Raw genomic sequence first — 288358 nt, 5'->3', positions numbered from 1 at the left:
TTATACGAGCACATAGCGCCTCGAGGTCGTGATTCATAAAGCACGATTTGTTTTCCCCTTCTCCTCCTTCAGTCTTCTCTTGAAGCAGTCGTTTGTATGTCGCATTACCATACTTTGGAATAAGGAGGAGTAGTTTCGCTCTTCTTCTCCATCAGCCCTAAATCCCTAATTCTCAGGACTCGCTGATCTCTCTGTTCGTCGTCATAAGGTATGTGAAATTCATAAATCTTCATTTCCGTTTACAAAATCTTGGCTGTAAATTACGTATCTATGCTGATGACGGATTCAACGTCGTGGGATTCTCCGGAAGGGGGCGGCTTGTCCATGGTTGAGAAACTTCATATTGTTAGACTGACACTAAATGTGTGCTTGAAGTTTCCATATTCATGTTTTTTTGTCGTTCAGTATGTCCAACATGAATGAGTTATCCGTTTTCTCTCAAGTCGATCAAGATGTGAAGAGTAAATCAAGTCCAGTGTGTAGTTACTATTGCGACACAGAGTATCTGCTACCGTATTCTACCTTTGTCAATCTGCCAACAGGTTAGTGTTCTCTTTCTACATGTCAGGATACTGGTTTTTTTCTTTCTTTCATTTGAAGGGCTCGTGTGTTGAGGATGATGTTTGTTTGGATAGTGAGTTTGATTCAAAGCTGTCAAATGGAGTGTGTGCCAAATCAGAAGTAAAGCTCCGGGACCTATATATATTCTGGTTGTGGAGCGATGTCTACTGGCCTGTGCCTTGGTGCACATTTGGCCAATGTCAATCTTGTAACAGTAAGTTCCTCTTTCTTAATTTATTTTATGTTAATCTTTTGACATCAATTGAATAGACGTGAAGGCAAAGCTTGATATTGTTTTCTTGTTTATGTCGTTTAGAGATGGGCTGTTGACTACAATGAATATGAGTGTAAGAGTCTAGAACAAAACCATGTTGAATTGTGGCCAAGTGGCCAAGTGGACAACAAAACAAAACAACTGTCGGCTAATAAACAAACCAAAATAAAAAAAGGTGAAAGACATCATGATGAGGAGGCATCATGATTATGTTTGTTGAAAAGAAAAATTGATGGTCATGATGATGTTTTTGAGTTTTTATTGGGTGCTTTTGTATTGATGAAGTGAGGATACGGAAGTGAGAATGATAGAGGAAGTGTGCACCATTTTTCTGTTTTAGTAGCCCATCTTTGAGAGAGCAAAGAGAGCTGCAGAGCGCAGAAAACTGAGAGCAGAAAAGAAGAAGAAGGTGCTCTTCTTTTTTGTTAGCAATCATCCATCATAGTTATTGTTGTAATAGCTTTGAGCTACATGTATAGAGAAGAAATTATTCATTATATTTCTTTTTCTATTTGTTTCTGTGGTGTGTGAGAGCTATTGGGTGTATTGGGTTATTTGGGTTGTGAGATTGCCAACACTTTGTAAACTCCCATTTGGTTGATAGTGGATTATTGGGTGAGCTCCTACTGCTCCGAGGACGTACTCCAGTTACACTGACTGTTGAGGAACCTCGTTAAAATCTTGGTGTCTTTAATATTTTGTTCTTGCATTTCATTTGATATATTTCCTGTGGGTTATCAAGAGTTGGTTCCATAAGGTTTGGTGCTATCTTAGCACAACAATTGGTATCAGAGCACTGGTTGCTCTTGGGTACTGTCTAGTTGCCAAAGATGTCAGACGGGCAAGATGAAAATCCTTTTGGAAGCAACTCCGGGTTTGCAAGAACTACGGTGCAAAATGCAAAGTTCGAAGTGGAAAAGTTTGATGGCACAAACAACTTCGGGATGTGGCAATGTGAGGTCAAAGATGTGTTGGCTCAACAAGATCTACTTGCCGCTTTGGGAGAGAAGCCGGAAGCTATGTCGAAGCCGGAATAGGAGAAATTAAATTTGTGGGCTTGCTCTTCAATTCGGTTGTGCCTTGCAAAAACTCAGAAGTATTTTGTGATGCGGGAGACATTAGCAAGTGTGTTGTGGCAAAAATTGGAAGACAAGTATATGACAAAGAGTGCAGAGAACCGGCTACACTTGAAGAAAAAGCTCTACCGCTTCCAATACAAAGAAGGTACAAAAATGATTAGACACATTGATGCTTTTAATAAGTTGATTGCCGACTTGTTAAATTTAGATGAGGATATTAAGGATGAAGACAAGGCCTTAATATTGTTGAATTCCTTGCCGGACTCTTATGAGCATTTTGTTACCACTATTATGCATGGTAAAGAAACTGTGAAATTTGAAGATGTGTCAAATGCCTTGATGAATTATGAAATGAGGCATAGAGATAAAAATCATGATAGTACCTCTGAAGCTTTATTTGTTAGAGGTAGTTCATCGGAGAGGAGATCATCTTCTAGCAGGAAAAAATCACAGTCTCGACCTAGAGGAAACTCTAAAGGTAGAAAAACTTTGGAAAGGGATGAATGTGCCTTTTGTCATAATAAGGGTCATTGGAAGAAAGATTGTCCTAGGTTGAAGACCAAAGGCAAAGAAATTTCTGAAGCTAATGTTGCTGAGGTTGAAACAGATTTTTCTGATTTTGCTTTAACCACTTCCTCATTATTTGATTGTGCTACTAAGTGGGTGCTGGATACGGGTTGTACTCATCATATGACTCCTCACAAGGATTGGTTTTCAAGCTTGAAAGAGTTTGATGGTGGCGTTGTGTTCATGGGAGATGACAATCCTTGCACAACAAAAGGGATTGGTACAGTTCGTTTGAAGTTGCATGATGGCATGATTAAAGAGTTGACAAGTGTTCGGTATGTACCGAATTTGAAGACAAATCTTATTTCTTTGGGTACTTTGGAATCCAAGGGCTTCAGGTTTCATTCAGATGGACAGACATTGAAAGTTACTTATGGTGCACTTGTTGTGATGAAAGCTCCTCGATGTGGCCATTTGTATCTATTGCAAGGAAGCACTGTAACAGGTGAAGCATCTGTAGTCTCAGAAAATATGGGCACATCCGATTCTGATACTACTAGACTGTGGCATATGAGATTAGGCAATGCCGGTGAGAAAACTCTACAAGGGCTTGTGAAACAAGGTCTTTTAAAAGGTGCCACGACTTGTAAGCTTGATTTCTGCGAGCATTGTGTCTTGGGGAAGCAAACTAGAGTGAAGTTTGGTACTGCTGTACATCAGACGAAGGGCATTCTTGATTATGTGCATTCAGACGTTTGGGGTCCTACAAAGACTCCCTCTTTGAGTGGTAGACATTGGTTCGTGATCTTTGTTGATGATTATTCAAGAAGGTCTTGGGTTTACACTATGAAGCACAAGAGTGAGGTGTTGAGCATTTTCTTGGGTTGGAAGAAAATGGTTGAGAACCAGACTGGGAGAAAGATTAAGATTTTGAGATCGGATAATGGTGGTGAATACACATCCGACCCTTTCTTTAAAGTTTGCAAAGAAGAAAGAATTGTGAGACATTTCAGTGTTCGGGGAACTCCACAACAAAATGGAGTTGCAGAAAGATTGAATCGAACCTTGCTTGAGAAGGTTAGATGTATGTTGTCTCAATCGGGTTTAAGCAAGTCATTTTGGGCAGAGGCAGTTAATTATGCATGTCACATCATCAACCGGTTACCCTCAGCTGCTATTCAGGGTAAGACACCAATAGAGGTATGGACTGGAAAACCTTCTTCTGATTATGACTATATCCGTATTTTTGGTTCACCTGCTTATTTTCATGTGATTGAAAATAAACTTGATCCTAGAGCCAAAAAGGCTATCTTTCTTGGTTTTAGTAGTGGTGTCAAAGGTTACAGGTTGTGGTGCCCAGAGATGAAAAAACTTGTAATCAGCAGAGATGTGACATTTGATGAAGAAAGTATGTACAAAGTCTCTGAGAAGAATGTGAAAGATGTCCAATAGGTGGAGCTTGAGAAAGTTGCCTCTGGTACTTCAAATCCTATTTCCGCTGATGTCGAAGCCACTACAAGTGAAGAAGTTGGAGACCATGAGGATGTTGAAGAAGTTGAACTTGAAGATTCTATTCAAGTTGAAGAGGAAGTTTCACCTCAAGAGTCTATTGCCATGAATAGAGGAAAGAGACAAATTACCAAGCCAGCTCGGTATAGTGACTATGTTTCTTTTGCTCTTCCTATTATCACTGATGAGATTCCATCTAATTTCGAGGAAGCCATTGAGAGTGAGGAGAAGAAGAGGTGGTGCAATGCCATGGGTGATGAGATGAATTCTCTCTTGAAGAACAAGACTTGGGAGTTAGCTAAATTGCCTAAGGGCAAGAAAGCTATCGGTTGCAAATGGGTGTATGCCAAGAAAGAAGATGCTGATGAGAAAAGCAATGTGAGATTCAAAGCAAGATTAGTTGCTAAAGGGTATGCACAAAAGAAGGGCATTGACTACAATGAAATCTTTTCTCCGGTTGTGAAGCACTCCTCAATTCGCATTATGTTAGCTCTTGTTGCACAGTATGATCTTGAGCTTGTGCAACTTGATGTGAAGACGGCTTTCCTACATGGTGATTTGAATGAAGAGATCTATATGTGTCAACCGGATGGGTATATAGTGAAAGGGAAGGAGAATTTGTTTTGCAAATTGAAGAAATCACTTTATGGCTTGAAGCAATCTCCAAGACAATGGTATTTGAGGTTTGATAAATTTATGAGAGGCCAAAATTATTCTAGAAGTCAATATGATCATTGTGTGTACTTCAAGAAGTTGCAAGATGGGTCTTTCATTTACTTGTTGATATATGTTGATGATATGTTGATTGCCTCAAAGAATGTCGAAGAGATTGAGAAATTGAAGAAGCAAATGAAGAATGAGTTTGAGATGAAAGATCTTGGTGAAGCGAAGAAGATCCTTGGCATGGAGATCACTAGAGATAGAGAGAAGGGTTTGGTCAATTTGAATAAAAAACAATACCTTGAGAAGTTGATTCGGAAGTTTGGAGTTCATGATTCAACTAAACCGGTTAGTACCCTTTTGGCTCCTCATTTTAAATTGAGTTCTCTACAATGTCCTAAAACTGATAAAGAGAAGCTGCAAATGACAAATATACCATATGCAAATTTGGTTGGTAGTTTGATGTATGCAATGGTATGCTCTAGACCGGATATTGCTCATGCAGTTGGCATGGTGAGTCGATATATGCATAATCCAGGTAAAGAGCATTGGCAAACAGCTAAGTGGATATTGAGGTATCTCCATGGTACTCGAGATGTTGGTTTATGCTTTGAGAGAGATGACTCTGGTATTGGTCATTTTGCAGTTGGTTATGTTGATTCAGATTATGCAGGTGATCTGGATGGAAGGAAGTCTACTACAGGCTATGTGTTTACTATGGCTAAAGGACCAGTTTGTTGGAGGTCCATTTTGCAGTCGTCTGTTGCCTTGTCTACTACAGAGGCTGAATATATGGCAGTTGCTGAAGCTATAAAGGATGCCATTTGGATACATGGGCTGATTAGAGATTTGGGGGTTGATCAGAAGCAAGTGGAGGTACATTGTGATAGTCAGAGTGCCATTTATTTGGCTAAGTATCATGTTCATCATGCGAGGACCAAGCACATAGATGTGCGTTATCACTTTGTTCGTGAAATTGTTGGTGAAGGGGAAATCATTCTCCAGAAGATTCCAACTAAAGACAACCCCGCTGATATGCTGACTAAGGTTGTTGGTGTAGCCAAGTTTGTTCATTGCTTGAACTTGGCTCACATTTTGCCTATATAAAGAAGGCGTTGAGCAATATGAGTTTTGGAGCATTTGGCTCGGCATGAGTTGTTCTCTTGCTAGTGTTTGGGAGTGATGTTGTGTGTTAATTGTGTTGGTTGGCTTATCATGGCGTTTTTCGGAACTTGGCCAAGGTGGAGATTGTTGAATTGTGGCCAAGTGGCCAAGTGGACAACAAAACAAAACAACTTTCGGCTAATAAACAAACCAAAATAAAAAAAGGTGAAAGACATCATGATGAGGAGGCATCATGATTATGTTTGTTGAAAAGAAAAATTGATGGTCATGATGATGTTTTTGAGTTTTTTATTAGGTGCTTTTGTATTGATGAAGTGAGGATACGGAAGTGAGAATGATAGAGGAAGTGTGCACCATTTTTCTGTTTTAGTAGCCCATCTTTGAGAGAGCAAAGAGAGCTGCAGAGAGCAGAAAAGAAGAAGAAGGTGCTCTTCTTTTTGGTTAGCAATCATCCATCATAGTTATTGTTGTAATAGCTTTGAGTTACATGTATAGAGAAGAAATTATTCATTATATTTATTTCTCTATTTGTTTCTGTGGTGTGTGAAAGCTATTGGGTGTATTGGGTTATTTGGGTTGTGAGATTGCCAACACTTTGTAAACTCCCATTTGGTTGATAATGGATTATTGGGTGAGCTCCTACTGCTCCGATGACGTACTCCAGTTACACTGACTGTTGAGAAACCTCGTTAAAATCTTGATGTCTTTAATATTTTGTTCTTGCATTTCATTTGATATATTTCCTGTGGGTTATCAAGAGTTGGTTTCATAAGGTTTGGTGCTATCTTAGCACAACAAACCATCCACGGAGAGAGGTTTGTGCTCGAAGAGTTGATTCATTAAGGTGGACAACTGCACGAAAGCGTGGGTCAAGTCAGCAACTTGTCGGAATTGGTATGGATCGTCATTTGGAATGGATGAGGTCGTCTAAAGAGCATCATTGTGTGTGGTGGAAATGTAGTGACATTATTGGGCACGGAATTCAAGCCAAAACGGGTCAAATGGCGCGGTGGGGTGCGGATCTGGGTCAACTTGACCCGCAGGAGTGCTGGCTTGATTTCCGGAGCGCTACCCTTCTGGCGTGGAATGCTTGCATGGCTGGTGGCATTGCGGCTTGGGCCTCCGTGGCATGGGTAGGCGCAGGATGTAGCCTGAAGCGCGTTAGGCTCTTTCTGCAGACGTCTGGGCCTTCATGTCCGGAAGATTCTTAGATTTTCTCCTGGTTGGGCAGCAAGGGCTCGCTGCTTCTGGGCTGGAAATGCTGAGGGCTGCACGTCCTCGACTGATGTTATAGCGCCACTCTGCATGGCTTGCAAGTCTGGGGCTGGGGTTGTTGCCGCCATGGCATACCGTGGTGGTCACGAGGGTCTTCGTTTTGCGGTTCATATCCTTAAATGTAGAGCGTTTGGTTCGTCATGGTTTCAAAATTTTCTATCATTATTTCCTTTCTTCAGGGATTCATAAAAAAACTTTACAAAAGTATAGTGGCAGTGCGTGTGAAAAATTCAACGTAATAGAAAATTTTAAAAGTGATTGCGAGAGGCTTATTCAAGCATTAAATCAAGCTCAATGAAAGCACAAATTTGTGGTAGCAAAAATCCGCAATCTTCTCTCGTGACGAATTTGTACCTATAAAACAATCAACACATTTGACCAAAGCCAAAACCACACGTGAGCAAGAGGTGAGGGGGTTGGCCAATGGATCTCAGATCCCTAAGTCAATATTTGTAAAAAAAGTGAGGTATTCATAGGGAGGTGGCCGGCCATGGTAAGGTTCTACTTTACACATGGCGGATTCTCATAGGCCAAAGTGTGTCATCCGTAAGATGGATGAAGAAAGAATAATCCCGAATATATTAATTAGGAGATAATATATTGGGATGATGAGGTACCAATGTGTTCACATGTTATTGTTATCTTTCTACCAACAGGTTATTGTTCTCTACAGACAGGTTACTATTGCAACACCCAGAGCCGGCCCTGAGGGTGTGCAAAAGGTGCCACTGCACAGGGCCCCCGATTCGGAAGGGCCTCCAAAGTTTCTTTACATGTTAACAGATACCTATTATATACTTAAATGTGCAAGATAATAATAATCACCACACCAGCGCTAGTGGTGTAGGCCTTCAATCTTCTTGTACATGGCCCGGGTTTGAGTCCTTGTAGAACTATTTTGCTATTTTTAAGTTTTGCAAATTTATTAACTTAAAAAGTTGATAAGTTTTACACAATAAACCATGCAACATATTTAGAACTGAGGACCTTTCAATACAGGAAACATTTTTGTCCACTCAAAGTGGTGCTCTAATTTGTAGTATTTAAATTTTATAGATACAAATTGAAAAAACAAAACAAAGAAAATACAGTATTAAAAAAATGAAGGGTCTCCATCTAAATCTTGCACAAAACCCCTAAATTCTCAGGGTCAGCCCTGCCAACACCAAGTATTTGCTACCGTATTCTACTTTTGTCTATCTGCCAACAGGTTATTGTTCTCTTTCTACTTACTGTCGTGATGCTGGTTTGTTCTTTCTTTCATTTGGAAGGCTCCAATGTGTGCACATGTTATTTCTGGTTTTGAAATTGCAGAAAATATGCAGTCTGGAAATGATGACTCAACTGTCTCCGTTGAGGATGATGTTTGTTTGGATAGTGAGGTTTATTCACAGCTGTCAAATGGAGTGTGTGCCAAATCACAAGTAACATTTGAACACAAGTCAACTTTGTCCCGTTCAATTCTTATAATATTTGACCCAGGGAACCTCAGTTTGATTTTTTGAAATGGACCCTTTTTTAACACATGTCGAGCTACGTATCTTCCAAATTCCATCCGGTTTTCAGTTGGTTTGTGCATGTTTTTTCATTTTTTTGGTAAACTTGGTTTGTGCATGTTTTGCATCATCCATTTTGCCAATATTTCATCCGTCATCCTACTTTTTAAGCATCGTTACTTTGAAAAGTTTTTGAAGAAAATGTTATAATATTCCATTCACCTCCGGTTCTTCGGATGCCAATATAATATTTCATCTACCATCATATTATTGTAATTGAATTAATTCCCTCTTCCGTTCAATTCTGAGGTTGTCTTTGAAAATATTTCAATTTTGAGGGATACTACATAATAGCTCTTAAAACCCAAATAACTGAAAATATGTCTTTGAAAATGGTGTTAGAAATAATTAATTAATTATTGGGTTTGCTTATATTAATTACCAGCTAAGCTCCTACACCCATGGAAAGAAGAATGATGCATTATTCACGATCTCAGCCTGTTTCCACCTCCAATGATGTTATGCACCAACTCAGGGTGTCAGAGGCTTATACGACTAAAAAGCAATGAATGTGGGACAAGGATTGTCTGCCCTCCACTTCCGGTGTCCTCTCCGTGCCCTCCTGTTTTGTGTGGTTACGGTTAAGTCACGTCAACATTTTATATTATTTTTTTATAGATATAATAAAACAAAAATGAATAGTAATTCTGTCCTCCCATTTCCGGTGCCCTCCCTTGCTCTCCTGTTTTGTGTGGTCACACTTAAATAATATCAACATTTTATATTGTTTTTTTATAAAGATAATAAGACAAAAATAAATAGTAATATAAAATATTGACGTGGCTTAACCGTGACCACACAAACAGGAGGACACCAGAAGTGGGAGGGCATACAATCCTTGTCCCTTGCTGTAATCAACTTCAAAAAAAGTTATAAATAATTTATTCAATTTTGCAGTGGTGTGAATTCAACTTCAGAAACTTTTTTGCTACTTAATACTATGATCTAGTAGTATTCTTCTTTACTTATAAGTGAGAGGTATTAGGTTCGACTCTCGCCAAAGACGAATTTGAACCATATTATTGATAGTCCATTGTGAGGCTATGCTCACCTCCTTCTCTTAATGTAGATACTATCGTTTGTTCAAAAAAAAAAATTAAAAAAACTTTGTAAGTAATTAATTATTTCTAAAGTACCAAGTTACCAACTATAAATAATTCTTTCGTAGCTGAAGTTATAAATACTTTTTAAGCTTCGTTACTTTGAACACTTTTTAAGGAAAATGTTGAAATATTTCATCACCTCCTGTTTTATAGGACGCCAATATAATATTTCACGCACCATATAATATTTAAGGAAAATATTGTACAGGCGATATAATATTGTACAGTTGATATAATATTTCACGCACCATCTTCCGGTTCTATTTCGAGGAGTAGTATTTGAGAATATTTTAAGCTTGAGGGATCCGAATTAATGATGTCACTGTCAGACGTCATGCAATCTATTAGATAAAATACAATAAAATGATTAAAATCCACCAAAGATCTGAAGTTTCTAAATTTTGAAGTGTGTCTTATTCCAAAATCAACTTTATAAATAATTAATTCTTTCGTATCCGAAGTTTCCTTCATGTGATTTAGCCAACGGATAAACACGTTGAAAACTAAAAACTATTCTAAATATATGAGTGACCGTATTTGTTCAATTATAATATGAAAGCAAGCATATTATATTGTTGACCGTATTAGTTCAATTATAATATTGTAAAGAAGACACCAAGTTACTCAGTACTACAGTTCGAATGTATTTTTTTCACTTAAAAGTGAGAGGTCTTAGGTTCGAATATCGTGGATGGCGAATTCGATACCAAATTAGGTTGTCCATTATGTGACTTAGCTAAACTTTCAAAACTAAATTAAGTTGCATATTATGTGGCTTAACTAAATTCTCCTTTTCTGTAATATAAAAATATATCGTTAGACTTAAAAAAAATAAAAAAATATGAAAGCAATCATAAGTTTGGATTGTACAAATTATATCTCATCCTACTAGCACAGGCACTTTGATAATATTTCATCTTACTTTTTAAGCACCGGTACTTTGAAAACCTTTTTAAGGAAAATGATAATATTGTCAGTTTATGAGTATGAATTATGGAAGGAATTAGTTCTTGTGTTTAAGATTGATATGGAAAAGTCTTAGTCAAATGCTATAACTTATTTGGTTTCCTTGTGGAATAAGTATTGTAAGATTATGAGTAATCCTTGTGGGATTAGAACTCAATAATGGAACACGTTTAGGATTGATATGTTGTATCAATTGTGAAGTGCGGATCCCAAGTCTATTCTGATAGGGAATGACAAAAGGAGTACTATAAAAGGCTTATGTCACTGCTCTTGCAAGGAACGGTTCATAGCATTCTGAGTCTTATTGTTTGGAAGAACCATTGTGCCTTGCTAAAGAGGAGAAGGTTGCAAGCTGTGAAGTCGCAATGGCTTCTTCATCTGGTTCCAAATCTGCAGGTAAGTATTGGAATAAGTCAATATTAGAAGAAAATGAATGTAAATATCTTGTAATTATTAGAGTCATGTTTTAGGAAGGATATTGTGTCCTTTACTTTGTTTCCTTTTGTAACAAGGATTGTATATACTATTTATTCAGAATATGGAATACATGAAAATTAAGCCGTGAAATTCTATTTGGTATCAGAGCCAAGTTTGTCGTAACCCTAGAAACTGTAAAACAATATTTTCTTCCGCTGCTGTGTTCGGTCGACTTGTTCATGCACTGCTTGTTGCAGAAATTGGTCAGGGCGTGTATAGTGGATTTGCAGCAGTGTGATCTTGTTGCCGCGTGTGCTGATGTGCTTTTGCAATTGTGCCATGTATTGGTGTGTTTGTTCTGCCCGTGTAAGAGCTACAGGCGTGAGTATGCCGTATAGTGTGCTGTGTGAATTGATGGTACTTGTATGATTGTAGACTTGATAGTAATAAAAAAAAAGGAGATTTGATGTTGCTTGCTGCACGATTGCAGCATGTAAATATGTGACCAAAACCAAAATAATAAAAAAAAATAAAAGGGATTTGCTACTGCTTGCAGCGTGTGAATTGTTCTCTTGTACCGTGGGCTGTAGTTTGTGCTGCTTATTTCTGTCCGTAGATCAGTGTGGCCGCTGCTGTCAACCAAGAACAAAAAGATTGTTGCCACTTGCTGTCCTTGGGCAGCGTGTAAGGGTTTCCTTTTTATACCGTGAGGTTTTGCATGTCTACTGCTGGAACCGCAGTGTTGTGCCGCGTGGTTGCCTGCAACTGTTGACTGCAATTGTGTGGTTTGTTGTGTATCTGCATTGTGCCGTACTTGCTGTTTTGTCAGTGTTGTGTAGTGTGTAGTGACTGATGTGCAGTATATTGTTATTTCAATGACAAATACAGGTTGGATTTTAGATTCTGGTGCTACGGATCATATGACGTATGATAGAACTTTGTTTCAGTCCATGAAAGACCCTCATAGAAAGTGTGTGGCAACTGCCAATGGTTCTACTGCTGCTGTTGTTGGAGCAGGAACAATATCTCTTACACCATCTCTTCCCTTACATAATTGTTTATTGGTTCCATCATTGTCCCATCACTTATTGTCTGTACCTCAAGTCACTGAACAATTGGATTGTGTTGTATTAATGTATCCTTCATTTTGCTTACTTCAGGATATTCAGACAAAGGAGATCATTGGACGTGGCACTAAGAGATATGGGTTATATTATGTGGATGACTTTGTTTCTGGCAGAGCTAATGTAGTTCGAGCATCTCGTACCAATAATTTACAGGGAAGTTTGGTTATTGCATCGTCGGTTTGGACATGCTTCGTTTGGTTATTTGAGGCGTATGTTGCCTAGTTTATTTCATGAAGTAAAAGAATCATACTTACATTGTGAGGTATGTATTCTCACAAAGAGTCATCGCGTTTCGTTTCCTCCTAGTATGAATAAAAGATTGTTTCCTTTTGAACTTGTGCACTCTGATGTTTGGGGTCCTGCTCTTGTTAGTACTTTGTCTGGAATTAAATGGTTTGTTACCTTCGTTGATGATGCGCTCGTATGACTTGGATTTATGTGATGAAGAATAAAAGTGATGTGGGTATGGTGTTTCGATCATTCTCTCAAATGGTTGCAACACAATATTCCTCTGTTATTAAGGTTCTCCGCTCTGATAATGGAGGTGAGTATATTGGTTCCGAGTTGTCCAGCTTTCTTCGGGATCAAGGAATTCTACATGAGACTACTTGTCCTCATACCCCACAACAAAATGGGGTTGCTGAAAGAAAGAACCGTCATATCTTGGAAACTGCCCGTGCCTTGCTCATTGGTGCATATGTACCTAAACGGTTATGGCCTAAAGTTGTCACCTATGCCGTGTATGTGATTAACCGTATGCCATCCCGGGTTGTGGATTTTCGTACACCTGTCCAAGTATTGACAGAGTTTGTTCCAGTAGTGTCAACTAATACTCTTTCTCCTCGTGTATTTGGGTGTGTAGCCTATGTTCATATTCACAAGATTCATCGTAGTAAGCTCGATCCATGTGCTCACCGGTGTGTTTTTCTAGGATTTGCTCCTCAACAGAAAGGGTATAAGTGTTACCACCCTGAAACTCGTCATATGTATGTAACTATGGATGTTACCTTTTCTGAATCCGAGTTCTTTTATGCTTCGACTCCATCACCTTCCGATCACCCGGGGGAGAATATGAGTGGTGATCTTGGGTGGTTGGAAATATGTAGCTCAAAGTGAGTATTTATTGACAAAAAAAGCTGTGAAAGATCTCGGCAAGACACTGCTGAGAATGGAGACAGTAAATCTCGGCAAGACACTGCCGAGAATGTGAGTATCATTCAGCCAAGTAGCACCGAACCAGTTGAGTCTTCTCGGCAATGTGCTGTCGAGTGTGATGCAGAGTGTCAGCAGGGAGTTCCCGAACCAGTTTCACCGCTCCAGCAACCATTAACTACTGAACCCGCAACCCCCTCTCTCTCAAGCTCAATAGTGCCACCTAATATGTCTTTTTTGAATATTTCCGAGGTAAGTACTACTGATGCTCATGTAACTAATCCAAATAATGTTATGAGTACATATAAGTTGCCGCCAAGGCAAAATCGTGGTGTTCCTCCTGACAGGTTTTCTCCTGAAGGAAAAATGAAGTATCCAATAGCTAATTATGTGTCATGCTCAAACCTTGCACCAGAACGTCAAGCCTGGGTAAACAATGTGGAAGCAATCCAAACACCAACCCGAGTTGAGGAGGCCTTGAAGGATCCTAAATGGGCTACTGCGATGGATGAGGAAATGATGGCACTACATAAGAATGATACATGGGAGGTAACTGAGCTACCTAAAGGGAAGAAACCAGTTGGGTGTAGATGGGTCTTTACGATTAAATACAAGGCAGACGGATCGGTAGACAGGTATAAAGCAAGGTTAGTAGCAAAAGGCTATACTCAAACTTATGGTGTTGATTATCATGAGACTTTTTCTCCAGTAGCGAAGATGAATACAATACGAGTTCTGATTTCTTTAGCTACAAATTTGAACTGGCCACTAAAACAGTTTGATGTGAAAAATGTTTTTCTTCATGGGCACTTGGAAGAAGAGGTATATATGGATTTTCCTACAGGGTACAATGCCGGAAGGAAAACCGGAGTATGTAGGTTGTGAAAGTCACTCTACGGACTTAAGCAATCACCTCGTGCGTGGTTTGGTAGATTTACCCGAGTTATGAGGCGGATTGCGTATTATCAAAGTCACTCGGATCATACATTATTTGTGAAACGGGAAAGTGGTAAAGTGACAACCTTAATTATTTATGTGGATGACATGATAATAACAGGTGATGATTCGGAATAGATGATGAGGCTAGAACAAAACCTTGCCGCCAAGTTCGAGATGAAGAATTTGGGAGATTTGAAATATTTTCTTGGCGTGGAAGTTGCTCGGTCATCTAAAGGTATTTTCTTGTCTCAACGTAAATATGTTATGGATTTATTAAAGGAAACATGAATGCTAGGATGTAAGCCTGTGGACACTCTTATCGTAGAGAAACTTTATTTGGGGATTTATCCAGATCAGGAACCGGTTGACAGAGGTAGATATCAAAGACTAGTGGGGAGGCTGATTTATCTTTCCCACACTCGTTCAGATATTGCCTATGCTGTAAGTGTGGTTAGTCAGTTTATGCAGTCACCAAGTGTGGATCATATGGCGGCAGTAATGAGAATCTTGGCATATTTGAAGTTTGCCCCTGGTAAAGGAATTTTGTATGAATGTCATGGACATATGAGGATTGAGGGATTTACTGATGCTGATTGGGCAGGTGATGTGACTGATAGACGATCTACATCTGGATATTTTACTTTTGTTGGAGGTAATTTGGTTACGTGGCGAAGCAAGAAGCAGAATGTGGTATCATGGTCATCTGCCGAAGCCGAATATAGGGGTATGGCACATGGTGTGTGTGAGATTCTTTGGCTATGAAAGTTACTTTGGAGTCTTGGTTTAAAGCAGAAGGAGGCAATGAAGTCGTATTGTGATAATAAGTCTGCCAGGGAAATAGCCGAGAATCCAATACAACATGACAGGACTAAGCATGTTGAGGTTGATAGACATTTTATCATAGAAAAGTTGGCGAAAAAGATTGTGTCAATACCGTTTGTGAACTCAGAAGAACAACTTGCAGATATTCTTACCCATGCCGTGTGTAGTAGAAGATTTGGTAATTCACTTGTCAAGTTGGGCATGAGTAATATCTATGCTCCAACTTGAGGGGGAGTATTGGAATAAGTCAATATTTAGAAGAAAAGGAACGTAAATATCTTGTAATTATTAGAGTCATGCTTTAGGAAGGATATTATGTCTTTTACTTTGTTTCCTTTTGTAACAAGGATTGTATGTACTATTTATTCAGAATATGGAATACATGAAAATTAAGCCGTAAAATTCTATTGTAAGTTCTTGAGTTTTTCTCATGTATGAATTCATCTCTTGGTTAAATGAAGTTGTGATTTAATTGATTGTATCTATGTTCTTTAGATTGATGAACTGTTCGAGTTTATTCTTACAAATATTTCATCACCTCCGGTTTTATAGGATGCCAATATGATATTGCACGCACTATATAGGTGATATAATATTATCTCCTCCACAATGACTTTACTCTCCTAAACCCTTAATGATTGAGACTCACGTAAGCCAAGTCCCTAACTTTTAACTTATTTGTGGTTGCTTAGGGAAAAAGGAGATGGATTGTCTGCCCTCCCTTTCCCATACCCTCCTCATGCCCTCCTGTTTTGTGCGGTCACGGTTAAGCCACGTCAACATTTTATATTAAATTTTTTATAAAAATAATAAGACAAAAAGCAAATGTTGACATAACTTAACCGAACAAGAGGGTATGGGGAGGATATGGGGAGAGGAGGGCAGACAATCCATCTCCAAGGAAAAAAACCTAAACAAAGCAAAAAAGAATATATGATGGTTGCCGACATATTAAATATATATAACTATAACCACAAATCATATATTTATGTATATGATTGGAGCCGGCAAATATTAAATGTAACTTGAAAGTATATATTTACATATATATATATGATATGTGATTGTTTGTGTGAATGAATGAATGAAAATCTTTCTTAATTTCTAAATCCGCCTCACCGAATAGATTCATATTTAAAGTGAAGCGATTAAATATTTTTTTGTTCGAATGAAGTTTGATCAAAGAAAATGCATCTACCACCCAAATGAACCAGGAGACTCAATCACATGAAAAAATGTCTAGGGTATTGAGCAAGAACCCTAATCATGGCGTACGCGTATGTAATTTGGGGGCTGTTTGATTCCTTCAAATTCTCTGTATATCACAATTTTTTTCAACATTTAGTACATCAATTTTTTTTTCATCTCAGAGTCATACCTAAAGTGTTAATTTTGGGACGGTCTCATACATCTGTTAGTCAAACTGTTAACTTTGCTGTTAAATGATGACGTGGCGCCCACGTAGACAATGACTGGGCGCCACGTGTCATTAAAAAAATTTAAAAATAATTAATAAAATTAAAGTAAAAAAAAAAAATCCCCAGATTCCCTTTCGTTTTTTCTCCCGTTCCCTCTGCATAGGCCTAGTCCTTCGTCAACTCTGAGAACTCAATGCCGTCCACTCCTTCTGCACATCCAAGAACTCAGCCGTCCACTTCGTTGAGGTCCAGGAACCCGACAAGTCCCTTGTCCTCGGATGGAAGCACGGCGACCCTCTCTTCCACAGAAATCTCGCCTAGCTGCAGAGATTCAAGAACAACAACCAACCAACCAAATCTCAATCAAACAACCAATCAGTCAATCAATCAATCCAAATCCAAAAATTCAAATTGTAGAGAGAGAGAAAAAGAGAGGGGGCGTACAGAGATGACTCTGGGGGTGGCGTAGGGAGGGCGGAGCTCCGGTGAGGAAATCAGAGAGAGAGGACGGGACAGAGGGAGGGTGGTTGGTGCGGGTTGTAGAGGAGAGAAGAGAGGGAGAGAGAATGGGTGGTTGCAGAGGAGAGAATAGAGGGTGGGGGTTGCAGAAAGTGCCAGAGGGAGGAGTGGATGGAGAAAGGGTGGCTCGGGTAGGCAAGGGGTGGGTGATGGGGGTGCTCGGATGGAGAAGATGAAGGGGGTGGATGGGATGAAGGGGCGGAGGGGATGGGGGAATGATGGATGTGCAGAGGGAGAAGGTAGGGGGGTCGAGGTGGGGAAGACAAAGGGATATGGGGAATTTTTTATTTTTTATTTTTAACTTTTAATTAATTAATTATTTTAATAGTTTATTATATTTTTAATGACACGTGGCGCCCAATCATTGTCCACATGGGCGCCACGTCATCATTTAACAGCAAAGTTAACAGTTTGACTAACGGATGTATGAGACTGTCCCAAAATTAACACTTTAGGTATGATTCTGGGATGAAAAAAAATTGATGTACTAAATGTTGAAAATCATGAAACTTGAGGATAATAAACAGTCTTTTGTCCAATAATTTAAGTTGAGTGTAGATATACAATATAATAAAATTACCTTTTCATTTATTGTAAAATTGACTATTTCGTCAAAAATAAATGGCTTCCCTCGTGACACTGAACGTTTTCATTTATTGTAAAATTGACTAATTCATAAAAAATAAATGGCTGCCCTCGCAACAATATCCAGTGTCAAGATTCCAAGGCACGCCGATGCCATGCATCAATGTGACCCTTATTAATTAAATATAGAATTTGCTTTTTTCAACCAGACATCTGCCTCTCTCTACTACCATTTCTCTATCTACCCAGACATCTGCCATTTCTATCTTTGCCTGTCTATATATCTGCATGCAAACCATTTCCTGAGCATTCAAATACCACTTCCATTCCAACCATCAAATCTCACAAACCATATCATCATCAAGTACCCCTCTACCTCCCGATATATCTCCATCTCTACCTACCTTTGTGCAGAATAAAATGAGTTCTGTTGTTACTACTGCTTGGGACCAGTACTCAAAGCCTTTTCTCCTTGCAGTTACAATAACGCCAACCCTACGTCTCAAACTTCTGATAATTGGTCCCATCGATCGAGATCGCGATTCCGATCGTGACCTAGAAGCCGCAAGGCAAGAAGTTGCAGACTGGAGGACTAACAATCAGTACGACAACAACAACTTAGACTGACAGCGGCGATTGGAATAGCAGTTCTCCCCTTCCAAGATCGCTCTGGCCAGCTCAATCTCCCTGTAATCTTTTACTTTTTTGGACTCTCAGTCTTACTTGCCTTCACTTGTATCTTGGTAAGCAAGTTTATTCACTTCAGCTACTGTCTGGCTGGAATAACAATTGCCCCGATTTTCCATCAACTAGGCCTCTTCTTTGGGGTCACAGCCTTCTTCATATCCATCTCCATACCATTTCCTTTGTGGTTCAAATGTACTGCCTTGTCTATCTACGTCGTCACCTTCCTCCTTGTAGTTCTCTGCTATCTTCACTACAATAAATATTACAAAACTCATGGTTTTAAGTATCCTAAACCCGCCATTGATCCTGCAGTAGAATCATGAGGAGGCAGTACTAGCACCATTGATGATCAAGCATGTACCATTCGCATTGAGTGACGTTTTTTTCACTGTCATGTAACGAGGATGTGTGTGTGTGTGCGTGCGCGTGTGTGTGTACACACTGATTGGTGTACTGCAGTACTATTCGCTTCCTCATATTTGTCGTAGGTTTTTCAAATGTCAACCGTTGTTTATTCTGTTTGTGAATTTGGCGGGGTTCTTGTGTTGTGTGGGCTGAGACTTGAGAGTGAAAGCCCAACTTAGGCATTGAGTTATTATACATATTTATTTACAGTTTGATTTTTGTGTAATTAATATATGATATAAATGGGTTATTTATTTACGTTTTGATTTTTATGTAATTAATATTATACTAGCATATGGGTACACACAAAATGTGTGAATTTTTTTATTTATTTTTGTTTTTGAAATAGAAGGAGAAAGGAAGGGAGTGATAGAGAACGTGGGAGTGTGAAGTTTTTTTATTTTTATTTTTTATTTTTTTATTTTTATAATTAGAGATATGTTAGGATTACATGTAGGTGAGGTTTTGAAAAAAAAAAAAAGCAAAATTTGGTTGTGTGAAATTACATTTCTGCCCTATATTTCTTATTCATGTTCTGTGTTAATTATAGGGTTAAACTGGTAATTTCATAAGATTTTGGTTGACAATGAGTGTTTTATTAATCAGTAGAGATAAGTGGCTTTATATATCTATATATTCTATACTTTTAACCTCTATTTTTATTGCTTTAATTTGATTTATTTTAGATAGTATTGTTTTTATTAAAATGTATTTTGGAAAATGATGAACTTACTAACCACCTTACATGTTTTTTTTTATTTTTTATTTTGTTATCTTTTCTTTGAAATTTGAATGGGAGACACGTGGGCAGGGAGACAGGCAACTATGGAGGTTTTCATGGTGGCCATGGTTTTGGGGAGAGAAACGAGGATGGGGAAGCTATCTTGGATTTTGCAATGGCAAATGATCTCTTCTTAGCCAACACCTTCTTTAAGAAGAGAGAAGAACATGTGATCACCTACAAGAGTGGGTCGTCAAAAACACAAATAGATTTCTTCTAATGAGGAAAGGGGATCGTATAACTTGTAAGGATTGCAAAGTTATACCAGGAGAGAGCGTGGCTAATCAACATCGCTTGTTAGTGATGGATGTACATATCAAAAGAGTGAGAAAAAAGAACAAGACTTGGAAGTGCCCAAGGACTAGATGGTGGAATCTAAAAGAAGAAAAACAAGCCATTTTCAAAGAGAAAATAATCACCCAGTGTGTGTGGGATAGAGAGGGGGAAGCTAACCAAATGTGGGATTCCATGGCTAGTTGTATCCGAAAAGTAGCAAAAGAGGTATTAGGAGAGTCCAAGGGCTTTGCCCCACACCAAAAGGAATCTTGGTGGTGGAATGAGGAGGTACAAACAAAGGTGAAGGCTAAGAAGGAATGTTGTAAAGCCTTATACAAGGATAGGACCGATGAAAATGGTGAAAGGTATAGAAAAGCGAAGCAAGAGGCGAAGAAAGCTGTGAGAGAAACTAAGTTAGCGGCTTATGACGATATGTATAAGCGACTAGATACCAAAGAAGGAGAGTTGGATATCTATAAACTAGGTAGAGTAAGGGAAAAGAAGACAAGGGACCTAAACCAAGTGAGGTGCATCAAGGATGAGGATGGAAAGGTTCTTGCTACAGAGAACGCGGTTAAACAGATGGAAAGGTTATTTTCATAATCTTTTCAATGAAGGACATGAAAGGAGTGCTTCTTTAGGGGAGTTGAGTAACTCAGAAGAGTGTAGAAACTACTCTTTTTATCGTAGAATCCGGAAGGAAGAAGTGGTTGTAGCTTTGAAGAAGATGAAGCATAGAAAAGCAGTAGGCCCAGACGATATACCAATCGAAGTGTGGAAAGTTTTGGGAGAGACAAGTATAACATGGCTCACTGATCTTTTCAATAGGATTTTGAAAACGAAGAAGATGCCAAATGAGTGGCGAACGAGCACTTTGGTGCCTATCTACAAGAATAAGGGCGATGTACAAAATTGCATGAACTATAGGGGTATTAAGCTAATGAGTCATACAATGAAGCTCTGGGAGAGAGTCATTGAGCATAGATTGAGGCAAGAGACACGGGTTTCGGACAACCAATTCGGGTTCATGCCAGGGCGCTCAACCATGGAGGCAATCTATCTCTTACGAAGATTGATGGAAAGATATAGAGATGAGAAAAAGGATTTACACATGGTTTTTATAGATTTGGAAAAAGCGTATGATAGGGTCCCAAAAGACATTCTTTGGCGGATTTTAGAGAAGAAAGGAGTACGAGTAGCATATATCCAAGCTATACAGGATATGTATGAAGGAGCAAAGACTGCCGTAAGAACTCATGAAGGACAAACCGAAAGCTTTCCCATAACTGTAGGATTACATCAAGGCTCATTCTTAAGTCCTTACCTTTTTGCGTTGGTAATGGATGAGTTAACAGGACATATTCAAGATGATATTCCTTGGTGTATGCTTTTCGCAGACGATATAGTGTTGATAGATGAAACTCAGGAAGGGGTAAATGCAAAGCTTAACCTTTGGAGAGAAGTGTTGGAATCTAAAGGTCTTCGCCTAAGCCGATCAAAGACAGAATATATGGAGTGCAAGTTCAGTGCAAATGGAGGCCAAAACGAGTTAGGGGTGAGGATCGGAGATCAAGAAATACCAAAGAGCGACCGTTTTCGTTACCTAGGATCTATCTTGCAAAAGAACGAAGAATTAGATGGAGATCTCAACCATAGAATACAAGCTGGATGGATGAAGTGGAAGAGTGCATCCGGCGTGTTGTGTGACCGCCGTATGCCACTGAAGTTCAAGGGAAAATTTTATAGGACGGCAATAAGGCCGGCGATGCTGTATGGAACAGAATGTTGGGCGGTGAAGCATCAACACGTACACAAAATGGGTGTAGCGGAGATGAGGATGCTTCGTTGGATGTGTGGGCACACGAGAAAGGATAAGATTAGGAATGAGGATATCCGGGGTAAAGTAGGAGTAGCCGAAATTGAAGGAAAGATGAGAAAAAATCGGTTACGGTGGTTTGGACATGTGCAAAGAAGGCCTACTGACGCTCCGATTAGAAGATGCGACTATGGGACAGAGGTTCAGGGCCGAAGGGGTAGAGGAAGACCTAGGAAAACTTTGAGAGAGACCCTAAGAAAAGACTTAGAGTACTTGGATCTAACGGAGGACATGACACAGGACAGAACACAATGGCGTTCTAAGATTCATATAGCCGATCCCACTCAGTGACTTGGATTTTCCAAGTCTCCAACCGAGAAGTTGTCCTCGCTCGGGAAATTAAGGGAACACTACCTCAACCTACATGCTCCACTCACAAAGCTTCAACATACAAGCTTCAACAAAAGAAAATTCAAAGAACTTAGCGAAGAAGGCTTTGGTGATTTAACACAATACGTTGAAATGAAGGAAAGCTTATTTATTGATATCCTCGATAAGTTACAAATATGTACATATACTTGAGTCAAAATAAACAAACAAGAGGGAGCCTTCACAAAGGTTGCTTAGGAGAAGTCTCAGCAGTCGGTAGAGCCCCAGAAAGAGAAGGCACCGGAGGGGGATCATTCGGAGCCTCAATACTGGACAGAACCCTAGAAGGATGAAGCATCAGAGGTTGATCATTTGGAGCTTCATTACGCGGTACAGCCCCAGAAGACGAAGGCAATAAATGCCTTTGGAACAAACCCACAAATATCTGATGATCAAGTAAAACCTGACCATCAGATTCCTTCATCTGGTCAAGCTTCCTCTTCATGTTTGTAGCATAGTCATGTGCGAGCCGGTGCAACTATTTATTCTCATGCTTGAGCCCTCTAATCTCCTGTTTTAGACTCATCACTTCAGCCGCCAATGATTCAACTTGGCGGGTTCGAGCAAATAGGCGTTGGGCCATATTAGACACAGAACCTGCACACTGAACACTAAGAGCCAGAGAATCCTTAACAGCCAACTCATCAGACCGTTTGGAAAGTAGTCTGTTATCTTTGGGAGTGAGAAGGTTCCTGGCCACTACCGCAGCGGTCATATCATTCTTCATCACGGAATCCCCAACGGTAAGAGGACCAGTAGGGGAGACGAAGGATGGGCGCCATATGTTGTCTGGAGAAGGCGGGGCTGCCTCTTCAACAAGGTTCAAGTCAAAACGACGGTCGGAGGGGCCAGACATTTTCAAAGGTGTTGAAGAGAGAAGAGGTCGGACAAATCAAGATCTTAGAAGTGCAAGAATGGAGCTTCTACTGGTGGATATTCAAGTGTGCTTTGGAAATTAATGTCAGCCCCTATAAAAATCTGCACTCGACGAAGCTTCAGAAATCGAAGAGGCGCCTGCTTAGAAATCGAAGAGGCGTTTGCTTTCTCAAAAGCTGGGCTGCTCAGAGACCACGAGGGTCGATCTCAGAAATCGAAGAGGCGTTTGCTTTCTCAAAAGCTGGGCTGCTTAAAGACCACGAAGGCCGATCTCAGAAATCGAAGAGGTTTGCTTTCTCAAAAGCTGGGCTGCTCAGAGACCACGAGGGCCGATCTCAGAAATCGAAGAGGTTTGCTTTCTCAAAAGATGGGCTGCTCAGAGACCACGAGGGCCGATCTCAGAAATCGAAGAAGCACCTACTTTTCCAGCCTTGTCAGCACCTGTCACACGTACACTCAGCTTTGCGGAAATTATGGGCATTCTGTCGAAGATTTCTGGCGAAGTAGAAATCACATGAATCGTACTGTTCAATCACCCACTTCCCACACGCAACAGTAGCTCATGGGTACCACATATAACTTTGCCAAAGTTCTCTGACAAAGTTGAGACTACTTTTCCAGCCTTGTCAGCACCTGTCACACGCACACTCAGCTTTGCGGAAATTATGGGCATTCTGTCGAAGATTTCTGGCGAAGTAGAAAGCACATGAATCGTACTGTTCAATCACCCACTTCCCACACGCAACAGTAGCTCATGGGTACCACATATAACTTTGCCAAAGTTCTCTGACAAAGTTGAGACACGTGAAGCTTGCAGCTCTCACTACATCGCTCTGACCAAGAAGGGTAAAAGAATAGCAAAGAAACAACACTAACAAAGTTTAGACACATAAATTTTGAAGGCCTAGCTACCATATTATTACCCACAAGGGTAAAGGAACAGTACCACTGCTTGATAATTGGAAAGTCCCAGTGTGTCAACCTCTGTGCTTCGTGGCAAGGTAGACTAGCAAACATGCCCAACCTTTACTCACATTCGAGAAAACACTCCCAACAAGATTGTTTGCACCAAAATCGAAGAGGCATCGCCCTCCGAATCTCGAGAGCCAAACTCCCAACATGATTACTTTCTCAAAAATCGAAGAGAGGGTAAAGGAACAGTATCACTGCTGGATAATTGGAAAGTCCCTGTGTGTCAACCTCTGTGCTTCGTGGCAAGGTAGACTAGTAAACATGTCCAACCTTTACTCACATTCGAGAAAACACCCCCAACAAGATTGCTTGCTCCAAAATCGAAGAGGCACCGCCCTCCGAATCTCGAGAGACAGACTCCTAACATGATTACTTTCTCAAAAATCGAAGAGAGGGTAAAGGAACAATACCACTGCTGGATAATTGGAAAGTCCCTGTGTGTCAACCTCTGTGCTTCGTGGCAAGGTAGACTAGCAAACATGCCCAACCTTTACTCACATTCGAGAAAACACTCCCAACAAGATTGCTTGCTCCAAAATCGAAGAGGCACCGCCCTCCGAATCTCGAGAGCCAGACTCCCAACATGATTACTTTCTCAAAAATCGAAGACACCGCTCTCCGAATCTCGAGAGCCAGACCCCCAGCAGGATTGCTTTCTCAAAAATCGAAGAGGCATCGTTCTCCGAATCTCGAGAGCCAGATCCCCGATAGGATTGCTTGTTCAAAAACCGAAGAGGCACCACTTTCCCAACTTCAAGAGTCTGATCTCCTTGGATAAAGCTTGTCTGTAATCTTCACACGCAACATCAGCGTTCCAGATACCACAGACCACTTTTTCAAAGTGCTCTGACAGAGTTAAAACTTGTGAAGCTGGCAGCTCCCACTACCGTGCTATGACCAAGTATGGTAAAGGAATAGCATTATTACTTGATGTTAGGGAGACTCCTATATATGTCGACCTCCATCCCCAACGGACAGGCAGACCTGCAAAAATACTCAACCCTTCATCTTATCTGAGAGGGCACTCCCAACGAAGCCTTTCGAAATATTCAGCTTTCTTTCCCCCCTCGATAATACCTCTGTAAACAAGCTATACTAGAGCAAGAATATCTCATATCATCAGGGTTAAAAGCAAGAGTATCCCATATCATGCTTTTTCCCTGTCTTTTCCTTTGGCCTTGTTCTTACCTGCAAGACAAGGAGAAAGAGAGCAATCAGTCAGCACTTGGAATCAAGCTTCCAGCTAGGAACTGACTGCCTGGAACCCCTTACCTGATTACTTACCTGGCATTGCTCTCGAGTACTCATCTTCAACATCTTATGCTTCCAGGGAAGATACCGCATCTGCCTGAGGAACAGATAGGGCAAGTGAGAAGGATACAAGGAAGCATGTGGAGACAAGCGTAACAGCACACGTGCCGATACATCCACTACTCTGTCAAAAGCAAAAGTATCCCATATCAGTAGGGTCGAACGTACTCTAGATTTGATGGACTTGTTTTGACCCTCAAATTCTTCAGTCGGCTTTATACTCTGGAGGAAACCAAAAAACCCTCCAGCCCAGTTCAAGAATAAGCCTGTGGAAAGTTACTTCTTCAAAAGCAAAAGTATCCCATATCATCTATTCTCATTTTTCTTCTCTTTATCCTTCATGCTGCCTGCAAGATAGGGAGAATGTGAACAATCAGTCGGAGCTCTGATTGCTTACCTTGTCTGTTACCTCTTTTAGCAGATCCCCTAGCTCGGCGACTTGGGGGACTCCTACTACATGGTTTGTATCGCGCTTGACCAAGCCTGAAACTACAAGTAAGCTTCAAGTGACATTGATACATTACCTTGTGCATCTCCACCAGTTACAGATACCACCCCTGGATGGAGGAAGAGTACTTCCAGAGAAGATGCCACATCTACCTATGAGACAGATATGGAAAGTCAAGACGATACCACACTCTGGTACTTAGAAGTTTCGTGGTTACGAGATCACTCTCCCACAATATTTCCTAATGTCATTTGTACTAAATCATTCACTTGTACTCCCTAAAGGAGAGCTTGAACCTATGTACTTGTGTAAACCCTTCACAATTAATGAGAACTCCTCTATTCCGTGGACGTAGCCAATCTGGGTAAACCACGTACATCTTGTGTTTGCTTTCCTATCTCTATCCATTTATATACTTATCCACACTAATGACCGGAGCAATCTAGCAAAGATCACAAAAAGTGACCGTTTTCGCTACCTAGGATCTATCTTGCAAGAGAACGGAGAACTAGATGGAGATCTCAACCATAGAATGCTGGATGGATGAAGTGTAAGAGTGTATCCGGCGTGTTGGGTGACCGTCGTAGGCCACTGAAGCTCAAGGGAAATTTTATAGGACGACAATAAGGCCAGCGATGTTGTATGGCACAGAATGTTGGGCGGTGAAGCATCAACACGTACACAAAATGGGTGTAGCGGAGATGAGGATGCTTCGTGGGATGTATGGGCACACGAGAAAGGATAAGATTGGGAATGAGGATATCCGAGGTAAAGGAGGAGTAGCCAAAATTGAAGGAAATATGAGAGAAAATCGGTTCCGGTGGTTTGGACATGTGCAAAGAAGGCCTACTGACGCTCCGGTTCGAAAATGTGACTACGGGACAGAGGTTCAGGGCCGAAGGGGTAGAGGAAGACCTAGGAAAACTTTGGAAGTGACCCTAAGAAAAGACTTGAGTACTTGGATCTAACGGATGACATGACACAAAACCGAGCGCAATGGCGTTCTAGGATTCATATAGCCGACCCCACTTAGTGGGAAAAGGCTTTGTTGTTGTTGTTGCTGTTGTATGAAAGTTTCACTCTTTTTGCACGTCCAAAATAAGAACATAATTTTGCATGTCAAAATAAAAAATTTCCATATAAAAAAGGTATAGAAACAAAAGTCAAAAGCAAAATAACACACAAATAGAGCAAAAATAACAAAGAAACCATTATTTTCTTGAAATAAAACCACTTTCATGAACCAATAAATAAAAAACCCACATAGTCCAACTAGTTATTAGGCGGCGACGACAATTAGTACACTTATCTATCTATTTGTTTGTAAACTCCCATTGGTCAAAATGGGTATTTAACAAGAAGATAATTAACTAGGACTGGACACTCGTTTCTTATTTATTAACCTTCTTTATTTTCAACTAAAATATATGTTCTTTGTTCGAAGTTAAACTCATTTAACGGTTTGATTAGCACACGTAAGACTCATATTGCTTCCCTTTTACCACCAATTACAAGGTATAACTCTTGTTATGAATATCAATTTTTTTCTTCTAATCACGCGATATTCTAAATTATTCATTCATCATATACGTGTTATGCCAAGCCTAATTATTGTTGAAGCAATTGTTTTTGTTTGAAATTTTAAATTGGTTTTTTTTCGATTTCAATTTTTTGGATTTTTGTGAGAAGGAATAAGATGAACTAGAAGCTCAAGACAAATCTTCAAAAATTAGATTATCAACACATATTGGTTAAAAAAAAGGAATATCAACACATATATTTGATTAAGAGATAAGTGAAAACAATAATTTCTCAATTTAGTCTCATAACTAAAAATTCATAAATATTAGTCCATGAATTTTTAATAATGTAAAACAATAGTCACTTTAGTTCATTCCGTTAGAACTTTCATCCGTATTTTGCCTCTTTAAACCTTTATTCTAGAGAAAGTTATAACGAAGTTAGCGAAAAGACCATTGCTCCACCTTATAATAAATTCAGGATTAATACTCACCAATTTTTAATTTAGCCAGAGCTCCAATTTGACTAAAATTTAGGGACATTGCTCTAATTTTCTCTACGAGAAGCAGACAATCTAGGGTTTTGGTTTGAAGGTGAGGATGGAATGTTTTGAAATTACCTTTTTGGCCTTGTCCAAAGTATCCTTTCTATTCGTACAGTTCTACTTTTTTAATTTAAACAGTGATGCGAGTGGTGAGTCGAACTTTTGTCTTGGAATAAGTCTTCATTTCATAATTCACACAATGCAGACAATCTAGGGTTTTGGTTTGAAGGTGGGGGGGGGGGGGAATATTTTGAAATTACCTTTTTAACCTTGTCCAAAGTATCCTTTCTATTTGTACAGCTGATTCATCCAAGATCTATCTTGGGGGGCTACGTCTTTAATTTAAACAGTGACAATCTAGGGTTTTTGGTTTGAAGGTGAGGGGGGAATATTTTGATATTACCTTTTTAGCCTTGTCAAAGTATCCTTTCTATTTGTACAGCTGATTCATCCAAGGCCTACTTTTTTAATTTAAACAGTGACAATCTAGGGTTTTGGTTCGAAGGTGAGGGGGGAATATTTTGAAATTACCTTTTTAGCCTTGTCCAAAGTATCCTTTCTATTTGTACAGCTGATTCATCCAAGGGCCACTTTTTTAATTTAAACAGTGACAATCTAGGGTTTTTGGTTTGAAGGTGAGGGGGGAATATTTTGATATTACCTTTTTAGCCTTGTCCAAACTATGATTCATCCAAGGGCTACTTTTTTAATTTAAACAGTGACAATCTAGGGTTTTGGTTTGAAGGTGAGGGGGGAATATTTTGAAATTACCTTTTTAGCCTTGTCCAAAGTATCCTTTCTATTTGTAGCTGATTCATCCAAGGGCCACTTTTTAAATTTAAACAGTGACAATCTAGGGTTTTGGTTTGAAGGTGAGGGTGAAATATTTTGAAATTACCTTTTCAGCCTTGTCCAAAGTATCCTTTCTATTCGTACAATTCTACTTTTTTTAATTTAAACAGTGATGTGAGTGGTGAGTCGAACTTTTGTCTCGGCATAAGTCTTCATTTCGTAAGTCACACTGAAACTCAACTTTCTCACCCTAAAGTAGCTTTCGATTGTAACCCTTGCTGATCGACTTAAATAAAAACTAAATAATAATTCAATAAAACAACCAAAATAACAATAATTTTGAGTCTTTGGCTTTTAAATGAAGCCAAGTGCAAGGATATGGTAGCACATGCTTACGGCTTAAAATTACATTCAACGCCGATTGTGTTCTTCATTCTTTTTATTTATTTATTTATTTTTTAACAAACTGTTGACCCTAAAAACTACAAAACCTACGTGGCGCGCATGCCGAGTAATTAATGAGCTAACTACGTCCTTCGGTGAATGCGGGGCGTGCCAACTCGTCGACCGAGCTCGGCCGAGGAGTAAATTTGTTGATGTTGCGTTGGGTGCGCGGCTGACTTCTGCGTCTTGCGATTGCGGCCGAGAAAGGAACACGTCTCGGCCTCTTGGGCTCTCGAACCTGAAGACAAGGTTACTATTCTTACGAAGTTCAATATCAAATTCGGCTTTCAATATGCCGAACGTAATAACGTGTAACACCTCACTTCGCCGAGAAGGCTGATGAGATGACCTCGACCAATAAGGGTTCAGAAACCCTTCTCGACCGAGACTTGGATAGGTAATCAACCGTTCTCGCCGCAGTGCTGTTGATGCCAACGGAAGATACTGCGAGACCGATTGATTCTACGGTGACAGAGCTATCTATGCCGACTTAAGATATCACCGGTTGCTTCCACAGTGCTGTTGATGCCAACGGAAGATGTGTCAGCGAAAAAGGAAAAAGAAAAATCACAAGTTGTGAGAATTTGCGCAGGGCAATTTTGTATTGATTTGCAGGGGCTCTCCTTAATGCACAGCTTCCCCTATTTATAGCGCTGGTCCTCGAGCCCGAGTTACAATCCTATTCGGACTAGGTTTCCCTCCCTGGATCAACATCACCTCGACCAATCCTATCTCCACTAGGACTACGAATCTAGTCCTTAACTGAGCCGGATTCGCTTTCTGGATTACTGATCCCGTCGAGAGTCCCTATTGTACTAGGACTCGGCTTGCGTTCTGATTTAACCGACCTAGGCTTGGAAGCCCATGAGCTGAACGATCCATGGCCCTTTCGCCGCACGGCCTCCCGGGCCGAGAGTGATCCTACCCTCGGCCCAAAATACCCTCGGCCCAAACTATTATTTTGGGCCCAAACATTGCCCCCTCGCTTCTGAGGTCCTCGGCCTGAATTCTTTGGCCGAGTTTCGGCCTTGAAGAAGCGAATCTACCACTCAGAACCCTAATGCCCGAGTTCCAAGGCGCATTTATTGAACATGATTGCACGATCTTGATCCTGCTAACCAAACTCGCCACGTGGCGTCCTCCAACACGGCCAACCCCAATGATGACGTCTAAGGCGTGCGGCTGCCTGAACCGTCAACTTAACCACTACCTCAATTCGCGAGCCACTATCTCAATCCGTGAGTCCACCTGTCATCGTGCAAGCGTCGAAACGTCTTCCGCCATTAATTTCGCCGTCACACGCGATTGTGCGCCCCCAAAACCTGAAACCATCGGTCTTCTCAACTGCATTTCCCAAATGTTCATCATGATCAACGATTCATTCGGTCGATTTTGCCCTTTGTTTTGAATTTCGAACGATTGCTCTTCCCTCCACAACTTTATAAATACCGAAATTCTCTCATTTGCACTTTACGCTCTCAAAATTTTCTGAAATCTCTTGCCCTTCTTCTCCAGCACATTTCTTTTTCCAGGTCTTCGTCTTCAAATCCCCCAACCCAGAAAACCTTTTACGCCGTACTTCCTTCCTATAATGGCGTCTTTCATCTCCAAGCTTTCCAGGGAATGTGAACAGCACCAGAAAATCCTTGATCGGAGCTTGATCAAAACCATACGGTTTGAAAGTGACATGAGCACTGTCCACCAAATCTTGGGTCCTCTCTTCAAGGCTACAATACCGTCGACCATTACTGGCCTTCTCCAGGAGCACTGCCTAACACCCTTGTTCCAAGGGTTTGAATGGTCGAGATGGGATGCGGCAAAACCCCAAGGCTCCTGGCCCTCGACGACCACAACCTGGGCAGCCTGGGTCGTTCGAATGGAACGGCTCTTCGGCGAGCAATGGAGAGCCCTCGGCATTTACGACGACATCCTTCTCTCGTCAATGGATGTCATTCTCGATAAGGAGCTTCTCCTAGCCGCCTTGTGCTTCTGGTGCTCGGCCACCAACACCCTGGTTCTTCTTCTTGGTCCCATCGGTCCCACCATCCTTGATGTCACCGCCATTCTGGGGACTTCGGCAATCTGGATCCCTATCGACGCGGCCCTCTCTGGGCACCCGTCGAATATTGATCTGAAGACGCTTTTCGATCGACGAGCCTTCGAGACCTTGAACCATGACGGTCAAATCCCGTCGAAAGAAGACATTCAGAAGCTCCACAAGAACTTCTTTAATTACAACACCCTCTATCTTCACTTCGCCGGCCGAGGAGAAGAGGACCTGCGAGAGGAAGAGCATGAAGCCTTCCTCTTCTATTGGTACAACAAATACATTTGTTGTACCAAGTCGAACAAGTGTTTGGTCGAGAACATGCCGGTAGCCGAAGCCATGGCTAGTGGTCACGTCTTGGCACTGAGTTCAAACATTCTCGCGCCATCTCTTCCGTTGCCTGGCCGAGGCGACCCTCCACAAGGTCGACCCACACCAGAATGGTCCCCTCTGGGTCTTCCAGCTCTGGTTACAAGTGTACTTCGCCTCCCTTCGGCCGGCCATAGCTGACTTCTCGCCAACGGAGGCTCTTGGACCTCAGCTGGCCTCCCGACCGACACCTCCTCACCAAGCCGAAGAGGTATTTTGGTACCTCTTCGCTCTTGATGATCTCTCCAACGACGAATTCTTAATATGTCGTCGTCGGGACTATCCTTCCTCCATCATACTACCTACCTCTGTGTGGGGCGCGGAGGAGGATGCCGAGCTTCGTCAGACTTGGGGGTCGTTTGTGCTCGCTCGCGACCTCCCTCTCGGCTGCGATGGGAAACGGTCGGGTTGGGAAGTGTACCATCCGAACTTCCTTGCCCGACAGCTCGGCTATCTTCAGGGCTGCCCTGTTCCCCTTCTCTCCTCCTGAACAGTCCTAAGCCGTGGACGTGAACCTCGTTCCTCGGAGAAGGAATGTAAAACTGCCGCGAGGGAGTTCCAAAAGTACTGCAAAAAATTCCGCCTTCGACCGGCCACCCCAGAAACCCTTTGCACCGACACCTTCGGTGAATGGTGGGAAAATTACACCCAGGAGTTCTTTGGTGCTCCGGTCGAAGAGGTGCTGAACAAACTCTTCGGTGACCGACCTAAGAAGGCCTCGGCCCCCCAATCTCAAGGTAATTGTTCATTTCTCCTCTTTTCTTTCAATTCTGCATACTGATTTGCCTTGCTGAATTGCTTTTATCTTCTCAGGTAGTCAGCCTTCAAGAAAAGCGGATGCAGTTGCCGCTGTTACGACCGAGAAAAAATCGGTCGTGGCCAAGAAAGACAAAACTGCTGGTCGGGTCGTGCTGATCAAACGGCCTCGCCCAGAGGCTGAGCCGGCTGTCGAGTCTCCCCCGCCTGCCAAGCGGGTAAAAAAACTGGCGAAGAAAGGTGCACAAGAGATCCACGTCATCTCCAATCATACTACGGGGACGACGACTCCCAGTGCTTCCCCTTCTCCCGCCGCCGGCCATTCCTTGGTCGAGAAACCGCCAGCTTCGGTCGTAGAGATAGTTCAAGCGTGGCCTGTCTCTGGGGCCGGCACACCAATCGTGCCTCCCTCCGTCGATGAGGCACCTGTCCCACAGAAGGCGGTTTCTGCGACCGAGGGCACCTCCCCCAAAAATCCAAAGCCATCGGTCTTCGTTCTGGAAGAGAGTGAGGGGAGCGACGAGGTCCCGCTGGCACATCGTCCTCATACTCACCGACAACCTCCTCCAGTGTCCGAGATGGCGGTTCAAGCCGGCCCCTCCACGGCCAATCGTGGCAAGCGTCCGGTCGAGGAACCAACGGCGGTGTCCGAACCCCTTGCTCCTTCTCAGGACCAAAGTGTTCCTTCCTCAGAAGCAGCTGTCCCGGTCGGCCCCTCCACAGCCGACCGTGGCAAACGACCAGTCGAGGAACCCGAGGCAACGGCGGAATCGCCCGTTCATCCTCAAGACCAGGGCTTCCACATTCCTTCGCAGGAGGCTACTTCGGCCTTCGTAAGTATCTTCCACCGTCTTTCCTTGATTGCTTTTCCGCTTTAGAATTCTAAACGAGGAAAATACTAAATGTCAGGTGCCTGTACATTCTTTTCACCGACAATTCTACGCGCCGAAGGGCATTATCTATATTTCTTGGCCGCCTCAGTGGCCATCAAACGTAGATAACCTCCATCGGCCGCATGAACTGAGAAGCAATCTGAGACACTGGGCTCGGCCATTGAGTTCTTTAGGTTCGAGCAACGATCCTAGGGACATAGCCGAGGTCTCCTCTCGGCAGGTTAAAAAAACGAAACCTTCTTGCTATTCTTGCCCTGCCTTCCTTTAAGCCTAAACTGATTTGTATGTGCAGGCTTCGTGGGAGGTCGAATTCAAAGCCCTCCTCTCCAGCATAACTGCCGAGTCCGGCCCTTCGGCTGCTCCGACTGAGGCTGCCGATCCAACCGCTCTAACCCAGCTGCGAGAAGTTCTGTCACTTTCAGCGCCGCAAGTACTCGAGCGCAACGGTCTTGATCTGCTTGGCGTGTGTCTAAACGATCTTGGGGCCGACGGTCGCCTGAGCAGAAATGCCATCGTTCGGGCATCGTCTGCCTTGGAGCGGGTTCGGGAGACATTTAGTGTCTTCTAGACCGCTCTAAAGGCCGAACAGGACCTGCAAGCTGCCACGGCCGTTCAAGACACTCTCCGTCCGAAAATCGACGCTCTAAGGGCAAAAGGAGAAGTATTAGCCGAGCTCGACCGTCAAATGGCCGAACTAGCAAAACGTCGGTCGGCCATCGCGTCCGAGTTTGCTAGAGACTTCGAGTTGGGCGAAAAGGATCGCCTAACTGAGTACGCGGCGACAACAAAGCGGGTCGAGTGGTTGAAGCTGGACAAGAAGAATCGGCAAGCTGAAGTTATCATGGCCGAGGTGCGGTGGTTGGAATTGAAGGCCCTTCTCGGCACCCTATTACCTTCTTCCCCTTGAATGTACTTAGTTTTAACCTGACTGACTTACTTAGCTTGTACATGCTCATCAATCTTAATGAGATGGTTTTGTTTATTCTCGCATTTCCCACGTTACCGGGTAGTACTTTTTCAAAAACTTCTCGTTGATTGGTAATTTGTGAACTGAACCGGTCCGGTCTTGAAGATGATACGCCCCTTTTCCGTATACCTTATGTACAACGAACGGTCCTTCCCAATTTGGCGACCACTTGCCGAACCTAGGGTCTTTTAGTCCTACGGGTAACACCGTTTGCCAAACCAATTCGCCTTCACCGAATGTTTTCCGTCGCACCTTTTGATTGTATGCTCGTTTGGCAATCCGTTTCTATGCCACCAGTAAGTTATAAGCGTCAAGTCGCACTTCTTCCAAATCTTCTAATTCTTGTCTCATGGACTGATTGTATTCGGTGCTAAACAAACTACTTTGTTCAATTAATCGCAACGAATTTATGCTTAACTAGACTGGTAACATTGCATCGTGTCCGCAGGTTAATGCGTATGGGGTTGTCGCGGTCGCCGACCGGGGTGTCGTTCGGTATGACCATAATGCCTCGTTCAACTTCAAATGCCACATGCCAGGCCTTTCTTTTATTACTTTTTCGAGGATGCCGATCAACACTTTATTACTTGCCTCGGCCTGCCTATTCGCCTGTGGGTAGTACGGTGTGAACTGTTCCAGTCGAATTTTCAAATTTGCCGTGTATTCTTTAAACCTTTCGGCTGTGAAGATTGTTCCATTGTCGGTTATGATCGTTTTCGGTACGCCGAACCGGGTCACAATATGTTCCTCCACGAAGTCGCAGACTTCTTTAGATGTTAGCTCGGCATATGATTTCGCTTCGACCCACTTGGTGAAATAATCAGTTGCGACTATTATCCATGCATGCTTAGCAGCTCCAGAAGATGGCGTGATTTTGCCGATTACGTCCATGGCCCATCCTCTAAATGGCCATGGCTTAACGACCGAATGCAGTGATTCGGCCGAGACCCTTTGTATAGGCCCATGGATTTGGCACTGTACGCATCCTCGAGCAAACTAGATACAATCTTTCAGTATTTTCGGCCAAAAATAACCGTGTCGTCGGAGTAGCCATCGCATTTTCCGCCCGGATTGATGAGCTCCGCATATCCCTTCATGAACCTCTGTAATCGCCCGGGCACTGTCTTGGGGGCTGAGGCATAGTAGTAACAAACCATCTTCGCCCTTTCGGTACAACTCATTCTGGTACATGACATAGTTGGTGGCGTGAACCCGTGTCCTGCGACTATGTTTCCCATTGGGGTTGTCAAGGTACTGCATAATGGGCTTCCTCCAATCATCTGGTATTACCTCGGCCGCACAAATTTTTATAGAGTCCTGCGGATCTAACAACGAAGGTAGGGGCATGACCTTGGTGCGTATCACGTTGTCTCGTTGGAGGATTTGCTAATTAACCAAGGCCGGGTATAACTGTCGCAATACTGGTATCTCTCAGCCTAGCTTGCCCCCCAAGGGTTGTGCACCGGAGGAGATTTGAGCCAACTCGTCTGCGTCGGTGTTACGAACCCGAGAAATATGCTCGAATGTAATACCGTCAAAGGACTCGGCCAAATAGCTGGCGACCATGTGGTAGGGCGCCAGAGTACAACTCATACAGCGAAAAGCCCCATTAAGTTGGTTAATTACCAATTCTGAATCACCGAGGACGAGTGCGCGGGTGGCGCACAAGTCAAGAAGGAGACCAAGACCAATGACAAGGGCCTCGTATTCGGCCTGATTATTGGTGCAGTCGAAATCCAATTTGAGCGAAAAATACCAACGCTCGTTGTAAGGAGATTGAACGACGATGCCAACGCCGGCCGAAGACGAAGTGCTGGAACCGTCAAAATACATCGTCCAATAATTATCGCGAGTTACCACCATGCCGATTTCGACATCGGCCTCCCCGAAACCGTAAGGTGAAGGATGTTGAGCAAGGAAGTCGGCCAATGCCTGACCTTTAACAGCTTTCTGCGGCACGTATTGTAAACTAAACTCGGACAACGCCATCGTCCACTTCCCAATTCGGCCCTTTACGATTGGTCGGGTGAGCATGTACCGGATAACGTCGGTCTGGGCAATGACTTGGGTGACCGACGGAAGCATGTAATGCCGAAGCTTGGATGCGGCGAAGAACACGGCAAGACAGAGCTTTTCAACGGCGGAATAATTGATCTCTAGGTGACTGAGATTGCGGCTAAGATAAAAGATAGCCTGCTCCCGTCCGGCGTCGTTATCTTGCGCGAGGAGGCAACCGATTGACTCTTCGGCCGCCGAGATATAGAGCTTGAGAGGCTTACCGCGCTGAGGAGGGACCAGGACATGTGGGTTTGTAAGGGAGACCTTGATTTGTGTAAATGCCGCCTGATGCTCTTCATCCAACACAAATTTATCTGAGTCCTTGAGTTTCAAAAGTGTGGAGAACGCTTTCATTTTACCTGCCGAATTAGCAATAAATCGGCAGAGGAAATTGATCTGGCCGAGTAAGGACTGTAGCTGTTTCTTCGTCGTTGGAGGTTGAGCGTTGATGATTGCACGTGCCTTATTCACATTGACCTCAATCCCACGGTGATGCACGAGGAAACCTAGGAAATTCCCGGCCGACACGCCGAAGGCACATTTGGCGGGATTCATCTTGAGGTTGTGCCGACGTATGCGGAGGAAAGCCTGTTGGAGATCATCCAGATGTGTCTGTCGGCGTTTCGATTTGATGACTACATCGTCGATGTAAACTTCGACGATGGTTCCAATTATATCATGAAAGATGGTGTTCATTGCCCGTTGGTAAGTGGCGCCGGCATTCTTGAGGCCGAATGGCATGACAACCCATTCGTAAGTGCCGAGTGCCCCCGGGCAACGGAAAGCAGTTTTGTGCACATCGGCTTCGGCAATGAATATTTGGTTGTACCCGGCGTGTCCATCCAGAAAGGATAAGATCGCATGATTCACCGCAGCATCGATTAACAGGTCTGAAATCGGCATTGGATACTCATCTTTGGGAGTTGCCAGATTCAAATTTCGGAAATCGATGCAGATGCGTAGCGCGCCACTTTTCTTTAAAACAGGAACGATGTTTGCCAACCATTCAACATATCGAGCCGTCCGAATGAACCCGGCGTTTAAAAGTCGAATCAATTCGTCCTTGATGCCGAGTTGCACTTCTGTTGAGAATCGCCGAGGGGGCTGGCGGAAAGGCTTACATCCGGGCTTAATACGTAGTTCATGCTCGACTAGAGTACGATCTAAGCCGGGCATTTTATGATAACTCCAAGCAAAACAATCTTTGAACTCCGTAAGCAAGGCATGCAACTCGTCCTTCATTTGCTGAGGAAGTAAAGCGCTAACAAACAAAGGCCGTGGGTCATCGTCCGTCCCAACATTAATTTCTTCCAGAGAGTCCTTAACTTGGGGCCGATGATCCTCGAGCTCGGCCGGGGCGGCTCGGACTTTATCAAGAGATAGGGCAGGACCATGATCTTCTTCGGTAAGGAACTCAACGAGGTTAACGCCTGAATTTGGTTGTCGAGATATAGTATACCAATGGGCCAGCAGTCGTTCCATCGTAGATGAAACTGCGGCCCTACGTTTGTCCTGATCGGTGTCAGACATCAGACTCGGGGAGGAAATTGGCTAATCCGAGTCTCCCCGAATCCTGGTGGACAGTCTCGGCGCCAACCTCGATAGCTTTCTGAACCGAAATCCGAGTCGGCCGTCCGTCTTCATTGAAACCTTGCAACGTAATGTAGCCAACGTTATCATCATAATACCGTGCTTGGATCATGTTAGCTTCAAAGGGCTGGCTATCGGCCGGGTGAACAGTGACCGAGTTGCCGTCCCAAAATACAAGCACTTGATATAATGAGGAAGGAATATAGCTAGTTTGATAGATCCAGTCTCGACCGAGCAGTGCATTATACTCGGTTTTGGAATCAACCACGAAAAAGGCAGTCATGTGGGTGCGACCGGCAATATTCACAGTTAACGGAAGTACACCTTTGGTTTGGGATTTATCGCCGGCGAAACTACTCATTGTGATTCCTGACGGAATAAGCTCGTCATTCGAACGGCGTAAGGCTTTCATGATGTTCAGAGGCATGATATTGACGGTAGCGCCACAGTCGACAAAAACTTTAGAAACTGGATATCCCTCGATGTGGGCCGTCACATATAATGGCTTTAAATGGTAAAGCTTGGCTGACGATGGACGAGGGAACAATTCGGCCAAGGCGGCCTTTAGACTATCAACTTTTGTTGTTGACTCAACTTCAGCAATCGACACAAAATCAACATGGCCGGGTTCTTCGGCCACCACATCTCCGTCGAGGAAATTTGGTTGAGCCGTGCTTGATTGAAAATCGGCAGGTAACACATGGACCATACTGATTTCCATATTATCCAGGACTGACGGGCCCATTGGGTCAATACCCTCCTCGCTCGGTTGGTCAGCGATTACGAACTCCGTTGCCGTCAGAGTCGGACAACGAGACGCTTCTGTTCCTTCTTTGATGGCTTCATTTGGCGGTGCTGCATCGGCGATTTGTTGGTCCTGCGTGACCGTCTCAGGTAAGGTTGAGATTAACGGTGCACTTGGGATCAGAACCTGAACCTGCTCTTGGTATTGTAGCCGGGCATCCCTGGTGTCGAGATAAGCATCGAAACGTGCAACACGTGCGATTTCATCGGCCGTAAGGCCGAAGAGAGAAACAGCTGAAAATACTTCAAAGTGATATCGTAAATACTGAAGGTCATCCGTTGAGAAAGAAGGTCGGCTGCATCGATATCGGTGTACGGGTCAACTTCAAATCCAAGGACACGAGCTTCTCTTATATGCTGGAACCTTGCTTTCAATCCTGGATCTGAGGTCTTCTGAATGATTCGCTCGGCATCTGGACAAGTCAGGACTAGATCAATGGTGTCCTGGCATGCCTTCGGCAAACCATACAGATCGTTGGCCGAATGTTTCTTATGAAATTCTCGCATATATTCTAAAGCCTCCTCAAGAAATGGTGGATGAAAATTCCGTCGAATTCTGATCAAAGGTTCTTGTATAGCTGGAAAGGAAATTTGTTTTCGGCCTCTTGCCTGAAATGCTCGAGGCGTGCCTTCATCTCCCCTGGTCGAAGAAGAAGTTTGATCCGTTTATCAGCCTCTTCAAACGTGGTCTCGACATCTTGGTCGACCAGCCGTTTCCCTTGAGCCAACTCTGTCATAATTGCTGGAGGTGGTCGCTCATCATCAGTGGCAACTATGTTCTTCGGCCGCCACTTCGGGGCCGAAGTTTCTTGGGCTGCTCGTCAGCGGGACATGCAATCTATCCTTTGATGCCGACGTTTCTGAGATTTGGACAACGCGATGTAGACCCCCCTCGAAGAATGATATGTATACCAACGTTGATCTCTAGGCTCGGGAGGCTTGAAGGTCTTTTGGCTCCGCAATGATTCTGAACTGCTAGAATTACGCTTATAGTAATCATCGTCATAGAATGAAGCATCAAAATCGAGGCGACGCCTGACTGGGGGTGTCTCTTCCATCTGTACTTTAGGACCGAGCCTCTCAAAGACCCCATGATGTTGGCCTTCATTGGCTACCTTTTGCCGGGTTGTGGCCACAGGTTGCGAAGAGGGATTCTCCTCTGGTTCACTGTCGACCTTTTCTCTACATTTCCTGCACAAAATCGCCGTCCCACTGTCTTCATCAGTGCTATAATCCATCATAGGTTTGACAATAGCGGGCCCCGTTAAAGCCGTGGGTGGTTTGTTTGAACGAAAATCGGCCATGAACCGTGGCCGAGAATTCTGATTCCGCAGGCGTTCAACCATTTCGGCCTTGCCTTTCCCTTTGTCCTTGGGTAGGTACGCATCGACCATGTTTACTGTTGCCGTGGGGAACGGATCAGTATCAACACTCATCTTCTTCTCGGGAAACTTCAGTTTGCCATTATCAATCCAGCTTTGGACGTTGTCGCGAAATACGACGCAATTGTTTGTCGTATGTTTGCTCGAATTGTGGTATTTGCAATACACCTTTCCTTTAAGTTCTTCGGCCTTAGGAATGTTGTGACCAGGTCGAAGCTTGATGATTCTTGCTGATAACAGTTGGTCAAAAAATTGCGTCCGCCTTGGTAATATCAAAAGTGTAAACCTTTGATGGTTTCGATGTTCCTTCAGTGGCCGAGCGACCTTTGGCTTATCTAGAATCAACCTGAGTCAATGCCTTGCAAACGTATGGCTTATCTATCACTATCTCAGCTGTATCCACACTAACACATTCATCCTCGGCTGATGCATAATTGACAGTAGGATTGTTGTAAATCGTCCCCCGAGTTGGAGCTTTCGAAGTCTTTTCCTCGCGGAGCAAATAATCATACTGTTCGACATGTTGGGCTAATTCGTACATATCCCGAAAGTTTGCCCCCAAGAATTTCTTTTTGTATTCGACGTCGAGGCCGTTCAAAGCAAGCCTGACAAATTCGACTTCGGGTAAAGGCACCCGGCACCAATTCCTGGCTGATTTAAACCTGGTAAGATAATCCATTGGTGACTCATCAGATGCCTGAGCCATCCGTGCTAGCGAAGAAACTGACATCTCCATCCCTGGCCGATAAAACTGCTTGTGGAATTTCTCGACCAACTCCTCCCAGTTTTGGACGGAATTATGAGGGAGATTGATATACCAGGCAAACGCCGAGCCAATCAATGAAAAGTTGAACAGCCGTAATTTATGGAAATCACTATTAACGTCTCCGCATTGCATGGTGAAACGAGCCACGTGTTCCAACGAAGACAGGGATGACTCACCGGCAAAAAGACTAAAATCTGGGATCTTGAAACCTTTCGGGTATCCAAACGTTTCCACGTAAGCCGGGTACGGATGAATAAACTTAGGAAACTTCGGCCCTTTCTTCATGGCCGAGTCGATCGTCCGCTGAACTTCGGTCATATCAACAGATGTTGCTTCGACCCTCTGGTCGGTTCCGTCTGACCTACTATTCGACCCTCCTCCTTTTTCCAAGTCAATTGGTTTGAGCTGAGCAGGAATAGGCTCGGTCGGTACAATTGGTACCGGATTGTTCCCTGGTGGAAAATGCTGAAGAAGGTCAAAAGGCCTGCTGCCACTGACTTTACTAACCAGCATCTCGAGTAGCCTGGTTTGTCGCTCATTGGAACTGAGTATCATGTCATGCAGCTTGTCAATGCCTCGACTAAACGTCTGCTCGACTGACCGAGACTGCTCATCTAGTCGTTTTCGAATAAACAACTTTGTTGGTGGATCAGATCCTTCACCACCATCATCGTCGCACTCCTCTACTATCCCTTCAGTGAGAAAGCAGGTGTTCCTGTTAGGGATTTCTAGACCGCGTAGTTGACTGCCGAGATTAACTTCTCTCTCTCGGCGAGTCGCGCTCGTGGACTTAGGTGTCACAGCGCTAAGGGGATTCTGCGCCTGCGGCACACTTTGTCCCATGCTTTGATTCGGCAAATCGGCTGTCGACTTTCCCATAGTTGTTTTCTTTTTTACCGATCGTGTTTCAATTGGCATGAACTTCGTAGTTTAGCACTGGGTCCCACCGGGCGTGCCAAAATGTTGACCCTAAAAACTACAAAGCCTACGTGGCGCGCAGGCTGAGTAATTAATGAGCTAACTACGTCCTTCAGTGAATGCGGGGCGTGCCAACTCGTCGGCCGAGCTCAGCCGAAGAGTAAATTTGTTGATGTTGCGTTGGGTGCGCGGCTGACTTCTGCGTCTTGCGATTGCGGCCGAGAAAGGAACACGTCTCGACCTCTTGGGCTCTCGAACCTGAAGACAAGGTTACTATTCTTACGAAGTTCAATATCAAATTCGGCTTTCAATATGCCGAACGTAATAACGTGTAACACCTCACTTCGCCGAGAAGGCTGATGAGATGACCTCGACCAATAAGGGTTCAGAAACCCTTCTCGACCGAGACTTGGATAGGTAATCAACCGTTCTCGCCGCAGTGCTGTTGTTGCCAACGGAAGATACTGCGAGACCGATTGATTCTACGGTGACAGAGCTATCTATGCCGACTTAAGATATCACCGGTTGCTTCCACAGTGCTGTTGATGCCAACGGAAGATGTGTCAGTGAAAAAGGAAAAAGAAAAATCACAAGTTGTGAGAATTTGCGCAGGGCAATTTTGTATTGATTTGCAGGGGCTCTCCTTAATGCACAGCTTCCCCTATTTATAGCGCTGGTCCTCGAGCCCGAGTTACAATCCTATTTGGACTAGGTTTCCCTCCCTGGATCAACATCACCTCGACCAATCCTATCTCCACTAGGACTACGAATCTAGTCCTTAACTAAGCCGGATTCGCTTTCTGGATTACTGATCCCGTCGAGAGTCCCTATTGTACTAGGACTCGGCTTGCGTTCTGATTTAACCGACCTAGGCTTGGAAGCCCATGAGCTGAACAATCCATGGCCCTTTCGCCGCACGGCCTCCCGGGCCGAGAGTGATCCTACCCTCGGCCCAAAATACCCTCGGCCCAAACTATTATTTTGGGCCCAAACACAAACAATAAATTATCTATCATAAAAGAGAGGGGATGAGTTTAGTTTCACAATGGGCCATCAATAATTTGGTTCAAATTTGTCTTTAATGAAAATCGAATCTAAAATCTCGTACTTACAAGTGAAGAGGAATACCACTAATCGCAGTACTAAGTGACACCACTTTTATTATTAAATTACCAGGAAAAAGGTCTGGACCACGTAAACAAACCCTAATTTCTATTGTCGACAAAAGAATTTGGACTTATTAGTTCTTTGCTTTTCTAAATAGACGATTGTCCCAAGTGGTTAACCAGATTGTTAACCAGGATATATGGGGGTAAACCATGGTATCATATTCAACATCGATTGTTAACAGGATGATATATGGGGGTTTAGCAGTAAGCAGTAGCACCATGGTATCATATTCAACATTGATTGTTAACAAGATGATATATGGGGGTTTGAGTAGCACCATGGTATCATATTCAACATTGATTGTTAACAAGATGATATATGGGGGTTTGAGTAGCACCATGGTATCATATTCAACATTATCATATTCAACATTGATTGTTAACGATATATGGGGGTTTGAGTAGCACCATGGTATCACATTCAACATTATCATATTCAACATTGATTGTTAACTTTGAGTAGCACCATGGTATCACATTCAACATTGATTGTTAACAAGATAGCAGTAGCACCATGGTATCATATTCAACATTGATTGTTAACAAGGATATATGGGGGTCCACCATTTTATCACAGTAACTTCGATTGTCCTTCCTTTGCGGTCAAATTTCAAGTTCTAACCTTTACTATTTTTTTATTCTTATTAGTTATTTTTGAACAAACGATAATATTGTTTATCATAAAAAAGAGGGAATAGTCTTAACTTCACAATGAGCTAGTAATAATTTGATTCAAATTTGTCTTTGACGAAAATCGAATCTAAAACCTTTCACTTACAAGTGAAAAAGAGTACCATTAAATTGCAGTAATTAGTTGCAACACTTTTATTATTAAATTACCAAGAAAAAGGTCTCGACCGCGTAAACAAACCCTAATTTCTATTTTCTCAAAAAGGATTTTGTTCTATTTCATGCTTATATAATCCAAAATCTCTATACCTTTAGCTGTATCTTGCTCTCCATAAACTCGCTCTCTCCTTTTCTGCATAACAAAATGAACCGTTTTTGTGCAAAGATAATCCAACTCCTGAATGCTCTGATAATCAGTCCCCTCGATCATGATCATCTCGATGGCGAACCAGACCTAGAAGCCGCTGTGCCGCAAGTTCCAGATCAGAGGAAGTACGATATGTCCCTAACCAACAACTTAGATTGGACAAAGATAATCGTCGAGTTTTGCTTGACAGCAGCGATCGGACTAGCGCTTATCCGCTTCCAAATTCCTCCCGGCCAGCTCCCTCTCCCTGTGACCTTTGACATTCTTGGACTATCAGTCTTACTTGCCTTCACTTGTATCTTGGTGAGCAAATCCATTCACTTTAGGTACTCTCTCGCCGAAATATCAATAGCTGACCTTTCTCTTCATTTTGGCATCTTCTTTGGGGTCACAGCCTTCTTCATATCCATGACCATCCCATTTCCTTTGTGGTTCAAATGTGCTACCTATTCTATCTACTTCGCCGCCTTCCTCCTTGTAGTTTTCTGCAATCTTCACTTCAATAAATATTACAAACCTCGTGGTTTTGAGTACCCTGTTGGAATTAAATAGAATTCAGTTTTGTTCAAGTGTTTAAGAAGGAAGAAATCAATAGAAAAGTGTATGTCTAGTCTCATAAGACAAGTGTATGCTTTAGATCTTTGTTTTGAATCAAGGGCTGAGATTGCTCTAGATTAGCTTGTAAGGAAATATCTGTGATTACTTCACAGATAAGAAACCTTTCACATTCCCTCCCCCGATTCTGTTTTCTCTGTTTCATTTTCTTGTCTGCCTCCAGGAACCAAACTAACTCACCAAAATTTATCATGGCCTCAGAGCTTAGGTTCTGATCAAATTCAGGACTGGGCGTTTTGTGTGTGTGCTTCGTATCTCTGAAAAGAAAAGGGGAAAAACATACCCAGATCGTGAAAATCTCATCTGTTCTTACAAAGCCTCACATGGTTACTTCGAGCAGTGGAGGAGATCTGAGGGCAACTATTTTCAATGGGATCAACTACGATTTTTGGTCCATCAAGATGAAGACCATATTCAAATCACATGATCTCTGGAATTTGGTGGACAAGGGTTATGAAACTGTAGAAACTGAAAATGATTCTAGCGATGAAGATCAACAGTCTGTGAGGAAGATAGCAATGAAAGTTAATGAAACAAGAGATGCAAAAGCTCTTGGTATCATTCAAGGGGCAGTGTCTGATGAGATCTTTCCTCGAATCTCAAACTTTGAAACCTCCAAGACTGCATGGGATGTTCTTCAACAAGAATTTCGTGGTGATAAAAAGGTTAGGTCTGTCAAACTACAATGTTTAAGAAGAGATTTTGAGTACACTAGGATGAATGATGGTGAAGCTCTATCTGTTTATTTAACAAGATTGACTGATATTGTGAATCAAATGAAAACTCTCGGTGAAGAACTGACAAATCGAAGATTAGTGCAAAAGATACTTATTAGCTTGCCTAAATCTTATGATTCCATTGCATCTATTATAGAAGAAACTAAAGACCTTGACTCCATTGAGGTTCAAGAAGTGATTGGTACATTGAAAGGCTATGAGCAGAGGTTAAATATGCATTCTGAAAACTTAGCTGAAAAGGCTTTTACTAGCCTAAGTGTGACTGAGAGAGATAGCAGTTACAGGGGTCAGGGGAGCAACTCAAATCAAAAGAAATTATGGAAAGGAAAAGGGAAGAAATGGGACAACAACCATACTTCACAATCAAAATCAGAATCTAGCAGTGAGTCTACCAAAACCAAGTGTAAAATTTGTGACAAATTACACTATGGTGTTTGCTGGTTCAAGGGAAAACCCAAATGCACCAAGTGTGACAGATTTGGCCATCTAGCAAAAGATTGTAATCCAAGAAGGAACCAAGTTGTCAACTATGCACATAGAGCAGAAAAAGAGGAAGTAAATGTCTTTTATGCTTGTAGTGTTGCAAAAACTGAAAACAAGAAAGGAATCTGGTATATTGACAGTGGATGCAGTAATCACATGACTGCATATGAATCCTTACTGATCAACATTGACAGAAGCTTCAATTGCAGAGTTAAAATGGGGAATGGACAACTAGTGGAAGCTACTGGAAAATGAACTCTTGTTCTAGAGACAAAGGGTGGAAGAAGATTCATCAAGGATGTAATACTTGTACCAGGTCTTGATGAGAATCTCCTTAGTGTGGGACATATGATTGCTCATGGTTACTTCTTACTTTTTGGAGACAATATGGTGGAGATCTTTGATGACAGAAGCCTCCAAAACTTGGTAACACAAGTTGGCATGACAGAAAACAAAAGCTTTCCACTTATGCTAGATTACAATGATTCAATTGCTCTAAAAGCAAGTGTTGCAGAAAACTCTTGGTTATGGCATAAGAGGTTCGGACATCTCAACTTTCACAGTTTAAAGAGATTGGAGAAACTACAAATGGTGACTGGTCTTCCTGAGTTACAAGAGACTAAAGAACCGTGTGAAGGTTGCATACTGGGGAAGCATCACAGGGACTCTTTTGAAACTGGAAGTGCATGGAGAGCAAGTCAACCTCTAGAACTCATACACACAGATGTGTGTGGTCCAATGAAGACACCTACACTCAGTGGGAACATATATTTTCTGCTATTCATTGATGACTGCACTAGGATGGTTTGGGTATATCTTATGAGAAACAAGAGTGAAGTCTTTTCAATCTTCAAGAAATTCAAAATGATGGTTGAACTTCAAAGTGGTCTCAAGATCAAAGGACTAAAAAGCGACAGAGGTGGTGAATTCACTTCACTTGAGTTCCAAGAATTCTGTGAAGGAGCAGGATTACAGAAGCAATTGACAGTGGCCTACACACCACAACAGAATGGTGTGGCTGAGAGGAAGAACAGGACCGTGGTTGAAATGACCAAGTCAATGCTCCATGATAAGAAAATGCCACTTTCTTTTTGGGGTGAAGCTGTCAATACATCTGTGTATCTCCTAAACAGGTGTCCAACTAAAGCACTTGAGAAGAAAACACCGGTTGAGGCATTTAGTGGCAGAAAACCAAGTGTGAAGCACTTGAAGGTGTTCGGATCAATCTGCTATGCACAGATACCATCTCAACTACGACACAAGCTTGAGATCAATAGTGTCAAGTGTGTCCTTGTAGGTTATGGAAGCTGTGAAAAGGGCTATAGGCTCTACAATATTGAGTCACGTAAAGTGATTCTCTCAAGGGATGTGGTGTTCAAGGAGAATGAAGCATGGAATTGGGAAACCAATAACATAGACACTATCTCATTTCCACTAGCAATGGAAGAAGCACAAGCTGAAGTGCAAAATGTGAATGAACCTGTTATACAAGATGAGAGTCAAACTGATTTTTCAACTCCAACACAAGGATCTCAGTCCTCTACTTCAAATGCAGAAGGACAAGAATTACAGGATTCCTCCCCTGAAACAACTCCATCGAGAATGAGGAGTTTAAATGAGATCTATGCAGTGTGTAACTATTGTGTTGTTGAACCTGAGAGTTTCGAAGAAGCTGAGAAGGATCAATCCTGGCAGAAAGCAATGAGTGAAGAAATTGCCATGATTGAGAAAAACTCTACTTGGAAATTGGTAAATAGACCGAGTGATAAACCTGTGATAGGTGTGAAATGGATTTACAAGATCAAACTGAATTTGGATGGATTAATACAGAAGAACAAAGCAAGATTAGTTGCCAAGGGCTACTCACAACAACCTGGGGTAGATTTCAATGAAACCTTTGCCCCAGTGGCAAGGTTAGACACCATTAGAACCTTGATTGCTCTTGCTGCCCAAAAGGGATGGAAACTTCACCAGTTAGATGTCAAATCAGCTTTTCTAAATGGCATTTTGGAGGAAGAAGTGTATGTGGATCAACCACAAGGATTTGAAGTGCCAAATAAAGAGGAGAAGGTCTACAAGTTAAACAAAGCACTGTATGGACTCAAACAAGCCCCCAGGGCTTGGTACAGTGAGATAGACTCCTATTTCAGCAAGAGTGGATTTAACAAAAGTCCTAGTGAAGCAACATTATATACAAAAACTGGTGAGAACTCTGAGATGCTTATTGTGTCTATATATGTTGATGATGTGGTCTTTACTGGTAATTGTGAAGAAATGATTGAAGAATTCAGAAGGGAAATGATGAGACAATATGAGATGTCGGATCTTGGCTTGTTGCATCACTTCTTGGGAATTGGAGTAATACAAGAAACTACTGGGATTTTCATACATCAACAGAAGTATGCACAATCACTGCTTGAAAGATTCAATCTGAAAGGATGCAAATCTGTGGCAACACCATTGATCACGAATGAGAAACTTTGTAAAGTGGATGGTTCTGAATCTGCTGATGAATGCTTATACCGAAGGATGGTTGGAAGTCTGCTTTATTTGACTGCTACAAGACCTGACATTATGTATGCAGCCAGTCTCTTATCAAGGTTTATGCATAATCCCACGAGAATTCACATGGGAACTGCTAAGAGAGTACTAAGGTATATCTCAGGGACCTTGGATTATGGAATCAAATATGAAAAGGGAGAAAAAGCAATTCTGGTAGGCTTCTGTGACAGCAATTGGGGTGGCAGTGAAGATGACATGAGAAGTACCTCAGGATATGCATTTACATTCGGTTCTGGGATATTTTCTTGGGCTTCTGTCAAGCAACAAAGTGTTGCATTGTCTACGGCTGAAGCAGAGTATGTGAGTGCTGCAATGGCTACCTCCCAAGCTATATGGTTGAGGTTTGTGTTAAAGGATTTTGGTGAAATGCAAGTGGATGCTTCACCACTTATGTGTGACAACACATCAGCAATAGCTATGACCAAGAATCCTATTTTTCATCAGAAAACCAAGCATATCAAAAGGAAGTTTCACTTCATAAGGGAAGCCTTGCAGGAGAATACCATTGAACTGATCTACTGCAAATCACAGGATCAAATGGCCGACATCTTCACCAAAGCTCTACCGAGGGAAAGGTTTGTCTATCTCAGAGGAATGCTTGGGATCAAAACCAGAATTCATTCAAAGGGGAGTGTTGGAATTAAATAGAATTCAGTTTTGTTCAAGTGTTTAAGAAGGAAGAAATCAATAGAAAAGTGTATGTCTAGTCTCATAAGACAAGTGTATGCTTTAGATCTTTGTTTTGAATCAAGTGCTGAGATTGCTCTAGATTAGCTTGTAAGGAAATATCCTAAGTTGATATTTATTGAAATATCTGTGATTACTTCACAGATAAGAAACCTTTCACATTCCCTCCCCCGATTCTGTTTTCTCTGTTTCATTTTCTTGTCTGCCTCCAGGAACCAAACTAACTCACCAGAATTTATCATACCCTACCCCAAACAATTCAATTCCTACAACCACCATTGATCCTGCAGTAGAATCAAGCCGTGGTGGTACTAGTACTGTTGATGAACAAGCATGCACCAGCAGTATTGTTTGACTTGAAAGAACTCTCCAGACCCGGGCCCTGCAGTACTGGTGACCAAATATGTACAACTAGTATATATAGAATAGCAAGATATACTCCTCAGATATGGGGATCTCATCGTGGGGGAAAAAAAATTGGGGTTCTCATTGAAAATAAAAATATATGGGGATCTCATATTTGTTGTAAGTTTCAATATCCAAGTGTATAATTTTGTTGTTTGGGCTTTAGTTGTCTGCAGCCTCGCATTACTGCTATGTTGTATCAATCGTATTTAATCCATTTGTTACTTCTATATATTTCACTTTCTTTTAGTGAAAGTAACTGTGTCCACCATTGATTGTTCACAATATCGTGATGTATTTTAACTGTCCAATTGCCAAAATTGACACGGTTAAATGCTGGTTTGGGAATATTTTTTAAATAACTGAAAACGTTATTGGTGAAAAATATTATTGAAACTATTTTTTTAGTAAAAATTTAAGTGAATTTAGAAAAAAACACTTTAATGTTTTTCGTCCAAAATCAATTCCATTAAAAACACTTTCAAATCATCATTAATTTTTTTAAGTATTTAATAAAACACATGAGAACAAAAAGGTAAGGGCAGTCCATAATTTTGATTTGGGCAGGTTCCTGTGTTGTTTGGGTTGGGACTTGAGAGTGAAGCCTAAATTAGGCATGGGGTTATTTTTTTTAGAGTTTTAACAAAAAGCATGTGATACTGTTCACTTTAACAAAAAACCACATTTTTATAATAAAAAGTCAATCATGATACTATTCACTTAACACTTTATTTTGTCCTTATCGTTAAAACTCAAAGTTTTCAAGCTATTTTCATTAGTTTTCCTTTATTTTTTTGCCACAAATTTGGCAACCACGTCAGCACAAATGTAGATTTTATATTTACCACGTCATCACTTAACGGTTTACTTAATGGATTTTCTAACAGATGTATGAATGTGAAATAAAATGATAAATAAATGTATGAAATTGAAATGTTTTAAAGATATTGTATGTGATTACGATCGATCCATGATGAGATTTTACCTTATTTTTTTGTTCGACGCCACGATGGCAGCACGCGTTTCTGCAGCTCCCGAAAAAAACCACACCAAAAAAGAATTATTTTTAAATATGTGAATCCTAGCTTGTTTTGACTTCTCTTCCCACGCTGTACCGAAGAATTTGCAAAAGGAAAAAGTTCAGAAAACTGGACTTGTTAGTTCATTGCAATCCAGGATACGGTAGCACGTACATATTGCTTAAAATTACATTCAATGCCGATTGTCCTCTTCATTTAGTACTACAATTTAAAATCTCTAATTTATAAATGAAGAAGAATAACGCTAAATTGTAGTATTAAATAACACCACTTTTATTATTAAATTACCAGAAAAAGGTCTGGACCACGTAAGCAAACCCTAATTTCTATTGTCGACACAAGAATCTTCGTTCTATTTCATAAATTAATTGTAAGCTTGCTTATATAATCCATCAAACCTTTAGCTGTATCTCGCTCTCCATAAACTATCACTCTCTCCTTTTCTGCATGACAAAATGAACCGTTTTATGGCAAAGAAAATCCAACTCCTCAATGCTCTGATAATCAGTCCCCTCGATCGTGATCATCCTGATGGCGAACTAGACCTAGAAGCTGCAGCGCCGCAAGTTCCAGATCGGAGGAAGTACGATAAGTTCCCAACCAACAACTTAGATTGGGGAAAGATAATCATCGGGTTTTGCTTGACAGCAGCGATTAGACTAGTGTTTATTCGCCTTCAAATTCCTCCCTGCCAGCTCCCTCTCCCTGTGACCTTTGACTTTCTTGGATTATTAGTGTTACTTGCCTTCACTTGTATCTTGGGAGTGAGGTGCTTAAAAAAAAAGCACCCATGAAAAAAAGCTATGAGGGTTTTAGGTGTTTGGTAAACTGAAAAAAAAAGGCTTATTTTAGAAGCTGCTGTGAGAATAAGCTGAAATCAAAGGAAAAAGCTGAAGCTGCTATTTGCAGCTTTGGAAAACTGGTTTATTTTCAAAGCACACAGAGCTATAGTGCTCCTTTAATGAAAATACCCACTATCAGACTGTTTTTTTTCCAAAACCACTTTTACAAAAAAGTTTACCAAACACTCTGCTGATTTATTTCACAGCCGCTTATTCTCACAGCAACTTTTTTTCAAAGCACAGCAATACCAAACCAGCCCTCAATCTTGTTACAGTAAGTTCTCATTTCTTAATTTATTTTTTGTTAATCTTTTGACATCAATTGAATAGACGTGAAAGGAGAGCTTGATATTGTTGACTACAATGAATACGCTTGTAGGGGTATAGAACAAAACCATCTTATGTTTTTGTATCATACTGTTCCTTTGATATTGTTGACTACAATGAATACGCTTGTAAGAGTATAGAACAAAACCATCTTATGTTTTTGTATCTTACTGTTCCTTTGATGTGATGCTTTAGTTTTTTTTATTTTTAGCGCGTGTAAGTCAGGTACGTGGTATCACCTTCATTATTAAATTACCAGGAAAAAGATCTCCACCACATAAACAAACCCTAATTTCTATTTTCAACAAAAGAAACTTGAACTATTTTATTAATTAATTGTACCGGCACTTTTGCCGTACCTCGCTTATATAATCACAGAACCTCTCTCTCCTTATGCTACCACTCTCTCATTTTCTGCATAACAAAATGAAACGTTTTATTGCAACGATAATCCAACTGCTCAATGCTCTGATAATCAGTCCCGTCGATCATGATCATCCCGATGGCGAACCAGAACTAGAATCCCAAGTGCCGCAAGGTCCAGATCGGAGCAAGTACGATAAGTTCCCAACCAACAACTTGGATTCAAAGATGATCGTCGGGTTTTGCTTCACATCAGCGATCGGACTAGCACTTATCCGCTTCCAAATTCCTCCTGGCCAGCTCCCTCTCCCTGTGACCCTTGACCTTCTTGGACTATTAGTCTTATTTGCCTTCACTTGTATCTTGGTGAGCAAATCCATTCACTCCAGGTACTCTCTCGCCGGAATATCAATAGCCGGCCTTTCTCATCATTTTGGCCTCTTCTTTGGGGTCACAGCCTTCTTCATATCCATCACCATCTCATTTCCTCTGTGGTTCAAATTTGTTGCCTATTCTATCTACGTCGGTGCCTTCCTCCTTGTAGTTTTCTGCAATCTTCACTACTATAAATATTACAAACCTCGTGGTTTTGAGTACCCTACCCCAGACAATTCAATTCCTACAACTGCCATTGAACCTGTGGTAGAATCAAGCCGAGGTGGTACTAGTACTGTTGATGATCAAGCATGCACCAGCGATATTGTTTGACTTGAAAGAACTCTCATGTACCAAGGATGTATATGGGGATCTCGTCGTGCGAAAGAACGAACTACTAGACATAGAATAGCAAGATATTCTCCTCAGATATGGGGATCTCATGGTTTTTTTTTTTTTTTTTTGATGAAAATAAAAATGTATGGGGATCTCATATTTTTTGTAAGTTTCAATATCCAAGTGTAATTTTGTTGTTTTTGGCTTTAGTTGTCTGCAGCCTCTCGCTACTACTATGTTGCATCAATCGTATTTAATCCATTTGTTACTTCTATATATTTCACTTCTTTTTTTTTTTTTTTTTTTTTTTGGAACCAGTTCGATCCTGGGACCATCGGCAACCCAGAAAAACCGAGTGGGATTTCGTGAATCTGGAAAAGGTTGACGGGAAGAAGAAACAAAATTCCCCAGTCCCCACCCACTCCCACTCCCACCCCCTACCTTACTTGTGAATCTGGAAGTGGCAGTGGGAAACTGCCACCGCCGAATTTCCCACCGTCGCCGCGATGCCAAGCCTAAAATTTAGGGACATTGCTCTAGTTTTCTCGACGAGAAGCAGACAATATAGGGTTTTGGTTTGTAGGTGCGGGGGGGAATGTTTTGAAATTACCTTTTTCGCTTTGTCCAATATATCCTTTCTATTCGTACAGCTGATTCATACAAGAGCAATCTTGGTCTACTTCTTAAACTAAATATTCATGGCAATATGCAATAAAATATTAGTATTTTTATTTTATAAAATAATAAAAAATAATTTTATTTTAAATTTCGGATATAATTTTTAATCAGTCTCGTTGTACCACGTTACATTAAATAAGAAATTACAACTTAAAGTATTTGAGAAAATATAAAATTGTGGTGTAAGGTGGAAGATAATAATAAAATATTTATAGAAAAATTAAATCTTTTTTTTACTTTTTAAATTTTTTTCGGATTTTTTTATTAATTGTTTACATTTTTTTTAAATTTTTACATTTTTTTATTAATTTTATAACATGGCTGACGTCAACCACGCATCACTTCGACCTCAGGCTCTCGGGCTGTGGATTCCCGCCTGGCCTGTCCACCGGGCCTCCCCCGAGCTCCATTCCCCGCATGGGCTGGAGTAGATTGCTGGGGCAATTGGGTCATTTCCATCGCCGGTCCATTGGGCTCCAACTCCTGTTGGAGTTGCTCTTACAATTCCTTGTTGCCGCTTCCGAAAAAACACACCAACCCTAGTTCATGTGCTACATAATCAAGTTAAATCTACATAGCTAACCGTTTTAGCCGATGTGCTATATAATCAAGTTAAATCTACATAACTAAAAGTTAGCTGATGTACTATATAATCAAGTTTAACTAAAAGTTAGCTGATGTCAGGAGTGGTTTGGGAGTGAGGTGCTTAAAAAAAAACACCTATGAAAAAAAGCTGTGAGGGTTTTAGGTGTTTGGTAAACTGAAAAAAAAGGGCTTATTTTAGAAGCTGCTGTGAGAATAAGCTGAAATCAAAGGAAAAAGCTGAATCTGCTATTTGCAGCTTTGGAAAACTGGTTTATTTTCAAAACACACGGAGCTATAATGCTCTTTTAATGAAAAGACCCACTATCAGACTGCTTTTTATTCCAAAACCACTTTTACAAAAAAGTTTACCAAACACTCTGCTAATTTATTTCACAGCCGCTTATTCTCATTGTAGCTATTTTTTCAAAGCACATCAATACCAAACCAGCCTTCAATCTTGTTACAGTAAGTTCTCATTTCTTTATTTTTGGTTAATCTTTTGACATCAATTGAATAGACGTGAAATGAGAGCTTGATATTGTTGACTACAATGAATACGCTTGTAAGAGTATAGAACAAAACCATCTTATGTTTTTGTATCTTACTGTTCCTTTGATATTGTTGACTACAATGAATACGCTTGTAAGAGTATAGAACAAAACCATCTTATGTTTTTGTATCTTACTGTTCCTTTGATGTGATGCTTTAGTTTTTTTTATTTCTAGCGCGTGTAAGTCAGGTACGTGGTATCACCTTCATTATTAAATTACCAGAAAAAAGATCTCCACCACATAAACAAACCCTAATTTCTATTTTCAACAAAAGAAACTTGAACTATTTTATTAATTAATTGTACCGGCACTTTTGCCGTACCTCGCTTATATAATCACAGAACCTCTCTCTCCTTATGCTACCACTCTCTCATTTTCTGCATAACAAAATGAAACGTTTTATTGCAACGATAATCCAACTGCTCAATGCTCTGATAATCAGTCCCGTCGATCATGATCATCCCGATGGCGAACCAACCTAGAATCCCAAGTGCCGCAAGGTCCAGATCGGAGGAAGTACGATAAGTTCCCAACCAACAACTTGGATTCAAAGATGATCGTCGGGTTTTGCTTCACATCAGCGATCGGACTAGCACTTATCCGCTTCCAAATTCCTCCTGGCCAGCTCCCTCTCCCTGTGACCCTTGACCTTCTTGGACTATTAGTCTTATTTGCCTTCACTTGTATCTTGGTGAGCAAATCCATTCACTCCAGGTACTCTCTCGCCGGAATATCAATAGCCGGCCTTTCTCATCATTTTGGCCTCTTCTTTGGGGTCACAGCCTTCTTCATATCCATCACCATCTCATTTCTTCTGTGGTTCAAATGTGTTGCCTATTCTATCTACGTCGGTGCCTTCCTCCTTGTAGTTTTCTGCAATCTTCACTACTATAAATATTACAAACCTCGTGGTTTTGAGTACCCTACCCCAGACAATTCAATTCCTACAACTGCCATTGAACCTGTGGTAGAATCAAGCCGAGGTGGTACTAGTACTGTTGATGATCAAGCATGCACCAGCGATATTGTTTGACTTGAAAGAACTCTCATGTACCAAGGATGTATATGGGGATCTCGTCGTGCGAAAGAACGAACTACTAGACATAGAATAGCAAGATATTCTCCTCAGATATGGGGATCTCATGGTTTTTTTTTTTTTTTTGATGAAAATAAAAATGTATGGGGATCTCATATTTTTTGTAAGTTTCAATATCCAAGTGTAATTTTGTTGTTTTTGGCTTTAGTTGTCTGCAGCCTCTCGCTACTACTATGTTGCATCAATCGTATTTAATCCATTTGTTACTTCTATATATTTCACTTCTTTTTTTTTTTTTTTTTTTTTTTTGGAACCAGTTCGATCCTGGGACCATCGGCAACCCAGAAAAACCGAGAGGGATTTCGTGAATCTGGAAAAGGTTGACGGGAAGAAGAAACAAAATTCCCCAGTACCCACCCACTCCCACTCCCACCCCCTACCTTACTTTGTGAATCTGGAAGTGGCAGTGGGAAACTGCCACCGCCGAATTTCCCACCGTCGCCGCGATGCCAAGCCTAAAATTTAGGGACATTGCTCTAGTTTTCTCGACGAGAAGCAGACAATATAGGGTTTTGGTTTGTAGGTGCGGGGGGGGGGGGGGGAATGTTTTGAAATTACCTTTTTCCCCTTGTCCAATATATCCTTTCTATTCGTACAGCTGATTCATCCAAGAGCAATCTTGGTCTACTTCTTAAACTAAATAGTCACTTCTTAAACTAAATAGTAATGGCAATATGCAATAAAATATTAGTATTTTTATTTTATAAATAATAAATAATAATTTTATTTCAAATTTCGGATATAATTTTTAATCAGTCTCGTTGTACCACGTTTCATTAAATAAGAAATTACAACCTAAAGTATTTGAGAAAATATAAAATTTGTGGTGTAAGGTGGAAGATAATGATAAAATATTTATAGAAAAATTAAATCTTTTTTTTACTTTTTAAATTTTTTTCGGATTTTTTATTAATTGTTTACATTTTTTTATTAATTTTATAACATGGCTGACGTCAACCACGCATCACTTCGGCCTCGGGCTCTCGGGCTGTGGATTCCCGCCTGGCCTGTCCACCGGGCCTCCCCCGAGCTCCATTCCCCGCATGGGCTGGAGTAGATTGATGGGGCAATTGGGTCATTTCCGTCGCCGGTCCATTGGGCTCCAACTCCCGTTGGAGTTGCTCTTACGATTCCTTGTTGCCGCTTCCGAAAAAACACACCAACCCTAGTTCATGTGCTACATAATCAAGTTAAATCTACATAGCTAACCGTTTTAGCCGATGTGCTATATAATCAAGTTAAATCTACATAACTAAAAGTTAGCTGATGTACTATATAATCAAGTTTAACTAAAAGTTAGCTGATGTACTATATAATCAAGTTAAATTTACATAGCTAACCATTTTACTCTAGAAACTTGAATACCCATCAGTTTTATTTTATTCAACATGTCAAATTTTACTTTTTCTTACAAATTGAGCTTCTCATGTCTAACATTCGCAACGTTACATGGGCAAAAGTAATAAACTCTCCATCATTTCTAAATTAAAAAGTGCATGGCAAAAGTATCTAGCAATTCATAATTTCTTTAAAATTTCAAATTTTAATATTACATGATCAAAAATCATTGTTCTAAAAATTCCTGCCTAGATGCTAAGCGGGTGGTCACCGTCTCGATTAATGCCTAAGCGTTTGAAAATTAAGAAATAGCGTCTAGACTAGCTGAGGTGCCTGACTAGACCGCCTAGCCCACCTAGACCCGTCTAAGCATATGCCTAGGTTGCGACTCACTTAGACAGAAAATAGAAAACTTTCAATTTGCATTAATTTTTTTTCAATAAATTGTAAGAAACTTGTTGAATACTTAAATGAACACACACTATATGCTTGGTCCCAAATGAAATGGCAGGCTGGTAGGGAATCAAATTAATAGGAGGTTCAAAGACAAAAGTCACATTCATGAGGGTGATTGAAGATTGTTATTTTGGGATCAAATTAGGGAAAATTAGAATGCCCTACATATTTTCTATAGTTGTTAGATTAAACATTCATCCCTTTTAAAGATTTGATTAAGGTGCTTCAATCAATTGCCACCTCAATAATTTTCTATTTATTTAATTTCCATGTCATTAATTTAAATGCGTTTATATAGAGGCATAAGGTAGCTTAGCAACTAATTGCCTATAATATAGGAATTTAATTTCCTCAATCCCCTTTTGCGCATTAAATGACATTTTTTAATAAAATAAAATAAAAACTAATTAACTAATTCCTCATTTCCTTATTATCAGTATTTAAAAAAAATACTCTTTCTATTAAAATTGTATCAATAAAAAGTCTTCAATACATATTTTTTTCATGTATAGATATATAAAAAATAAACTTAAAACTTATGGTACATTTGAGAACAAAAGTATCGACTTTTGGTACATTTAGATTTCAAATGTACCGAGAAACCAAATATACCAAAAATTCAAATGTACCATAAAACCAAATGTACCCATTGTTATGTAACGTTTTTCAAATATATATTGTAAAAAGAATAATAAACTTTTCAATCATTATGCATGCGGGTTTCTTATCAATTACTAATAATACGTAATATTACGTCATATAATATTCACAAAATTAATACGTTGTCTCTCTTATTACATCTTTCTATTAATTCTCATCATACATTCATCGTATGTTTACACCAACTTTAAATCTTTCAATATAAATTCTTACCAATCTGTTCAGAAAATAGGACAAAAAAAAAATACCAAACTTCGCACGTAAAGGTGTTCTGGTTTGGAAATTAAGATTTTCATGGGGTGTTTGGGGGTGTATATTTTATTTATACCATATTTAGGGCCTCGTATTTAGATCTCGTACAAATACTCAGGGGACTTAAATGTAATTATGGGATAAAGGAAGGGGCAAATATGTAATAAGTGAGGAGTCCTTATTCTATAAAAGGACCCCTCACCCTCACAATTAGGGAGAGGCTCATTCTCACCCTCGGAGCCAATTCCTAGGCCTGAGTCCCCTCTCTCATCCTCTCAACGTTCTCACTCTCAGAGCTTTCTCTCTCCCTCACTTCTCAGAGAAATATAATACAATCAGTGTGGACGTAGCCCAAACCTTGGGGTGAACCACGATAATTCTTGTGTCATTTACATTTTATGCAGATTCACGGTCGGATTTACGTTGTACCAAGACCATCCGGTTTTGTGCATCAACATTTGGCGCCGTCTGTGGGAATCGACACAAAAAGCTATGTCGGTTCTCTTTCATTTTTTCATCTCACCACCGTGAGACCTCACCACACTCCACTTGAATCTGCAAAAATCTGCAAAAAAAAAAAAAAAAACCCAAGAAAACACTGTACAGTCTTTTAGCCTGTAAAACACCAAAGTCTCTCTCTCACCCTCTTCCTTTCCGCAAAACACCGACTTAGAAAAATCACTTTTCCAATAAGCACATATCTCCTGCAGATTGAAGAGAAAAGCCAAGAAGCAGCCAAGACACAGAGCTTAAGCGCTTTGATTCGCTCCCATGGAACCCATCTCTCATGAACGACGACAACGCCGTCATTCAACTGGTCGGCAACGACGAGCTTGAAGGAGAGTCCCAGCGCATGGAAGCAGCTGCCCCAAAGTCTCCTCCGCCGGAATCTGCCATCCCTGTCAAAATCGTCGGAAATTTGCTGGAGCTCATTGACGAGCCTTTGCCGGAGATTCCCATTAAAGAAAAGTTTATTGAGGAGGCCAAGAGGTAAGAATGCACCGGGATACGGAGGGCGTCGCAGGTGAGGAGGTCGACGTCGGGTCGACGGAGGTACGCCGTTTTGGCTTATAAGAAGGGTCTCGAGATCGATCCCAATAACGAGGCTCTGAAGTCTGGTTTGGCTGACACTCAAGCTGGTGGGCTTACTCCGGCTCCGGCTCCGGCTCCGTCTTTCTTCTTGCTTCAGATCTCCATCGCGACGGTTACCATCTTCGCCCTAAAAAACGAGGCACTCGACCTTCAGCTCGACCCGAAATTCAAGCGGTTCCTTCATACGCTGCTCAAGTCCCTCCATATGCTGCTCATGTTCCACAGCCACATCGGGTCGGCCCAGTGGAAATCTGACAACATGGGCTATGGGCCAGGATCAGGTTACATGGTAAATTATAGATCATGTAGTGGAGAGGTCAGAGTTGTGGTGCTAGTCGATGTCTATCTCCCCATTGCAATGCTGGCTGGTTGGCAGTTCCCAAGATCAGGTTCCGTTGCCGGAGCTCTGTTTCAACATTTGAGTTCTGACTGTGGAGAGAGAAATGCAATGCTCATCAATGAAGATTATCTCGAAACTCAGAAGCTCCCAGTCAGAGTCAGAAGCTCTTGTCTTCCCTCAAAACATTCATTTTTTATTCGTGAGTCTAGGGAATATTCTTGGATGGTGTAACATCTTGTCATCTGGTTCAGGATACCGTCTCCTTTAATCATTGCCTAAGCCCACCACCACCACACCACACCAGTCTTCCTCCTCTGCGCACCCCCAAAACCTACGGGACTACCAGAACAACATCGTTAGCACGACGTCCTCGCTTCCAATCGACTCCACCTCCATAACCGACGCAGATGGCGATCTTGCCGGTTCTGGGCTGACCCGCCAGAAGAACGGCCCGACCCGTGATTTTTCCTTCCTTGATCATCTGGAGAATGATGCCAGCGGCTTTTCGGGTGGAAGTCTGGCCCACCATGCCCTCGGAGACGTCGCGGCTTCAATGGAGACATCACCATGTATCCAGTAGAAGGGCTGGTTACAATCAGTCCCAAGTTGCTTTTCAGATAGACCCATATCATGGAGCTAAGGTTCAATGTGGTGGTGGATAGAGAAAGCTGATGAAAGCAGATAAGAATTTTTTTTTATCTGATGAATTAATGTGTCGACCACCAACTCAAAAAGAAAAAGACACCATCATCAACAAAATAGGCAAAAGCAATCATCCACTAGCAGTGGCACGGGCACCACCAACGGGTCCTCCACGAACTCCAACCATGCACTTACTCATGCTGTAAACATGTAGTGCAGTGGAAAAGATAAAAAAGAGAAAAGAAAAAGAAAATGGATGTCTGGAGAAAAACAGAAACAAAAGCAAAAGCAAAAGAGAAAAGCAAAAGATTTTTCTATTATTATGATTCTTTATGTCTGCCAGAGACAGAGAGAGTGCAGAAGAAAAATACTGCAAAAGTAAGGAATAAACACCCCACCAGAATGATGTAATTTATTTTCCTTATCTTTCGGAAACATATGTATAAACCCCATCAGAGGGTAAAAAAAAAAAAAAAAAAAAAAAAGGCAAAGCCCAAAATAAATGGGCTGGAATGTTGCGTGGAGGGCAAAGGCCCATAAGCCCAAAATAGCACCAACCCGGTGACTAAAATTACATCCAGTACTACAAAAATTATTCGGCACCCTGCCGCTACTACCACCAACCAGGTGATCAAAAGTACACCGAGTACTCCAAAATTATTCGGCAACATACCGCTATTACCACCAACTAGGTGATGAAATGTACAACCCGTACTCTAATATCATTTGGCAACTAGCCATTCATACCACCAACTAGGTGATGAAATGTACAACCCGTACTCTAATATCATTTGGCAACTAGCCATTCATGCCACCAACTAGGTGATGAAATGTATAACCCGTACTCTAATATCATTTGGCAACTAGCCATTCATGCCACCAACCAGGTGATGAAATGTACAACCCATACTCTCCTTCATGCCACCAACCAGGTGATCAAAAGTACGCCTAGTACTCCAAATTATACATGAGCACTACTCATGTCATTCATACATAAACATTCATGAGCATCACTCATGACAATCATGCATAAACATTCATGACCATCATTCATGTCAACATTCATGAGCATAACTCATGTTAACATTCATGAGCATCACTCATGACAACATCCATGAGCATCACTCATGTCAATCAACATAAACATTCATGAGCATCACTTATGTCAATCAGCTTCAAAAGCTTCATTTACAAAAGCTCCAGCTTCGAAAGCTTCATTTACAGAGCTCTAGCTTCAAAAGCTTCACTTGCAAAGCTTCACCTACAAAGCTTCAGTGCAGGGTATACAAATACCGCATCCGAACAACCGCCATTTCGGCCCATACATGGATTCAATTTAAAGTCTCCAGCCAACCGACTCTATTGACCGAAGACTTGGGGGACTACATTATGTACCATATATTGGGCCTCAACTGGGCCTCATGAAAAATACTTGGGGGACTCTAGCCCATAACTTATGTATTAAGGAGCGAGCCCTTATTCTATAAAAGTGACTCCCTCACTTTCATTAAAAGATCACCCATGATTTATGTATTGAGGAGCGAGCCCTTATTCTATAAAAGGGACTCCCTCACCACCATTAGAGAGCATCGCCGCCTACTAAGCAATCGCATCGCCGCAAGCATCACTCCTAACCCATCACTTATGTATTGAGGAGCGAGCCCTTATTCTATAAAATGGACTATCTCACCACCATTAGAGAGCATCGCCGCCTACTGAGCAACCGTCTCGCTGCGAGCATCAACTCTAACCCATCACTTATGTATTGAGGAGCGAGCCCTTATTCTATAAAATGGACTCTCTCACCACCATTAGAGAGCATCGCCGCCTACTGAGCAACCGTCTTGCTGCGAGCATCAACTCTAACCCATCACTTATGTATTGAAGAGCGAGCCCTTATTCTATAAAAGGGACTCCCTCACCTTCAAACGCCACAAGCCGAGCCAACCAAGGCAACATAAGCTACAAGCAGAGTGGCCTCGCAACATGTGCTACTTCTAGTTGAGCATCATTTCAGATTGGGCACCGCCTCATATCAAGCATTAGTTCTAGACGACATCTAGTTACTTCGGCCCACACATGGACTGAATTTCAAGTCTCCAGCCAAAAGACTCTCTTGACTGAAGACTTGGGGGACTACTGTTTATACCATATTTAGGGCCTCGTATTTAGATCTCGTACAAATACTCAGGGGACTTAAATGTAATTATGGGATAAAGGAAGGGGCAAATATGTAATAAGTGAGGAGTCCTTATTCTATAAAAGGACCCCTCACCCTCACAATTAGGGAGAGGCTCATTCTCACCCTCGGAGCCAATTCCTAGGCCTGAGTCCCCTCTCTCATCCTCTCAACGTTCTCACTCTCAGAGCTCTCTCTCTCCCTCACTTCTCAGAGAAATATAATACAATCAGTGTGGACGTAGCCCAAACCTTGGGGTGAACCACGATAATTCTTGTGTCATTTACATTTTATGCAGATTCACGGTCGGATTTACGTTGTACAAAGACCATCCGGTTTTGTGCATCAACATATTTCAATAAGATCATTAGACTCAAACAGCAAGTTAGTGATATATGATATATCATCCTGAATCAAACCTTGTAGTGAGTTCACATTGAGCCGTTGTGCACCAATTTTCACACTAAACTCGAAATTCATTTATATATGTGCATCATATTTGTATTGAGTTTGAACTCAATACAATCAAGTAAGACATAACATGACACAATTCGATGGAAGTTATTAAACAATATCAAACCAAACGCTACACAACAGAAATTATGATCAACGCAAAGTTTCAAACCAGAGGGGTCGGTCATTTACAACTATCTCCAACTAAATTGTGGTCTTGCAGTTAGATTTCCAACTGGTTGATTGGCCAATTGACTTAAAAAAGAAGGGTGTGATTAGTCAAAACCGTTAACTAATCACTACAGGCTGGGGGTTGGTGGGATTACAGGTAAATCCCGCGTGGTAAACGTTTCCTCCGTCCATCTCAAACCTCCCTCTTCTTTTAAGGAATTGAATCCCATCCGGATTCTAAGATTTTCACATTTTAACCATTCATTTTGTATTATGTGATCATAAATTATTTAATTTTTTATTCAAAATTAATTACAAATAATATTTGACAAAACTAACTGCACGATATACGATAAACGATTAGAATGATTCTTACGAAGTGGATCCGGAGAGGATCCTCCTCCCTTTTTTAATCTTTACACACCAACTCACCCCCACCGACGGCCGAGATTAAATATGATCCCCTTGATTCCCTTGCCACGTGACCGAGATGAATCTAACCCAAATTATGCAGCTTAGGGGGGTGGGGAGGGCCACCCACATTTCCCTATAAATTGGGACCTCAAAACCCTTACTTCCTCGAACCGCTTGAGGAGGAAACCACAAAAACCCATTCTTTGCCTCTACTCAAGCTACTGTCTCCCCCCTTAACTCTCTCTCGATTCCCTGGTGCGTCTTTGATCCCTTCTGGGTTTCGATTTCTGGGTTCGTCTCGCTTTGTTTGGATATGGGTTTTAGATCTGTTGTTTGGAGTTGGTGGTTGTGGAATTCGAATCGTTTTGTGTGTGATTTGGGGAAATATGTGGAAATTGGATCTGGAGTTTTGTTAATTTGTGTGGATAAAATGGCTGCCTTATTTTTCGATTTGTTACCGTTTGGATAAGATTTTAGAAGTGGACTATGACACCGCAGATTGAATTTTTGTTGAAATCTGGAAAGTTTTGGATCTGGGTTTTTGGTATTTTTAGTAGATCTATTGCAAAGTAGTTGCTTTTCTAGAGTTGTGACGGTTGGAGTTTTAGATATTAGAAGTGGACTCTGACATTGCAGATCGAATTTTTTGTTAAATCTGGTAAAATTTGGATCTGGGTTTTTGGTATTTTTTAGTAGATCTATTGCAAAGTAGTTGCTTTTCTAGAGTTGTGACTGTTGGAGTTTTAGATATTAGAAGTGGACTCTGACATCGCAGATCGAATTTTTTGTTAAATCTGGTAAAATTTGGATCTGGGTTTTTATTAATTTTAGCAAATCTATTGGAAAGTAGTTGCTTTTTCTTGAATTGTTACCGTTGGCCACTAAAGATTTTAGAAATGGACTGTGACATTGCAGATCTGGTAGCAGTTTATGCATGCAATTGATTTAGTAATCATATCGTATTTTGAATTTTGGATTTGTATTTTGTTTTGCATGTGTTGAAGTTTTAGATTTTGTTTGCAGAAGAATTGATAACTGTGGCCTTGTAGATTTGCATTTTCTTATTATGTGCTATGCTATTGTGTTTTTTTTCAGATTGTAAGATATGGAGACCTTCTTGTTCACATCCGAATCAGTCAATGAGGGTCACCCAGACAAGCTTTGTGACCAGATCTCCGTCGCTTCGTCCTCCTGCATCTCCACACCTCCCACGCCGTCGCTTCATCCTCCCATCCTTCTCCCTCCGTAGCTCCTTCCCTCCCGACACCCTCTCCCGTCCTTCTCCCTCCGTAGCTCCTTCCCTCCCGTCATTCTCCCTCCGTACCTCTTTCCCTCCCTCCGTCGCTTCATCCTGACGTCATATGCCCTCAGACGCCATGCTGACGTCAGATGGACCGGTCCCAAGGTCTGTCAATTTTGGGCTGGCCTGGAGACCAGCTTGGACTGGATGCCAGGCAATGGAATGGGCTGGAGTGGATTGGCTGAGTGCCAGCCTTGTTTTTTGGCTGAGTGCCGGCCTAACCACCTCCCGGTGGAACTGCTCTTAGAGCAATTCCACCTCTGTGGACTTTGCGCCAGCACCCAGCGCATTTATCCACTCAAATGAACAGTAATAGACTGGAGTGAACAGTAATAGGCCAAGGCATCTCCACCCCTAAAAAAATGCGCTGGCACCCAGCGCATTTATTTGGTGTGTTTTTTTTTTAAGTTTATTTCGGATAAGATTTTTAACCCATTTAAAATAAAGAATAAAAAAATAAAATAGTTTTAATTTCGGATAGGATTTTTAACCAATCTTGTCACGCCACGTGTCATTATCTGAACGTACTATTTTGTGAATAGATTTCCGATATTATTTTCAACCAATCCCGACACGCCACGTGTCACTTCCATGGTACAATAATTTAGCCAAGATTTCGATAAGATTTTCAACCAATCACGTCATGCCACGTGTCATTATCCGAACGTACTATTTTGTGGATAGATTTTCGATAATATTCTCGACCAATCCTGACACGCCACGTGTCACTTCCGGTTTACAATAATTTAGCCAAGATTTCGATAAGATTTTCAACCAATCACGTAGTGCCACGTGGCATTGTCCAGAACCTCATCCTTTCTTTTTTTGTCCATATAAACCCTACATCCCTACATCCATCCTCACACCAAGCTCAATCCTTCTTTTTAGCTCAGAATCCTTGTTCATCATTTTCAAATCTTGAGTTCTTATTACAATGTATTCTTCAAGAAGGGTGTATAAGCAGTTGCAAGAGCAACAACAAAGGTTGTTGGCACAACAGGCAGAATTGGCCAATCTCGAGGAAGGTGGAGGTGGAGATGAGGCTTTCTTCATGGAGGAGGATGAGGATGATCACCATAGAAGGCAGAAGGCCTCACATTCCCGCCGTGTCATGGAAGCCGTGGGTCAGATAGCCAAACCAAGACGTGTTGCAAACCTCGATAGAAAAAGGGAAAAACGAGGTAAAAATCTATTGGAAGATTATTTTTTTCCCAATAGCATATTCCCTGATCATGTTTTTAGACGGCGTTTTAGAATGCAACGACATTTGTTCAACAAAATCATGAGTGATATTTGTAACCATGATTCATACTTTGTGCAAAAAGAGGATGCTTTTCATGTTCTAGGTCTTATTCCCGAGCAAAAAATTACGGCATCCTTGCGAATGCTTGCATATGGAGCATCTGCAGATCAAGTGGATGAGATCGCGAGGATGGGAAAAACAACTGTTCTGGAGTCCCTGATGCGGTTTTGCTATGCAATTGAAGCCCTCTACACCAAAGAGTACCTCCGGACACCCACGTCAAGGGACATGCGAAGGCTTCTGAGGAAGGGTGAGATGCGAGGCTTCCCTGGCATGATTGGAAGCATCGACTGCATGCACTGGACTTGGAAAAACTGTCCAAGTGCGTGGCAAGGAGCATATGGCGACAGAAAAGGAGCCAAAAGCATCATTTTGGAAGCGGTGGCTTCATTTGATACATGGATTTGGCATGCTTTTTTTGGCGTTCCAGGAGCTCAAAATGACCTAAATGTCCTTGCCCAATCCCCAGTGTTCGACGAACTGCTGCAAGGAAACTCGCCGAGATGCACATATTGGGTTAATGGTACCCAATACGAGGGATCATACTACCTTGCAGATGGCATTTACCCAAGGTGGTCAACATTTGTCAAAACAATGCCACATCCACAGACTGAAAAGGAAAAACACTTTGCAAAATGTCAAGAAGGGTGTAGGAAGGATGTCGAGCGTTGTTTTGGTATCCTGCAAGCTCGTTGGGCGATTGTCAGGGCTGCAGCTAGAATGTTTGATGTCGAGGCTCTTCGATCCATCATGATGACGTGTATTATTCTCCATAACATGATTGTTGAAGATGAGTATGATTATGATGCCGTCGATGAATATGAGCCAGATCCGATGAACAACTCAAGAACACGTATTTATTGTGCTCATGATGGGACCGAAGATCCAGTGCAACACGAGCCGTTGGAACGTGATGGACGTTACAATGAATTGATCGTTCAGCGGTACACTAATGTGCAAGAGCCATACTGGCACGTAACCCGCCAGAATGACTTGATTGAGCACCAGTGGGGATTGCATGGAGGCGAAGATAATTAGAATGAGGCTTGTGGTTGAAGAATAAATTGTATTTTTTTTAAGTTTAAGTAATTCTATGTAGTGTGTTTTGTTTTTAAGTTTATTTGGTGAGTTTATGTAATTCTATGTAATGTGTTTTGTTTTTAAATTTATTTGGTGAGTTTATGTAATCTTATTTCATGTGTTTAAATAAAGTACAAAAGAAATTAAATAAATAATTACATTAAAATTGCATAAGAAATTAAATAAAGTTCAAACCTAAAAAAAGAAAAAACATAAGAAATTAAATAAAGTTCTACTAGAAAAAAGAAAGAAAATACATAAAAATACATAAGAAATTAAATAAAGTCTCTCGAGTTAGGATATGTGGTGCTAGGATCTTGGTTGCCATGATTTGTGTAGCTAGAACCCCCTTGACTTGTTTCCGCATCTCTTGCACGCCTCCTACGCATGGCATCTCTTTTTTCCGATGTCCAAAAATATTTAGAATTCGGAGACAGTCCTACTAGAGACTTGCTCATAGTGTCACGATCTGCTTGAGCCATCCTTTCTTCTCGAAGCAATTCATTTTCTCGATGAAGTGCTTCTCTAACCAGCTCGTTCTCTCGATTAACTACTTCTCTTTGTCTTTCAGCCGCCGCATCACGGGCCTCAGTAGCTGCTAATATTGCTGCCATAGCAGCAACTTTTTCCTCATCTCTAGCCTTTTCTCGTGCCAAGTTTAGTTCACCTTGGCGAGCAAGTTCCTCCATATATTTAGTGTAGTCATTTTTGGAAGAACTACCTTTTTTCTTTGACGCCTTTTTACCTAGAGGCCTTAGGGACTGACGAGTCGGTTGGGTCTCGGGCACTTGTTCAGCCGTCCCTTCCGTGTCTTGAAATGTGTCGGCTTCTTGTTCGGCCATGTCTGGTTCTGGAGAACTATGTAGACCCATACCGTGCATGACAACTTCTGGACCAGTTGCCACAATTTTGTATTTAGGGCAATCTTTGACAATTTGCCAACATTCCAATCTATTGAATGATTTGTTCCCGTTCTTTGAATTGTAGAATGCTTGAGCTTGTAGTGTCTATAAAAAAGTGGGATAACATAGTGTTAAAAAATGCGGGTGTAACACAAATAAATAAATTCAAAATATTAATACGGGTGGAATGCATATAAATTACATAAAAATGACATAAGAAATTAAATAAAAATGACATAAGAAATTAAATAAAAATTACATAAGAAATTAAATAAAAATTACATAAGAAATAAGATAAAAATTACATACGAAATTAAATAAATCAAAATATTAATGTGAGTGGAATGCATATAAATAAATAAAAATATTGTCACCTGATCCGCTAAACTTGTCCCACTACGGAGGTTACCGGAAGCATGAGAGATGGCATTTTTCCAACAAGTAAATGATGCGTTGAGTTTTTTCCAACGACCTTGAAGACCTTGACTAGTTCTGGCGTTTTCTCCATGTACATCACAAAACGCTTTCGTAATTTTACTCCACATCTCTCGCTTATCCATCTCATTACCCGTAATCGGATCATGAGTAGTGTGAACCCAACATTCACACAACGTAACATCTTCAATGAGCTTCCACGAAGACATTTTTTTCTCTTAAAGTGTAGAAAATATTGAAATGTAGATAGTATAGAAAGTGTAGAAAATATTGGAATGTGGTGTAAAGGTAGAAGATGAGGGTTAGGTATTTATAGGAAAAAAAATTAACATTTTTCAAAATTTTCTGTATTTTTTAATAATTTTTAATGAATTTTAATATAGTTAATTAATCTGGACCGTTGGATTTGAAAAATATTCAAATCCAAGAGCTAGGGAGTTGCCACGTGGCCAACGGTCATATTTCTGACCGTTGGGCCCTTTTTTTTTTTTATAATTTACTTTTTGTGAAAAAAACATGGACCGTTGATCTTTGATCCGACGGTCTAGTTTAAAAGTAAAATTTAAATTTTTTTTACCGTTGGAAATCCAACGGTCTAGAAAACTAGCCGTTGGAAATCCAACGGCAGAGAGGTAGCCACGTCGCAACTCGGGGGGGGGACTGACAGCGCCTGCACGCGGGCCCCGGCGTCTGAAAGCTTGTCGGGCACTCGCCAAACGGCTGCGTGAAGTGCACGCGCCAGGCTTCTTCCCCGGCTTCTGTCTCAGTCTCTTTTGGGCTGGGCTCTTGCCCAGCTCGGGCTGGGTACCAGTCAGTTTGTTGGGGTGGACTTGATTGACAGAGGCCTGGCTTGGTTTTTGGACTGGAGGCTGGGACATTTGGTCCCCGGTGGAATTGCTCTTAGTTTCTCTCACTACAAAGTTCTCTCTCTCTCTCTGAAAAATTAGATGTGATGCGAAAAATTAGATGTGATGCGAATTGGAGATAAAAATGAAAAGTTGAATGGGGAACGTGGTGGTGCGTGGTGTCACCTTGTCGGTCTTGGGAATTAGGGTTTTGTTTGGGTGGGGTCGAGTGCGCGTGATGAGAAGGTGGGCTGCAAGTCCTCCTCTGATCTCCTCTTGTAGCCAAGCGTCATTTGGTGACTTGTGTAAGAAACTTGACTAGAAGATCGATTTTCATGACAAGTACCATCGTCAATAATGCATAATTACATATAACCTGTTTGAGCGGAAAATTTTGAGTACTCAAATTCTCCACCAACCAGAAATCTTGAACATTTTGAGAAGTCTTGGACACCATCTTCGCTTGTTAATAATGAGAGCGGGGGGACTTGCAAGAAAACATTCCGATGCTCAAGTCAGTACTTAGAAGATTCTAGATTTACACAGATCAATACATCAATACATCAATATCTAATATTAATTTTTTATATAAAGATAAAAACAAAATAAAAAGTAAAAAGAGAGGAGGGAAAAGAATGAAAAGAAAAAGAAAGAGAATTACAGTCTATGCCATTTTGAGTTTTTTCTGATCATTTCTATTATTTTTTAATTATGTGGGGTCCTAGCTTGTTTAGAGGATGGAATGGGATCTATGTGATCTAGCCACTCGCCAAGGATTAATTCATGATCTTTTCCTACACTTTGAATTTTTTAGTTTCGATTAATTCATGATATTTTCCGGGTTTGGCCCACGGAGACACGGTGGCCGCTATGGTTGCGGTGGTAGCTCTATGGAAAACTGAAAATATTCTTAGCTTTTTCTCTTGCACGGAGTGAGTTTGGGGGTTGCGTAGGGGAGATGCAAGAAGAAGGTGCACACGTCAAAGTACAATTTTACCTGTGTATTAACTGATAGTTAATGGAAAAATTACTTTTGGACTAAATTTGCTAACAGAGTACACCACACGGGTTTAAATCTGAGTTTTTTTAGCACATGGGATATCTTCCGAATACCTTATTACCACAGAGATCACTTATCCGATTTGGCCTTTTTTGTAACCTCTTAGTTGTTTTGAGTGCTTTCATATCTTAACTTTGACAAAAAAAAAAAAAAAAATTGAAATAAAATGTATTGTTAAGGAGATCATCTATTTAAATCATATGGCGTGATTGTTGATGATTGGATTATTACTTAAGTGTTGATTATTAATATCAAAATAACTTTTTGACCAATAAATCATATTTTGTGTGTTTTCATGATTAGTTGTTTAGCAGCAATAAATATAGAAACTCACTAGTGAAAAGTAAGGCTAGATAATTGGGAGTAGGATTCTCTCCCCTCTTTTTTTCCTTCCCTCCTATTTGAACGGTCACGGTTAAGCCACGTTAACATTTTATATTAATTTTTTATACAAGAGAAAGACAAAATAAGAGAATGTGAGAGGATGAGAGAGAATCCTAGTCCAGATAATTGGTCTACTCCATTAAGTGATTGTATAATCATAATTGTTTCCCTTTTGCAACTGTATGGTGATGCACAAAATTTTAAATTTTAAAATAAGACGATATATAGATTATAAAATATTATGATACATTAAAAAATATAAAAAACGAGCATACAATTAGTGTTTATATAAATATTCAATAAGTTTTTTACATTTTTAGTTTTTTTTAGTTTTCGACTATCGGTTCAAATTCTTTAAAAAATAACAATTGCCAAGGATTAATTCATGATATTTTCCTACACTTCGAACTTTTCAAGCACCTCTACTTTCTGTTTTGATTCACACTTCAGAAGATACAGCGCGTGAGAGGAGAGAAGACTATGGGATGAAAAGAAAGAGGGAGAGAATTCCATTCGTGTTTATGTGGGTCCTAGCTTTTTGAGATGATGGGAAGAAAACAAAAGCGCAGAATTCCATTCGTGTTTGATTCACGCACACTTCAGAAGATACAGCGCGTGAGGTCACACTTCAGAATCCGACAAAGTGGTATCAAAGTATAAAATATCGATGATATCGGAAATATCGGTAGTCCAAAAACATGAAAATTTCGATAGAAATATCGGGATATTATCGATATCGATAAAAATTGAATAAAAACCACATAAATTGTAAGAAAAACTTGTAAATTTTTATTGAAACTTTGCAAGATGTTTATTTAGTCAATTATCTATTAGTTTATCACAAAAAATTGGAAGGAAATGCATTGCATGATAGATATAACTGATTTAAGTTGATTATATAGCGAGCTGACAAACATTGTGAGTGTAGAAAATATGTAGTAATTAATGAAAGAAGTTTAAACATACCATAATCATTTATATATAATGAATTAGTACAATATTTTACACTTTATACATTGCATGGTAATATACATGAGTGACTTAGCAAGGTCTAAAATATCGATAATATTGGAAATATCGGTTGTCCAAAAAAATATCGGTAGTCCAAAAACACGGAAATTTCAATGAAAATACCAAGATATTATGGATATTTTATACTATGGTGGTATCACATTTCACATCGATGGTCACCTTCATTATTTTTTTATTTTTAGACAAATTATTATATTATTTATCTTATAAGAGAGGGGTAGCGCGTGAGTTCACATTTCAGAAGATACAGCGCGTGAGGTCACACTTCAGAAGATACAGCGCGTGAGTCACACTTCAGAATCCGACAACGACTGGTAAGGTAAGTGGTATCACCTTCATTATTTTTTTATTTTTAGACAAATTATTATATTATTTATCTTAAAAGAGAAGGATTGTGCTTAGTTTCCTAATATACGAATAATAATTTGATTCAAATTTGTATTTAGCGAAAATCAAATATAAAATATGTTAATTATAAGTGAAAATGAATACTACTAAAATATAGTACGAAGTGATATCACTTTCATTATTAAATTACCAGGAAAAAGATCTCCACCCCATAAACAAACCCTAATTTCTATTTTCAACAAAAGAAACTTGAACTATTTTATTAATTAGTTGTACCGGCACTTTTGCCGTACCTCGCTTATATAATCACAGAACCTCTCTCTCCTTATGCTACCACTCTCTCATTTTCTGCATAACAAAATGAAACGTTTTATTGCAACGATAATCCAACTGCTCAATGCTCTGATAATCAGTCCCGTCGATCATGATCATCCCGATGGCGAACCAGACCTAGAATCCCAAGTGCCGCAAGGTCCAGATCGGAGGAAGTACGATAAGTTCCCAACCAACAACTTGGATTCAAAGATGATCGTCGGGTTTTGCTTCACATCAGCGATCGGACTAGCACTTATCCGCTTCCAAATTCCTCCTGGCCAGCTCCCTCTCCCTGTGACCCTTGACCTTCTTGGACTATTAGTCTTATTTGCCTTCACTTGTATCTTGGTGAGCAAATCCATTCACTCCAGGTACTCTCTCGCCGGAATATCAATAGCCGGCCTTTCTCATCATTTTGGCCTCTTCTTTGGGGTCACAGCCTTCTTCATATCCATCACCTCTCATTTCCTCTGTGGTTCAAATGTGTTGCCTATTCTATCTACGTCGGTGCCTTCCTCCTTGTAGTTTTCTGCAATCTTCACTACTATAAATATTACAAACCTCGTGGTTTTGAGTACCCTACCCCAGACAATTCAATTCCTACAACTGCCATTGAACCTGTGGTAGAATCAAGCCGAGGTGGTACTAGTACTGTTGATGATCAAGCATGCACCAGCGATATTGTTTGACTTGAAAGAACTCTCATGTACCAAGGATGTATATGGGGATCTCGTCGTGCGAAAGAACGAACTACTAGACATAGAATAGCAAGATATTCTCCTCAGATATGGGGATCTCATGGTTTTTTTTTTTTTTTTGATGAAAATAAAAATGTATGGGGATCTCATATTTTTTGTAAGTTTCAATATCCAAGTGTAATTTTGTTGTTTTTGGCTTTAGTTGTCTGCAGCCTCTCGCTACTACTATGTTGCATCAATCGTATTTAATCCATTTGTTACTTCTATATATTTCACTTCTTCTTTTTTTTTTTTTTTTTTTTTTGGAACCAGTTCGATCCTGGCAACCCAGAAAAACCGAGAGGGATTTCGTGAATCTGGAAAAGGTTGACGGGAAGAAGAAACAAAATTCCCCAGTCCCCACCCACTCCCACTCCCACCCCCTACCTTACTTGTAATCTGGAAGTGGCAGTGGGAAACTGCCACCGCCGAATTTCCCACCGTCGCCGCGATGCCAAGCCTAAAATTTAGGGACATTGCTCTAGTTTTCTCGACGAGAAGCAGACAATATAGGGTTTTGGTTTGTAGGTGCGGGGGGGGAATGTTTTGAAATTACCTTTTTCGCCTTGTCCAATATATCCTTTCTATTCGTACAGCTGATTCATCCAAGAGCAATCTTGGTCTACTTCTTAAACTAAATAGTCATGGCAATATGCAATAAAATATTAGTATTTTTATTTTATAAAATAATAAAAAATAATTTTATTTCAAATTTCGGATATAATTTTTAATCAGTCTCGTTGTACCACGTTTCATTAAATAAGAAATTACAACTAAAGTATTTGAGAAAATATAAAATTGTGGTGTAAGGTGGAAGATAATGATAAAATATTTATAGAAAAATTAAATCTTTTTTTTACTTTTTAAATTTTTTTCGGATTTTTTTATTAATTGTTTACATTTAAAAAAAAATATTTTAAAAAATATTTTTTTTAATTTTTAATTATTAAAAATATATTTAATTATTAGTGAGTGGATCCTGCATGTAGCCATGTCAGCACTTAACAGAAAAACTGACGGAGGTATGAGATTGGCACAAATTCGTAAAATGAGGTATGACATTGTCATTTTAAAAATATTAGGTATGAAAGTGTCGTGATACCAATAGTTGAGGTAGTTTTGTGTAATTTACCCTTTTTTTTTTAACAAACTGTAAATTTTCTATCATAAAAGATATGAGATGAGCTTAGTTTCACAATGGGCCATCAATAATTTGGTTCAAATTCGCATTTGATGAAAATCGAATCTAAAACCTCGTATATAAGTGAAGAAGAATATCACTAAATTGTAGTACTAAGTGACACTACTTTTATTATTAAATTACCGGGAAAAAGGTCTAGACCACATAAACAAACCCTAATTTCTATTGTCGACAAAAGAATTTGGAACTGGAGCTGCTGAAAATTCAACAGCAGGTCCTACTTACACCCAATCCTAGCTGGACACGTGTCCAAGTTTTGATTTTTTTAATTAAAACTTGAACACGTGTCCAGCCGGAATTGGGTGTAAGCAGGACCTGCTGCTGAATTATTGCAAGTCTTTTCCAAGAATTTGGACTTATTACTGATTAGTTCTTTGCTTTTCTATCGAAATAGACCATTGTCTCAAGTGGTTAACCAGATTGTTAACCAGGATATACCACCATGGTATCACAGTGAACAACGATTGTCCTTCCTTTGCGGTCAAATTTCAAGTTCTAACCTTTACTATTTTTTTATTCTTATTAGTTGTTTTTGAACAAATGATAATATTGTCTATCATAAAAGAGAGGGAATGATTTTAACTTCTGTTGACCCTAGAAACTACAAAGCCTACGTGGCGCGCAGGCCGAGTAATTAATGAGCTAACTACGTCCTTCGGTGAATGCGGGGCGTGCCAACTCGTCGGCCGAGCTCGGCCGAGGAGTAAATTTCTTGATGTTGCGTTGGGTCGCGCTACTGACTTCTGCGTCTTGCGATTGCGGCCGAGAAAGGAACACGTCTCGGCCTCTTGGGCTCTCGAACCTGAAGACAAGGTTACTATTCTTACGAAGTTCAATATCAAATTCGGCTTTCAATGTGCCGAATGTAATAACTGTAACACCTCACTTCGCCGAGAAGGCTGATAAGATGACCTCGACCAATAAGGATTTAGAAACCCTTCTCGACCGAGACTTGGATAGGTAATCAATCGTTCTCGCCGCAGTGCTGTTGATGCCAACGGAAGATACTGCGAGACCGACTGACTCTACGGTGACAGAGCTATCTATGCCGACTTAAGATATCACCGGTTGCTTCCACAGTGCTGTTGATGCCAACGGAAGATGTGTCAGCGAAAAAGGAAAAAGAAAAATCACAAGTTGTGAAAGTTTGCGCAGGGCAATTTTGTATCGATTTTGTGGGGCTTTTTCCGTTGCTGAATGTCTTGTATTTATAGTAGCAGAACACCGAGTCCGAATTCCAATCCTATTCGAACTAGGTTCCCTTCTCCGGATTAACATTACCTCGATCAGCCCTATCTCTGCTAGGACTACGAATCTAGTCCTTAACTGAGCCGGATTCGCCTTCTAGTTTACTGATCTCGTCGAGAGTCCCTATTGTATTAGGACTCGACTTGCATTCTGATTTAACCGACCTAGGCTTGGAAGCCCATGAGCTGAACGCTCCATGACCCTTTCGCCGTACGGCTTCCCGGGCCGAGAGTGATTCCTCCCTCGGCCCAAACTGTTATTTTGGGCCCAAACAACTTCACAATGAGTTAGCAATAATTTGGTTCAAATTCGTCTTTAGCGAAAAATTAAATCTAAAACTTTTCACTTACAAGTGAAGAGTGAAGAAGAATACCATTAAATTGTAGTAATTAGTTGCAACACTTTCATTATTAAATTACCAAGAAAAAGGTCTCGACCACGTAAATAAACCCTAATTTCTATTTTCGCAAAAAGGATCTTGCTCTATTTCATGCTTATATAATCCAAAAACTCTAAACCTTTAGCTGTATCTCACTCTCTCCTTTTCTGCATAACAAAATGAACCATTTTTGTGCAAAGATAATCCAACTCCTCATTGCTCTGATAATCAGTTCCGTCAATCGTGATCATCTCGATGGCGAACCAGACCTAGAAGCCGCTGTGCCGCAAGTTCCACATCGGAGGAAGTAAAATAAGTTCCCAACCAACAACTTAGATTGGGCAAAGATAATCGTCGGGTTTTGCTTGACATCAGCGATTGGACTAGCGCTTATCCACCTCCATATTCCTCCCGGCTTGCTCCCTCTCCCTGTGACCTTTGACATTCTTGGACTATCAATCTTACTTGCATTCACTTGTATCTTGGTGAGCAAACCCATTCACTTCCGGTACTCTCTCACCGGAATATCAATAGTCGGCCTTTCTCATCATTTTGGCATCTTCTTTGGGGTTACAGCCTTCTTCATATCCATCACCATCCCATTTCCTTTGTGGTTCAAATGTGCTGCCTATTCTATCTACGTCACCGCCTTCCTCCTTGTAGTCTTCTGCAATCTTCACTTCAATAAATATTACAAACCTTGTGGTTTTGAGTACCCTACCCCAAACAATTCAATTCCTACAACCGCCATTGATCCTGCAGTAGAATCAAGCCGAGGTGGTACTAGTACTGTTGATGATCAAGCATGCATCAACAATATTGTGACTTGAAAGAACTCTCTCATGTAACAAGGGGGGTATGATTCTCTCACCTCCTATTCCCATCCCCTTCACTCTCATCTTCTCACACATTGCTTTTTGTCTTATTGTCTCTATAAAAAAATCAATATAAGATGTTAATGTGACTTAACCGTGACTGTTCAAATAGAAGAAAAAGGAAGGGGAGAGAGATTAGGAGGGTATAGAATCATCCACCGTAACAAGGATACATACATACATATATATATAGACACACACACACACCCAAACTCGTGCCCAGCAGTACTGGTGACCAAATATGTACAACTACTATATATAGAATAGCAAGATATACTCCTCAGATATGGGGATCTCGTCGTGGGAAAAAAAAGAGGGAGTTTTAATGAAAAGCCTACGGTACTGTTCTCTTTAACGAAAAATCACATTTTTATACTAAAAAGTCAAACCTGGTACTATTCATTTTACCCTTTATTTTGTCCTTATCATTAAAATTCAAAATTTTCAAGTCATTTTCATTAACTTTCCTAAAAAAAAGCGGGGTTTCTCATAGTTGAAAATATAAATATATGGGGATCTCATATAAGTTTCAATATCCAAGTGTAATTTTGTTATTTGGGCTTTAGTTGTCTGCAGCCTATCACATTTCTATATATTTCAATTTCTTTTAGTGAAAGTAATTGTGTCCACCATTGATTGTCTATAACATCGTGATGTATTTTAACTATTCAAATGTCAAAATTGAAACGGTTAAATGCTTGTTTGGGAATACTTATTAAATAACTGAAAACATTTTTAGTGAAAAATATTTTTGAAACAATTTTTTTAGTAAAAATCTAAGTGGTCTAGAAAAAACACTTCAACACTTTTGATCTAAAATCAATTTCACTAAAAGCACTTTCAATCATTTTAAAACACACTTTCAAACAATCATTAATTTTTTTTAAATATTTAATAAAACACATGAGAACAAAAAGTTAAGGGAAGTCCATATTTGTATGTAACCACTATGATACAAGTGGCTTTATATATCTATATATTCGATACTACTAGCATTATTGAGAGAAGTCTCCTTGTAAGGCAATAAAAACATAATTTTGCAAGTCCAAATAAAAAATCTCCATATAAAAAAGGTATGGAAACAAAAATTAAAAAAACAAAAATAAGTAAATAACGCGAAAATAGAGCAAAAATAACATGGAAATCATTATTTTCTCCAAGTAAAACCACTTTCATGAGAACCAAAAAAATAAAGAATCCACATACCTCTAAGTTGTCAGTAGGCAACAACAATTAGTACACTTACACGAAATTAATTTCTCTTTTCGAGTTATAATATTATAAAAAGAATAATAAATACTTCGATCATCATTTATATGGACTTCTCGTCAACTATTAGTAATACGTAATATTACACCATGTAATATTCACGGAATTAATACATTGTCTCTCTTATGACAACTTTCTATTAATTCTCAACATACATTCGGCGTATGTTTGCACAACTATAACACACTTATTTATGGTACATTGGTAATTAACATTATACAAATAGGAAAAAAAAGTCAAAATGCAAACAAAATTAGATCCAAACACACGGAAAAGTCACCCCCGCAACCAAACACCCCCCCCAAAGTCCTTACGCTCCAAAACCAAACGTCACCTCAAAATTCAAACCCCACTTTCCAAATTTCCCGTTTTCCCGCCCACACGCCGCGCACTCCCCACTCCATAATTTCACGGTATCTCTTTCCTCCCCTCTTTTTTCTCTCTCTAAGATCCACCGTCTTCTCCGGCTATTCAGTCTCTCCCCGCCGTTAGCAGAATGGTGTGCAAGCGGAAGTCGAAGGCCGGAACTTCTTCAGGTTCTCCGCCGAAATCGAAGAACCAAAGGCAAACCAAGAAGGTGAGAGTTGAGGGCGAGGTACCCACGAGTGTTGAAAAAGCTACTTCTCCGCCGAAATCAAAGAAGACTAGGCAAACCAAGCAGGAGAGAGTTGAAGAGGAGGTAGCAAGGAGTGTGGAAAAATCTACTTCTCCGCCAAAATCGAAAAACCCGAGGCAAACCAGAAAGGCGAGAGTTGAAGAGGAGGTAGCTACGAGTGTCGAAAAAGCTGCTTCTCCGCCGAAATCGAAGAAGACGAGGCAAACCAAGGAGGGATGAGTTGAAGAGGAGGTTGCGATGACTGCAAAAAACTGCTTCTTCGCCCACATCGAAGAAGCTGAGGCAAACCAAAAATGCGAGAGTTGAAGAGGAGGTAGCAACGAGTGTGGAAAAATCTGCTTCTTCTCCGAAATCGAAGAATGCAAGGGAAACAAAAAATGCGAGAGTTGAGGAGGAGGTAGCGACCAGTGTGGAAAAAGCTGCTTCTCCGACGAAATTGAAGAAACCGAGGCAAACCAACAAGGCGAGAGTTGAAGAGGAGGTAGCAACGAGTGTGGAAAACGCTGCTTCTCCGCCGAGGAAGCCAGTGACTCGGGAGGAATCCGCGGCTGATGAAGACGGTGAGGAATCGAGGATTATTGGCAAACCGATGGAAGATGAGGAGGCTCGTAAGCAATACCCCAAGAGATATGTGGGAGAGGTGAGAGATTTTGTTTCAAGATTTTGTTTTGTTTTTTAAATTTAGTTTGTATTTTGTGAAAATGTTGGAGATTTAGGGGTATAGATGATCAAGTACTGTGAACTTGAAGGATAAGTGGTACATGATAAGACAAATAAATGGGTTTTAGAATATTTGTGTGTCCAAGCGTTAATGTAGCTGTACCATTTGTGGTAGGATTAATACTTTACCCATTTCCTAAATTCGTATGATTTTTACCTCTTGGTGTTGTCTAATATGGTATCGAAGCTTTGGTTTCAAGAATTTTTGACCAATATTCTGCTTATGTCCATGATTGTTGGAATCCCCAAATTATATGATTCCTGACATGCCAATTCATTGCAAATTTCACATAAATGGTTCTTTTCGACAACATACGGGTTACATTTATATAATTTGACGTGCTATATTTCAAATTAGAAACGTACTCAACTGAAATTTTGGTTGTAATGAATGATTCATGTGCAGAATGTTTTTATGTACTTTTGTTTTTATTTGCTATTATGTGATTTGACAATGTTTCACATTCATTTTTATGTTCAGGGAGAGACGAAAGAAGAACCCTACATTTGCAAGATTGTGGAAATGTTTGAGGCAATTGGTGGGCTATAATATTTTATTGCACAACGGTGCTATAGATCACGAGACACTAATATTTCGAAAGAAACCTTTTCATGATTCTCTTTCCAAATACTTTGTTTCATGGTTTTGTTACGTTAAAAAGTAAGAATCCTGCTATTGGGCGCTGAATTATTAGTTTTTTGCTTTGTTGCAGGTCATAAAGCACCGTGCTAGTGTTGCATGTGGGCGTGTATGTTTTTCAGTTGTCCGAGACGAGAACCCTCTGGATTGTCTTGTTGAAAAACTTCATATTGTTAGGCTGACACTAAATGTATGCTTGAAGTTTCCATATTCATGCTTTTTTTGTTGTTCATGAAGTCCAACATGAATGGGTTATCCTTTTTCTCTCAGGTTGATCAAGATGTGAAGAGTAAATCAATTCCAGTGTGCAATTACTATTGCGACACCAAGTATTTGCTACCGTATTCTACTTTTGTTAATCTGCCAACAGGTTATTGATCTCTTTCTACTTACTGTCATGATGCTGGTTTTTTCTTTCTTTCATTTGGAAGGCTCCTATGTGTTCACATGTTATTCCTGGTTTTGAAATTTCTGAAGATATGCAGTCTGGAAGTTGAGTCACACTCAACTCTCTGTTGAGGATGATGTTTGTTTGGATAGTGAGGTTGATTCAAAGCTGTCAAAAGGAGTGTGTGCCAAATCACAAGTAACATGTGAACACAATTCCACTTCGCCAATATTTCATCCTCATCCTACTTTTTAAGTGGTTTCCAATTGGTGCATGTTTTGCATCATCCATTTTTCCAATATTTGATCCGTCATCCTACTTTTTAAGCATCGTTACTTTGAAAACTTTTTGAAGAAAATGTTATAATATTTCATTCACCTCCGGTTCTTCGGACGCCAATATAATATTTCGTCCACCATCATATTATTGTAATTAAACTAATTCCCTCTCCTGTTCAATTCTGGGGTTGTCTATGAAAATATTTTAATTTTGATGGATCCTACATAATATCTCTTAAAACCCAAATAATTGAAAATATGTCTTTGAAAATGTTGTTAGAAATAATTAATTAATTATTGGGTTTGCTTATATTGATTACCAGGTAGGTTCCTACACCCAGGAGAGAAGTATGATGCATGATTCACTCTGCCTGCCTCCATCTCCAATGATGTTATTGATAGGATTTTTAGTACCTGCTGAAGTAGGGTTAAAATCACTGAAAATACTTGCAAGAATACAAGGTAATTGTAGTATAGATATTCATGCAAGGTCTTTGTCCCCAAAGATTGTTGGACTAATTTGTAATGAAACTAACTCTGAATTAATTATTAAAACATATTTTATCAAAGATTTGAGATTTATGGATTTTAAAAGATTAAATTAACAATAAAAGAAATATGAAGGTTTGGAAATAATGGCAGCAAAGAAGAAAAAAGTTTTTAAAATTAACAATTTAGAGAAATCTAGAATTTGGCCGTCACTATCACAATCTTATGCAATTCTATCAATTACTTATGAATTTTCATATACATGCTTTGTAGGTTAGGTTTTCCTAATGCATATTTTCCTTGTGATGTTCAAGCGAAAATGTATATCTAACATGCAATCCGTTTGGGACGTTCTGAACACATCTTCAGAAGGCCACAAACCCATCCGAGGTCATCTTGGGCTCCAAAAACGCAATTCAAGCCTAAAACGTCACTATTCCAGCATTGCACATCGCTCATTTATTTTATTGCCATAAAATCAACACGTAGTGGAAAAATCTGATATTTTGACACGATCAAGCCAACTGACTCACGAACGTCCTCCAATTGGAATTACTCCAAAATTCGTCAATTTGATTATGTTTTGCTTCAGAGGAATTCGAAAGTCCTATATTAGAAATACAATTCAAAATATCAAAATTTTTCCAAAATATTAACCAAAATATACTAAAAATAAGATTAAATATATAATATAAAATCTACTAATCACACCAAGACAGTGTTTCAGAGGCTTATACGAGTAAAAAGCAAAGAATGTAAGATGGTCTATTGCTTTTCAGAGACTTATTGTTTTTGACAGCGACCGTATTAGTTGTTAATACTGCTTGACATCGCCCGCCTAGCAAGTACTGAATATACCGACATCACCCTTGAATATTATTGTTTTTGACAGTGACCGTAGTAGTTGTTTATACTGCTTGACATCACCCACCTAGCAATTACCGGTTTGATATGCAGACATCACCCTTGACGTCTTTGACAGTGACGGGTGAACGTATTTCTCTATTGCTTTTGACGTTCGTGATATATGATTAATATTGGATATCATCACTTCCAATATAATATTTAAGGAAAATATTGTGCAGGTGATATTTCTGTCTTTGGTCCAATCAAAGACGATAATATTTCACGCACCATCTTCCGGCTCTAGTTCGGGAAATAGTCTTTTGAGAATACTTTAAGCTCGAGGGATCGGAATTAATGATGTCACTGTCAGACGTCATGCAATCTATTAGATAAAATATGATTAAATGATTAAATTACACGATTTTTGGTATCTGAAGTTTCTTAATTTTGAAGTGTGTCTTATTCCAAAATCAACTTTATAAATAATTTAATTCTTTCGTATCCGAAGTTTCCTACATGTGATTTAGCCAACGGATAACTGCGTTGAAAACTAAAAATTATTCTAAAAAAATTAGTTATCCTATTAGTTCAATTATAATATGATAGCAAACATATTATATTAGTATTAGTGTTTATATAAATATTCAATAAGTCTTTTACATCTTTAGCTCTTTTAGTTTTCGACCGTCGGTTCAAATTCTTTGAAAAATGTCAGTTGCCAAGAATTAATTCATAATATTTTCCTACACTTTGAACTTTTCATGCACCAATATTTGGTTTCGATTCATACCATTCAGAAGATTCTAGATTTACATAGATCAATACGTCAATATTTTATATTAATTTTTTATATAAAGATAAAAACAAAATAAAAAATGTGAAAAGAATAAAAAGTAATAAATGAAATGAGAAGGGGGCCATTTTAAGTTTTTCTGAGCATTTATATTGTCTTTTAAGTTATGCGGGTCCTAGCTTGTTTTGAAGATGGAATGGCTCTAGCTGCAGCTAGACTTTGCTTCTTTACTTTGTAAGTAGGAATTAGCAAAAAGAAAGAGTTCAGAAAAGTATTTCCGAATCATTTATATTATTTTTTAAGAAAACTAATAAAAAGGGTTTGAAAACTTTGAGTTTTAACGATAATGACAAAATAAATGGTAAAGTAAATAGTACCATAATTGACTTTTTAGTGTAAAAATATGATTTTTCGTTAAAATAAACAATGATGAGAGCTTTTCGTTAAAATTCCATATTTTTTATCCTAGCTTGTTTTGAAGATGTGGAATGGGATCTAGCCGGTCGACCCAGACTTCTCTTCCTTATTATTATTATTATTATTATTTATTTTACGTTCGAAGCCATGGCGGTAGCACGCGTCTGGAACATGGAATGGGATCCAACCGATCCAGTGTCCACACGGACGTCTCTTCCCTATTATTTTATTATTTATTTTTTTCTTCGAAGACACGATGGCAGGACGCGTTTATTTGCATTTTAGGATTTCCTTGTTGCAGCTTCCGAAAACGCACACCAGCCCAAGCTGATGTGCTATATAATCAAGTTAAATCTACATACCTAACCGTTAGCAGATGGACTATATAATTAGTCTACATAACTAACCATTTTACCCTTTAAACTTTAATACCCATCTGTCTTATCTTCAATACCCATTAGTTTTATTTTATTCAACATGTCAAATTTGACTTCTTACAAATTAAGTATGTGATAAAAAACATACATCGATTAAATATGTCTCTATTTCTATCCGTTCATGGATTCGACACTTGAAAATTACAACAAGAACAACCATTAGACATATTAATTTTTCATACTAATTATTTACTATACATAATTATAAGGTAAAATACAATAAAATGTACCTTTAAAAAAAAGGAAAACTAATGAAAATGGCTTGAAAACTTTGAGTTTTAATGATAAGGACAAAATAAATGGTAAAGTGATAGTACCGGGATTGACTTTTTAGTGTAAAAATGTGGTTTTTCGTTAAAGTGAACAGTACCGGGTGCTTTTCGTTAAAGTTCCCTTAAAAAAAACCTGCAGTATGGTTCACTTTAACGAAAAATCACATTTTTACACCAAAAAGTCAAATTTAGTACTATTTATTTTACCATTTATTTTGTCCTTATAGTTAAAACTCAAAGTTTTCAAATCTCTTTCATTAGTTTTCTTTTTTTTAAAAGGTGAAATCTCTGCAAGTTGTTTGTGAGTTGCCAAGCACATATCCACCTCTAACTAAGCTTAACAAGGAAAAGAAAAAGAAAATTAAATTAATCAAATTGTAACTACATGGAAAATAATTTCAATAAAAAAAAAAACAAAAAATTGCTGAATGGTTCCCTGCTCTTGTTTTGTTGGTGTTGTGTTATAATAAAGGCCATGTATGTCTAATCCGAGCATTCTCTGAATGAATAGAGCTGATGGGTATCAAAGTATAAAGGGTAAAATAAATAAAAAAGCAAGATGGCACATGAGATGGTAGACGCAAAGTGGACATTTAAGATATCCGCGGTCAGTTTGTCTGGTTTTGTATTTGATAAGCACTTGGAAGCAGTTGGCCACTGCTTCTTTGAGACTTTCATGATCATTTTTATTATTTTTAATTATCGACGGGCTGTTTTGATTTCTCTTCCCTACGTTGTGTGTCAAAATTATGTAGGTACCGGCTTTTGTACGACGAAAATATTCTTCTTCTATTTCATTAATTTATTGTAACCTCGCTTATATAATCCAAAAACTCAAACCTTTAGCTGTATCTTGCTCTCCACGTACTATCACTCTCTCCTTCTCTGCACAACAAAATGAAACGTTTTATTGCAAAGAAAATCGAACTCCTCATTAATGCTCTGATAATCGCCCTCGATCGTGATCATCCCAATGGCGAACCAGACCTAGAAGCTGCAATGCCGCAAGTTCCAGATCGAAGGAAGTACGATAAGTTCCCATCCAGCAACTTAGATTGGGCAAAGATAATCGTTGGGTTCTGCTTGACAGCAGCGATCGGACTAGGGCTTATCCGCTTCCAAATTCCTCCCGGCCAGCTCCCTTTACCTGTGACCTTTGACCTTCTTGGACTATCAGTCTTACTTGCCTTCACTTGTATCTTTGTGAGCAAATCCATTCACTTCAGGTACTCTCTCGCTGGAATATCAATAGCTGGCCTTTCTCATTATTTTGGTCTCTTCTTTGGGGTCACATCCTTCTTTATATCCATCACCATCCCATTTCCTTTGTGGTTCAAATGTGTTGCCTACTCTATTTACGTCGCCGCCTTCCTCCTTGTAGTTTTCTGCAATCTTCACTTCAATAAATATTACAAACCTCGTGGTTTTGAGTACCCTACCCCAAACAATTCAATTACTACAACCGCCATTGATCCTGTTGTAGAATCAAGCCGAGGTGGTACAGGTACTGTTGATGATCAAGCATGCATCAGCAGTATTGTTTGACTTGAAAGAACTCTCTCATGCAACAAGGATGCATATATATCCAGACTCGTGCCCTACAGTACTGGTGAGCAAATATGTACAACTACTATATATATAGAATAGCAAGATATACTCCTCAGATTTGGGGATCTCATATTTGTTGTAAGTTTCAATATCCAAGTGTAATTTTGTTGTTTGGGCTTTAGTTGTCTGCAGCTTCTCACTATTGCTATGTTGTACCAGTCGTGTTTAATCCATTTGTTACTTCTATATATTTCATCTTCTTTTAGTAAAAGAAATTATATCCACCATTGATTGTCCATAACATCGTGATGTATTTTTGGTGAAAAATATTTTTGAAATTATTTTTTCAGTAAAAATCTAAGTGGATCAGGAAAAAACACTTTAATAATTTTGGTCCAAAATCAATTTTACTAAAACACTTTCAATCATTTTAAAAGCATTTTCAAATCATCATTAATTTTTTTAAGTATTTAATAAAACATATGAGAACAAAAAGTTAAGGGAAGTCCATAATTGTGATTTGGGCGGGTTGTTGTGTTGTTTTGGGTTGAGACTTGAGAGTGAAGCCTAAATTAGGCGTTGGGTTATTTATACATTTGTATTTACGTTTTGATTTTTATGTAACAACTATAATACAAGTGGCTTTATATATCTATATATTCGATACTACTAGCTCTATTGAGAGAAGTCTCTTTGTAAGACAATAAAAACATAATTTTACAAGTCCAAATAAAAAAATCTCCAGATATAAAAAAGTTATGGAAACAAAAATTCAAAAGCAAAAATAAGTAAATAACACGAAAATAGAGCAAAAATAGCATGGAAATCATTATTTTCTCCAGGTAAAACCACTTTCATGAACCCAAAAAATTAAAGAATCCACATCTCTAAGTTGTCAGTAGGCAACAACAATTAGTACACTTACATGAAATTAATTTCTCTTTTCGAGTTATAATATTATAAACAGAATAATAAGCACTTTGACAATTATGTACTCATGGAATTATGCATCAAACAAGTTGTGTGGGTACATCACAAGAAAATGGTGTTGCCGAGATAAAAAATAGGGATTTGTTGGAAAAAACCAGGTCCTTGATGTTTCAAATGAATGTTCCCAAGATGTTTTGGTCCCAAGGCATTCTTACTACCACTTACGTCATTAACAGGTTGCCTAGTCGAATACTGAGTTCTAAATCACCCTATGAGATCCTTAATGGAAGAACCATGGATGTATCTCACCTCATAACTTTTGGGTGCATTTGCTTTGTCCACATTCAAGCTGCTCAACGTGACAAATTGGAACCAATAGCTACTAAGTGTGTATTCATGGGTTATTTAAGTTCTCAGAAGGGTTACAAGTGTTATAATCCAAGCACTCGAAAAATCATAGTGTCCAGAGATGTGAGATTTGATGAATTCACTCCCTATTTTTGAAAAAAACTCCGAGTCTATTTCGCAGGGAGAGAGTTTCTTGGATTCTTTTCCACTTCCTACTCCAGTTGAAGTGCATGAATGTAGCTCCCAATTTCTCTCTATTAATCATACTAATGGTCATTTGAGTTGTGAAAATTCCATTGATCTTTCTCAAACTCAAGATTAACTCCAAGAAGCTGTGATTGCTCCAAGGAGAAACCCTACCAGAGATAGGCAACCACCTGCAAGGTTTCAAGAGTATGTGGCTTATACTGCAAGGCATCCTATTTCTCAAGCTGTTACTTATAAAAATTTGTCTTCATCTCATGCATCTTTCCTTAGTCTGTTGTCTAATGAAACTGAACCTAAAAGTTTTCAAGAAGCAATGCACGAAGAACTCAAGGTCTTGAATGATAATCACACATGGAGTGTTGTCAAGCTTCCCAAAAGGAAGAAAGCTGTGGGAAGTAGGTAGATTTACAAGACAAAATTTCACTTTGATGGTGAAATTGAAAGGCACAAAGCCAGACTAGTAGCTAGAGGATTCACTCAAACATATGGCATTGATTACAAGGAGACATTTGCTCCAGTTGCCAAGATGAACATTGTGAGAGTTCTACTATTTGTGGCTGTTAATCATAAATGGCCCTTGTTCCAAATGGATGTAAAGAATGCCTTTCTTCATGGTGACCTCGAAGAAGAGGTATACATGAGATTACCACCCGGACATCCTCAAGAGAATGAAACTAATATGGTCTGCAAACTTCACAAAGCCATATATATGGACTCAAGCAATCTCCTCGTGCATGGTACTCCAAACTGAGCTCAGTTTTGGAAGTTGCAGGATTCAAAAGAAGCCATGCTAATTCTTCCTTATTTGTTTGAATTGGTTCAGCTGGTAAACTCATGGTACTTATTTATGTTGATGATTTAATCATTACAGGAGACAATATTGATGAACTTAATGCTCTCAAGCAATCCATTCACCACAAATTTGCAATCAAAGATTTGGGAGTTCTCAAATATTTTCTTGGGATTGAGATTGCTACTTCTAATAAGGGTCTGTTCTTAAATCAAAGAAAATATGTGTTGGATCTTCTTGATGAGGCAAAAATGATGGACTCCAAACCTGCTCATACTCCTTTAGTTAGCAAACTCAAGTTAGATGTTGAAGGTGAATCTTTAACTGATCTTAACACCTATCAAAGATTAGTTGGGAAACTTATTTATCTTACTATTACGAGACCAGGCATTGCTTATGCAGTGAGTCTCATTAGTCTGTTCATGCATTCTTCTACCTCTATTCACTAGGAAATGGTCAAAAGACTTCTCAGGTACCTTAAAGGCTCAGTGGGAAGGGGTATTCTCATGAAGAAAAATGGTTCAACTCATATTATGGGCTACACCGATGCTGACTGGGCAGGTAATGCCCTTGATCGTAAATCTACCACAGGTTTTTGTACCTTCATTGGGGGCAACCTTGTTACATGGAAGAGCAAAAAGCAAGCTGTGATAGCTAGGTCAAGTGCTGAAGCTGAGTATCGTGTGATGGCATCTACTGCTTGTGAGCTTATTTGGTTAAAAAGTCTCCTTACAGACCTAGGTTTTTCAAGCTCTTAACCGATGTATTTGCACTGTGATAACCAAGCTGCCATGCACATCGCATCGAATCTGGTGTTTCACGAAAGAACAAAACACATCGAATCTGGTGTTTCACGAAAGAACAAAACACATTGGTGTTCCATGCATCTTTCTTCATAGTTTTGGTTTTCATATTTTACCTAGAAACTTGTATCTAGTTTAGTTGGTTTAACTAGTGGCCCATATCAGTGGCTTGCAACTGTCTTTTGTCTTTAGCTGCTAGTCTTGCTCGGTCTCCCTATATAGAGCCTTCACTTGTAATTGTTACTTATGAATGAATACAAACAACCACTTTGAACTAGAAATCAACACAACAAGTATGGAAAAAGCTGCTTCTCCACCGAGGAAGCCAATGATTAAGCCCCAGTTTGGGGTTGAGGTGATTTAAAAAAAAGCTCGTATGAAAAAAAGCTGGAAGTGTTTTTGGTGTTTGGTAAACTAAAAAAAAAGGGCTTATTTTGGAAGCTGCTGTGAGAATAAGCTGAAATCAAAGGAAAAAGCTGAAGCTGCCATTTGTAGCTTTGGAAAACTGGTTTTTTTTCAAAGCACACAGAACTAGAGTGCTCCTTTAATGAAAAGACCCACTATCAGACTGCTTTTTTTTTTCAAAAGCACTTTTACAAAAAAGTTTACCAAACACTCTGCTGATTTATTTCACAGCCGTTTATTCTCACAGCACAGCCGCTTATTCTCACAGCAACTTTTTTTCAAAGCACATCAATACCAAACCAGCCCTAAGGAGTTAGCTGCGGCTGATGAAGACGGAGAGGAATCGAGGTTTATTGACAAACCGATGGAAGATAAGGAGGCTCATAAGCAATACCCCAAGCGATATGTCGGAGAGGTGAGAAATTTTGTTTCAAGATTTGTTTTTTATTTTTTTATAGAATTTAGTTAGTAATTTGTGAAAATGTTGGAGATTTAGGTGTTATAGATGATCAAATACTATGAACTGCAAGGATAAGTGGTATATGATAAGACAAAATAATGGGCTTTAGAATCTTTGTGTTTCCAAGCGTTAATGTAGCTGTAACATTTGTGGTAAGATTAATTCTTGACCCATTTCCTAAATTCATATGATTTTTACCTCTCGGCGTTGTTTAATATTGTATTGAAGCTTTGGTTTCAATAATTTTTGTGTTTTAAGATTTCAACCTTGGTTTTACAATTCTTTGTTGGATATGCATAATGTTAAAAAACCTTGATTTTACAGTCCTATGTTGGATTTGCATAATGTTAACACGATGGACGAATCTCTTATAAATTGTAATATACTTCATTATTATTTGTTTACAAGAGGGAAGTCCTCTCTTATAGAGGGCCAAAACTACACAACCGGTCCTAACAAGTGGACAAGCCAAATGATGATTACATGAGGAAAAACACTGAAGAGGAAAATAAGGAGAAAAGGAAAGTAAAGTAAAGTAATGATGACTAACTATAAAGTAAAGTAATGATGGCTAACTAGAGGAATAATTACAAGTCTATTGTCTATACCAATAATATGTAGCAGTTATTGTTGACTTGTTGACACTCCCCCTCAAGTTGGTGCATAAATGTCATGAATGCCCTACTTGCTTAGTGAGTTGTGAAATACTGTACTTGTGATTGCTTTGGTGAGCATGTCTGCTAATTAATCTCCAGATTTAACGAATGGAACTTCAATAAGTCTTGCCTCAATTTTTTCTTTAATAAAATGTCTATCCACCTCCACATGGTTGGTTCGATCATGTTGAACCGGATTGTGAGCAATGTCAATCGCAGCTTTGTTGTCACAATGTAGATGCATAGCATGCTTGGGCCTAAATCCCAAATCTCTTAGTAAATTCTTCACCCAAAGTAGTTCACATACTCCATGTGCCATGCTTCGATATTCTGCTTCAGCACTTGATCTAGCAACAACCTTTTGTTTCTTACTACGCCAAGAGACTAGATTTCCTCCAACAATAACAAAGTATCTTGATGTTGATCGTCTGTTAGTTACATCACCAGCCCAATCAGCATCAGTGTAGCCTTTAACGTCTAGATGATCATGTTTTGAAAACATTAATCATTTCCCAGAAGCTGACTTTAAATACCTCAAGATACGGTTTACAGCATCCATGTGTGTTTCACTTGGTGCATGCATAAACTGGCTTACCATGTTGACTGCATATGCTATATCTGGTCTACTATGTGCAAGATATATTAGCTTACCAACAAGTCGTTGATATCTCTCTTTGTTGGTAGGTATCTGATCAGGATATTCACCAAATTTGTGATTCAGCTCAATTGGGGTATCTGCTGGTTTGCATGCTAGCATCCTAATTTCCGTCAAAATATCAAGAACATATTTCCGTTGTGATAGAAATATTCCTTGTTGTGAGCGGGCCACCTCAATGCCCAAGAAATACTTTAAGTCACTGAGATCTTTCATCTCAAATTCACTTGCTAGATACTTTTGCAGTGCTACCTTCTCTTCTGTATCATTTCCTGTAACCACCATGTCATCCACATATACAATAAAAGCAGTGATTTTACCTTTCTTATGCTTTAAGAAAAGAGTATGATCTGAGTTGCTTTGCTTGTATCCAAAAACTTTCATTGATTTGGTAAATCTCCCAAACCAAGCTCTCGGTGATTGCTTTAAACCATACAATGACTTTTTTAGTTTACAAACGTTGTTGGTCTGATTGGGATCCAGCTTGCATCCTAGGGGAAGCTCTATATAAACTTCTTCTTCTAAATCTCCATGTAGAAAAGCATTTTTGACATCAAATTGTTGCAAAGGCCAGTCAAGGTTTGCTGCTAGGGATAAGAGTACACGAATATTGCTTATCTTAGCTACATGGGCAAAAGTCTCTTCGTAGTCAATGCCATATGTATGCGTGTAGCCTTTTGCCACTAATCTTGCTTTGTATAGCTCAATAGTGCCATATGCATTGAATTTTACTGTGTATATCCACTTGCACCCAACTGATCTCTTCCCCTTGGGTAGGTTAGTTAACTCCCAAGTGGAATTTTTCTGGAGTGCCTCCATTTCTTCATTCATTGCACGAGTCCACCTAGGATCTTTCATAGCATCCTCTACACTACAAGGAATAGATACAGTGGATAATTGATTTACAAATGCCTCACATGATGTAGATAGCCTATGGAGGGAAACATGGTTAGCAATTAGGTATTTAACCTTGGCTCTAGGATCAGTATCATATAACTGTTTAGGAATCCCTTGAGATTTTCGAGGGGGAAGTTGATAATTAATGGACTCAATTTGACTTGACTCAGGTACAATCTCAATAGAATTAGATTGATCAGTTACCTGTTGATTGTGTTCACGGGCTGATTGATCATGTGGTACTGTCAAAGAAGGCAATCCCAAGCCATTTGGACTTAACGTTGCTGGATGTACTTCTGTGTCTGATGTTGGAGTCGATGATTCTGTTTCTACATGTATTGTTTAATTACAGTCATTTGCCGACTTATCAACATTTATCTCAGTTTCTGAAATTTCTGCAACAATTTTAATGTTGCTAATGTCTTGGGTATCCTCTTTAAACATATTATTCTTCTCCTGAAGGGGATACTCAATGTCTCCCTTTGAAAAATTTATTTCTCCTTCTTGAAACTGGACATCTGCAGTGATGTATAAAGTTTGGGTAGGAGGATGAAAACATTTGTATCCCTTTTTTGTATCAGAATAACCCAATAATACACACCGGAGGGCACATGGATCAAACTTCCCCCGTTGATGTGGATAAACCTGTACATAAGCCACACACCCAAAGACACGTGGTTCTAAGTTTGGGATAGATGGAATGGTGAGAAGGTGGTTAATTGTTTGGAATGGTGTTTGATATTGGAGAGTACTGGATGGTGTTCGATTTCTGAGATATGTTGCAGAACACAGTGCCTCCCCCCAAAACTTATGATGCATGTTGGCACCATATAAAGCTGCACGAACCACTTCTAAGAGATGTCGATTCTTCCTCTCTGCTACACCGTTTTGTTAAGGTGTATAGGCACATGTGGTTTGATGAACAATACCATGCTTTTGCAAATAGTTATGCAGAGCATGATTGACATATTCTCCTCCATTATCAGACCTGAGTGTGTGGATTTTCTTGTCAAACTGAGTTGCAACATATTGATGAAAAATATTGAACTTGGTAGGAACTTCACTCTTGTGCTTCATTGGAAACACCTAGTCATTCTAGTACAGTCATCTATAAATGTCACAAACCATCTAAATCCAAAAGTGGTAGTAATTCTGGCAGGACCCTAAACGTCAGAATGAACGACTATGAATGGCACAGAACTTTTATTTAATCTTAATGGATAGGAAACACGATGACTTTTGGCCAAAATACAAATTTCACAATGGAAATCGGATTCTTTGAATTGGGGAAAAAGTTCAAGGAATAAAAGTTTAAGATAACCAAATGAGGGATGTCCTAATCGCCTGTGCCATAACCAAATCTTCTTCATTCAGGTTGATTCGTCTCTGCTTACATGATGCACTTGACTCAATCTATTGCTGCATTCTTCCGTTAAGTCCAAATAATATAGTTTGCCCCTTCTAGTACCACAACTAATCACGGCCCTGGTGAGCAGATCCTGGAAAAGACAATATAGTGGCAAAAAAGAAACAGAACAATTAAGGGAGTCAATAATTTGAGAAACAGATAAAAGATCGTAATCTAAGGATGGTACAACTAGGACATGATCAAGATTGAGTGAGGAAGTTAGTGAAAGAAAGCCTTCTCCAGTAACTGGAGAGATTGAACCATTGACACTGGTAATGAATGTCTGGTTGGCTGTTTTTAGTGAGTGAAAAATGTTAGCATCAGATGTCATGTGATATGTGGCACCTGTATCAATAATCCACGATCTATTACAAGTATTAGCGGATGTAGAATTAGATATACCTTAGGTGTTCAAGGCTTTTGGGACATGGTCAGATGAGCTAACATCTTAAGAAGACTCAGAGGTGGTGAATGATGCTCTGTTGGATTCCTTATTTTGTCCTTTGTGAACCCATCCTTCTGGATAGCCAATAATCTCATAACAGCCTTGAATATTATGATTTTTCAATCCGCATTTGGTGCACTGCATAGGTGGTCGATTACGAAATCGATCAGCTGTTGAGGAGTTTATGTTTTGAAGTCGAGGTCCTTGTGGAGATCGAGAATTTGTGGTAAATAGCACAGTAGCTTCAGGCATGGTGGCACTTTCTGTCATGGTTCCTTGTTGGTTGCTTTCACGTTTGACATGAGAGTATGCTCATTCAAGACTAGGTTTGGGCTCCATCCTTAAAATCTCACCACGAATTTGATCAAACTTGTTGTCTAATCATGCAAGAAAAATATAGACTCGAAGTCACTCAATTTCTTGCTGCCTTGATGAAATATCATATGGATCCTTCATGTTAGTAGGACTAAGTTGATCAAGTTCTTGAAAAATATCGGTGAGATTGCTGTAATAGTTAGCAATAGGAGCTCCATTTTGCTTCATGGTAAATGACCTTTTATGAAGATCATATATTTTGGCTTCATCAGAGCCATCTGAGTAAGTCTTTTTTATGGCATCCCATACCTGCATGGCTGTGTCGTAACGGATGAACTGCTTCATCTGATTGGGTGTCATAGCATCAAATAACCAATTTTTGACTTGGCAATTTTCAACGCGCCACTTGTTATACAGTGGGTCTGTGATTGCAGGCTGCTTGGTATCACCAGAAAGATGCCCATGTTTTTCTCGACCAACGATTTTCATCTCTATGACTTGATGCCATAGAGAATAGTTGTTCTCATCAAGTTTAATTCCTGCAGAGAAATTGGAATTATCATTTTGAATGGTGACCACTTGTGTGGTGGAGTTTGATTCACCTGGTGTGAAGGATTGAATTGGTGGGTCTGATACTTCATCATCACTAGTCATTGTATAGACTTAAGATCGGTGAAGTTGAAATAAAATAAAAACTGATATGATGATTAAGATATGATATGGCGGAAGCTTTTTTCTGTTTTTAAGGTTCAAGAGTCAGTCATGGTCGACTGCTCTGACACCATCTCAGAAATTGTAATATACTTCATTATTATTTGTTTACAAGAGGGAAGTCCTCTCTTATAGAGGGCCAAAACTACACAACCGGTCCTAACAAGTGGACAAGCCAAATGATGATTACATGAGGAAAAACACCGAAGAGGAAAATAAGGAGAAAAGTAAAGTAAAGTAAATTAATGATGACTAACTATAAAGTAAAGTAATGATGGCTAATTAGAGGAATAATTACAAGCCTATTGTCTATACCAATAATGTCTAGCAACTATTGTTGACTTGTTGACACTCCCCCTCAAGTTTGTGCATAGATGTCATGAATGCCCAACTTGCTTAGTGAGTTGTGAAATACTGTATTTGTGACTGCACAATGGTACTATAGATCACAAGACACTGTAAGATATTTCGAAAGAAACCTTTTCATAATTCTCTTTCCAAATACTTTGTTCCATGGTTTTTTGTTTCTTTCCAAATACTTTGTTCCATGGTTTTTTGTTACGTTAAAAAGTAAGAATCCTGCTATCGGGCGTTGAATTATTAGCTTTTTGCTTTGTTGCAGGTCATAAAGCACTGTGCTACTGTTGTTTGTGGACGTGTATTCTTTTCAGATGTCCGAGATGACAACCCTCTGGATTGTCTTGTTTAAAAACTTCATATTGTTAGGCTGACACTAAATGTATGCTTGAAGTTTCCATATTCATGCCTTTTTTGTTGTTCATGAAGTCCAACATGAATAAGTTATCCTTTTTCTCTCAGGTTGATCAAGATGTGAAGAGTAAATCAATTCGACACCAAGTATTTGCTACCGTATTCTACTTTTGTCAATGTGCCAACAGGTTATTGATCTCTTTCTACTTACTGTCATGATGCTGGTGTTTTCTTTCTTTCGTTTGGAAGGCTCCTATGTGTTCACATGTTATTCCTGGTTTTGAAATTTCAGAAGATATGCAGTCTGGAAGTTGAGTCACACTCAACTCGCTGTTGAGGATGATGTTTGTTTGGATAGTGAGGTTGATTCAAAGCTGTCAAATGGAGTGTGCGCCAAATCACAAGTAACATGTGAACACAATTCAACTTTGCCAATATTTCATCCGCCATCCTACTTTTTAAAGTAGTTTCCAATTGGTTTGTGCATGTTTTGTATCATCCATTTTCCCAATATTTGATCCGTCATCCTACTTTTTAAGCATCGTTACTTTGAAAAGTTTTTGAAGAAAATGTTATAATATTTCATTCACCTTCGGTTCTTCGGATGCCAAAATAATATTTCATCCACTATCATATATTGTAATTGAACTAATTCCCTCTCTCGTTTAATTCTGGGGTTGTCTTTGAAAATATTTCAATTTTGAGGGATCCTACATAATATCTCTTAATACCCAAATAACTGAAAATATGTCTTTGAAAATGGTGTTAGAAATAATTAATTAATTATTGAGTTTGCTTATATTAATTACGAGGTAAGTTCCTACAGCCATGGGAAGAAAAGAACTAAGAAGTATAGTGCTTATTCCTTGTTATCTGAAGTTTCGTGTCCTATATTGACATCACCCTTGAATATCATCGTCTTTGACAGTGACCGTAGTTAATGGCTTACATTCCAAAATCAATTTTATAGACAATCAACTAAAAATTATTCTAAAAATATGAGTTACTGTATTAGTTCAATTATAATATGATAGCAAACATATTATATTGTCGAACTAGTTAGTCCATTATAATATGGTAGCAAACATATTATATTGTTGACCTTATTAGTTCAATTATAATATTGTAAAGACGACACCAAGCTACTTAGTATTATAGTTTGATGATATTTTTTTCATTTAAAAGTAAAAGGTTTTAAGTTTGAATATTGTGGATAACGAATTCGATACTAAATTAGGTTGTTCATTTTGTAGCTTAACTAAACTTTCAATTCTAAATTAAATTGCTTATTTTATGGTTTAACTAAATTCCCCGTTCGAGTAGTATAAAAATATATCGTTAAACTTAAAAAAAAAATTATGAAAGCAAGCATAAGTTTGCTTTTTTAAATTACTTGGTAAGTTCCCGGACTTCTGACATTTCTCTCCTTGGCTGTCTATATATCTGCATGCACACCATTTCCTGAGCATTCAAATACTCTTCCATTCAAACCATCAAATCTCACAAACCATATCATCATCAAGTACCTCTACCTCCCGATATATCTCCATCTCTACCTACCTTTGTGCAGAATAAAATGAGTTCTGTTGTTAATACTGCTTGGGATCAGTACTTAAAGCCTTTTCTCCTTGCAGTTACAGTAGCGCCAACCCAACGGCTCAAACTTCGGATAATTGGTCCCATTGATCGAGATCGCGATTCCGATCGTGACCTAGAAGCGGCAAGGCAAGAAGTTGCAGACGGAGGACTAACAATAATTACGACAACAACAACTTAGACTGGGTAACAATAATCGTAGTGTTTTGCTTGACAACCACGATTGAAATATCACTTATGATGAATCCCACATCGGCCATACAAAAAAAAGAAGTAATAATTTAAATATCATAACCCCACTCTAACTAATACCGAGGCATTTTGTGATAAAACTCCACACCACACCTGACGGATTGTGCAGGTGGTAATTACCAAGTTGGGGATAGTATCGGTGTTATTGGAAGTGGGTCGTATGGCCTGTCTCTCTAATAATTCTACAACTTCTTCCCTTCCAAGGTCCCTCCAGCGAGCTCCATCACCCTGTAATCTTCTACTTTCTTGGATTCTCAGTCTTACTTGCCTTCACTTGTATCTTGGTAAGCAAGTTTATTCACTTCAGCTACTATTCCGCTGAAATAACAATGGCCCCAATTTTCCATCAATTTGGTTCTTCATATCCATCTCCATACCATTTCCTCTGTGGTTCAAATGTGTTGCCTTGTCTATCTACGTTGTCACCTTCCTCCTTGTAGTTCTCTGCAATCTTTACTTCAATAAATATTACAAAACTTATGGTTTTAAGTATCCTACCCGCGCCATTGATCCTGCGGCAAAATCATGCGGAGCCAGTGCTAGAATCATTGATGATCAAGCATGCACCAGTAGTATTGAGTGACGTGAAAAAACTATCATGTAACGAGGATGTCTGTGTATATATATGTGTATATATATACACACATATACTGATTAGTGCACTGCAGTACTAGTGGCTTCCTCATATTTGTCGTAGGTTTTTCGAATGTCAACCGTTTATTCTGTTTGGCGTTTAGTTGTCTCAAGCCTCGCACTGATGCTATGTTTCAACAAATCTAGTTACTTAATTTGTTACTGCTATATATTTCTTTTAGTGAAAGTATTTGTGTCCACCATTCGTAAGTGTTTAGAGTTATCGAACTTCTATATTTTTTTTATAAAAAAAAAAAAAAAAAAGTCGTCCAAACAGAGAGAAACGTGGAATACAGCAAACCAACTCGCATCCCTACCATACAAAAACACGTAAGAGAATTCAGTTTTGAAGCCTGCACGCGCCGCCATGGCATACAGCAAACCAACTCGCATGGCTGCAATCTTAGTTGCTCAATATTTGCTTGAGAAATACTAAGAGATTCTCTTCAAAATGAAACTCTCTATGTACTTCCTGTCACTTCATATTTTTTGCACAGAAAATAATGTTAAACTTGAGTCTAACAGAGTCCCAGTAGCATTTCTCATATTGGCTTTTAATACAATATCTTCCAGCAATTAGAATGTACATGGTTCCCAAACTGTCTGTGGTTTATATTTGAATGTACCATCGTTAGTTGTTCAAAAAAAAACGTACCATCTTAAGAGTTATTTTCAAGAACTCTTAAATTTTATTGCAACCTCTTTGAATTCAGGAACTCTTAAATTTTAGTTCGAATGTTTTCTTTATTTTTTATGTTTGTATCAATATTTTCAATTAGTATCAAATAAATCGTTATCATTTCACCTAAAAAAGGTCATTATACGCCAATAATTTTCTAGAGTGGCATTATTATAATAGCATTGTTGTGTATATGTGGACTTTTCCAATTTTCATCTTCTTTAAACAAAATTTTCATAAAAAAATTAGGTAAATTCATAATTATTTGGTTGATATTTACTTTGATAACCAGATAGTTTCCAACTTAATTTTTTTTTTTTAAGTCAACGATCACAGTGAGGATTTTCTACACTATATTTGGATGAGAGAAATAAAATTAGAATTCGGATAAAGTCAGAATTTATAAATTGACATGGACTAATTCCCTTATTTGGATTCATAAACATAGAAATTTAGAGTTTCCGCGTGGAAAAAAAAACTTGGAATTTGGGACCTCCAATTCTCTAGTTTAAATTCCATGTAAATATGTGTCATTTCCTAATTTCTATGATTGAGAGTTTAAAACTAAGAAATTATGTATTCAATTCTATTGTTCTTTTAGGTTAACCAAACAAGAAAATTCACAAATTCTAGAAAATAAAATCTTGTTATTTCAATTTTCGTCAGTTTAAAATCCTTAATAATCTTAAATTTCTTCATCCAAACATAATATTAAAGTAGATCATACTGTGAATTTTGAAATAAATTCCACTAATCTCTAATAACAGATCATCAAGTATATCATGTAATGCTCTTCAAACTATATATTTAGGGATGTGATATCTACACATCCCTTTTTACTTCTCCCACACTTTTTTAGTTTTCGACCGTCGGATCGGATGAATTGAAGAAGATCAATGGACATAAATTAATAAAGGTGTGTGAGAAGTAAAAAGGGTGTGTGGATAGCACACCCCTATCTTTAAATTGCTTCTCTTGGTAGTCAAAAAGTTAACGTATTTATGGGTGTCACAACTTTAAGCCAATTGGGCCTACCTCTCTTCCTTGTCTTTTCCACCTCTCTCCATAATTTTGCAAGTCCATATAAAACAGTTCCATATACAAAACGTCTAGAAGCAAAAAGTCAAAAGCAAAATAACACGATAATGAGACATATAAAAATGTATGTAACTGTAACATAGAAATATAATAAAAATATTACTGAGATTTTTGTGATAAAACTACACATCAAGTAATTAAGTTAGAAATAATATCGATGATAGGATTAATGGTGAATCATGTTGGGCTTAATTTTTTATTTTTTTTAGATTGTAAAGAGCGAATCATTTTAGCTCACTCTAAATCTACAAATTAAATTGAATAATTACTTCCATTTTAATAAAGTAGAGAGTAGAACAATGTGGGGGAGGTTAGGCCATCTCCAATAGATTAGGCCATAGGGCTATGGGCTCTTTTATAGTCCAAAATGAGAAAAAAACTATCTCCAATTGAGGTCCAGGCCAAATGAAAAAGGAGATCCATTGGGCCAAATTCCAGCCCATGGCCATCGGTTTGGGCAATTGAAGCCAGCCAGCTAGCCCGCTGATGGGGTACAACCTGCAGCAACTGATGTCATGTAGTTTTTGGATTATTATTTTTTTTTAAGGATGAAATTTAAAAAAAAAATCTAATTTTTTTTCTATAAATACCTAAACCATTTCTACACCACCATTCCTCACATTATTTTCACCCTTTCATACTATCTTACCTCATTTTATTTCAATTCTTCACATTCTATTCTCTTATTTCTTCCAATAATCTTTCCTTTAATTTTTTCAATAATTTTCAAATGGCCGCATCTTCAACCAAAGGAAAGGCTTGGACCCAATAAGTTGTTGTAATCTTTAATATTTTTGTTAACAAACGATATTATCTAAACTGAGGGGAAAATTATGGGCTTAGCCTCATAATGGGCTTGCAATAGTGTGGTTCAAACTCACATTTGGAGAGAATCGAACCTCATACCTCTCACTTATAAGTGAAGAGGAATACCACTTGTAATCTTTAATATTTAAGTTGTTAAAGTTTTAAGGATTATTTAGATATAGATCATTGCAACTCTTATTTTCTAAATAAAAACCCACCTAAATCTAAACATCCAAATAAAATCTAAATTTGAAAAAGACTGTCAAATAAAAAAGTAATTGACCTATTATTACAAAATATTTACAACTTGTGCCACTGTCACAGCCCGTCCCAGAATTACTAAATACCGAGGACGTGAAATTACAAAAACGCCCTTAAACGGGATTAAGGTGCGTAAATTTGGTATTTGTTTTACACTAAGATCTTAAACTAGGGTTTAGATTTACATTTGTTTGGTCTAATAATTTTGTATTGGACTTAGGTGGGATCCCCACCTCCTGAAATCCTTCCCCAAAACCCGTAGGTTGTCTCTCTCCCTCTTTCTTCCTCATCTCTCCCTCAGAAACACTCTCTCTCTCTTACTCTCGAACTCTCTCAAGCTCTCGGACAAACACCAAGAACAACCACAAACGTGCACCAACGTCCAATCTAAGATCATCTTCGTGATCTTGGGAACTTCACGAGCACGGGGGTATAAGTTTCAGGTAAGTTTCATTTCTGAAATCCTAGTTTCAAAACACCCCGTGTAATGGCACTGTTCACGAACTTAATTTTGGTTGTGTTTTAGGTTAAACAAAGATCACCACGAGTCTTAGGAAGTCCTAAGGAGGCTCGGAGTGCCTCGTTTGAACAAAATGGACGTCGGGATCGTCGGGTTCGAGTTTGGCCGAAATTGAGGAATTTTGGAAGGTATGATCTAGTTGTTTTTAGGCCCTAAAACCCTTCCAACGTGATAGTACTTGTTAAATGCTTCATTTTGGTATAAAATGCGAAGAAATTGGTTGAAAAACGAAGGAGAATAGTAGATTTGAAATTTTTCCAGAAACCGGCGAACAGTCGCCGGCGACCGGTGACTCGCCGGAGAAGACAGGGAATCTTCCGTCAAGTTTGACGGAATATTCCGACGCCGTTAGTTAACTTTAACGGAAACCGTTAGTTTTTAACGGAATATACTAGGATTTGACGGAATATTCTCTAACGCCGTTCACTGTAGCCGTCAGTGTGCATGTCACGTGGCCGCGCGTGGGCCGCGCGTAGGTCCGTGCCACGTCAGGCGCGTGGGGGCGCGTGAGGACTCCAAAAATTATTTTAAAAATTTGGGGATGATCCTGAGGTTGTGTAGGTCACTGTGGTATATTCATATACCCAATTTGAGCATCGTATGAAGAATTAATTACCTAGTTTGGTTTAGGTGCGTTAAATGTGCGTTAAATGATTGTTTTAAGTTATTTCACTTCTAGGTGGAACTTTTAACGAGGACGAGCACATCCAGGGGCGTCAAGGGGGTTACGACCCGGCGACATACCAGTGAGTGGGCATTTGTTTTTATATATACCTATATACTCGATTTCCCCAGAAATCAAATTTAAATGAAAAGTATATTGAAATGAAATGAAATATGATGTGATTGCCATGCATAGAATATTATGGATATTATGAACTGTCGTATGATGCATATATGTATGATGGTGCTGTGGAAGCACAGGTAAGTATTTAATTAATATTATGATGATGATGATGATATATTGAGCTCATATCCTGCACCATGGTTTAGTGCTTATAGTATTCACCGCATCGCACGCTCGCCTTGGATCCAAGTAGATGCTGGTCGTACAGTCCACGCGGAGTGGGTACGACGGGCCAGTCGTAGAGTGTTAGTGAGATTATGACTGGTGGGTGACCTTAGGTTATTGTATACAGATGATTGATGAGAGAAGCACTAGAGCGAATATTACCATGAGTCGTTCAAACTACATTAGGTAGTTCCGACTTATGTGCAGAAGGCCGGACAGGTCACGCGGAGTGACTCCGGCAGAGAGTGAGATTGATAGATGTTGAGCTCTAGGTTCAATCGTTCAGGGCTATTAGAGGGCCTACGATTGATTATTTCTTTTACCTGATTATATTATGTTAATGCATTCATACTAAACTGTTGAAATTGGCATGGTACATTCTTTATTGAATCTGTCATAAGATTGATGATTGAGACAGTTGAGATATATATGCTATATACTATTTTTCTGGGAAAGTATACAGGTTTTCCAAAAAGGGGTTATAATTGTGGATTTATGAAATGATTTGGAAAAGATTGATTTTCGCCCACTCACGTTTTCTGTTTTTCGCCCCTCCAGGTTCTAGTTGATAGTTGAGGCGTTGGTGGCCTACGAGGACTGCTTCGGCGTTCTGACAGACTAAATAAATGTAGGATTCACCCGAGGGTGTTGTAAAATAGTTATGTTCCTACTTGACTGCACCTAGATGCTTATGCTCTGTTTATGTGTGTTTAGTACACTCTTATGCACATAGAATGCTAGGTTGTAAATAACTGCAATTAGTGGTTTTTGTTGACTCGTATTTTATTATTAAATCGTTTCCGCTTGCGTTATGGTTACGTCACACTCACGTGACGGCCAGCACGTCCTAGTCTTCGGGTTAGGGTGTGTCAGTTTGGTATCAGAGCATAGGTTGCAGTCCTGTATAACTAATGAGTTCTTCTATTGATTTTGTTATGTTTTCTGTCAGAATTATGCCGCCTCGTAGAGATCCTCGCCGTGCTGCTGAGCCTAATTTCCCCGATATAACTCAGTTAGGGGCAGCAATGGCTCAAGCTTTTCAGGCTAATATCCGTCCTCCTCAGAGAACGCCCGTAGAGACGATGTATAATCTGAAATTGGAAACCTTTGAGGGAAATGAAGGTTATGAAGGGGCAGAAAAGTGGTTGGATCGAATTGAGCAGACCTTTCAAGTGATGCAAAGTCAGGGAAACCTGCCAGCTAATAGATGGGTGGAGACTACCACCTGGTTTTTGGGCCGTGAGCCAGCTGCGTGGTGGATAAATCAGTCGAGGCACATGGCACCTGAAAGGGCAGCCGAATGGGAGGTATTTAAGGAAAATTTTATGAAGAGATTTGTTCCTCCGGAATATATAGATCGCAAGAAACAGGAATTCACCAGTCTGAAGCAGAGAAATATGTCTGCACATGAGTACTACAGGAAGTTTACTGATTTATCCCGTTATGATTCTGATTTAGCGGGTAATCAAGCAGAAATGCTTCGTCGTTTCAAGCTAGGATCTAAGAAGAAGTACAGAACGTTTGCCAATGCACTTCCCTGTGCCGATTATCATGAGTATTTTGAGATTCTGGTCCGGATGGAAGACTCTGATAATCTTCCGGACAGTGAGGATGAAGAGGATAAGGGTAATGGTCAGAAGAAAAATGAGAAAGGTAAAGGTGTTTCCATTCCAGGACCTCGTCAGACGCAGAATTTCAAGAAAAGTGGAATGAGTTCGAGTTCTTCCAGTGGTGGATTTAGTGCCACAGGTCCGAGGAGAGGAGGTGGTAGGTTTGGTAATGGACCTAGATTTTCTGGTCAGAGAGGCTTTAGTGGTGCTGGTAATTCGGGTTCTCCGTTATGTCGCCGTTGTAATTTCCGACATCATGGGGAATGTAGGAGAAGCAGTGGTGCATGCTTTACATGTGGTCAGACAGGACATAGAGCTATGTATTGTCCCCAGAATCAGCAGAGGCCCCAGCAGCCTGTTATGCCAACATCAGCACCGACTCAACAGAACTTTAATTCAGGCAGTTATGGCCAGGGTGGTCGTGGTGGTGCTTATCACTATCAGGGTGATGCTGCTCCTTATGCTCCGGGACAGTATCACTATTCCCAGGATCCTTATTTTCAGAGTGGATATTCTCAGGATCAGGGAGGTTATACTTCATATCCGTCTATGCCAGCTAGCGGATCTCAGTGGTATCAGGGGGGTCAGCCCCAACAGAGCGGAGTTGCTGCTAGTAGTACAGGGTCGTTTAGGCCGCCTGCCCAGGCAGGTCAAGGACGTACTCACCAGGGACGAGGTAACCAGAGTGGCAGAGGTCGTGGAGGACGACAGCCAGCTCAGGGACGTGTTAACCACATCTCGCTGCAAGATGCTCAGAACCATCCAGACTTGATTATGGGTACGTTGAATATTCTTGGTCATTTTGCTAGAGTCTTGATTGATTGTGGTGCTACACACTCTGTGATTTCTCATACATTTGCTCAAATAACGCAACCTCATCCTTCACCTCTAGGGTTTGATTTAGAGTTTGCTATGCCTAGAGGGGATAAATGTTATGTTGATAGTTTTTACTCTGGGTGTCCAGTGATGGTAGATAATGTCATTATGCCTGCTAATCTTATCCCGTTAGACATCGTGGATTTTGATGTGATTTTAGGGGCGGATTGGTTGCATTATAATCGCGCCCATATAGATTGTTACGGGAAATCAGTTACTTTTCTTCGTCCTGGACTACCCGAGGTTACATTTGTGGGTGAAAGAAGTGGGGTGAGGCATGGTGTTATTTCAGCCATAAGGGCGAAGAAATTGTTATCCAAGGGTTGTCAGGGATACTTGGCACATGTGGTGTTAAATGATGTTGATTCCGGTAGTGTGGAGGAAGTCGGAGTAGTCAGACACTATCCTGATGTATTTCCAGATGATTTACCTGGGTTGCCTCCAGATAGAGATGTGGAATTTTCGATTGAATTGCTTCCAGGTACGAACCCTATCTCTTTGACTCCTTATAGAATGGCACCAGCGGAATTAAGAGAGTTGAAAATTCAATTGCAAGAGTTAATTGATAAAGGTTTCATTCAGCCTAGTTCTTCACCTTGGGGAGCTCCAGTGTTGTTTGTAAGAAAGAAAGATGGAACTTTGAGATTGTGCATTGATTACAGGCAATTGAATCGGGTGACGATTAAAAACCGTTATCCCTTGCCTCGTATAGATGATTTGTTTGATCAGCTCAAAGGTGCCTGTGTGTTTTCTAAGATCGATTTGAGGTCTGGGTATTATCAATTAAAGATTAAAGATGAGGATGTTCATAAAACAGCTTTCAGGACTCGTTATGGGCATTATGAGTTTTTGGTGATGCCATTTGGATTAACGAACGCTCCTGCAGCTTTCATGAGATTGATGAATGAAGTATTCCAGGAATATCTTGACAAGTTTGTTATTGTTTTTATTGATGATATCCTGGTATATTCTAAGTCGAAATCAGACCATATTCGACATCTTAACTTGGTGTTAAGGAAATTGAGGGAACACCGGTTATATGCCAAATTTAGTAAATGTCAATTTTGGCTGGATCAAGTGGCATTTTTGGGACATGTGGTATCAGCTCAGGGAATTCAAGTGGATCCTCAAAAGATAGCAGCAGTGGAAAATTGGGAACAACCTCGAACGGTCACTGAGGTGCGGAGTTTTCTTGGTTTAGCAGGTTATTATAGACGGTTTGTTCAAGACTTTTCTATGATTGCCTTGCCATTAACGAAGTTAACCAGGAAGGATGTTAAGTTTGAATGGGATGAAAGTTGTGAGCAAAGTTTCCAGCAGTTGAAGTATTGCCTTACTCATGCACCTGTGTTAGTACTTCCTGATGATAACGGTAACTTCGAGATCTACAGTGATGCTTCTTTGAATGGTTTGGGTTGTGTTTTGATGCAGCATAGTAGAGTGATTGCCTATGCTTCTAGGCAGTTGAAGACTCATGAAAGAAACTATCCGACTCACGATCTTGAGTTGGCAGCTATTGTGTTTGCTTTGAAGATTTGGAGACATTATCTCTATGGCGAGAAATGTAAGATCTTTACAGATCATAAAAGCCTTCAGTACCTTTTCACTCAGCATGATCTTAATCTTCGTCAGAGAAGATGGTTGGAATTGTTAAGTGATTATGATTGCACGATTGAGTACCATCCGGGTCGTGCAAATGTGGTAGCTGATGCTCTGAGTAGAAAACCTCAAGGGCGACTTAATGCTTTGTATGCCAGTCGTGTTTCTCTTCTGGCAGAGTTGAGATCTACTGGAGTAGAGTTAGAATTGGAAGAGCAAAGTGAAGCTTTTCTTGCCAGTTTTCAAGTCAAGCCAGTTTTAATTGATCGGGTGCTTGCAGCTCAATCGTGGGATGAAGAGATTCAAGAATTGATCAATTTAAGAAATGAAGGGAAGAAGAAAGATCTCAAGATCCGAGGATCAGATGGTATGCTTATGCAAGAGAACAGGATGTATGTGCCTAATAATGAGGAACTGAAGAAAGAAATCTTGGATGAAGCACATTGTTCGGCTTATGCTATGCACCCAGGAGGAACTAAAATGTATCATACCATTCGACCATTCTATTATTGGCCGGGTATGAAGAGGGAGATTGCGGAGTATGTTAGTAGGTGTATTGTTTGCCAGCAGGTTAAGGCTGAAAGAAAGAAGCCGTTTGGGAGATTGCAACCACTTCCCGTTCCCCAGTGGAAATGGGAGAATATAACGATGGATTTTGTGTATAAGCTGCCACGTACACGAAATGGTTTTGATGGCATTTGGGTGGTTGTAGATCGACTTACCAAATCAGCACATTTTATTCCAGTAAGGGAGAAGTATTCTTTAAATAAGTTGGCTCAGTTATTCATATCGAAGGTTGTAAAGTATCATGGTGTCCCAGTGAATATTATTTCTGATCGAGATCCAAGATTTACTTCTAAGTTTTGGATAGCTTTTCAAGAAGCTTTGGGTACTAGATTGCTTTACAGTACAGCTTATCATCCACAGACAGATGGTCAGTCAGAGAGAACTATTCAGACACTCGAGGATATGTTGAGATCCTCTGTGATGCAATTTGGTGATTCTTGGCATGATCGTTTGGATTTGATGGAGTTTGCCTACAATAATAGTTTTCATTCGAGTATTGGAATGTCTCCATTTGAAGCACTTTATGGTAAAGCTTGTCGTACGCCATTATGTTGGTCAGAGGTCGGTGAAAGAATACTTGAAGGGCCAGAGATTGTGGATGAGACTACTCAGAATATTCAGATAATTAAATCTAACCTGAAAGTGGCCCAGGATAGACAAAAGAGCCTAGCGGATCGACATACCACGGACAGAATGTATAATGTGGGCGACTATGTTTTTCTGAAATTATCGCCTTGGAGAGGTGTGGTTCGCTTTGGGAAGAAAGGAAAGCTAAGTCCCAGGTACATTGGACCTTATGAGATCACTGAGAGGATTGGTGAAGTTGCTTACAGGTTGGAGCTACCTCCAGAGTTGTCTAAGGTACATAATGTGTTCCATGTCTCGATGCTTCGGCATTATGTGTCAGATCCTTCACATGTGATTCCTCCTCAACCATTGGAAATTAATCCGGATTTGACGTATGATGAGGAACCAGTGACTATACTGGATTGGAAAGATAAGACTTTGAGGAATAAGACCGTGAGCTTGGTAAAAGTATTGTGGAGAAACCATTCAGCTGAAGAAGCTACATGGGAAACAGAAGAACGAATGAGAGTTATGTATCCGAGGTTATTCTATGACTTTTGATGTTCTGGTTAGTGATTGGAATTTCGGGGACGAAATTCTATAAGGAGGGGAGATTGTCACAGCCCGTCCCAGAATTACTAAATACCGAGGACGTGAAATTACAAAAACGCCCTTAAACGGGATTAAGGTGCGTAAATTTGGTATTTGTTTTACACTAAGATCTTAAACTAGGGTTTAGATTTACATTTGTTTGGTCTAATAATTTTGTATTGGACTTAGGTGGGATCCCCACCTCCTGAAATCCTTCCCCAAAACCCGTAGGTTGTCTCTCTCCCTCTTTCTTCCTCATCTCTCCCTCAGAAACACTCTCTCTCTCTTACTCTCGAACTCTCTCAAGCTCTCGGACAAACACCAAGAACAACCACAAACGTGCACCAACGTCCAATCTAAGATCATCTTCGTGATCTTGGGAACTTCACGAGCACGGGGGTATAAGTTTCAGGTAAGTTTCATTTCTGAAATCCTAGTTTCAAAACACCCCGTGTAATGGCACTGTTCACGAACTTAATTTTGGTTGTGTTTTAGGTTAAACAAAGATCACCACGAGTCTTAGGAAGTCCTAAGGAGGCTCGGAGTGCCTCGTTTGAACAAAATGGACGTCGGGATCGTCGGGTTCGAGTTTGGCCGAAATTGAGGAATTTTGGAAGGTATGATCTAGTTGTTTTTAGGCCCTAAAACCCTTCCAACGTGATAGTACTTGTTAAATGCTTCATTTTGGTATAAAATGCGAAGAAATTGGTTGAAAAACGAAGGAGAATAGTAGATTTGAAATTTTTCCAGAAACCGGCGAACAGTCGCCGGCGACCGGTGACTCGCCGGAGAAGACAGGGAATCTTCCGTCAAGTTTGACGGAATATTCCGACGCCGTTAGTTAACTTTAACGGAAACCGTTAGTTTTTAACGGAATATACTAGGATTTGACGGAATATTCTCTAACGCCGTTCACTGTAGCCGTCAGTGTGCATGTCACGTGGCCGCGCGTGGGCCGCGCGTAGGTCCGTGCCATGTCAGGCGCGTGGGGGCGCGTGAGGACTCCAAAAATTATTTTAAAAATTTGGGGATGATCCTGAGGTTGTGTAGGTCACTGTGGTATATTCATATACCCAATTTGAGCATCGTATGAAGAATTAATTACCTAGTTTGGTTTAGGTGCGTTAAATGTGCGTTAAATGATTGTTTTAAGTTATTTCACTTCTAGGTGGAACTTTTAACGAGGACGAGCACATCCAGGGGCGTCAAGGGGGTTACGACCCGGCGACATACCAGTGAGTGGGCATTTGTTTTTATATATACCTATATACTCGATTTCCCCAGAAATCAAATTTAAATGAAAAGTATATTGAAATGAAATGAAATATGATGTGATTGCCATGCATAGAATATTATGGATATTATGAACTGTCGTATGATGCATATATGTATGATGGTGCTGTGGAAGCACAGGTAAGTATTTAATTAATATTATGATGATGATGATGATATATTGAGCTCATATCCTGCACCATGGTTTAGTGCTTATAGTATTCACCGCATCGCACGCTCGCCTTGGATCCAAGTAGATGCTGGTCGTACAGTCCACGCGGAGTGGGTACGACGGGCCAGTCGTAGAGTGTTAGTGAGATTATGACTGGTGGGTGACCTTAGGTTATTGTATACAGATGATTGATGAGAGAAGCACTAGAGCGAATATTACCATGAGTCGTTCAAACTACATTAGGTAGTTCCGACTTATGTGCAGAAGGCCGGACAGGTCACGCGGAGTGACTCCGGCAGAGAGTGAGATTGATATATGTTGAGCTCTAGGTTCAATCGTTCAGGGCTATTAGAGGGCCTACGATTGATTATTTCTTTTACCTGATTATATTATGTTAATGCATTCATACTAAACTGTTGAAATTGGCATGGTACATTCTTTATTGAATCTGTCATAAGATTGATGATTGAGACAGTTGAGATATATATGCTATATACTATTTTTCTGGGAAAGTATACAGGTTTTCCAAAAAGGGGTTATAATTGTGGATTTATGAAATGATTTGGAAAAGATTGATTTTCGCCCACTCACGTTTTCTGTTTTTCGCCCCTCCAGGTTCTAGTTGATAGTTGAGGCGTTGGTGGCCTACGAGGACTGCTTCGGCGTTCTGACAGACTAAATAAATGTAGGATTCACCCGAGGGTGTTGTAAAATAGTTATGTTCCTACTTGACTGCACCTAGATGCTTATGCTCTGTTTATGTGTGTTTAGTACACTCTTATGCACATAGAATGCTAGGTTGTAAATAACTGCAATTAGTGGTTTTTGTTGACTCGTATTTTATTATTAAATCGTTTCCGCTTGCGTTATGGTTACGTCACACTCACGTGACGGCCAGCACGTCCTAGTCTTCGGGTTAGGGTGTGTCAGCCACAATATTCAAATCAAATCAATATTATTATTACTTACCTTAATTATAATGAACAAATAATTATTGCACATATTATTACCTGTCACATCCCGGCTCGGGCCCCCACCACATCCCGGGCTCGACTCTACCGTAACACGATATTGTTTGCTTTGAGCCCCGACCACGCCCTCACGGTTTTGTGACTAGGCCCAGGCGGGGATGTGACATTACCCCTAACAAATATATATAACTTTTAAACGTATGTATATTTTTAGCAGTATTGTATACTTTTGAACGTGTGTGCATATATATATGTAATCTACCTATACAACTGTACGTTCAAAAGTATATTTAAAATGTCATAATCTTTGATATTTAAGTTGTTGTAGTTTTAATTTTAAGATGTTGTATTTCAGTTAAGTTGTATTTCAATTAAAGTGTGATCATAGAATTAATGTCTAAGTTGTTAACATGCAAGTCAAATTAACCAATTACATCTTGACACGTGTCACTTAAAAATCATATCTGAAAAATTATTAAGAACAAACTTAATATGGAAGTTTAATTCAATTAACCAATAAAGTTAAAGAACAAAGTTAAAAATAATAAATTAATGAGGGGGCAAAAAATAGACACTATTCATTAAAAAAATAATTTCTTACATTACTATAATCTGAACGAAAACTAAATATAACCCTTTCAATTGAAGATGGTCTTAGCTCGTTTGCTTTCCTACTTGGCCCAGCAGGCTACTCCTTTGCAGCAGAATCATTGATCTCTTTTGGTACAAAAATGATTCTTTGGGACGTCAGGGTGTGTGCTAACCTACACGATGCCCTCTTTCGATATAGATATGTAATATATGCATTGGGGCAGCTATGATTACGTCCATATGATTGCGTTAATATGATTGCGTCAATATGGTTGCGTCACCTATCATTGATCAATATGGATTGCGTCCATATGATTGCGTCACTATGATTGCGCTAATATGATTGCGTCAATATGGTTGCGTCACCTATCATTGATCAATATGGATTATTGAGCAACATGCATAGCAGCATAAGGAGCCCGTAGTTGAAAACCTTATAAAGAAAATGTTATAATAGTTGCATTCAGACCCCTCACTACAAGAAAATATGGTAATTGCGACACTTTTTTTACGACGCGTGATGCAGCCGTCGCAATAACTATTAAATTTCATTATTTTATGCGCGCTAAACTTTGGCGCTCTGTTGTTTGCGACAGGAATAAGTTCCGTCGCACACACCTCTGTTGTGAATAAGTAGAAGAAAAAAAAACACAACTGCACGCTCTCATCTCCTTCTCGCTCTCCGCCTCTCTCGTTCTCGTTCTCCGCCTATCTCCCTCTCTTCAAAGCATAGATCCTTCTTTGCCACTCTTGCCACAACCACTGATGCTGAGACACAATTGAACCAGGTAAGGATTTATGTTTCTTGTTCCTCTCTTAAATCTCCCCTTTCCCTAACCCTAATATTTTTTGTCATCTCTTAGTTTTTTCTTTTTGCCGCTAGAAATTCGAATTCAACCTCATCCCTTCTGATTCGGTAATATTATTTGAGGAATTATCTTCTAATTTGTTTTTTCTTGGTGTTGTTTCGTCATTTTTTTTCCGCAAATTCCAGTCTTATCTATTCTCCATTAGTTCTCCCATTGTTTAGGGTTTCTTTTTGTCATTTCTATGTTCAATTTCATCACTAATTGCTTATATTGTTGGAGGATTTTTTGTAATTGGAGCTAGTCAAAGAAGTATGCTAGCTTGGTTTTGTTTATTTATTCTTTATTGGCACTGGTGACTCGGTCAGCAAGAGAAGCAGAAATTTGGTGGTGGATTAATTGGAGAAGGATGAGGAAGAAAGCATTGATGAATGCAGAGATAATGGCGGTGCTTTTGTGAAGAAGCACGGGGTGGTCAGAAAAAGGTGAGATTTGTAGGGGAAAAGGGAAGAACTGTTTGGAAAGGAATGGTGAATGATGAGTAGAAATCAGAGCAAGGCGGAGGAGAAAATGGAAAGCGAGCCTCTAAGAAAAGTGAGAATGGGGTGTAGTTTAAAGGTAGAAGATGAAGTGAGGCATTTTGATGACATCGATACAGAGAAAGGTTTGCGAAGAAGCAAGAAAGTGGGTTATTTTCTTGGGGCCATAAAGGATCATACGAAGCAGGAAGAAAGAAATGTAAATAAGCAGTCCAAGAAAGTAAGTAATTTGTAAATTCTATGTTTATGTCATTTGTTGTCAATGTTGTGATTTACTCGTTTATGTTAATAAGTTACAACTTAAGTTAGCATCTGAAAGATTACCCAACTGTTTGAACAATCTCTAATTGAAATGTAATGCTTTATTTTACAAGTGCTATTTTTTCATGAACCTATTATATGTAAAAACATCCCTGGAATAGTTCCTGGTAATGGCTCGAAGTCATTTCTAATCTTGAATGTAAGTAAAATGATGTGGGAAGTGCTCAATACGTGTCCAATTTACAGGTTGGAAGAAAGCCATATGTATTCCTAGGCATGCCTTTGGCGATCAGTATCGAGCCTGATACAGTTGTCAAAGGGCCATGAAAACTTGAAATGGTTTTTAGTAAGTTAATCTCAACATTCTAGATCATATGATTGTGCTGGTGAAGTAATTTCCCCTTGAATATGGTTTTCTGCTTCGCATCTATCTGTTTGTAATGCTAAGTCCCAGAAGGAGTCTCCCCTGTTGCACTTGATGTCTACAATTTCAAGTGGTGTGGCCCTTTCTGTGTATAAATGCTGATGAGGTTTGTGTTACCACAGTGGGCATCGCATACCTTTTTGTTCATTTAGGCAAATGTGCCGATAAACTTTACTAACAAAACCTTGGTTTTTTGGTAGGCTATTCCAGAGTTTGCCGACTTGTCAATGTCGTTGGCTCTTTCCAAGAAGTGGCCACTATACTTAAGCACCAAAAACACTATTATGAAGAAATAGTGAAGTACGATGGCAGGTAAATTTACCTTTGTTGGAAGAATTATTCAACATTCAACTATCAATTCTATATCACTTAGTTCTATAAGGAAATTATTACAAATGTTGAGTTATTTGACTGCCCCAGGTTTAAGGACATATTTGAGGAGGTTTAGGACGAGAGGTGGAAGCATAAGTTTGAAGACAATTCTACATGGTTTGTATTATCATGAGGACCTTGACGTTGGAATATAGAACCTATTAACGTTTTGATCATGTATATATGTTTCATTACTGTAAGTGAAATACATTCTTTGATATCTAAGTGTTTCTCATTTTGTGAATTATGAATTTTATCAGTTTGGATTTTATTTTAGTTTGAAATATGTAGTAACATTTCACATGAAACAATAATGTGATTGTGGCGTCCCATTTGACGCCTAATATATTTTTTTATACCTGGTGCCAATTATTTGCGACGCATTACTTGTTGTCGCAAACCCCGTAGCAAATAGTATTTGCAACGCGCTAAAAACGTCGCATATAATTGACCAACATTTACGACGCCTATGTATTGCGACGCGTCATTGGCCGTCGCAAGCTCGTCGTAAAAGGCTTGTTGCAACGCTTTTTGCTGTTTTTGCGACACGTTTTGACTGTCCCAAAAGGGCTTTTTTTTTGTAGTGCCTACTATTGTGATTCAGCTTTGTCCCGTTCAATTCTTAAAAAATACCATTTGAAAATATTGTTTTCTCAGCTAAAAGGAGAACGGCTGTGAGGTCCGAGAATCTTTGATTGTTCTGTTTTCTGTATTGCTGTTTGAGCACAATGTTTGAGGCGTTAAAGTTGGAATAGGTCTTCTTTAGCAGCTCGGAATCGGTGAGTTCCTGACCACATAACTTCAAAATCGACCAAATTCGGAATCTTTCAGAGACATACTCATCGACAGGCTTAAAGTACTAAAAGCGGGCATTGTGCCAATCGTTCTTGAGGCAGAAACTCAGTAGGGTTTTCCATAAAGACTTCAGGTCCTCCTTAGCCAGAAATTCAGTGTGCATGACTTCCGTTGTGGGAACCCAATTCGCGATAAGTGGTGGTTGAGGACAAACTCGAGCAACTTGCAAAACAGTAAACAACCATGAGCAAGAAGCAATGGGCAAGAAAATTGAAGCGTTTAGATTGCATTACCATAGATGAACCCTAGATGGATGTATTTATACCGTGGGGGAGATACCCTTTTAGGATAAAATCCTCGTCCTAAACCGGGAGAATCCTTGACGATATCTAGAAATAGATATTGCACCCTCTTAGGAGTTGTGATTACTTGCGGCACACGCCTATTCCTAAATTGTAGGAACTCCAAGACTTATAAGATTTGATTGTATCTATATCCATCAGATCGCGTGTCGTGTCAAACAAAGTGATGGTGGCACCATTGCTTTGTTTGATATAGCTCCGACCGGAGCTGGTGAGTCCATGATCGAACTTTTGATATAACTGTATTCAGATCAACCTTACTCCAGCTCTGGAAAATCATGGTCCCATAATTGCCCCTAACCATTCATCTAAGAGGCAACTTTTTCCCCTTGAGGATGAATTGTTATCCAAAGACCATGCATTTCGAAGTAAGCTGGAATACATACGGTTTAGTCTTTAGTTTCTTGTCCACTGGTATGACTCCTTGTGATGTAGTAGAGATACTTTAGATTCAAACGTGCGATCTCGAATGTTATGCCATAAAGTCTACAATGATGGAACTTTGTGTTTATTGTGTGTACTTTGAAAAACAAGAAATTACCTTTGATACTCTTTACTAATGTTTAACCATGAGATTCGTTGATCTAAAAAGAGTCGGTTTGCATTTAGCTAGAATATACTGCTAAGCATATTTTACTCAAATAATTAAGACTGTTAGAGTAAAACACTTGGAACCTTTCATCCTTGGCTTCAATTCATCAATCTTTCCAAAGTAAGCCAACTTCGAAGTAATGAGTACTGAGGCGAAACACAGATAAGTTTGTGGGCCCATGACAAAGCTCAAGAGCCTCGCTCGGTGACGTTGATTCGGAAAAATGTCACCTCCCAAACTTAGTGTTTATAAAGATTCCCATCGCGATATCCAGAGCACCACCTCACTCATGTACTAAGTATTAAATATTAAACCCATAGAAAACCTTTTGCCCCAGAGGTAATGCACTGAACGAATTAAGGATGAGCAAGTGTCGAATCATACCCGGAAAGGCCTCCACAGTTTAATGTCAGTTTAATATGTTTTAGTTGTCTTGTTTGTTGATTTCGTTTGTTCTTTCACCTTGCCCTTATTCTAGGTCAAAGGATTTTAAAATTGCAATGTGTAACCATGAAGGGATTTCCTGCTCAATCTGGATTGTTGATTTATCTTTAGTGAATCTTAAACGAAAGTTCGTTAAGGACTTGGTCGTTTGCATGTGGGTGGAAAACACATTTTGAATCCTTTTGCCAGGCCATATGTGACACGCCTCGATCCCGATATTCCACGAACACCAGGATAGGCATGTGCTGGCCGACACCCAAGGGTGACTAAAGCCATTTATTGAATACAAATGCTGTGAATTGGGAATAAATAAGACTTATAAATTTAAATATAATGAATATGCAATAAAGGAACATGTTCAGAGCACACAACTAACAACAACACTAAAAGAATTAATATAAAAATTGAATGAACAAGGAATGGGTCATACACAGAGAGGACACAAAGATGCCGATGCGGAAGTGCCTTGACGCTGTGATTGTAAACCTCGATTATAAGTCTTGAGGGGGCGTAAAACAAACATGAGTGGACCAGAGTTTATATATATATATATATATATATATATATATATATATATATATATATAAACAGTTATCAACAACATACTATCCCTCGAAGTTTTATGAAAACTAATAGCATAATATGTAGTAGGTTTTCCGAAAACCCTAGCATACCATAAAACATTCATATAAAACAGATCTCGTATATAGTGTGCTAACTAGTGGTATCAGTATCGCTCGAAAACATATAGAACTCTTCCTTCATAACACTTCTTTCACAAATAGCAATTGCCCGCATGCTCCTACAACACCCAACCCGAAGGTCAATATAAGTATCAATCGTCCGTAGCCTCCTACAACACCCAACCTGAAGGTCAATATAAGTATCATCGCTTGTAGGCTCCTACAGCACCCAACCCAAAGGTCAATAATAGGGACCACTAGATACGCACAAAACCACTGAAAATAAGCTTTCTAAACATAGGTACATATATCTCAAAAACATCTTTATAGTATACAGTCATCCATCATCTATACTATAAAGAAGTGTATAAAAACATGTTCTAAATAGTATATCGTCATCCATCAGATATCCAACAAAGAACATGGGTTCGATAGAAAATATGATATTCCAAAATATTCTAAGTATAGTATGATAATCAATTTCTCATAAAACATTTCACAAAATGTATTCAGTAAATCATGTTTTTCATGTATGCATTTCTACTAATAAAACATGCAATTTAGAAGGGGTCCACTCACAGTACTTCGCCTCGAAAAGCCGTGCCACTAGCGAAGACGGATTCGCTACAATAATTACACCTAAGCACACAAAGGGTAAAATTAGTCAAACTCCACTCAAACGATTTGATTTGGGAAAACAGACGTCAAATTTAAAAAGGGTTTTAGGGCTGGGTTAGTGACGGGCCTGGTTAGACTAAGGTTTTGGGTTTGGGTTTAAGGGGGGTCACGGATTGGGCCTAATAGGGTGTTAGGTTAGACATGGGTTAGGGTTTAAGTAAATGGGTTGGGGTTTCACGGGCCTAAGGTCCGATTCTAATTGGCCCAAAGGCCTAAATAACAAGGGGTTTGGATTTGGCCGCCCTAGGGTTTGGGCCTGGGGTTCGACCGGTTTCAACAAAAAAGAACGCCGGAGTTTGGGAAGCTCCGGCCAACCTCGATTCTAACATTAACAACAATGACTTAACTATGAAAATGAAGCTACGGGGCTGAGGAGGAGAATTATACCACTTTGACTTACGGTCATGGTCGGGAGGTGATCGGAAAAACCTCTGCAAGTCACAGCACCTTGAATAGATTCCCCGAGTGTTTCTTCGTGGCTTCGTTGTCCAAGAACATAAACATACGATAAAAAATGTATCATGGGAACCAAGGGGAGATATTTAAAAGGTTTTCGAAGCTCACCTACATCAGAGTAAGTCGGGAAGATAGTGAATAGTAGACTCCGTCACTATCGAGCTTCAAGGTCCTTAGTCCGGGGTTAGTGGTAGCATAGTCCGAGCGGTTGTAGAGAAGGGGGCTCGGGGAAGAGAGAAGAGCGAGACGGAGAGGTCTGCGAGGAAAAGAGCTCGGGGGAGAGAGATGTGAAAGAATAGAGAGATGAAAGAAGTTACGGGGAAGGGAGAGGAAGAGGAGAATGGTCGGGGGACAAAAGTTCCAAGGTGGGCCCCACGTGGCTCACCAACCAATCCCATAAAACAATTTTTTTTTAAATAGGGGTGGGGTTTTACACTATGCGTCGAACTTGAGCGTTTTCGATCGGACTACACTTAGTTGGCTTAGTTGGGGCATTTCCGTGTATTAGAGTCTGTTGGAATAAAATTCCTCTTAAGAATTTCCTTGTCTGTATGCCTCATTCAAACCTGCTTAACATATGGTGTTGCAAAATATACTTGGCTTAATATGCAGGTCTGGGATAGAAGTAGTCATACTCAGGGTTGGAATTCAGAGCCACCCTCAGATGATTTTCGGATCACCCTTTCAACTATTACCTCAAATACGTAGAGCCCAGGTTTAAATGTTATAACGCACAACCTGTATGGTTGTATAATTTTTTAGAATGTCGGATGGTGCACTGAACTTCCGGGTCAGGGCGCCATGTGCCTGTACCCGTAGCCAGATAATTATAAATGCGCTTATTATGGCTCAAGCCTTTCAAGCTGCTAACCGTACAATACAGGATGGGCTTAACGGAGACTCCTCTGACTACTTGAATTTTTTAAATTACAGCCATGCAAAGTTTCAAAGTTCTTCATAATTATGGAATTTAGGGTATTCCATGCACTGTGATGAATTGTGTAAGAAGGAACACAAAATAGGGTGCGGGGATATGAAAAGATCATTCTTAGCTTTGGGTCTTCTGTCCTGGACATGCATTTAATTGTGTATAGAATAAAAAAAGTAATTATCTATTGGAACGATACCATGGTTTAGACCAAGGTTGTTTACCTGTCGGATGGGTCTTCTTCATGTGTGGGAATCATTTGGATTCATGAAATTTTCTTATTACTCCATATAGTATGTATGCTCTTTGTTTTGGGACCATGATTTTCGAGGGTCGAAGTAAGGCTGATTCGAATGTTGTTTCCTTATAATGGAGTTGTATTAAACGAAATAGGATGCCACCATCACTCTACTCCGGGGCACTAGGCGAAGTCCTAGAGACTCCATTGGATGACAATGCTTGTTCTGCAAGATACGCGATCTGATCCAGATGTAGACACAATCAAACAAAATCATGGCAACCAGTTCATTTACCGAACCTGCTCAACCCGCCATTTTAGATAACCCCGAACCCCCTATGGTCAGGGTTCGCAACAAAGGTAAAGAAGAAGCCTTTCTTGCATGCCGCAACCATTTCTCAATGGGTGTCGTGTATGGTGGAAAGATACCGATGATGTGACCGAAAACTTCCCCTCGATGTGGGGTTGAGATTCCCCTTATTGTCGTTATGGAAGGAGATTCTCACGCATTTCTAAATTGGTCTATGTAATCTCATTCCTTTTTCTATCCATATTATCTCAAGCTTCGAACGTTTGAACGAGTGGTATCATGCTAGACTGGGTTTATCTGAATTTTGCGTTCACTACTCATTCTGGAGAAACGCTAAAACTCGCTACTTCTTTCAATCTCGCTCTACACTCCGGTGGCCCGCTTATATCATCAATCACCTGGTTAGGACAATGATTGGCAAATGAACATTCTCCTAGTAGAAGAAAACTATGAGGGTGATATATCCGAACCGACATTTGTCTATAAGCTTGGAAAGAACATCAATTTCAGAGTAGATGATCAAAATCTTAGTCAGAGTCGCCCTGAACTCATTAATAGGGCCTTCAATATCATTCTTACAGAGCTTTGGAGCTGGAAATGGCTCAATGCACCATAGAGAAAGAGGGAGAGAACACATAGGAGAGACGACATCATCGACCTTTATTTTAACCATCATATCCCTAACCCCTTGTGGGTTGCAACCCAAGATGCATTGAAGCCTCCAAAACATTTTAAGGGTGCCCTAGGACGGAGAAGAAAAAAAGGAAATGAGAAACTAAGGAGGTGGCTACGATAACGATTCCAGCCAAAGCATCTAAGAAGAAGACCAGGTTGGCAAGCGCTCCCGGAGCCTATCTAGATAAAGTTCCAGAAATTGTTGACCTTGTTTGTTCGCCGAAGAGAATTTGCACCAAGCCCCTGCCATACATGGAGAAAGAGGCAAGTCTATCCTTATGAAGGGGCCGGCATTGGAGCAAGGGTTATTGAGGAAGCAACCGCAACCATCTGCACTTCCGTCTTTTAGTTTTACGGCTACCCCTTCTGGTAGTCAAGTTCTAGTTGAGGATTCGAACAACCAGGTGCCTGATGAGAGTCACATATTCTTCTTGATATTAGTGAAATAGTATTTATCTTGGTGCCCTGTTTAGTGATTCAGCTTGTCGTTGGGTTAGAACCGCTCCCCTAGATGCAAGTGGTCTCTATGACGCAAAACATGCTCGAGCTTTGATTTGCTCGGCTATTGCTTATGTTGATTCTAGGGGAATTATGATTGCAGATGACCGTAGGAAGAAGTGCTACCAAAATAGATATGCGGTTAGCATTCTCAATTTTCCATACTGCTAGTTGTTTTTGTATTTCTTTTTTCTTATCATTACCCTTGTGTACCTTTCCTCATGCAAACACCTGGACTGATACTTTGATTTGGGCCCAAGCAGATGAGAATTCCAAACTTAAGGTTGCTTATAAGAGTGAATTGAGTGGCAAGATCAAAGTTGAGTGAGATCTGTAGGAGATGAGTGCTAGGCATAAGGCACTACTGGACGTGGAGTGGACTTAAAATGCTGAGGAGGAAGCCTTGAAAATGCGTTTGGAAGAGGTAAAAAGGTTATTGGCTTTGGAGCGGAGTTCATGGGATTCTGACAGGTCTATTCTCTAATTGGACTTAGATGCAGCCTGAGATGAAGTGTGTTGGGCTGAGAAAATCCAAGCAGAGTCTTCTCAATAGAATGAGGAAGATATCGCGAAGCTTCGACGACAAATCAAGATAACATCACCCAAGAATACAACCAGAGTTACCTTGATGGCTATGCGGGTTAGGATCACCGTGACCAGTAGGGCATTGCTCGCTTGTTGAAGGAAATACGGGATGTTGGTTTACCGGTGCCTTCTTCGCTTGTGGTTGATGCGTCGATGCTTGCCTTATCAGAGCAAAGTGAGTTTTTTTCCAAGTCTGAAGGGTTGATGAAGAAGAATAGTACTACTACCATTAACATTCCTACTGTCAATTCCCTCCAGTTAATCCTGAGAATGTAGCGAATTCCGATGGTGCGAAGAGTTGTTTTCTTCATGCTTTGCTAGGCCAGAATGACGGCCAATCATCGAACATCTTGCCTATGTCCGGGTTTTAAATTCCTTTAACTTTATTTGAGAGTCTTTTCCCCTGTTTAGCGTATGTCTCTGTTGTTGTTTCTACCATTTCGGGTTTCGCATGGATAGACTTGTCTCTAATTAAGCTAATTTTCTAGAATAAGCTAACTTTGGAATGATAGGAAACAAGGCGGAACATGGGTGAGTTTGTGGGCTCGGGATATAGCACAATAGCCCCCCTGATGATGTTCATTCGAAAAAAGATTATCTCCCAAACTCGGTGTTTGTAGGGTACCCATCGCGATATCTGGAGTACCACCTTACTCTGATATTAGGTATTGAAACCATGGAGAACCCATTTCCTTGCCCCTGCATTTTTCGCTAGATCAGAGATGATGGTATTTTGTTTATTAGGAATGTCATCCCATTTATTTGTCCATCTCATTCCCTTTATGGGGGTTCTTCAAATCTTTTGCAACATGATGTTTGAGGAGCGTATGTTCTTCAACTTGTGTTGCGTGTCTGTCTCTAGCGAATCTTAAATGAAAGTTCTTTGAAGACGTAGTCTTCTGCTTGTGGGTTGGAAACATTTTTTGAATCCTTTTGTTAGACCCTATGCGTTAGACTTGAGTATTTCCAATTGAGCTCCGTTGTAATAAAATTCCTCCTAGGGATTACCTAGTATGGATGCCCCATTCGGACCTGCTAACACTTGGTATTGCAGAACTTACTTGACTTAGTAAGTTGGTTTGGGATATAAGTAATCGTACTCGGGGTCAAAGTTCAGAGCCACCCTCAGATGAGTTCCGAATCACCCTTTCGACTATTCCCTTGAATACCATAGAGCCCCGGTTTGAATGCCAAACCCACAACCTTGTTGGTTGTATAAACTTTCCGGAGGCTAAATGGTGCATTAGACTTTTGGGTCAAGGTGCCATGTGCCCGTGCCCGTAGCCTGCCAATCGTTACCGCGCTTATTACAGTTCAAGTCTCCTAAGCTGTTAATCGTTCCAGACAGATTGGGCTAAAGGATGCTCCTATGACAGTGTAATTTTGAACTTTTGTAGACTTGCATTCGTGCGAAGTTAAATGTTGGTTTTTTTGCTAGTCGTCGATCTTCGTTACCAGTATGCTTGTCCGATCGATCTTTCTCTTTGGGTTCGGCTGAATTTCCTTCTTTGCCTTATCCTTGACAAATTCCCAGAAGTGCCCATGGTCCAGCAGTTCTTTGATGTGATCCTTTAGCACTCGACAACCTCTGGTGGCGTGGCCAATGCTTTTGTGGACAGAGCAGTATTCACTTGGATTTTTCTTAGCCAGATGTTCCGAGAGTGGTTTTGGGCGCCGGAACCACCTTTATATAGTGGTGAGGCAGCTATCCTGGCAAATTACACAACTACTCCTAATTTAATAGGGAGAATCAACTGCCTAATCAATTGAGAAATGAATGATCTATTCATTTGAAGAATCAATGGCTTAACGGTTCCAATAGTTACACCAAATTAGTGGACGAACATAAATGTCGTGCAACACTATATTTACTTTCCAGTTTTCTTTTTTTTTTTACCAAAACATGAGTGAGAAGCCAAATTGGCCGATCGGGTTGTTTTGCTTAAGTGTTGAGTGCGTGTTACTCATGACTCGGTCACAAAAAAATGAGATGGCGGTGCTCCAAATGTGGAAGAAGATTCATACCCAATTTATTGAGCAGATTCAAGGCACATCCCGAAATGCGTATAAAAAAATACGTGAATAGGAATCGCGCTTACCCAAAGGGTGAAGTTGCACAAAAACAAGTACTATTTTGAGTGAATAATAAAGCCAATTTAAATGCCATTGCTCTTGTCCTTCTAAACTAGATGAAAGTTCTCAAACCCAAACAAATAAACAAACAAAAACAAAACAAAAAAAAAAAAAAAAAAAACAGGTGGAAATATTCTCCCCATTCACAATTCAACTTTGTCCCGTTCAATTCTTATAATATTGTCCCAGGAAACCTCAGTTTGTTTAGGTAAGTTGAGCTACCTTCCGCCGGTTTTCAATGGTTTCCATTTGGTTTCCTTCCCCTCCATATTAAATTACCAGGAAGTTCCTCCCGTGGAAAAATGTACGGACCTCGCCGCACTTAGTCTGATAGCCGAGTCCAGCTGTTTCTCTTTCATTCTTCCCTCCTGTTACGTATAAATATAACCATCATCAACTATCTCTGGAATATTTGATCTCTATATAATCTATTACGACACCTAAGATAACAGTCCTTTGAACGGCAACATGAGGTCGTCACCAAAAATTGTCACCAAAGATTGCCTTTTGACGCTAAACCCTACATGAATATACGACCACGAGTCACTGATCATTTGATTGTGTAATTAAGTAAAAATATTCGTAAAGTTCAACGGGCCACAACACCAAGAAAAAAAAATCTTTTCTTATTAATAATGAGTAAAAAGAAAGAGACAGTAAAGAACTCGCAATTTAATTTGGGTATTTTTCAATTCTTATAAAACTGTCCCTGAATACAAACAAGATTGCCCTCTGAATAACGGATTTGGATCCTCTCTTGAACCCAAGGAGGGGATCCTCCTAACTAAGGAGTGTAGACCGTTGAATGAAAATTTAACGGTTACAAACAGAGGATCCCTTTAAAGTTATAATAATTATAATTGTTGGATTTTCATTCCAGGAATATCATCTCCTTGGGCTCAGGAGAGGATCCAAATCCCTTAATAACAACATGAGGTCGTCACTCATCACAGTTGTGAGCCTTCACACGACATACTAACAAGGACTATTTATGCACACCCTTTTTTATCTTTTTTACTTTATCTCTTTATGCTTGGTTTGATCATCTTTTATTTATACAATCCAACGGATAAATAGAAAGAGAAATATGTATGAAGTGAAAAATGGTGTGCATAAATCATTCTCCTATATCAATAACTCGCAATCACATTTGTAAGCTAATGTTGCTAGTTGTAATAGATTAATGGGATTAATTCTAGGTTTCCTTCTGGTCTAATTTTCATATTAAATTACCAGGAAGTTCCCTTGTGGTCTAATTGCCACCGAGCACGTATTTTTCCATGTCTTTCATTCTTCCCTCCTTATATATAAATCAACATATCTCAAACCATTCTCCTTATCAACTCGCTCTCCCTCCCTATATATCTCCATCTCTATCTACCTTGGTGCAGAATAAAATGATTTGTTTTGTTAATACTGCTTACGATCGCGAACAAGACCTAGAAGCCGCAATGCAACAAGTTCCAGATGGGAGGACTAACTATAAGTACCCCACCAACAACTTTGATTGGCCACAGATCATCGTCATGTTTTGCTTGACATCGGCGTTTGGACTAGCGCTCCTCCCCTTCCAATTTCCCTTCAGCAAGCTTCCGCTCCCTGTAATCTTTTACTTTTTTGGACTATCAATCTTACTTGCTTTCACTTGTATCTTGGTAAGCAAGTTTATTCACTTCAGCTATTGTCTTGCCGGAATATCAATCGCCCAGATTTTCCATCATTTTGGCGTCTTCTTTGGAGTCACAGCCTTCTTTATATCCATCACTGTCCCATTTCCTTTGTGGTTTAAAGGTGTTGCCTATTCTATCTATGTTGTCGCCTTCCTCCTTGTAGTTCTCTGCAATCTTCACTTCAATAAATATTACAAACCTCATGATTTTAAGTACCCTAAAACCCCAAACAATTCAATTTCGGAAACCGCCATTAATCCTATGGTAGAATCATGCCGAGACAGTACTAGCACCATTGATGATCAAGCATGCACCAATAGTATCGAGTGATGTGAAGAAACTCTCATGTAATGATATATATATATATATATATATATATATATATATATATATATATATATATATATTTATATATATATATGTATGTATGTATGTATGTATGTATGTATGTATGTATATATGTGTGTGTGTGCGCTCACGCGCGCACTACAGTATTGGTGACTCCCTCATATTTGTCGTAGGTTTTTCAAATGTCAACTGTTGTTTATTCTGTTTGGAGTTTACTTGTCTGTAGCCTCTTACTAATGCTATGTTTCATCAAATCTAGTTAATTAAAGTGTTACTTCTATATATTTCTTTTTGTGAAAGTACTTGTGTCCACCAATTCATTGTCTATAACATCGTGATGTATTTTAACCTTTCAAATTGTCAAAACTGAAACGGTAAGGACTTGGGAGCATTTTAAAATAACTGATGAAAATATTTTTGAAATCATTACTTAGTAAAATTTTAAATGGATAAAAAAAACACTTTTAAAATAACTGATGAAAATATTTTTGAAATCATTACTTAGTAAAAATTTAAATGGATAAAAAAAAACAATTTAAGTGTTTCTTATAAAAAGCACATATCTAATGCTTCCTGAAAGAAGATGCTTCTTTTATAAAGCACATATCCGATGCTTCTTTCAAAAAGCATTTTAAATTCTTTTAAAATCCAAAATTAGGTTCACCAAAAGTGCTTTTAGTCATACTAAGAACACTTTCATACGAAATTTTTCTTTTTAATATTTAATAAAACCCATTAGAACAAAAAGTTAAGGGAAGTCTATAATTGTGAATTTGGGCCGGTTATTGTGTTGTGTGGGTTGAGATTTGAGAGTGAAGCCCAAATTAGGCATTGGGTTATTTATACATATTTATTTACATTTTGATTTTTTTGCAATTGAATATGATATAAGTAGCTTTATATATCTGTATATTCTACAAAAACTTAATTTTGCAAGCCCAAATAAAAAATTTCCATATAAAAAAAGTATAGAGACAGAAAGTCAAAAGCAAAATTAACACAAAAATAACATAGAAATCATTATCTAAAGCTACATTAATAAAAAAAAATTTGTCAATCAAATGTGGGTAAAAAGATAATTTTATCCTCTACCATAAAACAAAGTCATGGACAATAAAGTAAATTCACACAAACTAAAATTTGCAATTTTTTTAGGGGTGTGATATCTACACACCCTATTTTACTTCTTCTCACACAACTTTTTAATTTTCGGCTGTCAGATCAGATGAACTGAAGAAGATCAATGGATAAAAATTATTAAAGGGTGTGTGAATAGCACACCCTTTTTTTTTTAACCTCATCCAAGTGCGATCCTAACATTTTCTAATTTTGAAAAATAAAATATAAAAAGGAAACTTCCTCCCATTGATCACATTCCTTTTTTCTCCGTTTCTCCTTCTCATTTAAAAATAAAAGTAAAAATTATTTTAACACACAAAGATTAAAGAACCAACATACGTCTAAATAGTTAGTAGACAATGACAATTAGTACACTTACAAAAAATTAATTTCTCTTTTGAGTTATTGAACTTTTTTAATTTTATTTTGTCTCTCTTATAAACAATGAGTTATAATTTATGAACAAATAAAATAATAAAAATATCGATCATCGTGCATGTGAGCTCTGGTATTACTAGTAATAAGTATTACATCGTATAATATTTACGAAATTAATATGTTGAGGAGGAGGTAGCAACGAGTGTGGAAAAAGCTAATTCTCCGCCGAAATCGAAGAAGACTTGGCAAACCAAGGAGAGAGTTGAAGAGGAGGTAGCAACGAGTGTAAAAATCTACTTCGCCGCCGAAAAAGAAGAGCCCGAGGCAAACCAGGAGTGCGAGAGTTGAAGAGGAGGTAGCAACGAGTGTGGAAAAAGCTGCTTCTCCGCCGAAATCGAAGAACCCGAGGCAAACCAGGAAGGCGAGAGTTGAAGAGGAGGTAGCTACGAGTGTTGAAAAAGCTGCTTCTTTGCCGAAATTGAAGAATCCGAGGCAAACCAATAAGGCGAGAGTTGAAGAGGAGGTAGCAACGAGTGTGGAAAAAGCTGATTCTCTGCCGAGGAAGCCAGTGACTCAGGAGGTATCTGCGGCTGATGAGACGGAGAGGAATCGAGGTTTATTGGCAAACCGATGGAAGATGAGGAGGCTCGTAAGCAATACCCCAAGCGATATGTGGGAGAGGTTAGAGATTTTGTTTTTTTAAAAGAATTTAGTTTGTATGTTGTGAAAATGTTGGAGATTTAGGGGTTATAGATGATCAAGTACTGAACTTCAAGGATAAGTGGTATATGATAAGACAAATAAATGGGTTTTAGAATATTTGTGTGTCCAAGTCTTATTGTAGCTTTAACATTTGTGGTAGGATTAATACTTTACCCATTTCCTAAATTCGTATGATTTTTACCTCTCGGTGTTGTCTAATATGGTATCGAAGCTTTGGTTTCAAGAATTTTTGGGCTTTAAGCTTTCAACCTTGATTTTACAGTTCTTTGTTGGACTTGCGTAATGTTAAAGTTGTCGAATTTTGCTAAAGTGTTTTGTGTTTGTGATGGGAACATGAGGGATGAATCTTGTGGTGTTGGCAGGATGGGGTGCAAAACCCTCTCTCCCCTCGCCTCCTGTCCCAATAATATGAAGTGGGATAAATTCTTTCTGTTGTAAATTTGTCATGTAGAATTATGCATTGCTAGTAATCAGTTGTGAGCGTTCTATGTTATTCAGAATCACTGGGTCACGAAAAGAAAGGAAGAAATGTTATGAAAGGACAATTACAAAGAGTATTGCCCTTTGGTAATAGCAAAATTTGAGAAGCAAACTGATACGTTAGGTTAGTTATGACCAAAAGAAGTGAAGATATTTCATCTGCCACTGTATTTGATTCAGGAAATACATGCTGAAGATATTGAACTTGAGTGTCAACCAATGACATTAGCTTGATATATGTTTGTGGAATGCTCTACGACTTTTTGCCCTAGTTTTGACTTTGATCCTTGCATTGGTGCAGAAGGCAAACAGGAATGGGCAAAACAATTCCAACGAGTAAGTTTTAGTTTCTACTTCATCTGTATATTTTTTCATTGGCTTACTCCAAGTAGTCCTTTTGTGTTTTAACAGGATGGTTACTGTTTGTTTGTTTGTTTTCTGATTGCAATTTTTATGTTCAATATAATTCAAGCTCGTCGTCACTACACAAAGGCGTTGGTGGATGGAATCACTTATGATGATGCCCATGTGCAAGTGAGTTTTCATGATTAGTTGTTTAGCATAAAAAAATATAGAAACACTCACAAGTGAAAAGTAAGACTAGCTAATTGGTCTACTCCATTATGTGATCGTATAATCATTATTGTTTCCCTTTTGCAACAGTACAAAAATTAGCAAAATCGATAATTTGACGATTTAGTTTTGATCACAGTAAAGTTTTGTTGGATTTATGTCACAAGTCGACTGATTTTTCCCTTCTTAGAAAACTAACTTTACCATTTAGCCGTATGGATGGAACACAAAAGTGATGTACATTTTTTACAACCTCTTTGTTTTGAGTGCTTTGACTTCTTAACTTTGACAGAAAACTAAACTGAAATAAAGGGTGATGTTGGGGAGACTATCTATTCAAACCTTATTTTGTAAACCATATTACGTGGTTGTTAATGATTGGATAATTACCTAAGTGATGATTGCTAATATCAAAATAACTTTTTGACTAATTTTCTGCTTATCAATCTATCTGCTTATCTCCATGATTGTTGGAATCCCCAAATTATATGATTCCTGACATGCCAATTCATTACAAATTTCACATAAATGGTTATTTTCCACAACATATGGGTTATATTTATATAATTTGACGTGCCATATTTCAAGGTAAAGATAGCTGAAATTTTGGTTGTAGTGAGTGATTCATGTGCACAGAATGTTTTAATGTACTCTGTTTTTATTTGCTATTATGTGATTTGACAATGTTTCCCATTCATTTTTATGTTTAGGGAGAGACGAAAGAGGAACCCTACATTTGTAAGATTGTGGAAATGTTTGAGGCAATTGGTGGTATATTATATTTACTGCACAATGATACTATAGATCATGAGACACTGTAAGATATTTCAAAAGAAACCTTTTCATGATTCTCTTTCCAAATACTTTGTTTCATGGTTTTGTTACATTAAAAAGTAAGAATCCTGCTATTGGGCGCTGAATTATTAGTTTTTCGCTTTCTTGTAGGTCATAAAGCACTGTGCTAGTGTTGCTTGTGAGCGTGTATTTTTTTCAGATGTCCGAGACAACAACCATCTGGATTGTCTTGTTGAAAAACTTCATATTATTAGGCTGACACTAAATGTATGCTTGAAGTTTCCATATTCATGCTTTTTTGGTTGTTCATGAAGTCCAACATGAATGAGTTGTCCTTTTTCTCTCAGGTTGATCAAGATGTGAAGAGTAAATCAATTCCAGTGTGCAATTACTATTGCGACACCAAGTATTTGCTACCGTATTCTACTTTTGTCAATCTGCGAACAGGATATTGTTCTCTTTCTACTTACTGTCATGATGCTGGTTTTTTCTTTCTTTCATTTGCAAGGTTCATATGAATTCACATGTTATCTCTGTTGAGGATGATGTGTTGTTTGGATAGTGAGGTTGATTCAAAGCTGTCAAATGGTGTGTGCGAAATCAGAAGTAAGGCTCCTGGACCTAGATTTGGGTGTGAAGGGATGTCCACTGGCTTGTGCCTTGGTGCACATTTGGGCAGTGTCAATCTTGTAACAGTAAGTTCCTCTTTCTTAATTTATTTTATGTTAATCTTTTGACATATATTGAATAGACATGAAGGCAAAGCCTGATATTGTTTTCTTGTTTATGTCGTTTAGATATGGGCTGTTGACTGCAATGGATACGCTTGCAAGAGTCTAGAACAGAAGTACAGAACTATCCAGAGACAGATGTTTGTGTTTGTATCCTACCGTTTTCCTCACCTGTGATGTGGTGCTTTAATTTTTCTTTTTGTATAATTTACTGTCCAATTCACACATCAGGTCCGAAATGAAGCTGCTGAAGATTTCCTCAAAATGCTCAAGGAATGGAGAAAATATTGCTTCTGCTTAAAGTTGGTTGAGACTGACAATTTAGAGGCGGATGTCGAGAAGAGTATGCTTGAATTCTTTCGGAAGGAAGATGATGAAGAGGAAGAAGATGTTAGAGGAAATGTTAAGGATGATTCTGAAATTTTTAGAGTTGATTGCGTAGGAGTATGTTTTGGTGACCCCCAAAAAAAATGAGAAGGAAATATACCTAAAGGTATGAACTTCGAAATTTATAAATGCATGTTCTTTAAATATTTATAACGACATAGTATGCGAGTAAATGGTTAATGCAAATCTAAATTCATTAGTTCCTCATGCAAAATTTGCTTGCCTTGTGATGTATGTAGATTTATTGGAAGGGCTACAGGCCCGCCTGAGGAAGACACCTGGGTGCCAATGAATGAACTGGACTCTGCAACTATTCTTATTTATGCTTGCAGTATTATCTGTTGCACGTTTTGTATCATTTATGTAAGCAGGCTGTCGAAGACTTAATTACTGAAGGTTACAGATGATATACACATGTTTATCATGCACCATCGTTATTTTTCGTATGGTGAAAGTTTTATGCTTCCTGGTATTATTGAACGTATAATTGCGGGTTTGACATAAATTTGAAATCATAAAATGAAATATTTGCTTCAAAACGCAAAAATGATCCTACTTTCAATATTAAGAGAGATTGAAATTTTGTTCCTAAAATGGTGAGAAAAATCAAACTGCATGTTTTGATTCGGTTAGAGCGAAAGTACTAATAACGTGTTGCGATGAAAACAATTTGAGAGAATGAGTGAATTTTATTTGAGAGTTTCTTAGTGTGTTATAGTGTGAGGCATAATTACTTTTATATTGTAGTGAGGCAATTATCTTGGCAAATTAGACAAATTTTCTTAATTCAAGAGGGAGAATCAATTGCATGATCCAATAAGGAAAATGACAATTCATTTGAAGAATCCATAGCTTAAACGGTTCCAACAATTACACTAAATTAGTGGACGGACATAAATGTCTTGCAACACTATTAATTTTCGACTTTTCAAACCTTTTTTTTTTACTAGAAAAAATGAGTAAGAAGACAAATAGGTCGATTGGAGAAGTTATTTTGCTCGAGTGTTGGGTGCGTGTTACTCATGGCTTGGTCAAGAAAAATGAGATGATGGTGCTCCAAATGTGGAAGAGATTCATGTACAATTTATCGAGTAGATCCAAGGCACATCCCGGACCAAACATGAAAAAATGAAAAGAAAAAATATGTGAATAGGAATTGCCTCACCTAACAGGTGAAGTTGCACAAAAACAAGTATTATTTAAAGTGAATAATAAGGTCAATTTAAATGTCATTGCTCTTGTCCTCCTAAACCAGGTGGAAGTGATCAAACCAAAAGAAAAAAATACCCCCGCTGGAAATATTTCTCCCCAATCACAATTCAACTTTGTCCCGTTCAATTTTTATAATATTTGACCCAGGGAACCTCAGTTTGATTTTTCGAAACTAGACCCTTTTTAACACACGTTGAGCTACGTTCCTTCCAAATTCCATACGCTTTTCAGTGGTTTCCAATTGATTTGTGCATGTTTCGCATCATCCACTTTGCCAATATTTCATCCGTCATCCTACTTTTTAAGCATCGTTACCTTGAAAACTTTTTGAAGAAAATGTTATAATATTTCATTCAACTCCGGTTCTTTGGTCGCAAGTATAATATTTTATCCACCATTATATTATTGTAATTGAACTAATTCCCTCTTTCGTTCAATTCTGGGTTGTCTTTGAAAATATTTCAATTTTGAGGGATCCTACATAATATCTTTTAAAACCCAAAGAGACAAAACCCATGGGTCGATGCTTCCACCTTTTGGAGGAGACAAGAGAGATTCCCCACCACTCACTTGTGTTCCTTGGGACAATTTTGCTTTTGCTTACAATTTCCTTGAATTGCCTAGGAAAGGTAGTATGATATAATCAGGGATTTAATTGTCTCAACTGGAAAGGTAGTAGGGTATAATCATCCCTAAAGTTCGACCGCACCACATGTGCTACAATAAAATGGTATTTTTGTAACTTAAATTTTAGAGAAGAAAGACTAATGATGTCATCTTCTATACGTGTTAATTTTTGTTTTTCCTTCAAATATTTAAAAAGTGTTGTTTCAATAGAAAATTAAGTATTAAAAGTACACTTTATTTGTAGTTTTTTTCTTTATTAAAATCAAGAAACTTTGATTAAAAATTGAAAAAAAAATGTTTCAACGTTGAAAAAGAGAGATGGGAACCTAGTTTCTCCTTAATTAATTATAAAATTTGCTTTTTTAAATTACTAGAAGGTTAAGTTCCCAAACATAAGAAATTTTTAGTTGTGACGGGAACACAAGTGGTACACCACGTGTTTTAATAGGAGTGGTGGTAAATTTTATTTTTTAAGTTATTAACTTTTTAGCACACATATCTCACCATTTGTATAGTGATACGTGGTGTACCACCCAGTGTAGGAAAAATCTCTCCCTCACATCTGCCAAGACATCTGCCATTTCTCTCTCTTTGCCAGTTTATATATCTGCATGCAAACATTTCCTGAGCATCAAATACCTCTTCCATTCAAACCATCAAATCTCAGAAACCATATCCTCATCAAGGACCTCTGCCTCCACATATATATATCTCCATCTCTACCAACCTTTGTGCAGAATAAAATGAGCTCTGTTGTTAATACTGCTTGGGATCAGTACTTGAAGCCTTTTCTCCTTGCAGTTATAGTAACGCCAACCCAACGGCTCAAACTTCTGATAATTGGTCCCATCGATCGAGATCGCGATTCCCATCGTGACCTAGAAGCCGCAAGGCAAGTTGCAGACGGGAGGACTAACAGTAAGTACGACAACAACAACTTAGACTGGGCAACGATAATTGTAGTGTTTTGCTTGACAGCGGCGATTGGAATAGCACTTCTCCCCTTCCAAGGTCCCTCCAGCCAGCTCCATCTCCCTGTAATCTTTTACTTTCTTGGACTCTCAGTCTTACTTGCCTTCACTTGTATCTTGGTAAGCAAGTTTATTCACTTCAACTACTATCCCGGTGGAATAACAATCGCCCTGATTTTCCATCAATTTGGCCTCTTCTTTGGGGTCACAGCCTTCTTCATATCCATCTCCATACCATTTCCTTTGTGGTTCAAATGTGCTGCCTTGTCTATCTACGTCGTCACCTTCCTCCTTGTAGTTCTCTGCAATCTTCACCTCAATAAATATTACAAAACTCATGGTTTTAAGTACCCTATCCCCGCCATTGATCCTGCGGCAGAATCATGCGGAGGTAGTGCTAGCACCATTGATGATCAAGCATGCACCAGTAGTATTGAGTGACGTGAAAAAAACTGTCATGTAACGAGGATGTGTGTGTGTGTATGAATATATATACACACACAGACACGCATATACTGATTAGTGCACTGGACTGCAGTACTAGTGGCTTCCTCATATTTGTCGTAGGTTTTTCAAATGTCAACCGTTGTTTATTCTGTTTGGGGTTTAGTTGTCTCAAGCCTCTCACTGATGCTATGTTTCAACAAATCTAGTTAATTAATTTGCTACTTCTATATATTTCTTTTAGTGAAAGTATTTGTGTCCACCATTCGTAAGTGTTTAGAGTTATCGAACTTCTATATATTTCTTAAAAAATAAAAAAAATAAAAAAAAAAAGTTATCCAAACAGAGAGAAAACGTGGAATACAGCAAACGAACTCGCATCCCTACCATACAAAAACACGTGAGAGAATTTAGTTTTGAAGCCTGCATTCCATGGCATACAGCAAACCAACTCGCATGGCTGCAATCTTAGTTGCTTAATATTTGCTTGAGAAATACTAAGGGATTCTCTTAAAAATGAGACACTCTATGGACTCCATGTCACGTCATATTTTTTGCACAGAAAGTAATGTTAAACTTGAGCCTAAGAAAATCCCATTAGCATTTCTTATATTGGCTTTTAATACAATATCTTCCAGCAATTAGAATGTACATGGTTCCCAAAATGTCTGTGGTTTATATTTGAATGTACCATCGTTAGTTGTTCAAAAAAAATGTACCATCTTAAGAGTTATTTTCAGGAACTCTTAAATTTTATTGCAACCTCTTTGAATTCAGGAACTCTTAAATTTTAGTTCGAATGTTTCTTTTTATGTTTGTATCAATATTTTCAATTAGTATCAAATAAATCGTCATCATTTCACCTAAAAAAGGTCATTATACGCCAATAATTTTCTAGAGTGGCATTATTATGGCATTATTTTAGCATTGTTGTGTATATGTGGACTTTTCCATTTTTCATCTTCTTTCAACAAAAATTTCATAAAAAAATTAGGTAAATTCATAATTATTTGGTTTATATTTACTTGATAACCAGATAGTTTCCAAGTTAATTTTTATTTTTTTTAACTCAACGATCATGGTGAGGATTTTTTACACTATGTTTGGATGAGAGAAATAAAATTAGAATTTGGATAAAGTCAGAATTTATAAATTGACATGAACCAATTCCCTTGTTTAGATTCATAAACATAGAAATTTAGAGTTTCCGCGTGGAAAAAAAACTTGGAATTTGGGACCTCCAATTCTCAAGTTTAAATTGCATGTAAATAAGTGTCATTTCCCAATTTCTATGATTGAGAGTTTAAAACTAACAAATTTCATATTCAATTATATTGTTCTTTTAGGTTAACCAAACAAAAAAATTCACAAATTCTAGAAAATAAAATCTTATCATTTCAATTTTCGTCATTTTAAAATCCTTAGTAATATTAAATTTTTTCATCCAAACATAATATTAGAGTAGATCATACTGTGAATTTTGAAACAAATTCCACTAATCTCTAATAACAGATCGTCAAATATATCATGTACTGCTCTTCAAACTATATCTTTAATTTGCCTTTCTTTTTTTTCTTTTTTTTTTTTGGAGAACTTAATTTGCCTTTCTTTGTAGTCAAAAAGTATAGCATTTCTGGCGAAGAAAAAAAGTGAAAGTTAACCATTATGCATCTATGGGTGTCACAACTTTAAAGCCAATTGGACCGAGCCTCTCTTCCTTGTCTTTTCCACCTCTCTTCAATTAATGGAAATGAGAAAGCAAATGCCTAACCTTCTTTCGTGATGAAAATGTCATGCATTAAAATGGGGCACATTTGTATAGCTTAGGTAATCAAAATGGATAGATTTGTATGCTCCTCCATTTGTAATAATGTTCGAAGTTTTATAATTTAAAAGAATTAGAGTATTGTTTTGGGAAAAAGAAAAGGATTGTTTAGCCAGGCCAACCAAAGAAACCAATTAGATTTTTTTTCCTTCTTGAAATGGGGATAATTGGTGGCAAGCCACGGTTATCTACCTCTTTCGGGGGCCGGAAAGACTCGCATAGGCATTTCAGCCTCCCCCTAGCCACAAGTATGGCTTCAACACCAGCAGCGGGTTTCAAACCCGAGATCTCCAGTTTTTAATTTGAAGGAAGCCTCGCAATCCACCATTTACCACTAAGCCACCAGCTCGTGGTTAAGCGGTTTGACGTTTGATGACTTGTTTTTCTGAAAGTGATCAGAGTATGGAGAGATTTTTCAATGTGACTGGAATACGGGGTGGTACAATACGTGTCATTATACAAATAGTGGGATATGTGTGTTGAAAAGTTAATAACTTAAAAATTAAAATTTTCCACCACTTATATAAACACATGTGTACCATCCATGTTCCGGTCATAATGAAAAATTTCTCCAAAGTATGAAAGTCAGTATAAATGTATTTGATAAAATTTAATGTCAAAATGATATAATTGTATACAATAAAAAAGTGGACATGATAGTAAGGGTGGTGGCGACGGCAACGGTAATGAGGATAGTGGTGGTGATGGTAGTGGCAATGGTGGGGATAAGGTGGTGGAGTCAATAATAGGGCCTAGTGTTTGTGGTGGTGATGGTAGTGGCAATGGTGGGGATAAGGTGGTGGAGTCAATAATAGGGCCTGGTGTTTGAGGTGAAAAGGTAGCAGTGGTGCCAATAACAATGATGACTATGGTGGTGGTGATGACATCGTCGGTGGTGATGACATTGTCGGTGGCAATGGTGGTGACAACCATGCTGATTGTGAAGTCTCGTTTCTGGATTTCACTACTATAATTTACGTATTTTGAATTCGCGAGATTTTATAGTAATTTCACGAATTTAAATTAATTTTAGATTTTAATTACTTGGTTACAAAGTTTAATTTTTTGGAAATAATTATTTAAAATCCGTAAACCTTCGGGGGGGGTCACTCTTAATGTTTTCGAATTAAGCTCGATCCTACAAGCACGTAGGGGAAAACTGTTCGTAAATTGGAGTTGAAAAGAAGAAATTAGAGGCATTTTAGTTGTTTAAAAAAAAAAAGGAAGCTGCCAGATGGCAATGGGAGAGACGGAGAAAATGAGAGAAATAAGGGAGGAATCAGGAAGATGAAATGAGGGAAATGAGAGAAGGGGATGAACTAGTCAAACCTGGACGATGACGATAAATTTAACTTTTATGCTTGTGTGACATGTTAGTTATAGGCCGTGAGAAGATCATAGTGTAGGTGCCTACATTGTAACTCATAGGGGTAGGTTATGTGTTGAACTTACTGCACCATGTAAAAGTGGTACATGGATGGTCCTACTTGGTATATCTGCGATAGGGGACCATACATATTACAAGGTGATCATGCTTGGTATATCCGCGATGGGTGATCACCACCTGCATGATTAGACTATGCTTATGGTTCTGCTTGGTATATCCACAATATGAGACCATACGCATTCTAGGAGTTATCATGTTTGGTATATCCACGATTGGTGATCACTACCCAGAGTTATAGGATACATTCCTGCTTGGTATATCCGCGATGGGGGACTGTTATGGGTGATCATGCTTGGTATATCTGCGATGATTGATCATTGCCTACGTTATTAGACTATACCTATGGTTCTGTTTAGTTTATTCGCCATGGGGGACCGTATGCATTCTAGGAGTGATCATGCTTGGTATATCCACGATGGGTGACCATTACCTAAGTTAGAATGTGGTCCTGCTTGGTATATTTGTAGCTGGAATATGTGATCATGTCCCTCGCGCTAGATAGTTGAAAAAAGTGCAGATGTGATATGTGAGGTTCGTATCTGGTAACCAACTGAAGGGCGCTATATGGTTGGGTCGCAACAGGCCTCAAACGGACCAACATGACTGCGTGCAATATTGCATGGCCCCCCAAGCAGCGATTAGGAGATTGGTATGTATGACCAACGATCGAGCAATCATTTATAAACGCTAAATGAATGCCTCTGCCAAGCCGTTATGGGTGTGAACATGGGGTACTAGATGTTCAACTTCAACCTCAATAGTCATCAAAAGTTTTAGAGGAGAGTTCTCCAGCATTATCCAATCGAATATATTTGATCAGATAATCAAGGTGGTGAGCCCTAAGCTTGATAACCTAATCCAACAGTTTGGATAATGCAACGTTCCTTGTGGACAACAAGAACACGTGTGACCAGTGTGTGGAAACATCAACCAAAACCATAAAATATGTAAATGGTCCTGCATATAGGGTGAATCGGTCCACAAATGTCCCCCCCCCCCCCGAATCCTTTGTAGAAAAATATTAGGATTCGAACAAATCTTGTCATAAGAATGCCTAATAATAAGTTTTCCCATAGAGCATGTTTGACATGTGATTCCTTGAATCAAACCTAAACTTCGGGTTAGTGGATGCCCATGTGATGATTTGAGGATACAACGCATCACTATTCGTCCAGGGTGTCCCAAACGATCATGTCAAACTGTAATTTCATGCGCAGTCCCAGAGGTAGGGTTGGCTACATAGTAGGTTTCTATAAGGCGTATGGTCGTAGTATACAGACTATTCGGGATATGCTCCATCTTCTCTAAAATACGCTTCTGGCCATAATATTAGGAAGTTATGCACAAAAATTCAACTCCATTTTCTACATAGGTTTTAGTATGGTAATTATTACCTTTTATGTCCTTGAAACTCAACAACGTTCTTCCGGAACGCGAAGAATAAAGTGCCTTATCAATGGTCAAAATTGTTCCATTGGACAACATTATACATGCCTCACCGTATCCTTCGATTAGGTTGGATGGGCCTAAGAGGATTGTTAGATGTGTATTCTTACGTATGAAGTTAGTGAAATAGATGTGTTTACACAAAACGGTATATGTGGTTGCACTATCTGCCAGACAACTAATTTTCCCACTAATCATACCTAGAATAAAAAATTAATTTGAATTGGTCACATGCATAAAAGTTCTAAAAACAAATATCCATTCAAAATAATTTAAGTATTCAAGGATGGTAATTAATTAAAAACTTAATATCCAAAAACAAATCACCAACAAATCATCCAAACATATAGGAAAATTGTTCAAGAGGGGTTCGGCCACTAGGTGGAATTCAACTCCATTGTCTAAATTTCAACTAGAAAAATAGTTCATGTCTAAGATTCTAATCTTCCACAGATGTGGTATCCTCTTGAAAGTCAAAAACCTCCATTTGGGTACTTTCCGGTTCATCCATTTGTACAAAATTTGATTCAAACTTCTTACGACGAGAATGATATTCAGCTACAACCTTCTGGGAAGCTTGGCAAACACGGGACCAATGATCATTTGAACCACAATGATATCACATATCCGCATCTATGGTTTCATGTGTTTTGCCTTTATTCTTAAAGTTTAGGGCCTTATGAGCGAGGTTAGGGCACTTATGGGCTCGGTTTCCTCTCTTCAATGGGTCTTGGCTCTGTTGACCTTGATGGGGTGGCTTCTGACCACCCCTACCACGTCTATTGTGGCATTTTGGGCGTTTGTTTGTGCTATAATATGTTTCAGGCACAACAGTCGCCCCAGTAAGTCGAGCTTGATGATTTTTTATTGACAACTGATTCTACTTTTCAGCAAGAAGTAAAACAGAGATCAAATACGAAAACTTGAGAAGTGATCGAATTCGACAAACTTCAGAATTATATTCATTCACATACTTAAAGTTTTGGAAGCGTAAATGCTGTCAGTCATGTCTTGCTTCAGGCAAGAAGATATCATTTTGGTGATCAAAGCGATCAGCCAAAGCAACCCAGAGTGCTTGTGGATCCTCCTCAGCAAGGTACTCTGTTTGCAGTGCATCATGAATGTGTCTTCAGATGAAGATCATGGCAATAGCTTTCTCAATTTCGCCAACCAAGTTATTTGTCTCATCTTCAATAGCGAGACGTAAGTTCTTTGTAGTGAGGTGGAGCTTCACATCTTGGACCCACTTGAGGTAGTTTCTTCCAAAGACCTCCAAAGCGGTGCAGTCAAGTTTGTTCAAATTCAACTTCTTCCTATCACAAAATAGATGGACAAGATGTGGTGTTACATCCCACATCGCCCAGGGGAGTGGATCATGTAAGCCTTATATGTATATTTTCATCTCTACCTAGCTTGAGGCCTTTTGGAAGCTCACTGGCTTCGGGTTCCGTAGGAACTCCGAAGCTACGCTAGTTCGTGCGAGAGCAATCCCAGGATGGGTGACCCACTGGAAAGTTATTGTGTGAGTTCCCAGAAACAAAACCATGAGGGCGTGGTAGGGGCCCAAAGCGGACAATATCGTGCTACGGTGAATCGAGCCGGGGATGTGGTGGGGGCCCGGGCCGGGATGTGACATGTGGTTAGTGTAATGGAGAAAAAAAAATCAATCCATTCACATAGGAGTAAAGCATTCAGGTTCTAATAGGCATGTATTGGTTTAAATTCACATGAAAAAGCTTCGGGTTTTCATGGGTGATGTTTTTAAGGAAAACTTCAAGTTTTCAAATAAGTGTTTGTATGAACTTCATTTTTCGAAATAATTATAAACTTCAAATTCATATGTTCCTGCAGAAAAACACAAATATATATACAGAAATATGCAACAATAAAATATGCAAATAGGACTTCAGGTCTATAATTGAATTAATTATTTATTTGGACTTCGGGCCAAATTTAAAATGTAGGTGAAAAATTATGAAACCCATGGGGCTAAAATAATTAGGCAATTAAATTTGGGGCCCAAAATAATGGGCCAAAGCCCATGGGTGGGCTGGAAAAATAAAACCGTGAGGTCCAGGCCCAAAGAAATTGGGCTAGGTTGGTTACGGGCCGATCATGCAAGCGAGCCCAACATCACAGAAAAATGGGCTGCAGGTGCAAGCCCAAGGACAGAGACCTAAATGGGCTCTGATATGGTGCTTCGTGGACCTGGATGCACCAGTGCATAGCCTAGGATCCGATGCAGCATGGACACAGATACACCAATACCTAGGCTAGGATCTGGTACGACATGGAGCGAGTTGGTGGGGGGGGGACATCAATGGCATTAGCTTGATATATGTTTGTGGAACAGATACACCAGTACCTAGGCTAGGATCTGGTACGACGTGGAGCGAGGTGGGCTGGAAAAATAAAACTGTGAGGTCCAGGCCCAAAGAAATTGGGCTGGGTTGGTTACGGGCTGATCATGCAGGCAGGCCCAACATCACAGAAAAATGGGTTGCAGGTGCAAGCCCAAGGACAGAGACCTAAATGGGCTCTGATATGGTGCTTCGTGGACCTGGATGCACCAACGCATAGGCTGGGATCCGATGCAGCATGGACACAGATACACCAGTACCTAGGCTAGGATCTGGTACGACGTGGAGCGAGTTGGTGGGGGCACGAGTTGGTGGGGGGGGGGGGGGACATCAATGGCATTAGCTTGATATATGTTTGTGGAACAGATACACCAGTACCTAGGCTAGGATCTGGTACGACGTGGAGCGAGGTGGTGGGGGACATCAATGGCATTAGCTTGATATATGTTTGTGGAATGCTTTACTACTTTTTGCCCTTTTCTAGTTTTGATTTTGATCCTTGCATTGGTGCAGAAGGCAAAGAGGAATGGGCAAAACAACTCCAACGAGTAGGTTTTAGTTTCTACTTCATCTGTATTATTTTTTGTCGGCTTACTCCCAAGTAGTCCTTTTGTGTTTTAACAGGCTGGTTACCGTTTGTTTGTTTGTTTGTTTGTTTTCTGATTGGATTTTTATGTTCAATATAATTGAAATCAGTGATGAAGATATAATTCAAGCTCGTGGGCAAGTGAGTTTTCATGATTAGTTGTTTAGCAGCAATGAATATAGAAACACTCACAAGTGAAAAGTAAGACTAGATAATTGGTCTACTCCATTATGTGATTGTATAATCATAATTGTTTCCATTTTGCAACAGTTAAAAAATTAGCAAAATCGATAATTTGAAGATATAGTTTTGATCACAGTAATGTTTTGTTGGATTTATGTCACAAACCGACTGATTTTTCCCTTCTTAGAAAACTGACTTTACCATTTAGCCGTATGGATGGAACACAAAAGTGATGTACATTTTTTATAACCTCTTTGTTTTGAGTGTATTGACTTCTTAACTTTGACAGAAAACTAAATTGAAATAAAGAGTGATGTTAGGGAGACTATCTATTCAAATTTTATTTTGTAAACCATATTATATGATTGTTAATGATTAGATTATTACTTAAGTGTTGATTGTTAATATCAAAATAACTTTTTGACCAATTTTCTGCTTATCTCCATGATTGTTGGAATCCCCAAATTATATGATTCTTGACATGCCAATTCATTGCAAATTTCACATAAATGGTTCTTTTCCACAACATAAGGGTGATATTTAGAGCAAGTCCAGCGTTGTGCATTGCCATGGGGATCGGCTGCTCAGAAACCCAAATCGCCAACCTTCCTTGCTCCAGCCCATGTGGGCAATTGGGCTAGGGGAGGCCTCGTGGGAGAGGGGAGGCAAGAATTCACGGCCCGAGCACCTGAGGCGCACTGATGCAAGGCTGACGTCATGATAACGTTAGTTATAAAATTAATAAAAAATGTAAAAATTAATAAGAATGTAAAAAAAAAATTTAAAAAATTTAAAAAATTTAAAAAATTAAAAAATTAAAAAAAAATTGATTTAATTTTTCTATAAATATCTTATCATTATCTTCCAACTTACACCACAATCTTATATTTTCTCAAATCCTTGGGGTTGTAATTTCGTATTTAATGGCACGTGGTACAACGAGACAGATTAAAAATTCTATCCGAAATTACAAATAAAATTATTTTTTATTATACAAAATGGTTCCTGAGATTTGCATGATCAATAGAAATAGTCTCTGAGATTTAAAATCAATAGAAATGGTCCCTGAGATTTAAAATCAATAGAAACGGTCCCTGAGATTGTCCATCATCTATGATTTTGGTCATTCCGTTAAAAACTATTTGGGCAATTTTCAAAACTTTGTAACTCAATCGTTTCTTAACCAAATTCAACCCATAATATATCAAAATGAAGATAGAAAAGTGTAGAATAAAATTATACCTATTTGGAAGCCCAATGGTTGCCGAAGATGGCCAAAAAATAGTCTAAAAGGTGACTGGTCCGCGGGAAAACTGGAAAACTTGTCGGAAACTGGGTAAACTTTAAACGCTCATAACTTCTACAATACTCAACAACATCGAGTGATTTGAAATGAAAATCATACTTCTTGATGAGACAAAGAGAATGGTACTTTTTTTTAAGGCTAACCATCAGTGGTTTGGTCGGACAAAGGCTCGAAAGTGGCTAATCATTTTTTAGTAGTTTTCCTCCCATACCACAGCGAATTAGTAGTCAAGAAAGATACCAATCTCTCTGCACTCTCTCTGCACTATCTATTCATCCTACTAGGAATCCTCGGAATCAACCGCCTTAGCTTGAGCTGAGTGAATGTATCAGTGAAAAGGAGAAATGGGTTTTGAAAAATTAGGGTTCTTGATGGGTTTAGAGCCACCATAACTCGATGGACGAAACGACATCAGACGCTAGGTCTGTTTTCCTCGGATTTCCGTTCAGGACATTCTCCACCAGCTCCGGTCCCAGTAAACGGCGTCGTTAAGGACTTGGTCGGCGAGCTTTGCCCAATCCTCGAAGTCGCGAGCGTGGAGATTTTTGGACACCTACTTAAGGTGCACTTAAGGAAAGGTGCCCAGCATCTTGCCCTTGTATTTTCCAAAGTCGATGACTCTGTCTCTGGCATGCGGCGGTGTGGAGGCGGATAGAGAAGGTGGTTTGGGGGGGGTTTGTGGGTTTGAAGGATCAGGATAGGCGAAGAGGTGTGGGAGAGTGGTGGGTTTGACGGAGAAGTGTGGAGGCGGAAGATAGAGCTCAGGGTAGGATTGCCAGAAACTTTCATTAAAGGGTCACTGTTCACCTATGTTTTAGAGGTTTGCGTAGAAGCTGAAAAGCCAGCTTTTCAAAGTTGCTTCTGTTTTTTGGCTTTTTTCACCCAAAACTGTGAAGAAAAAAACTGAAGCAGGAAGTTTAGCAAGCACAAATATAAACCCCAGCTTTTTTTATACCAGCTTTTTTTTTAATCACCTCAACCTCAAACCATACCTAACTACAAGTCCCACAACAACAACAACAACAACAATTTAAGATTGGGCAAGTATAATCCTCGTGTTTTGCTCGACATCGCCTATCGGACTAACGCTTCTTCCCTTTCAAATTCCCTCCGGCCAGCTCCCTCTCCCTGTAATATTTGACTTTCTTGGATTATCAGTTTTACTTGCCTTCACTTGCATCTTGGTAAGCAGATGTATTCATTTCAGCTACTGTCCTGCCGGAATAACAATCACCCTGATTTTCCATCATTTTGGCCTTTTCTTTGGAGTCACAACCTTTTTTATATCCATCACCATCCCATTTCCTTCGTGGTTCAAATGTGTTGCCTATTATATCTACGACGCTGCCTTCCTCCTTGTACTTCTCCGCAATCTTCACTTCAATAAATATTACAAGCCTCATGGTTTTAAATATCCTACCCCAAACAATTTGTTGGAACAAATATGTTTTTATTTAAATATTTAAATATATTTAAAACAGCCAATTTATTTTGGCCTTATCAATTAGATAAGGAGTTATCTCCTCTTAAGTATAAAACGTGGAATTCCTTTTCTATATAGAGAAGATGATCATGTTATTAAGCATATTCAAACTGTTTCGTCCTTTTCACTTTGATTTTGCTTTACGTTTTGACTAAATATTTATGCTAATAAATATTCAAACGTTTTGACTAATATATATAACATGTAAAACAGCCCATATACATAGAAAAGCATCAGAACTTTATATATATTCAAACCGTTTTGCCCTTTTTTCTATGCGATTACTTTATGTTGTGGTTTTTCCGTTTTGTCCTACTTTCAAGCCCTCGTTAATATCTCAAATTCTCAACGTCTTTTTCTCTCTAGTATATATAGCAGTCCTTGGGTACAATGAAATACAGAGAAAAAAAATATATAAATATATTTTCTGATATATATAGTTTTGAAAAGCAACATATTGAGAGGGTGTGAGTTCGAAGGTTCTTCCATTGTGCAAGGAAGAACTTTATCAGAAGAAGAAGGTTCTGGGCTGTTTTATCCTGGGGACGACGTGGTGTTTGTGAACTGCTTGCACACTTTGGGCAGAGCCGCGAAACGTCTTAAAGAGAGCGACTTAGTCCGCGACTCATCCCAAGAATCATTCACCACTCAAGGCTTCTACATTTTTCGGGTAACTTCGTTCCTTTTTATTTCAGTGCTCAACACAATTCAATTTCGAAAACCGCCATTGATGCTGCGGTAGGATCATGCCGACGCAGTACTAGCACCATTGATGATTAAGAATGCACCAAGTATTGAGTGACGTGAAAAGCTCTTATGTAACGAGAATGTATATATATATATATATATATATATATATATATATATATATATACTGGTGACTCCCTCATATTTGTCGTAGGTTTTTCAAATGTCAACTATTGTTTATTCTGTTTGGAGTTTACTTATCTGCAGCCTCTTACTAATGCTATGTTTCATCAAATCTAGTTAATTAATTTGTTACTTCTATATATTCCTTTTAGTGAAAGTACTTGTGTCCACCTTTCATTGTCTATAACATCGTGATGCATTTTAACCATCCAAATTGTCAAAACTAAAACGGTTAAGGGCTCATTTGGGAGTATTTTTAAATTAACTGGAAGCGTTTTTGTGAAAATGTTTTTGAAACCATTTCTTAGTAAAAATCTAAGTGGATTCAGAAAAAAATAAAAAACACTTTAATTACTTCCTGCAAAAAACATATATATGCTGCTTCCTGCAAGAAGTACATATCCGATGCTTCTTCCAAAAAGCACTTTAAGTGATTTTGGAACCCAAAAATAATTTCACCAAAAACATTTTTAATCATTTTAAAAATATTTACAATCGAGCCTTAATTTTTGTAATATTTAATAAGTTAAGGGAAGTCCATAATTGTAAATTTTTGTAATATTTTTCGAAGTAAAACCACTTTCATGAACCAAAAGATTAAAGAACCCACAAACGTCTAAGCAGTAGGCAACGGCAATTAGTACACTTACACGAAATTGATTTCTCTGTTTGAGTTATTGAACTTTCGTAATTCTTTTTTTTCTCTATTATACACAATGAGTTATAATTTATGAAAAAATAATAAAAATGTCGATCATCATGCATGTGAACTTTCGTTAACAATTAATAGTACTTAACATTACATTGTATAATATTTACGAAATCAATACGTTGTCTATCTCTTATTACAACTTTCTATTAACTCTCATCATGCATTCATCGTTTGTTTACGTTTACACAACTGTAACACACATTTATGGTAAATTTGGTAATTAATATTATACAAATCGGAAAAAAAGTCAAAAATGTAAACAAAAATAGAGCCAAACACACGGAAAAGTTAACCCCCGCAACCAAACACCCCCCAAAGTCCTTACGCTCCAAAACCAAACGTCACCTCAAAATTCAAACCCCACTTTCCAAATTTCCCGTTTTCCCGCCCACAAGCCGCGCACTTCCCACTCCATAATTTCATGGCCCACTATAAAACATAACCCCAATCCAATCGCTCATGCCCTAAAAAAACCCTATCGCCCATTTCTCTCTCTCTTTCCTCCCCTCTCTTTCTCTCTAAGAGCAACTCCAGCCTTCTACTTTGCTCGAGGGACGGGCTGTAGGAAGGGGCCCGAGGGCCGGTTGATTCTTCTCCAGCCATGGAGGGCTCGAGTGAGGGTGGGAGCCCGAGCACAAGGAGGGTGGATAGTTGACAGGCCTGCAGCCTGAAGGCCAAGGCATTTTTTTATTGTTTTTTGTGTTAGCCCTAGGCCCTACAGCCCCATTTCCCTGTTTTTTTTATTTTATATTATTTAAACAAACAAAAAAAACTACTATTTTATTACCTATTGCCAGGGGGGCTCCAAGGATGGAGATGCAAAAGGTAATTACTGTTCATTAATGGTAGTTACTATTCATTAAAGGCAGTTACTATTCAATATGGTGGATTCAATAGTGGATTGCCAGGAGGGGCTCCAAGGGTGGAGTTGCTCTAAGATCCACTGTCTTCTTCGGCTATTCACCCTCTCTACGTCGTAGGCAGAATGGCGTGCAAGCGGAAGCCGAAGGCCAGAACCTCTTCAGGTTCTCCGCCAAAATTGAAGAGCCCAAGGCAAACCAAGAAGGCAAGAGTTGAGGAGGAGGTAGCCATGATAGTGGAAAAAGCTACTTCTCTGCCGAAATCGAAGAAGACTAGGCAAACCAAGAAGGAGAGAGTTGAAGAGGAGGTAGCAACGACTGTGGAAAAATTTACTTCTCCGCTGAAATCTAAGAGCCCGAGTAGGGATGGGCACTTGATGGGCAACGGTTATGGTAGGCGTGTAACCGTGGTTATTTACCTATAACCATTTATGTTCATACCTGCATAACCGTTTACCCGTTGAGTAATTGCTTAAGCGGTTATAACCATATCCATAATCCGTTTATAAACGGTTAACTATACGCATAATCGTATACCCATTTAACCGTAACCGTTTAATATCCGTTTATCTATTTACCCTTTTTAACCCGTTTATTTATTTTATTTTTTTACCATTACTTTTTTTTTCACCCTTCTATATGTTTTTTAACAACTTGAAAATTAAAAAAAAAATTGTCATAATTTTTTTTTAACAATTAAACACCGTTATAGATACATTTATCATATATTTTCGTATTTTAATTTTTTAAGTCCTTATATAATTTTAATAATTGAAATAATAGTTTACAAATGATATTTTTAACAGTTACCAATAAAAGTAAATATAATATTTACTAAGTATTATTGGATTACAAAAATTGTTTAAAGACATTTCTGTCAAAGTATTTATATCAATTTCACGATTATCTACCAGAGATTTAAATTAATTTGGTGAATTTCTTGATGATGAGAATCATCATTCCTATAACAGTGTTATTGAGAGAATGACGGATGAATTCCTTACTAATTTATTGGGTGCTAAGTTTTATTAGATCGAGAACATGTTTTGTGTTAGTTTTACATATATAAAATAAATGGGTAAACGGTTACTCATTTATAACCGCGATTAATACACATAACCGTCCATTTAAATTTCTTGGATAAACAGTTATACCAAAACCGTTTAATTTAAATGGCAGGTAACGGTGGTTACCCATAACCACCGATGGGTATTTCCCATCCCTAAGCCCGAGGCTAACCAGGAGTGCGAGAGTTGAAGAGGAGGTAGCAACGAGTGTGGAAAAAGCTGCTTCTCCGCCGAAGTCGAAGAACACGAGGCAAACCAGGAACGCGAGAGTTGAAGAGGAAGTAGCTAAGAGTGTTAAAAAAGCTGCTTCTCCGTTGAAATTGAAGAAGACGAGGCAAACCAAGGAGGGAGGAGTTGAAGAGGAGGTAGTGGCGAGTGTGGAAAAATCTGCTTGTTCTCCAAAATCGAAGAAGCCGAGGCAAACAAAAAATGCGAGAGTTGAAGAGGAGCTAGCGACGAGTGTGGACAAAGCTGCTTCTCCAACGAAATTGAAGAATCCGAGGCAAACCAATAAGGGGACAGTTGAAGAGGAGGTAGCAACGAGTGTGGAAAAAGCTGCTTCTCCGCCGAGGAAGCCAGTGACTCAGGAGGTCGCTGCGGCTGATGAAGACAGAGAGGAATCGAGGTTTATTGGCAAACCGATGGAAGATGAGGAGGCTCGTAAGCAATACCCCAAGCGATATGCGGGGGAGGTGATAGATTTTGTTTCAAGATTTTGTTTTTTTTTTTAAAGAATTTAATTTGTATTTTGTGAAAATGTTGGAGATTTAGGGGTTATAGATGATCACTGTGAACTTCATGGATAAGTGGTATATGATAAGACAAATAATGGGTTTTGGAATATTTGTGTGTCCAAGCGTTAATGTAGGTGTAGCATTTGTGGTAGGATTAATTCTTTACCCATTTCCTAAATTCGTATGATTTTTACCTCTCGGTGTTGTCTAACATGGTATCAAGGGTTTGGTTTCAAGAATTTTGGGGTTCAGGCTTTCAACCTTGATTTTACAGTTCTTTGTTGGATTTGCATAATGTTAAAGTTGTTGAATTTGCAAAGTGTTTTGTGGTTGTGGGAACATTAGGGATGAATCTTGTGGTGGTGGCAGGGTGGGGTGTAAACCCTCCCTCCCTCCCTCCTGTCCGCCTGGTCCCAATAAAATGTGTATGAAGCAGGATAAATTCTTACATGGCCGGTCCCAAGCCCGGATAAAGGAGGAGGGGGAGGGCGTCAGGTAGTCGACAGCCGGCACTCCATGATCACGTCGAATCCTTATGAAAATGAATCCACAACAAAATCGCGCTAAAGCTAGGGCGTCACCCGTAAGTGGCGCGCTGTGTGGCCTGAGCACAGTGATAAGTGAGCAAGGGTCGCTGTATCTCCATCGGCACCCGGATGCAGTGTTAAATGAGCAAGGGGGCCATAGAAACTTCTTTTCGAACGACTCCACTCAAAGTTGTTTGGGAGCATATGCTCCTATCAACTTTACCCGGGACACACAAAAGAAGTACTTTGATCCTATTAGACGGGGGAGGGTGAAGAAGCTAGGACAGAAGGGTACAGTTCAAGAGAGCAAAATGCGTTTAGGAACGTGGAATATAGGAACCTTAACGGGAAAATCTATGGAAGTAGTGGAAGTTATGGTGAGGAGAAGGATAAATATTATGTGCCTACAAGAAACTAAGTGGGTTGGTAGTAAGGCAAAGGATCTAGAAAACTCAGGGTTTAAACTTTGGTATTCGGGCACAAATAGAACGAGAAACGGTGTTGGCATCATCGTGGACAAGACCTTGGTACAAGATGTTGTAGATGTCAAGAGGGTAGGAGATAGAATCATGGCAATCAAGATTGTAATAGGACCAGAACTTATCAATGTGATTAGTGCGTACGCACCTCAAGTAGGGTTGGATACGAGTTCGAAGGAGAAATTTTGGGAAGATCTTGGAGACTTGGTGCAAGGAATTGCTCAGACGGAGAAGTTATTTATAGGAGGAGATTTAAATGGACACGTGGGCAGGGAGACAGGCAACTATGGAGGTTTTCATGGTGGCCATGGTTTTGGGGAGAGAAACGAGGATGGGGAAGCTATCTTGGATTTTGCAATGGCATATGATCTCTTCTTAGCCAACACCTTCTTTAAGAAGAGAGAAGAACATGTGATCACCTACAAGAGTGGGTCGTCAAAAACACAAATAGATTTTCTTCTAATGAGGAAAGGGGATCGTATAACTTGTAAGGATTGCAAAGTTATACCAGGAGAGAGCGTGGCTAATCAACATCGCTTGTTGGTGATGGATGTACATATCAAAAGAGTAAGACAAAAGAACAAGACTTGGAAGTGCCCAAGGACTAGATGGTGGAATCTAAAAGAAGAAAAACAAGCCATTTTCAAAGAGAAGGTAATCACCCAATGTGTGTGGGATAGAGAGGGGGAAGCTAGCCAAATGTGGGATTCCATGGCTAGTTGTATCCGAAAAGTAGCAAAAGAGGTATTAGGAGAGTCCAAGGGCTTTGCCCCACACCAAAAGGAATCTTGGTGGTGGAATGAGGAGGTACAAACAAAGGTGAAGGCTAAGAAGGAATGTTGTAAAGCCTTATACAAGGAGAGGACTGATGAAAATGGTGAAAGGTATAGAAAAGCGAAGCAAGAGGCGAAGAAAGCTGTCAGAGAAGCTAAGTTAGCGGCTTACGACGATATGTATAAACGACTAGATACCAAAGAAGGAGAGTTGGATATCTATAAACTATCTAGAGCAAGGGAAAAGAAGACAAGGGACCTAAACCAAGTGAGGTGCATCAAGGATGAGGATGGAAAGGTTCTTGCTACAGAGAACGCGGTTAAAGACAGATGGAGAGGTTATTTTCATAATCTTTTCAATGAAGGACATGAAATGAGTGCTTCTTTAGGGGAGTTGAGTAACTCAGAAGAGTGTAGAAACTACTCTTTTTATCGTCGAATCCGGAAGGAAGAAGTGGTTGTAGCTTTGAAGAAGATGAAGCATAAAAAAGCAATAGGCCCAGACGATATACCAATCGAAGTGTGGAAACTTTTGGGAGAGACAGGTATAACATGGCTCACTGACCTTTTCAATAGGATTTTGAAAACGAAGAAGATGCCAAATGAGTGGCGAATGAGCACTTTGGTGCCTATCTACAAGAATAAGGGCGACGTACAAAATTGCATGAACTATAGGGGTATTAAGCTAATGAGTCATACAATGAAGCTCTGGGAGAGAGTCATTGAGCATAGATTGAGGCAAGAGACACGGGTTTCGGACAACCAATTCGGGTTCATGCCAGGGCGCTCAACCATGGAGGCAATCTATCTCTTACGAAGATTGATGGAAAGATATAGAGATGGGAAAAAGGATTTACACATGGTCTTTATAGATTTGGAAAAAGCGTATGATAGGGTCCCAAGAGACATTCTTTGGAGGATTTTAGAGAAGAAAGGAGTACGAGTAGCATATATCCAAGCTATAAAGGATATGTATGAAGGAGCAAAGACTGCTGTAAGAACTCATGAAGGACAAACCGAAAGCTTTCCCATAACTGTAGGATTACATCAAGGCTCATCCTTAAGTCCTTACCTTTTTGCGTTGGTAATGGATGAGTTAACACGACATATTCAAGATGATATTCCTTGGTGTATGCTTTTCGCAGACGATATAGTGTTGATAGATGAAACTCAGGAAGGGGTAAATGCAAAGCTTAACCTTTGGAGAGAAGTGTTGGAATCTAAAGGTCTTCGCCTAAGCCGATCAAAGACAGAATATATGGAGTGCAAGTTCAGTGCAAATGGAGGCCAAAACGAGTTAGGGGTGAGGATCGGAGATCAAGAAATACCAAAGAGCGACCGTTTTAGTTACCTAGGATCTATCTTGCAAAAGAACGGAGAATTAGATGGAGATCTCAACCATAGAATACAAGTTGGATGGATGAAGTGGAAGAGTGCATCCGGCGTGTTGTGTGACCGCCGTATGCCACTGAAGCTCAAGGGAAAATTTTATAGGACGGCAATAAGGCCGGCGATGCTGTATGGCACAGAATGTTGGGCGGTGAAACATCAACACGTACACAAAATGGGTGTAGCGGAGATGAGGATGCTTCGTTGGATGTGTGGGCACACGAGAAAGGATAAGATTAGGAATGAGGATATCCGGGGTAAAGTAGGAGTAGCCGAAATTGAAGGAAATATGAGAGAAAATCGGTTACGGTGGTTTGGACATGTGCAAAGAAGGCCTACTGACGTTCCGATTAGAAGATGCGACTATGGGACAGAGGTTCAGGGCCGAAGGGGTAGAGGAAGACCTAGGAAAACTTTGGAAGAGACTCTAAGAAAAGACTTAAAGTACTTGGATCTAACGAAGGACATGACACAGGATCGAGCACAATGGCGTTCTAAGATTCATATAGCCGATCCCACTCAGTGACTTGGATTTTCCAAGTCTCCAACCGAGAAGTTTTCCTCACTCGGGAAATTAAGGGAACACTACCCCAACCTACATGCTCCACTCAGAAAGCTTCAACATACAAGCTTTAACAAAAGAAAATTCAAAGAACTTAGCGAAGAAGGCTTCGGTGTATTTAACACAATACGTTGAAATGAAGGAAAGCTTATTTATTGATATCCCCGATAAGCTACAAATATGTACATATACATGAGTCAAAATAAGCACACAAGAGGGAGCCTTCACAAAGGTTGCTTAGGAGAAGTCTCAGCAGTCGGTAGAGCCCCAAAAAGAGAAGGCACCGGAGGGGGATCATTTGGAGCCTCAGTACTGGACAGAACCCTAGAAGGAGGAGGCATCAGAGGTTGATCATTTGGAGCTTCATTACGCGGTACAGCCCCAGAAGACGAAGGCAATAAATGCCTTTGGAACAAACCCACAAATCTCTGATGATCAAGTAAAACCTGACCATCAGTTTCCTTCATCTGGTCAAGCTTCCTCTTCATGTTTGTAGCATAGTCATGTGCAAGCCGGTGCAACTGTTTATTCTCATGCTTGAGCCCTCTAATCTCCTGTTTGAGACTCATCACTTCAGCCGCCAATGATTCAACTTGGCGGGTTCGAGCAAATAGGCGTTGGGCCATATTAGACACAGAACCTGCACACTGAACACTGAGAGCCAGCGAATCCTTAACAGCTAACTCATCAGACCGTTTGGAAAGTAGTCTGTTATCTTTGGGAGTGAGAAGGTTCCTGGCCACCACCGCAGCGGTCATATCATTCTTCATCACGGAATCCCCAACGGTAAGAGGACCAGTAGGGGAGACGAAGGATGGGCGCCATATGTTGTCTGGAGAAGGCGGGGCTGCCTCTTCAACAAGGTTCAAGTCAAAACGACGGTCGGAGGGGCCAGACATTTTCAAAGGTGTTGAAGAGAGAAGAGGTCGGACAAATCAAGATCTTAGAAGTGCAAGAATGAAGCTTCTACTGGTGGAGATTCAAGTGTGCTTTGGAACTTAATGCCAGCCCCTATAAAAATCTGCACTCGACGAAGCTTCAGAAATCGAAGAGGCGCCTGCTCAGAAATCGAAGAGGCGTTTGCTTTCTCAAAAGCTGGGCTGCTTAGAGATCACGAGGGTTGATCTCAGAAATCGAAGAGGCGTTTGCTTTCTCAAAAGTTGGGCTGCTCAAATACCACGAAGGCCGATCTCAAAAATCGAAGAGGCGCTCGCTTTCTCAAAAGCTGGGCTCCCCAGAGACCACGAGGGCCGATATCAGAAATCGAAGAGGCACCTACTTTTCCAGCCTTTTCCAGCCTTGTCAGCACCTGTCACACGCACACTCAGTTTTGTGGAAATTATGGGCATTCTGTCAAAGACTTCTGGGGAAGTAGAAAACACATGAATCTTACTGTTCAATCACCCACTTCCCACACGCAACAATAGCTCATGGGTACCACAGATAACTTTGCCAAAGTTCTCTGCCAAAGTTAAGCACGTGAAGCTTGCAGCTCCCACTACATCGCTCTGACCAAGAAGGGTAAAAGAATAGCAAAGAAACAGCACTAACAAAGTTTAGACCCATAAATTTTGAAGGTCTAGCTACCATATTATTACCCACAAGGGTAAAGGAACAGTACCACTGCTGGATAATTGGAAAGTCCCTGTGTGTCAACCTATGTGCTTCGTGGCAAGGTAGACTAGCAAACATGCCCAACCTTTACTCAAATTCAAGAAAACACCCCCAATAAGATTGCTTGCTCCAAAATCGAAGAGGCACCGTCCTCCGAATCTCGAGAGCCAGACTCCCAACATGACTACTTTCTTAAAAATCGAAGAGAGGGTAAAGGAACAGTACCATTGCTGGATAATTGGAAAGTCCCTGTGTGTCAACCTCTGTGCTTCGTGGCAAGGTAGACTAGCAAACATGCCCAACCTTTACTCACATTCGAGAAAACACTCCCAACAAGATTGCTTGCTCCAAAATCGAAGAGGCACCGCCCTCCGAATCTCGAGAGCCAGACTCCCAACATGATTACTTTCTCAAAAATCGAAGAGACACTGCTCCCCGAATCTCGAGAGCCAGACCCCCAGCATGATTGCTTTTTCAAAAATCGATGAGGCATCGTTCTCCAAATCAATCGAAGAGGCGCTCGCTTTCTCAAAAGCTGGGCTGCTCAGAGACCACGAGGGCCGATCTCAGAAATCGAAGAGGCACCTACTTTTCTAGCCTTGTCAGCACCTGTCACACGCACACTCAGCTTTGCAGAAATTATGGGCATTCTGTCGAAGACTTCTGGTGAAGTAGAAAGCACATGAATCTTACTGTTCAATCACCCACTTCCCACACGCAACAATAGCTCATGGGTACCACAAATAACTTTGCCAAAGTTCTCTGCCAAAGTTGAGCACGTGAAGCTTGCAGCTCCCACTACATCGCTCTGACCAAGAAAGGTAAAAGAATAGCAAAGAAACAGCACTAACAAAAGTTTAAACACATAAATTTTGAAGGTCTAGCTACCATATTATTACCCACAACTGTAAAGGAACAGTACCACTGCTGGATAATTGGAAAGTCCCTGTGTGTCAACCTCTGTGCTTCGTGGCAAGGTAGACTAGCAAACATGCCCAACCTTTACTCACATTCGAGAAAACACTCCCAATAAGATTGCTTGCTCCAAAATCGAAGTGGCACCGTCCTTCGAATCTCGAGAGCTAGACTCCCAACATGACTACTTTCTCAAAATCGAAGAGAGGGTAAAGGAACAGTACCATTGCTGGATAATTGGAAAGTCCATGTGTGTCAACCTTTGTGCTTCGTGGCAAGGTAGACTAGCAAACATGCCCAACCTTTACTCACATTCGAGACAACACTCCCAACAAGATTGCTTGCTCCAAAATCGAAGAGGCACCGCCCTCCGAATCTCGAGAGCCAGACTCCCAACATGATTACTTCCTCAAAAATCGAAGAGACACTGCTCTCCGAATCTCGAGAGTCATACCCCCAGCATGATTGCTTTCTCAAAAATCGAAGAGGCATCGTTCTCCGAATCTCGAGAGCCAGATACCACAGACCACTTTTTCAAAGTGCTCTGACAGAGTTAAAACATGTGAAACTGGCAGCTCCCACTACCGTGCTATGACCAAGCAGGGTAAAGGAATAGCATTACTACTTGTTGTTAGGGAGACTCCTATATATGTCGACCTCCATCCCCAACGGACAGGCAGACCTGCAAAAATGCTCAACCCTTCATCATATCTGAGAGGGCACTCCCAACGAAGCCTTTCGAAATATTCAGCTTTCTTTCCCCCCGATAATACCTCTGCAAACAAGCTATACTAGAGCAAGAATATCTCATATCATCAGGGTTAAAAGCAAGAGTATCCCATATCATGCTTTTTCCCTGTCTTTTCTTTTGGCCTTGTTTTTACCTGCAAGACAAGGAGAAAGAGAGCAATCAGTCAGCACTTGGAATCAAGCTTCCAGCCAGGAACTGACTGCCTGGAACCCTTACCTGATTACTTACCTGGCATTGCTCTCGAGTACTCATCTTCAACATCTTATGTTTCCAGGGAAGATTCCGCATCTGCTTGAGGAACAGATAGGGCAAGTGCGAAGGATACAAGGAAGCATGTGGAGACAAGCGTAACAGCACACGTGCCGATACATTCATTACTCTGTCAAAAGCAAAAGTATCCCATATCAGCAGGGTGGAACGTACTCTAGATTTGATGGACTTGTTTTGACCCTCAAATTCTTCAGTCGGCCTTATACTCTGGAGAAAACCAGAAAACCCTCCAGCTCAGTTCAAGAATAAGCCTGTGGAAAGTTACTTCTTCAAAAGCAAAAGTATCTCATATCATCTCTTCTCATTTTTCTTCTCTTTATCCTTCATGCTGCTGCAAGATGGGGAGAAGGTGAACAATCAGTCGGAGCTCTGATTGCTTACCTTGTCTGTCACCTCTTTCAGCAGACCCCCTAGCTCGGCGACTTGGGGGACTCCTACTACATGGTTTGTATCGCGCTTGACCAAGCCTGAAACTACAAGTAAGCTTCAAGTGAAATTGATACATTACCTTGTGCATCTCCACCAGTTAAAGATACCACCCCTGGATGGAGGAAGAGTACTTCCAGAGAAGATGCCACATCTACCTATGAGACAGATAAGGCAAGTCAAGACGACACCACACTCCGATACTTAGAAGTTTCGTGATTACGAGATCATTCTCCCACAATATTTCCTAATGTCATTTGTACTAAATCATTCACTTGTACTCACTAAATGAGAGCTTGAACCTATGTACTTGTGTAAACCCTTCACAATTAATGAGAACTCTTCTATTCCGTGGACGTAGCCAATCTGGGTGAACCACGTACATCTTGTGTTTGTTTTCCTATCTCTATCCATTTATATACTTATCCACACTAATGACCGGAGCAATCTAGCGAAGATCACAAAAAGCGATCGTTTTCGCTACCTAGGATCTATCTTGCAAGAGAACGGAGAATTAGATGGAGATCTCAACCATAGAATACGAGCTGGATGGAAATAGTGCATCCGGCGTGTTGTGTGACCGTCGTAGGCCACTGAAGCTCAAGGGAAAATTTTATAGGACGGCAATAAGGCTAGCGATGTTGTATGGCACAGAATGTTGGGTGGTGAAGCATCAACACGTACACAAAATGGGTGTAGCGGAGATGAGGATGCTTCGTGGGATGTGTGGGCACACGAGAAAGGATAAGATTGGGAATGAGGATATCCGAGGTAAAGTAGGAGTAGCCGAAATTGTAGGAAAGATGAGAGAAAATCGGCTCCGGTGATTTTGAACATGTGCAAGAAGGCCGACTGACGCTCCGGTTCGAAGATGTGACTACGGGACAGAGGTTCAGGGCCGAAGGGGTAGAGGAAGACCTAGGACAACTTTGGAAGAGACTCTAAGAAAAGACTTAGAGTACTTGGATCTAACGGAGGACATGACACAAAACCGAGCGCAATGGCGTTCTAGGATTCATATAGCCGACCCCACTTAGTGGGAAAAGGCTTTGTTGTTGTTGTTGTTGTTGTTGTTGTTGTTGTAATATTGTCACGTACAATTATGCATTGCTAGTAATCAATTGTGAATGTTCTATGTTATTCATTGGGTCATGAAAAGAAAGGAAGAAATGTTATGAAAGGGCAATTACGAAGAGTATCCCCCTCTGGTTATAGGAAAACTTGAGAAGCAAACTGATACATTGGGTTAGTTATTATGAAAGGGCAATTACAAAGAGTATCCCCCTCATGTATTTGCTTCATGAAATATATGCTGAAGATATTGAACTTGAGTGTCAACCAATGGTGTTAGCTTGATATATGTTTGTGGAATGCTCTTCGACTTTTCGCCCTTATCTAGTTTTGACTTTGATCCTTGCATTGGTGCAGAACCCTACATTTGTAAGATTGTGGAAATGTTTGAGGCAATTGGTGGGCTATTATATTTTACTGCAGAATGATACTATAGGTCACGATTCTTTTTCCAAATACTTTGTTTCATGGTTTTGTTACTTTAAAAAGTAAGAATCCTGCTATTGGGCGCTGAATTATTAGTTTTTTGCTTTCTTGTAGGTTATAAAGCATTGTGCTACTGTTACTTGTGGACGTGTATTTTTTTCAGATGTCCAAGACGACAACCCTCTGGATTGTCTTGTTGAAAACTTCATATTGTTAGGCTGATACTAAATGTATGCTTGAAGTTTCCATATTCATGCTTTTTTTTGTTGTTCATGAAGTCCAACATGAATGAGGTATCCTTTTTCTCTCATGTTGATCAAGATGTGAAGAGTAAATCAATTCCAGTGTGCAATTACTTTTGCGACACCAAGTATTTGCTACCGTATTCTACTTTTGTCAATCTGCGAACAGGATACTGTTCTCTTTCTACTTACTGTCATGATGCTGGTTTTTTCTTTCTTTCGTCTGCAAGGTTCCTATGTGTTCACATGTTATTTCTGGTTTTGAAATTTCAGAAAATTGCAGTCTGGAAGTGATGACTCAACTATCTCTGTTTCAGATGATGTTTTGTTTGGATAGTGAGGTTGATTCAAAGATGTCAAATGGAGTGTGTGCGAAATCAGAAGTAAGCATCCTGGACCTATATTTGGGTTGTGAAGCGATGTCCACTGGCTTGTGCCTTGGTGCACGTTTGGGCAGTGTCAATCTTGTAACAGTACGTTCCTATTTCTTAATTTATTTTATGTTAATGTTTTGACATCAATTGAATAGACCTGAAGGCAAAGCTTGATATTGTTTTCTTGTTTATGTCTTTTAGATATGGGCTGTTGACTACATTGGATGCGCTTGTAAGAGTCTAGAACAGAAGTAATTTTTCTTTTTGTATAATTTATTGTCCAATTCACACATCAGGTCCAAAATGAAGCTGCTGAAGATTTCCTCAAAATGCTCAAGGAATGGAGAAAATACTGCTTCTGCTTAAAGTTGGTTGAGACTGACAATTTAGACGCAGATGTCGAGAAGAGTATGCTTGAATTCTTTAGGAAGGAAGATGATGAAGAGGAAGAAGATGTTAAAGGAAATGTTAAGGATGATTCTGAAATGTTTGAAGTTGACTACGTAGGAGTATGTTTTGGTGACTCCAAAAAAAATGAGAAGAAGGGAATATACTTAAAGGTATGAACTTCGAAATTTATAAATGCATGTTCTTTAAATATTTATAACGACATAATATGCGAGTAAATGGTTAATGCAAATCTAAATTCATTAGTTCCTCATGCAAAATTTGCTTGCCTTGTGATGTATGTAGATTTATTGGAAGGGCTACAGGCCTGAGGAAGACACCTGGGAGCCAATGAATGAATTGGAGTCTGCAACTATTCTTATTTATGCTTGCAGCATTATCTGTTGCATGTTTTGTATCATTTATGTAAAAGGCTATCGAAGACTTAATTACTGAAGGTTACAGATGATATACACATGTTTATCATGCACCATGGTTATTTTTCGTATGGTGAAAGTTTTATGCTTCCTGGTATTATTGAACATATAATTACGGGTTTGACATAAAGTTGAAATCATAAAATGAAATACTTGCTTCAAAACGTAAAAATGATCCTACTTTCGTATTGAGAGAAATTGAAATTTTGTTCCTAAAATGGTGAGAAAAAATCAAACTGCATGTTTTGATTCGGTTAGAGCAAAAGTACTAATAACGCGTTACAGATGAAAACAATTTGAGAGGAGTGAATTTATTTGAGAGTTTCTTAGCATGTTATAATGTGAGGCATAATCACCTTTTTATTGTAGTGAGGCAACTATCTTGGTAAATTAAACAAATTCTCTTAATTCAATAGGGAGAATCAATTGCATGATCTAGTAAGGAAAATGACATATGACTCGTTTGGATGTGCTTTTAAAATGATTGAAAATGTTTTTAGAAAAAGTATTTTTGGGTTTCAAAAGCACTTTCTTAAAGTGTTTTTTGCAATAAGCACCAGTTATATGCTTATTCTATGAAGAACTTTATGTGCTTTTTCAGAATTTACTTGCATTTTTACTAATGATTGGTTTTAAAATCATTTTCACCAAAAATGCTTTCAGTCATTTCAAAAGCACATCCAAACGAGCTCATATTTATTTGAAGAATCCATAGCTTAACGGTTCCGACAGTTACATCAAATTAGTGGGCGGATATAAATGTCTTGCAACACTATATTAATTTTCGACTTTTCAAATCTTTTTTTTTTTTTTGTACTAGAAAAAATGAGTAAGAAGACAAATTGGTCGATTGGAGAAGTTATTTTGCTCGAGTGTTGGGTGCGTGTTACTCATGACTTGGTCAAGAAAAATGAGATGATGGTGCTCCAAATGTGGAAGAGATTCATGTACAATTCGTCGAGTAGATCCAAGGCACATCATGACCCGAACATCTAAACAAAAAAATGTGAATAGGAATTGCCTCACCTATTAGGTGAAGTGGCACAAAAACAAATACTATTTAAAATGAATAATAAGGTCAATTTAAATGTCATTGCTCTTGTCCTCCTAACCCAGTGGAAGTGATCAAACCAAAAGAAAAAATACCCCAGCTGGAAATATTCTCCCCATTCACTATTCAACTTTGTCCCGTTCAATTCTTATAATATTTGACCCAGGGAACCTCAGTTTGATTTTTTTGAAACTGGACCCTTTTTGAACACACGTTGAGCCACGTTCCTTCCAAATTCCATCTGGTTTTCAGTGGTTTCCAATTGGTTTGTGCATGTTTTGCATCATCCATTTTGCCAATATTTCATTCGTCATCCTACTTTTTAAGCATCGTTCCTTCGAAAACTTTTTGAAGAAAATGATATAATATTTCATTCACCTCCGGTTCCTTGGACGTCAATCTAATATTTCTTCCACCACCGTATTATTATAATTGAACTAATTCCCTCTCCTGTTCAATTCTGGGATTGTCTTTGAAAATATGTCAATTTTGAGGGATCCTACCTATTATCTCTCGGCTAAATAGCCAAAATGGTCCCTGAGATTTGCATAACTCATCACTTTGGTCTCTAACATTTCAAATCAATAAAAATGGTTCATGCGATTGTCCACCATCTATCATTTTGGTCATTCCGTTAAAAATTCAGTTAAGTGTCCCGGAGCTCTTGGTCGGAAGTTTGGGCAATTTTCAAAGCTTCGTAACTCAATTTATTACTAACCAAATTCGACTCATAATATATCAAAATGAAGATAAGAAAGTGTAGAATACGATTATACCTATTTGGAAGTCTAATGGTTGCCAGAGATGGTCGAAAAATAGCCTTAAAGTTGACTGGTCCGAGGGAAAACTTGAAAACTCGTCGGAAACTGGGTAAATTTTAAACGTTCATAACGTCTTCAATACTCAACGAAATCAAGTGATTCAAAAACAAAAATCATACTTATTGACGAGAGGAAGAGATTGATACCTTTTTCAAAGGCTAACTTGCCGTGATTTGGCCGGAAAACGGCTCGAAAGTGGTTGTCTTAGTCTGGAGTTAGCCACTTTCGAGACGTTTTCTGACCAAACCACAGGGATATAATCGTCTAAAAGGGTACCATTCTCTTTCACTCATTGAAAAGTATGATTTTTGTTTTTAAATCACTTGATTTCGTTGAGTATTGAATAAGTTATGAACGTTTAAAATTTACCCAGTTTTCGGCGAGTTTTCAAATTTTCCCTTGGACCAGTCAACTTTAAGGCTATTTTTCGACCATCTCCAGCAACCATTAGGCTTCCAAATAGTTATAATCTTATTCTACACTTTCCTATCTTCATTTTTATATATTATGAGTCGAATTTGGTTAATAAACAATTGAGTTACGAAACTTTGAAAATTGCCTAAACTTCCGGCCAAGAGTTCCGGGACACTTAACGGAGTTTTTAACGGAATGACCAAAATGATAGATGGTGGACAATCTCATGAACCATTTTTATTGATTTGAAATGTTAAGGGCCAAAGTGATGAGTTATGCAAATCTCAAAGACTATTTTAGATATTTAGCCTTACCTCTGAAAACCCTAAGAGATAAAACCCATTGGTCAATGCTTCCACCTGTAGGAGGAGACCAGAGAGATTCCTGGGGACCCTTTGCTTACAATTTCTTTTAATTGCCTCATCCCGTGAAAATGACAGGTAAAGTCCGACGCACCACTATAAGGACAAGGATTGCCCTCTCTTTTTTCATGTCTTCCATACCCTTCTGTTTATGTGGTCACTGTTAAATTACGTTAACATTTTCTATTTTTTTTATAAATATAATAAAATAAAAATGAATAGTAATATAAAATGTTGACATGACTTAATCGTGACCACACAAACAGGAAAGCATGGACATGAAAAAAGGAAGGGTAGACAATCCTTATCCCCACTACAATAGTATAAAATAAAAATGAATAGTAATATAAAATGTTGACATGACTTAATCGTAACCACACAAACAGGAAAGCATGGACATGAAAAAAGGAAGGGTAGACAATCCTTATCCCCATTACAATAGGTAGTAGGACATAATCAGGGATTTAATTGTCTGTCGTGAAAAGGACATGTAGTAAAAGCAGTAGGAGGATCATTCCTAAAGTTCGACCGCACCACTACAATAAAAGGGTATTTTTGCAACTTAAATTTTAGAGAAAAAAAGACTAATAGTGTCACCTTTTATGTGTGTTAATTTTTGTCTTTTCTTGAAATATTTTGAAAAGTGTTATCTCAATATAAAATTGAGTATTAAAAGTATATTTTATTTATAATTTTTTCTTTATTGAGACTAAAGTATCTTGATTAAAAATTGAAAAGAAATATGATTTCAACGTTAAAAAAAAGATGAGAAATTAATTATAGAATTTGCTTTTATAAATTACGAAGGTTAAGTTCCCAGACATCTGCCAAGACATCTGCCATTTCTCTCTCTTTGCCAGTTTATATATCTGCATGCAAACATTTCCTGAGCATCAAATACCTCTTCCATTCAAACCATCAAATCTCACAAACCATATCCTCATCAAGTACCTCTGCCTCCAGGTATATCTCCATCTCTACGAACCTTTATGCAGAATAAAATGAGTTATGTTGTTAATACTGCTTGGGATCAGTACTTGAAGCCTTTTCTCCTTGCAGTTACAGTAACGCCAACCCAACGTCTCAAACTTCTGATAATTGGTCCCATCGATCGAGATCGTGATTCCCATCGTGACCTAGAAGCCGCAAGGCAAGTTGCAGACAGGAGGACTAACAGTAAGTACGACAACAACAACTTAGACTGGGCAACGATAATCGTAGTGTTTTGCTTAGCAGCGGCGATTGGAATAGCTCTTCTCCCCTTCCAAAGTCCCTCCGGCCAGCTCCATCTCCCTGTAATCTTTTACTTTCTTGAACTCTCAATTTTATTTGCCTTCACTTGTATCTTGGTAAGCAAGTTTATTCACTTCAGCTACTGTCCCGGCGGAATAACAATCGCCCTGATTTTCCATCAATTTGGCCTCTTCTTTGGGGTCACAGCCTTCTTCATATCCATCTCCGTACCATTTCCTTTGTGGTTCAAATGTGCTGCCTTGTCTATCTACATTGTCACCTTCCTCCTTGTAGTTCTCTGCAATCTTCACTTCAACATATATTACAAAACTCATGGTTTTAAGTACCCTACCTGCACCATTGATCCTGCGGCAGAATCATGAGGAGGCAGTGCTAGCACCATTGATGATCAAGCATGCACCAATAGTATTGAGTGACGTGAAAAAAACTGTTATGTAACGAGGACGTGTATGTGTGTATATATAGACACACACACACGTATACTGATTAGTGCACTGCAGTACTAGTGGCTTCCTCATATTTGTTGTAGGTTTTTCAAATGTCAACTGTTGTTTATTCTGTTTGGGGTTTAGTTTCTCAAGCCTCTCACTGATTGTATGTTTTTTTTTTTTTTTTTGGTAAACCACTGATGCTATGTTCCAACAAATCTAGTTAATTAATTTGCTACTTCTATATATTTCTTTTAGTGAAAGTATTTGTGCCCACCATTCGTAAGTGTTTAGAGTTATCGAACTTCTATATATTTCTTAAAAAATAAAAAAAATAAAAAATAAAAGTCGTCCAAACAGAGAGAAAACGTGGAATACAGCAAACCAACTCGCATCCCTACCATACAAAAACACGTGAGAGAATTCAGTTTTGAAGCCTGCACTCGATGGCATACAGCAAACCAACTCGCATGGCTGCAATCTTAGTTGCTCAATATTTGCTTGAGAAATACAAAGGGGATTCTCTTAAAAATAAGACACTTTGGGGGCGTTTGTTTGCCATCACTAAGTGGGACTGGACTAGGTGTTAGTGTAGTCCCATGTTTGTTAGAGGAAGGGACTAGCTTTAGTGGGATTAAAGCTCACTCGCCTTGACTACGGGGCTCGCTAGATAGTCTTAGCGAGACCCCCCAAATACAACCGGTTTGCTAAGACCGTTGCTCTGCTCGACTCCTCACCCTGCTCGACAACCTCGCCGGACCATCCTAGGACCACCGCCGCGTCCTCGTAAATCATGGCTTCCTCTGCAACTTTCTCTTCTTAGTTACTCCGCGCGTCGTCTCTCCCTGCTTCGCCGCTCTCATTTACTTCTTCCTCACTGCCTCGCACATCAAAAAACCCAAAACATCCAACCCCAGAATTCGAAACAAAAAACAGAAGAAGAAAAAAAAATTCATCCATGTACTTGTCCGGCTTCCCATTGTGCAAGATCCTAGTGAACCCGCCCATCTCTGAGCCGGGTTCGTACTAAAACTTCTTAAACCAGAAGTACATGATCCTGCACTGCCACGTGTTGTAGACGGAGTCGAAGGCTGTCACCGCCGTGTGGAACAGTCGCTTGGAGCTCCCTGATTTGCCTCGCGATCTGTGCATTGGCATCTGGATGATGTGGTCCACTGCAATCGACGATGATGATCTCGACGGACCAGGAAAGTCCTGCTGGAGTGGTGAATTGGCTGAGATGATGATGACACTGGAACAAGATATGCAACTAGAAAATTTACAAAATCGTCGTTCCTCTGAAACCCAGTCGCTCTATCAGCCGCACATCAGTCATTCCAGCACCTCCAAAATCCAAATCACGCCATGGGTTCTGTTGATTGTATGATTTGTTCGTTTTGCTTGGCTGTGAGAGGGTAAGCCTTTGTCGACGATGACTGGGATGAGCATCGATACTTTCTGTTCTAAGAGGGAGAGAGAGGAAGTGAAGAAAAAAAATGTAATGGTAGAAGATATTTTTATAATATAATTGTTATTTTGTTATTTTTATAATTTGAAAGTGAATTAAAAATAATAATAAAATATTATGGGTCTTAAAAATATTTTAGTTTGTAGTTTAGTCCGACACTGCATCAAACGCTTCACTAAGTTAGTCCAGCTTAGTCTAGTCTAAGCCAATCCAGCTTAGTCCTTGCTGCTAGTCCAGTCCGAGACAGTCCGGTGCAACAAACGCACCTTTTATGGACTCCCTATCATTTCATTTTTTTTTTATACCATTTTATATATGAGCACGGAAAATAACGTTAAACTGAGTCTAAGAGAGTCATATTAGCATTTCTCATATTGGCTTTTAATACGTTATCTTCCAGCAATTAGAATGTACATGGTTCCCAAAATGTCTGTGGTTTATATTTGAATGTACCATCGTTAGTTGTTCAAAAAAAATGTACCATCTTAAGAGTTATTTTCAGGAACTCTTAAATTTTAGTTCGAATGTTTTTTTTTATATTTATTTATTTTTATGTTTGTATCAATATTTTCAATTAGTATCAAATAAATCGTCATCATTTCACCTAAAAAAGGTCATTATACGCCAATAATTTTCTAGAGTGGCATTATTATAATAGCATTGTTGTATACATGTGGACTTTTCCATTTTTCATCTTCTTTTAACAAAAATTTCATTAAAAAATTAGGTAAATTCATAATTATTTGGTTTATATTTACTTTGATTACCAGATTGTTTCCAACTTATTTTTTTTTTAACTCAACGATCACGGTGAGGATTTTCTACATTATGTTTGGATGAGGGAAATAAAATTAGAATTCGGATAAAGTCAGAATTTATAAATTGACATGCACCAATTCCCTTGTTTGGATTCATAAATATAAAAATTTAGAGTTTCCGCGTGAAAAAAAAAACTTGGAATTTGGGACTTTCAATTCTCAAGTTTAAATTCCATATAAATAGGTGTCATTTCCCAATTTCTATGATTGAGAGTTTAAAACTAACAAATTTCGTATTCAATTCTATTGTTCTTTTAGGTTAACCAAAAAAGAAAATTCACAAATTCTATAAAACAAAATCTTGTCATTTCAATTTTTGTCATTTTAAAATTCTTAATAATCTTAAATTTTTTTCATCCAGACATAATGTTAGAGTAGATCATACTATGAATTTTGAAATAAATTCCACTAATATCTAATGACAGATCATAAAATATATCATGTAATGCTCTTCAAACTATAACTTTAATTTGCTTTTCTTGGTAGTCAAAAGTTAACGTATTTATGGGTGTCACAACTGTAAGCCAATTGGGCCTACCTCTCTTCCTTGTCTTTTCCACCTCTCTCCAATTAAAGGAAATGAAAAGGCAAATGCCTAACCTTCTTTGGTCTCCCTTGATGCAAATGTCATGCATTAAAATGTGGCACATTTGTAGAGCTTAGGTAATCAAAATGAATGGATTTGTATGCTCTTCCATTTGTAATAATGTTCGAAGTTTTATGATATAAAAGAATTAGAGTATTGCTTTGGGAAAAAGAAAAGGGTTGATCGGCCAACCAAAGAAGCCAGTTAGAATTTTTTTTCATTTTGGAACAATTTTAAACTATGCAATTTTGATATATATTGATGTACAAATTTAAAGCTATCTTTTTTTTTAATTTATTATTATTAGCGAGAGAGAAGAGAGGGGGGGGGGGGTGGTCAAAACGTAGACATTGAGAAAACTCGATCCTCAAATTTCATATGTACTCAACATTTTAGGTCCATATGTGTTCATCCTTAAGGCTATATATGCTTAAAAACATTCCTATCATCATCATTTCTATTATAAAGGCATATATGTTTAACAATCAAGGGCAATGTTTCATAGTTTATTTCGGATATATTTGTAGGATTTTATTTTCGATTCTTTATTTCTCTCTCTCTTCTGCTAAATCCTTATCATCGTATATATATTTTTTAAATTTGGCGATCGGGACTTGCATTTGATTTTGACAAAGTCCACTATTCCGGCAAGATAGCTCGATAACAATTTTAGGTAAGTCTCAATTGCCCAGTACATATAATTTTGTTTCAATTTGTTCATCTTCTTCCGAATTTCTATGCAATTTTTTTGAAGCCCAAATTATCCAATACATATAATTTTGCTTCAATTGATTGCTATACTTTTTGGCATCATGCTACTTTATGATGCATTGGCGCAACGAGTTCTATAGGCCCTCAAAAGTTACATAAAGAAAGGAAGTTTTCTATAGTATGTACTACCTCACAGAGAAGGCAACAATCTGTCGAACACCTTGAAAGAATTCAACATTGTATCAGGGCTCACAGTTACGGGCCCGTACAAGCCAAAGGCTTGTCACTAAGAAGTATAGGCTTGAAAACAAGCCTGGATTCTTAACATAGAGCCAACCTCTGAGTCAATTCTCATTCACCCTATTATGAAACATAGAGAGATTCAAAACTTAAAACATTCCAGGTCTATCTATATAAACGAAACACATTTTTAGCTTAATTTGCTACATTGTGCATTGCATTGAACACCAAAACGCAACAAACTCTTCAGAATAGTAAACAATGTCGTGATATAAACTGAATCAAACTGGACAAGGCAAAAATTACTATCTTCCGCATTGTGCACAGGACTACGTCACCCTCACGTGACTGTCAGCGTGCCTCGATCTCGGTTGGGGTGTGTCGGTGAAGCCCAACTTAGGCCTTGGGTTATTTATACATATTTATTTACATTTTGGTTTTTGTGTAACTTGAATATGATATAAGTGACTTTACATATTTGTATATTCTATAAAAACATAATTTTGAAAGTCCAAATAAAATAGGTATAGAAACAAAACTTAAAAAGCCAAAAAATGACACAAAAACAGAGCAAAAAATAACATAGAAATCATTATTTTTTTTCGAAGTAAAACCACTTTCATGAACCAAAAGATTAAAGAACCCACACACGTCTAAGCAGTAGGCAACGACAATTAGTACACTTACACGAAATTGATTTCTCTTTTTGAGTTATTGAACTTTCTTAATTATTTTTTATCTTTGTTTTACACAATGAGTTATAATTTATGAAAAAATAATAAAAATGTTGATCATCATGCATGTGAGCTCTCGTCAACAATTAATAGTACTTAACATTACACCGTATAATATTTACGAAATTAATACGTTGTCTCTCTCTTATTACAACTTTCTATTAACTCTCATCATGCATTCATCGTTTGTTTACGTTTACACAACTACAACACACATTTATGGTAAATTTGGTAATTAATATTATACAAATCGGAAAAAAGTAAAAAATGCAAACAAAAATAGAGCCAAACACACGGTAAAGTTAACCCCCGCAACCAAACACCCACCAAAGTCCTTACGCTCCAAAACCAAACGTCACCTCAAAATTCAAACCCCACTTTCCAAATTTCCTGTTTTCCCGCCCACACGCCGCGCACTTCCCACTCCATAATTTCATGGCCCACTATAAAACATAACCCCAATCCAATCACTCACGCCCTAAAAAAACTCTATCACCCATTTCTCTCTCTCTTTCCTCCCCTCTCGTTCTCTCTAAGATCCACCGTCTTCTCCGGCTATTCACCCTCTCTACGCCGTAGGCAGAATGGCGTGCAAGCGGAAGCCGAAGGCCGGAACCTCTTCAGGTTCTCCGCCGAAATAGAAGAGCCCAAGGCAAACCAAGAAGGCAAGAGTTGAGGAGGAGGTAGCCACGATAGTGGAAAAAGCTACTTCTCCGCCGAAATCGAAGAAGACTAGGCAAACCAAGCGTTAATGTAGCTGTAGCATTTGTGGTTGGATTAATTCTTTACCCATTTCCTAAATTCGTATGATTTTTACCTCTCGGTGTTGTCTAACATGGTATCAAGGGTTTGGTTTCAAGAATTTTGGGGTTCAGGCTTTCAACCTAGGATCTATCTTGCAAAAGAACGGAGAATTAGATGGAGATCTCAACCATAGAATACAAGCTGGATGGATGAAGTGGAAAAGTGCATCCGGCGTGTTGTGTGACCGCCGTATGCCACTGAAGCTCAAGGGAAAATTTTATAGGACGGCAATAAGGCCGGCGATGATGTATGGCACATAATGTTGGGCGGTGAAGCATCAACACGTACACAAAATGGGTGTCGCGGAGATGAGGATGCTTCGTTGGATGTGTGGGCACACGAGAAAGGATAAGATTAGAAATGAGGATATCCGGGGTAAAGTAGGAGTAGCCGAAATTGAAGGAAAGATGAGAGAAAATCGATTACGGTGGTTTGGACATGTGCAAAGAAGGCCTACTAACGCTCCGATTAGAAGATGCGACTATGGGACAGAGGTTCAGGGCCGAAGGGGTAGAGGAAGACCTAGGAAAACTTTGGAAGAGACCCTAAGAAAAGACTTAGAGTACTTGGATCTAACGGAGGACATGACACAGGACAGAACACAATGGCGTTCTAAGATTCATATAGCCGATCCCACTTAGTGACTTGGATTTTCCAAGTCTCCAATCGAGAAGTTTTCCTCACTCGGGAAATTAAGGGAACACTACCTCAACTTACATGCTCCACTCACAAAGCTTCAACATACAAGCTTCAACAAAAGAAAATTCAAAGAACTTAGCGAAGAAGGCTTTGGTGTATTTAACACAATACGTTGAAATGAAGGAAAGCTTATTTATTGATATCCCCGATAAGTTACAAATATGTACATATACATGAGTCAAAATAAACAAACAAGAGGGAGCCTTCACAAAGGTTGCTTAGGAGAAGTCTCAGCAGTCGGTAGAGCCCCAGAAAGAGAAGGCACCGGAGGGGGATCATTCGGAGCCTCAGTACTGGACAGAACCCTAGAAGGAGGAGGCATCAGAGGTTGATCATTTAGAGCTACATTACGCGGTACAGCCCCAGAAGACGAAGGCAATAAATGCCTTTGGAACAAACCCACAAATCTCTGATGATCAAGTAAAACCTGACCATCAGATTCCTTCATCTGGTCAAGCTTCCTCTTCATGTTTGTAGCATAGTCATGTGCGAGCCGGTGCAACTGTTTATTCTCATGCTTGAGCCCTCTAATCTCCTGTTTGAGACTCATCACTTCAGCCGCCAATGATTCAACTTGGCAGGTTCGAGCAAATAGGCGTTGGGCCATATTAGACACAGAACCTGCACACTGAACACTGAGAGCCAGAGAATCCTTAACAACCAACTCATCAGACCGTTTGGAAAGTAGTCTGTTATCTTTGGGAGTGAGAAGGTTGATGGCCACTACCGCAGCGGTCATATCATTCTTCATCACGAAATCCCCAACGGTAAGAGGACCAGTAGGGGAGACGAAGGATGGGCGCTATATGTTGTCTGGAGAAGGCGGGGCTGCCTCTTCAACAAGGTTCAAGTCAAAACGACGGTCGGAGGGGCCAGACATTTTCAAATATGTTGAAGAGAGAAGAGGTCGGACAAATCAAGATCTTAGAAGTGCAAGAATAAAGCTTCTACTGGTGGAGATTCAAGTGTGCTTTGGAACTTAATGCCAGCCCCTATAAAAATCTGCACTCGACGAAGCTTCAGAAATCGAAGAGACGCCTGCTCAGAAATCGAAGAGGCGTTTGCTTTCTCAAAAGCTGGGCTGCTCAGAGACCACGAGGGTCGATCTCATAAATCGAAGAGGCGTTTGCTTTCTCAAAAGCTGGGCTGTTCAAAGACCACGAAGGCCGATCTCAGAAATCGAAGAGGCTTGCTTTCTCAAAAGCTGGGCTGCTCAGAGACCACGAGGGCTGATCTCAGAAATCGAAGAGGCACCTACCTTTCCAGCCTTGTCAGCACCTGTCACACGCACACTTAGCTTTGCGGAAATTATGGGCATTTTGTCGAAGATTTCTGGTGAAGTAGAAAGCACATGAATCGTACTGTTCAATCACCCACTTCCCACACGCAACAGTAGCTCATGGGTACCACAAATAACTTTGCCAAAGTTCTCTGACAAAGTTGAGTCACGTGAAGCTTGCAGCTCCCACCACATCACTCTGACCAAGAAGGGTAAAAGAATAGCAAAGAAACAACACTAACAAAGTTTAGACACATAAATTTTGAAAGTCTAGCTACCATATTATTACTCACAAGGGTAAAGGAACAGTACCACTGCTGGATAATTGGAAAGTCCCGGTGTGTCAACCTCTGTGCTTCGTGGCAAGGTAGACTAGCAAACATGCCCAACCTTTACTCACATTCAAGAAAACACTCCTAACAAGATTGCTTGCTCCAAAATCGAAGAGGCACCGCCCTCCGAATCTCGAGAGCCAGACTCCCAACATGATTACTTTCTCAAAAATCAAAGAGAGGGTAAAGGAACAGTACCGCTGCTGGATAATTGGAAAGTCCTTGTGTGTCAACCTCTGTGCTTCATGGCAAGGTAGACTAGCAAACATGCCCAACCTTTACTCACATTTGAGAAAACACTCCCAACAAGATTGCTTGCTCCAAAATCGAAGAGGCACCGTCCTCCGAATCTCGAGAGCCAGACTCCCAACATGATTACTTTCTCAAAAATCGAAGAGAGGGTAAAGGAATAGTACCACTGCTGGATAATTGGAAAGTCCCTGTGTGTCAACCTCTGTGCTTTGTGGCAAGGTAGACTAGCAAACATGCCCAACCTTTACTCACATTCGAGAAAACACTCCCAACAAGATTGCTTGCTCCAAAATCGAAGAAGCACCGCCCTCCGAATCTCGAGAGCCAGACTCCCAACATGATTACTTTCTAAAAAATCGAAGAGACACCGCTCTCCGAATCTCGAGAGCCAGACCCCCAGCAGGATTGCTTTCTCAAAAATCGAAGAGGCATCGTTCTCCGAATCTCGAGAGCCAGATCCCCGACAGGATTGCTTGTTCGAAAACCGAAGAGGCACCACTTTCCCAACTTCAAGAGCTGGATCTCCTTGGATAAAGCTTGTCTGTAATCTTCACACGCAACATCAGCTTTCCAGATACCACATACCACTTTTTCAAAGTGCTCTGACAGAGTTAAAACATGTGAAGCTAGTAGCTCTCACTACCGTGCTATGACCAAGCAGGGTAAAGGAATAACATTATTACTTGATGTTAGGGAGACTCCTATATATGTCAACCTTCATCCCCAACGGACAGGCAGACCTGCAAAAATGCTCAACCCTTCCTCTTATCTGAGAGGGCACTCCCAACGAAGCCTTTCGAAATATTCAGCTTTCTTCCCCCCCCCCCCCGATAATACCTCTGCAACAAGCTATACTAGAGTAAGAATATCTCATATCATCAGGGTTAAAAGCAAGAGTATCCCATATCATGCTTTTTCCCTGTCTTTTCCTTTAGCCTTGTTCTTACCTGCAAGACAAGGAGAAAGAGAGCAATCAGTCAGCACTTGGAATCAAGCTTCCAGCCAGGAACCCTTTACCTGATTACTTACCTGGCATTGCTCTCGAGTACTCATCTTCAACATCTTATGCTTCCAGGGAAGATACCGCATCTGCCTGAGGAACAGATAGGGCAAGTGAGAAGGATACAAGGAAGCATGTGGAGACAAGCGTAATAGCACACGTGCCGATAGATCCACTACTCTGTCAAAAGAAAAAGTATCCCATATCAGCAGGGTCGAACGTACTCTAGATTTGATGGACTTGTTTTGACCCTCAAATTCTTCAGTCGGCCTTATACTCTGGAGGAAACCAGAAAACCCTCCAGCCCAGTTCAAGAATAAGCCTGTGGAAAGTTACTTCTTCAAAATCAAAAGTATCCCATATCATCTCTTCTCATTTTTCTTCTCTTTATCCTTCATGCAACCTGCAAGATAGGGAGAATGTGAACAATCAGCCGGAGCTCTGATTGCTTACCTTGTCTGTCACCTCTTTCAGCAGATCCCCTAGCTCGGCGACTTGGGGGACTCCTACTACATGGTTTGTATCGCGCTTGACCAAGCCTGAAACTACAAGTAAGCTTCAAGTGAAATTGATACATTACCTTGTGCATCTCCACCAGTTAAAGATACCACCCCTGGATGGAGGAAGAGTACTTCCAGAGAAGATGCCACATCTACCTATGAGACAGATAAGGCAAGTCAAGACGATACCACACTCCGGTACTTAGAAGTTTCGTGATTACGAGATCATTCTCCCACAATATTTCCTAATGTCATTTGTACTAAATCATTCACTTGTACTCACTAAAGGATAGCTTGAACCTATGTACTTGTGTAAACCCTTCACAATTAATGAGAACTCCTCTATTCCGTGGACGTAGCCAATCTGGGTAAACCACGTACATCTTGTGTTTGCTTTCCTATCTCTATCCATTATATACTTATCCACACTAATGACCGGAGCAATCTAGCGAAGATCACAGAAAGCGACCGTTTTTGCTACCTAGGATCTATCTTGCAAGCGAACGGAGAATTAGGTAGAGATCTCAACCATAGAATACAAGCTGGATGGATGAAGTGTAAGAGTGCATTCGGCGTGTTGTGTGACCGTCGTAGGCCACTGAAGCCCAAGGGAAAATTTTATAGGACGGCAATAAGGCCAGCGATGTTGTATGGCACAGAATGTTGGGCGGTGAAGCATCAACACGTACACAAAATGGGTGTAGCGGAGATGAGGATGCTTCGTGGGATGTGTGGGCACACGAGAAAGGATAAGATTGGGAATTAGGATATCCGAGGTAAAGTAGGAGTAGCCGAAATTGAAGGAAATATGAGAGAAAATCGGTTCCGGAGGTTTGGACATGTGCAAAGAAGGCCTACTGACGCTCCGGTTCGAAAATGTGACTACGGGACAGAGGTTCAGGGCCGAAGGGGTAGAGGAAGACCTAGGAAAACTTTGGAAGAGACCCTAAGAAAAGACTTGAGTACTTGGATCTAACGGAGGACATGGCACAAAACCGAGCGCAATGGCGTTCTAGGATTCATATAGCCAACCCCACTTAGTGGGAAAAGGCTTTGTTGTTGTAGGGAGAGACGAAAGAAGAACCCTACATTTGCAAGATTGTGGAAATGTTTGAGGCAATGGTGGGCTATAATATTTTACCGCACATTGGTACTATAGATCACGAGACACTAATATTTCAAAGGAAACCTTTTCATGATTCTCTTTCCAAATACTTTGTTTCATGGTTTTGTTACGTTAAAAAGTAAGAATCCTGCTATTTGGCGCTGAATTATTAGTTTTTTGCTTTGTTGCAGGTCATAAAGCACTGTGCTAGTGTTGCTTGTGGGCGTGTATTTTTTTTCAGATGTCCGAGACGACAACCCTCTGGATTGTCTTGTTGAAAAACTTGATATTGTTAGGCTGACAATAAATGTATGCTTGAAGTTTCCATATTCATGCTTTTTTTGTTGTTCATGAAGTCCAACATGAATGAGTTATCCTTTTTCTCTCAGGTTGATCAAGATGTGAAGAGTAAATCAATTCCAGTGTGCAATTACTATTGCGACACCAAGTATTTTGCTACCGTATTCTACTTTTGTCAATCTGCGAACAGGATACTGTTCTTTTTCTACTTACTGTCATGATGCTGGCTTTTTCTTTCTTTCATTTGCAAGGTTCCTATGTGTTCACATGTTATTTCTGGTTTTGAAATTTCAGAATATGTGCAGTCTGGAAGTGATGACTCAACTATCTCTGTTTCGGATGCTGTTCTGCTTGGATAGTGAGGTTGATTCAAAGCTGTCAAATGGAGTGTGTGCGAAATCAGAAGTAAGGCTCCTGGACCTATATTTGGGTTGTGAAGGGATGTCCACTGGCTTGTGCCTTGGTGCACATTTGGGCAGTGTCAATCTTGTAACAGTAAGTTCCTATTTCTTAATTTATTTTATGTTAATCTTTTGACATCAATTGGATTTTGTTTTCTTGTTTATGTCGTTTAGAATTTGGACGTACCTTCCAAATTCCGTCCCGTTTTCAGTGGTTTCCAATTGGTTTGTGCATGTTTTGCATCATCCATTTTGCCAATATTTCTTAAAACCCAAAGAGAAAACCCAAATAACTGAAAAGGTCTTTGAAAATGGTGTTAGAAATAATTAATTAATTATTGGGTTTGCTTATATTAATTACCAGGTAAGTTCCTACACCCATGGGAAGAAAAGAACTAAGAAGTATAGTGCTTATACTTTGTTATCTGAAGTTTCTTGTCCTATATTGACATCACCCTTGAATATCATTGTCTTTGAATATCATCGTCTTTGAATATCATCGTCTTTGAATATCTTCGTGTTTGAATACCATCGTCTTTGATAGTGACAGTAGTTAGTGGTTTGGTTTCCACCATTTTTGTTATCTGAAGTTTCTACATTTTCAAGTTTGTCTTATTCCAAAATCAATTTTATAAACAATTAATTCTTTCATATCCGAAGTTCCTTCATGTGATTTAGCCAACGTATAAACACGTTGAAAACTAAAAATTATTCTAAAAATATGAGTGACCGTATTAGTTCAATTATAATATGATAGCAAACATATTATATTGTTGAACTAATTAGTCAATTATAATATGGTAGCAAACATATTATATTGTTGACCTTATTAGTTCAATTATAATATTGTAAAGAAGACACCAAGCTACTCCGTACTACAGTTTGGTGGTATTCTTTTTCACTTAAAAATGAGAGGTCTTAAATTTGAATATCGTGGATAACGAATTCGATACTAAATTAGGTTGCTTATTGTGTAACTTAACTAAACTTTCAATTTCAAATTAAATTGCTTATTGTATGATTTAGCTAAATTCCCCTTCGTGTGGTATAAAAATATATTATTAAATTTAAAAAAAATAAAAATTATGAAAGCAAGCATAAGTTTGATTTTTTAAATTACTATGCAAGTTCCCAGACTTTTGACATTTCTCTCTCTTTGCCTGTCTATGTGGAGTATGATAGAGAATCCTACTCCTGTCTATATATCTGCATGCACACCATTTCCTGAGCATTCAAATACCTCTTCCATTCAAACCATCAAATCTCACAAACCATATCATCATCAAGTACCTCTACCTCCCGATATATCTCCATCTCCACCTACCTTTGTGCAGAATAAAATGAGTTATGTTGTTAATACTGCTTGGGATCAGTACTTAAAGCCTTTTCTCCTTGCAGTTACAATAACGCCAACCCTACGGCTCAAACTTCTGATAATTGGTCCCATCGATCGAGATCGTGATTCCGATCGTGACGTAGAAGCCGCAAGGCAAGAAGTTGCAGACGGGAGGACGAACAATCAGTATGACAACAACAACTTAGACTGGGCAACAATAATCGTAGTGTTTTGCTTGACAGCAGCGATTGGAATAGCAGTTCTCCCCTTCCAAGGTTCCTCCGGCCAGTTCCATCTCCCTGTAATCTTTTACTTTTTTGGACTATCAATCTTACTTGCCTTCACTTGTATCTCGGTGAGCAAGTTTATTCACTTCAGCTACTGTCCTGCCGGAATAAAAATTGCCCCGATTTTCCATCAACTTGGCCTCTTCTTTGGGGTCACAGCCTTCTTCATATCCATCTCCATCCCATTTCCTTCATGGTTCAAATGTGCTGCCTTGTCTATCTATGTCGTCACCTTCCTCCTTGTAGTTCTATGCAATCTTCACTTCAATAAATATTACAAAACTCATGGTTTTAAGTACCCTACCCGCGCCATTGATCCTACGGCAGAATCATGCGGAGGTAGTGCTAACACCATTGATGATCAAGCATGCACCAGTAGTATTGACTATTGAGTGACGTGAAAAAACTGTCATGTAACGAGGATGTGTGTGTATATATACACACATATATTGATTAGTGCACTGCAGTACTTGTGGCTTCCTAATATTTGTCGTAGGTTTTTTGAAATGTCAACCGTTGTTTATTCTGTCTGGGGTTTAGTTGTCTCAAGCCTCTCACTGATGCTATGTTTCAACAAAACTAGTTAATTAATTTGCTACTTCTATATATTTCTTTTAGTGAAAGTATTTGTGTCCACCATTCGTAAGTGTTTAGAGTTATCGAACGTCTATATATTTCTTAAAAAATAAAAAGTCGTCCGAACAGAGAGAAAACGTGGAATGCAGCAAACCAACTCGCATCCCTACCATACAAAAACACGTGAGAGAATTCAGTTTTGAAGCCTGCACTCCATGGTATACAGCAAACCAACTCGCATGGCTTACTCAATAGTTTCCTGAGAAATACTAAAGGGATTCTCTTAAAAATGAGATTCTATGGACTCTATCATTTCATATTTTTTATACAATATTTTATATATTGGTACAGAAAATAACGTTAAACTTGAGTCTAAGAGAGTCACATTAGCATTTCTTTTAATACAATATCTTCCAGTAATTAGAATGTACATGGTTCCCAAAATGTCTGTGGTTTATATTTGAATGTACCATCTTAAGAGTTATTTTCAGGAACTGTTAAATTTTATTGCGACCTCTTTGAATTCAGGAACTCTTAAATTTTAGTTCGAATGTTTTGTATCAATATTTTCAGTTAGTATCAAATAAATCGTCATCATTTCACCTAAAAAAGGTCATTATACGCCAATAATTTTCTAGAGTGGCATTATTATAGTAGAATTGTTGTGTATATGTGGACATTTCCATTTTTCATCTTCTTTTAACAAAATTTTCATAAAAAAAATTAGGTAAATTCATAATTATTTGGTTTATATTTACTTGATAACCAGATAGTTTCCAACTTAATTTTTTTTAACTCAACGATCACAGTGAGGATTTTCTACACTATATTTGGATGAAAGAAATAAAATTAGAATTCAGATAAAATGAGAATTTATAAATTGACATGAACGAATTCCCTTGTTTGGAATTATAAACATAGAAATTTAAAGTTTTTGTATGGAAAAAAAATTGAAATTTGGGACCTCCAATTCTCAGGTTTAAATTTCATGTAAATAGGTGTTATTTCCTAATTTTTATGATTGAGAGTTTAAAACTAATAAATTTTGTATTCAATTCTATTGTTCTTTTAGTTAACCAAATAAGAAAATTCATAGTTTCTAAAAAATAAAATCTTGTCATTTTAATTTTCGTCATGTTAAAATCCTTAGTAATCTTAAATTTCTTGATCCAAATATAATGTTAGAGTAGATCATATTGTGAATTTTGAAATAAATTCCACTAATCTCTAATAACAGATCATCAAATATATCATGTAATGCTCTTCAAACTATATCTTTAATTTGCTTTTCTTGGTAGTCAAAAAGTATAACATTTCTGCCCAAGAAAAAAAAGTCAAAAAAGTTAACCATTATGTATTTTATGGGTGTCATAACTTTAACCAACTGGAGTCATTGGACCCACCTCTCTTCCTTGTCTTTTCCACCTCTCTCCTATTAGAGGAAATGAAAAAGCAATGCCTAACCATCTTTGGTGATGAAAATGTCATGCATTAAAATGGGGCACGTTTGTAGAGCTTAGGTAATCAAAATGAATAGATTTGTATGCTCTTCCATTTGTAATAATGTTCGAAGTTTTATGATATAAAAGAATTAGAGTAATTGCTTTGGGAAAAAGAAAAGGATTGATCGGCCAACCAAAGAAGCCACTTAGAATTTTTTTCATTTTGGAACAATTTTAAACTATGCAATTTTGATATATATTGATGTACAAATTTAAAGCTATTTTTTTTTAATTTATTATTATTAACGAGAGAGGGGGGAGGTGACACACCCCGATCCTAGAATCAAGGCGTGTTGGCCGTCACGTGAGCGTGACGTAACCAAAAGTGCGATGCGGAAGCAAAAGACAAAGAAAATACGAAGGAATAAAAAAAAAGCAACTACTAGCAATAATATCCAACTAACATGCTAGAGGAAGTTTAAGTGTGAAACACACATATTCAGAGCATAATTACTAGGTGCAGTCAAGTAGGATTATAACTAAATTACAACACCCGAAGGTGAGTCCTACATTTATGCAGTCTGTCAGAATGCCATGGGAATCCTCGTCGGCCACCAACGTTGCTAACTAGAACCTGGACGGGCGCAAAACAAGATTGAGTGGGTCAGTAAAACAAAACTTTTCGAAAACATTTCATTTAACAACATTTCTAACCCCTCACTGTAAAACTTGTATACTTTCCCAGAAAATAACATAATATGTATATAATTCTTCAAATATCTCAATTCACCAATCTTTATCAAAAACTAGAAAGTATGCCATGCAATAAGCGTCAATAACAGAATAAGGATGCAACATTACAACAGGTGAAATAAGGAATCAACCGGAGACCCTGTAGTTGGTCTTGTACGGTTAATTCTATAGCTCAATATCCAATCCAACCGGAGTCACCACGGTGACCTATACGACACTACTCTGCACATAAATCGGAACTACTTGAAGTAGTCTGTACGATAAGAAAGGTGTAAGAATACGCTCTAGTGCTTCTCTCATCAACAACTGTATAATAATCTAAAATCACCTACAAGTCGGAACCACCTCTCATGGTCTGTACGACATGCACCTACTTGGATCCAAGGTGAGCGTGTGGTGCGAGGTGAATAATATAAGCACTAACACCAAGGGTGCAGGTTTGAGCTTTCAATACAATTCATATCACAATAACCCATATGAATAACATAAAACTCACCTGATACTCACTTGTACGTCCCCCAAGTCTTCAGTCAAGAGAGTCTTTTGGGTGGAGACTTGAAATTCAGTCCATGTGTGGGCCGAAGTAACTAGATGTTGTTCTTGAACTGATGTTCGATATAAGGCAGTGCTCAATCTGAAATGACGCTCAACTAGAAGTAGCACACGCTGCTCGGCTGCTCGGCTCATGGCTTATGTTGCCTTGGTTAGCTCGGCTTGCGGCGTTTGAAGGTGAGGGAGTCCCTTTTATAGAATAAGGGCTCACTCCTCAATACATGGATGATGGGTTAGAGTTGATGCTCTCTAATGGTGGTGAGGGGAGTCCCTTTTATAAGGGCTCGCTCCTCAATACATGAATAATGGGCTAGAGTTGGTGCTCTCTAACGATGGTGAGGGAATCTCTTTTATAAAATAAGGGCTCGCTCCTCAATACATGAATAATGGGCTAGAGTTGGTGCTCTCTAACGATGGTGAGGGAATCCCTTTTATAAAATAAGGGCTCGCTCCTCAATACATGAATAATGGGCTAGAGTTCCCCAAGTATTTTTTATGAGGCCCAGTTGAGGCCCACTATATGGTACATAATGTAGTCCCCAAGTCTTTAGTTAATAGAGTCTGTTGGCTGGAGACTTCAAATTGAATCCATGTAAAGGCCGAAGTGGCGGTTGTTCGGATGCGGTATTTGTATACCCTGCACTGAAGCTTTGTAGGTGAAGCTTTGCAAGTGAGGCTTTGAAGCTAGAACTCTTATAAATGAAGCTTTTGAAGCTGATTGACATGAGTGATGCTCATGAATGTTTATGTTGATTGACATGAGTGATGCTTATGGATGTTGACATGAGTGATACTCATGAATGTTGGCATGAGTGATGCTCATGAATGTTGGCATGAGTGATGCTCATGAATGTTGACATGAATGATGGTCATGAATGTTTATGTATGATTGTCATGAGTGATGCTCATGAATGTTTATGTATGAATGACATGAGTAATGCTCATGTATAATTTGGAGTATTGGGCGTACTTTTGATCACCTGGTTGGTGGCATGAAGGATAGTACGGGTTGTACATTCCATCATCTGGTTGGTGGCATGAATGGCTAGTTGCCAAATGATATTAGAGTACGGGTTGTACATTTCATCACATGGTTGGTGGTAATAGCGGTAGGTTGCCGAATAATTGTGGAGTACTGGGCGTACTTTTGATCACCTGGTTGGTGCTATTTTGGGCTTATGGGCCTTTGCTCTCCACACAACATTCCAGCCCATTTATTTTGGGTTGTGCCGTTTTTTTTTTTTTTTCTTACCCTCGAATGGGGTTTATACAGATGTCTCCGACATATAAGAAAAATAAATTACATCGTACAAAAACAAGAAAAGTAAATCACATCATTCTGGTAGGGTGTTTTATTTCTTGCTTTTGCTTTCTCTTTTGCTTTCGCTTTCTTGGAGGACCGCTCTTTTTAGGAATAATGGTGCTCGGTGTCTTGTCAATCCAACGTCCCAAGGCACTGACACAATGAGATGTTGGGACCTTGTGGTGGGATGGCAACAGCTTGGCATCATTAGATGTCTGAATTCCTTTATCATTGTGGTCGCGGGACCATTTTCCAGTTGTGTGTTTAAATAAACTTGCTCTACCTTTATTGCTTTTGTTTCTGTTTCTTTTGACAAGCTGATGGACGGACAGAATGGCATGGGTCGAATTTAGCACATGCGAAAAGTTATTCCCTTTTTCCAAGTGGGTTGTTGAAGATAACCCATTACTGCATTATTCTCAGGGTTGTAATGATGATGCAGTTGAAGATTGTGCAAAGATACGGAAGAGCAAGAAGAAGACTTGGCTCTCAGCTTTGTACGAAATGGGATTATCACTGCAATAGGCAAGCTTTGCAGTAGAAACATATAAAACTCCCATGACTGGACTGATATGGACAAGTAACATGCAAATGAATTTTGAAGTTGCTCCTCGGGAGTTGTCTCAGAGGTTGATCAAAAAATCTTCTCGTAACCACCTTCTGCTAGAACCTTTGTTCCTTGTGCAATTCTGCCCATGGCAGCATCAGCAAAACTGGGGCTTGTTTTTAAGTGCTTCCTCGTGTTTTCGGCGAGATCCTCCACCTTCTTCGTAGGTTCACCCACCGACTTCCTCCACCTCCCAAACACGTTCCGCACAGTCTCCACCGAATCTTTGAATGAGAGAGATTGTGAGAGTGTAGGGGAGGATACAATATGGGTGGTATATGTGCTTGCACGGCATTTCTCAGGCCTCTGACCCGAGTTCAAATGCTTCTTTGCAAACGGCGCAGTGCGAGTCCGACCCGACGTGGGTATCGGCGATTTGAATAACGGGCATAGATTTCACAGTGGATTTAGACGAAGGCAGGTTTTCAGGTCGGCCCAAACCGTTGATTTCAATCTGGGAGAGCTGTTCAAAGAAGTGGTCGAAGCCCGAACCCATTAAAAGGTCGGACATGGTGGGCAGAAATGGTCGGAGCCCCGACCCCGCGACGTCATTATAGTAGAGTTCGAATGTGTTGGACTCAGTATCAGCCTCGGTGCCACGTAAGACGATGACCAGGTTGAATAAAGAAGACCCGTCGCCGGAGGCCCGTTGTACCCGGCGGAAGGTCGGAGTCGGGTTTTGGCCCCGTTCTTCCTCATGGCGGTGGAAGGACATGAATCTATGGCGGAAATGGTTCGGCTGCAGTAGCGGTTGTGGCATCGTCTCGATCTCTTCGAGAAAGCCGGTTTCGCAGTGAGGGCACCAGAGGACGGAGTCCAGAGAAAACATGCGGACGAAATGAGTGTATCTGTAATACTAATGCGACGTCGTCGGTGGCGGCGAAGGCATGGCCATAAGGTTTAGAGATCTGAGGGGGAAGAGAGAGAAAGAGTACTACTGTTGCTGCTACTGCTGCCTAACTTGTTGTGCTGCTGTCATTTTCTCTATTTCCTTGATTTCTTTCGCTGCTGCGGCTTCTTGGTTGTTATTCGCCGAGGGCTTGGCCTGATGATCAGCAGCTATTCTCTCTACCACCGTGGGTTTAGAGACAGTCGACTTTGTTTCTGTTTCTTTCTCTACCGCTACCTTATTATTAGTCGGTTGCTTATTACGCGGCTGTGACTGCGACTGTGAGGCCTCATCTTGTGACCACCCAGTCCCCACCTCTACATGCAATCGTGATTTTGTTTTTTAGGCAAGTCTGAGTCTGCACACTCCAAATGACTTTGTCATGCATGAACGATCTGTGAATCTTCATCAATGCTCAGATATTTTGCTTGCATGGACCCCCTGATGAATGTGTGAGCATAAAATCGTGCATAAACCTGGATCTAGGCACTGGAGTTGACAGATGGCCTTTCTTTGGTTTGCTTGGTCCTGGAAGTGAAGACATAGAGAGAGAGAGAGAGAGTGCGCTGTCAAATAAACAGGACCGCAAGCAGTGGGATTGTTACGTGGATTGCTGGGATTTTGTTTTGCAGTTTGCAGAGAGAAAGAGACTGAGTGAGAGAGGAGATGGCTCTGTGGATTTTCTGGAAAAGTTTTGGGTTCCTGGTTTCTGCAGATTCACGGTGGAGGTGAAAAAAATGAAAGAGAACCGACATAACTTTTCGTGTCGATTCCCACAGACGGCGCCAAATGTTGATGCACAAAACCGGATGGCCTTAATACAACGTAAATCCGACTGTGAATCTGCATAAACTGTAATTGACACAAGAGTTATCGTGGTTCACCCCAAGGTTTGGGCTACGTCTACACTGATTGTATTATATTTCTCTGTTGAAGAGGGAGAGAGAGCTTAGGGGATGTGAGGAGCTTTGAGAGGGGGTGAGAGGCTTAGGGTTTGTGAGGGTGAGGAGGCCCTTTTATAGAATAAGGGTTCCTCCCCTAATTACATATTTGCCCCTTCCTTTATTACATAATTACATTTAAGTCCCTCGAGTATTCATACGAGGTCTAAATACGAGGCCCTAAATATGGTATAAACATATTTCATATAATATATGCATGTATGGCATTTTAAAACGTACTTTCATTTAAATTCGATTTCTGAGAAAAATCAATAGTATAAAGGTAAATACAGAAAATACTGCCCACTCACTGGTAAGTCGAAGGGTCGTAACCCCCGTGACACCCTTGGATGTGCTCGTCCTCGGGATAAGTTTCACCTATATGCGAAACAACTATAAAAACGTTATTTAAAGCATACAACCAACAATACGCAATAACTTCTCATACAATGCTCAATTTGGGTATATGAATATATCACAGTGACCTACTCTACGTCACGGACGTCGAGGTATTTTTAGAAAAAAATTTGGACTTGCCACGCGCCCCCACGCGCCGGGATAGTCACAGGTCCACGCACCCCCACGCGCGTCATCCCCTACCTCCAGTCGCCGGACTGGTTTCGTCGACGCCGGAAAACTAGAGATTTTTCAATCTCCTTGTTTTCCGTCATTTCTCAACCATTTTCTACGCATTTTATACCAAAATGAAGCCCTAAACACGTAGAATCACGATGCACTACTTTAAGGCTAAAAAACATATGAAATCTCACCGGAGAAAATCCAAGAAAACCGGCCAACTTCGAACCCCACGATCCCGACGTCCAAAACCTTCAAACTAAGTATTCCGAGCTTCCTTGGGACCTCACTAAGCTCCCAATAAGCTTAGAATTCCCTGAAAATCAATATTCCACGTCCACATGAACAATACTCAAAACTGGGGGTTCGGATTTCAAGGGTTATCGAAGGTTCTAAGTTCCAAAAATGGTACCACTAAACTCACAAGCTTGCAAGGATGAAGAAACTCACCTTTTTGACGTCGATCCGTGATATTTTGAGGGATTTTGGTGCTCGTCCGTACAATTCGAAGGGAGAGAGAGAGAGAACTGCGAGGGAGAAGAGAGAGGGCACGGGGTGAGGAGAGAGTACATGAGGTTTGTGTGTGGTCCACCCAAAACAACCATATTTTAATCCCCTAACCACACAAATTGTAAACAACTCTTAATCCAACTTGATTTTTTTCCAAAAACTTAGGAAAATATGCATTATTCAATAACATGTCACACATACCTTAGCAACCGTTAAGGGCAATTCCGTCATTTCATATCAACGAATATGAAATTCCGGGACGGGTTGTGACAGAAGGGTTCAAAACTTAGACGTTGAGAAAACTCGATCCTCAAATTTCATACATTTTAGGTCCATACGTGTTCATCCTGTAAGGCTGTATATGCTTAAAAACATTTCTATCAGCATCATTTCTATTATAAAGGCAAATGTGTTTAACAATCAAGGGCAATGTTTCATCGGATATTTTGTAGGATTTTATTTTTTATTCTTTCTCTCTCTCTCTTTCTCTAAATCTTTATCGTCGTATATATTTTTTATTTTAAATTTGGCGATCGGGACTTGCATTTGATTTTGACAAAGTCCACTATTCCGTGCAAGATAGCTCGATAATAGTTTTAGGTGAGTCTCAATTGCACAGTACATATAATTTTGTTTCAATTTGTTCATCTTCTTCCGAATTTCTATGCAATTTTTTTGAAACCCAAATGATTCAATACATATAATTTTGCTTCAATTGATTACTATACTTTTCGGCATCATGCTACTTTATGATGCATTGGCCCAACGAGTTCTATAGGCACTCAAATGTTATATAAAGAAAGGAAGTTTTCTATAGTATATACTACCTCACAGAGAAGGCAACAATCTGTCGAACAATTCAACATGGTATCAGAGCCCACGGTTACGGGCTCGTATAAGTCAAAGGCTTGTCACTAAGAAGTATAGGCTTGAAAACAAGCCTGGATTCTTAATATAGAGCTAGCCTCTGAGTTCTTAAGAAGTACTTCTTGAAAAGATTGAAAACAAGCTTGGACTTCATTGGAGCCGACATCTGAGTTTCACTTGCCAATGTGTGGATGTCCACGTATGAACCACTAAATGGGATTACACGTGAGGGGGCGTGTTGGCAGTCCCAGTGGGGGTAAAGAAAAGCAATGACTTTAAATATGATTATCTCACTCTAACTAATACCGAGGCCTTTTTGGGACAAAAACTTCAGACCTGACGAATTGGGCAGGTAATAATTAACAATTTCATGATTACCACCATCGCTGTTGCAAAATAGACCAAAACGTAATATTTATAAGAACCTCACAATGTTTTGGTCACTCAACAATCGGGATATCTATATATGAAGTGTTGATATTTCAATGCAGAACTCACTGCATTTCTCTCGAGTCAATTCTCATTCACCCTGTTATGAAACATAGAGAGATTCAAAACTTAAAACATTCTGGGTCTATCTATATAAACGAAACACATTTTTAGCTTAATTCACTACATTGTGCATTGCATTGAACACCAAAACACGATAAACTCTTCGTAACAGTTAACAATGTCATGATATAAACTGAATCAAACTGGACAAGGCAAAAATTACTATCTTTGGCACTTAATTCGCCCTGTTCCGTTGTCCATAGTCAACCAACATCAGTGTTCCTTTCGGCTTTGATTAATTTGTAATTTTTGTGTATTGTGAAAGTTGAATGCGCGAGAATCCATTAGTTCATCTTTCGTGTATATGGAGAATGTCGTTTTCTGCTCTTTTTTGTCTTGACTCTTGAGTCGGAAAAAACACGTGATTCAACTTCTGGACCATGAAATTTCTCCCTGTGAACACGAAGGTAGTGAGTGCATGCTTGAACCTCCTCAAATAGTCCAATTAAGCCCCTACTCAACATCAATTAAATTTAATATGCAAGTACAAATTTCACGACGATTTTCAGAAATTTTTTGGGAAGATAAAACAAGTAAATAAATTACTTGTATTACACTCATAAATATTACAAAACACAATCTTTCAAATAAAATTTTAAAAGTTATGACACTCTTTCACTTTTTAGATACAAACTCTATAACACTCACACTCATTGCAAAGACTACTTACTTACATGACCCCTCTTACTTCTTATTCTTGGTTATTTGCTGGCTTCTCTGGCGAGAGATGAACAGGAGGTAGCAACGAGTGTGGAAGAAGTTGCCTCTCCACTGAAATTGAAGAACGCGAGGCAAACCAGGAAGGCGAGAGTTGCTGAGGAGGTAGCAACGAGTGTGGAAAAATCTGCTTCTCCACTTAAATCAAAGAATCTGAGGCAAACCAATAAGGTGAGAGATGAAGATGAGGTAGCAACGAGTGTGGAAAAAGCTACTTCTTTGCTGAGGAAGCCAGTGACTCAGGAGGTAGTTGCGGCTGATGAATGGGGGTGGTGGACGAAATTGTGGCTGAAAACACATATTTATAGCCTAGGGTTTTGACAAATTATGATGGGAAAAGGCTTAGGATTTTCAGCAAAGGCTTGGGCCTCAATCCAAGAGGGAAAAGAACTAGGGTTTGTGCAGATTTTAGGGTTTCTAGAAGGGTTTGGGGCGCCACTTTTGTAGGGAATTCTAGAAACAATGTTATGTGGCTGATTTCTAGAAGAACAAGGCCTAAAAACATGCAGCACCAATATAGGAACAGATAAGGCCTTCTAGAAAGGTTTCTAGGTGATTTAAATCAGAAATTAACTCCCCCTTGCAATAGGAATTAAGTTAGGAAAAGATTAGGATAGGACAGAGGTATCGATGTTTATTAGCAAACCGATGGAAGATGAGGAGGCTCGTAAGCAATACCCCAAGAGATATGTGGGAGAGGTGAGAGATTTTGTTTCAATATTTTTTTTTAAATTTAGTTTGTATTTTGGGAAAATGTTGGAGATTTCGGGGTTATAAATGATCAAGTATTGTGAACTTCAAGGATAGTAGTAATGCAAGTTTGCTTGATTGGTTGGTTGGGTTAGCTCATATTGCTACGAAGGCTACCTTTGAGTTAATTTTGATGCTGCTGTGGAGTATTTGGCGTGCTAGAAATGACCTGCTATGGATTGGAAATCAAACGTCGCCAAGTGGTCTCTTTGCGAGCTGTGGAATGGCTGGAAGCTTTTCAGAAATGGCATCTACCTCCCAAGATTTCAAAAACTGTGCAGAAGTAACGATGGCACAAACCTGAGGGGGGGTGGATCAAGTGCAATTTCGATGGGGCGTGGAACGAAAGGACACAGGTGTTGGGGTAGTCGTACGTAACTGCAATGGTGGTTTTATTGGAGCATGTTCAGCGAGGTTTGAATCAGTGACTTCAACCCCTGCATGCTGAAATGATTGCAGCTCGTAGGGCTATTTGTTTTGTAATTCAAGTTTGCTCCCGCGATGTTCAAGTGGCGTTTGAAGGAGACTCATTAATCACGTTGGCTGCTATGAGGAAAACAGGGGATGACACTTTGATATTTGGCCCTATTATCAATGACATCTGCTTGTTTTTGCTGGAACGTGCCCATGTTAAGCTTAATCATGTTCGAAAGGAGGCCAATTCCGCTGCCCATCGACTTGTTCGATCTGGGATTGGCTGGATTGATGAATTTCAATGGAGGGGACTGCTTCTGAGCTATTGCTGGATACTCTTATAGAAGACAACTCTTTATAATTTTGCTTGTTTTCTCTCTTGGTGTGAGGATAGGTAAAGTTAGTTGATGGTGCCGGACACTCTTTTTCCTTTCAACCGAGTTGAAAGCCTCAACAAGGTTTTTATCAAGGTCCATTTAAGCACACTATCATCCGCCTTGTATGTTTTTATCTTATATTAATAAATATCGTACTTCTCTAAAAAAAAAAAAAGTGGTACATGATAAGACAAATAAATGGGCTTTAGAATATTTGTGTGTCCAAGCGTTAATGTGGCTGTAACATTTGTGGTAGGATTAATACTTTACCCATTTTCTAATTTCATATGATTTTTACCCCTCGGTGTTGTCTAAGCTTTGGTTTCAATAATTTTTGCCTTATAGTATTGTACAAGAGACCTTACGCAAACCTAAGTTGGCTAAGTCAATGATATTAACTTGAAGTCTTTTGGCCACTTAGTACTACAGTTTGATGGTATTCATCTTCACTTGTAAGTGAAAGGTTTTAAGTTCGAATCTCGTGAATGGGAAATTCAATATCAAATTAAATTGTCCATTGTGTGACTTAACCGAACTTCCAACTTGAAGTCTTCTATACAATATTATAATTGAACACATACGGTTTTAGCTAGAATGAATGTGGGATAAAAATTGTGTGATGATATGATTTGATGTGATGACAGAGTTTGATTATTGAGTGAGTTATTAATAAATTTTAATTTTATTGTTTGTTAATTATGTCATAGGTTAAAAAAGACAATTCACATATAAAGTTTAAGATGGGTGAAGATAGAGATTACATAGGTTTAAATAAAATTTCTCTTACACAAAGTCTAATATATTTAACTCTTTTGAGAACCGACTTTGCGCTCTCATTGATGAAATCACCCGGAAGTTATACCTCAGGTTGTATATAAACAAACCAACATTAACCATTAACTAATCTTGTTATCAACTGTCTCTAAGACTCTAACCAATCTTTGTGCAGAATGAATTGTGTTGATAATATTGCTTGGGATCGAAACTTAAAAGCCTTTTCTCCTTGCAGTTATTGCAAAGACAATCCAACTACTCAGACTTCTCATAAATAGTATAGTCGATCGTGATTGCGAACCAGACCTAGAAGCCGTAATTCAACAAGTTCCAGATGGGAGGACTAACTATAAGTCCCACAACAACAACTTAGATTTAGCAAGTATAATCCTCGTGTTTTGCTTGACAGCGGCTATCGGACTAGCGCTTCTCCCCTTCCAAATTCCCTATGGCCAGCTCCCTCTCCCTGTAATCTTCGACTTTCTTAGACAATCAGTCTTACTTGCCTTCATTTGTATCTTGGTAAGCAGATGTACTCATTTCAGCTATTGTCCCACCAAAATAACAGTTGCCCCAATTTTCCATCATTTTGGCCTCTTCTTTGGAGTCACAGTCTTTTTCATATCCATCACCATCCCATTTCCTTCCTGGTTCAAATGTGCTGCCTATTCTATCTACGGCGCCGTCTTCCTCCTTGTACTTCTTTGCAATCGTCACTTCAATAAATATTGCAAGCCTCATGGTTTTAAGTATCCTATCCCAAACAATTCAATTTCGAAAACCGCCGTTGATGCTGCGGTGAATCATGCCGACACAGTACTAGCACCATTGATGATCAAAAAATGCACTAATAGTATTGAGTGACGTGAAAAGCTCTTATGTAACGAGAATGTATGTATGTATGTGTGTGTGTAAATGCACTAATAGTATTGAGTGACGTGAAAAGTTCTTATGTAACGAGAATGTATGTATGTATGTGTGTGTGTGTGTGTAAATGCACTAATAGTATTGAGTGACGTGAAAAGCTCTTATGTAACGAGAATGTATATATGTATGTGTGTGTGTGTGTGTGTGTTCAAATGTCAACTGTTGTTTATTCTGTTTGGGGTTTACTTATCTGTAGCCTCTTACTAATGCTATGTTTCATCAAATCAAGTTAATTAATTTGTTACTTCTATATATTCCTTTTAGTGAAAGTACTTGTGTCCACCATTCATTGTCTATAATATCGTGATGCATTTTAACCATCCAAATTGTCAAAACTAAAACGGTTAAGGGCTCGTTGGGGAATACTTTTAAATTAACTGGAAGCGTTTTTGATGAAAATGTTTTTGAAACTATTTCTTAGTAAAAATCTAAGTGGATTAAAAAAAAGCATTTTAATTGCTTCCTATAAGAAACCCATATTTGTTGCTTCCAGCAAGAAGCACATATTCGGTGCTTCTTCCAAACAACACTTTAAATACTTTTTGAAACCCAAAATTTGTTTTACCAAAAATACTTTTTAGTCTTTTTAAATTTTTTTTTCAAACGAGCCTTAATTTTTTTAATAATGAATAAAATACATTAATACAAAAAGTTAAGGGAAGTCTAAATTAGGCGATTTCGATACCAAATTAGGTTGCATATTGTATGGCTTAGCCGAACTTCCCCTCCCCTTAATGTAAAAACATCGATGTATTAAAAAAAAAAAGTCAAGGGAAGTCCATAATTGTAAATTTGGGCCGGTTCTTTGTGTTGTGTGTGTTGAGACTTGAGAGTGAAGCCCAACTTAGGCATTGGGTTATTTATACATATTTATTTACATTTTGGTTTTTGTGTAACTGAATATGATATAAGTGACTTTATATATCTGTATATTCTATAAAACATAAATTTTGCAAGTCCAAATAAAATAGGTATAGAAACAAAAATTAAAAAGCAAAAAATAACACAAAAATAGAGCAAAAATAACATAGAAATCCTCATTTTCTAAAAGTAAAACCCGTTTTCATGAACCAAAACATTAAAGAACCCACATACGTCTTAGTAGTAGGCAACGACAATTAGTACACTTACATGAAGTTGATTTCTCTTTTTGAGTTATTGGACTTTCTTAATTAATTTTTATCTCTGTTATACACAATGAGATAATTTATGAAAATATAATAAAAATATCGATCATTATACATGTGAGCTTTCATCAACGATTAATAGTACTTAACATTACACCGTATAATATTTACGAAATTAATTCGTTGTCTCTCTCTTATTACAACTTTCTATTAACTCTCGTCATGCATTCATCATTTGTTTACGTTTACACAACTATAACACACATTTATGGTAAATTCGGTAATTAATATTATACAAATCGGAAAAAGTCAAAAGTGTAAACAAAAATAGAGCCAAACACACGGAAAAGTTAACCCGCGCAACCAAACACCCCTCAAAGTCCTTACGCTCCAAAACCAAACGTCACCTAAAAATTCAAACCCCACTTTCCAAATTTCCCGTTTTCCCGCCCATACGCCGCGCACTTCCCACTCCATAATTTCACGGCCCACTATAAAACATAACCCCAATCCAATCACTCACGCCCTAAAAAAACCCTATCGCCCATTTCTCTCTCTCTCTCTCTCTTCCCCCCTCTCTTTTTCTCTCTAAGATCCACCGTCTTCTCCGGCTATTCAGCCTCTCTCCGCTGTAAGCAGAATGGCGTGCAAGCGGAAGTCGAAGGCCGGAACTTCTTCAGGTTCTCCGAAGAAATCGAAGAACCCAAGGCAAACCAAGAAGGCCAGAGTTGAGGAGGAAGTAGCCACGATAGTGGAAAAAGCTACTTCTCCGCCGAAATCGAAGAAGACTAGGCAAACCAAGAAGGAGAGAGTTGAAGAGGAGGTAGCAACGAGTGTGGAAAAATGTACTTCTCCGCTGAAATTGAACAGCCCGAGGCTAACCAGGAGTGCGAGAGTTGAAGAGGAGGTAGCAACGAGTGTGGAAAAAGCAGCTTCTCCAACGAAATCGAAGAACACGAGGCAAACCAGGAAGGCGAGAGTTGAAGAGGAGGTAGCTACAAGTGTTGAAAAAGCTGCTTCTCCGCTGAAATCGAAGAAGACGAGGCAAACCAAGGAGGGAGGAGTTGAAGAGGAGGCAGCGGCGAGTGTGGAAAAATCAGCTTGTTCTCCAAAATCGAAGAAGCCGAGGCAAACAAAAAATGCTAGAGTTGAAGAGGAGGTAGTGACGAGTGTGGAAAAAGCTGCTTCTCTGACGAAATTGAAGAATCCGAGGCAAACCAATAAGGCGACAGTTGAAGAGGAGGTAGCAACGAGTGTGGAAAAAGGTGCTTCTCCGCCGAGGAAGCCAGTGACTCAGGAGGTAGCTGCGGCTGATGAAGACGGAGAGGAATCGAGGTTTATTGGCAAACCGATGGAAGATGAGGAGGCTCGTAAGCAATACCCCAAACGATATGCGGGAGAGGTGATAGATTTTGTTTTTTTTTTAAGAATTTAATTTGTATTTTGTGAAAATGTTGGAGATTTAGGGGTTATAGATGATCACTGTGAACTTCATGGATAAGTGGTATATGATAAGACAAATAATGGGTTTTAGAATCTGTGTGTCCAAGCGTTAATGTAGCTGTAGCATTTGTGGTAGGATTAATTCTTTACCCATTTCCTAAATTCGTATGGTTTTTACCTCTCGGTGTTGTCTAACATGGTATCAAAGATTTGGTTTCAAGAATTTTTGGGTTTTAGGCTTTCAACCTTGATTTTACAGTTCTTTGTCTAACATGAATCTTGTTGTGGTGGCTGGGTGGGGTGTGAAACCCTCCCTCCCTCCTGTCCGCCTCCTGTCCCAATAAAATGTGTATGAAGCGGGATAAATTCTTTCCGTTGTAATATTGTCACGTACAATTATGCATTGCTAGTAATCAATTGTGAGTGTTCTATGTTATTCATTGGGTCATGAAAAGAAAGGAAGAAATGTTATGAAAGGACTAGTACAAAGAGTATCCCCCTTTGGTTATAGGAAAACTTGAGAAGCAAACTGATACATTAGGTTAGTTATTATGACCAAAAGAAGTGAAGGTGATTCATCTGCCACTGTATTTGCTTCATGAAATACATGCTGAAGATATTGAACTTGAGTGTCAACCAATGGTATTAGCTTGATATATGTTTGTGGAATGCTCTTTGATTTTTTGCCCTTGTTTTGTTTTGACCTTGATCCTTGCATTGGTGCAGAAGCCACAGAGGAATGGGCAAAACAACTCCAACGAGTAAGTTTTAGTTCTACTTTATCTGTATATTTTTTCGTCAGCTTACTCCAAGTAGTCCTGTGTTTCAACAGGTTGGTTACTGTTTGTTTGTTTTCTGAATGGATTTTAATGATCAAAATAATTGAAAACAGTGATGAAGATATCATTCAAGCTTGTTGTCACTACACAAAGGCGTTGGTGGATGGAATCAGTTATGATCTCTATGATGATGCCCACGTGCAAGTGAGTTTTCATGATTAGTTGTTTAGCAGTAATAAGTATAGAAACACGCACAAGTGAAAAGTAAGACCAGATAATTGGTCTACTCCATTATTTGATTGTATAATCATAATTGTTTCCCTTTTGCAACATTACAAAAATTAGCAAAATAGATATTTTGAAGATTTAGTTTTGATCACGGTAATGTTTTATTGGATTTGTATCACAAGTTGACTGTTTTTTCCCTTCTTAGAAAACTAACTTTACCATTTAGCCGGATGGATGGAATACAAAAGTGATGTACATTTTTTATAACCTCTTTGTTTTGAGTGCTTTGACTTCTTAACTTTGAAAGAAGACTAAATTGAAATAAAGGGTGATGTTAGGGAGGCTATCTATTTAAACCTTATTCTGTAAACCATATTATGTTGTTGTTAATGATTGGATTATTACTTAAGTGTTGATTGCTAATATCAAAATAACTTTTTGACCAATATTCTGCTTATCAATCCATCTGGTAATCTCCATGATTGTTGGAATCCCCAAATTATATGATTCCTGACATGCCAATTCATTGCAAATTTCACATAAATGGTTCTTTTCCACAACATAAGGGTTAATTTATAAAATTTGATGTGCTATATTTCAAAGTAGAAACATACTCAACTGAAATTTTGGTTGTAGTGAGTGATTCATGTGCACAGAATGTTTTTATGTACTTTTGTTTTTATTTGCCTATTATGTGACAATGTTTCCCATTCATTTTTATGTTTAGGGAGAGACGAAAGAAGAACCCTACATTTGTAAGATTGTGGAAATGTTTGAGGCAATTGGTGGGCTATTATATTTTACTGCACAATGGTACTATAGATCACGAGACACTGTAAGATATTTCAAACGAAACCTTTTTATAATTTTCTTTCCAAATACTTTGTTTCATGGTTTTGTTCCTTTAAAAAGTAAGAATCCTGCTATTGGGTGCTGAATTATTAACTTTTTGCTTTCTTGCAGGTCATAAAGCACTGTGCTACTGTTTCTTGTGGGCGTGTATTCTTTTCAGATGTCCGAGATGACAACCCTCTGGATTGTCTTGTTGAAAAACTTCATATTGTTAGGCTGACACTAAATGTATGCTTGAAGTTTCCATATTCATGCTTTTTTGGTTGTTCATGAAGTCCAACATGAATGAGTTATCCTTTTTCTCTCAGGTTGATGAAGATGTGAAGAGTAAATCAATTCCAGTGTGCAATTACTATTGCGACACCAAGTATTTGCTACCATATTCTACTTTTGTCAATCTGCCAACAGGTTATTGTTCTCTTTCTACTTACCGTCATGATGCTGGTTTTTTCTTTCTTTCATTTGGAATGCTCCAATGTGTTCACATGTTATTTCTGGTTTTGAAATTTCAGAAAATATGCAGTCTGGAAGTGATGACTCAACTATCTCTGTTGAGGATGATGTTTGTTTGGATAGTGAGGTTGATTCAAAGCTGTCAAATGGAGTGTGTGCCAAATCAGAAGTAAGGCTCCTGGACCTATACTCTGGTTGTGGAGCAATGTCTACTGGCCTGTGCCTTGGTGCACATTTGGCCAATGTCAATCTTGTTACAGTAAGTTCCTTTTTCTTAATTTATTTTTTGTTAATCTTTGACATCAATTGAATCGACGTGAAGGGAGAGTTTGATATTGTTATCCTGTTTATGTCTTTTAGAGATGGGCTGTTGACTACAATGAATATGCTTGTAAGAGTCTAGAACAAAACCATCCAGAGACAGAGGTTTGTATTTGTATCTTACTGTTTTCCTCACCTTTGATGTGATGCTTTAGTTTTTTTTTTATTTGCATAAGTTAGTGTCTAATTCACACATCAGGTCCGAAATGAAGCTGCTGAAGATTTCCTCACAATGCTCAAGGAATGGAGAAAATTGTGCATGTGCTTAAAGTTGGTTGAGACTGACAATTTAGAGGAGGATGTAGAGAAGAGTATGCTTGAATTCTTTAGAAAGGAAGATGATGAAGTGGAAGATGAGGGAGAAGAAGAGGAAGAAGATGTTAGTGGAAATGAGAATGATGATTCTGAAGTTTTTGAAGTTGATTGCGTGGTAGGAGTATGTTTTGGTGACCCCAAAAAAAATGAAAAGAAGGGAATATACTTTAAGGTATCAACTTCAAAATTTATAAATGCATGTTCTTTAAATATTTATAACGTTATAGTATGTGAGGGAATGGTTAATGCAAATCTAAATTCATTAGTTCCTCATGCAAAATTTGATTGCCTTTTGATGTATGTAGATTCATTGGAAGGGCTACGGGCCTGAGGAAGACACCTGGGAGCCAATGAATGAATTGGAGTATGCAACTATTCTTATTTATGCTTGCAGTATTATCTGTTGCATGTTTTAAATCATTTATGTACTGTGATGTTGTAAACTGAAGCTCATGTTTTTTTGTCAAACAGGCATTGCAAGAAGGCTATCAAAGCCTTTATTACTGAAGGTTACAGATTGAAAAAATTGCCTTTACCGGTAAGTAAATGAAATTTTCACTGTAACCTTGAATTGGAATTCGTCGACGCATGAGTATAGACTATTGTCATTTAATATTGTTTTGGACATTTTCTGATATCTTGCTGTAGGGTGATGTTGATGTGGTGTGTGGGGGACCCCCTTGCCAAGGAGTTAGTGGTTTCAACAGGTTTAGGAACACAGAAAGTCCATTAGCCGATGAGAAAAACCAACAGTTAGAGGTGTACATGGACATAGTTCGGTACCTTAAGCCAAAGTTTGTTTTGATGGAAAATGTTGTCGATATTTTAAAATTTGCCGATGGATTCCTTGGACGATATGCCTTGGGACGCCTTGTAGATATGAACTATCAAGCGAGGATGGGAATGATGGCAGCTGGTGCCTATGGGCTTCCACAGTTCCGTATGCGAGTTTTTTTGTGGGGGGCCCGTCCTACTGAGGTATGATGAATAAATTATCAAGTTTTACTATGGTGCAGGTTTAATCTCATAGGGTAATTGTTATGACTTTTGCAGATCTTGCCCCAGTACCCTCTTCCTACGCATGATGTTATTTCAAGGGGTGTTATCCCTACACAATTTGAGGTACGAGTTCAAGTGCTAGTGTTGATTTTGATTTTGATTTTTATAAAGATTTTGTACTAAAACAGTGTGAAAAATGCAGGGTAATGCTGTTGCTTATGATGAAGGTCAGAAGACTCAACTAGCAAAAAGTCTTTTTCTGGAGGATGCGATTTCTGATCTGCCTGCTGTAATGTCTTCTAAAATTTTTCCTTTTGAGTATTATGTTATTTTTTTCCCTTTAGAGGTCGCATTTGGTGCGATGGCAAGTGCCTTCGCCCATGAGCGGTAGGTCTCGGGTTCGAGACTTGGGAGCAGCCTCTCCATAAATGGGGGTAAGGCTAGCCGACATTCACCTCTCCCAGATTCTGCGTAAAGCGGGAGCCTTGTGCACTGGGTACGACCTTTTAATAGTCCTTCATTCTTATTTCTATCTATCTTCTGATATAGGTTGAAAATAATGAAGAAAGAAATGAGATGCCATATGGGGGGCCACCCAAGACAGAGTTTCAGAGGCTTATACGACTAAGCAAAGAATGTAAGATGCTCTGTTGCTTTTGAAATTCGTGATATTTGATTCTTCGGAATTGCAAGTATGGTTGAATATATTGATTTTCATGCTGCTTTGTAAAAACTTATGTGTCTTATAACTGTCATATTTTACAGAAGTTGATTAACATTTTGTTTGATGCAGACCTAATGGGGACTTCAAAGGACAACTCTTTACAGAAGGTTCTTTATGATCATCGCCCTTTGCAGTTGAATCCCGATGATTATGCACGTGTCTGTGAAGTTCCGAAGAGAAAGGTCCATTCTTAATCATTGAATGCATGGTCACATTGCTTTATCATTTAAACAGTTCCTTGACAGAATCCTATGCTCTCAATAACAATTTGTGTACTTTTGTTTCTTGGGAACTAGGGTGCATGCTTCAGAGATTTCCCAGGTGTTCGTGTGCGCGGTGATAACAAGGTTGAGTGGGATCCGGAAGTACCCAGGGTGTATTTGGCTTCTGGGAAACCATTGGTAAAAATCTATCTGTTTTCTACTGATTCAGTTTTCCTGCAACTTTGTGTGATTCTAATTACATTGTAATGGTAGGTCCCAGATTATGCTATGAGTTTCGTGAAGGGGTCTTCATCAAAGTAAGAGTTAGTGTTCTATTCAAAATTTGAAACAAGAGTTAGTGTTGTCTTATTCAAAATTTGAAACTTATAGTGTGGTTCAGTTGCTTAATATGATTTTTGAATGAAATTATGCAGACCTTTTGCCCGCTTGTGGTGGGACGAAACTGTGCCAACAGTTGTGACAAGAGCTGAACCACATAACCAGGTATACTCTAATGTAATTCAATCATTTTCAGATGTAGAAAGACAATCATCTGCTCACACAATTTCCTGTCTTTCTTTTCAGGCAATTATGCATCCTGAGCAAGATAGGGTGCTGACAATTCGTGAGAATGCTAGGCTACAGGGCTTTCCAGATTTTTACAGGCTCAGCGGGCCTGTAAAAGAAAGGTATCGTATTTTTTAAACCGTTTGTTCTCTGTATTCTTTTGTCAATCAGGCTAAAGGAGTTGGAATCTGAGACATCACTCGATTAACCGCCAAGTAATTATTTTTGGAACCATTTCAGGTACATGCAAGTTGGAAATGCTGTCGCTGTTCCGGTTGCGCGTGCACTGGGCTATGCATTAGGTCTTGCTCTTAGACGTTCTGCTGGTGCTGATCCCGTGTTCATATTACCTGAAAGTTTCCCAAACATTCAGGATCAGGTTCATTCGGCGTCATCTGAAGAAGCGGATTGATTCACTGTTGCGGTTACAATATGATTTATTCATTGCTGTTGTAACTCTATTGTTTTAGTACTGACATTGTGAGAACATGTTAATTCAGAAATGTATTAGTTCTTGATCTTATAGAGCTATTGCTCGGATGAACAATGTTCTTTGATTACTCCGAAATGATAATTTGAACCTTTCTGTTCATTTTGAGATTTTAAATCCTTCTAGATTTTGGTTTTGAGTAACATCTAGTCAGTATGAATTTTGTTCTCATTTTACTTTGGGCTTGTCTGGAAGCGCTTTTACGACTAACTTAAGCGCTTTTAGATTACTGAAAGTATCGCTTTACCAGAAACACTTGCATACAAGAAATTGAGATGTGCCAAAAGGTGAAATGTTGAACCATCTAATGTTCATCGTACAATCATCATTCTCATTCACAAAATATAAAAACATCCATCAACGTTACGTCTGAGTTCGAATCTCATATTCCGTAACTTGGAAGAGTAGTTTAGAATATCGCCTCAACCGAGATAACAAAGAGTTCAACACATCTTGGGATGAGGATTCGAAGGGAGGCTTTGTAGACTTGTGGTTGCTGCTGCTGGTGTCGTCTGAGCGTCTCATTGTTTCTTCTCTCTCTGGAATTTTGCTTCTCCCTTGAACACGACGGCGGCGCTTTTTTCCTCGTCGAATGGTGGAGTTGTGAACAAAAGTATGGGCCTTTTAGAGCCCATATATTTTACCCAAACGGCATGACATATGAATTTGGATACCAAGTGGTCCAATATCAATAAAATTTTCTTTTCCTTTTTTTTTTTTTTTTACAGAATGACACTTATACGTTTGTTTGATCACTTAGCTAGTCCGACCAATCAATAAATGACTCAACATGATTAGTTATTTGTAAAGTGGACTTCACTGACAATCATATCGCGTTAACTATGTAGTTAGAGTATCAATAATGTCAATAATATGACCACATGTTGATAATCTGTAACGGATTGATGTATTTATTGTTAGAGGTATTCGTCGATTTACCCCTTGAACTTGTAAGAAATTGTCAATTTCCTCCCTGAACTTTAATTTTAGCCAATTACTCCCCTAAACTTGTGTAATTCACCAATTTAACCCCTACCATTATATCTTTGAATTTTCCATCCAATTTGGTCACATGCTAATGGTGTGAGGACAAAAAGGTAATCATACACCACAACCAAACCTAATCATTGTTGGGTATATGGGGAAGCAGGGGAAGGCGAGCCACAAAGAATTGGGCATCCTAGGGTTACAATCTGAGAAATGGAGAATAGACAGCGAAATCAACAAATTGCTACAAAATATCGAAGGTATTTTGAGCTTTGAAGCTCAAAACGATGAGTATCGTGGTCAAAGATGGTGGGCATCCTCCAAGATATAGTAACTCTTCACTTTTTCCTTTTTAGTTTGTTTAATATGTGAAAGGGTTGCTTTGTGTGTTATTTTTCCAGTCGTGTGTGTATATGAGGTCCCTTGATTGGCATTTTTTTTAAATAATTTTTTTATGAATTATTCTCTTTTGATTCATGCTTCCATAGATTGTGCCCGAAATAAATAGGCTTGTTTGTATAACAGGCAAAGCCAATAATTAGTAAATTATTTTCTTTTGCTGGAAGCTTCCCTAAATTATGGCCCAAAATATTTAGCAAGTTGTTTGCTGCTTGTTTGGATAACAGACCAAGCAAATTATTCTCTCTTGCTTCAAGCTTCAGAGAGAAGGGAGCTAACAAACAAGCAGCGTTGCAGGTCTTTGGTTAATCTCCTCATGGTTAGCTGATCAGTTTGATGAGAAGCTTAGATCGAAACCTGATATGAGTGTGACTGGTTTCATGGAACTTGTGAGAAAGTATTACGGTATTGACATAACAAAAAATCAAGTTTACAAAGCAAAGAGAATTACAAAAAAAGTGACAGAAGGTAGTATACATGAGCAATATGCCAAGTTTTGAAATTACCTGGAAGAGTTGAAAGTGAGAAATAGTGGGAGTACTATCAAAGTAAAAACAGATTTCCAAGGTGAAAACCCTGTTTTTAAAATGTTGTACATATGCTTTGATGCATTTGCATTGAAGAAAGGCTTTCAACAAGAGTATAGGTCTATAGTGGGTTTTGATGGGTCTCATATTAAGGGACCCCATCCTGGTCAAATTCTAAGTGATGTTGGTGTTGATGCCAATAACGGCATGTTTCCAATAGATTTGCTTTTGTGGAGGTGGAAATAGGAAGACTTGGACTTTGTTTTTTGGGGATCTTTTTCGAGGATGTGGGAATTGAGAATGGAAATGCTTGGACATTCATCACTGACAAACAAAAGGGACTAGGCGATGCTATACTGAGTCTGATGCCAACTGCAGAACACAGACATTGTGTTAGACATTTGCATAATAATTTTAGAAGTGCAGGTCACACCGGACTTGCCTTAAAATAGAGATTGTGGGCAGCAGCAAGGGCAACTACTGTACCTGCTTATGAAGCTTAAATTGAGGTGATGAATAATTAATCTAATAAGGCAGTGGGATGGCTAGTTGATAAGCCACCTTGCCATTGAAGCAGATCTTATTTCAGAACATCAGTAAGGTGTGATTTATTATTGAATAATATGTGTGAGTCATTTACTTCTGCAATTTTAGATGCAAGAGATAAATCAATTATTACGATGTTACAAAGGATTAAAAAATATTTGATGTTGAGAATGGCTAAGCTAAGAGAAGCTAAGTGGGCCCAACAAGTTGGACCTAGAATTTTAAAGATTGTTGAAAAAAATCAACTGGATGGTTTCAATTGTTTTGCCAATTATTCAGGGAATGGTCAATATCAAGTGCATATTTTGGTTGGTAGTATGTTTGCAGTAGATTTGGAAAGACACACTTGCTCTTGTAGGAAGTGGCAACCATGTGGCATTCCTTGTCCCCATGCTATATCCGCAATTGCTAGGAAGGAGGCTAGTCCACAAGTGTTTGTTCACTTACTTTACAAAAGGCTAGTTTATGATAGGTGTTATGAAAGGTAAATTGCTCATATGCCTGTAAAAGAACAGTGGAAGAGAACTTGCCTTATGCCTATTAAACCCCCTTTTTACCATAAGCAACCTGGAAGACCTAAAGGCAAAAGAACAAAAACACCATATGAGATAAAGAAGGGGGCAACAAAGCTATGGAAATATGATGTTGTAATGCATTGCCAAACCTGTGGAGAGGAAGGACACAACAAAACAAGTTGTCCACAAAGGCTACTACAATCACAACAAGGTTTTGGCTCACAAAAGAGGTAATTTGATCAACAAGGATTGTATTTATTTTGAGTCTTGTTATATCACTTATCTAGTCGCTAAGTGAACATAAATAATGCAGAGTCATGGGTGAACATTCAATATAAGCATATCTAAAGGGTCTAGCTTAAATGCAAAAGAACCTAAAGCAACAAAAGGAAATAACACACAATAAGAGGTCTTAATTCAAAAGCAAAAGGATTGAGCACAATTGCAAAGGTAACTGTAAATTGGACTTGTATCAAATACTTATATTGTGTTTGACTCTACTATGTATGCAGTTGTATGAAATTAATAATTGGGTATAAATGGTTTTGATGTAGGAAACTGGTGCACATCACCACTCGGGGGCTGCTCCATCCCAAACTAGGCCACAAGGAACTATAACAAGAATCTGTCTTTTTTAATTAAAAAAAACATTTGTTATAGATTAATTTTTGTTGTTTTGGGTTTGCTAACATTTTTGTTGATTTCGTGTTGAATTGAAATAGATGAATCGAGGCGGTCGTGTGAATCAAGTCACAAGGAAGGCTAATAAAATGGAATCACAACCCCAACATGTTGCCGAAAAAGCAAGACCATGGAGAGTGTAACTTTGATGTGTTGGAGGACCTTTCGTACTGTTAATGAAAACCTTTGGTGTTCAGGTGAAGTTGTTCTTTTAATGGGATTATGCTGCATAACTATAAAATTTATAGGTTTTATTGATTTTGGCACTAGGTGCAAGTTTGTTGCATATTTTTTGTGGATGCTATTAACTTTATTAAAGCACTCGAAGTGCAAAACTAATTGTAGTAAGAATCGTTAATTTCATTTTGGTAAACTGGGCGTAGAGCCAATATTTTGCAGTTGCTAATTAGACTTCTATGGGTAATTTAGATAAAATTGTACGGAGTGAAATAGCGGAAGAGAAGAGGGAAAAAAAAAAAATGTCCACATTACGGATAAAATTACTTTTTAAACCTAAATAAATTGGCATGTGCTGTGCATGTGACCGAGTTGGATGGAAAATTGGAAGGAAAAATCTCAAATCTAACATTAGGGGGTAAATTGGCCAATTATAAAAGTTCATGGGGGGTAATTGGCTAAAATTAAAGTTCAAGGAGAAAATTGACAGCTGCTTACAAGTTCAGGGAGGGGAATGACAAATACCCCTTATTGTTATTGGTTGGTCAGACTAGCCGGCTAGTGATGTAGTATTTAAAAAGCATATGAACAAGTGAGTATTAAAAAGTTGAAAATGAGGAATGTTTAAACCTAGAACGTAATATGTTGAATAAAAAGACCCTAATCACTAGAACAATTCATCATATTTTTTTTTTGTATACATACAATATAATCTACATGAGCAAACAATAATAATTTGGCTTTGAACGAAGGTTGGAACTCTTAAACTGGTCTCTGCAGAATATAGGTGCCAGTTAGAGACGATCCACTATAATCAAACATGCACAAACGAGACTGACGTAAAGCCAACTTAATTACTAGAGCCAAACACTAGAAGGTAGTTTCATGAATACAATAGAAGGCTTGCTCTCAGCTCATCGTTTGTTTCCGGTGACACAACTCTAAACGCAATCGTCAATTGAATTGGAGCTTGAACCATTACCACAATCTAATTTTTTTCCCAGATGCTGCTGTAAATTTCAGTTTAGGAGTGCACTTTTAGAAGTTTTTTGATCGGTTAAGGAGCAAATACGATCCAAGGCCTCCAAAGTGCATGCGCAAGAACCAGTATTTGAAAATCTCGGAATTTGCTTGCTGATCTGCAAGTGATACCAATCAACCTTCGGACTGTAAAACAAAGAAGAATGCTTCATGTGATCAATTGCGAAAGTTCATACACTAACAGTCCTATACTTTTTTATTGGAAGCACTTTTAGCAGGAGTGCGTTGAAATTTTCAATAAAATGCAAGTATTACTTGAAAAAGTAGCGCTATTTTTAATCTATTCTATCAGACGTAGCCATATGCGTACTAAAAGTTTTTTTTTATATTTTATTTTATTATAAAAGCACTTTTAAACAATTTCTTTTATTTCATTCCATGAGTGATTCCAAATGGGAAGAGATCTTCTTCGGATCTCTTCTTCCAAGACTCAAGGATCAAGTGATCCAAACTTTTAAACTTTGATTCAATGGCTAAAAATTATTATAGATTTTAAAATTTTTTACTAACTTTTCTATTTTTAGTTTTTGGATCAAATTTTAAAGGTCCGAATCACTTTATCCTTATGCTTTGAAATGAGAGATCCGGAGAAAATCTCTTTCACATCCAAATAAATTCTACTGTCAAGTTGCCTAATGTGTCCCCTTTATGCATCGATGTTGAGTGCATCCAAAGCAGTGGTAATTCTGGTGGGACTAAGATTCTCTTTCCTACTTTTTTTTCATTCTCTTTCATCTTTTCTTCTTATATTCTTTATTTTGTCTTTTTTTTTTATATAAAAAATTAATATAAGATGTTAACATAATTTAACCGTAACCAACCGTTCAAATAAAAGATGAGAGAAAAGAAGGGAACAGAAGGGAAAAAGAGAAAGAATAGAATCCTACTCCATTCTGATGAATCACTTGAGTTGGATATGACTGTACATTGTCAGCACTTTAATTGCTCAAGCTACTAATATTACTCCTTGGGGTAATTCAAACATATGTAGCATCGCACCACCTGCTATTATTGTGGGAGACTTATGGTGGGAACCGAAAGTCCCTTGACAGTGACATTCTTATTTACCGCTTCTAATTCGAGCAGTACAACATATTGATATGCCATATTTTATTATATAAAAGGAAAACAAATTTACTTTAAATATTATTCTATTTATATAATAATATATAATATATGTGCCTATGTTACAAATACATTGAAAATTCTCACCACTTTGAGGTTAAAATTCCAATTTAGACTCGGTAAATTTTATTTTACAAATTACCCTGTGTTATAAAATACAAAATGGTACAAAAGTTACGGCATTGCAAGTGTCAATTAATTTTCCTGCCGAGCAGTACATTGTACGCACTTCACTCCACCAGAGTAACTACAAGAAGGCTTTCGCTCTCTACACACTTCACTATTTGCTCATGGCTTCTGCTCCCAGATCAAGCTCTTGGTTTTCCAGTCTCTCGGAGAATTGGCTCCCGATGGCTACTATAATACTCGTTTGCGGGTTTGTTGGTTACGCTGTTTACGACGCTGTGATGGCCACAGTGTCGGAGCTGCTGCAACGTTTGCTGGTAATTTCCCCTTTGCTTATAGTCATTGTAGTTCATTGGCTCTCCACAGGCAGCCAAGTTAGCATCAGCATTCCGGGGTCGGAGCCCGAAGCCATCCACAGAGCCGGAGGATCGCCTTGGGGCGTGGCCTTTCTACTATTTCTGCTCTTCTTTCTCATATCTTACCAGCCTTCCTTGCATGGCCTTCTTTTCTAGTTTAATTTATGCCTCTCTTTTCAAAGGGTAAGTATGAATATGTAATGTCCGCTTCTCCTTTGTATGATTTGAGTATCTTTTGTGACTGTCCTTTCTCTATGGAAAATTATTGTGTGGAGAGATAATAGAAGTAATTTGTATTTAATTCTAATTAAGTATTTGCTGCTACTTCTCAACTTTGGTACTTTCTCAAGATTCCTCAAGACCACTCCAGCAGTGCTTGAACCCTCTCGAGTGGTTAAAATATTTTAAATTCGGAAGAAAAAAAAGTACTAAAAGTAACAAACTTAAAACAAATTTTGATACTCTCATGGGAGATGAATTCTTCTTTCTTAATTCCAACTTCGAATTTGATACTTTCTCTAATGTTTCAAAATTCTGTATCACAATATTTCTGTGTGGTAGCTGTTAGATCTTAGAACCCGTTATCATGAAAAAATTCAGACTAATCCAGTTCCATATGCCTTACTGCTAATTTATGTTTAATTATCGAGTAATGCTAGGTATGCCAATTTTTTAGACTATATTTGTAAATCATGAGATGTGTCAATTAAGTATGTTAATCAACATAAATAATAATTCAATCATCAACAATCACGTCGTATAATAAAATATATTAAATAGATATTCTCCCAAGCAATATCATTAATTATCCGCCTTTTTTGGTTCCTTCTGCCACATTGTTTCTTTATTGATATCTTCTGCCCAAGTATTGAAAGGAGCAGTCGGAAAACAATTGACATATTGCTGACTTTATTCTGGTTTGATTAATGGGGAGATGAAATTATGCAGAAGCCAATCTGAAAAAGTGTTATTGTTTACTTGAGTTTACTATGAGCAATCCAATGGGAGAGCCGGTGCAACTTGGGAATGGACCACTTTCTAATTAGAAATCTAAACCGTTAATTATCGACCAATTAGTTTCAGTAAGCCAAATTTAGACCTGATCCCCCCCCCCTCCAAAAAAAAGAAATAGAGGCTTATACAAAGGATATGGACCAACCCTTTATGGTTCTAAGTGATCCTCTGCATATGTAATCAAAGATTTGAACATCTTATTCTTTAAAACAATATAGACTTGAGTCAGTTTTGAAATATAGCTACTCCGGATCTGATGAGAAGAACTTCAATACACTTGGTATGTGAGGGTAATATCAGTGACTAATCACACGTTGTCATGCGGAAGTGATTGGATTGAGATACAGTAACCATAGAATTGAAATTATAGGTAGGTTTGTCTCACTCGAGCCCCTTGAGCATTGTTCGACTTCGAGCCCTCTAGAGACCCCTCAAGCAATGGTGGAACCTGCGGTTGAAGGTTCGAGCTCCTCCTAAAACTCAAGTATGTTTTGGTTAATTGCTATCCTTCTCATATTATTTAAGTCACTGTTGGGAAAAGGTAAATCATATGGCCATTTATATTTGACATTTCGAATATTGGGTTAGAGAGCATATATATGCTCTGGTGTGCTCCGCCTGCTGTAGTTTTGTGTGAAGTTTGGTTACAATCATTGTTGACGTTTTGTGAGTCGGACCTGGCCGTCCGTACGGACCCCGTGGGCGGTAGGGCTCCACTGCTTCGTGTCAAGAGTCACGTGATACTGACGCCTCTGACACGTGATCTAGGGCCCTCGTCCATCTCGCTGACTGTGTTATATTCTCTCATTTATATTGGGAAGTGCTTAGTAGATCATAAATTAAATTTCTTATTCAGTGTTTCATTCAAGAAAAGAGATAAAACCTTTTTTTTTATTTTTCCGACAATTTTTTCAAATCCTCTTGCCTCTGAAGTATGGATTCCAGAGTGAGCTATTGCTGGTAAAAGTATGGTACTGTTTTCCACATGAGTCCCATTTGAACTTTGAATGGACTATTTATGAAAAACTAATGAAAATGATTTGAAAATTTTGAGTTTTAACGATAAGAACAAAATAAAGGGTAAAATAAATAGTATCAGGATTGACTTTTTAGTTTAAAAATGTGGTTTTTTGTTAAATTGAACCGTACCAGAAGTTTTTCGTTAAAGTTCCCTCAATATAATTATAATTATTTTTAGAGTTATGCGTGATTACTTATTGCGGACGAATTTTAAGTTCATATTCACACGGGACGTCCTGCGTTCAATTTATTCCGCTAATGAATCACAACAATAGTGGCTAGGAGAGGCATCACTCATGATGGTCTAAAGAGGCCGAAATACCTCTTGAATCCTTTCGATACCTGAAAAGAGGAACTGTCGTAGTAAAATCACTAGTTGATCATTTTATAAAAGAAAAAGAACTTTATTATTACCCTTCATTTTGGACACCTTTTACCTTGCATATACGTCTCTCCCAACATTCCTTCACGCTTTTATACAATTTATTATTACCCTTCATTTTGGACACCTTTTACCTTGCATATACGTCTCTCCCAACATTCCTTCACGCTTTTATACAATTTATTTCTCTCATGTATTTTTCACTATCTTCTTTTGGTCGATCTTTCTTCTTTCTTTAATTATCATAAAAATAAAATCTAAAAACTAATACAAAATAATTAAAAGTATTCGAACTAGCTAGTTAAAGTTTTAGACCCGTAAAAATATTCCTAAACCAATTCAGCAGTCTAGCTGTTTAGCAATTTAGTCCAACTGATTCTATTTGGTGATGTGATGTTCGACATTGACAGCACCAAAATGACACCAATGCCAATTCCAGCTATACATTACAAAAAATGAGAAATAGATTCTTTTTGGATCTTTCCTTCTAATTCATTAAATCAGGATATCTGGATTATTAATTTGATCTAATAGTTAAGATTATTTTAATTTTAAAGTGGATAATTTTTCATAATCGTTGAATCAAATTTTAATGGTCGATATCTCTTGATTTGATGAATTATGAAAACAGAATCCGCAGACGATCAATTTCCAAAAAAATGGAGCCAAAACGCCAAATGGCACCCTCATTTCGTTTGCAATTAACATCATTAGCTTCCCAGGGTCAACACACCCTTCATTGCTTGCATAGGCACGTACACTTTACTAACCACAGGCAACTAAGTATAATATCATGATCAACCACAGCCATGATTGAGGAAGAGCAGGTTATTTATGCACCATATATTATATGTATTTAATATTTCTCCCACTCAACTTACGTAATAGTCCCGTCACTATATAATGTTAATAAGAAATACTTACAGAAACAACACAGTGAAATACAAAATCTAACTTATAGTACAATTACTAACGTCCGTTGTTTTTAAATATGACATGGTTAGTTTTGAGGGACTTAATTTGTGAAGAGTTGATCCAATTTTCCTAGCAAAGTACATGAGCTATAATAAAAAAGAATTCAACAATGTGGGATATATCTTGTGAGGTAGTTGCAAGATCAACGGGCCAATTACATCCCGTCAGAGTGACGTTACACTTCACATTTTGTATAATATATATTTGTACTATCTCTCTAATAGAGACATAACCCCTGTTAATATAATTAAGTTGCATCTATTAGAGATATGATACATATATGATGTACAAAATGTTATAAGATCGCATTTTTGCATCCCACTAGCACCACCACATTAAAGAAACCATTGAGATGATATATAATGCCATCATCAAAAGAAAAATTATGGCCAAACTAAATAGGAGAATTAAACAATATAATACTTGATAAAATTGTATTTATAGGATAACAAACAATTTTTATGTGATGCGTACTCAATGATTAATGGTCAGAATTCATATATAAAAATGAAGTCGTGATAACGGGCCTGACAAAAAGATAAAGGAATATCACAACCCCAAGTTGCATACAGATATCAAACCAGTAGGTACTATTTAGGTATAGGCAGTTTGGTGTATGCCAAAACGATCAACAAACCAAAGCCAAAGCTTTAGTACTATTACAAATTCATATTACATGAACATCCATTTGTATATATATATATACCTAACAAAACCACATCATCATCTACTCAGTAAGGGAAACCAACGTTCCTGGAAAGAAGACTGGTAAGAGATCATGATCAAAAGGAACACAAGCACGAGTCCAACGCCCCATGGAGACCCTCCGGCTCTATGAAGTGAATCCTGCTCCGGCAGCGGCAAGAAGAACGACAACCCACCCGATAAGCAGTGGACGACGAGTAGCAGAATGATTGGAACAATCATGAGGAAGAGTTTGACTTGTGTCATCAAGTCCTCAAACATGGACTCGTAGTTTATGTACCATGTGAACCCCAAGATGAAGACGAGGATGGAAATGAAGAAACAAAGGTGGAGAGGGATGGAGAAGTAGTCCCAGTAAGAATAATAGTTGTAGTCCCTAGCCATGTTAGGGTTTTGAAATTTGAATATGGGGTTCCAGTGAAGGTTTTTTGTGCGACTGCTTTCTGTGTAGAACGAACATGGTTTATATAGGGAATTATGAAATTATATATTATATATATGTATATATTATTCTCATATTTCTTATTTGTAATTTTATTACTTACTCGTGTAAACAAACTGTGTTCTGTCCTTTATTTTTCTTTTTTCTAAATGGTTCGAGTAACTTTATCTTTTTTGGGTTTATGTAGCTTTCTTTACTTGTATTATCGGGATTCTTCTTTTTCTTGCAAGATCCATCGGGAAAATTCCAAGTGACGGTGGGAGCAATCCACGGTTGAGATTCGTTAATTGTGGTGCCAGCCAATGAGAAAATACCACGTACGACCGACCATGGACAGCAACGTGGGAAGATGAGAAGAACAATATTTGAAAAAAAAAATGGGGGGTTTTGTTTCAGTGACTGCAAAGTTGGAAGGGGAACGAAAGTTGTGCCAGAATGGTGGTCCAAGTCACCTTTGCATGCTTTATGTATATTTTAAGCTGCTAATTAAAGGAAACTAATGAAAGGGAGAAGATGTATGTTCTTGGTTTTTGTACATCACTCTTCTTTATGTGCAACTGAATGCTTTCTTCAATTTGAATCGGAACATATATAAAATCATCAACACATGTATATGAATATGTATACAGAAACTTTAGAAGCAAGGTAACCTTTAGCACGCGATCGACCAGTTATGTATTATTAGTTAAATGGTTATTTACGTCGTACAAAATATAATCTCATTTATACATATAACAATCAAATTTATTAATATTTACAAACATTTTGACATACTTTTTTTTTCTTTTCTGATTTTCAGTTTGTTAAATTAAAATTGAACGGTGAGTAATCACAATTTTTTTAAAACCTTAAGCTGTAGGAAAATATGCCTCACATGCATGAAGTGTTGTGTGGCGGTTGAAAATGGTCAAGACTTCTCCAAGGCTTAGAAACCACACATGCACAAGCCGCTGAAAATCGTTCGGAGTCCCGTTCATAACTAACTGGGTTTATCTAAATATATACTCAATCTGGTTTGTGGTTAAAAATTTGGAAGGGGGCCTACTACTATCAAGCAATTTGAAATGGAAATGGATCATCTCTGATTCTCTTCCTCTTAATTTATTAAGTTTGGAGATTTGAACCGTTAAAATTTAATTCAATGGTTACAAACAGGAATCCATTTTAAAAGTTATAATAACTTTAACCTTTGAATTAAATTTCAACGATTTGAATCTTCGAATTTGATGGATTAGAAAAAAAGATCTAGAGAAGATCATTTTTCATTTGAAATCACTTGGCACTTGGCAGGATCATGATGACTAAAATCAAGGTTTTCTGGTTAAAAAAATCAAAGTATATGTGGTGTCCTATTAAGCGTCAGCACATATGTGATGGACCCATCCAATGATCTTTACACCAAATTTCCATTTTATGTTGGTCCACTCTTCATACTCATTTCTGAAAACACTAGTAGAATTTAGACACACTTTGAAGCACCTAAAAATCATCAAAATGTCCTACATGATTTTAAGTTCACCCATTATGGGTATTTATGGGAAAAATTGGTTTCAACATTACTATTGTTCACATTATATACAATTAAAAAGAGATTTTTTTAGTACACATGATTTTTTGAAAGTTACTGTTGAATATTGACCTGATAGTAAGACTATATTCAACAAATAAATTACGTCATGTGTTTAGGTGGTATACATATTAATGAAAGTGATACATATCACAAGTGGTGGCTTAACGTTAAGGTAGTGGTACAAGTAGTTGTTTTTTCACATGTATATATTTGTAAAAAAAATTAGAGAATTTTTTTTGACATTTTACATGATTTAAAAGTCACTGTGGGACCGTGATCCCATTGAAAACATTTTGAAATCATTTTTTTATGTCGCCGAAAAAGTTCTCCGGCCATTCGCCTAACTGATGAAAAAGGTCCTCGAAAAGATGACCGGTTTTCATAAAAGTTGATTGGCAATCGGAAAAGTGGCGGGCAAAATTGGTAGGATTAAGTGGCAATTACATAATTATCTTGAAATATAATACCATTTATAAAATAATTTGCGTAGTGGAAGTTGGTGAAAATATATTTCATGATGTTTTTGTAAAAATTCGCAAAAACGTTAAGAGTCTGGTTGATATCTTATTTGAAATTTTTTATCATTTCTCAAAACATTTCTTAAGAATATTTATTGAAAACAATTTTCTTTAAAACTCAAAAACTTGATTGATTTGCGATTTAAAAATTTTAAATCTTGCGACTTAAACTAGACAAAGAGATCTAAACAGAGAGAGTTGCAGGAGAGAGGATGAAAGAAAGTAAGAGATGATTGAAAGAAAAAGAAAGAAGGGAGATGATCAGACGAGATAAAGAGGAAGATGAGTGAGAAAAAACAAAGAGAATGAAGAAATCAGATTGAATGAGAGACGGAAAAAAGTATAAAAAATAAAAAAATAAAAAAAAGAGGAAAGAGAAAGAAGAAAAGAGAGAAAGATAGATTTGAAGTGAGAGGGGAGGAGGGAGAGAAAATAAATGAGTGAGTTTAAGTTTAAAAACTAAAAAAACTCAGTTTTATGTTTTAGAAAATAGATTATATTTTTTATTTAGTCTTAAGTTCAGTTTTTAAAAATAATCATACTAAACAAGTTTTTAAGGCCTACAACTTGAAAATTGTTTTTAAATTAAAAAAATTAGATTCAAGTAGAGTATCAAATATGTCCTAAAATATTGGTGAACGTTTGCTCACATTTTTTGTGAAAAGTATCATCATTGAGTTTTATCAAGAGACATTTTCAGGAGCTTTATGGAAAATGTTGCAAGCCTTTTAGAAGTGTTCTCAGCATTTATTAAGTTTCCGAAATATTGTTTTCAAAAATTTTTTAATCTATAAATTAGAATAAATGAAAGAGAAATACTACAAACTAAAATTCTTCAAGATTCCCTGCATGTTTGTTAAGAAAATTATGGTGTGGCGGAACGTGAATGGAAATAAGCTTTATGATGGTTTTCGTAGAAGTTCTGTTTGTACGTGATTTTGTACTTGGCCTATAAGTTTGGAGCCGTCAAATTAAAAGGTCAAGATGATTTTAGGTAACTTATTAGATGTTATTATGCTTTTGATAATCATAGTATTATCTGATGGGTAATTGACAATTATATTGAAAGTGCTTGAGGGTGATGATTGGCTTTTGGATGGAGTTTGAATTAATTGAATAATAAGATTAGGTCCAAAATCCTAGTTTGAGCTGGAGAAGGCGAGGCGGTGATAGATTTTTGGTCGAGAATAATTCCAAGTTTATTCAAAGAATATGCCTAAGAATCAGAATATAATCAGGATTGTACCATTCAGTAGACTTCGGCATCAAGGAATTTGTCTCTATGAATATAAGGTATTTGCAACGTAGAGATGACTTTCAACTCAACACACAAACCCTCTGTGCAAGACCTCACTCTATGCGAATTCTTCTCACTCTGAGAAATTACTAATTGCCCTAACTCCGTCACCACATCTTCAGTTTGGAGTAACATCATTGTGTTCAAAACCAACAACACTGGAGCCGTAGAATTAGGCGATCGAGAAGTTTTTCAGATTGGATTAACAACACTACTTCAAGTTTGGCATACTCACACTCACCGGAAGGATGTAGTTAACTCATTAGTTAATTGGCATGTGTGCGTTCAACAAGTTCACTCTATAATATTGGCCGAAATTGTATGTGACATGTGAGTCTATATATATATATATTTAAAGTGAGTTTGTGTGTGTGTGTGTGTGTGTGTATATATATTTAAAGTGAGTTTGAAATTATTTGTTATTCGCTATAGGTCAGGTTTTCCGTCAAAACTTTGGTGTCTGCCAGAGAGAAAATGGCATATGCTATATACAAAGGGGACATAGTGGCTCTTCTCAAAAGGAAAACGCTTTGTTCAAGTGCCTTCTTCCACCACATACAAAATAAATTCTTTTTATTCAATACTGCCGTCTATGAAACTAACATATCAATAAGAGATATCCAAGTCAGTCATGATCGAAAAGCATTCCATTAGAACATGGAAACAATGTTTAGGTTGGTCAAAGAAAATTTAATTATTTTATTGAAATACTTATATAAACTTGTCACAATTCAATCACAACCAAGCAATGGCCAAATCAAATTCCAAAACCCATGATCAATAATGCAACACGTAAATATTATACTCCACAATAGCATCACTTGAGGTGAGATTAAAAGTGTGAGTTCTCAATTCAGCATAACCCCTAGCAAACCTGAAAGCCCCACTTCCACCAATCACAGGCAGCTCCCTCACCTTGTTTAAAATTGAATTTCTTCCTAGCAAAGTTATGGTGCTTCCATTAAACTCACCTGCAACAAAAGCAAAGTTCTGTGCCATCAGCAGGCTGAGCTCCACCTGCCCTGCAAATCCGTAAAACCCTTGAGCCCTAGCCACCAATTTTGAGCTCAACTCAGGACCTTCAGTTAGTGCATTATCAAACATTCTCACTAACCCAAAATCCGTCTGGGACTTATTGGAGGGGGCTGGGACAACCTCTAAGGCAGAGGGATGGGACCCACCAACAATGTCATGCCAGTATAAGCGAACGTGGGTGAGCTTTTCTTTCTGCAGCCCGAGAAGCTTACGGTCCACGGTGCTGTGAAACCCTAAATTTTCTCCAGAAACTAAGATCAAGGCAAAGGAAGAGAGGAGGGAGAAAATTGTGAATTGGAAAGCTGACAGCCTAGCCATGGTTTCGGTGGTATGTCTTCAAGGCTTTAGATTGTTTTGTAGGGTTTATATACAGTGAAGGACAATGATACCGCGTTCGGCAAAAGTCTTTTTCAAATGATACGACTTGCCTTTATTGACTGGAATGGAATCATAAAAAGGAATTAGTTGTGATATAAATAGTGGAGTCATTTGCTAATTAGTATTTAGCAATGAACACTTGACAAAAGAATAATAATACTCAGGTGTGTTAGGCCATCTCCAACCGATGGCTGGTCAGATGACTCGTTTTAGCTCTCTGGCTCTTCAAGATCCTCCAAGATATTAATATTTTAATGAACAGTATAATGTCATATTTGCATCCATCTTCAATCGAGGGCCAGATGGCCAAACATAATTTATTATTTGAAAACTACAACTTAAATGTTGTTTAAGTTTCATGTTGTTAAATGTTTTTTTTTGTTGTATAATTTTTATGTTGGTTAATGTTATCTAATGTTGTTCATATTGTTTAAGTTGTTTCATGTTACTTAATTTAATTTAATGTTGTATAATGACTTAGGAAATTATAGGAAAAAAAAATAGAATAAAAAAATATATGAAACAAATTTTGTGAAATAGAAGTTATAGGAAAAAAAATGGAATTTAAAAAAAAATATGAAACAAAATTTGTAAAATAGAAGTTATATGAAAAAAATATGAACCAAATTTTGTAAAATATAAGTTATAGGAAAAAAAATAGAAATTAAAAAAATTTGAAACAAATTTTGTAAAATAGAAGTTATAGAAAAAAAAAAGAAAAAAAATAAGGTTTAAATTCATAAAAAAAAAAAATTTGAATACAACGGCTAGTGACTGGCTAGCCGTTGGATTCAAATTTTTCATACAATTAGTGTCGGTTATAACTGGCACAATTGGAATTCAAATTACAATTAGTGTCGGTTATAACCGATACTATTCAAATTGCTATTGCTATTATATTCACATTGCTATTGGTGTCGGTTATAACCGACACTATTAACATAATATACATTATTCCTATCGGTTATAACAGACAAGAAATCCGACACTAAAAAAAATGGCCAGCTCGGGGCTGGTTGGCTGGCTGGAAGTGGCCAGCCCTCCAGCCCTTTCCAATTCTGTGGGGCCCTCTCAGATTCTAGAGCCCTCTGGCCTAGCCCTCGGTTGGAGACGGTTTTCAGGCTATTTTCGGCCCTCTAACCCTCTAGACCCTTCGGTTGGAGATGACCTTAAGCTAGTTAAAATAGCAATGTATCTACTTTTTGCACACAAATTTAATTTCTGTTCGATAAATTAAAGTAGTTTAATTACAATATGATCTTATACAGAACAAGAAATATTTCCCAGATCCAATTAACAATTAACCAAGTTTTGTTGCAAGGCTATAATATAATTTCATTGTATAGCTCAACAAGTTGGCATGTCGTGGGTTAAGTCACCCCATAATATGGATGTACCGCCACCTGCATCTGTAATGTTGGGATTAATATTCTAGGAGGAGGTCGGTGTACGAGTGGAGAGAATAATTTGGGGTTGATGGGTTGACCTCACCTAACCCATTTCTTTTTATTCTGATGTGAGAGGAGTCTTACGAATTAAATAAAATTTTGTGGAAAAGTTGACAATTTGGTTATTTTTGTGTTAATTTATCTCTCGTGGCATTTTCACCATACAATATGTTGTATGCCCCTCTTTATTAATTTCTCTCTCTTCACATTTTTAACCATCCAATGAGAGAGAGCTAGAGAAAGAATACCAGATATTGTTGAGGATGAATAATGTTAGGAAGATCAATTTTTTAAAATCAAATGATGTGTCACCGATAATAAATAAGCACGTTAATCGATACTTAATTAATAATTTAATCATCTACAACTATATCATTTGGTTTAAAAATTTTGATATCCCTAGCATTACCTGAATCTTACTATTAATGAGATGAGTGATTTTGCATGGGCTTACAAGTAAGTTGATATACTCTCCATATTGCCATTTAGTTTATTCTCCATATTGCCAATTGATTTTATGGTGGAACCTCAACTTCTTCATGGTATCAGAGCAGCTTGTCCAATATGTAAAGACCAACAGCCACACGTGCTTCACGTCACCCTGTTCTCCGCACGTGAGTAAGTATGCCACATTGAGAGGAGGGACCTTATTTGGGCTTGTAAGTAATTTCATTTACTTTCCATATTGTCAATTAATGTTAATGTTATGGTGGAACGTCAACTTCTTAAGCTTATTTTTGGCTACGCCCATTGAAACTCGGTTTTAATCTCCCTTTGCTCTCTGTAACTCAAAAGTCATCACTTTACTACCTGAAATTCAAAGTTTGCTTCACTTTGTCCATTAAACTCGATTTCAATCTCATTTTGTTCTCTGAAACATAAAAGTCGTCTCTATAAAACTCAAAATTCTCTCTACATTACCTTAGATCTGTTAATTTCTTATGGGAGTTTGATTAGGGTGCTCCAGGCTAATCAATTTCTTTTTTATTTTTTTCATCGCTTCAATTTCTTTGAAACTTAATATTCTCTGATTGTTGAATGTTAACGTGTAATAGAGATTTATAATCAAAGTTATTGTACATGTGACATAATCTTATTAAGTGTTGGTCCCACATATAGTTTAGGAGGCATCTTATAAGTTTCGGAGAGAAAAGAGAATTCATAAATGAAATAAAGTTTGAGTTTCAATGAGTAAAGTGATGACTTTAGAGTTACAGAGAACAAAATGTGAACAAAATGAGATCAAAATAGAATTCCATAAGGCATAGCAAAAAATAAGCCAACTTCTTTATGTAGTTGTTCCAATTCCCTTCCAATGAACCATAATTTATTTTATTTTCATTTATCCGTCCTCTGTGGAGTTATTGACACCAACCAAATGCATATAGCAGGCCAATACTTGATAAAGTAAACTCAACCACGCCCACTAAAATGAAAAGAAATGACATGGTGGGTGGCCAACATAATTAGAATCTACAACCTCCAAAGAAAAAAAGGAACAAAGCAAAAGCCAGCAAGAAAAAACAAGAAAAAAAAAGACCTTCATCAATAATGCAGCACATAGATATTATACTCAACAACGGCATCTCCTGTGGTTGGATTGAATGTATGAGTACTTGCTTGAACATAACCTCTTGCAAACCTGAAAAGCCCACTGCCTCCAATGACAGGCATCTCCCTAACCTTGTCGAACACCTGGTTCCTTCCTAGAATCGTTATGGTGCTGCCATTGTACTTCCCTTGGTTAAAGTGAAAATTCATGGCCATCAGCAGGCCAACTTCTTTCTGTGAGGCAGATGCATAGAACCCTTGAGCCTTTCCCAGCAATTTTGAGCTCGACTCAGGGCCTTCAGTAAGAGGATCATCAATCATGCTAACAGAACCAAATAGGGTTGATGAATTGATGGGTGGATTCACCACTCCTACTGCACTTGGATTTTTACCGCTGTAAATATCATGCCAGTACATCTTAAAGTGGCTGAACTTCTCTTTCTTGAGACCCAGAAGCTTGCGGTCCAAGGCTCTAACAAAATCTTGATCTTCTCCGTGGACAAGAATTAGGGCAAATGAAGATAGAAGTGAGAGAATTATGAACTGAGTAGCCAAGATTTGAGGTGTTGTAGCCATGGTTGAAGCTCTATAACTTAAAGTGACTACTTTGGTTTGGCAATTGGAGTAGCTTTGTGTCCATATATATAGTGTGGAAGGAGTCACAGAGCTTGACCAAGTTGGGGTTTTTTTCATCATGGTGACCACCAACCACAGGCTGCCAACAATTTTTTTGTTCCGTTTCTTTTGGGCCAGGTTGTCGCATTGCATAATTAACTTAACTGTTCACAAGTTAATCCAGTTTGGTCTTAATTAATTTTCTAGAACGACTAAACAACTAATTGGTATGTGGCGTGCTGTATCTGCCGGAAATTGTGTTGAGGTTATTATGAGAAGGGTTTGGTAAAGTTGTTAAAGAAAAGGAAAGAATGACCTTTTAGGTAAAGTATTGAAGGGGTTGAAATAATTCCAGGCTTCTGGAATCACAGTGCATAGGTTTTTATTAATAGTGCATAATTTTTCATGACGAACATGTAACACTATGATGAGATGACTGGATGTTAGTGATCATAGTGCATAGTTTTTAATAATTATAAACTTTAAATCCATGCATAAAAAAATTAATTATCTCTTTTAATCAAATTATAATACATGTATTTAACACCACACTCACATACTTGTGTTCGTCGCAGGAATCTCCTGGCGGACGAGCACACAGCTCCCCTGGGAGAATGGCGTCGGTTGAGGGTATCTGTCGTACTTCTGCTTTCTTCTCGGGCTCGCTCGGGCAAGCCTTTGTCGGGCAGATCTTGGTCGGGCAAGACACACTTCGGGCAAGGCTCGTCGGGCAGTTCTGAAAGAGAAGGGCAGAGTTAATTTGAAAGGGTGCCTTTGTGGGGCCTTAGGTGTAGGCCTTAAGGCTCACAATCAAGATTAACTTTGTCGTGCTCAGGCGTGCCACTACCATCTTCAGTATGGCAGATGTTGAATGAGTGTTTTAAGCTTTGATTGAATATGTATACGCCCGAGAAACCAAGTTAGATATAACAGGTGCCTTTGTGAGGCCTTAGGTATAGGCCTTGAGGCTTCCTGTCAAACTAAACCAGTGCTTGGATGTATCATATTTGGTCTTTTATGGTTGCCAGAGTCTTATCACTATTATACCTTTGATTATCTGAATCCAAGAGGTAGGACGAACCCAAATGAGTGCCTTGGTGGGGCCTTAGGTGTAGGCCTTGAGGCTTCCCATCAGAGTTAATCCTTATACTCGGACCAACTAGACCGCAACATGAAATGAAACTAAATAGATGCCTTCGCGGGGCCTTAGGTGTAGGCCTTGAGGCTTTCTATCAGAATTCACTCCCTGCTTAAGCCTTTTCTACGAATCAAGATATAATAGCAACAAAACGGAGAAATAGATTGATTACTTGCGCCCCAAGTAATTTCGGACTTCTCGCTTGTCAAAGATTGTCGTGGATGGGTTGAGTCCACATAGAGTTCTTTTTTATGCCTTGAGGCCAAGGACTTTTAAACTGATCTTTAAATTACATGCCCGCGGGCTTAAGACTTAGATCTGATTTGAACTCTGACGCGATTCAGATCGGATTCAAGTGCTGAAGACTTATTTTCATTATGACTTTGCTAGAAATAACTTGTATATAACTGGGAATATATAACATGTTATTGTGCTTTTAAAAGAAAGAAAAGACAAAGACAGAGCAAAGCTAGTCGGGTAATTTTGAACCTTATCGGCCAAGGCTGAACTTCTTACAAAATCTATCTTTGTGGCTCTGTCAGAGGTCTGAAAGCTTTTAGAGGGGTTGACGGGGGAGAAGAGGATACAAAATGAATCGATACCACCATGAACAAGGTAGCAGAGCTATTACAGGGGTTTGGGAAGGTTTATCCCGAATGGGATGAAGGCTTGTGCTGACTACAGCTTCGTTGAAGGCAAATCTGGCTTGAGCAGAGTTTTGGCTTTTGTTTGTTTGTTTGAGTGTCCTTAATTCTGTCTTCTCTTCCTCCTTTTATAGACGACTTCAGATTGGGTTCCTTTAGCAATAGCGGTTGCCCGAATGCGGTTTGGTGATGACTCACTAGCTTTTTTACATGAATGCCACCAATAAAGTACTTTATTGGGCTGTGTAGTGACTAAATAACCTACCCCCTGTGGTCTTTGAGCAGGTAAGCAGGTGGCCTTTGTAACTTGTGCCCAGCCGAAAGCCTCTTTCCTGCTTCCTAAGTTTTCCTCTGGGCCTTGGGTTTGGGCCGACTTTCTCTCTTGGCCCAAAGTTCAGATTTTATCCCAAACAGTGCCCCCTTCAATTGATGTTAAGGTTGGGATCCCAAGCGCCAACATTAATTGAATAACAGCATGCGTGCCCTTTGAGCTTCTTGCGACCTTTAAACTGCCTTCTGGTTCTCTATAAATTCTGGCTTTGGAAACCCTTTTCAAATCATCACCTCTTCTTCATTTTGGTTTTCACCCTTCATCCACCTTGAATCATTCCGTCTCCTGACTGAGAAATGGGTTCCTCAGGCTTTGAGTGGAGTTTCCTGAAACTCCCCTTTCGTGAGAAAAAAAGTTTTCACCTGATGATTGCTACCTCCAACACCTTTGGTCGATCACCCCTCTACCTCCAACACCCTTGGTCAGGCGGTCTCCTCTTGATGACTGATCTTCCCACCATTTGTGGTGATAAGTCGGGCTTCATCATCATATATGGTGAAGATCTTGTGGGAGGGTCCTCTACCAAGCTCATGTTGGCCGCACAACCCGATCACCTGATTGGGTTCAACCAAGAAGATAGCGGGAAACCAGTTGAAGACACCAACACTTTCAGAGAGGATCAAATGTAATACATAAGATTTGGTATCTTGTAATCTCATCAATTTGTCGACATGAAATAAGTATTTTTATCTATTTCTGCATCTCTGCCTTCTTTAAATGTTTGGATGAACAAAATACCGTATGTGAATTTCTAAGGTCTGTTTCACTCTGCTCCCTCTTCGATATAGCAATCCCTAACATCCCATAATGTAGGACAATATTTCTTCAAGAATTTTGCATTAATAGGGTGTTTCTGCTCATTGCCTTCGAGGTCTGCTAGATAATATCCTCCTTTGTTCAAAACCCGACTAATAATAAAAGGACCTTCCCATGTCGGGCTCCATTTCCCGAAGCCACGCAGCTGAGCGCCTAACGGGAGGACCGTTTTCCACGCTAAATCTCCTTCCTTGAAAGACTTTAACTTCACCCTTTTGTTATAAGCTCGGGCAACAGCAATCTTTCCTTCTTGAATCTGGTTCAAGGCTTCAATTCGGGCTGCATCCAGATCTTCAATACCTTGACACATGGCTTCGATATATTCTGCACTATGCAACCCAAATTGGTTTTGAATTCTTACGGAACTGACGTTGATTTCCATAGGAAGCACCGCATCTTGCCCGAAAGTCAAGGCATAAGGAGTCGTGCCTGTCCCCGCTCTTTTAGAAGTCCGGTATGCCCACAACGTGTTCCCTAGCATCTCATGCCACCTTTCTGGACTATCAACCACCATCCTTTTAATAATGTTGACCAAGATTTTGTTGCTGGCCTCTGCTTGTCCATTTGACTGAGGGTAGTATGGGCTGGATTGGATCATCTTTATTTTGTACTTGCTTGCAAACTCTTCAACCTCCTTTGAAATAAAAGATGGCCCACGATCCGTTACTATGGTTTCAGGCACCCCATACCTGTGCAGGATCTTGGTCTCAATAAAATTCTTGACCACGGCTGAAGTTATGGATTTTACTGCTGATGCTTCTACCCATTTGGTGAAGTAATCCGTTGCCACAATTATGAAAGTATGTCCCTTACTAGAGGCCGGATAAATCTGCCCGATGAAGTCCATTGCCCATCCTCGGAACGGCCAAGGCTTGACCACTGGATTGAGAGGTACGGATGATACGTGCTGGAGAGGTCCATGTCTCTGACATTCTTCACATCCGCGGGCATAGGACTTACAATCTTTTTCCATGTCGGGCCAGAAATAACCATACCTTCTGAGTAGCCATCTCATCTTTGTTCCCGCTTGATGTGCTCCACATATTCCCTCATGTACTTCGGCCATTACTCTCATGGATTCCTCTAGGCCTAAGCATTTTAATAGCAACCCATCTGGGGTCTTTCTCAACAGATTTTTTGTCCACAAGACATACTTGGTTGCTTGCTGCCTGTTCTTCTTACTTGTGGGTGAAGAAGGATCTTTCAAATACTGAGTAATAGGTGTCCTCCAATCCTCCACCTCGGTCTCTAGAACCATTACATCCAAACTGAACCTCCGATCTAAGATAGAGGGAAGGTTTCTTGTTTGGATCTTAACATCAACACCATATTTCCTTTCTTGCATTGGCACTCCTGAAGCTAGTTGCGCCATTTCATTGGCTACCAAGTTAGATCCCCTAGGAATGTGATTGACTGATATATCAGACTTCCACAAACTCAGCAGTTGTGTTGCTGCCATATAATACCCTGCCATAGTGATATGTCTGCATTTAAACTCGCCATTTAGTTGATTTATCACTAACTCTGAATCACCAAAGATCTCTACTTCAGTTGCCCCCAAGTCCCTCAGGATCTCCAGGCCGATAATCAATGCCTCATACTCCGCCCGATTATTGGTATTTTCTTGATAATCAAGTAGGAAGGAATAGTAATGATAAACCCCTTGAGGGTTTATAATCACAATTCCAGCTCCTGCTGCCTTCTGAGTGTAGGATCCATCGAAATATAGCTTCCAAGGTGTAATCCAAAGACCTGCTACTCTTCTTATCTCTTGCTGGACCCAATCTTCTTTGCCCGAAACATCACTTCTTGGTGGGATCCATACATTAGCAACTTCTAAACTTCCCGGGATATTGATTTCCTCGCTTTGAGACTCCTGATGTTCGGTCAGGAAGTCAGCAATTGCCTGGCCTTTGACTGCCCTCTGGGGTATGTACTGAAAACTGAATTCTGATAATGCTAGAATCCACTTCCCAATCCTCCCTGCTAGCATAGGTCTTGACAACATATACTTTATCACATCTGTTTTGGCGATAATGTGCACATGACAAGGTAGCATGTAATGCCTTAGCTTGCTGGCAGTAAAATATAGAGCCAAACACAGTTTTTCCACCGGAGAATATCTTGTTTCTACCTCGGTTAGAATTCTGCTGAGGTAATACACAGCCTGCTCTTTTCCTCCTTCATTATTCTGGGCTAGTAGACTCCCAATTGATCTTTCCGATGCAGAAATATATAGTTTCAATGGCTTTCCCATTTGAGGTGGCACCAGCACTGGTGGGGAAGTTAAGTAAGCCTTGATGCTATCAAATGCCTGCTGGTGGGTTGGCCCCCACTCAAAATTCTCCCTATCCTTCAATCTCAGTAGCGGAGTTAGTGGCTGGATTTTGCCCGCCAAATTGGCAATGAATCTCCTTAAGAAGTTGATTTTACCTAGCAATCTCTGAAGCTGTATTTTGTTGGTAGGTGGAAGTGACTCTAATATTGCCCGAGACTTATTTTTGTCCACCTCCACACCTCTCTGATGCACCAAGAATCCCAAAAAATTGCCCGCTCTCACTCCAAAAGCGCATTTCTTTGGATTCATCTTCAACTTGTGGATCCGCATCCTCATCAATGCTTGCTTGAGGTCCACGAGATGCTGCTCTTCTGTCTTAGATTTCACCACAATGTCATCGATATACACCTCCATGCTTTGGCCAATTAAATCATGAAAAATGGCATTCATTGCCCTTTGATACGTGGCGCCTGCATTTTTGAGCCCGAATGGCATGACCAGATATTCATATGCCCCCACATGACCAGGACATCTAAAAGCTGTCTTATGAATATCCTCTGGCGCCATCTTTATTTGATTGTAACCGGCATTTCCATCCATAAACGATAAAACTTTATGCTTTGCTACAACATCTATGGATAAGTCAGCCATGGGCATGGGATATTCATCCTTTGGTGTGGCGCTATTAATATTCCTATAATCAACACAACACCGTACTGCTTTTGTTATAGCTTTTAAAACGGGTACAATGTTGGCTAGCCACTCTACATATTTGGCTGGTCTAATAAAGCCAGCTTTCACCAGCCTTTCAATTTCTTCTTTGACTTTTTCTTCTATCTCCTTTGACATCCTTCGTGGTGCCTGCTTGACAGGTTTATATACTTCCTTGATGGGCATTCTATGTTCCACCAAGGCTGGGTCTAATCCTGGCATCTCGGTGTAATGCCAAGCAAAACAATCTTTGAATTCTTGCAAAAGAGAGATAATCTTGGCCCGATCCTCAATCCTTAATAAACCGCTGATTTGAATTGGTCTCGGATCCTCTTCTGTGCCTAGATCAATAACTTCCAATGGATCCTGGACTTCTGGAGGTGGCTTATCAGGTTCTGCACACAAAAATTCAACTAACTCCGGGTTCTCGGGCAGACCGTCTGGCTCGTCTATATCGTAGACGCATTCGGCCATTTGAATGGCCTTATCTAACTCCTCTGTGCAAGATTCTTCCTCATTTTCCTGCTGGCTGGTAGAAACTTTCCCCTGCCACTCCTGCTCTTCTTTATCCAAGAGCTTTTCTTCCTGTCTTCTTCCCTTTCCATACACCAACAGTCTTTTAATCAGGGATCTGACTGCCATGACCTGATCTTTCTTCTTTTGTTCGATCATTGATGGTATAGAGAGTTTGGTATAAGACAGGGTCTCTCCCACTCCTCCTTGGTAAGGAGCATCCCTTGTTCTAGAAGCTTTCGGGCCGTCACCTTGGTAGGGCGGCCGTTCTCATCAGCTCCTAAACATTTCAAAATTCCCACGTTGGGATTATAGAAATTTGCTTCTGCAACATTAGCTGAGGGGAGGAACGGCCGTGATTCGGCCTCTACCAACTCCCAAAAGCTTGATCCTTCAGTACTTGCCTCGTGGTATACAGCCACTTGTTGATGAAGAGTAGAAGGTATGGCTAAACTTTGATGAATCCAATCTCTTCCAAGTAGGGCCCCGTAAGTGGAAGTGCAGTCTACTACAAAGAATGCCAACATTATTCTCTTGGACCCCAGATCTACCTCCAAAGGTAATATCCCATGAGTCCTGGTGATGGCACCTGAAAAGCTCGAGACTGTAAGGTTTGTGGGAATAAGATCTTCAGTGCTTCTCCCCATCCTCTTCATCTGCTTGGCTGGCAATATGTTAACAGCCGCTCCTCCATCAATCAAAACTCTTTTGAAAGGTACACCTTCCAGATGAGCTGAAACGTATATAGGCTTCAGGTGGTTGGCCAACGAAATACTTGGGCGGCTGAACACCATTTTATCTGTGTAAATCTGTAGGGGACCACCTTTAGGTACTTTTGAGGATTCAACCTTGCCTGAGTCTTCCTCTGTAACTACCTCCACATTGACGTGAGCCATAATCGGCTCAGTTGTTAAATAATCACCTTCCATGGTAGCGGGCTGGTCAGGCCTGGCGCCAAACATGGCGGATAATACATACGTCATGTTGATGTGGAAGTTGCTAGGTTCGAGCAAGTCCTCCTTCTTGCTCCCAATGTGATCCATGAACTCGTCTAACCAGGCCATTGCATCGGCTGGTAGTAAGGGCTCTGGTATCCCTTCCTGTTGTGGTTGATTCATGTCTTCGTACAGCGCTTGCTTTGGAACTTCACCAAACAGATCCAAAGGCAGAAAGGTTGGTCTCCTCTCAGATGCAACAGTTTCCTCATGGGTGGGTCCTGGCCTCCAACCAGGTGTTGGCATTATAGTCAGATCTTCCTGAGCCCTTCTTAAGATCCTATACTTGCCAGGATGTTGGCTTTGTGGCACATGATTCCCCATACCCTCCGTCTTGCCGTTGGACCTTTCTACTTCCTTCTTACTTCGCCAACGAAGCTGACTACTACTTCCAGATGTTGCCCTCTCTGGCTTTTGATTTTTTGAGGCTTCAGAGGTGATGGGGGTCATCAGGGAATTCATGTAGGCTTTGTGCTGCCTTTGAACCCTTCTGACCATGGATGCTCCCATTGGTCTGGTGGGCTGCCCATCTTTTCCAACTACATACCATTTCCGCCCACGATATGCAGGAGTTGCTTTCTTAACAGGATTAGCTATCCCATCAGTTCTTCTGACTTCCTTCCCCTTTTGGTCATTTTGAAGCTGCTTTGTACTTCTTTGGAGTTTGGCTTCCATGTCCTCTGCCTTGTCAGAAACTTCATAGTTTCGAAACTCGTCAGAAACTTCATAGTTTCGAAATACTTCTGACAACGCCTTGGGTTGGGAATCACCTCCTAAACGTTGAAAAACGCTTCGGGAAGTATTTTTTCTTGTTGCCTGCTCAAGCCTTTCGCGGGCTTCTCTTTTAATTAACTCGTGATCAATAAGGACTCCAGCTGGGGGAATCTCGAGTTCACATTCACACTGGCATTTACTGCACATAACCAGCCCTTTGATTATGGCAGCCTTTGGGTACTCGGATGGTTTGCCTATCCCTTCCGTAGGTCGTTTGGCTAGTTTCCCTTCTTCTTCTTCCCTTATAATTTTCCCTTTTCCTTTCTCTGCCCAGGTCATGTTGAGCATGTTTACCGGGGCTTCAGAAAAGGGCAACACAGGGTTGACTATGAATACCTCATCTGGTTGGGTAGTCCTGTGTCTTTCTCCTTTGGGAGGAGCCAAATCTGTCTCATTTCTAGAGCCTAGGGAGGCTTCATTCAGTCTCTGTAGCATTTGAAACAATGTGTTATGTAAATCTTCTGGCATGTTTATCTTTATCTTCAGATCAGTCAGGTCCCACCGGGCGTGCCAAAACTATGTTCGTCGCAGGAATCTCCTGGCGGACGAGCACACAGCTCCCCTGGGAGAATGGCGTCGGTTGAGGGTATCTGTCGTACTTCTGCTTTCTTCTCGGGCTCGCTCGGGCAAGCCTTTGTCGGGCAGATCTTGGTCGGGCAAGACACACTTCGGGCAAGGCTCGTCGGGCAGTTCTGAAAGAGAAGGGCAGAGTTAATTTGAAAGGGTGCCTTTGTGGGGCCTTAGGTGTAGGCCTTAAGGCTCACAATCAAGATTAACTTTGTCGTGCTCAGGCGTGCCACTACCATCTTCAGTATGGCAGATGTTGAATGAGTGTTTTAAGCTTTGATTGAATATGTATACGCCCGAGAAACCAAGTTAGATATAACAGGTGCCTTTGTGAGGCCTTAGGTATAGGCCTTGAGGCTTCCTGTCAAACTAAACCAGTGCTTGGATGTATCATATTTGGTCTTTTATGGTTGCCAGAGTCTTATCACTATTATACCTTTGATTATCTGAATCCAAGAGGTAGGACGAACCCAAATGAGTGCCTTGGTGGGGCCTTAGGTGTAGGCCTTGAGGCTTCCCATCAGAGTTAATCCTTATACTCGGACCAACTAGACCGCAACATGAAATGAAACTAAATAGATGCCTTCGCGGGGCCTTAGGTGTAGGCCTTGAGGCTTTCTATCAGAATTCACTCCCTGCTTAAGCCTTTTCTACGAATCAAGATATAATAGCAACAAAACGGAGAAATAGATTGATTACTTGCGCCCCAAGTAACTTCGGACTTCTCGCTTGTCAAAGATTGTCGTGGATGGGTTGAGTCCACATAGAGTTCTTTTTTATGCCTTGAGGCCAAGGACTTTTAAACTGATCTTTAAATTACATGCCCGCGGGCTTAAGACTTAGATCTGATTTGAACTCTGACGCGATTCAGATCGGATTCAAGTGCTGAAGACTTATTTTCATTATGACTTTGCTAGAAATAACTTGTATATAACTGGGAATATATAACATGTTATTGTGCTTTTAAAAGAAAGAAAAGACAAAGACAGAGCAAAGCTAGTCGGGTAAGTTTGAACCTTATCGGCCAAGGCTGAACTTCTTACAAAATCTATCTTTGTGGCTCTGTCAGAGGTCTGAAAGCTTTTAGAGGGGTTGACGGGGGAGAAGAGGATACAAAATGAATCGATACCACCATGAACAAGGTAGCAGAGCTATTACAGGGGTTTGGGAAGGTTTATCCCGAATAGGATGAAGGCTTGTGCTGACTACAGCTTCGTTGAAGGCAAATCTGGCTTGAGCAGAGTTTTGGCTTTTGTTTGTTTGTTTGAGTGTCCTTAATTCTGTCTTCTCTTCCTTCTTTTATAGACGACTTCAGCTTGGGTTCCTGTAGCAATAGCGGTTGCCCGAATGCGGTTTGGTGATGACTCACTAGCTTTTTTACATGAATGCCACCAATAAAGTACTTTATTGGGCTGTGTAGTGACTAAATAACCTACCCCCTGTGGTCTTTGAGCAGGTAAGCAGGTGGCCTTTGTAACTTGTGCCCAGCCGAAAGCCTCTTTCCTGCTTCCTAAGTTTTCCTCTGGGCCTTGGGTTTGGGCCGACTTTCTCTCTTGGCCCAAAGTTCAGATTTTATCCCAAACAACTTGCATACTAAATTTCTACATCTTCAGCCGTAGGCTAAAGATATAACCAAGCACTATTCTTTAGAAAAATAATCTTTGGGGTGCAATCATAGCCCCGACTAGAGACGACTCGACCTTTACTTTTGATCTCTTGTTTTTGCTGGACCTAAGTCCTTTGTCTTTTCGTACAAAAGATGCATTTTATTTATCAAACAAATCTTAGAAATTGGGTACATCAACTCCTCCACGACTAACGCCATGAGCCATGTTGGAAGCCCCGCACCCACTCACCCAGCCACCTCTTCTTCTTAGCATATACATCACCATCTGTGAGCATGCTGACAACAGATGCTCCTCTACAAAAGACAACATCATATATACATGCTCCTCTAACCCAAGCCTTACTTCATCTGTTTGTCTACGTGAAAAGTGCTGTTTTCTTTTCACTATAGTCAAAGTTCTATAGGAAAAATTTCAGTCATCATATTCAAACCTAACTTTGAGTGGAAGTGAAGGAAGCCATCCATGGCTTAGAGAATCATTCATACAACACCGCATATAACTTATTGTATACACATCTCTCATCGCGTGTGTATACAAAAAGATATATCTCGATTACACAACATAATATAGGACCTGGATTGTCTGCCCTTCCCATCTCATACCCTTCCCATCCTCTCCTATTTTTGTGGTCACGGTTAAGCCACGTTAACATTTTATATTGATTTTTTATAGAAATAATAAGACAAAAAGTAATGAGAATATAAAATATTGACGTGGCTTAATCGTGACCACATAAATAGGAAGGGATGAGAAGAGTATGGAATGAGAGAGGGACGACAATCCAGATCCCATAATATATGCTCAATAACTTGATGCAAGCTCCATCACATTCAAATTTCAATCATAGCCACATAATTATATATTGGAAAGCGGTGGCGATTAGCACAGGGACTGTCTTTTAATTTAATTGTGACTTATTTTTCCCCAAAAGCTGCAACTATATATAGCAAACGAGCGAACCACTGGACATCTTTTTTGTGGTAAAATTTGAGTGGGAAAAACTAGTAATTATTGCAGAGTCAGGGACATCCCGAAATCACAAGCAAAATGGTACTTGTCTAGATGATTTCTTGCACACATGGACATTGTCACGTCCCGATCCCAATACGCTTAGAATCGATACGTGATATCATCAAAACTTGTATCTTAAACTTATTCAGCCTCCAAAATATGGCAAATTATAACTTCATAATCAAATTTTGTAGTGTTTATTCGTATATCTTATGGTTGCATCTAACTTCTTTAATAGACTCTGCCTACGTACCCTCAATAGAAATCAAACTATTCGTAGTTCGTCGTTCACTAATTTAGACATTTATTCCAATGCGTTCTAATAGGAATACATAGCATTATGTAATCAATTATTAGAACTTGACATGCATGACATTACCAAGTTCAGGGCTACAAAACAAATCAACATGCCGTTCAAGATTCTCATTGCATCCATCATATAAATACCGTGTTTTCAGCATGATACTTCCATCCACAACATGTAACATATCAAATAACCAACGAAGCACATATTATTTTCAAGCCACATTGATCAACTAAAATAATCAGAATAATAACAACCATAACCAAGGTCATTCCACAATTCCGTCAATCAATCAATTCATGAATCAAAGATACATGATCTGAGCATTTAATTATGTTAATCAATGAATGCAATAACATATAATTTCACGAATTTAACCAAGGAACTCTATATAATTTCCTACTTGGATTATGAGCAATAACATGGTGAATCTATTTCATATTCACAAGGTCTATTGTGGGTAATTCTCATTCACTTGAATCTAGGATTCTAGACTAACCTTATGGGAATGAGCGAGAGCAAGGATTCCGAACCACTCAACGGAATCCAACGACACCGGGTTTCAGAACACTGAACGGAACCAAAATATCAAGCGGTTTCTCATAATCTACCCAGACTTGTCATATGTAAAATCAGTGCCTACATCATGGAAATGGTGCACCGGCCAAACGAAACTCGGATAAATTGCAGAGCTCGGGTAAGTGACAATAATACAAGTATGTGATAATTAATAAAAATAAAGACCATCAATCACATGTTATAAACCTCAAATATAAGTTCGTAAATATGAAAACATAGTCAACTCTCTAACAACTCTGAATGAGTCACCCAGACATCCAACAAGTTTTCCTATTCAAATCACCAAGATTCTCAAAAACCATTGTTCATATGTACATTAAAAATTAAGCCTAGAGGGACGCAGTTCAGCTGAAGCCTACATAAGTAACCAAACACGAAGTGGCCCCCAAAGCGGATTAACCAAGCAGAGCCACCCTTGAGAAAGTAACCAAGTAGGCAGTGACCCCCCAACACGGATTAACCAAGCAGAGTCACTCCTACAGCTGTTAGGAAGTGATCACCCAACGCGGATTAACCAAGCATGATCACTCCTAAGCATACATGGCCATAAGGATCGCTCAATGCGGATTAACCAAGCACGATCCATATATAGTATGGTCCCCAAACGCGGATTAACCAAGCAAGGTCAAGATAACCAAGTGGGTAGTGACCCCCTCAACACCGTTTAACCAAGCAAAGTCATACTTATAAAACTATTAGGCAGTGATCACCCAACGCGGATTAACCAAGCATGATCACCCCTAAATATAAATGGCCATATGGATCGCCCAACGCGAATTAACCAAGCACGATCCAAAAATAGTATGGTCCCCCAACGCGGATTAACCAAGCAGGACCATTCATGCACCACTACTACATGGTGCAGTTAGATCAACACACAAACCACTTACCCTTATCTCATCCGCTATGATTTACATCGTAATCACTTGCACTATCAACTTCTCATGACCACTAACTATCTTATTATACAAACATAAGATTTTGGGTTCACATCGTCATAAAAAACAAGCATGATCACCCCTAAATATAATACTTCTCATAAGATTCTGGGTTCACATCATCATAAAAAACAATCATACTAATCATACATATCTAACCACATTTCATAAACGTTTCCAAGTTACAGTCGAATTACAATTAATAAACATTGATCGATGCTAAAAATAAAAATAACAATTCAATAGAAATCACATTTAATAAACAAGTATAACTCAATATGGTGCCACTAATACATATATCGAGACACGTCAACTGGGAACGACACGTCATCGTGATGAGCCAACTAAGCTCCATCAAGCCTCATCAACAAACTAGAGATAAACGACACTCTTGAGTAGAGCACGTTGACTAGGACGTCAATCGTTGATAGGGTAGGTCCATTAAGGTCAATAATCTAAGGTTATTCAATTTAGAAGATCCGCATATTAGATTTCCGATCTGTAAGTTCTCAAAGGTCCAACAACTGATAACTAGGGTGCTCACAAAATTGTACGACGATCCAACGATCGGATTGTCGTCAATCACACAAACAAGTGGTGGTCCAATTTGATCACCACACCAAACAATTGAATTTCGGGAAACCGAGCTAGACATAGGTTCATAGGGTCACTAGAAGGTATTTGGTACTTAGACAATACTCGTGGACAGTCCCACGCACCGCCACACGTGGTGGTAGCCAAGGTGAAGAGTTTAGAAAACCTGAATTTTCAACATTAACTAAATGAGCTCAAATTTATATGGTAGCTAGAGCTCAACAAGGGAAACACTTTTTACAACTAGGCCGATGAGAAATTCCAACCGGAAACCGTCCAAATTCACCGAAGAAACCCAGATTTCTAGGGTTCTAAACACCCAACTCTAAAATGAATACGAAAGTATGAACTAAGCATACCAACTTGAAGATTATGAAGAGTAGATGAAGTTTCATACCTCACTCGAAGGAAATGGTTGCCGAAATCATCAGAAAAATGATAAAACCGCTGGAAAAGTTGTGGCTTTGTGGCTGCAAACTGCAAAGATGGAAAAGAAAATGGGAAATCTAACACTACAGAGATGTAGGGTTCGTCAAGAACTTTCCATGGACATCAAGATCACCCAAAACAGAGCTCAGATGAAGGAGATACAAGCGGGTCAAGTTGATGGATTAACGAGTCCAATCCTCCCCCCCCCCCCCCCCCCCCCAAAAAAAAAAAGGGGTTAGAATCAGACCCCTCCCTCCCCCATCTCTTTCTTTCTTTCTTTTTTGAAACCTTCCCCCCTTTAATTTGATTGGTTCTTCTCCTTCTAGCTGATTGGTCCCCTTATTTTTGCTTAAATTTGATTAGGCTTCTTCTTTGTGAAAGTTTAATTGATTTAAAATCTATAATTTGGTAAAACAACTTCAAATGTCCGTAACTATACCATTATAATCCGGACTTGCAAACAGCTTTAGCCTATACGTTCGTGGTTTCAATATCTATTCGAAAATATAAATTGTGACCTCGAAAGGTCTACGGATTTTAAATAATTAATTTCCAAACTTCAAACTTAGTAACTGGTTTAATTAAAATCTAAATTCAAACAATTTAAAATAAATTCTTGAGAAATAATATAAAATCTCAATAATACAAATATGTAGATTATAACAGTGAAATCTATGAACGAGATTTCATAGACATAATAACTTGGTTAATTAGCAATTTAAGTTGTATGGTTTTGTACTACAAAAAGTTCATCATTAGAAGGAACAACATGATGAAAAATCAGCATATAGATAAAATTGGAATAATGTGTTTTTTGCTTCAACATAACCCCTCACAATCCGGAAATGCCTCCGATTACAGGCATCTCCCTCACCTTGTTGAAACTATCTTCCTAGCACGGTTGTAAGAAAGAAAATTCATGGCCATCAATAGGCCAGCATCTTTTTGTGAGGCAGATCAATAAAACCCTTGAGCCCTTCCTAGCTGTGGATGCAAATTTTCTCCTCTTCGATCTTGGACGATTTTGCACCTACAAAACAACTAGCACCTTAGGTTAAGGCCAAAAGCCTCACGCGCCCACGATGAATGGGGGGGGGGGCTTTGGCCGAAGAACCTCCGATGCCAAAGTTAGAATTTTTAGAGAGATATAGTGTTTAGAGTATTTGAGATTTTTACAAGAGGTTTGGAATGAATTTTTGGTGAGAATATGTGTCTATTTATAGAGTTAGGGTTTACTCTATTTTGAATAATAGTAACCGGCCATAGGGTTTTTGTGGGGGTTAATTTCATGTTTAATTTGCCAATTTATTGGCTAATTAAATATAAAAAGAATAAATGGGTGGTTATAAAAATGATTGACTATTTTAATAAGGAAAATGGGAAAGATGAGGATGTGAATAGTGGGGGCCGGTTTTGGGCTATTAATTGGGTGATTTTATTGACTATTAAGGATGATTTTAGGAGACATGGTAGGTATATATTATTTAGCTAATTGATTAGCTAAATAATGAAATAGAAAATACTAGGTTTTGGGAAATACCTTATAGAAAGGATTTGATAAAAGAGGTTTTTAATTGTTACCTTTTTTGGGCACTTTTGACTTGATTGAAAGATGATTGCCCACTGCTCGCGCGTAGGAATCCTAGTATGCTTCGAGGGTATTTTTGTCCTCTTTTGTCTAAGAGTCCACGTGTCGCCTAGCGAATATTTTTGGCTCCACACTAGCAATTTTGAGCTCAGGCCCTTCAGTGAGTGGATCATCAATCATGCTAATAAACCCAAACCCTGTTGATGTATTGGAGACTGTTGCACCACTGAAACTGAACTGGGACTTGTACCGCCAACAATGTCGTGCCAATACAACCAAAAGTGGCTAAGTTTTTCTTCTTTTTTTCAGCCCCAAAAGCTTTTCTTTCTTGTTCTCATTTCTAGAAGGGTATGGTTTATATCCCCTTCTTTTTGGTGTATTGCTTTTGTTATCTCTGTTCTACGAGAGGTAATGTTTTTGTCCCCCCTTAACTAGGTGTAACTTCTTTTTTCGTTATCAATAAAATTTCTCTCATACTGTCGATGTTTTAAAAAAAAAAAAAAATAATAAATAAATAACCTTTTCACAACACCCGGGTTTTTTCCTTGGACCAACACGATGAAAAATGATGAAAAAAGGCGACAGAACTATGACTTGGCTAGCCAAGAGCTGAGGTAATTTGATCATGGTCGCCCCACTTTGGTCACAAACTTATCACTACTTTGTTCAGAAAATATTGCAGTAGGTTGTGTCCATATGTATTTATCGTGATTCAGAGCTTGACATGATAATTGACCAAAATTGGGATTTCATCATCGTTTTGGCCAACACATCAGGACTAAACAGAAGAGTTTCGTTAAGAAAAAGAACCCTATACAGGGATGGCCTTTTAATTTAACTGTTTTTGTTGTGAAAAGAAAAAAAAAATTATGGGGAATTTTTTTTTTTTTTTGAAGTGGGATTTCAACTAAACATTGATCGCGAAAGTCTTGAGAAAAGTAATTCTCTTTTATTTCTAATTTACTTTCAATTCAGAGGGTTACACTTCGAAACTCACCTATGGAGATTATAATCACATACGACCTTTTGTGACTTTCCCCCTTAAAGCTGCAAAACCGCAGAATCAAAATGAGTGAACCAATTGCAAGCTTTTGTGGTAAATATGAGAGGAAAAAACTACTAAAATGGCACGTTTTGTACTGATATCTTGCACAATTCGAATCACAAATACCATACTAATAATTATACCTTCAAAACGTGTGTCATGTAATTCCATTTTTCCCTTTAATTGTAGCCCTCTGGCCTCTGCTACCCGTCAGTGCAAAAATTAGCAGTTTCTCATCAGCCCACTTGCAGTCTTCGGTTCTGGGAGCTAAACCCTGCTCAAAGATACAACCATGTTGTGTAAGCTGATCCATATGAGGCAGCCAAAGCCCACTTCAATCCCTTCGAATTATAATTATTAAAGCACCCATTTTGCTAAATAATTTTAAGACCGTGTTAAATTTTAAGGATCATTTTATAATTATTTCGATTTTGTTGTCAGTTTTCTGTTATCAAATAATTTAATAGTGGAATATATAGTTTGATTTTATAAGACATAATGAGAATATTTTTAATATATTAGTAATGGCGACAAATCAAATCAAAGCATATGTGTATTCATATTGGATGGCAAAGTTCGATGAATTATTGAAAACGTGATTTTCATTTAATTATAAATTGCATGCATGTGATCTTTGAGGTTGGCCCAACGTCATTGGTGATGCAAATGCATGTAGTAACGGCCCTACCAGGTTAGCTTAGGCAAAACCCCTTCGAATCCAAGTCACCATGGCGTACATAGATACATATGGGGATTTCCCTACACCAACAAATCCTTATGCACGAACAATATGGACATAATATTATAGTTTTAACTCTTTGTGAGATTCACACGCATAAAAATAACGAAGAAGACATCCGCATACGGGAAATTTTTCAGTGGGTTGTTACAAACTTTGTTTTGTCTCATGTGGGTTGTTACAAACTTTGTAATTATTGTAGCTAGAGTACACGAGAAATTTTTCAATATCCGGAAACACAGACTAATACTTTAATTGGTTGAACCTTTTCTTTTTCAAGCATGCTACGCAAGAAATAAGTTGAGAATTTTAAATGATGATATGAAGAAAGGAAAAAAGAAAAGCATATTTGAAGGATTGTTCTTTTTATAAGAACTTGATCCACTCCCGGACCTTAGTGTCCAGAGCCTAGAGATAAAAAAATTTAGACCGCACAAATTGAATCCGACCGATTCTCATTAACTCATCCCGTTGGCCCACCTCACACAAACGACTCTAATTTTTTTTTTGTTTACACAAATCAAAGGAGCCTCCGGACACTAAAGTTCAGAATGGATCCAATTCTCTTTTTATATTTGTTTATTTAACATGGTTCTCATGTTTGTCCCTTTCAATCCTACACTTTTAGAAAGCCCAAGTGTGTAATTAGCTTCTTACTAGAAGTTACATACGTAAGGAATTTATATAAATAGATATAAATTAGATGTCCTAAGCTACACCCTTAATTGTATATATGTCTTTTTCATTAGCCATTTGCCATCAATTTTGTTAGAGAAGCAGTTGATGCTGATCACATGACTCAAACAGCAGATAGCGAATGAGCCGGCTATCATGTGTTTCATCATCCAATATAAACAAGGTCATGGTAAAGTCTTAGTAATTTATCTCGCCTAATGCTGCACGGTATCTTGAATATGTTAAGTTTTAATAATTTTTATTAGTATTAAAAAATTTATTTTATCTAATAATATAATATTGTCTTTCCTAAAAAAATTAATTAATAGGGCAAAATGGTCAGCTACGTGTGTCATCAGAAAACATGACTCCCAAGAATCTCAATATAGCCACCATTGAAACTTATATCGGGTTTGGACCGTACAGCTACAATCTTTATATCTATCATTCATTTTAGATTAAGAGAAATGCCACTGCCTCAAAATTGGACCATTTATAACTCTCTGTCATCTCATATTTTTATCACAATATTTTATAATATGAATTGACGTTAAACTGTGAGGTGAGATAGAGTCTATAAAGATTCTCCTTAGCATTCATCGTTAGATAAAATAAAACAATAATTAGGAACTTTCCTTCTTCTTCACAAAAAAGGAACTTTCCTCCTTCCCTGGTATATCTAAAATACGGACATTTAGTTACTAAATCACTTGAATTATAACGTATGTATTTTTTACATAAAGTGTTTCATGATACACACGAAAATTGACCTTTTTCACAATCAAAATCAACGACCCCGTAAAACATCTTCTTGAAAAAAATGGTTTAGAGGCGTTGGGGATTATCTTTGACGAGACACAATAAGTCCAACATCCTCATCTACCAACTTCATATAAGGATGAGAAAGAGAAAATATGTTTATCCGGGACAAAATAGAAGGACATGAACAATTGTCATAATTAATTCTACGGTAGTGGCACGGCGCACGCAAGGTGGATAAAATTTTAGTAAGGGCAAATGGAGAGATCCCCTATTTATATATGTTGAGAAATGACACATGCGATGACACATCTTTTTAATTCTTCTTCGCGGTAAAATATATTGGAAGATTAAGTGACATATACATATATTAATTTGTCAATGACACACTCATTGTTTTTATTTTTAATAGTCGGTTTACTAATCGAGATTGAGACTTAAACTTTGCTTAATGTAAGTGGTGAACTGTCTAGTGGTTATGATATTTTTTTCCAACTTATTGTACTTCGAGTTTAAACTCTTCTTCATCTTTTTCAAGTAAATAAGTATAAAATAACGCTTATAATAAAAAAGCAAAATAAAAAGTTCGCTAGTTTTCTTTTCCCCTTCTATATGCACACATATACATACCAAAATAGTCAATAGATCATGAAGAAATTTCTTAGTTTCGTGCAAGAAGAAGAAAATGAGCAAAACATGGGAATCCAAAATGCTAAGAAACATAAACCAGAATGATCTATTCTTTGATTTTGTCACTCTCAATTGTAATGACTAAAATGCCCGTGATATAATGTATTATATACATTTATGTTGTAGAAAATGAATTCATATGTTAAAGAAGACTTTCATCGCAGGCTTCTTTCACCTGATCAGTCTTTTCATTGACTAGTTTTTTTCCCTCATCAGAAGGATCCCTAATCATTAACAAGCTAAACGAGCATAAAAAAAATTAGTGACTAATAGAACAGTTTTTTACAAATTAAAAATGGGGTAAATTTGTCATTTCAAATGTGGATTAAGTGAAAAACTCATAGTTGTGCCCCTATCATTCCAGTAAGGCAACTCAATGTTGTGCTCCTATCATTCTAGAAAAGCTTGATTATGGTCAATTGTCAACTAATGTGGTTGTCAACTCAAAGTTGTGCTCATATCATTCTAGAAAACCTTGCACTTCAAGCCATCAAACAAACATTTCAAATAAAAATTCATAACCTCCTTGGCTTGGAAGCCTCTGGACTCCTTAGAATTTCAACCCCGTTCCCCTCCCCCAAAACTTTAAAATCCCTTTCATTTGCCACCCTTATCCATCACTCCTTCCCCTTCTTCCTTTAGGCTTAAACAACACCACCAACAACATAAACAACCTCTCTCTCTCTCTCTCTCTCTCAACACAAACCAAGCAGTTGGAAATGGGCACTTTAGTTGGGCATGTAGCACCGGGCTTTGGGTTTCTTCTCATTGGATTATGGCACCTCTTTAATCACATCAAACTCCATCTTAACCAACCAAACACCTACACAGCTCCATCCTGGTTTCCCACCTCCAAATTCAAGTATTTGGAGCTCTTCTTAATCATGGGAGGCTCATCTGCATCCATTGCCATGGAACTCTTCATAGGTCCACAGAAACACCGACCGCTCGATGACGATGGAACGATCCCCTCCAACCATCTCCACAACTTCGAGCACTCTTCAATCTCCATGACTTTCTTGGTCTATGCAGCTTTTGCCATCGTTCTTGACAAAATTTCCCCAAAAGCACAACATGGTTTGACCCAACTCCTTGGAGCCATAGCGTTTGGGCAGCAGCTTCTTCTCTTTCACCTTCACTCTGCTGATCACATGGGACCTGAAGGTCAATACCACATGCTTCTACAGCTTGTGGTTCTTGTTTCTTTGACCACAACCCTTATGGGAATTGGTTTGCCTGAGAGTTTTTTGGTCAGCTTTGTGAGGTCACTAAGCATATTTTTCCAAGGTGTTTGGCTTATGGTCATGGGGTTCATGCTTTGGACACCTGATTTGATGCCAAAAGGTTGTTCCATGAACTCAGAGGAGGGTCACAAAGTGGTTAGGTGCCATGGAGATGAGGCACTTCACAGAGCCAAATCCTTAGTGAACCTTCAATTTAGTTGGTTCTTGTTGGGAGTTGCCATTTTTGGGGTGTCCTTCTATTTGGTTTTGGTTAAGGTTTATGGCGAAAAGTTTGAGTATTTTTCATTGACCAGACTACGCGAAGAAGATGAAGAGGATCCGGATCATGATGTTGAATATCAAAAGAAAAGTAAGCTTGAAGACTCGAAGAGTTTTGTTAATCATATGGGAAAAACAGCTTTTGCGTCCATAGACATTGAAAGGTAGTAGGAAAAAGTGCAAGCTATAATGGAGATATGAGATTTGGTATGTGTGTACAAATTAATTAAGTTGTGGGATATATGCCATTTTATATTTTATTAAACCAACCATAATGTTGGCTTAATTTATTAAAAGAGGGATTTGTGGAATGTCAAAAGTATATATGCCGTTTTTACTTCTCACGTGCCTCTTTTTAATTTTATCATTTGATATTATTCATGAAGATAAAAATTTAAGAGTTTTTCTTGTACCTTGTTTTAATGATTTCTTTATGATATGTACTTGTATGGTAGATTAAAGACACCGTTTAAGGATCTCATTATTTTAAACTTAAGCATCACTAAACAAAAAACTTTAAAATATTCACAGGAAGACATTGTTTAAGTTCATAAAGGTCAGTTTAGGCTTAAAGACTTGTCACTAAATCATCATTACCATCCATGGTTATGTAACATCTCACATCGTCCAGGGGAGTGATCCTTAAATATATATTCTCATCCCTACCTAGCACGCGGTTTTTTGGGAGCTCACTGGCTTTGAGTTCCATAGGAACTCTGAAGTTAAGCGAGAAGGAGGTCAGAGCATTCCCAGGATGGGTGACCCACTGGGAAGTTACTCGTGAGTTCCCAAAAACTAAACTGTGAGGGAATGGTAAGCCCAAAGCGGACAATATCGTGCTACGGTGGTGGAACAGGGCCCGGGATGTGGTCCGCCCAGGGCCGGGATGTGACAAATGGTATCAAAGCCAATCCCTGGTCGGAAGTGTGCCGACGAGGACGTTGGGCCCCTAAGTGTGATGGATTGTAACATCCCACATCGCCCAGGGGAGTGATCCTTAAATGTATATTCTCATTCCTACCTAGCACGAGGCCTTTTGGGAGCTCACTGGCTTCGGGTTCCGTAGGAACTCTGAAGTTAAGCGAGAAGGAGGCCAGAGCACTCTCAGGATGGGTGACCCACTGGGAAGTTGCTCGTGAGTTCTCAAAAACAAAATCGTGAGGGAATGGTAAGCCCAAAGCGGACAATATCGTGCTATGGTGGTGGAACAGGGCCCGGGATGTGGTCTGCCCCGAGCCGGAATGTGACAGGTTCATTGCCTTGGATTCAAATATGTTATTTATCTAAACAACGTCTGCTCTGATATAATAAGTTAATAAATGAGAAAATTAGTGTAATACTAAATAGTCGTAATGAATAAATAAATGACAAGACAAGCCATTTAGTTATGGTCTGGTGGTATTCATCTTCACTTGTAAGTGAGAGGCCTGTTAGATTCAAAACCGAATATGAACCACATTATTATAACTGGCTCATTATGAGGCTTAGCCCACCCCTATTCTTTTAGTGTAGATAATATCCTTTGTTAAAAAAAAAATGATAAGACGATGGGTTGCGAAACTAATATTTATGGTTTTCAATATATAATGTTATTCTTACCATGGTAGGTATCATTTAATATGGACAACAACATTATTTAAATTAATCATAATTTTTTACTCAATTTAAATAATTTAAATAACCAATAATCATAAAAATAATTATAAAAACCCTAAAACCAATAAGTTTTATCCACACTTTGTGTTTTGAGTTTGACAAGCAAGTGCAAAGCTCCTCAACCGCATCAGGAGGACGATAAAATACATTTGACATTGTTGGCCACTGCTCATACATAACGCAATCATTAGTTCCGTCCGAAAGTCTAAAGAGTTGTGGTGGACCCCCATACAAAATACACTAGTAGGATCTAAATCCAATTACCAATAAAATCAAACAAACATAACTAATTAAAATTTTCTGGTGATCTTTGAAGTTGTCTAATGTTATGGTGCAAAATGAAAAGAAAATATTTTTTTATGATAGTTTTAGTAGAAATTCACAAAATTGTACAATTTTTATGAGAATTGCTATTGTTGAGCTTAATTTGCATGATCTTTTACGTACACACACAGTATAAATTACCATTTTTTATTTTTTAAGCTAGAACATTTAAAAATCAATAAAATCAAATTACTAGCTGACTCAAAGTAGATTTTTGGCGGCTAGAACATCTCTCAAATGTCTTGCTTGAAATTTAATCGCTTATAAACCCTGAGTTATATGATATTGTCTATGTGAAAATGCGATGGTCGAGAAAATGTGTGCCAAAAATGGCACGAGATAGTATTTGGTGTAGAGAAAATGTGAGTTACAACTCATAAATTTTGTGAATTTACCGTTAAGTTTTCACCACATCATTTGTGTTTGTTTTGATTTTTAAGCTGGAAAGGATAACAATCAATAAATAACGTTTGCAAGACTCATATCAGCTTTTCTAGGGCTAAAACATCTTCCAAATGTCTAACGTGAATTTTAGTAACTTGCAGTGCAACAAAACTGACAAGAAACCATTTTTAAGAAGACTTTTTAGAACTTTGCTAAACCAATTGATAACCATGAGTTACAACTCATGTTGTTTTATGTGAAACACAAAATACATATACATTGCACATTTGTTTTCACTAGGAAATAAAAAAGGATTGGGATCTTGGTTATGGCAGTTATTTACAACTTTGCAAACATTAAAAATCACGAGTTACTGAAAATATAAAATATGTATTTGTTGCATGGCTTTTGCACAGGGAAATAGAGAAAGGGTAAGAATCTTGGTTTTCTTTTTTAGAACTTCGGTGGTACGGAGAAAAGGATAAGAGGGACAAAATCCTTATCAGCATTAACACAAGAAATGAGGAGCCCCCTCCTGAAGAATGTAGATTAGCTAGTCTTAATCACAAGGACTGGGCTTCCAAACAAAAATGGTAAGAAATAAGTATGATAATTAATTATTAAATAAGGGTAATAGTAGGAGATTAAATTTATAGATAAAATTTGTAAACTAAATGATGTGTCACCAATATGAATGAACACGTTTATTAACACTTAAATAATAATTCAATTATCAACTTCCATGTCATTTAGTTTACAAAATTTTGTCTACAAATTTAGTCTTCGTAGCACTACTTAATAAGTAATACGGTAATGCTAAGGAAACTAAATTTATAGACTAAATTTTGAAAACTAAAGGACATTGAAGTTGATGATTGGTTTATTACTTAAGCGTTGATAAACATGTTCATTCCCATTGGAGACACATCATTTAGTTTGCAAATTTAGTCTCTAAATTTAGTCTCCCTAGCATTATCCTAAGTAATAATTCAATCATCCACTTCGATATCATTTGATTTATAAAATTTAGTTTACAAATTTGTTCTTCCTAGCATTATCCTTTCCCATATGGAAAAGGAAAGCTCAAAATATTACAACAAGAAATTAAGCCTTCGCAAATCAACTTGAATGCTAGAATCGGTTTTATATATTTATACGTACTGAAATTGGTTTCTCATTACAGGCACATCACGCAAGAAGACAATATATGGCTATTTCCAGGCTTGAGCTCCTTCCTGGATGATGCGTAAAGCTGTTTACCCTTAAACTTTTCTTTTCGTGAAGCAAAGAACGACAGTTTTTATGATTATTGTGCACATAAAGTACGTACTTATTTTTCTTACTACTTTTATTTAGACTTAAATTTTGCTTAATGCAAGGTGTGGATTGTCTGTAGTTATGGTATTCTTCTTCTTTAACTTACTATGTTTCAAGTTTAAATCCTCTCTCGTTCTTTTAGTGTCGATGAGTATAAAATATCGCTTGTAATAAAAAATGCTTAAGTATGTGGATAATCTGCTAGGGGTTTTTCCCCCCTTCTCTACCTCAAGTTTTCTGTAGGCTGTAGAGTATATATGTACATATACATACCAAAATAGTCAATAGGTCACGAAGAAATTTCGTAGTTTCGTGCAAGAAGAAGAAAACGACCAAAACATGTGAACCCAAAATGCTACGGAAGTTCTCAATGATCTGTCCCTCGCTTTTGGCCAAAGTGCCAAACGGACATTAACATAGATAACTTGTCTCTCTCACTTGTAATGACTACAATGCCCTTGATATAATGTATTATATACAGTTATGTTCTACTTTATAAGAGAGAATGAAAGACGACTTTCATCGCAGGCTTCTTTCACCTTAGCACTCTTTTCATTGACTGTTTTTTTCCTCATCAGGTGGATCGTCTCTTATTGACAAGCTAAAAGAGCATAAAAAGGTTGAGACTAATAAACCAGTTTTTTTTACAAATTAAAACAGGGGTGCTTTTGTCATTTTAGATGTGGATTAAGTGGAAAACCCAAAGCTTTAAATTCCCTTTTTTTTTTTCTTTCCGAAAGATAGAAATTTTATTAGGCTTAATACGAATTGTTACATGCACATCTTATGCAAGAATATTAAAAAGAAACTCTGGTCCTAACTCATCTCAGCCAAATCTTCCGCCATGCTTAACTACATATGCCGCTATCGAGTGTGTTTGTACCATACTTGACCAATCCCGAAACTACCGAGCACCGGCCAACGCTATACTGTCAAGGACCCAGAAGAGTTCCCCTCCGACCAGGAGGCCAATCACTACTCGACATGTGTCAAGATTAGAAGCCAATCAGAGCGCAGCACGTGTCGACATCAAGAACCAATCATAACATGACACATGTCAATGTGACAAAGCTACAAGTTTTTCTATAAATAGGGGTCATTCCCCCACAATATGGCCTAATGCCATTTTGTGTTAAATCATTCACAAGAACTCACTAAATTGAGAGCTTGATCCTTTGTACTTGTGTAAGCCCTTCACTACTAATAAGAACTCCTCTACTCCGTGGACGTAGCCAATCTGGGTGAACCACGTACATCCTGTGTTTGCTTCTCTGTCTCTATTCATTTACGTACTTATCCTCACTAGTGACCGAAGCAACCAAGCGAAGGTCACAAAACCTGACACTTTCTATTGTACCAAAGTCCTCACAGATTTTGTGCATCAACATTTGGCGCCGTCTGTGGGAAACGACACTTATTCCTACTCTCTTCAGCTGTGTCAAGCTGGTTTCTATCATTCGTACACTTTCTTTTGATCAGGCATCCCTCTCCAGCATGGGAAGCGAAGGAAGCCACAGCACACAGAATGACACCCCCTTGCACATAGTGCGAAACAACGAAAGAAGGAAGGAAAACGAGTTCTTCTTCAAGCTAAAGTCGATGAGTTGGAAGCTCAGAACAACAAGATAGCAATGAGGAATGAGGTCCTCCAGGAGCAATATGAGAAGCTCTTCGAGACACTCCACGAAGCTAGGCAAGCTCAGACACGCGAGCTTGTTGCCCCCGTGGAAGTCAACCATCAACTGGGTGCCCTCCAACATGGAGGGTCACATGCATTCGACATAGATATCCCTGATAGGGAACAGATTACCCCTCGACTTGATAATCAACATAAGGTTTCTCTTAACCCAGTTGCTTCGACCCGAACCATGAGAAGTGGAGGGAGACACCTCTTTGCTGAAGGGGCAGAAGGATCGAAAGCCGTCTTTCGCGATTGTCGGGATTTCCTGAAGCAACGTCGAGAGAATTCCATCCATATAAGCTCAAAGATTAATGACCCAAGGATTTCTGAGCGACTCGGTCCCCTGCCACGGCCCAAGCCGGCCACCAATTTGGGGAAGGGGCAACAAGTCCCAGAGAGACATGAGGGTACAGGGGACTCAGAGGTGTTCCGACAGACATACCCTGGAAGCCAGTACAGCGAGTCCAGGGAAAAATCACATGCCCTTGATCAAACCTTCCTAATTCCAAGAGGAGATGGAGATTTACGAAAGAAAGCTCCAGTGACACATAACTCCGCTCAGGACCCCCTTGTCCTACAACTTCTTGAGGAAGTAAACAAGTTGAAGGCTGAACGTCAGGCTGAAATACCTGACTGGAACCAACCCAGGCCTGGCCCTCTTACAAGGAGGATCCTCAACACCCCCCTTCAAGCAAAGACAAAGCAAAAGCTTGGCTTGCAACTTTATACTGGAAAAGAGGACCCGATTGAGCACCTTAACCTCTTTGAATCCACCATGGCATACCGGATGCACACCGACGAAGAGCGATGTCTTCTCTTCCCCTCCACCCTCTCTAGTGGAGCTCTAAATTGGTATTGTCATCTTACACCTGAGACGATAGACTCATTTGAGGAATTGAGGAAACTATTTGTTTCCCAACACATTTTCCAAACCGATCGCTTGCACTCTGCAGATGACTTGTACACTATCCGCCAGAAGCCAGACGAGTCATTACGTATGTATGTTGGCCGCTTCAGCCATGAATACTCCCGGTGTGCCGAGGCAGACGACAAGACTGCCCTCAAAGCCTTCACGGCAGGCCTACGTGATTGTTTCTTTAAATACATGATCAATGCCAATACTTGGAAGACTTACTCTGAGGTGATGGCGCAGGCTTATAACCATGCCTCCGCCGAGGCAAAGACATATCAGGAGAAACCCCCTACAACCATCCTTTATCAACAAGTGGGAGGTGGAAGCCAGACTCACCTAAATGAGAAGACCTCGACTTTCCAAACAGCAGTGGCACCTCCCCATGCCTTGCATAATGCTTCACCGAATCAACAGACATATCAATTTCAAGGCAAGAGGAAGGATTTCCATCCTCACCACTCTCCTTTCAGTAAAAAGAGTAAGGGACACTATCCCGATAACCAAGGGTATCGCCACAATAGCGCTCGCCCCCAGGCAGTCAATGCAGTGGGTCAAACCCGCGTCAAGGGTATCGCCACAATAGCGAGGTTTTAGCCTGCCATACTTAAGGTGTCTTACGCCTGCCGAGGCAGAAATCGTCCTTCGGGAAATACATGAGGGAGTCTGTGGAGATCATGCTGGATCTCGGTCCCTAGCACACAAGACTTTTCGCCAAGGATATTACTGGCCAACACTCCACCAGGATGCCATCAAAGTATCCCGCTCATGTGACAAATGTCAACGATATGCAACTATTCCTCATTCCCCTCCAGAGCCTCTTACTCCTATGATCAGCCCTTGGCCCTTCGCCCAGTGGGGACTTGATTTGATCGGCCTAATGCCGGCAGGGAAGGGCAAAGTCTGTTACGCAGTCGTTGCAGTGGACTACTTCACAAAGTGGGCCGAAGTAGAACCCTTGGCAACCATTACTGAGGCAAAGATAGAAGACTTCGTGTGGAAGAACATCCTTTGTAGATTCGGCATTCCCAATGCGATAGTCACTGACAATGGGCGACAGTTTGACAACAAGAAGTTCAGGTTGTTCTGCTCTAAGTTCAACATCAACTTATGCTTTGCCTCTCCAGCTCATCCCCAGTCTAATGGACAAGTTGAGGCCATCAACAAAATAATCAAGCGCACTTTGAAAACCAGCTTGGACAAAGCTAAAGGCTGTTGGCCAGAATTTGTACCCCAAGTTCTTTGGTCATATCGCACTTCATATCGGACTTCAACAGGAGAAACTCCATTCTCACTTGCCTTTGGCATAGAGGCGGTTGTCCCTGTTGAGCTCGAGCAAGCAACATTCCGAGTCCAGAACTACATTCAAAGTGAAAATGACAAACAACTCACCCTCAACTTGGATTTAGTCGAGAAACACAGAAACCAAGCTCACTTGAGGAATGTCGCCTACAAGCAGCGCATCTCCAACTATTATGACTCTAGGGTCAAGCCTCGTTCTTTCAAAATAGGAGACTGGGTCTTAAAGAAAAGATTACTCTGCGACAGAGTCCCGAGTGAAGGCACACTTAGTCCAAACTGGGATGGACCGTATGAAGTCATTGGCATCAGTCGCCCTGGCTCTTACACACTTAGAAGCTCCGATGGCAAGACCCTTGGCCATCCATGGAACGCTGATCACTTGAAGTACTACTACAAATAGACTCACGATGTACAAGTGTTGAGCTATAGCCGTTCGGCATCCTATGTAATGAAGGCCATTTGGCAATGAATTCAATAAAGAGGTAATTTAGCCAACTCAGCCCTCACTCTTTTACATTCATAGCAAGCGATGCCGGAACCCTTCTCAATCAGAAAGCAATCCGTCTTCCACAGTCACTACAAAACAAGCAAATGAAGACCGTGTCAAGCGCCAAAAAAAAAAAAAAAAAAACAGCTTCATCCAAAAAGCTTCACCCGAAAAGCTTCACCTCCAAAGCTTCACCCACAAAGCTTCACCTAAAAAGCTTCACTCAAAAAGCTTCACCCGAAAAGCTTCACCTCCAAAGCTTCACCCACAAAGCTTCACCTAAAAAGCTTCACCCAAAAAAAAACTTCACCCGAAAAGCTTCACTTAAAAAAGCTTCACCTACAAAGCCTCACCTAAAAAATCTTCACCTAGAAAGCTCCCTCTACATACTTTCATCTACAAAGCTTCACCATCAAAGCTTCACCTCGAAAGCTTCATCTACAAAGCTTCATCTACAAAGCTTCACCATCAAAGCTTCACCTAGAAAGCTTCATCTACAAAGCTTCATCTACAAAGCTTCACCATCAAAGCTTCACCCAGAAAGCTTCATCTACAAAGCTTCACCATCAAAGCTTCACCTCGAAAGCTTCATCTACAAAGCTTCAACACCAAAGCTTCACCTACAAAGCTTCAACACAAAACCTTGCTCCAAATAAACAAATTTTGTTCACAAAACCCAAGATGCCCTTGAACTTGTACAAAAACACTTGGGTAAACATAAACATTTTTTGTTTTACACCCACAAGGGCCCAAAATTTTCCTTCTTATTTATTCACTTATATATGTTCCCAAACATATTATAATAGATCCAACAACAAGCCAAAGTCCCAAGTTTCATAATGGACAAAAGTACAAGCAATTCATCAATAATGAAGGTGCTACAAAAATTGGAATCTGCCCCAAAATAGAAATCCAACCCAAGAGACTTTTTCTCTCTCTCCCTCTTCCGCCTCCTTTCATCTATCAAATTTCTGCAACCTCTGCTCTTCTCCAATGGAGCTGAATTTTGGATACCCTATAGTTCTTGAGCATATGAACAACTTTCAAGAAGGAACCATTTCTGTTTGAGCGACGGAAATTAAAGTGTTGAAGCTCCAAACATGACAGTCGGATTCTTGCAGATTTCGAAGCTGCTGTGATGTTTCGAAGATCTGGAAATATTTAACCATTAGTTCATTCTGAATTTTTGATATGTTATGAAAGAGACGATGAGGAACAACTTCAATGAAGAAAGCATGCCGATCTGGACAATAGAAAATGGAGTTTCGAAGCTCACAACAAATCTGACGGGTTGACAGAAAAATAATAACCAGTCATTCATCATACCTGGATTTCTGGAGTTATACTGCTCCGAGGGATCTCAAATTTGGATATGTTGTAGTTCACGAGCTGAGGAACAACTTCAATGAAGAAAGCATACCGATATGAACAAGAGAAAATGGAGTTTCGAAGCTCACAACAAATCTGACGGGTTGACAGAAAAATAATAACCAGTCATTCATCATACCTGGATTTCTGGAGTTATACTGCTCCGAGGGATCTCAAATTTGGATATGTTGTAGTTCACAAGCTGAGGAACAACTTCGCTGAAGAAAGTATGTTGATCTAAGCAAGAGACAATGGAGTTTTTGAAGCTCACAACAGGTCTGACGTGTTGACAGACAAATGATGAACAATCACTCGTCGTACCTGAATTTCTAGAGTTGTACTGATCTGATGGCTCTCAAATTTGGATATGTTGTAGTTAAGGAATTAAAGAACAACTTTCATGAAGACAACTTTGTGATTCGAGCTACAGCTGATGGTCTTATATTGAAAACCAATTCAGGTTGTTAGGGGAAATGAAAACCAATTCCACCAAAGAAACATCATTATGATGTTTCATCATTATGGTGTTTTCATCATTATGATGCTTTCATCATTGTGATGCTTCCATCATTGTGATGCTTCCATTATGATCGTAATGCACCAACGGTTACACCCTCTATCATAGCAGTATGTGTGTGTATCTCCCTATAGTCATCATGTGCAAGACTATCGTAGTCAGATGGCTTTCCATAAAACAGCTACCAACCGTTACACCTTCTGCAATTCCACTTATTCGGGCCTAGCAACCTTCATAAACAAAATATATGAAGAAAAAGTCCGGGGCTACCACTTAGAAAACAAAAGAATGAAGTTTTGGTACTTACGACATGGACTATTAGCAAGACACCTCATTCGTCAACTCCCTCGACTAGAGACTTGGGGGACTCCCACCATATGCTACTACACCTTGGTACTCAAAAGTTCGTGACTACTCAGTGACTTGGATTTTTCAAGTCTCCAACCGAGAAGTTTTCCTCACTCGGGAAATTAAGGGAACACTACCTCAAACTACATGCTTCACTCACAAAGCTTCAACAATACAGGTTTCAACAAAAACAAAAATTCAAAGAACTTTATGAAGAAGGCTTTGGTGTATTTAACACAATATGTTGAAATGAAGCAAAGCTTATTTATTAATATTTTCGATAAGCCACAAATATGTACATATACATGAGTCAAAATAAACAAACAAAAGGGAGCCTTCACAAAGGTTGCTTAGGGGAAGTCTCAGCAGTCGGTAGAGCCCCAGAAAGAGAAAGCACCGGAGGGTGGTTATCCGGAGCCTCAGTACTTGACAAAACCCCAGAAGGAGGAGGCATTGGAGGTTCATCATTTGAAGCTTCATTACCAGGTACAACCCTAGAGGACGAAGGCAATAAATGCCTTTGGAACAAACCCACAAACCGCTGATGATCAAGTAAAACCTTACCATCAGATTCCTTCATCTGGTCAAGCTTCCTCTTCATGTTTGTAGCATAGTCATGGGCGAGCCGGTGCAACTGCTTATTCTCATGCTTGAGCCCTCTAATCTCCTGTTTGAGACTCATCACTTCAGCAGCCAATGATTCAACTTGGCGGGTTCTAGCAAATAGGCGTTGGGCCATATTAGACACAGAACCTGCACACTGAACACTAAGAGCCAGAGAGTCCTTAACAGCCAACTCATCAGACCGTTTGGAAAGTAGTCTGTTATCTTTGGGAGTGAGAAGGTTCCTGGCCACCACTGCAGCGGTCATATCATTCTTCATCACAGAATCCCCAACGGTAAGAGGACCAGTAGGGGATATGAAGGATGGGCGCCATATGTTGTCTGGAGAAGGCGTGGCTGTCTCTTCTCCAAGGTTCAAGTCAAAACGACGGTCGGAGGGTCCAGACATTTTCAAATGTGTTGAAGAAGGAAGAGGTCAGACAAATCAAGATCTTAGAAGTGCAAGAAATGAGCTTCTACTGGTAGAGATTCAAGTGTGCTGTGGAACTTAATGTCAGCCTCTATAAAAATCTGCACTCGACGGAGCTTCAGAAATCGAAGAGGCGTTTGCTTTCTCAAAAGTTGGGCTGCTCAGAGACCACGAGGGCCGATCTCAGAAATCGAAGAGGCGTTTGCTTTCTCAAAAGCTGGGCTGCTCAGAGACCACGAGGGCCGATCTCAGAAATCGAAGAAGCACCTGCTTTTTCAGCCTCGTCAGCACCTGTCACATGCACAATCAGCTTTGCGGAAATTACGGGCACTCTGTCGAAGATTTCTGGTGAAGTAGAAAGCACGTGAATCTTACTGTTCAATCACCGCTCTCCATATGCACCATCAACTCCTCGGGTACCACATATAACTTTGTCAAAGATCTCTGACAAAGTTTAGGCACGAGAATTTCGAAGTTCCAGCTACCCTACTATTACCCATAAGGGTAAAGGAACAGCACCACTGCTTGACAACTGGAAAGTCCCTATGTGTGTCGACCTCCGTGTTTTGCGGCAAGACAGGTTGGCAAGAACGTCCAACCTTTACTCACATTCGAGAAAAGACTCCCAACATAATTACTTTCTCAAAAACCGGAGTAGCACCGCTTTCCGAATCTCGAGAGTCAGATCCTCGACGGGATTGCTTGTTCGAAAACCGAAGAGGCACAACTCTCAGAACTTCGAGAGCCAGATTTCCTTAGATAAAGCTTGTCTGTAATCTTCACACGTAATATCAGCTTTCCAGATACCACATACCACTTTTTCAAAGTGCTCTGACAAAATTAAAACACGTGAAGCTGGCAGCTCCCACTACATTGCTGTGACCAAGAAGGGTAAAGGAATACCACATACCACATACCACGATTACAATAACGAAGGGTAAAGCAAAATCTTACTAACTGAAATAAACTTGTCATTCTCCAAATATCTTAGAGATAAATCTCAAGAATCACAACCATTGCAACCTCCTTGTTGATCATTTGAATCAAGCCCTTAGAATCTGATTCAACCACCAACCTAGAGCTACTCCCCACACCACTACCCACCATCGCCTCTAATCCCTGGTGTATTGTCTCCGCCTCCGCCATAATTGCAGTCCCAAACCACCCCCCTCCTTCCCATCCCGCAATCTTTGGAATACCCGCAAAATCCCAAAGCACCCACCCAACCCCTCCCTCATTCGTGTGTTTACTCCAAACCCTGGTTTCTGCCAGCACTCCACACCCTCCCTACTCCCCGTCCCCATCTGCTGCCCCTCTCCAATACCCATGCCCTCCCCAATACTCTCCCTTAGACACCACCCCACCCCAAACAACCTATCCCTTCTATCAACCCCTCCCTCCCCCATCGTGTCCCCCATGGCATCCCTAAATTCCACCATTTGCCGCTGCCATAGATCAACAGCCACGTGTGGTAAAATCCGTACCCCTTTAAAAACCACCTCGTTCCTACATTTCCAAATACGCCAAAATCCAAACACCACTTGTTGCATAATTGCCACGACATCCACCTCCTTCTCCATCCGCTGCACGATCCGTTGCCATCCCTCTAGAAACTCATTGACCCCCATTGCCACCACATTAATCTGTAGAGATGTCCCAAACCAAAAAGCACGACTAAAGTCACAATCAAAGAAAAGATGGGCCTCTGTTTCATCACTCGATCCGCATAAATCACATTTATTCATCACACAGATCTTTAAATTCCCTCTCATTTGCCACCCTTCTCCATCACTCCCTCCCTTTAGGCTTAAACACCACCACCAACAACAACGTAAACAAGCACCCCCCCCCCATCCTCTCTTTCTAAATTTAAGTTTAAAGAAATATTGATAGTTTAGTTAAAAACCAAATGGATGCAAAGTAAATTGAGTGTAGAAAAAAGTTACATGGATTTAAATAAAATTTCTCATAAGTTAATAAATGGGAAAATTAGAGTTCGTTTGGATGTGTTTTTGAAATGACTAAAAGCGTTTTTGGTGAAAATATTTTTGGAACCAATTCTTAGTAAAAATGTAAGTAAATTCTGAAAAAAACACCTCAAGTGCGTCCTGGAAGAAGCACAAATTATGTGCTTCTTTCAATGATCACTTTTAAGTGCTTTTGGAACAAAAAAAATATTTTTTCTAAAATCGCTTTCAGTAATTTTAAAAGCACATCCAAATGAGCCTTTAGTCTAGCTAATACTACAATATTTGTAATGAATAAAGAAATGATAAGACGATGATATTGGGTGCGAAACTAATATTTATGGTTTTTAATAATGCTATTCTTATCACTATAGTATCATCTAGTTACATCATTAAATTAATCATAATTTTTATTCAATTAAAAACAATTTAAATAACCAATATTAATTAAAAAAAACACTAATTAGAAAAACCCTAAAACCAATAAGTTTTATACACATTTTGTGTTTGAGTTTGACAAGCAAGTGCAAAGCTCCTCCAAAGTCGTATTCCAAAAAAAAAAAAAAAAAAAAAAAAAGCTCCTCCAAAGTCTCAAGTGATTTTACTGAACTGTTAACGTGGAAAACTGAGAAACCAATAGAACATTCTTAAGGGGTTGAGAATACGGAGTAAGATTATCTTCTCTTCTATTTCCATTTTCTTTCCTTCCCTCCTCTCATACTTTGCTTTTTGTCTTACTGTCTCTATAAAAAAAAAAATAATATAACATGTTTACGTAGCTTAATTGTAATCGTTCAAGTAGGAGGTGAGAAAATGGGAGAAAGATTAAGAGGGGAGAGAATTCTCCTCCCTAGAATGTATTGGGGTCTTGGAACATATTTCAATGTTTTGTGTGAAGTTTCAAAAGTTTGAGGCGTGGCGAAAATGACACGAGATAGTTTATGGTGTGGTGAAAATGTGAGTTACAACAACTCATAATTTTTATGAAATTTGCGATTTCACAAAATCATTAATGGGTATTTGTATTAGTTTTGTAAGCTACAAAGAATAGCAGTTAAATAAAATAACATTAGCAAGACCCATATCAGTTTTTCGAGGGGTAAAGCACTTCCAAATGTCTAACGTGAAAACTTTTAGTTTTAACGATAAGGACAAAATAAAGGGTAAAGTGAATAGTACCATGTTTGACTTTTTAGTGTAAAAATATGGTTTTTCGTTAAAGTGAATAGTACCGCGAACTTTTCGTTAAAACTCCATTTATTCTTTCCCTCTAATATATTGTTGTAAACAAATAATTATAATAATAAAGGGTAAATTAGGTATTGAACATGTATATATAATGAGTCATCACATTAAGATATGGCGTGGAAGCCTAGTCAGTGGATGAGTTCTTTAAGATTGAGGAGGAGTTATTCTCAATTTACTTCGTGACTGTTTATAGAATTTTGTGTGTATAATCGAAATCGTTTATATTATAAATCAATTTGTATATATTATCTCAACAAAATATCAAAACTAACATCATTTAGTCAATCGAATGTTACAAATAAATAGACGGTTCATAATGCTTGTATTGAATATGTCTATTTGTTTTTATATAGTTTGATGACTAAATAATTTCATATTAGAATGATTTTTTTGGATTTTTTAGTTTAAATACCTATTCTAACACATTTATATATATACCAAAACCCAAACTCCAGGTTACTGTATGTGGACAGTGGAGTGGCGAAAATGCCCTCCAAATTTTTATCTGGTTTTGCTTTATTTCAGCTTTTCTACAGTGAAAATGCGATTATGCCCTTCCGCTCCACCTATCGACCATCGTTGCGTCTTCTAGCTTCTTCCCTCTGCTTTTCACTCTTTTTGCTTCTGTTGCTTTTCACTCTCTCCACTAATTTCCATTTGATTGTTTTGGGTTTTGTGCTTTGGTGAGATATTTTATTAGCCTATGTTATGTGTTCTGATCAAGGATTGCATTGGGTTTCTTAGTTAAGCAAAACTGGGCTCTTCCTTTTGCTTCCAATACGTTCTTCCAACCCAGCCCCAATTCGAAGAAAATTCTTCAACTGGCTTTGATTTCAGGGTAACTCTTCTCTCTCTAGAATTTTGTTTGGGATTATCTTTTTCTCTCTGTTCCGCTGAATCTCTATGGCCTCTGGTTGAATCTTTTCTGAAATGGGTGTTCTAAAGCAGTTGTTATCTTTGCATACAACTTCCTTGCTGCTACGTTGGGGCGACGATCTGAAGTGGAAGGCCTCATATTTACAACTAATACAAATAGCAAGTATTGCTTATCCCATTTTATCTTCGAGCTTAATCCATCACTTGATATGCAGTACTAACTCAGTTGTTCATCAATTTGTTTCACTTTTAGGTTTTATTATGGTAAGTAATTCCTCTATTTCGAGTATCATGTATCTGTTCTTGATTTCCACTGAATACATATATTTGTGTTAAAGTATTAATTTTCGATTTTTTACAGTTTCGTAATGCATTCTTCTTTTGTCATGTCATTAATGATCATATGTTTTCTAAGCATGATCATGTGCAATAAAATGCATCTGGTGACTTAATTCATCCTCTATCTAATATTTGTATTAGTTGATTGAGAATTAGAGTTACGCGATTTCCCAATAATGCATCGAATTGAAGGGTTTTCTCGGAATTTTTCGTTTTCTGTAATGATAGTTGCAATAGACTTGGATTGTATTTTTGTTAAATACTATGATATGCTAGTTGGGGAACTTCGATTAGTATGCTAAATTCTTAAAATTGGGACGTCTTGATGTTTACATACGGTTCTTCCAACATCATCAACTATATCAATTTTGCACCAAGTCCCAGAAGGTCATGTTGGGGTATATTGGAAAGGATGCGCTTTTTTGAAGACAATTACAGATCCAGGTGATGTGCATTGAGAAGTTGCTTGCATAGGGCCTTAACTTTGCCTTATTTATTTGAATTATTGACACGATGACGAACCTAATATAGATAAGTGATTCTCGTAGAAAGAATACAACTTTTCAACTTTTCAACTTTTATAGCATGTGGTGTTCGTGGAATATTGCAGCTTTGGTATAGTGGAATTAAGGTCTAGTTGGTAGGAGGGTTATGAGTAAAAGTAAAACTATATCGTGAAGACACAAGTAAATTGTGTGGTACTAAAACTCGGTTAACCGAGCTTAACCTTCAATTTTTCATAAGAAAACAAATTTATTTGTTTGGCATGCAGCTCCATCTTTTGGCATTATTCTTTTCTTGTATTCAGATTTTTTTAGCATACAGGTCTATATGTTTGTCACCCCTTATTAATGTGTAATTTTCTTTTTTACCTTATTCTTTTGGAATTTATGTTTGTAAGTTATTACCTTTTAGGTTTTGTTATAAAGGGTTTGGTTTTATGTCTCAATTTTTTTGTTTGTATTTTATATTTCAAGAGGGGTAACATGTATTTTCCCCTTTTTTTTCTGTATATTTTTTTCTTATTTCATGAGAGACAAGGTTTATATCCTCTCTATAACTTCTTTTTTCATATCAATAAAATTCCATTATGCCATTGAGGTTTTTAAAAAATGACAAACGATAGATAGTCTACAATAAATTCATATAAATTATCAGATGGGAAGAATTTGAATTCAAGATATGGTGGGTTACAACCCTTGTAACTAAATGAGGGTAAAGCTAAAGCAGGATGAATGGTAACTTTGGTAAAATCTGGTGTCAGCAGGATAAAGAGCCCAGGGGTGTCGCCATGCGTTTTCCTTCTGCCAAACTGTTAACTTTGTTTTCTTGTGCTTTGTGCTATGTGGCCAATGACTAAAATATCGATAATATCGACGAATCGTTTTTCAGAGAGATCGATATTTTCTCATGTTTCTCTCTAATTATCGTCAAAATATCGCGATATATTCGATATTATCGAAATAATCGTCGTGGCTCCGTCGTTGGAAAGGCAGCCGAGGCTGCGTCGTCGCAGCTGCCCAGATCTCTCTTTGCAATCTAGGTTCGAGGGATTGGGAAAGGGGGAAACACGGGGAAGTGGGGTGTGTGTTGTGTGTCTACTCTGGGAATTAGAGTTGCAGAGAAGAGATAGGGGGAGAAGAAGAAGAAAAGTTTGAAAAGTAAGAAGAAGAAAAGTGAAATGATGAAGAAGAAGATGGAGCGGGGGGGGGAAGAAGAAGAAAAGTTTGAAAAGTTTGAAAAGAAGAAGAAAAGTGAAAAGTGAAAAGATAAAAGAGAAAAGTTTGAAAAGATGAAGAAGAAGATGTAGAAGGAGAAAAGTCCGAAAAGATGAAAAGATGTGAACGACAGCAGGGCACTTGGGAAAGTGAATAAGTCTCTGAAAAGATGCTTTGTTTGGCGTGGTGAAGTGCACCAGCTTCTACCTTATCACAAAATAAAGGGATAAACAATAATTACCCAATATCCCCTAATAAATAAATTATATAAATTATTTAGATAATATTTTATTATTTGTTTTTTTTTAAACAACACCATATTACACTCTTGCATTATATTATTATATTATTTTTCTTTTTATGATCAGAATAAGATAATCTTATATTATACTCTTATGTAGTACTAAGTCACTCATGTATCTTACCATACAATGTATAAAGTGTAAAATATTGTACTAATTCATTATATATAAATGATTATGGTGTGTTTAAACTTTTTTCATTAATTACTACATATTTTGTACACTCACAATGTTTGCCAGCTCGCTATATAATCAACTTAAATCAGTTAAATCCATCATGCAATTGATTTCCTTCCAATTTTTTTGTGATAAACTAATAGATAATTGACTAAATAAACATCCTGCAAAGTTTCAATAAAAATTTCCAAGTTTTTCTTACAATTTCCGTGGTTTTTATTCAATTTTTATCGATATCGATAATATCCCGATATTTCCATCAAAATTTCCGTGTTTTTGGACTACCAATATTTCCGATATCATTGATATTTTATACCTTGCTCAGGACAAAGAGGAAGAGATATTATTGCCAATTGAATTATTGAAGAGCACTAAAGTCTTTGTCACCAGGAATCTGAATTTGTTGATTTTCATAAGCGGTCAGATCAATGGAAACAAGTCCCTTCATCTTCATGATCATCTGAAAAACTTCAATTAATGCAGTAAGTTCTTGAAAATATATGGGAAATCCATTCTTTATTGATTAATTATTTAATCTTCTTCAAGTTTATATACTGAATTTTTTTCATCAATAACCCAGCTATATGATATATGGTTTCAGGTTCAACACTTTGTGCGGTTTTAAGCTCGAGAGCTCAAGCTTCCGGGGAACTACTCCTTAATCTTAATTGCATTAAAGTTTTCAACTTCAACTGAAACCTGATCCTCGGAAGCAAGTGTCCTCAAGATCTGACGACTTCCATGTAAGTTATTGCCATACATCATATCCTATATTTATGCGAAGTTTCGATTTGTGTAATTTGTCGCCTTCCAAAAATTAATAGTGCTATTTGAAAATGTAAAATACATATGATTTTTAATCTCAAAATTTTCTTTTGTGCTCTATCTTTCAAATTAAGCAATTTTGAGTAAAACGTAATTGAGCCCCTGCGTAGCCGTTAGGACGGTTATTGTAACATCCCACATCGTCCAGCGGTGAGGATCGTGTAAGCCTTATATGTATATTCCCATCTCTTTCTGACACGAGACCTTTTGGGAGTTCACTAGCTTCGGGTTCCATCGGAACTTCGAAGTTAAGCGAGTTCGTGCGAGAGCAATCCCATGATGGGTGACCCACTGGAAGTTCTCGTGTGAGTTCCCGGAAATAAAACTGTGACGGCGTGGTCGGGGCCCAAAACGGACAATGTGGTGGGGGCCTGGGCTGGGATTTGACAGTTATGGTATTGAATAAATTTTGTATAAAATAATTAGTTTCATCTGCTTAAATTGTGCAGCTGTGACTACTTGTGAGTCTTCATTGGTATTGCTCAACATATCAAACTTCCAATTCGAGAAACTATGGGGGGAGAGGCTTTTCTTGTGGCAATCCTCCAAGTGCTGGTTGACAAGTTGGCGCATCGCAACGTCTTCAAGTACTTTGGACTCGTAAACGGCGTCAATCAAAATCTGAAGAAATGGAGTGACACCTTGTCTGCTATTGGAGCAGTGCTAAATGACGCCGAGGAAAGGCAACTGAAGGCTGAGAGCAACGCACTAAAGCTCTGGCTCAATGATCTCAGGGACTTGGCTTTTGATGTCGAAGACGTGTTGGACAAATATCATACTAAAATGTTGGAACGTCAGATACAACATGCTCATTCCAGTACAACAAGCAAAGTATGGAACTCAATTCCTAATGGTGTTTTCAACTTCAAAATGAACTTGGAAATACAGAAGATTACCAACCGATTACAAGAGATATCTGAACAAAAAGACAAGCTTAGTTTGAGAATTAATACTGGGACGTCGACTATAAGGGCACGCCAAAACATATCCCCTAGTTCCAGTCAACCAGATGGACCTGTGATTGGAAGGGACGAGGACAAAAGGCAGATTGTTGAGCTACTGTCGAAACAAGAGCATCGTGCTGTCAATTTCGATGTAGTTGCAATTGTTGGTATGGCTGGAGTCGGAAAGACAACACTTGCTGGACAAGTACTCAAAGATATGGTCGCAACCCAAACGTTTCAACCAGCCGTTTGGGTGTGCGTCTAACGATTTCAACCTTGGAAGAGTGACAAAGCAAATTCTTGAATCAATCACATCTCGGCAATGTGCCATAGAAGATTACAATAAGGTTCAAGATGATCTGCAGAAGGAGTTAGCGGGGAAGAAGTTTTTAATTATTTTAGATGACGTTTGGAAAACGTGTAGCTACGGTGATTGGATGAAGCTGCAGTCCCTTTTTCGTGATGGAGCACAAGGAAGCAAGATAATTGTGACAACACGTGATACAGATGTTTCAAAAATGATGGGAGCTGCCAAGCTGGTTCACAATTTGGAGCCCATGGAAAATGATGTTTGTTTGCAAGTATTTGAGCAACATGCATTCTTAAATTCTAACAACGACAAACCACCAAATTACGAGTTACTCAAGGAGAAAATTGTTGCAAAGTGTAGGGGATTGCCTTTGGCCGTGAGGACTCTCGGTGGTGTTCTACTTCTTAAAGAAACATATGAATGGGAAGAAATATTGAACAACAAACTCTGGAGTCTATCAAATGGGCAAGACATACTTCCAGTATTGAGATTAACCTACTTTTATCTTCCTTCACATTTGAAAAGATGCTTTGCCTATTGCTCAATACTTCCAAATGACTACGAATTCGAAGAGAAGCAAATGATCCTTGTATGGATGGCCGAGGGCTTTATTCTTCCCCTACCAGAAGATAATAAGCAAATTGAAGATTTAGGTGCTGATTACTTTCGGGAGCTCGTATCTAGGTCATTGTTTCAAAAATCAATCGAAAATATTTCAAAATATGTGATGCATGACCTCATTGTTGATTTAGCAAGATGGGCAGCTAGAGAAATTTGTTTTAGATTGGAGGATAAGCAAAATGATGATGGTGTACAACTTAGACGTTTTCCGAAGGCACGCTACTCATCTTACATCAGAGGTGATTATGATGGAGTTAAAAGATTTGAGGCATTTTCTAAAGTGAAATGTTTGAGAACCTTCCTGCCACTAAGAAAGGGTTATATTTGGAGTTATTTAAGTCGTCAGGTTACTTTTGATTTATTGCCAAAATTGCAATACTTGCGGGTGCTCTCTTTTAATAGCTATCATATAACTGAGCTACCAAACTCAATCGGTGATTTAAGGTATCTACGGTATCTCGACCTTTCTTACACGTCGATTACCAGTTTACCTAAATCAACAAGCACTCTTTACAACCTGCAGACATTGATATTGGAAGGCTGTCGTGAGTTGAAGTCATTGCCTGCAGACATGAGTAATCTAATTAATTTGCGTCATCTCAACAACTCATATGCATATTCGCTGGAAGGAATGCCTCCAAAACTAGGTAAATTGGTGAATCTCCAATCTTTGCCTAATTTTGTGGTGAGTGGTGGTAGTAATCAATCAAGGATAAGGGAGATAGAGTTCTTGATACATCTCTGAGGGACATTGTGCATCTCAAGATTAGAGAATGTGACTGATCTCGTGGATGCTGGGAGGGCCACATTAAAATGCAAGGAGAGGCTTGATTCGTTGGTCCTAGAATGGTCTCATTCAAGCGAAATGGAATTTGTTGTGCTTGACATGTTACAGCCTCATACAAAGCTCAAGGAGCTCACCATCAAGAGTTATGCCGGAAAGGAATTTTCATCATGGGTGGGAAGTTCTTTGTTCTCTAATATGGCGGTCGTGCGCTTAGAGAAATGTAACAATTGTTTATCATTGCCACCTCTCGGACAATTGCCTCATCTCAAAGAACTTTATATTCAAGGAATGAATGCAGTGGAAAGTGTTGGTGCTGAGTTTTATGGAGAGTGTATCTTGCCTTTTCCGCTATTAGAGACTCTTCAGTTTGTGAATTTGAAGCATTGGAAGAAATGGCTTCCTGTCCAACCGGATCACGAAAGTGGTGTTTTCCCATGCCTGAAAAGGCTTTCAATCAGAAAATGTTCTAAGTTGAAAGGTAAGCTGCCAAAGAACCTTGATCTGTTAGCCGAGCTTGAAATTGTTAAATGTAAGGAATTGGTGGTTTCGATTACCAACTACAAACAACTTCGTCAAATAAACATAGACGGTTGTAAAACGTTGGTGTATACAGCTGCTAAGGTTGAATTTGAGTTATTAGAGTCCTTGTGTGTTTCAAACATTTCAGAGCTGATGTCTCTGCAAACAGGGGAATTGTGCAGAAAGGGATTAACCAAGGTTAGAGAATTGAATATTAATGGATGTAAGGAGCTGAAGTCTTCATTGAAGAATAAGGCTGGATTATTGCAGCAGTTGACTTCTCTTGACCGTTTGAAGATCGAAGACAACTCTCCTCTAGTTGAAGAATTGGGAAAAGAAGCAGAGGAGTTGCTGCAATTACAAATATTGGAGTGCAAGCTTGAATGTCTGGAGTTAAACAAGTGCGAAAATCTTTTGAAGTTACCAAAAGGGTTAAATCAGCTATCGTCTCTTCAAGAGCTTCGCATACACGAATGTTCAAGTCTAGTTTCTTTTCCAGATGTTGGTCTGCCACCTTCTCTTAAAGTTATCGAGATTACCGACTGCCATTCGTTGATATATTTGGCAAAACATCATATTCCCCAAAATCTCAGAAGAATAGAGATAAGTGATTGCAAAAATTTGTTATCACTAGTAGATGAGGAGGCTGTTGGTTCTTCCCCGTTGTCTTCTTCTTATAGTTGTCTTGAGTACTTGAAAATCGAAGGATGTGAATCTTTGACATCGTTATCATTGAGTGGCCAACTTCTCAGGACACTTAAACACCTTCAGATAATAGATTGTGACGGACTGGAGCTAATCACAGAGGACAGTTTCTTCCGCGACAACACCAATTATTGTCTTGAATATATTAAGATCTGGAAGTGCAAAAATCTGAAATCCTTACCGGATGGCTTATGCCACCTCAGCAATCTTCAAACTCTAATTATTAGATTATGTGGAAGTCTTGTTTCTTTCTCGAGACGAGACTGAGTGGGGGGAGAAGACTCTCCAACCTGAGAGAGATCAGTATCAGAGATTGTGACAAATTGGAGGCGTTGCCAGAAGACATGCACAATCTCAACTCTCTTGAGAAATTGAAAATCGACTATCGTGAAGGTTTAACTTTTCCTCCCAACCTCACGTTTCTTTCAATTAAGAAGGTCAAGAGCTGCAAGTCATTTTGGGAGTTGGAGTGGGGGTTGCACAGACTCACCTCTCTTCGAAATTTGTGGATCAATGGTGAAGACCCGGATACGGTGTCGTTTCCACCCGACATGGTCCGGATGGAGACGCTCCTTCCCAAATCTCTCACTGACCTCACAATAGAAGGCTTCCCGAATCTGAAGAAACTGAGCAGCAAAGGCTTTCAATTCCTCACCTCCCTTCAATCTCTGAAACTCTACAATTGTCCAAAGCTAGCATCCATTCCAGTGGAGGGTCTACCTCCTTCACTGGAGCAACTTCTCATCACAAGATGTCCAGTGCTAAAAGAGAGATGTCAACCAGGAAAAGGACGCTACTGGCACAAAATATCCCACATCCCTTTCATAGAGTTAAATTTGACAGGTATCAAGAAATGTTTTTTTTATTATTATTACTATTATTATATTCATTATTATTGTTAAGCATCTTTCGTTGGATCTTGGCATCATGTCCACAATAATATTTCGTGGGATCACGATATCATGTCCAAATAATATATCCAATGGCAAATAGAGAAAGCTAAATCTTTTTGGTATTTTATTTATGTCCTCAAGATTTTGGGGTTTCACTGTTTCAGTATGGGATGCTTCATGGTTTTGGGATTGCGGTGTCTGACGCAGTAGGGCTGGTTCTGTCTTGCTTTGGGAGCGATTCTTTGACGACAACAATGGCTATTTCTAGGCCAAGCTTTCTTCTCTCAAGTTGAGTTTTTCTCACTCGGTTCTCTCCGGGCAACATTGATTTGTAATACAAGTGTGCCACTCTTTCTCCCGTGTTTGGAGTGTTTCCCACCGGACTTTCTCCGAGCATGATTTTAACGAGCCCACTTAGACCTGTTTCGCTAAATCCTAAATTGTATAACTCCAACCAACGGAATCAAATCCCATTAGTATAGGTCATTCGCTTGCTTTCACATCTTTCCTGCATTACCACCCCGCTGTTGATTCGCAGCAGTGGGCGAGAATGGATCAAAAAGTTGCTGTCCTCCTCGAGGACCAGACGCGGACTTGTCAGAGGCAAATGCGAGATTGTTGCTGAACTGTTGATTTGTAGGACGTGGGATCTCAGGTTGAGTTGAGTGAGCAGGATAGTTTTGTTGAAGAATATGATTTCCTGGCCTTGGAGGCAGAGGACTGGGCAAATTGGGAATCTGGTGAGGTGGATTGAAGTTAGCCTGTCTCATTGGCGACTGGCGTCCAAGGTAGAACGGTACTGGAGCCTATAAAGGTTGCGAGTCTGGGAGGAACTGAGATGGCAGTTGAATTTCTGGCGTAGGGAGCAGTAGATATATAAGCAGATGGATGCTGACCCAATGTCGTCGCCGAGCTGTGGTCTCAATAACACCTGACTGCCCATTCAGTGAGTTTGTGCAGGTCCTGCCAGGCATATTCACAGGAGCGGAATATGTGTGTCCTTGAATAAACTAGGACTAAATTCGATGAAATTGAAAGGACATGGATCAAAGTGGATCTTTGTGAAAACTATATATAACATGCAGAAAAGAACAAAACCGTCACCTTTTCGGGTGAAGTCACGCAATGCTTATATACAGAGGCAAGCAACTAAAGATATTAAGCAGTGGAACTCCCCAAACAATAGAAGAATATCCTTCAGTATACAAGAAATTCAATCTGGGATTGTGAGAAAGGCACAAACTTTGGAAAGCTCTCATCTGAGACTCCTAGCTGAACACTATCAAGTGAAAGGATAGAAGTTCGAAAAGAGCAAACTGCCTAGAAGAATGTAGGCCGCAGAGTATGCCCAAACTATATATCCCCGTCTTTTACCAGTGCCACGAGATTTCATTATATACGAGGCAAACCAATAGAGGGCAGGGCTGAAAGATAAGAAATGAGTAGCAACCTGTCAAACATGAAGCATCAAAAGTTAGGATACATAGTGAAGCTAGTAGCAATGGTAATCAATTTTCCAAATAACACCAATAAGCGGCACAAGCTAAAAACCAAGATAGCAATCACTAATCTGCTATGCCATTCTGATCACAAGGCAGTATCTTTACACCATCTACTAAGTGAAAAGTTTTAGTCTTGGTGCATACAAATTTGGACATACATGCATAGTTTGGAGGTTTTGGTGAGTCAATCTATTCAAAAAGTAAAACTTCAGCGTGATTAATATTTACATGCTTGGTTAGTATTCATCTATCAAGCAACTGATTTCCACTAGCTTGCCTTTCCATTGAAAGATAAGATAAATCTATGATGTCAATGATGATCGAAATTTTTTTTAGTTTTCATCCGAATCCAAATATAAACCCAAAAAATTTGACAAAATTATATTGTCAAGTCAAAGAGAATTACTGACAACCATGGTATCATAAAGCTGAAATTTAGAATTTTATATTTTTCAAATACTCCTAACTTAAATTCTTTGGCAAAATAAAGAACTTTAAGAGGGAATAAAGTCAAACCTGCACATGCGTGACAAAAAACGCCGTGGCTGCCATAAATCCCAAATGTAGAATACATGGAAGCACAGCAACAGACAAGTATCCTCGCTTTGCTGATAATTTATGTTCTTCTGAGACAAGAGCAGCACCATCTTTGTTCACTTGGTTCCTTGCTTTGAGATTGTGATTTTCTGTCACATTTGCAAACAATTGATTACACGGTCTTGAAAGGTAACATAAAAATGGAAGGGAAACAATATTCCAAAAATATTGATTAGGTCATGCATAATAAAACAATTGGATGTAAGTAAACACATTAGTTAGAAACCATTATACAGGTAAAACAGTAAAAGATACTAAAGTGGAATAATAAAGGCATCCAAAATTAATCATTCCCTTTGGGCACACGTCAATAACTCAAGCGAATGACAGCAATAAATTAACAATATGTCATCTTAAACCAGTGCCTGTTTAAAAGTAATACCCTGACTTCTGGAGGAGTATTCTGCTAGAGAAAATAGCACAGCAGCAGAATCTTTATCCTCAGGAGGAGCACGGAATCCCAAAGAGAAGAAAGTTTCGGACTTTGACTTCGCGTAATGGACGATTGAGCAAAGTGTCAGAGACAATATTGGGGATGCCAGTAGAAAGTTTGGCAACCGTTTAACTTGGAAGTATCTCAAGAAACCTACTCCCCTGGCATTAAGGTAAACCATCAACTATAAATATATTTCTATTTTATTCTAATTTTATATATTTAACAGTATTAATTGCACAATATAAGTATAAAAAGCTGAAACTATACAGATATATATGGAGCCAATCCAATTACCATTCCTTGCAAAATCAAATACTAATTTGTATCTTATACTGTTATACATGCTAGACTATCCTTTATTACTATTTATTGATGATTTTCCGATAATCAGCCGAGCAAGGACCCTTTCCGTAACATTGCTCTTCAGCAACAATTGACAGTAATGATTGTGAACCTTTATCTAAAGAAGAAAAGAGAAAGTGGTAGCCTGGTGAACAAGCCTTGGTGGTAAAAGATCGCATACCAATAATGACTTTGAATATAATTGTACAGCAACGGTACTCTTGCTTTGCACCAGGGCCTCATATTGGATGGAAGATGTCCAAGACAAATATTGTTGTATCCATATGCTTGAAATGCAACAAAAGGGGCAAAAATGCATATACAAGGCAGAGCTCCACCAACAACAGCCTGCAATGCCAACTGCAACAGAAATGAAAATTACTAAGTGATCATCTTCTTCACAAGTATAAATCAACAATTGCTTTCTGCTACATAATTGACATGTTCCTTTTTTTCTTAGATACGGTACAAGAATATTCTAACTGCATCTCCATTGTAGTGCTGAATGAAAGTCTACTTTCATGGAACTGGGTAGGCAAAATAAATTATTGATAATCATGATACTGACCCTTAATCTTTCATATATACAAATTTAAAAATCATAAATAAAATAAAAAATTGAAACCTACAAAAGGACACTTCCTCGAGAAAACAGCATCATAGGTCTGATGCATAGTCTGAAAACAGAAATAACCAGCACTAAGCACTCCATGGGACCTTGAAAATCCAGAGAGGGCAAACCAAAGAACAGCAATAACATCTTTTCCAGATATTAGATGATACAATCCTCCAACTGAAAAAAGGGCGAACAGTGTCTCTGAATATCTGCAGTATGAGAAGAAAGTAATCAAAAGTTTTAAACCAAACAAAAGGTCAATGTCAAAATAATCAAGGGCAGCCAATTGAATCCAGGTTCATAAATATTATAGTTCCCCATTCTCGAAACTTCATTCTTATACATTTCCACATTATTTCCCTTTGATTGTCAACAAAATCCAATTTCTATCATTAAGGAAAGGTATTTACTTTCATTTGTAAAATGGTGTAAGTAAAGCTCTAACTATTGTTGGAAAAGAAACACACTTGAAGCTACCAAGTAGTTATACTCCGGATAGAGTTTGCCTAATCAAATTGATCTTCTAAAAATCCTAACCGAACCAGCTCACCTGTATAGATAACCAGCCGCAAACACGAAGCCAATGTTGTTGATCACATTGCCAGATAATCCTAACACAGGTCTCTGCCCAATGACCGGAACCAATGGTGCCAAATCTGAAACCACAAAGCACCACTGCCTAGTTGTAAAAAAGCACTTATCCAAAGTTCAGAGATTGCCAATTGGGTAATCTCAAAGTTCACAAGTTGCCAACTGGGTAAGCTCAAAGTTCACAAATTTTCAATTGGATAACCTCAAAGTTCACAAATTGCCAATTGGGAAAGCTCAAAGCCACAAATTGCCAATTGGGTAATGCTCAAAAATCCAGAAACTAATAAATTTACCAAATGGGTATTACTAAAAACTGCTAATCCGAGCCTAACCTGTGCGGGATAACATCGACATGCAAAGAGGAAGAAGCGGGAAGAAAGCGTAGGTCTGCTCGTACTCATAGCTACACTCTGCAATCCGAACAAAGTAGACACTGTCGCACACAATACTGGACTCGATAGCGGAGCTCAGAGAAGGAAAGAGAACGTTCTGTTGTGAGGGGTTGGTGGATAGGCAATTGGGGTTGATGGGGGCGGAGGTGTCGTAGGGAGACAAGAGAGTCCGCCATAGGAAGATTAGAGTCAGGACTGGATTGCTGATCTGATAACTGTGGTTTCGTGGTGGAGTCTCGGTGAGGAATTCGTTGGAGGCATTTGGATTTTGTTGAAGAGGTTGTGGAGGTCGAGACTTCGGAGAAGGAGATTGGAGGCCGAGAGACTGGAAAAGATGGGAACGGGATGGATGGAGGATGAGTTTCAGGAGTTCAAATCTTCTGCGCCGAAATTTGCCTCTCGCCTCTCTGTGACTTAACCAGATTTTGACACGTGTCCACACTGACTTCAATTATAAACGGCGTTAACTCTTTGGAAAAGAAAAACAAAGAACCGAGAACTCCTCGTAGTGTTAAACAAGTATGAATTCTCTTTCTCTTTCTCTGGATTTCCCAATGACCCAAATATCCCTGCAAAATAATCAGAAAGCACATAACTTTTTTATGATTCTACAAAAAGCAGGCATTTTTTAGATTTTATACAAAAGATGTAGCTAAAACGAATTGAGTAAAAGCATTGCATGCGATCCAGAAGAGAAAATTGAATTCTGACAAAAATCCAGATGAGAAAACTGACCTGAAATTGCAAATCTGATCAGAAATGAAGTGATTGGGGATTGGCGCAATACCAGCTGATTGCCTGAGAACTCGACCTTCTGCGTATCGGTTTCCTTTTTATCGTCGCCGGCGTCGTCTTCTTGGGCACGTCGTTCGGATTTGCCGGGGAAGATAGGCCACAAAGAAATGAAGTGTTTAACAGTGTTTACAAGAAGGCTAAATAACCAAAATGATTGCTTAGATTTGCACAACTCATCACTTTGGTCGATATTGAAAATCAATAGAATTGGTCCATGAGATTGTCCATCATCCATCATTTTGGTCATTCTATTAAAAATGGCTAACCATTTTCGAGTTAGCAACTTTTGAGCCGTTTTCCGGCCAAACCAAGGCAATTTAGCCGTTGGGAAAGATACCATTCTCTTTTTCTCGTCAATAAGTATGTTTTTCGTTTTTAAATCACTTGATTTCGTTGAGTATTGAAGAAGCTAAGAACGTTTAAAGTTTACCCAGTTTCTGGCGAGTTTTCAAATTTTCTCGCGAACCAGTCACATTTGAGGCTATTTTCCGGTCATCTCTGGCAATCATTGGGCTTCTAAATATATATAATTTTGTTCTACACTTTTCTATCTTCATTTTGATATATTATGGGTCAAATTTGATTAAAAAACGATTGAGTTACGAAGTTTTGAAAATTGCCCAAAGAGTTTTTAACGGAATGACCAAAATGATCAATGGTGGACAATCTCATGGACTATTTCTATTGATTTTCAATCTCAGGGACCAAAGTGATGAGTTATATAAATCTCAAGGACCATTTTGGCTATTGATTAGCCTTTTTGTTTTTGTTTTTTTTTTCAAGGTTTAACAATGTTTAGTGTTGGGAATAAGTCACATGATAGGAAGGACCTTACATGTGTTTATAAAAAGTTGGGCTACTTCCTATTTTACCAATTGGTTTTATGGTGGAATTTCAACTTTCTTCATGGTATCAAATCAGGTTGTCTCACGTGTGAAGTCAAACGGCCACATATGCTCCACGTCACCATGTTGTGTTGTCCACGTGTTAAGCTTGAAAATTCATCACATGTGAGGGGGTGTGTTAGGAATAAGTCTCACATTGATGGGATGAGTGATCTTGCATGAGCTTATGAGATATTGAATTACTCTTCATATTGCTAATTAGTATCATGGTAGAACCCCAACTACGAAAAGTCACAGAGAGATCACGTACATACAAATTTTCGGTTCAGAAGATTTACACGCATAAATGACATGGGAATAATGATGAAGAAAGATTATGAAATGTAGGAGATAGAAATAAAGAAGATTAGATGAAAACAAAAACTCGAGATTGAAACCAAATAAATGGTTATAACCGTCCTATTAATGAAGATGGACACTAGTGATCGTAATGTGATCGATCGATGTGAAGCTGTTAGAAGGCACCGATCTTAAAAAACAGGTTTAAGCAGGAAAAAGGCTTTAAATACGAGGGTGTGATTTATAACTAACACCTATGTGCTGGTGTGATCAGATTACATGATTTCCTTTTCCTGGCCTGTGTTCTGTGATCCACACATGACCTAAATATTTATAGAGAAAGAGTGGTCCATTTATCTACCTTGAGCTACAAATCAATATCAATACATTATTTGTGTGTAAATTTTGCAGGAAAATGAAGTTTGTACACGATAAACTATTGAATTTGATGTCCATTTCGTCGCGTGTTGCTACTTGTAAAAATTTTTAGGAGAAAATATTATCGTGTCCATTCATCATAGTATTGTGTATTATAATTCTTTATTTATCCCTCAAAGATACTTAGAAAAATTAAAAGAAGCTTACGAAAATAGTTTTTTAATTTATGTCATTCGATTTTTCTTTTTCAAAGTGTTTATTCTCTCTCCTTTTTTGCAAGATTGTTTTTAAAAGTCACTTTAAAACATTAATTCTGGAAACAATCTTTGTTGGAAGTTGGAGAGAAAATCAATTTGATTGCATCATGAGAACATGGAAACAAAGTTCTAAACAGTAGAGCATTTGATCACATGGAGAAGAAGTTAAACCCTAATTTCTAAAAGCAAAACAAGTCCAAAGCTTCTTTACGACTTCCTTGTTCACCAGCATCATTGTAAGGCAGATTTGTCAGCCTCCAATGAACATCAGATTCAGATATATAAAGTATTATCTAATCACGGATGAATGAAAATGGTCATGGGTTCGAGTTTAGGTTCAAATACAAGTTTGAAATCAATTTATTCTTTCCTTCTAATATATTGTTGTAAACAAATAATTATAAAAATAAAGGGTAAATTAAGTATCAAATTGTACAAATGGTCCCTCAACTTTAATCAAATTGGAGCAATGGTCCCTCAACTAAAAATCCATTATCTTTGGTCCCTCAACTTATCAAAACGTGCAGCTATGGTCCCTCAACTAAAAATCCATTACCATTGGTCCCTGAACTTTAATTCAAGTGGAGAAATGGTCCTTTAACTTTAACCCAATTGTAGCAATGGTCCTTCCAATATAACTCGTTTTAACAAATTTTTTGACATAGTTGACGAAAATAACCATAATTATACACTTTGATGAGTTAAGAGACCCTAATTATATAAATGGTCATTCCAACATAGCTTATTTTGACAAAATTGATGAAAAGGACTATAGCTACACATTTTGATAAGTTGAGGGACCAATGGTAATGTATTTTTAGTTGATGGACCATTGCTCCAATTTGATTAAAGTTGAGGGACCATTTGTACAATTTACTCGAACATATATATAAGGGTAAATTATACAAAACTACCTCAATTATGGATCGAACTACATTATCATACCTTTTTTTTTAAATAACAATGTCATACCTCATCTTACAAATTTGTTCCAATGTCAGATCTTATTCAGTTTTTCTGTTAATTTATTTGTTAAGTGCTGATGTTGCTAGAGACGGGACCTACTCCCTAATCCAACTAGATTAAAAAATAATTAAATATTAAAAATTAAAAATTAAAAAATTAAACATTAAAAAATAAATTAAAAACTTCTCCTTCTCTCTTTCTTTCTTTTGACTTATTCACACCACCACCATTCCCGCCACGCCTGCCCGCTGCCCAAATCCTTCAACTCCTCCACCAAGCATAAGTCACATATTTATCAAGAAAAAAAAAACCATCGATTGATCATTCCACTATGGAAAACTCTGTACTGCTGTTGGCACCGGAGAGTTCCAGCGCTGCCATGGCCATGAAAAGGAACCCATGTATTCTACGGGATGCACGATCTGGAACCACAATCCGAGATGGGTGTGTAAGGTTTCAGTTATGCAGCGAACAAAGAATAGCCCTTTTTCGAGAGTGTGGGGCGGGCGAGAGGAAAGGGTTGAACGTGACGATGGTGAGACGGTGGGGAGGAAGAACGGCGCGGCTTGGAATTGGGAGGTATAGCGTTTTTCCCTTTCGAATTTTTAAGTTTTTAATTTATTTATTTTAAATATTTTCTTTTTTAATATATTTTATTATTAGCAGAAGTTTTACTGAATGAGTTATATTAAAGTGAATTAAAATATGTAGAGATGTTAGTGCGATGTCTTAAATGTAAGAAAATTTTATTAAAACTCTATAAATTTTAGGGAATTTTTGTGTAATTAACCCAAGCTATGGAATTAAAAAGAGAGAGATCGAATTTTATTAAAACTCGATAACATGAATGAGTCGTCCAAAATATAATAACAATTGCCATGCGTTTTCCTGGTCTGCCAAATGATCAACTTTGTCTTCTTGTCCTTTGTGTTGGGTTAGATTAGTTGCTGCATTTTTGCCCCCTTGTTCTGATTAATGGAGGGCACTACGAACCTTCACATATATTATAAAAGTGATTTAAAAAACGAAATTAAAAGTGCCACAATTCGTCAAAAGTTGTCCTCGGTAAGTCTGGATTAATTTCACTTATATTATTTGAGGAATGTGATATTATGATGACAGTACACACTCGTTTTAATGTCATTACACTTTAGACTAGTCACATGAATGAATCATTCAAAACATAAAGTTTTTCTAATTTTTTTCTTTGATGCTAAGTTTCTCTCAGTACACACTCGTTTTAATGTCATTGCATTTTAGACTAGGCACATGAATGAATCATTCAAAACATAAAGTTTTTCTATTTTTTTTTCTTTGATGCTAAGTTTCTATCAGTACACACTCGTTTTAATGTCATTGCACTTTAGACTAGGCACATGAATGAATCATTCAAAAATAAAGTTTTTCTAATTTTTTTCTTTGATGCTAAGTTTCTATCAGTACACACTCGTTTTAATGTCATTGCACTTTAGACTAGGCACATGAATGAATCATTCAAAACATAAAGCTTTTCTAATTTTTTTCTTTGATGCTAAGTTTCTCTCGGTACACACTCGTTTTAATGTCATTGCACTTTAGACTAGGCACATGAATGAATCATATGAAAACATAAAGTTTATCTAATTTTGTCATTGCACTTTAGACTAGGCACATGAATGAATCATTCAAAACATAAAGTTTTTCTAATTTTTTTCTTTGATGCTAAGTTTCTCTCAGTACACACTCGTTTTAATGTCATTGCACTTTAGACTAGTCACATGAATGAATCATTCAAAACATAAAGTTTTTCTAATTTTTTTCTTTGATGCCAAGTTTCTATCAGTACACACTCGTTTTAATGTCATTGCACTTTAGACTAGGCACATGAATGAATCATTCAAAACATAAAGTTTTTCTAATTTTGTCATTGCCCTTTAGACTAGGCACATGAATGAATCATTCAAAACATAAAGTTTTTCTAATTTTTTTCTTTGATGCTAAGTTTCTCTCAGTACACACTCGTTTTAATGTCATTACACTTTAGACTAGGCACATGAATGAATCATTCAAAACGTAAAGTTTTTCTAATTTTTTTCTTTGATGCCAAGTTTCTATCAGTACACACTCGTTTTAATGTCATTGCACTTTAGACTAGGCACATGAATGAATCATTCAAAACATAAAGTTTTTCTAATTTTTTTCTTTGATGCTAAGTTTCTCTCAGTACACACTCGTTTTAATGTCATTACACTTTAGACTAGGCACATGAATGAATCATTCAAAACGTAAAGTTTTTCTAATTTTTTTCTTTGATGCTAAGTTTATGTCAGTACACACTCGTTTTAATGTCATTGCACTTTAGACTAGGCACATAAATGAATCATTCAAAACATAAAGTTTTCTAATTTTGTCATTGCACTTTAGACTAGGCACATGAATGAATCATTCAAAACGTAAAGTTTTTCTAAAAAAACAAAAAAGCACTTCTAGTAGAATTAATTAAAATTCATGAGGTTTCAAATCAATTGACTTAAAAAAAAGCCCATGATTAAAGGTTAAACCCAATTCAAACCAGATCGCTACATAATAATGTAATCCATGTTGCAAAGAGAAAACAAAGAGGATTTATCATAGCAAATTGAACTATTGAAAGCTCTGAAGTCTTTGTTGTCTGACATTTGGATTTTTTGACTTCAATACGACATCATATCAGATCAGATCAGATGGATTCAAGTCTCTTCGTCTTTATGATCATCTGAAAACTTTAATTAATGCAGTAAGTTCTTCTTCCATTATATTTATTTTCATTTTCTTCATCTTAATTGCAGGCTTTGCAGCTATACACACACACACACACACACACACACACACACGTGGTTTAATGTTCAACAGTTTGTGCGGTTTTAAGCTTGAGAGTTCAAGCGTCCAGGAAACTACTCAGCCATATTTCAAAAGCGCTAAAGTTTTCAACTTCAACTAAAACTTGATCCCGGGAAGCAAGTGCTCTCTTGATCTGACGATCTGACAATTTCCAATACGACATCATATCAGATCAGATCAGATGGATTCAAGTCTCTTCGTCTTTATGATCATCTGAAAACTTCAATTAATGCAGTAAGTTCTTCTTCCAATTATATTTATTTTCATTTTCTTCATCTTAATTGCAGGCTTTGCAGCTATATATATAAACGTGGAACAGTTTGTGCAGTTTTAAGCTTGAGAGTTCAAGCGTCCAGGAAACTACTCAGCCATATTTCAAAAGCGCTAAAGTTTTCAACTTCAACTAAAACTTGATCCCGGGAAGCAAATGCTCTCTTGATCTGACGATCTGACAATTTCCACGTAAGTTCTCGCTACACATCTGGTCTTATTAATAATGTGATGTGTTTCAAGTTATGTATCGTGTTAGGTCTTAAATTAATAATATTATTTCAAATGTAACAAATATATGATTTTGTAGTCTCGAATTTATCTTTTGTGCTTTATCTTTCAACTTAAGCAATTTTAAGTAAAACGTAATTGAACATATCATGTAATTGAACTATTTGACAGTAAAACATAACGCGACTCAGATACCCGATTGAGCCCATGTGTACCCAATAATTAGTATCATCTGTTTTAATTGTGCAGCTGTGACTGCTTGTGAATCTTAATTGGAATTGGTCAACCGATCAGACTTCCAGTTCAAGAAACTATGGCGGCAGAGGCTTTTCTTGCGGCGTTTCTCCGAGTGTTGGTTAGCAAGTTGGCATAGCGCGAGGTCATCAAGTACTTTGGACTTGTAAAGAGCGTCGATAAAAAATTGAAGAAATGGAGTGACACCTTGTCTGCAATTGAAGCCGTTCTGAATGACGCGGAGGAAAGGCAACTGACGACTGAGAGCAATGCACTGAGGCTCTGGCTCGATGATCTCAAGGACTTGGCTTTTGATGCGGAAGATGTGTTGGATAAATATCATACTAAAATGTTGAAACGTCAGATACAACATGCTCATTCCAGCACAATAAGCAAAGCATGGAAATCAATTCCTAATCGTGTTTCCAACTTCAAAACAACAAGCAAAGCATGGAAATCAATTCCTAATCGTGTTTTCAACTTCAAAATGAACTCGGAAATACAAAAGATTACCAAGAGATTACAAGAGATATCCGAACGGAAAGACCAGCTTGGTTTGAAAATTGATATTGGGACGTTGACTACAAGGGCACACCAACACATATCGCCTAGTTCTAGTCTACCAGATGGACCTGTGATTGGAAGGGACGAGGACAAAAGGCAGATTGTTGAGCTGTTGTCGAAACAAGAGCATCATGCTGTCAATTTCGATGTAATTGCAATTGTTGGTATGGCTGGAGTCGGAAAGACAACACTTGCTGGACAAGTACTCAAAGATATGGTTGCAGCCTAAACGTTTCAACCAGCTATTTGGGTGTGCGTATCTGACGACTTCAACCTTGGAAGAGTGACAAAGCAAATTCTTGAATCAATCACATCTCGACAATGTACCACAGAAGATTACAATAAGGTTCAAGATGATCTGCAGAAGGAGTTAGCGGGGAAGAAGTTTTTAATTGTTTTAGACGATGTTTGGAAAATTTGTAGCTACGGTGAATGGATGAAGCTGTAGTCCCCTTTTCGTGATGGAGCACAAGGAAGCAAGATAATTGTGACAGCACGTGATACAGATGTTTCAAAAATGATGGGAGTTGCCAAGCTGGTTCACAATTTGGAGCCCATGCAAAATGATGTTTGTTTGCAAGTATTTGAGCAGCATGCATTCTTAAATTCTAACAATGACAAACCACCAAATTACGAGTTACTTAAGGAGAAAATTGTTGCGAAGTGTAGGGGATTGCCTTTGGCCGCGAGGACCCTCGGTGGTGTTCTACTTTGTAAAGAAACATACGAATGGGAAGAAATATTGAACAACAAACTGTGGAGTCTATCAAATGAGCAAGACATACTTCCAGTATTGAGATTAACCTACTTTTATCTTCCTTCACATTTGAAAAGATGTTTTGCCTATTGCTCAATACTTCCAAATGACTATGAATTCGAAGAGAAGCAAATGATCCTTCTATGGATGGCTGAGGGCTTTATTCTTCCCCGACCAGAAGGTAATAAGCAAATTGAAGATTTACGTACTGATTATTTTCGGGAGCTCGTATCTAGGTCATTGTTTCAAAAGTCAACCAAAAATACTTCAAAATATGTGATGCATGACCTCATTGGTGATTTAGCGCGATGGGCAGCTGGAGATATTTGTTTTAGATTGGAGGATAATCAAAATGATGATGGTGTACAACTTAGATGTTTTCCGAAGGCACGCCATTCGTCTTACATCATGGGTCGGTTTGATGGGGTTAAAAGATTTGAGGCATTTTCTGAAGTGAAATGTTTGCGAACCTTCCTGCCACTAACAAAGGGTGATATTCGGAGTTATTTAAGTCATCAGGTTCCTTTTGATTTATTGCCAAAATTGCAATACTTGCGGGTGCTCTCTTTTAATGGCTATAAAATAACTAAGCTTCCAAACTCAGTCGGTGATTTAAGGTATCTACGGTATCTCGACCTTTCTTACGCGCTCATTACCACTTTACCTAAATCAACAAGCACTCTTTACAACCTGCAGACATTGATATTGAAAGGCTGTCATCAGTTGAAGTCATTGCCTGCAGACATGAGTAATCTAATTAATTTGCGTCATCTCAACAACTCATATGCATATTCGGTGGAAGGAATGCCTCCAAAACTAGGTAAATTGGTGAATCTCCAATCTTTGCCTAATTTTGTGGTGAGCGGTGGTAGTAATCAATCAGGGATAAGAGAGATAGAGTTCTTGATGCATCTCCGAAGGACATTGTGCCTCTCAAGATTGGAGAATGTGACTGATGTCGAGGACGCTCGGAGGGCCAACTTAAAATGCAAGGAGAGGCTTGATTCGTTGGTCCTAGAATGGTCTCATTCAAGCGACACAAGAGAAACGGATTTCGTTGTGCTTGACATGTTACGGCCTCATACAAAGGTCAAGGAGCTCACCATCAAAAGTTATGCTGGAAAAGAATTTTCATCATGGGTTGGAAGTTCTTTGTTCTCTAATATGGCGGTCGTGCACTTAGAGGAATGCAACAATTGTTTATCGTTGCCACCTCTCGGACAATTGCCTCATCTCAAAGAACTTTATATTCGAGGAATGAATGCGGTGGAAAGTGTTGGTGCTGAGTTTTATGGAGAGTGTATCTTTCCTTTTCCGCTATTAGAGACTATTACGTTTGTGAATATGAAGCATTGGAAGGTATGGCTTCCTTTCCAACATGATCGAGGAAGTGGTGATTTCCCTTGCTTGAAAAGGCTTTCAATAAAAAAATGTTCTAAGTTGGAAGGTAAGCTGCCAGAGAACCTTGATCTGTTAGCTGAGCTTGAAATTTTTAAATGTGAGGAATTGGTGGTTTCGATTACCAACTACAAACAACTTTGTCAAATAAACATTGATGGTTGTAAAGCGTTGGTGCATACAGCTACTAAGGTTGAGTTTGAGTTATTAAAGTCCTTGTGTCTTTCAAACATTTCGAAGTTGATGTCTCTGCAAACAAGGGAATTGTGCAGAAAGGGATTAACCAAGGTTAGAGAATTGAAGATTAATGGATGTAAGGAGCTGAAGTCTTCATTGAAGAATGAGGCTGGATTATTGCAGCAGTTGACTTCTCTTGGCCGTTTGAAGATCGAAGACAACTCTCCTCTAGTTGAAGAATTGGGAAAAGAAGCAGAGGAGTTGCAAATATTGGAGTGCAGGATTGAATGTATGGAGTCAATCAAGTGCGAAAATCATTTGAAGCTACCAAAAGGGTTAAATCAGTTGTCGTCTCTTCAAGAGCTTCGCTTACACAAATGTTCACGTTTAGCTTCTTTTCCAGATGTTGGTCTGCCACCTTCTCTTAAACACATCCAGATTACCGAGTGTCATTCGTTGATATATTTGGCAAAACATCAGATTCTCCAAAATCTCAGAAGAATAGAGATAAGAGAGTGAAAAAGTTTGAAATCACTAGTAGATGAGAAGGATGTTGGTTCTTCCCCATCGTCTTCTTCTCATAATTGTCTTGAGTACTTGAATATTGAAGAATGTGAATCTCTGACGTCGTTATCATTGAGTGGCCAGCTTCTCAGGACACTTAAAACACCTTGGGATATTTTATTGTGAACAACTGGAGCTAATCGCAGATGACGGGTTTTTCCGCGACAACACTAATTATTGTCTTGAATATATTAAGATCTGGAAATGCCAAAATCTGAAATCCTTACCGGATGGCTTATGCCACCTCAGCAATCTTCAAACTCTAATTATTGGGAAATGTGGAACACTACTACAAAAGGGCCTTACAGTGTCAGTGGGTGGCGTGTGAAAGATCTATATCAGAGATTGCGAGAAATTGGAGGCGTTGCCCGAAGACATGCACAATCTCAACTCTCTTGAGGAATTGAGCATCGACTACCGTGAAGGTTGACTTTTTCTCCCAACCTCACGTGTCTTGTAATTAAGAAGGTCAAGAGCTGTAAGTCATTGTGGGAGTTGGAGTGGGGGTTGCACAGACTCACCTCTCTTAGATACTTTTGGATCATCGGTGAAGACCTGGATACGGTGTCGTTTCCACCCGACATGGTCCAGATGGAGACGCTCCTCCCCAAATCTCTCACTAAACTCATAATAGAAAGCTTCCCAAATTTGAAGAAACTGAGCAGCAAGGGCTTTCAATTCCTCACCTCCCTTCAATTTATGGGATTATGCTATTGTCCAAAGCTAGCATCCATTCCAGAGGAGGGTTTGCCTCCTTCACTTACAATACTTTGGATCTATGAGTGTCCTGTGCTAAAAGAGAGAATCCAACCAAGAAAAGGACGCTACTGGCACAAAATATCCCACATCCCTGGCGTAGAGTTAAATTTTTGAGGTATCATCTTATCAAGAAATGCTTTATTATTATTATTATATTTATTATTATTGTTAAGCAACTTTCGTTGTATCTTGACATCATGTCCACAATAATATTTATTCAAGTAACGATAGTGAGAAAACAACTGTAGAAATCATAATAAATAGCACGAAAGAAAAAATTATAAGAAATTGTTGGATGTAAAGTTTTATGTTTAAACATGAAACGAAACTCACTGATACAGAGGTGACTAGCAGTTGGATTATAGCAACCGCTGCAACTACTTTCTCAAATGTGTCAGCTGATATATGAACGTATAAGTTTTCATATTCACCCTATATTTCACTCCCATCAGATGGTCTTATTTCAGCCTGCAAATAAGTTGAAGAATAAAAGAGGTAAAAGTCAATACATGTACGTATGGGCATTATTGTCAGTTAGGGTTGGGGGTAAAAGTTGGGTGGGCATTGTTGTCAGTTAGGGTTGCATTCGGTGGGATCGATGGCTCAATGTGGGATTTGGTGGGAAGGCATGCTGCTTGCAGAGAGGAGGAGAGAGAGGGAAGGAGGGAGGGGGAGGGGGAGATAGAGGGGTTTGGTGAGGGGAAGGCATGCGACTTGCAGAGAGGAGAGAAGCTTAAAAGCAACTGCAGCAAGGTCAATGGACAGGGTCGCAGCAATGGAGACGTCTCGCTTTGAACCATGTCCCCTCTCCTCAGGCGAATGCTGAACAAAGTTTTGAAGGAACAAAAAGAAGACCTACACATAATAGAATCTGATTCGCAAGGAAAAGAAGAAAGCCAACTTTTCAACGAAAAAGCTAAAATCAATCCCTTCGACCTCCTCATCGGCGGTGGCACCCACGACCACCAGGTTCACTTTTAATTTAATTTTAATTTTGCTTTTTTAGTGGATTAAAGAATATGAAACGAATTGTAATTTAAATTGGTGAAATTTTGTTGATTTTTACGTTCAGTGTTCTGAGTGATCATCGAGCTATGATGGGTTGGTGTTGGATTTGATTCGATTGAGGTAAAAGCTCTGCATGATTGCGACACGAAGAAAATGCTAGAGTCTTACCTTCGATCCAAATATCTGATTTTTGTTACAATTGTTATTTTCATTGCAGGAAAATGTGGCGGAGACAATAATTCCCAAATCCTCCAGCTTTCGGATCATACAATTGTCCCACCGCAAAAATGATTGCGATCCCTTATTTAACCGCGTTAACCACGTACTTCAGCTATGGATCGCTCTTCGTTTTCGACCAAGTCAGAGATTTCTTCCGCAAAATCATCGACTGGTGGAGTGCTAGCAATATGCAGGTTCCGTAATCGTTGTACATAATTTGTTTCTATTGTTTAGTTTTTCCTGTAATTTTATGTAAAAAAAAAGCATTGCTTTGTTGCAAAAATCAGGGTTATGCTCCAATTTGTTTAGGACTTGAAGATTTCTATATTCGCCGGCTTTATCTTCGAATTCAGGTATTTTGTTATTGATTTGATTGTGTTATATTTCTTGAGCTGTATGAAATGGATGCAGCTGGCCCTGCAATTAAGCTTGAATTCCATGGAGTCCCATAAACATAATTATTGATAACTCTGGTTAATTTTTTCAAGTTTTGACTGGTCAGGATGTTTTAATAGGCTTATTGCAAGTGCTCCTGATGCTTGGTTTGATGTGGTTGAACACTACTCCAATGACTACAACAAAACACTCAAGTAACGATTACAAATTTCCTCTGATTTCGCAATTTCATGTATATTTCACGCCTTTTGTTATGTTTTCTTGATTTATATTCTCATTGTGTAACTCGGCTGATGCAGGCTAACCAAAAAAACCAGTAGATGCCTTAACTTGGGATCTTACAATTACCTTGGCTTTGCTGCATCTGATGAGTACTGCACACCTCACGCTATTGAGACGTTGAAAAAATATTCTCCTAGTACCTGCAGTAGCCGAGTTAATGGTGGTTGGTATACTAATACTACTTTGCAAGGAAAATTTGTTTGAACTATTTTTCTATATGAATTTACCATGATACGCTTCTATCACCAGGCACCATGGATTTGCATAATGAGCTGGAAGAGTGTGTTGCAAATTTTGTTGGGAAACTTGCTGCTATAGTTTTCGGAATGGGTTATGTCACAAACTCTGTTATCCTTCCTATTCTGATGGGGAAGGTTTGCATCTTTTCTCAAATGTATGACTTCTAATTTTGTGCTTACATTCCTTATCTGAATATGTGCCATTTGACTTTACAGGGAGGCTTGATTGTTAGTGATTCTTTGAACCATAACTCCATTGTCAATGGCGCAAGAGGATCTGGAACTAGAGTTTGTGTTTTCCAACACAATAGTAAGTTCATTAGTTACTATATTGTATAGCGTGGATGCTGAGGATTTGTTCTTGGCATCAAATTATACAAAGAGAGCACACTGAGGAAGTGTTAGTTTATATTTAATTGCAAAGACTTGGGTTAGGCAGGAGTTTTGCAAGTAAATGACAGGTTTTTCGGTTATTTGCCCGTTTTTCTAATCCGTGTTATGGATTTATTTAATTACTCGAATGAAAGGGCTGTTAATCGGATATGCATTTCCAATATGTTGCTTCGCTCTGTGAGATGTTGATGATAACATGAATAGAGTTTTACTCATTAAAATTAAAAGAAAAATATGTGAAGCTCAGGTTGGAGGTTGCACCTTTATGCATGATGGAACTAAATTACTTTTGTATCATCTATATTTACCTGTTATTATAATAGGATTTAAAATATAGAAACACACTGCTTATAGGATATTAAGGTTGAAGTCATTTAGTTCCAAAGATGCCATAACTAATGTATAATTGAGTGAAATGCCAGTTTACATAGATATTGTGCTTATTTGTTTTAGGTGGATTACCAAAAGGAGCTCATCAAGTATTCTGCGAGCAAGATCGACCTTGATCATTTGGATATTTAAAGGAGCTATTGATAAAGGGAAGACGACGAGTTGTGAACCTGTGTGCCAATTTTGCAGACAAGCAGAAACTCTGGCACAGTGATCAAACAGGCTTTCATGTTGTGTATTTTAATTAATAGCTATGAAACCCATTGTGTGTCGCACCACAGATGGTCTCGCCTCCGTCCTATCCTCTTCTCGCCGCCGTCTCCCTTATCTCGCCTCCGTCATCTTACTCCTCCTTTCTCTGTCTCTGAAATCCTATCGTCATCTTCCTCGCATGCAAGGCTCTGGCCCTCTCAATTGAAACCAAAATGTGTTTCAGGTGCCTAACACAACCTCTCACTACTCACTCACATCAGTTGGTTTTTGTAATTTGAACTTTTCTTTATGATAAATTTGTATGCTTTATGGATTTTTTATGGTAGTTTTGGACCTTTTCTTTTCTGAATTTGTGTGCTTCTATGGGTTTTTTTATGGCAGTTATGAAGAAAAGCAAGAAAAAGGAAGAACCAGTATTAGAAGATCTTCCCAAAGAGTACTATGATGATGTGAGTGCCTTTATCCTTTTACTTGACCAAATGGGTGCTCAAATTTCATGTTTTTCTGTGATTATATGAGTAAATTTTTGTATTTCGTTTTTGGGTTTTTCCAAATTCAATGTTGGTATTTATGGGTTTGGTATTGATTTTCAGTTAATAATGACTTTGGGGAAATTGATCGAGTCTGCATTCAATGTAACTTTTCATGCAGTTACATAGTGATAAAATAGAATTCAATTTTTTCATTCCCTTTTTTTTTTATATGCAGTTACATTTATATGATGATTTATAGCATATATTCATCTTTTAGTTTCTAATTCTTCATGCAGTCTAAGCCATGAAAGATTTGATAAACCCACAATTGATAACAATGTGCGGCGGCACCAACGGTTTTGGACAAGGAACAAGCAAGTACCATTTTGCTTCATTGTTCCAAAGTATTATGTAGAGATTGCTTTAATATCTTGGCTTATTTGCTGTATATGGGGTGTCTAAGATAGGATTTAGGAGATCTGGTTTAGGTTTTGCAGAGAGAGAGAGAGAGAGAGAGAGAGATAGGGGGTGTCCGAAAGAAATGTGGGAGGATTTAGGCAAGGGATTTCAGAGATTTGTTTAGGGTTTCTTTTCTGCGATTTGCAGACAGAGAGATGGGACAAGGGTGAGAGAGAGATGGAAGGATTTTCTACGAGGGTAAAAGGAATGAGTAAGGGAGGTATGGGGGTGTCCGTTAGGTGCCCTTTAATTGTCACTTTTGTGATTTGTCCACCCTTGATTGTTGTGTGATTCATTCTCATGAACGTTCTATGCACAAGGTTTCATATTATTCCTTCCTTTTAATTTTGATATTGTTGTGCTTAATTTCTGTTTTATTTTATTGGGTGATTAGATTAACAGACCTTGGATATTTTGGTATAATAATTTCACATCATGTGTTGCCCTTTTGCATCACCTTAATTGTTCATCAAATGCTAACTTTTAATTATGTTTTCCTTGGGTCAGTCTCCATCTGGTACATTTGTCCATCCTTCTGGAGTGGAGCACTATCTTTCTCACAGCATAAATGCTCTGAGAAACTGCTATGGAGACAAACAGTTGTTTACTCCGTTCTAGGTATGTTTTTCTTTAGTATTTTAGAGGGATTCTTAACTATTCTCCATTGTAATCTTTACCTTTGTATCCATCTCTCTCAAAAGACGATGAGAGTAGCAACTGTTGCAAAGCAAATTCTCAGATGTATCTAAGCATATACATACATTGGACAAAAACCGAATCTTAAATTGGGGCAGTGAGTTCTGCAACATCCTGGTGCTGCATATATTCTCACACTTTTAAAATTTGTATTTCTCAGATATATTGGGAATTTAATTAGTTTTATGTCATTTTCGTAGGGCAATTTAGTAGAGATTTAGCAATACAATTAACCTAATAGTGATTTGGTTCAGCGTAAAGACCACTGCTAGGGCACTCAAGTCATTTTCTTAATTTATGCGCGTATACGTAACCAACACATGTTTCCAAAGGATCTTAGTTAGTGTTCATGCTCTGCTGATATTTTATTATGTTCATTTTGATTTTGTTTTTCAGTTGTGGTTATAGGATTGTTTTGTCTCTCTTTGTTTATTATTATTATTTTTTCCCTCTATACAGCTTTTCTAAAATTGAACTGTTGTTCTCAATTTGGTTATTTGAATAGAGGCCAGTTAGGCTGTGCCTTTAGAAGGTCTCACTGCTTTAAAGTTGAACGGTGCTAACTGAATATGATGCGTTCATTCTTTGGTGTGTGTGAGTGTGTGTATGCAGTGTATGTGAGTGCATGCAGTGTGGTTAGGTTCATTCCCACATGGGTGTTCGTCTTTTTTTCATTAAATGGTTAGGTTCATTCCCGCATGGGAGGGGTGTGTGTTTTTTGCCATCAAACTGGTAGAGACAGATCTTAATCAAATATCATGCCATAGTGTTATTTTGTTTGCATCTAAGGAACTATATATTATTTCCAGATAATGCTGCATTTTTAGATTTCGTATGAGTGTCCCGGGTCGATTATGGACCATCAAAAGAGGGATGATCGCTGTCATTTGGACTACGGGCGTCCACTTCAAACTCCCGATAAACATGTCATTTTCTTGATTTCAGGCCATGAAAAATTCATGGTGAAAAAACAAAGCTCATGTCGTTGGTTTGTGCCTCTGTCTAATTTCTTATTTATTTATTTATTTTATCAATCCTTTTCCTTCTTAGTTCTATTTGTTGCTGCTGGTTCCGATATTTCGTTGTCCTATTTATTTAATGTTGGCATCCTTTATGTATTTAGATATGCTCTCTAGATCGCATACGTTTCCTCCTCTTTAGCTGTAATCCTTTTTTAGTCGACATATCCTTTATTACTATTTATTAATGGATGAGGGAAATTTGGAAATATAGCCGATTTTTTCAATTCTTATAAAATTAACCAAAATTGAAGTGAAAAAGACTTAAAATTACCCTTAGGTTAAAACTTTCTCTTCTCCTCCTACCTCAAGTGTTCGTCTCAATTGTTGAAACCCTACCACCACAGTACTCTTTACCAAGTTGTGGCAAGTCCAGTGGAAGTCATTCGATAGTTTATCTGGCTGACCCCCACTCCTCTATGAACTTGTTCTTGTTTGCTTCCGTTCCTTCCTCCACCCACTTGATTCTTCTCACTGCTCTCTGCTTTGTTTTCACTCTCCTCTCTCTCCCCAACACTAGCTAAATAAAACCATCAATTGTAATATCCAAAAAATTCTAATGTGAAACATAATGATGTTTTTTCATTTGGATAAATAGAGATTGCCTGCAAAAAATTTATTGAGGAATGATGAGGCAGTTTGCCTGCAATGTCAGAAATGACGGTTGTTTAGCATGCTATAATCTGGTTTTTGACAACTTATTATTCAAACAGAGTAGAGCATAGGCGCGTTTGGGCATCAGTCACAAAAGCTGATGAGTTTATTCAAATTGTACTCAAGAAAGCAAAAGCACATTAGATTGAAGCCCAACTAGGAATGCTGAAATATTCAATTTTTTAAGGGAATTGTTATTACTACTAAAAAAAAATACATTTATGAAGAGTGTAGAATGAGATTTTTGGAGTGCCAATAACATTTCATTTTTTTAACCTGAGAAATTTACAAAAACTAACACCCAAAAAAATGAAACGTTAACCAATCCACCCCTGGCTAGGCCTGGCAATTCCTGACACGACCCGATAACCCGACACGACACGACACGAAATTAACAGGTGTTTGGGTCGACACGATAACGAAACGGGTCGTTATCGGGTAACCCGATAAGCACCTGTTAAGATAACGGGTTTGTTCGGGTATACACGTGGGTAACACGATACACGATAAGCAGAATATTAATTTAATAATTTATAACCCTAAAAAAATACTATAATAATTATATATATATTAATTTAACAATTTTATACCCCTCAAAACTATAATAATTATATATATATATATATATATATTAAATTAACTATAATAATTATAATAATTATATATACTATAATAATTATACCCAAAATATTAACTATAATAATTATATATATATATTAAATTTTATACCCCTAAAAACTATAATAATTATACATACAAAATAAATAGATTTAAATCTACTTAATAAATAAATATATATATATATACACACACACCATTGAACTTCATGGGATACGAATTATATGAAACTAATTTCAACGATCCAACCGTCAAACATGTTTGTATATACTTCCAGATCGCATACGCCAAAAATTGCAAAAAACAAACATTCAGAGAGCAAGTAACGGGACAAAACTTTTCGACGGTTATAAACGAAAAATCACGATTTAACGGTCATTTTAACTCCGATTTTGATGATTTTTTACAACCACACTCCTTGACCCTATATGAATACAATGATTGAATTCGATCTTCAATTTAAAATATTTACACTAGTGGATACCACAAAATCTTATGTTATACTTAATAAAAGTATGAATAAACTCTTAAGTATTAGTGAATCTATTGTTTTGATGGGATACTCATTCTACAAAACTAGTTTCAATGATCCAACCGTCAAACATGTTTGTATATACTTCGAGATCGCATACGCCAAAAATTGCAAAAAACAAACATTCAGAGATCAAGTAATGGGACAAAAGTTTTCGACGGTTATAAACAAAAAATCACGATTTAACGGTTATTTTAACTCCGATTTTGATGATTTTTTACAACTACACTCCTTGACCCTATATGAATACAAGTAATGAATTCGATCTTCAATTTAAAATATTTACACTAGTGGATACCACAAAATCTTATGTTATACTTAATAAAAGTATGAATAAACTATTAAGTATTAGTGAATTTATTGTTTTGATGGGATACTCATTCTACGAAACTAGTTTCAAAGATCCAACCGTCAAACATGTTTGTATATACTTCGAGATCGCATACGTCAAAAATTACAAAAAACAAACATTCAGAGATCAATTAACAGGACAAAACTTTTCGACGGTTATAAAAAGAAAAATCACGATTTAACGGTCATTTTAACTCTGATTTTGATGATTTTTTGCAGCTACACTCCTTGACCTTATATGAATACAATGATTGAATTCGATCTTCAATTTAAAATATTTACACTAGTGGATACCACAAAATCTTATATTATACTTAATAAAAGTATGAATAAACTATTAAGTATTAGTGCATCTATTGTTTTGATGGGATACTCATTCTACGAAACTAGTTTCAATGATCCAACCGTCAAACATGTTTATATATACTTCGAGATCGCATACGCCAAAAATTGCAAAAAAACAAACATTCAGAGATCAAGTAATGGGACAAAACATTTCGACGGTTATAAACGAAAAATCACGATTTAACGGTCATTTTTACTCCGATTTTGATGATTTTTTACAACTACACTCCTTGACCCTATATGAATACAATGATTGAATTCGATCTTCAATTTAAAATATTTACACTAGTGGAAACCACAAAATCTTATGTTATACTTAATAAAAGTATGAATAAACTCTTAAGTATTAGTGAATCTATTGTTTTGATGGGATACTCATTCTACGAAACTAGTTTTAATGATCCAACCGTCAAACATGTTTGTATATATTTCGAGATCGCATATGCCAAAAATTGCAAAAAACAAACATTCAGAGAGCATGTAACGGGACAAAACTTTTCGACGGTTATAAATGAAAAATCACAATTTAACGGTTAATTTAACTCTGATTTTGATGATTTTTTACAACTACACTCCTTGACCTTATATGAATACAATGATTGAATTCGATCTTCAATTTAAAATATTTACACTAGTGGAAACCACAAAATCTTATGTTATACTTAATAAAAGTATGAATAAACTCTTAAGTATTAGTGAATCTATTGTTTTAATGGGATACTCATTCTACGAAACTAGTTTCAATGATCCAACCGTCAAACATGTTTGTATATATTTCGAGATCGCATACGCCAAAAATTGCAAAAAACAAACATTCAGAGAGCAAGTAACGGGACAAAACATTTCGACGGTTATAAACGAAAATTCACGATTTAACGGTTAATTTAACTCCGATTTTGATGATTTTTTACAAATACACTCCTTGACCTTATATGAATACAATGATTGAATTCGATCTTCAATTTAAAATATTTACATTAGTGGATACCACAAAATCTTATGTTATACTTAATAAAAGTATGAATAAACTATTAAGTATTAGTGAATCTATTGTTTTGATGGGATACTCATTATACGAAACTATTTTCAAAGATCCAACCGTCAAACATGTTTGTATATACTTCGAGATCGCATACGTCAAAAATTACAAAAAACAAACATTCAGAGATCAATTAACGGGACAAAACTTTTCGACGGTTATAAAAAGAAAAATCACGATTTAACGGTCATTTTAACTCTGATTTTGATGATTTTTTGCAGCTACACTCCTTGACCTTATATGAATACAATGATTGAATTCGATCTTCAATTTAAAATATTTACACTAGTGGAAACCACAAAATCTTATATTATACTTAATAAAAGTATGAATAAACTATTACGTATTAGTGAATCTATTGTTTTGATGGGATACTCATTCTACGAAACTAGTTTCAAAGATCCAACCGTCAAACATGTTTGTATATACTTCAAGATCGCATACGTCAAAAATTACAAAAAACAAACATTCAGAGATCAAGTAACGGGACAAAACTTTTCGACGGTTATAAACGAAAAATCACGATTTAACGGTCATTTTAACTTTGATTTTGATGTTTTTTTACAACCACACTCCTTGACCCTATATGAATACAATGATTGAATTCGATCTTCAATTTAAAATATTTACACTAGTGGATACCACAAAATCTTATATTATACTTAATAAAAGTATGAATAAACTATTAAGTATTAGTGAATCTATTGTTTTGATGGGATACTCATTCTACGAAACTAGTTTCAATGATCCAACCATCAAACATGTTTATATATACTTCGAGATTGCATACGCCAAAAATTGCAAAAAACAAATATTCATAGATCAAGTAACGGGACAAAACTTTTCGACGGTTATAAACGAAAAATCACGATTTAACGGTCATTTTAACTCCGATTTTGATGATTTTTTACAACTACACTCCTTGACCCTATATGAATACAATGATTGAATTCGATCTTCAATTTAAAATATTTACACTAGTGGAAACCACAAAATCTTATGTTATACTTAATAAAAGTATGAATAAACTCTTAAGTATTAGTGAATCTATTGTTTTGATGGGATACTCATTCTACGAAACTAGTTTTAATGATC

General features: G+C 38.8%; 9 protein-coding genes, 4 long non-coding RNA genes and 4 pseudogenes across 23 annotated transcripts; 11 read left to right on the top strand and 6 right to left on the bottom strand.

Moving 5' to 3' along the window:
- The first annotated feature begins 30838 nt into the window (after positions 1–30838).
- On the top strand, positions 30839–33868 carry LOC126588986 (uncharacterized). The gene is made up of 4 exons (XM_050254152.1): positions 30839–31076; positions 32126–32901; positions 33254–33424; positions 33530–33868. Exons 1-4 carry the CDS (start codon positions 30839–30841, stop codon positions 33866–33868), a joined length of 1524 nt encoding a protein of 507 aa, XP_050110109.1.
- A 31385-nt stretch (positions 33869–65253) lies between these two features.
- Positions 65254–67059, top strand: LOC126588452 (uncharacterized). Of its 2 annotated transcripts, none has more exons than XM_050253543.1 (2): positions 65254–65772; positions 65938–67059. In XM_050253543.1, the coding sequence occupies exons 1-2, from the start codon at positions 65526–65528 to the stop codon at positions 66930–66932; spliced, it is 1242 nt and encodes a 413-aa protein (XP_050109500.1). In that variant the 5' UTR covers positions 65254–65525; the 3' UTR covers positions 66933–67059. The 2 variants fall into 2 exon arrangements, with proteins under 2 accessions (XP_050109500.1, XP_050109499.1); XM_050253542.1 differs by having other exon boundaries at positions 65917–67059.
- Positions 67060–78426: 11367 nt separating this feature from the next.
- On the top strand, positions 78427–197934 carry LOC126588443 (DNA (cytosine-5)-methyltransferase CMT3-like). 2 transcript variants are annotated; one of them, XM_050253532.1, is made up of 25 exons: positions 78427–78683; positions 78934–79101; positions 126513–126680; positions 147443–147778; positions 191282–191860; positions 192628–192662; positions 192794–192884; positions 193636–193743; positions 193872–193988; positions 194069–194168; positions 194273–194472; positions 194574–194639; positions 194734–195021; positions 195155–195213; positions 195321–195387; positions 195498–195827; positions 195903–195971; positions 196051–196137; positions 196398–196485; positions 196642–196754; positions 196869–196973; positions 197049–197092; positions 197210–197279; positions 197361–197464; positions 197583–197934. In XM_050253532.1, the coding sequence occupies exons 1-25, from the start codon at positions 78501–78503 to the stop codon at positions 197752–197754; spliced, it is 3747 nt and encodes a 1248-aa protein (XP_050109489.1). In that variant the 5' UTR covers positions 78427–78500; the 3' UTR covers positions 197755–197934. The 2 variants fall into 2 exon arrangements, with proteins under 2 accessions (XP_050109489.1, XP_050109491.1); XM_050253534.1 differs by lacking the exon at positions 78934–79101 and having other exon boundaries at positions 126513–126596.
- Positions 111355–113509, top strand: LOC126588469 (uncharacterized). Of its 3 annotated transcripts, none has more exons than XR_007611465.1 (4): positions 111355–111651; positions 112038–112999; positions 113094–113205; positions 113314–113509. It is a non-coding gene; the product is annotated as an uncharacterized LOC126588469 (long non-coding RNA). The 3 variants fall into 3 exon arrangements; XR_007611466.1 differs by having other exon boundaries at positions 111364–111651; positions 111974–112428; XR_007611464.1 differs by having other exon boundaries at positions 111367–111651; positions 112038–112428.
- Positions 151934–154379, bottom strand: LOC126588462 (uncharacterized). Of its 3 annotated transcripts, none has more exons than XM_050253558.1 (2): positions 154324–154379; positions 151934–153408 (listed from the first exon to the last, which is right to left on the bottom strand). In XM_050253558.1, exon 2 carries the CDS (start codon positions 152606–152608, stop codon positions 151934–151936), a length of 675 nt encoding a protein of 224 aa, XP_050109515.1. In that variant the 5' UTR covers positions 152609–153408; positions 154324–154379. The 3 variants fall into 3 exon arrangements, with proteins under 3 accessions (XP_050109515.1, XP_050109513.1, XP_050109514.1); XM_050253556.1 differs by lacking the exon at positions 154324–154379 and adding an exon at positions 153627–153722; XM_050253557.1 differs by lacking the exon at positions 154324–154379 and adding an exon at positions 153585–153692 and having other exon boundaries at positions 151934–153366.
- LOC126588464 (DNA (cytosine-5)-methyltransferase CMT3-like) lies at positions 157121–158675 on the top strand. 2 transcript variants are annotated; one of them, XM_050253560.1, is made up of 4 exons: positions 157121–157192; positions 157742–157897; positions 158095–158358; positions 158492–158675. In XM_050253560.1, exons 2-4 carry the CDS (start codon positions 157742–157744, stop codon positions 158639–158641), a joined length of 570 nt encoding a protein of 189 aa, XP_050109517.1. In that variant the 5' UTR covers positions 157121–157192; the 3' UTR covers positions 158642–158675. The 2 variants fall into 2 exon arrangements, with proteins under 2 accessions (XP_050109517.1, XP_050109516.1); XM_050253559.1 differs by lacking the exon at positions 157121–157192 and having other exon boundaries at positions 157698–157897.
- Positions 181353–181721, top strand: LOC126588471 (uncharacterized). Its single transcript, XR_007611468.1, has 3 exons — positions 181353–181438; positions 181511–181562; positions 181703–181721. It is a non-coding gene; the product is annotated as an uncharacterized LOC126588471 (long non-coding RNA).
- A 2914-nt stretch (positions 197935–200848) lies between the features above and the next one.
- Positions 200849–201838, top strand: LOC126588470 (uncharacterized). The gene is made up of 3 exons (XR_007611467.1): positions 200849–201036; positions 201120–201256; positions 201361–201838. It is a non-coding gene; the product is annotated as an uncharacterized LOC126588470 (long non-coding RNA).
- An 11066-nt stretch (positions 201839–212904) lies between these two features.
- LOC126588465 (dirigent protein 22-like) lies at positions 212905–213694 on the bottom strand. Its single transcript, XM_050253561.1, has one exon. The coding sequence runs from the start codon at positions 213586–213588 to the stop codon at positions 213013–213015; it is 576 nt and encodes a 191-aa protein (XP_050109518.1). The 5' UTR covers positions 213589–213694; the 3' UTR covers positions 212905–213012.
- Positions 213695–216406: 2712 nt separating this feature from the next.
- LOC126588460 (dirigent protein 22-like) lies at positions 216407–217279 on the bottom strand. Its single transcript, XM_050253552.1, has one exon. The coding sequence runs from the start codon at positions 217221–217223 to the stop codon at positions 216642–216644; it is 582 nt and encodes a 193-aa protein (XP_050109509.1). The 5' UTR covers positions 217224–217279; the 3' UTR covers positions 216407–216641.
- Positions 217280–232267: 14988 nt separating this feature from the next.
- Positions 232268–233727, bottom strand: LOC126588985 (dirigent protein 19-like; annotated as a pseudogene).
- A 3826-nt stretch (positions 233728–237553) lies between these two features.
- Positions 237554–238849, top strand: LOC126588456 (uncharacterized). The gene has a single exon (XM_050253547.1). It carries the CDS (start codon positions 237728–237730, stop codon positions 238676–238678), a length of 951 nt encoding a protein of 316 aa, XP_050109504.1. The 5' UTR covers positions 237554–237727; the 3' UTR covers positions 238679–238849.
- An 8540-nt stretch (positions 238850–247389) lies between these two features.
- LOC126588472 (uncharacterized) lies at positions 247390–248047 on the bottom strand. 2 transcript variants are annotated; one of them, XR_007611469.1, is made up of 2 exons: positions 247898–248047; positions 247390–247814 (listed from the first exon to the last, which is right to left on the bottom strand). It is a non-coding gene; the product is annotated as an uncharacterized LOC126588472 (long non-coding RNA). The 2 variants fall into 2 exon arrangements; XR_007611470.1 differs by having other exon boundaries at positions 247390–247722.
- An 8575-nt stretch (positions 248048–256622) lies between these two features.
- On the top strand, positions 256623–262501 carry LOC126588442 (putative disease resistance protein At3g14460; annotated as a pseudogene).
- Positions 262502–263126: 625 nt separating this feature from the next.
- Positions 263127–267445, bottom strand: LOC126588451 (uncharacterized; annotated as a pseudogene).
- A 5139-nt stretch (positions 267446–272584) lies between these two features.
- On the top strand, positions 272585–277133 carry LOC126588984 (putative disease resistance RPP13-like protein 1; annotated as a pseudogene).
- Positions 277134–277149: 16 nt separating this feature from the next.
- LOC126588461 (long chain base biosynthesis protein 2a-like) lies at positions 277150–283937 on the top strand. 3 transcript variants are annotated; one of them, XM_050253554.1, is made up of 12 exons: positions 277150–278906; positions 279010–279065; positions 279163–279358; positions 279452–279517; positions 279667–279749; positions 279875–280005; positions 280092–280216; positions 280298–280391; positions 280928–281300; positions 281459–281526; positions 282517–282627; positions 283515–283937. In XM_050253554.1, the coding sequence occupies exons 3-9, from the start codon at positions 279233–279235 to the stop codon at positions 280978–280980; spliced, it is 678 nt and encodes a 225-aa protein (XP_050109511.1). In that variant the 5' UTR covers positions 277150–278906; positions 279010–279065; positions 279163–279232; the 3' UTR covers positions 280981–281300; positions 281459–281526; positions 282517–282627; positions 283515–283937. The 3 variants fall into 3 exon arrangements, with proteins under 3 accessions (XP_050109511.1, XP_050109510.1, XP_050109512.1); XM_050253553.1 differs by lacking the exon at positions 283515–283937 and having other exon boundaries at positions 282517–282851; XM_050253555.1 differs by lacking the exons at positions 282517–282627; positions 283515–283937 and adding an exon at positions 281847–282465.
- Positions 283938–288358: the final 4421 nt, after the last annotated feature.

Source organism: Malus sylvestris, chromosome 11, assembly GCF_916048215.2.
Source record: "Malus sylvestris chromosome 11, drMalSylv7.2, whole genome shotgun sequence".
Lineage (NCBI taxonomy): Eukaryota > Viridiplantae > Streptophyta > Magnoliopsida > Rosales > Rosaceae > Malus > Malus sylvestris.
This window is presented reverse-complemented; position numbering and strand designations above follow the sequence as displayed.

Coding starts and splice junctions, on each gene's coding strand:
- LOC126588464 (XM_050253559.1), top strand. CDS start 157,718: ATGACTCAACTATCTCTGTTTCAGATGATGTTTTGTTTGGATAGTGAG. Junction 157,898..158,094: donor GCAGTGTCAATCTTGTAACA/GTACGTTCCTAT, acceptor TTCACACATCAG/GTCCAAAATGAAGCTGCTGA. Junction 158,359..158,491: donor AGAAGGGAATATACTTAAAG/GTATGAACTTCG, acceptor TGATGTATGTAG/ATTTATTGGAAGGGCTACAG.
- LOC126588986 (XM_050254152.1), top strand. CDS start 30,839: ATGGATGTCATTCTCGATAAGGAGCTTCTCCTAGCCGCCTTGTGCTTC. Junction 31,077..32,125: donor CGAGACCTTGAACCATGACG/GTCAAATCCCGT, acceptor TTATCTTCTCAG/GTAGTCAGCCTTCAAGAAAA. Junction 33,425..33,529: donor ACGGTCTTGATCTGCTTGGC/GTGTGTCTAAAC, acceptor AGTGTCTTCTAG/ACCGCTCTAAAGGCCGAACA.
- LOC126588462 (XM_050253558.1), bottom strand. CDS start 152,608: ATGTCTGGCCCCTCCGACCGTCGTTTTGACTTGAACCTTGTTGAAGAG.
- LOC126588452 (XM_050253542.1), top strand. CDS start 65,526: ATGTATTCTTCAAGAAGGGTGTATAAGCAGTTGCAAGAGCAACAACAA. Junction 65,773..65,916: donor TAGAAAAAGGGAAAAACGAG/GTAAAAATCTAT, acceptor TTGTGCAAAAAG/AGGATGCTTTTCATGTTCTA.
- LOC126588460 (XM_050253552.1), bottom strand. CDS start 217,223: ATGGCTACAACACCTCAAATCTTGGCTACTCAGTTCATAATTCTCTCA.
- LOC126588465 (XM_050253561.1), bottom strand. CDS start 213,588: ATGGCTAGGCTGTCAGCTTTCCAATTCACAATTTTCTCCCTCCTCTCT.
- LOC126588456 (XM_050253547.1), top strand. CDS start 237,728: ATGGGCACTTTAGTTGGGCATGTAGCACCGGGCTTTGGGTTTCTTCTC.
- LOC126588461 (XM_050253554.1), top strand. CDS start 279,233: ATGATTGCGATCCCTTATTTAACCGCGTTAACCACGTACTTCAGCTAT. Junction 279,750..279,874: donor CCAATGACTACAACAAAACA/CTCAAGTAACGA, acceptor AACCAAAAAAAC/CAGTAGATGCCTTAACTTGG. Junction 280,006..280,091: donor CAGTAGCCGAGTTAATGGTG/GTTGGTATACTA, acceptor TTCTATCACCAG/GCACCATGGATTTGCATAAT.
- LOC126588443 (XM_050253532.1), top strand. CDS start 78,501: ATGGTGTGCAAGCGGAAGTCGAAGGCCGGAACTTCTTCAGGTTCTCCG. Junction 126,681..147,442: donor AGGCGAGAGTTGAAGAGGAG/GTAGCAACGAGT, acceptor GTTGAAGAGGAG/GTAGCAACGAGTGTGGAAAA. Junction 196,974..197,048: donor TGGCTTCTGGGAAACCATTG/GTAAAAATCTAT, acceptor TTGTAATGGTAG/GTCCCAGATTATGCTATGAG.